Source organism: Microcaecilia unicolor, chromosome 6 (genome assembly GCF_901765095.1).
Source record: "Microcaecilia unicolor chromosome 6, aMicUni1.1, whole genome shotgun sequence".
NCBI lineage: Eukaryota > Metazoa > Chordata > Amphibia > Gymnophiona > Siphonopidae > Microcaecilia > Microcaecilia unicolor.
Window position 1 is genome coordinate 131,726,950 of NC_044036.1, and position 286,563 is coordinate 132,013,512.

A 286,563-nucleotide genomic window follows, 5' to 3' on the forward strand; every position below is an offset into this window, starting at 1 on the left:
CTAAATAGCAATAGATCATGACAGCCACAAACTCAAAGAACCATCAGCAGGTACTTCTACCTGCAGGGAGGGGGCAGCAAAGAGCAGCTGCAGTCACAGCAAAACAATAGGTCCTGACAGCTACACTAACACACAGAACCATCAGCAGTTACTTCTACCTGCAGGGAGGGGGCAGCAAAGAGCAGCTGCAGTCACAGCAAAACAAGAGTTCCTGACAGCTGCACTAACACACAGAACCATCAGCAGTTACTTCTACCTGCAGGGAGGGGGCAGCAAAGAACAACTACATAGCAATAGATCATGACAGCCACAAACTCAAAGAACCATCAGCAGTTGCTTCTACCTTCAGGGAGGGGGCAGCAAAGAGCAGCTGCAGTCACAGTAAAACAATAGGTCCTGACAGCTACACTAACACACAGAACCATCAGCAGTTACTTCTACCTGCAGGGAGGGGGCAGCAAAGAGAAACTAAATAGCAATAGATCATGACAGCCACAAACTCAAAGAACCATCAGCAGGTACTTCTACCTGCAGGGAGGGGGCAGCAAAGAGCAGCTGCAGTCACAGTATAGCAATAGATCCTGACAGCCACAAACTCAAAGAAGCATCAGCATGTACTTCTACCTGCAGGGAGGGTGTGCAATTTTCAAATAACTCTTTTACCTGGGTAAATGGCTTCAGAAATTGCCACTATTACTTGTATGTCTCTCATCCACCATCCATCTCGCCCAGCTCTCCCCCTGTTTCTCACCTAACCCACCCCACCCTCTTATTGTGAGACTGTCATTGAAATGCCTTTGTGTTTCATTTATATATACTATATATACTGATGTTTGCCAACATTTGCTTATTCCTGATCTTCTGAAGAAGGGTTACCTTCGAAAGCTAATACAAATATGTATTAAGTTAGTCCAATAACAAGGTATCATCTTATTTCTATTTATTACCTTTAAAATTGGACTAACATGGCTACCACATCACTTTACTCATCTGCATTAGAACTAGTGCTGTCTAATTCATTATTTGCGTCTTCATCTTTCTTATCATTGTCATGCTGTCCAATTACAGAGAAGGCTTTCACTAAGTTGAAATCATTGTCTGTTGTTGTTCTAACAATTTTTCATCTGATGGCAAACTCTGAATATCTTCAAGAACTGATGCAAAATGTCAAATGTCTGGAAACACTGTAGTCTTAAGGCCAGACAGGCAGATTTCCTTTAAAGACTCTATCAATCTAGTGGGCAGTCACCCTAACGTAAAATGTTCCATAGGATGACCAGCAGTCTGTTGTGGAAGAGGCATATGTCTGTTCACCTAGAATTGCTAAAGGCTTCAGCTCAGGGGCGTATCTGGACTCCGGCGGTAGGGGGGGCCAGAGCCAGAGGGAGGGGGCACATTTTAGCCCCCCCCCCCCGCCGCCGAGCCCCCACCGCTACCAATGACTCTCTCCACCCCCCTCCCGCCGCCAACCCTCCCCCGCTGCCGTTCTTACTTTTGCTGGCGGGGGACCCCAACCCCCGCCAGCCGAGGTCTGCTTCCACCTGCCGCAAAAACTTCTTCTTCAGCTGGCGGGGGACCCCAAACCCCCGCCAGCCGCCCCGCGGTGTTTAAAATTCATCTTCGGCCTCCGTGGCCGTGCTGCTGTGATAGGCGCTGTTGAAATCCACTTCGGAGTCTGACGTCGTTGTACGTTGTACGTGCTGCGACGTCAGACTCCGAAGTGGATTTCAACAGCGCCTATCACAGCAGCACGGCCACGGAGGCCGAAGATGAATTTTAAACACCGCGGGGCGGCTGGCGGGGGTTTGGGGTCCCCCGCCGGCTGAAGAAGAAGTTTTTACGGCAGCGGCAGGTGGAAGCAGACCTCGGCTGGCGGGGGTTGGGGTCCCCCGCCAGCAAAAGTAAGAACGGCAGCGGGGGAGGGTTGATGGCGGTAGGGGGGTCCAGGGCAAAATCTGCGGGGGCCCAGGCCCCTGAGGCCCCACGCAGATACGCCCCTGCTTCAGCTTCTTCTCCACTTCAAAGTGACCCAACTCATCACTGTTCTGTTTGGCTGGAGACCAGCAACCAGTTCAACAAACAGGGGCAACTCCACTGTCCCCTGAACAGCAACATTTAAGGAGATGATCCACTGTTTGTGAGACAATGTTTGCAATAGAAAAATCCTGTTCCAGGTTTTGCTGTTTCATTTGCTTTATTGAGGAATCATCATTTAGGTCTCTCTTCCACTTTTGCTTTTAAATGCAAGCATAAAAGTACTAAAAAATTGATGAAATTATAACTTTGGTAAAAGCAAAAGCAACAAATGTTTTCTGTACTTCTTTACAAGTAAAAGTAACAAAACCTTTACTTCAGTACAGTAACTAGTTAAATTTAAAACACTGTGGAATTAACACTGAAAACCAAGTTGCAGGTGAGAACTTTTATTGAGCTAAAGTTAACATACCTTTGACAAATTGTTGCGAGTTATCCTCTCTTCCTCAGGTCAGTGAAGAAACATTTTCCTTCCTTCATCTGAATACATAAAAATATGCAATATAAATTCATCAACAAATATATGCATGGCCCAAGAGCAGCAGAAAATGGCAATGCATAAATTTCCTGAGGTAATTTCCAAAATGGAGGCTCACACCTTTGATTAGAAAATTTGCTGGTACCTGCAGAGTGTGCACATAATTTGGTGCTTGCTTGCAGTGATAAAATCATCTCTGTAGTCCCTCCTTAATGTCATTTTGTTTACCATGTGCCCTCCTCTAGAACACACTGAGCCGTAATTAAAGCAAAACATATTTGTTTGCATATTTATTCACAGTTTGGAAACAGAGCATCATGATCAGGAAAAAAGAAAACTGTGCTTTCTGAAAGCTATACTGACACGAAATCTAGCAAAGTCTAGCAAAGCAATGATATAGGTAGATGAAACGTGATGCAGAAAGAGCAAACACCCAGTTGGGATCTGATTCCAGCAATCTTATGAACACGGGAAGAATGTAGGTCACAAAATGCAAAAACAGCTTTATAACAGCCAAAAAGGTCACAGCAGAGACTTTTTGGGAATCGATAAGGGACTTGAATTCAAAAAAATCTTTAAGCATAAGTAGAGCCAAAGAAAACAACTAGTTTTTATGGAAATCGGGTGAACTGTGATTACTGTGTTAGTTAAGAACATAAGAGTAGCCAAACTGGGTCAGACCAATGGTCCATCTAGCCCAGTATCCTCTTTTTCAAACAGTGGCCAAACCAGGTCACAAGTACCCGGCAGAAACCCAAATTGTGGCAACACTCCATACTACAAATCCCAGGGCAAGCAGTTGCTTCCCATGTCTGCCTCAATAGCAGACTACAGACTTTTCCTCCATGAATTTGTCCAAACCTTTTTTAAACCCAGATACGCTAACCAAGCTGCAGGTGGACTAACAAGATATATTTGACAAGCTTTTCAGGAATGTGTGCGTGTTATTCAAAGTTGTTAAATCGCGGGAGGATTGTGAAAAATTACAAGCGGACCTTACGAGACTGGGCATCTAAATGGCAGATGATGTTTAATGTGAGCAAGTGCAAAGTGATGCATGTGGGAAAGAGGAACCCGAATTATAACTATGTCATGCAAGGTTCCACGTTAGGAGTCACGGACCAAGAAAGGGATCTAGGTGTCGTCGTTGATGATACGTTGAAACCTTCTGCTCAGTGTGCTGCTGCGGCTAAGAAAGCAAATAGAATGTTAGGTATTATTAGGAAAGGAATGGAAAACAAAAATGAGGTTGTGATAATGCCTTTGTATTGCTCCATGGTGCGACCACACCTCGAATATTGTGTTAATTCTGGTTGCCACATCTCAAAAAAGATATAGTGGAATTAGAAAAGGTGCAGAGAAGGGCGACGAAAATGATAAAGGGGATGGGACGACTTCCCTATGAGGAAAGGCTAAAACGGCTAGGGCTCTTCAGCTTAGAGAAAAGGCAGCTGAGGGGAGATATGATAGAGGTCTATAAAATAATGAGTGGAGTTGAACGGGTAGATGTGAAACGTCTGTTCACGCCTTCCAAAAATACTAGGACTAGGGGGCATATGATGAAGCTACAATGTAGTAAATTTAAAACGAATCGGAGAAAATGTTTCTTCACTCAACGTGTAATTAAACTCTGGAATTCGTTGCCAGAGAATGTGGTAAAGGCGGTTAGCTTAGCGGAGTTTTAAAAAATGTTTGGACGGCTTCCTAAAGGAAAAGTCCATAGACCATTATTAAATGGGCTTGGTGGAAAATCCACTATTTCTGGAATAAGCAGTATAAAATGTTTTGTACATTTTGGGGATCTTGCCGGGTATTTGTGACCTGGATTGGCCACTGTTGGAAACAGGATGCTGGGCTCGATGGACCTTTGGTCTTTCCCAGTATGGCAATACTTATGTACTTATGTACTTAAATATGAACCCTTCCCCAATTTTACCTCCAGAAATGCCCTGCACTCAGTCCAGGTTAACGTATACAGACACTATGCAAGTCAGTTGACCCATAGTTTATACCTAAGCAGAGTCTGGGCAAAGCATGGCAGAACTGACACTTATTCACATAACATACAGTAGTTATCATTTTATGTGCTCTCTCTGGCATTTAGGCGTGTTATCTTCACTATTACACTTGTAATAAAGGAACATAAGCACCTACCAATGGGCTCCCAATTACAGAATTGCCCCTAGGTGTCTCCATTGGACAACTATGCCTCCCCTTCCCAATAACATCCACTGAACCAGGGAACAGAAGAGCGAAGCCAGGCACCTGAATAAAGAGTACACAGCACTGGTACAGAACAATCATAAGTACATAAGTATTGCCATAGTGGGACAGACCAAAGGTCCATCAAGCCCAGCATCCTGTTTCCAACAGTGGCCAATCCAGGTCACAAATACCTGGCAAGATCCCAAAAAAGTACAAAACATTTTATACTGCTTATCCCAGAAACAGTGGATTTTCCCTAAGTCCAATTTTCCTTTAGGAAGCCGTCCAAACCTTTTTAAAACTCTGCTAAGCTAATTGCCTTTAACACATTCTATGGCAATGAATTCCAGAGTTTAATTTAGTCCATCCTACCATCCAGATACAAGAACGTCAAATTATAATTAAATTATAGAGAGACAATATGTCAAGCAAAGAGGGATATATTCAAAGTGATGAAAGAAGAACTAAGCCATGGATTAAATCAATGCTGGGCTGAAGTGAGGAAACATGAAAGCAAGTGTTGAACACTGTAATATGGATTAACACTCCAAGCTGCAGAGAACAGAGAAACCCAGTGGTATGACCATCGGAGTTATTTGTTAACCTTTATTAAAATCAGTGAGAGTGACTGAATCAATCAGAGGAAGACTGCAGATCTCATTCCTGACGTACTTTCTCATGTAAGGACGGTGCCCCAGAGCCTCATTAGCAGCAGATTCTGTGCAACGCTTGTTCTGGGGAAAGGGCTTGAGCACTGGTATGACTCGGCCAGCTCAATCCTCTATGACCTTGCAGCTGCTGTGCAAGGTCATGGCACCTTTTAGTTTAGAAAATTACCACTGGGTTTAAGATAAAAAAAGCTGGCAGGTTCAGTTACAACTCAAGACTGTACAGCTCTGGGTGCAGGCTTGAAAATGATCATCTCTAGAGGTAGAACTGTTTGCCGATTAACTTTGTAATCTTTGGATGTTATCTTCTGTGGTTACATGCAGATGTTTGAAGGTTTTTTTTCACGTTCTTATAGCCTGTGGGAATGAGGTTTGTACCTTTTACTCCTCTGACATGTTCTTTTCTCTGTTTTTACTAATAGTGCAACAATAAGGGGGATGGGGGGTTCTGTCCCTGGAGAGCTCATGATTTAAAAGAAAATCAAAAATTGCTGGACTGGGATTTGACTGGGGTCCCCTGGTTCTCAGCCCACTGCTCTAACCATTTGTTGGACATCCTTACCTCAGGATGTCTTCTTCTGTGTTATATCCACTTCCAACTTACTTGCTTTGCAGAGAGCCCTCAGCCAGGGGCCAGGCACCAGGGTTTCCTAATCTGGCCATTATGATTTATGTCATTGTTGCATTATGGTTTGAACTCCAAACACTGCCTCTCCCTTATTGCCCTCGGTCTGAGTCGGCATGCTTGTTTTTTTATGCTCTTATGTACTTTCCTCTGCCCCTCACCAGCTGCAGCTTCTTCTATTAGTCATTCAGTCCTCTGCCCCCCTTTTTTCTGTCTCTGACCCCCACTCAGCCTCCCATAACCCTCTTTTACCACCTCCATAGCTCTATTTCTACCCTCTTCAGAATCCATCTCTTTCCACCGACTCTTAACCCTATGTTTGTTCCTTTTCACCACCTCCTTCCCTCCCCAGTCTTCCAGGTTCTTCACACCACCTAGAACGCTTTTCATGACAACAAAATGTCCACTAAGTGACTGATCTGGCCCTTTCTTACAGTATACCCTCCACCACCTTCAACAGCTCCTTCGCCTACTTCTGTAATCTTCAGGTATCCTACTCTACTAGTTGCCTACCTCATCGTCAGTAACTTTTTTTTACCACTTCTTCCTAAGATCTACCTGGATAGAATGTGACACACAGGTAACTACTTTGCCCCTCACTCTGGGCTGCCTCACCCCCATCTCTAAGAAGGGAGGCCAATAGACTTTCGCTTTAAAGTTGGCCTTAAAATGTTCCATTCAGACAAACATTTGAGGATGATGAGAGATTTCTGGGGCTCGAGGAGGAATGGTTCACAGATTTTTCTTTCTCCCTTTATTTTTGTAAACAGCTCTTGCTGCACTATATCAAACTGAATTTGATTCTCCAGTTATATTAAGATTCTGCAACAGATGAAGAGGCTGCACTAAAGTGATATGATTTATCCGACGATATGACCTGTGCTGTGCAGCGAGATTTTATTCTTTGCTTGGAATCCACTGAAGAAGTCAGGATGTACAAAGTAGTTCTCTGTACAAGAGTTTGCTTCTCACTGGGGCCATCTCTGAAGGCCCATTTCAAGTGTGCTAAACCTTTGACTGCAGTCCCAGTCAAGATAAATTTGGGGGTAAGAAGCATTCCAAGAGAATACCAGTTTGAAAAAGCTGTTAGCACTTCATTTGATCCAGTGTGTACAGATGGAAAGAATCCGAGGCAGACATTAAGAGACCAGGAAATATGATGAGGGGATGAATTTGCTCTTCAGCTCCTCATAAATGAAAGGATGGGGTCTCACACCATTTGTCACGAACCAATGAATCTGAATACTCTGCATTCACTCCAGACACACTCAACAGCTGAAAATAAAGCACTTGAATTTTTTTCAAGACTCCTGCAGAGAAGAGCACAGTAATGGAAAATCACAGGATGCCATTCTGTAACTTCTCTCACTATCCTGAACTAACAATTAAGGGTCTGATATTCAGCTGATGGCAGTTAGCGTTTTGCTACAATATGTTAGCATTTAACTTTCAAAAAGGATACTATGATAAAATGAGGAGAATGGTAAAAAAACAAAAACCCTTAGAGGAGCAGCTGCGAAGGTCAAAAATTTACATCAGGTGTGGATGCTATTCAAAAATACCATCCTGGAAGGAAAGGCCAGATATATTCCATGTATTAAAAAAAGGAGGAAAGAAGGCCAAACAGTTGGCATGGTTAAAAAGTGAGGTGAAGGAAGGTATTAGAGCTAAAAGAAAATCCTTCAGAAAATGGAAGGGAGGATCCAACTGAAAATAGGAAAAAGCATAAGGAATGGTGAAAGCAAAGTGCTGATAAGGAAGGCAAAGAGAGACTTTGAAAAGAAGATTGAATTGGAGGCAAAAACACATAGTAAAAATGTGGACGCCCTAGTGATGTGAAATGGTATTACAACTTTTAAGATAGACGTGTCACGGCTTTTGGGTTTCCCTTTAAGTTAACATCACATACGGAATTCACATGAAAAAGACAATAGTGAAGATGTTTGAAATATTTTTTTGCACAAAGATGTTTCAATAAATATATGTTAACTCACAGCTTTGTTATAACCAAGTGTGGAAGCTGTTGAAAGTGCGCAACCAAATACAAATTGTATTAACATAACAATTGAGGTAATATTAACTTAAATAACTTATTGTTTCAGCAATTTCAATTAATCTCCTTTGAAGTATGTACACCAGAATTAAATCCAACAAGTTCAGTGAAAACAAATGATACCCAGAACATTTATCAGATAAGTATCCTCTTCTTTAAGTTAACCCTTTAGATTTTGGTTCTTACTTTTATATTACCTAAATTTCCCTTTAAGAACTGATCCTTTGTGGTAACATTTGTTTATTAGGTTTCACCAACCAAGACAAACCAGAACTACAATTTTCTTCCTCAGGTAACTGTATGAACTCCTCCTCAGGACTAACAAAGTCCACCAAAATGGTGTTTTTGTTCTCCTCTAATGTGTGAGTGCAGTAAACACTTATCTGGAGCTCTCTCTTGACTGGGCTTTGGTCTTGCTTGCATGGGGACCCGTATTGCTCTCCAGTTGCATGCTGTTTGGTGTGTTCCTTGAAGGCCTGACACCTCTCTTTACATGGAACTCAAAAAGAGGAAAAACCTTAACTCCCTCACCTAGCAGCAGGCTTGAACTCTCTGGGTATGGTGTACTGTAGGCTACAAACTAATTAAAAGTTAAATTATTTTCCCTACTGGGCTTCCTATTCTTTACTTTGTCCCTATTCTATTGGAGCCCACCTGTTCTGGAAACTCGGCCCACACCTCCAACACAAGCGCTCACTGATTCCTTAATTCTCTCTTCAGACAAACCACGTTCCTGCACCAGTGACTTTCCTCCTAGTCTGTCACATTAGCGTGTTGCCAGTTTAAAGCAGAACCTCCAAACATCTAAAGCCAGCTAAAAGTCAGCTAACAGCTCTCTTGAAAGGAGCTGACACCAGCTTAGGCTATTCAGTCAATCACAGCCTTTCAGTACTTTACATAAACGTTTCTCACACAGCCACCCATGTCATGTTGAGCACAATCCAGTCCGTGTTTTAAAATTCAAAAACCACTTTCTGTTACCACATTACACAATTTCACCAAAAATTAACCCTAAAATCTAATCAAATTTCTTCAAACTTTTAACACGGGTTAATATTATATTTGTGAGCACTATTGTCGGATCTCAAAAATCCACAGCCCAAGCAACATTATGTGCTCTGTGCCTAATACAGCAAAAGTAACCATTTAAAATATTTTCAAAAAATTCTAACCACCTGAGCCCACCTAAAGAGGACCTCAGGACTGGGATATAAGCCTAGATATAATGTAATATTACAAAAAATGTAAAAACAATTCTAGGAAACCCAACAATAACCCACCAAAAACAACCCAAATTAAATTAAACTAATGTCAGGATACCTCTTACCTTGTTCCTCAGAGGTCTTTCAGGCTGCTCCCACTGTCAGATGACCTCCAGACAGACCCTCCACGCTACCAGTGCTCAACCATGAATACCCACGGAAGCCCGCTAGGAAACCTCAAAAATCAAGGCCCCAGCTTCACTTGAAGCCTACCTCCTAAAGCCCTCATTGTGCATGTGCTGGATCCGCTGGACCCACTGCACATGTGTGGGAGCTCTAGCAGGGTAGGCCCAAAGCCTGCCATTTTCCCGTCAACCTGCCAGTGCACCTGCTCACTCGTGGCCGCGCGCTTGGTCACATATGCCACATTTTAAAGCCCTGTAGCCCCAGAACTTGGACCAAACCTGGAACAGGTCCCAACGAGGGAGGGACCAGCCCTGCCAGACCTGAAAATGTCCCAGACCAAAGTGGAACCAGCTAGCCATCCCAAAAACTGGTACCCAACAAGAGCAGATCAAGACTGGGCCAGACCCAGAATAGCCCAAAAAAGCTTCAGACCCCACCAGGACCCACATAATGGATAACTTTTATTTTATTACCCCTTTACACAAACATTTTTAGGTATATTAGAAGCAAGAAGCTGGTAAAAGAATCAGTTGGACCACTAGATGACTGAGGGGTAAAGGGGGCACTCAAGGAAGACAAGGCCATAACAGAGAGAGTACACAAATTCTTTGCTTTGGTCTTCACAGAGGAAGATTTGGGGGCAATAACAGTGCCAGAAATACTACTCAATGCTGATGAGTCAGAGAAACTGAAACAAATCTCTGTAATGGGGCAATTTGACAAACTGAAGACTAGCAAATCAGCAGGACCGGATGGTATACATCCCGGAATGCCAATAGAATTGAAAAATGAACTTGTAGAGCTATTGTTAGTAATTTATCTTAGAAATCCAGCATGGTACCAGTGATTGGAGGGTGGCCAATGTAGTGCCAAATTTTTAAAAAGGGTTCCAGAAGTGATCCTGGAAATTATAGACCTGTGAGCCTGATGTCAGCGCCAAGCAAAATAGTAGAGACTATTATAAAAGACAAAATTACAGAGCATGTACATAAGCATGGGTTAATGAGACAAAGCCAACAAGGACTTAGTCAAGGGAAATCTTGCCTCATCAATCTACTACATTTCTTTGAAGAAGTGAATAAACATGTAGCTAGACGTGAGCCGGTCGATATTGTGTATCTGGATTTTCAAAAGGCATTTGACAACATACCTCATGAAAGACTCCTGAGGAAATCAGAAAGTCATGGAATAGGAGGTAAAGTCCTATTGTGGTTAAAAAAAAATGAAAACAGAGAGTAGGGTTAAATGGTCAGTATTCTCAATGGAGAAGGGTAGATAGTGGGGTTCCCCAGGGATCTGTGCTGGGACCACTGCTTTTTAACATATTTATAAATGATCTAGAGATGAGAATAACTAGTGAGGTAATTAAATTTGCTGATGACATGAAGTTATTCAAAGTTGTTATATCGCAAGATGATTTTGAAAAATCACAAGAGGACTTTATGAGACTGTGAGTCTGGGCATCCAAATGGCAGATGATGTTTAATCTGAGTAAATGCAAAGTGATAATGTGGGAAAGAGGAACCCAAACTATAGCTACGTGATGCAAGGTTCCACATTAGGAGTCACCACCCAGGAAAAGGATTTATGTGTCACTATTGATGAAACGTTGAAACCCTCTGCTCAGTGTGCGGCAGCGGCTATGAAAGCAAATAGAATGGTAGGAATTATTAGGAAAGGAACGGAAAGCAAAAATGAGGGGTTAAAATGCCTTTGTATCGCTCCATGATGTGACCACACCTTGAATACTGTGTGCAATTCTGGTCATCGCATCTCAAAAAGATATTGCAGAATTAAAAAGGGTAAAGAGAAGAGCAACAAAAATGATAAAAGGGATGAGACGATTTCACTATAAGGAAAGGCTAAAGCAGCTAAGGCGCTTCAATTTGGAGAAGAGACGGCTGAGGGGAGATATGATAGAGGCCTATAAAATACTGAGTGGAGTAGAACAGGTAGACACGAATCACTTGTTTAATCTTTCCTAAAATACTAGGACTAGGGGGCACACAATGAAGCTTCTAACTAGTAAATTTAAAATAAACTGGAGAAAATATTTCTTCACTCAACAAGTAATTAAACTCTGGAATTTGTTGCCAGAGAATGTGTTAAAAACAGTTAGCTTAGCAGGGTTTTAAAAAAAATGTTTGGATAATTTCTACATAGAAACGTCCATAAGCCATTATTATGATGGACTAGGGAAAACCCACTGCTTATTTCTAGGATAAGCAGCATAAAATGTATTGTACTGTTTGGGGATCTTGCCAGGTACTTGTGACCTGGATTGGCCACTGTTGGAAACAGGATGCTGGGCTTGATGGACCTTCAGTCTGTCCCAATATAGTAATGCTTATGTTCTTATGTAGGGTGAAGTGGGATAGGGGAGGGAGGCAGAGATCCCTGGTGCTCTGGGGAGCTCTCATGCCATTCTATTTTCCGCTCTCCATTCATGGGCAATGATAACAAAGCAGGACCTGTTTGGAGGATGTAGATTACGAAATTAATAAAAAGTGTGGCTCAAGATGTAACACCAGAGAATTATTGGCCTAATACCCAAAACACAATACCCAAAGATGGTTGCTGGTGCTCTGGCACTGTACCCTCCATGCAGTGATAGATGGCACTTAATATAGTGTTTGTAAAATCATAATTAAATTCCATTCCTGAAAAGGAAAACCAATGGGAGGTAACTAAATCCACTGTCTGCCTTCAGCCAAAACAAGATGTTCTGAATTATCTATTTCACCATCACATCACAATCTGCAAGAACCACTGAGTACTCATTTACTGGGCCAATAAATTCTCAGTTTTCCATACCTTTCGTTCCCCAAGCCATTCAGAAGGGTATTGGTGGAGCCATGGGCATGTGGGCACGGCATCTGGCATCCCACGGACAGAGAAATTCACCAAACAGGCTCATAACTATTATTAGAACTGCATAAATTATTATTTAAAAGAGAGCAAATGTCTAATCCTTTAGGGTTTTATAGTGATAATGATTTATGTATGTGCAGAGTCTTAATGTTCAGTTGTACACTTATACCACTCCGGTACCAGGGTACTGCTAATGCTGGTTTCTGGGAGCACACAGCTCAATCACACCCCAATTTCTTACATTTGAGGCTCCAAATGTACAGGGTAGAAAAGCCATTACAAAAGATTAGCACAGAAAGACCAGGCAGACGGGATCCTGTGTTTGATGGATGAGATTCCTTTTCTCAGAACATCTCTACTGTTGTGCAAAGGTCATAGATTAGAGCTGCCCGTTCACTCTTTGTTGATTTACAGTCACTTTGCCAGTTAGTGAATGTCTTAATCATCTTCCATCTTGACTATTGCAATTGCCTCTTTCATGGTCTCACACTTTATCAGCTACGTAGTTTTCAATTAATTCAAAATACTGCATTTAAGCTCATTCATGGGGCTGAAAAATACAACAGTGTTACCCCTCTTCTGAGGTTTGGCTCCCCATCCAACTCTGTATCATATTTTTCATTCCGCAATACCACAGTTCCTGTTCAGATCCCTATGTGCTAATTCACCCTCTCCATGCTTCTAGCCATTTTCTCGTCATTCCTTCTCATCTGCAGATTCATTCACACTGTGCCAGATCAATGTGATTTTCTGTAGTTACCCTCATCTTCATCCTGAGTTCTGTTTTATGAGTTTTAGGACAACCTTGAAAATGAAAGCTTTCAGTATTATATAATTTATATCTGAACAGTTTGCTCTGCAATCCAGTCAATGATTCTTGAGGGCCCTGATATTGTCTTTGTCAGTATGTTTGTCCATTTTCTCCCCATTCCCTTCCCTCCTCTTGTCTTAATTGGGGTTAATGATTTCCTACCTCTTGTCCCTCCCTTATAATTTTAACATTGTAACCTAGTATTCTAATGTGGTGTTCCCCTATTCTCTTTTTTAAAAATTTTGTATTTTCCACTGTAAACTATTTGGATTTTGTGACATACATATTGTATCCTATATAGTAATTCTCACCTCCAACGTTCTAATGTGCCTGGGACTGTGGCTCCCTCGGAGGTGGTCTACCAGACAGTTTAGAATGCACTGATGTCAGTGATGTCACTGACAGCTGATTCCAAGGGAAGGGGAGGAGTACTCCTCCCCCTGCCTGGGAAACAGCTGTCAGTGCCCCCCCCCTCGGCGCAACACCCGAGCCCCTGCCCTGCAAAACCACGAGCCAGGCAGGGGGAGGAGTAGGGAAACATGCAGAGCGTGTTTCCCTACTCCTGCCCCTGTCTACCAATCAGCTCTCAGTGCCCCCCCTCGGCGCAACACCCAAGACAGTCCCCCGGTACATCACCAAAGCCCCTACCCCCCCTCTCAGGCTAATCAACTCCCTCGCCACCCGCAGCCGCCATTACTAACGCTGTCTGGCCGCTGCTGCTTCTCCTGTGGAGCAGCAGCGGCCGGTACAAAAAGAAAAGCCAAAAAAAGATTTTTAACCTGAAACGCGGCTCCGTAGACAGCCATCTGGCATTAAGCTGTCGTCACTGCAGCCGCTCCTCCTCTCCCCTCCACGTCACTGCCCCTGCAGGAAGACCCCAGAGGAGCGCAGCGAAGTCAGATGGGAGAGGAGGAGCGGCTGCAGAGATGACAGCCAATGCCAGATGGCTGTCTACGGAGCTGTGTTTCAGGTTTAAAATCTTTTTTTGGCTTTTTTCTTTTTGTACCGGCCGCTGCTGCTCAACAGGAGATGCAGCAGCAGCCGGACAGCATTAGTATTGGCGGCTGCGGGTGGCGAGGGGGTTGATGTGCCCAAGGGGGGGGTAGGGGCTTGGGTGATGCGCTGGGGGGGGAGGGGTTTGGGTGATGCGCCGAGGGGGGAGGGGAGGGTCGCTGGACATGGGTGGCTGGAGGGGGACAGGGGGAGGGGAGGGTTGCTGGACATGGGTGGCTGCAGGGGGAGAGGAGGGTCGCTGGACATGGATGGCTGCAGGGGGGGGCAGGGAAGAGGGAGGTGGGGAGGGGGTCCTGAGACCAGATGGGTGGCTGCAGGGGAGGGCAGGGGAGACAGAAGGGGTAGGGGGAGAGGTGGGTCGCTGGACATGGGTGGCTACAGGGGGCAAGGGGAAAGGAGAGGAGGGTCATTGGACATGGGTGGCTGCAGGGGGCAGGGGAGAGGAGGGTCGCTGGACATGGGTAGCTGCAGGGGGAGAGGAGGGTTGCTGGACATGGGTGGCTGCAGGGGGGGCAGGGGGAGAGGAGAGTCGCTGGACATGGGTGGCTGCAGGGGGAGCAGAGGAGAGAGGAGGGCCGCTGCACATGCGTGGCTGCAGGGGCAGAGGAGGGTTGGTGGGGAGGGGGTCCTGAGACCAGATGGTGGCTGCAGGGGGGGGCAGGGGAGACAGGAAGGACGCTGCAGGGGGGATTACCTTGCTAGCGCCCGTTTCATTGCCTACCAAAACGGGCCTTTTATACTAGTATTAAATAAAGTTGCACCTTGAACATCTGGTAGGTGACATTGTCATCATGGACACTCCTTGTAACCTTGCACAAGTCACTTCACCTTCCTCTGCCTTGGGTACAATCTTAAGGTTTCATTTGTTAATGTGATTTAATACCTATTACCAAAAGCCTTGAAAACGACGTACGACCACCTAAACTTCCGGAAATCACTAAAAACCAACCTGTTTAAAAGAGGCATACCCTACTGATCCAACTTAAATGCCTAATCTCTGCAACACAACCAAACTAAAGCACCTAATGGACATAACACAACTCTTCTGTTCTCTGATTCCCTAATGTGGCTGTGCCACATGAACTTGATCTTATCACATTACCCTGTATTTGTTAACCCAGAGCCTGCAAAGGCCTCTCCGGTACTGTGTAAGCCACTTTGAGCCTACAAATAGGTGGGGAAATGTGGGATACAAATGTAACAAATAAATAAATAACATGAGTCCCGTTATTCTCAATGATGCTCAGTTACTAACTGCGGGGTAATTCTTTAAGATGTAGGTGGCACACACACACATACACATTCCAGTATTGCAGACACGTATGCACATAAGTGAACATGTTTGCACATAGATTACAATAATCTCTAAATATGGGAAAGGGAAATGGGACTTGATATACCGCCTTTATGAGGTTTTTGCAACTACATTCAAAGCGGTTTACATATATTCAGGTACTTATTTTGTACCAGGGGCAATGGAGGGTTAAGTGACTTGCCCAGAGTCACAAGGAGCTGCAATGGGAATTGAACTCAGTTCCCCAGGATCAAAGTCCACTGCACTATGATATTGTGATGTCATAAGGGAAAGGGGGAAAGGGAAATGGGACTTGATATACTGCCTTTCTGAGGTTTTCTTGCAACTACATTCAAAGCGGTTTACATATATTCAGGTACTTATTTTGTACCAGGAGCAATGGAGGGTTAGGTGACTTGTCCAGAGTCACAAGGAGCTACAGTGGGAATTGAACTCAGTTCCCCAGGATCAAAGTCCACTGCACTAACCACTAGGCTACTCCTCCACTCCAAGCTTTGCTGAGTCTGGATATTCAATGCCAGGCTATTTCCAGTGACCGGGGTTGAATATTCATTTAATTTTGGCTGGTTCAAACTCAACCGGCCTAGCCGATATTCAGCGCTGGCCGATTACATTTGAAGTGGCCAAAGATATTCCAGGTATTCATGTGGCCAAATATGGCCAGCAAACTCACGTTGAAAATCGGCAGATAGCTGTTTAAATTGGGTGATACAACCGGGTATCCACTAGCCGCTCACTGTGAATTTTCAGCAGGTCAAGGCAGGCCATGTCCTGCTGAAAATTAGCAGATAGCCAGTTATGGGGCATTTAATTGGCCAGCTACAGATCCTGGCCAGTTCAATGCTTTTGAATATTTGGGGTATGTGGGTCAATACTCAATGGTGGTGATAAGCCCAATTTTTAAAAAGCCAGTCACATCATTTAAAACGTTTCTTATATACAGCACTGATAAGGGGAGATATGATAGAGGTCTATAAGATAATGAGTGGAATGGAATGGGTCGATGTGGAGCGTCTGTTTAAGCTTTCCAAAAATACTAGGACAAGGGGACATGCGATGAAGCTGCAGTGTGGTAAATTTAAAACGAATCGGAGGAAATTTTTCTTCACTCAATGAGTAGTTAAACTCTGGAATTCCCTGCTGGAAAAGGTGGTTAAGGCGGTTAACTTAGCGGACTTCAAAAAAGGGTTGGATGGCTTCCTGGAGGAAAAAGCCATAGAATGTTATTGAATGGATGACGCAATAATACAGTATTTCTAGGATGGGCGGGACAAATTGCTTGTTCTTTTGGCCGCTGTCGGTGACAGGGTGCTCGGCTCGATGGACCCTTGGTCTGTCCCAGCATGGCAATGCTTATGTACTTATGTATCTCCACCAGGTCCCCAGAGAGGGGGCAATTCTCTACCAAGGTGCCGAGTGTGCTCGTATGAGAAGCCAGGTGCCTACCTCCCCTTATCGAATACTACAGTAACCACAGAACTGGTGGAACTGCAGGCGACTGCAGTGGAAGCTCTGCCTGTGTCCTGCCCATGTTGCACCTGTGTGTGCCCCTCAGTTACACACTACGCAAATTGAACGCACCAATACAGAATAGCGTATAGGCAGCATCATAACATTTACATCCATCAGTAAATGCTAGGCTTCTACATTTATATCCATTCATTCGCTGTTCAAGATGAAATATTTCACAAACTTTGAAATGGCCTGAACTTGAAATGTCTCTATGCTAATGGGAACAGAGATTGACTAGTGCATCATTAAGCATACATTAGTGATTTGTATTAATTAGTGACATCAGCATTCTCTGCGTAGCTTCCTGAGATACCATTGAACTCTTCAACAGAAGCTCATTTTGTCTTTTCAATGATGCTAGAAGAGCTAGGGATCTGTCTCAATCAATCTGTAGGTCCTTGTTCTCTCAGTGTGGAAGGGGAGTTTGCCAGGTCACCCTTAGAAAGCTCGTTGAAGAAAACCTGTCCCAATAGGTCAAAGTATGCCACCAGCACATGCCCCTTGGAAAATAAAAGTATTATGCTGATACCATCTCCTAGTGTTTTTTCCTGAATGAGGATGGCAGAGAAGGATCAGCTGCCTCCCCCAGTCTGCCTAGTTGAATGTGTTTTTATATGCTTATCTAGCACGTAGCAGAAACCCCCACCCCTGTTCCTACCACTGCACTCTGTATTTCTGTGAAATATATTTACCCTTTGGTTCCAGTGCTGGCCTCCAGCACTTCTAACAGGCCTTGTCTTCCTCTTTGGTGCTTACAAATGTAGCAGACCTCTTACAAGGGAGTGAGGGTTCACCCCAATGGTGGTGAATTACCTTCAGGTACAAAGAGAGAAAAAAAACAGCAAAGCGGGTAGCACTGAGGCAATTAGAGGGTCCCTGGGGAACAGGGAGCCACATAAGCTTTTAAAACAGAGAATAGTAAAGTTTCTGGAAACCAATGGATTATAGGACCCAAGGCAACATGGTTTCACTAGAGGCAGGGTCTTGTCAGACAAATCTGATTAATTTCTTTGACTGGGTGACCAGAGAGTTGGATCAAGGGAACACGCTAGATGTGGTATATTGAGATTTTAGCAAAGCCTTTGACACAGTTTTACACAGACTAATAAATAAACTGAGTGCCCTTGGTATAGGCCTTAAGTGACTGATTGGGTTAAGAACTGGTTGAGTGGAAGGCAGCAGAGGGTAGTGGTAAAAGGATGTTACCAGTGGTGTGCTGCAAGGTTCAATTCTTGGGCCAGTTGTTTTTAACATTTTTGTAAGTGACATTGCTGAAGGACTGTCTGGTAAGGTTTGCCTCTTTGCAGATGATACCAAAATCTGCAATAAGGTAGACACCCCTGATGGTGTGAATAACTTGAGGAAGGACTTAGTGAAGCTACAGGAATGGTCTGGAATTTGGCAAATTAGATTAAATCCTAAAAAATACAGGGTCATGCACTTGGGCTGCAAAACCCCAAGGGAATAGTACAGTTCAGGGAGTGAAGACCTTTTGTGCATGAAAATAGGAAAACACAATCTCACAGCACATTCACCACACACAAGAATCAGTTAAAACTAAATATATTTTGTAATCAGGCGACTGAACCAAGGAATTTAGAAAAAAAAGGTTTTTTGTAACTTAACCTTAAAAAGCTTTTTTTTTTTGTTACATTTTTGTACCCTGCGCTTTCCCACTCATGGCAGGCTCAAAGTGGCTTACATGGGGCAATGGAGGGTTAAGTGACTTGCCCAGAGTCGCAAGGAGCTGCCTGTGCCTGAAGTGGGAATTGAACTCAGTTCCTCAGGACCAAAATCCACCACCCTAACCACTAGGCCACTCCTCCACTTATGACTGCTCTTCCTGAATATCCAAGACGCACACCAAAGAACCCCACCAGCCCAGATAGAGGCCAAATGAGCCTGGGCTTGAGGCGAAAGAGTTAACAATGCTACCCGTCCCCCCCTCCTGCACCACCCCTGAAACTTGCTGTTCAAAATGTAACCCTGAGTCAATCCACACCCCAAAGTACTAAAAGGAATATAATAGTTGCACCTTTCCCTACAAAAATTGTGATACAACTCCAGGCAATGCAAATGCCCAAACAACCAACATACCTCTTGCACCCTCCCCTTAGACCCCCCCTCCCATTCTCCCCCACTCCCCAAGAGCCATATCCCCCTGAATTGCCCCTGACAAGATCAGGCTCCCCAAAGAGCCTCCAGATCCCCACAGGGTCTTACTGGGGGTCGTTCTGATGCCTAGAAGGTGCAAGAGGGGCCCCACCAGGGTTCAGAATGGCACTGCTGCCCCACTCGTATGCTTGTGATAATTTTGCTAAGGGTCATGCTGCCAAATCAGTCTTTTGCTGAGCTAAAGTGCAGTTAGTAGAGGCACAGAGCTGCTGATCTAGACAGCTGGTTCCACTCCATCGACCGCCCACTCTGTAAGCAAACAACTGCCTTCTTTGCAAAGTTTATGGTATAAGCCCTTGAGGGCAGAGTGTGCTACTTAAATACTAGAAATTAAATTTCATTCAAGAACACTTGAACATCTCGTTACTGTGCATGAATATTTAATGCATAAACACAGTAAGAGCCTCAGCCATGTAACAGGTTTTCTTTTGCATTTATATAACTCAGCTAAATTATGTTCACTGGGTTATCACATCACAATCCTTTCTTTCCAAAATAAAATTTTTGTTAAAAAGTTTGTTTGTTTTTTAATTTCTTTAAGCACTGTACAATTCTTGTCCAACTTTCATTCAGTTAGAGCTCCCCAGTCTCCTTTAATGGATTGTAACTCAGGCCATGGCACAGAAATCCTTTTTTTTTTTATTTTTTATTAAGAAGAGATGTAGATGACACAAAAGTAGGGAACTGTATCTTGCTGTTCCGGTGACTGCACTGAAACACAGCCAGGTCACCTTCAAACCGCATATGGGTAATTATTGTTATGCCAAAGATTCACATAACACTTCACTGAGGAACTTTGCAAGGTGTTATGAAGAGAAATAAATACTCTTCGTTTCACTTAAGTGATGGGTGAATTCTAATTTCAGAAAGGTTCAGAGTCAAAAAATGAAAAGGGGATTAAAAAACCCTTTCTGAAGACAACAGAACAGCAAGGGGATAGGACAGAAGTTTACAAAATCAGAAAGGGCGGAAGAGTTAAATAAGGACCAGCTGTTTAACCTTTCAAACACTAAAACAAGAGGACATTCCATGAAACTAACAACTAGAAGATGTAAAGCAAATTGTAGAAAAAGTTTTAAGCTGTTGAACCTCTTGCTGGAAAATGTGATCAAAGTGTTAACACAGTAGGATTCAAAAGAGATTTGGAGAAGTTCCTGGAGGAAAAGTCCTTCAAAAATTTATTAGCCAGGTAGATCTAGGAAAACCACCCTCTTGTTCCTTGAAGTGAGCTATGAGAAATTCAGGGGCTCATTTTTGAAACAGTAAAATGCCCAAAAAGCAGCACAAAGCGCTAGATGGCCCATTTTTCCATGCAGTTCATCTGTAGTGTGTTCAAATTACAAGGCAGCATGCTGGGAATGGGATTTGGGCGTTCCCAAAACTTGGATGTTTTTCTGCCATAAAGGAACAAAGCAAAAAACTCAAAGGCTAAAAGTTAAATGTTTTGGTCTAGATCTGTTTCAGTCATGACAAAGTCACTAAGTGACCAAATGACCACTGAAGAAATTAAGGCATGATCCAACCCCCTTTACTCTCCCAGTGGTCAATGACTCCTTCCTACCCCCCCCCCCCCCCAAAGATGTGAAATAAACAGTACAAACCAGTCTCCACATCAGCCTCAGATGTTATGGCCAGACCTATTAGAGCAGCAACCAGGTCCCTGGAGTAGCCTAGTGGTTGGTCTCGTGCACTGTAGAGAAGGGAGAGCTCAGGCCCATATCCCACTCTGTTAAACTTGTGGTGGAAAGTGTGAGCTGTCCAAAACCGACCAAAAATCTACTGTACCAACATATAGGTGACACCAGCAGGCATAAGGGCTAGTGTAGAATGTACAGTGGGGTACAATAGGTTTTTGGGGTGTTTTGGACAGTTCAGCATTCAATATAAGGGGGTAATGGTGAGAATACTGCCCCCCCCCACCCCATCCATCCCAATGGCTTGTTTTCATGTGTTTTTCCCTTGGACTTTTTTTTTTATGGTCCAAAATGTTAGATGCACAGAGCACAAAATCATCTAGCAAATGGCCATTTTCGAAACAAAGTTAGGTGGTTTTCAGATTCAAAAATCGCTATGTTTGGCACTTGATGGCTAGTGGTTGGGAGGTGGGGCTAGTGCTGGGCAGACTTCTACGGTCTATGCCCTGAAAAAGGCCAGGTATACACAAAAAGCAGCACATATTAGTTTATCTTGTTGGGCAGACTGGATGGGCCGTGCAGGTCTTTCGCTACCGTCATCTACTATGTTACCATGTTATGTATGTTACTTGATTTTTGGACATTTGAGCAGAACATCCAAAACTGGACAGACATCATATCGAAAATGCCTTTCCACATCTACTCTTTGGGATCCAATGGGTACCAGTGGCTCAGACTGGCCACTATCGGAGACATGATGCAGGGCTCAATCAAGTATGGTACGACTCAGCGAGGCTTTCTAATGTCCTCAATGCTTCTGCTGCTGTTTGCATGTTTCTCAAATCCAGCAAGTCCTAACCAGAGGGGGAAAAGCAGAAGGCTGGTAAAGGATGTAATGCTGACACCCCCCCTCCCTGGCCAACCCCTTCGTTGTTCTGCCATTGCTCCGCCACCAACATCATGACGTTTGATGCGAGGGCGGGGCCCGGAGCGATTTCCCACCCCCCCCGCCTCCCTCCCTGCCAACCCCTTCGTTGTTCTGCCATTTCTCCGCCCTCGAGGGCGGGGCCCAGAGCGATTTTGGTGGCTTCACCACCACGAACCTTCGAACCTTTTTGAAGGAAGTCAGGGCTTGGCTTCAGTGACGTCAGTGTCCTCAGAACGTTGAGGGTGAGTTTTATTATAGTAGATTTGTGTATAACCCACACCTCTTGCAAAAAACAAAAAAAAAAAAGTAAAATCGTGTCTAACCCACAGGTTATATACATGAAAATACAATAAAGCGTTTCCCTCTTCATACAGTTTGGCTTCTGTGAATCACAAGACACACACACAGCTTGACAGTCACATTGGGGGAATAATATGCTTGTGAAAGGAAACCTTCTGAGGCTGAAGGCATTTGATGGTATCTTTAGCCAAACTGTGCTTATGCTATGAACATGAGCATTAGAATATGTACCAGACAAACAAGCAGCTGTTCTAGTAAGCAGCCCAAATTTGAGTAGATTGGTGAGATGAGGACTGAGCTGTTGAGTGTTTCTGGGTAGGATGATAAATTCAGAGCCTGTATGCGTGAAGGCAGCTGTGTATTTCTTCCGCACCTCATAAATACAGCATCCCTTTGAAAAATCAGGCATTCACAATTGCAAAGCACAAGCTATTCTTAATAATTTCATGCAGATATAAAGAAAAAATATATAATGTACAAATAAAAAGAAATTCAAAAGAAGGCAATTATAATTGCAGGCTGTCATGTCAGCCTCATTGTTTCATGGTAAAGTGTATTTTTTTTTTTTAACAGTAATGTGTAGCTAAGCTTCTGTCACCAGAAGTAACTTAGCAAGTAAGAGGATATGGCAAACCTCTTCCCTTACACTTATATGCAAGTCATTCTCAAGTCCCTCCCATTCAAGGCCTGGTGGCATCTTCCGATTCAGCATCTGTCCATCCCAGCATTACTGCTAAATTCTTATTTACTTGCATCCATTTCTTTGCATGATGGCACAAAACAGACTGCTTAAAAAAAAAAATTATAGCAATGACCAGCCTGATAGCTGTCCTGTAAAAAAAGAGCTGTATTTCATTCCCAGGCAAAGCTTCTGCTTCCCAAGACTGTCAGGTTATACAGACACCATTTACAGCACTTATGAGGAAGGAAGCCGCCACTCATGCCAACACCTACAGTTTGTGACTTGTTTATTATTTATTAAAACTGGATATACCATCAAGTCTACAGGACGTCTAAGCGGTTTTCAAAGTATAACAGCAAAAAGAGAAAAGAACTTCACCTGGAAAGCAATAAAACACAATCAAATAAGATATATCCCCTCTCAATCAATCACAGGAGCCTTGAAGGCATCCCAGAATCCAAAGTCATATCACCAAAAAAAATCCTTCATTTAAAAAAAAAAAAAAATGTTTGGGGGGGGGGGGGGGGGTGGAATCAACAGAAACTTAGATTTCTCTTAGGGCCTGAATTGAGGTTGGAAGTCTATTCCACAATCCTGGAGCACTCCAAAATGCATTCATTAACCGCCTTTATAAAGACATTCACCCAAGGCAGTGTACAGCAAGGTAAAGCTGGACATAAAACCTACAATTTTGTTAACAGCATAACAGTAGTAAAATGACCAAACACAAGCATAAATGGAATCAATGAGGTAAACTTGCAGAGAGGCAAACAATCTTACAGATACGATACAGTGTCAGAAATATAAACATTTAACAGCATTATAAAACAATCATAAGAAATAGGATAAGTGCCAGCAGAATAATTAATAGGTAGCACAGAACAATATTCATATAACAGACATGACACTCAATGTCAGCACAATACCAGCACATAATACAACATTCAAATGGCAGATATGATAGGCACGAAGTCTGTACAATACAAATGGCACATCTTAATAGGTCCACATTAAAGCATTCAAATAACATAGATATGATGCAAATGCTATTCATACAATACAATGAAATATCTTTACAGGCTGCTGAGGAGCAAGCTCATTTCAGATATATAGACAGGACAAAATGGGTACAAAAACGTTATTGGGATAGTTGAGTAGCTGTCACGATTGTGGCTGTGACCTCTCCCAGATGTACCTTATTTCTGGTGGTCAGCTTCTGTGCTGTATTCTGTGTCTTCTGTCTTTCCTTTCTGAGCTAGCTCTGTCTTTCTGTGCTGGCTGCTTCCAGCAGCATGACTCTAATTGCTTCACTATACTGCACCTGTGCATGTTGCTTGAGTTAGCTCTAGCTCTGTTTCAGTATGCTGTCTGCCTGTGTCTGGTAGTGGTGACATCATCAGGCAGGGCCTTGATAAGGAAGTGGTGTTCTTCCCTTCAGGGCCTTTGCAACGTTTGCGTTTGCTATTAGGGCCAGGTCAGTGTTAGTGCAGTGTGCACTTATGACTTACGTGTTTTGCTTCCCTGCTTATCCCTTGTAGCTTCCCTGCTTTCCCTTCTGTGTTTGGTGCTATTAGGGCCAGGTCAGTGTTAGTGCAGTGTGTACTTTTGACTTATGTGTTTTGCTTCCCTGCTTATCCCTTGTAGTTTCCCTGCTTTCCCTTCTGTGTTTGGTGCTTTAGAAGCACTTCTCTGTTTGGTGCTTTGGAAGCACTTCTGGTAGTTTGGTGCTTAGAAGCACCTTGGTTAGTTTAGTGTTGTAGAGCACTGCTGTAGCTTGGTGCTTAGTAGCACCTGTGTTAGTTTATGTGTTTAGGTTCCCTGCTCTTTCCCTGTGGCTCCCCTGCTTACCCTAGTGGTGCTATTAGTAGCACTTCTGTTAGTATAGGGCTTAGGAAGTCCTTTTGTTAGTTTAGTGCTTAGGAGCACTTATGTTGGTTTACTGTTAGGAGCACTTATGTTGGTTTACTGTTACAAGCACTTCTTTTGTTGGTTTCTGTTGGGAGCACCCCTGTTAGTTCAGTATCTAGGAGCACTCCTGTTTCAGGCTTGTTCTAGTATCCTGGTGTTATCCTGTATCCAGTATGTCCTGCCGGCCACTCGAACTCAGGAGCTCAACTCCTGGGGGGGTCAGTGGCTAAGTGCAGGTGAAGCTGTGCGGACCAGTCCGGTGTACTCCAGTCCAGAGTGTTCCGTTCCTGTGTGCTCCAGTGCGGTGTGTTCCAGTCCAGTACGAACCAGTCCGGTGTGTCCAGTCCGGTGTCCTCCAGTCCAGGGGGTTCCAATCCATGTGTTCCGGCTCACTGGGCGGTGCCTGCAGTCCTTGCCTGTGCCGGTGTGCTAGCCCATTGTTGGTTGGTGGGTTTTTGCCTGCTGCTACCACTCCTTGTCAGCAGCCCAAGGGCTCATGTTTGCTCCAGAGCCCGTCCCCGCGGGCTCTGAACCTGAGAACCTGACAGTAGCTAAACTGAAGGCAAATTATATATACAGTTGAATAAGATATGAGCAGCAGGTGTGCAGCAAATTAGCCTAGATGTGGAGTGAGGAGTCTCAATTTCAATTAAAGGCTTGAGAGAAAAGCCAGTCTTTCACTTGCTCCCTGAAATCAAGGTAGCCTTGAGTTGGGCACTGCCCCTCTGGAAATGAGTTTCAGAGTGAAGAAGACGACTCACTGGTAGGTATTACATCAAACATTTTCTTTTGATGAGGGTAGAAAACAAAGTTCCTTGCAAGGACTTTAGAGAACTCAAAGCTGCACAGAGGGCTAACTTATTCTTTGGATACTGTGGTCCATTTTTGTCTGAGGACCTTGAAAATCCAAGATAAAGTTTTAAATTTGGCCCTGTAAGGTACTGGTAACCAGTGAAGATTTTCAAGGAAAGGATGTGGTCATGACATTTGCAGTCCTCTATCAGTCATGTTGCAGCATTCTGAATTAGTTGGAACTGGTGTAAACTATTTTTGGTTTGACCAATGTACAGGGCATTACAGTAGTCCAGTTGTGATGTTATCATGGCTTGAACCAATGTGGTCAGACTCATCTTTTCAAGATATAGATATAAAGGTTAATTGAATTTGCAGGATCAAAGTAAGTAATGAGTCCAGAAGTATCCCAAGATTCCTGAAGTACAGTTTTAGGGGGAGTTCATACTGCCGAAATAGTATTTTGAAGTCAGCTACTTGTCTGCTTGTATATAGGAAACCACAAAATCTGTTGGGTTCAGGCACAGTTTGTTGGTATTTTTTGCCCACTTCTGAGTTGCTGTTAGTCAATCAATTTACCCAAGGCTGCAGGTAGAACTGGTTCAATGGGTACGAGTAGCTGCAGAGCATCAGATATAGAATTTTGTGTCTATCAACCAAAACAGCTCAGCTAAAGGCTTGAGGTAGATATTAAATAAAATAGGTCACAGTATGGATCTCTGGTATCTTGCAGTTCAGTGCCAAGGTGCTGATGTGCTGTTGCTGAACAGAACTGATTGTTGTTTGTCCGATAAATAGCATTTGAACCATGTAAATACTGTGTCACCAAAACCTGTTTCTACCAACCTTGAAAAGAAGGGAAGAGGTTGAAGACACTAACCAATGTAGTTCCAGAAAGACAACCAAAGTCAAGTCCAGAAGGCCAATGCTTCCAAAAAGTTAGAACTATTCGCCAGAGTGCACAAAATGCGTGATTGAGTTGAACGCAGATTGTCTGTTATTATGACTCACTATAATGCCAAAAGCTAGCAAGCTCACTGCAAACTGGATTGCATGTAAGATATTGCATTTAAGTGGAGAAGAGAGTATCATATACATCATCTGCTGTAGTCCCTCTTCTTAAACCTAGCAGTGTCAACATGCGGGTTAAAGAAAGGTGTTATCCAATGCACAGCCTGTTACATTTCTGAATACAAATCTTCCTTCTTTAGAAGCTTAGAAAAGGTTTTAAATGTTTGCTGGAGAATGTGGAAAGAATTGAACTTAGCCAAGTTATTTTCTGCCCAAAATCCTATCAGATGTTCAGTAGTAAATTCATCATGAGCTTGCAGATTATAATCAGAAATATGCTGCAGGTATCTAGAATCCAAACTCCTCCTTTTGGCTTGTCTCCCTGCAGAACATGTTGGAAGAACAGCAACAGAGTCCTCTTTAGGCTTTCCTCATGCCACAGGGCAGATAAGAGAAGCAAGTATTAGGTTGGACAGAAACTAAACAAGGAGAAATAGCTGGACATTGTTCAATCAATAAAATGCCAGATCTGCAAGTCTTAATGACAGAGGCAGACTGAGATATTGTTGCTACCTTTAAGACATGGTTCAGTGAACCCTGTGAATAAGATACAGCCATATCAGGCTATAATTGGGGATAAAGGAAAATGGGGAGTAGCAGCTTTTTATCTTTAAAAAATATACGAAAAACTGCCAAAGTATATGGGAAAAAGAGGAGGTGCTACAGGTCTCTTGGAAAGGGGATTATGGCACATCTGTCTACTCTGAGGTGGTCCACAGACCTTGACCTCAAGTGTAAGAACTGAACAGAGGTCTGGTTTTAGACATCCAGATGGTGGAAATAAAAATCCTCCATCAACATCTCAATATGCCAGATGTGGATTGGAATATATCATCTGTGCCCGGATCAGTGGTGCCCTCTGCCATGCAGAGATTCCTGGTAATTCCTAAAGTTGACACCTGGTGGCCACATTTACAAGTCGTGTTTATAAGGTTCCAGACAGAGGCATAAATTCAAATTAAAGGCCCCCAAATGAAAAGCGAATGGGAAGACAGGGTGGACTGGCATTGAGGCTGGGGGTGGGGTTCATGCCAGGGAAGTGGAGACAGAATGTGGAAGAGGTGATGCAGCTCTCAATAAATTTAAATTTAGCATCTTTGAAAATGCCTTTTTTTCTGCTTTGTGTTTTAAATTATTTCTCAAATATGGTGATTTATATTGTGTTAGTTTGACAAATCTAAAGTACTTTGACATTTGCAGCATTTTAAAAGAGTTTGAAGTTTTATTTATTTGGACAGAATTCCCCTAGGAATAAGAAATCTATGATGTAGCACCCAACACCCACCCATTTCAAATTAACACCTGTGTTTATAAAGGCACGCTATAGGCACATTAAACACTAACACGCCTATAGAAATGTATTGGCACGTTAGCGTTCAACGCACCTTAGTAAACATACCCCTAAATCTTTTTTTGTTTGCTTTTTCTGTGACTTTGTAAGCCTGCAATGGGACCTCTGATCTTTGAGGACGGACCAGGATAAGGCTAAAGGTTACAGTACAGTCTATTATTACGACGAATGCTAATGGTGTTTGGCCACTGTATTAAGCTGCTTGCCACATAATATGACAAAGTTTCAATACCTTTTATTCTTAGAGAAGGTTAAGCTTAATCATGGTCTAAGCCCTCACCACACACCATCCAGACCCATGTCAGTGCAATGAGGCATACATTCGAGAATAAAGGCTGTGTAGTAGCTGTGGCCAATCATCAAAATACCAAGAGACTGAAGTTTAATTTAAATAAAACACACTTTATTTAACTTTCTTTTACTATAATACAGCAGTTCATCCAACATTGTCAAAGAATGTGAAGGTCATACATACAGAATATGGCAACTGTCTTGATTGGCTACCGTTTCCTGTTCAGCATAAGCTGTATAATTAGTATGTAAGAAATTAATTTTTATCCTGAATACACACAACTGTAAATATAAAGAAGCCAACTTTTCAAGCATTTCAGAAATCCCCTGCATAATTCCCAGAAGGATGCTCCAGAAATTTCCTGAGTAGACATATTGGTAACCTCTAGCCTCATCTGCATACCCAGGTACGAGTAAATTCAGACCTCCCCCCCTTTAAGAAACATTATTTGATGTACTATCATTTACAACCTCACTCATAGTCATCTTAATTTATGGTGTGGGATACTCTTTTTCTAAAAAGCAAGTACATAAAAGTCCCTTTTTAAAAATACAGACAGATGCAAGTATTATTTCATGACCAAATATCTAAGGTTTTATTTGAAGCAATGCCGTGTTAAGTCTAAATCATTTTTGAACCCAGCACTTTCCACCTGCTTCTTCGAATCTAGAGCTGCAATCTGATTGCAACCACATTTTATATCCTCTCCTAACTCATCTAGCTCAGTCATTACAGAGATTGTGCTCATCTGTGGGACAAGCACCAGAGCTGTTTGGATCTGGCCACTAGGTGTTGCTGTTGTACAGTGACTTGGGGGGGGTGGTACTGTCCTGTAGCAAGCAGTAACTGCAGCTTTTACAGTGCCCCCAGCCAGCCTGGGAATCAAACCCTGGGGTTCCGGGCAGCAGTAGACAGCACTGCTTCTAAAAATGAGTATTTTCTTGCCCAGTTTTTGCTGAGAGAAATTGCAAGGATCACGTGGTCTCCTAACACATATCAAAAGAGGTGCGGTCAGTTGAGGTTCCCACATAAACCTTTTGTATGAAATCAATTTATTAATAAAGAAAATCCCTTCTCTTTCTTTCCACAGCAATTGCTAGAGTCCCTATTTGCACCAAATACAAGCAGTCCAGCTTCTGCCACTGTGACTGAGTGTCTCTGAATACTAATATTACTCAACACCACACGTCAGGGTCTCATTCCGTGCTTAGAACAGGGCAGGCAACTTGCTATTTTTTTTATGTTTGCCCTTAGTTTTTCTTCCATCACATTGTCCTGTACCAGACCCAAGAGTGTTGGGCTTCTTCACCGTTACTGCTGGGCTGCTGCTGTTTATAAAAAAAAGAAAAAAGTGTCACTTCTGGATAACTACTACCACTGGAGGGAAAATAATTACATTTTAGAGCTACTGTTTCAAGAAATAATAAAATAAGTAACACAATACCTTTTTTTATTGGACTAACTTAATATTTTGACACCCACCAGGCAAGATCTGGATTTCCTTTCACACCATAAACCATAAAATTATACTGCAGTCACCCTCTGATGACCCATCCCTCCCTCCCACCCCACCCTTCCTCTCTATCCCTATCTTTCCCCTGAGACAGTCATTGGAATGCTTTATGTTTCACTTATATATTCTGATATTTGTCATCTTTTGCTCATTTCTGATCCAAAGTTACTGCCTTCAAAATTTAATCAAAAGTGTATTGTTAGTCCAATAAAAAAGTATCATTTTATCTTCTTTTTGTTTTATTTCTATTACAAGGAAATAAAATGAACTTGTAATTAAACTCTGGAATTCATTGCCAGAGAATGTGGTAAAAGCAGTCAGCTTAGCGGGATTTTAAAAAGGTTTGGATAATTTCCTAAAAGAAAAGTCCATAAACAGCGAATGCTACATACCTGTAGAAGGTATTCTCCGAGGACAGCAGGCTGATTGTTCTCACTGATGGGTGACGTCCACGGCAGCCCCTCCAATCGGAAACTTCACTAGCAAAGTCCTTTGCTAGCCCTCGCGCGCCCGCGCGCACCGCGCATGCGCGGCCGTCTTCCCGCCCGAAACCGGCTCGAGCCGGCCAGTCCAGTATGTAGCAAGACAATACACTTCAAGGGAAGACACAACTCCAAAGGGGAGGCGGGCGGGTTTGTGAGAACAATCAGCCTGCTGTCCTCGGAGAATACCTTCTACAGGTATGTAGCATTCGCTTTCTCCGAGGACAAGCAGGCTGCTTGTTCTCACTGATGGGGTATCCCTAGCCCCCAGGCTCACTCAAAACAACAACATTGGTCAATTGGGCCTCGCAACGGCGAGGACATAACTGAGATTGACCTAAAAAATTTACCAACTAACTGAGAGTGTAGCCTGGAACAGAACAAACAGGGCCCTCGGGGGGTGGAGTTGGATCCTAAAGCCCAAACAGGTTCTGAAGAACTGACTGCCCGAACCGACTGTCACGTCGGGTATCCTGCTGCAGGCAGTAATGAGATGTGAATGTGTGGACAGATGACCACGTCGCAGCTTTGCAAATTTCCTCCATGGTGGCTGACTTCAAGTGGGCTACCGACGCTGCCATGGCTCTAACATTATGAGCCGTGACATGACCCTCAAGAGCCAGCCCAGCCTGGGCGTAAGTGAAGGAAATGCAATCTGCTAGCCAATTGGATATGGTGCGTTTCCCTACAGCCACTCCCCTCTTGTTGGGATCAAAAGAAACAAACAATTGGGCGGACTGTCTGTGGGGCTGTGTCCGCTCCAGATAGAAGGCCAATGCTCTCTTGCAGTCCAATGTGTGCAGCTGACGTTCAGCAGGGCAGGAATGAGGACGGGGAAAGAATGTTGGCAAGACAATTGACTGGTTCAGATGGAACTCCGACACAACCTTTGGCAGAAACTTAGGGTGAGTGCGGAGGACTACTCTGTTGTGATGAAATTTGGTGTAAGGGGCCTGGGCTACCAGGGCCTGAAGCTCACTGACTCTACGAGCCGAGGTAACTGCCACCAAGAAAATGACCTTCCAGGTCAAGTACTTCGGATGGCAGGAATTCAGTGGCTCGAAAGGAGGTTTCATCAGCTGGGTGAGAACGACATTGAGATCCCATGACACTGTAGGAGGCTTGACAGGGGGCTTTGACAAAAGCAAACCTCTCATGAAGCGAACAACTAAAGGCTGTCCTGAGATCGGCTTACCTTCCACTTGGTAATGGTATGCACTGATTGCACTAAGGTGAACCCTTACGGAGTTGGTCTTCAGACCAGACTCAGACAAGTGGAGAAGGTATTCAAGCAGGGTCTGTGTAGGACAAGAGCGAGGATCTAGGGCCTTGCTGTCACACCAGACGGCAAACCTCCTCCAATGAAAGAAGTAACTTCTCTTAGTGGAGTCTTTCCTGGAAGCAAGCAAGATGCGGGAGACACCCTCTGGCAGACCCAAAGAGGCAAAGTCTACGCCCTCAACATCCAGGCCGTGAGAGCCAGGGACTGGAGGTTGGGATGCAGAAGAGCCCCTTCGTCCTGCGTGATGAGGGTCGGAAAACACTCCAATCTCCACGGTTCTTCGGAGGATAACTCCAGAAGAAGAGGGAACCAGATCTGACGCGGCCAAAAGGGAGCAATCAGAATCATGGTGCCTCGGTCTTGCTTGAGTTTCAACAAAGTCTTCCCCACCAGAGGAATGGGAGGATAAGCATACAGCAGACCTTCCCCCCAATCCAGGAGGAAGGCATCCGACGCCAGTCTGCCGTGGGCCTGAAGCCTGGAACAGAACTGAGGGACCTTGTGGTTCACTTGAGATGCGAAGAGATCCACCAGGGGGGTGCCCCACGCCTGGAAGATCTGTCGCACCACACGGGAATTGAGCGACCACTCGTGAGGTTGCATAATCCTGCTCAACCTGTCGGCCAGACTGTTGTTTACGCCTGCCAGATATGTGGCTTGGAGCACCATGCCTTGACGGCGAGCCCAGAGCCACATGCTGACGGCTTCCTGACACAGGGGGCGAGATCCGGTGCCCCCCTGCTTGTTGACATAGTACATGGCAACCTGATTGTCTGTCTGAATTTGGATAATTTGGTGGGACAGCCGATCTCTGAAAGCCTTCAGAGCGTTCCAGATCGCTCGCAACTCCAGAAGATTGATCTGTAGATCGCTTTCTTGGAGGGACCACCTTCCTTGGGTGTGAAGCCCATCGACATGAGCTCCCCATCCCAGGAGAGACGCATCCGTGGTCAGCACTTTTTGAGGCTGAGGAATTTGGAAGGGACGTCCCAGAGTCAAATTGGAGCAAATCGTCCACCAATACAGGGATTCGAGAAAACTCGTGGACAGGTGGATCACGTCCTCTAGACCCCCGGCGGCCTGATACCACTGGGAGGCTAGGGTCCATTGAGCAGATCTCATGTGAAGGCGGGCCATGGGAGTCACATGAACTGTGGAAGCCATGTGGCCCAGCAATCTCAACATCTGCCGAGCTGTGATCTGCTGGGACGCTCGCACCCGCGAGACGAGGGACAACAAGTTGTTGGCCCTCGCCTCTGGGAGATAGGCGCGAGCCGTCCGAGAATCCAGCAGGGCTCCGATGAATTCGAGTTTCTGCACTGGGAGAAGATGGGACTTTGGGTAATTTATCACAAACCCCAGTAGCTCCAGGAGGCGAATAGTCATCTGCATGGACTGCAGGGCTCCTGCCTCGGATGTGTTCTTCACCAGCCAATCGTCGAGATATGGGAACACGTGCACCCCCAGCCTGCGAAGCGCCGCTGCTACCACAGCTAGGCACTTTGTGAACACCCTGGGCGCAGAAGCGAGCCCAAAGGGTAGCACACAGTACTGGAAGTGGCGTGCGCCCAGCTGAAATCGCAGATACTGTCTGTGAGCTGGCAGTATCGGGATGTGTGTGTAGGCATCCTTCAAGTCCAGAGAGCATAGCCAATCGTTTTGCTGAATCATGGGGAGAAGGGTGCCCAGGGAAAGCATCCTGAACTTTTCTTTTACGAGATATTTGTTCAGGGCCCTTAGGTCTAGGATGGGACGCATCCCCCCTGTTTTCTTTTCCACAAGGAAGTACCTGGAATAGAACCCCAGCCCTTCTTGCCCGGATGGCACGGGCTCGACCGCATTGGCGCTGAGAAGGGCGGAGAGTTCCTCTGCAAGTACCTGCTTGTGCTGGAAGCTGTAGGACTGAGCTCCCGGTGGACAATTTGGAGGTTGAGAGGCCAAATTGAGGGTGTATCCTTGCCGGACTATTTGGAGAACCCACTGATCGGAGGTTATAAGAGGCCACCTTTGGTGAAAAGCTTTCAACCTCCCTCCGACAGGCAGGTCGCCCGGCACTGACACTTGGATGTCGGCTATGCTCTGCTGGAGCCAGTCAAAAGCTCGCCCCTTGCTTTTGCTGGGGAGCCGCGGGGCCTTGCTGATTCGCACGCTGCTGACGAGAGCGAGCGCGCTGGGGCTTAGCCTGGGCCGCAGGCTGTCGGGAAGGAGGATTGTACCTACGCTTGCCAGAAGTATAGGGAACAGTCTTCCTTCCCCCGAAAAATCGTCTACCTGTAGAGGTAGAAGCTGAAGGCTGCCGGCGGGCGAACTTGTCGAATGCGGTGTCCCGCTGGTGGAGAGACTCTACCACCTGCTCGACTTTTTCGCCAAAAATGTTATCCGCACGGCAAGGCAAGTCCGTAATCCGCTGCTGGATTCTATTCTCCAGGTCGGCGGCACGCAGCCATGAGAGCCTGCGCATCACCACACCTTGAGCAGCGGCCCTGGACGCAACATCAAAAGTGTCATAAACTCCTCTGGCCAGGAATTTTCTGCACGCCTTCAGCTGCCTGACCACCTCCTGAAAAGGCTTGGCTTGCTCAGGGGGAAGAGCATCAACCAAGCCCGCCAACTGCCGCACATTATTCCGCATGTGTATGCTCATGTAGAGCTGGTAAGACTGGATCTTGGACACGAGCATAGAGGAATGGTAGGCCTTCCTCCCAAAGGAGTCTAAGGTTCTAGCGTCCTTGCCCGGGGGCGCCGAAGCATGTTCCCTAGAACTCTTAGCCTTCTTTAGGGCCAAATCCACAACTCCAGAGTCATGAGGCAACTGAGTGCGCATCAGCTCTGGGTCCCCATGGATCCGGTACTGGGACTCGATCTTCTTGGGAATGTGGGGATTAGTTAATGGTTTGGTCCAGTTCGCAAGCAATGTCTTCTTCAGGACATGGTGCAAGGGAACAGTGGACGCTTCCTTAGGTGGAGAAGGATAGTCCAGGAGCTCAAACATTTCAGCCCTGGGCTCGTCCTCCACAACCACCGGGAAGGGGATGGCCGTAGACATCTCCCGGACAAAGGAGGCAAAAGACAGACTCTCGGGAGGAGAAAGCTGTCTCTCAGGAGAGGGAGTGGGATCAGACGGAAGACCCCCAGACTCCTCGTCAGAGAAATATCTGGGATCTTCCTCTTCCTCCCACGAGGCCTCACCCTCGGTGTCAGACACAAGTTCACGGACCTGTGTCTGCAACCTCGCCCTGCTCGACTCCGTGGAACCCCGTCCACGATGGGGGCGTCGAGAGGTAGACTCCCTCGCCCGCATCGGCGAAGCTCCCTCCGCCGACGTAGTCGGGGAGCCTTCCTGGGAGGTGGCCGCGGTCGGCACCGCACGCGGTACCGACGTCGGGGACCTCAACCTGGGCGATGGGCCAGCCGGCGCCACGCTCGACGGTACCGGTGGCGCAAGCACCGCCGGTACCGGAGGGGTAGGGCGCAACAGCTCTCCCAGAATCTCTGGGAGAACGGCCCGGAGGCTCTCGTTTAGAGCGGCTGCAGAGAAAGGCTGAGAGGTCGATGCAGGCGTCGACGTCAGTACCTGTTCCGGGCGTGGAGGCTGTTCCGGGCTGTCCAGAGCGGAGCGCATCGACACCTCCTGAACAGAGGGTGAGCGGTCCTCTCGGTGCCGATGCCTGCTGGGTGCCGAATCCCTCGGCGACCCAGAGCTCTCGGTGCCGACACGGGGAGGAGACCGGTGTCGATGCTTCTTCGATTTCTTCCGAAGCATGTCACCGGAGCTCCCCGGCACCGACGAGGAGGACGTCGAATCCACCCGTCGCTTCCTCGGGGCCGAGACTGAAGAAGGTCGATCTCGGGGGGGCTGTACCGCAGGAGCCCTCAGGGTAGGCGGAGACCCACCCGAGGGCTCACCGCCACCAGCAGGGGAATGGACAGCCCTCACCTGCACTCCACCCGATGCACCACCGTCCGACGACATCAGCAGACGAGGTCCTGGTACCACCGACGTCGATGCAGCTATCCGATGTCTCGGCGCCGATGCAGAGGCCCGATGCCTCGATGCACTCGATGCAGGGGCGGCCGAGGAAGATGGTCTGGACGCTGACGACGTCGATGCACTCGAAGATCCCGGTGCCGATGCCGACGAAGAGCCCGAGAACAACACGTTCCACTGGGCTAGTCTCGCTACCTGAGTCCGCCTTTGAAGCAGGGAACACAGACTGCAGTTCTGAGGGCGGTGCTCGGCCCCCAGACACTGAAGACACGACGAGTGTCGATCAGTGAGCGAGATAACCCGGGCGCACTGGGTGCACTTCTTGAAGCCGCTGGAAGGCTTCGATGTCATGGGCGGAAAAATCACGCCGGCGAAATCAAAAGCCGAAATGGCGAAATTTGAAGCACCAAATTTAGAGGGAGAAAAAATCTCGACCGAGGCCGAAAAGAGGCCTACCCCGACGACGAAAGAAAACTTACCGGGGCAAAAAAGCTGGAAGTACGGGGAGGATTTACACGAAACCCGGCGGGGGGTTTCCGGAGCACTTCCCGACTAGGACAAAGCTTTCCCGAAGGAAAAAAACACGTTCAAACAAATTGGACGCGCGAGGTCGACTTTCCGGGGCTCGACACGGCGAAAACACGACCGTACCGAGTGCGGACAAAAGAAGACTGGCCGGCTCGAGCCGGTTTCGGGCGGGAAGACGGCCGCGCATGCGCGGTGCGCGCGGGCGCGCGAGGGCTAGCAAAGGACTTTGCTAGTGAAGTTTCCGATTGGAGGGGCTGCCGTGGACGTCACCCATCAGTGAGAACAAGCAGCCTGCTTGTCCTCGGAGAACATTATTAACATGGACTTGGGAAAATCTTATTTCTAGGATAAGCAGCATAAAATCTGTTTTACTGGTCTGGGAACTTCCCAGGTACTTGTGACCTGGATTGGCCACTGTTAGAGACAGGATACTGGGTTTGATTGGACCTTCAGTCTGCCCAAGTGTGGCAATTCTTATGTTCTTATGCTGTTATACAGAGAAAACACGATACAGAACCTGTTCGTTCAAGACAAAGTCCATATTAACCTTTGTAAGTCTAAGTGATTTGAAAATACACCTCCTTGTGTACTAAGTTACATGGTGTATTTTATGCATACACAGTTCTTCAAACTTCAATTCCAAGTGGATGCATGCAGGAGTCCATTCTCATAGACCTCTCTGCAGTAAGCCAGTGATGTAAACTCTGGCAGGGCTGGCTTTCTCACCGATTCTGAGCATCCATTAAATATAACTACTACCACTTATCATTTCTAAAGCGCTACTGGACGTACGCAGTGCTGTACACTTGAACATGAAGAGACAGTCCCTGCTCGACAGAGCTTACAATCCAATTAGGACAGACAGACAGAACAAACAAGTGATAAGGGAATATTAAAGTGAGGATGATAAAATAAGGGTTCTGAACAAGTGAATAAGGGTTAGGAGTTAAAAGCAGCATCAAAAAGGTGGGCTTTTAGCTTAGATTTGAAGACAGCCAGAGATGGAGCTTGACGTACCGGCTCAGGAAGTCTATTCCAGGCATGTGGTGCAGCAAGATAAAAGGAACGGAGTCTGGAGTTAGCAGTGGAGGAGAAGGGTGCAGATAAGAGAGATTTACCCAGTGAATGGAGTTCCCTGGGAGGAATGTAGGGAGAGATGAGAGTGGAGAGGTACTGAGGAGCTGCAGAGTGAATGCACTTATAGGTCAATAAGAGGAGTTTGAACTATATGCGGAAACGGATAGGAAGCCAGTGAAGTGACTTGAGGAGAGGGCTAATATGAGCACAACGACACTGGCAGAATATTAGTCGTGCAGCAGAATTTTGAAAGATTGAAGAGGAGAGAGGTGGCTAAGTGGGAGACCTGTGAGAAGCAAGTTGCAATAGTCTAAGCGAGAGGTGATAAGAGCATGGATGAGGGTTCTGGTAGTGTGCTCAGAAAGGAAAGGGCGAATTTTGCTGATATTATAGAGAAAGAAACGACAGGTTTTAGCAGTCTGCTGAATATGTGCAGAGAAGGAGAGGGAGGAGTCGAAGATGACCCCAAGGTTACGAGCTGATGAGACAGGATGAGAGTGTTATCCACAGAAATAGAGAATGGGGGAAGAGGAGAGGTTAGTTTTGGGGGAAAGATGAGAAGCTCAGTCTTGGTCATGTTTAGTTTCAGATGGCGCTGAGACATCCAGGCAGCAATGTCAGACAGGCAGGCTGATACTTTGGCCTGGATTCCTGCTGAGATTTCTGGTGTGGAGAGGTAGATCTGCGAGTCATCAGTGTAAAGATGATACTGAAAACCATGGGATGAGATCAGAGTACCAAGGGAAGAAGTATAGATGCAGAAAAGAAGAGGTCCCAGGACAGATCCCTGAGGTACACCAACTGGCAGTGGGATAGAAGTAGAGGAGGATCCACTAGAGTATACGCTAAAGGTATGCTGGGAGAGATAAGAAGAAAACCAGGAAAGAACAGAGCCCTGAAATCTAAGTGAGGACAGTGTATCAAGGAGTAGGCTGTGATCAACAGTGTCAAAAGCAGCAGATAGATCGAGAAGGATGAGTGATGAGTATAGAATAGAGACCTTTGGATCTGCCCAGGAACAGATCATTGGAGACTTTAGCAAGCGCTGTTTCAGTTGTATGAAGTGGGCGAAAGCCAGATTGAAGTGGATCAAGAATAGCTTGAGATGAAAGAAAGTCAAGGCAATGGCGGTGAACAGCAAGTATCTTGGATAGGAAAGGGAGGAGGGAGATGGGGCGATAGTTGGAAGGATAGGTAGGGTCTAATGAAGGTTTTTTAAGGAGTGGTGTGACTACGGCATGTTTGAAGGCATCAGGAACAGTCGCAGTGGACAGTGAAAGATTGAGGATACGACAGATAAAAGGGATGACGTATAGAGGTATCACAGTCCACCTGAGCTTCAAGCACATAACTTGGGTGAGGGATCTCTCACATTACCTTTCTTCTGAACTCAATATGGAGCCTTTGTCTTTCCTATCAGAGATATGGTACGCATTCAAATATGTTTACACCTTCTGTCATATTATTTTATTAAATCAAAAAGAGCAGAGATGCCCTGAAGGTAGTTTTGAGCCATTTTTTGTTAAATGATATAGCTACAATTGCAATGATAATGCATTAGAATTGTAGTTCAATAAAGTATTTAACCACAAAATTGACTCATGCCAAATATAAACAGCTTTAGAGTTCATTTCACAATAGTCCTTCCAAACAGAAGAGAAACGAAGCTCCATGCTGGGACTGGAACACATTATTTAGTATTTAGCTTTAGTTCATGGTAGGTTACATTCAGGTACAGTAGGTATTTCCCTTCCCTGGAGGGCTTAAAATATAACTTTTTGTACCTGAAGCAATGGATGGTGAAATGACTTCCACAATATGAGAAGAAGCATCAGTGGGATTTTAGCCAGGCTTCCCCAGTGCTTAGCCTGCTGCTCTGTGAGGTGAGAACATAAGAACTGCCATACTGTTTCAGACCAATGGTCCATCTAGGTAGATCCTGCTTCCAACAATGGCCAATCCAGGTCCCAAGTAGCTTGCAGAAACCCAAAGAGTAGCTACTGACCCCAAGGCTTTCCCTATGTCTTTCTTAATAGCAGATTATGGACATCTACTCCAGGAACTTGTCCAATTTTTTTTAACCCAGATACACTAAGTGCTGTTACCACATCCTCTTGCAATGAGTTTGAGAGCTTAACTATTTGTAACTTTATGAGCATCTCATCTTCATACTTTGCGAGTTCTACTCCACTCTGGGATTTTGTAGACCTCTTATGAGAAAAGGCTTAAGAGAGGGGATATGATAGATGAGTTCCATCCCCTTAATACTTTTGGTTGCCCTTCTTTGATCTTTTCTTTAATTCTGCTATATCTTGGCGACCAGAATGGCACTCAATCAAGGTAAGGTTTCTAATTCTCAGCATTCTGTTTTCTTTTTTTTTTTTGGCCACCACCACCACCACCACCACACAATAAGCAGAAGATTTCAACATATTATGCAGAATGACACCTAGATCGTTGTTCTTCCCAATGTGCATCACTTTGCACTTGTCCACATTAAATTTCATCTGCCACCGTTTGGATAACCAGTCTTCCAATTTCCTAAGGTCCTCTTGCAACCTGCTACAGTCCACATGCGATTTAACAACTTTGAATAGTTTTGTATCATCTACAAATATGATCACCTCACTCATCATGCACATTTCCAGATCACTTATGTTAAAGAGCACCGGTCCCAATACAGATCCTTACAGCACTCCACTGTTCTCCTTCCTCTATTAAGAGAAATAGCCATTTAATCCTACTCTCTTTTTTGCTTTTACATTTTTTAACCAGTTCCCAATCCACAAAAGTACATTGCCTCCTATCCCATGGCTTTTTTCATTTTCTCAGGAGTCTCTCATGAGAAACATTGGCAACAGCTTTCTGAAACTCTAGATATATTACACTAACTGCTCACTTTTATCGACATCTTTACTTATGCCTTAAAAAAATGTAGCAAATTGGTGAGGCAAGACTTCCCCTTGGCTGAATCCATATTGATTCTGTCCTAAGCCTTGTTTGTCTATGCATTTGGTAATTTTATTCTTTATAATAGTTTATATCATTTCATTCAGCACTGATGTCAGACTTACTGGTTTGTAATTGATGGATCACCCCTGGAACTTCTTTTTTTTTAAACTTGGCGTTACATTAGCCACCTTGCAATATTCAAGTGGCACAGATGTATCATCACCCTTGAATATCATTTCTGACACAGGTAGATCTCTTACATCCTTCTCCAGAATTTCTTTAGTCTTTCTGCTTATGGCCTTGTTCTCCTTGAGTATCCCTTTTACTCTTTGATGATCTAATGATCCCACTGATTTTTGCAGTATGATATACCTGAAATATTACTACTAAGAGGTTTTCCCTCCACCCCAAGTTTCTTTTCAAAATCTTTTAGTGTTCTTTATCAATGCTTTGCATCTAACTTGCCAGCACTCACCCTTCTACTCCCCCAACAGAAACCCTTATGGCAGAACATCATGTCACAAATGTTATGCAATATCTACCCATCCCCTCCCCATAACTGTGATTGTTCTTTAATGATATTTCCAAAGACCGGGGTGGGGGTGGGGGGGTGAATCTGGAAAACACAATGAATGTTCAACATAAACATCCTGTTTAGTAATATTTGGTTAAAGCCACAAGGCCTTATAAAATAAAACAAAAGATGAATTTAGGGAGAGTAATAGAGGACTAAACAATAAATCTTCTAAATGTTTTTAATGGCTTTTCTTCAAACATGCAGGCACGCATAGGCATTCCAGGCCCTCTTGCTGCCAGTTAGTCACTTGAATTCCAGTACTGTCTTACATTACTGATCTCTTGGCCGCACTCACTGTAAACAGAGACAGCATTAAGTACTCATGGGGACCTAATACAGCAGACACTTCCATTCACTACTTATCAGGCTCTATTCACTGCGCCTGGACTGTGAACCTTCATACGCTTCTCTCTCTGGACCTGATCTTCACAATACTGCTAAAATGTCCCTCTAAGTTTGCCAGCTACTGCCTTCTCTATGGTGAGGACTTTTCTTTGCATTCTTTGTACCAAACATGCAGTATCTACTGTTATTTTAACCCGTTTGGCACAACTCCTAAATTCTCAGAACTTGGCTCCAGCACCAGAAATAAAGCACAGATAATTGAGATTTTTGTTGGACAATGGCTGAGTAACACCCATAAATAGGTCAGGTAAGCAGCTGACGACAGACTGGGCGATTATCACTAAGGCCATATGAGGCTCCGCTGAAAAGCTAAATTCCGTTTTACAGTGCAATGTGGATCTCCCCCTGCTTCTGCAGCATCTTCTCTATATAAAACGCACCTCCAACGTTCTAATGAAGCCTCAGAAATTTCCAACATTCTAAATTTCCAACATTCCAAATTGAAGTTGTGTAGATCACATAAGTGTCTGCCCCGCCCTCGCATCACCACGTGATGACATCGAGGGCAGGGCAATGACACTCACCCAATCGCATCGCTCACCCGCCCCGCCCTCGCGTCAATCCGTCGGGTAAACAAACAAAAAAGAGGAACTTCACTCAGCTTGAGGGAGGCGCCGCCGAGTTTTTTTTGTTTGCGAGCCGGGACATGTAGCTCCGCCCTCACGTCAACACGCGATTACATCGACGGCGGGGCAGTAAAAACAGCGTCGCACATAAACAACTTGGACGGAGATCCCCGAGCCCCCCTCGGTAAGCGATGACGGCGGGGCTGTACTTAGAGCGTCACACATACAGAACTTGCACCGAGATCCCGGAGCCACTCTCGGTAACCGACACCAACACACAAAACCTAACCTCACAGCAACAGGGTCAACTCAGGCTGGGAGAGTATGCTGGCATGGAGGAGAAGGAAATCAGGGAAGGAAGACAGAATGCTGGCATGGAGGAGGAGGACATTAGGGAAGGAAGACAGAACCACTTAACAGAGGGAAAAGCAGGTGGGAAGGGGCTCCTCCCACCAGAGAGGTGGGGGTGGGGGCCCTGCGAGAGGGGAGGGGCTCACACTCACTCACTCAGTAGAGGTGGGGAAGGGACAGAGGGGGGGACCAACAAAAGGCAAAAGTAGGATTGGGGGGGGGGGGGGGGGAACCAGACTCTCACTCTGTCAAACACACTGTAGCTCTCGGAAAACTCTCTCTCTCATTGTGTCCAACGTACGCACTCGCAAACACTCATTCTGAAACACACACACTCACTCACAGATACACAAGCACTCAAACTCTCTCTGACAATTGCACAGTCACTCTCTCTCTCTCACACACACACTCACTCTAACATACACACTACGAGGAAAACCTGGCTAGTGCCCGTTTCATTTGTTTCCGAAACGGGCATTTTTTTTACTAGTTATTTAATATTTTTCTGAGACCACTGGCAGATAAACCCACATTGAAGCATCTAAGAGTTCAGCTCTTTACTCCCTTTGGGACTGACACCAGTGGCACCATTGAAGAACATGAATTCCTGATAACGGTGGCATTGAGTTTTATTTATTTATTTTTATTTGTTGCTTTGTCATTCCATGTCAAGTGGTCTGGTGGTCCCTGCGCGAAGGCTGCAGAATGGGGTCAAACAGATTACTATATCTCAGCAAGTATTGCATTGGCGAATGTAAAACTTTACCAATGTTCAAATGTTCACAGAAAATTTCATTGAAATCCGTGATGGTTGCACAGGGACCACCAGACCACTTGACATGGAATGACCGCATTTCCCACCTTTTTGCAGGCTCAATGTGGCTTACATATTACCGTTGATGGCGTTAGCCGATTCCGGTCTGAACAAATACATGGTATGAATGACTACAAGGTGATATTGTAGTAGATAAGGTACATGTATGGTAGGTACAATTGGGGGGAACTTAGAGAGGGAGGGGAGGAGGAAGAGTCAGGTAATGTCCTTTACGTTCTTTGGTTGCATTGTGTCGCAGGTGTCCATGTATTTTTATGGTGGGTCAGTGGGGTATGCTCTTTTGAATAGGTCTGTTTTTAGTGCTTTCCGGAAATTAAGGTGGTCTGGCATAGTTTTTAATATTTTTGGCAGTGCGTTCCATAGTTGTGCGCTTAAGTAGGAAAAGCTGGATGCATAGGTGGATTTATATTTGAGTCCTTTATTGCTTGGGTAGTGGAGGTCTAGGCATGATCGTGTGGATTTTGTGGTGTTTCTGGTTGGCAGGTCAATAAGGTCTGTTCAGGTGCCTCGTCATAAATAATTTTATGAACAGTTGTGCAGATTTTGAAAGTGATATGTTCTTTGATTGGTAGCCAATGCAGTTTTTCTCAGAGGGCTTTGGCACTGTCAAAACACGTTTTTCAAAATATAAGCCTGGCTGCTGTGTTTTGGGCAGTCTGAAATTTTTTTATGATTTGATCTTTGCATCCTGCATAGATTCCATTACAGTAGTCTGTATGGCTTAGTACCACTGATTGTATCAGGTTACGAAATATTTCCCTCGGGAAGAATGGTTTCACGCGTTTGAGTTTCCACATTGAGAAAAACATTTTCTTTATGGTGGATTTCGCTTGGGTCTCTAGTGAGAGGTTACGGTCGATTGTTACTCCAAGAATTTTCAGGCTGTCTGAGATAGGGAGGGTGTATCCTGGGGTGTTAATATTTGTGGGTTTGTATGTATTGTATTGGGATGAGATGATGAGTGTGCTTTTTCTGTATTGAGTTTTAGTTGGAATGCATTAGCCCATGAGTTCATGATGTTTAAGCTGAGCTTGATTTCGTTGGTGATTTCTGCCAAATCATGTTTGTAAGGGATATATAATGTAACGTCATCAGCGTAGATAAATGGGTTAAGGTCTTGGCTAGTGGTGTCATCATGAGGTTGAAAAGGATTGGTGATAGTGTGATCCTTGCGGTACTCCGCAGTCTGGTTTCCACGGTGGTGATATATTTGATTTTCATTTCACTTGATATGTTCTTGTGGTTTGAAAGCCCTTGATCCAATTAAGAGTGCTGCCACCGATTCCGAAGTATTCTAGAAGTCTTAGCAATGAGTTGACCCTCACTGAATAATCCAAAGCTTAATCCTGATAGGACGTTACCTTTTCCATCATCTCTCAAACATTCAGTTTCTCATGAATGGTGTTTTGTTGCCGATTAAATTCAAAGTCAAGAAATGGGAGATCTTCACCCAGCCTAGTTTAGACACACACAGAAGCCCCCTTTTTTCATTACTCATTATTTCAAAAACAGAATATTTGGGAAGTGTTACAAATGAAATGTACCACAAAAAGAGAAATTGGGTAACAGAAACTAAGGAAAAGGTTTGGATACCTAGACTAGACCTCAGGGGCTGCCGAAAGAACAGTTACCCAGTTAGCAGACTGAATATTGCTGCTGAATGGGAAACTCCCAGCCCTGCCCAGACTCCACCGGTACTTCTCAGATAGTGCTGAAGCCATCTGACCTGATTTTCAGCTGCTGAAAATCCAAGTATGACCTGGTGAGCGGGATTCTCATAAGCAGAAGTCCCACTGAAGATGAGGCACTTTGTTTTTAAATTCTGTTTTTGCCTAGATCAGGTGAAACAATGACACACAGTCTATACTATTCCTAACCTGCAGGAGCTTTATGTTATTGGGAAAGGGAATTATTTTGGCTCTGACATTCATTTGGTTAAAAATGAGCTTTTAATATTTCTTGGTTTGTTAGTAGATAGAAATGTTGATAGTTTAGTAATCATGAAGACATTTTACCTTTAAATACTGGTTTTATGGCCATCCACACTCTTCAAGCCCTTGGTTCCCAGATTTTATTACAGCCTAAAGAAGGGAGAAGGGTTGGGGATTATTTTTAAATTGAAATAATGGATCACTTAAATTCAAACTGAAGGCTGAGCTGATTTCTAAATGTGCTTTGCCAGACTGTATTTCTACCATCTGATTGAATTTTTAGTGACTTATTTCTCACCTGGTTTAGAGATCAGGGATTATATGATTATCTTTCATTCCATAAATCATTATTTCTTTTCATTTATCTAATCATTAGCAGAGATTTCAATTTTCATGCTGATGTCCAGACTAGCCAAGCAGCTCAATTCAAGCAATATCTTTCCGCGGGTTGCCCCCTCTACTCATATGGGCTACACCCCTTAGCTATTGTGCAGTTCAGTGATGTTAAAACACTGAACACAATCTGTGGTTTATGAGTTCTTTATCATCATTTCATAGTTATACTGGACTCCTTGTGTGTGGTCAGAGCTACTATTGACTCAAGATGTCCAGCAGTACAATTAATGCTGAGAATTGTGATGAGGTTCTCTAACAAGTCATTTGGATGGAGGAGTGGCCTAGTGGTTAGAGCACCAGTCTTCTAATCCAGAGGTGGCCAGTTCAAATCCCACTGCTGCTCCTTGTGATCTTCGGCAAGTCACTTAACCCTCCATTGCCTCAGGTACAAACTTAGATTGTGAGCCCTCCTGGGACAGAGAAATATCCAGTGTACCTGAATGTAACTCACCTTGAGCCAGTGGTGTGCTGGAGCCGGCTCGCGCCGGCTCGCAAGAGTCGGTTGTTAAATTTTCTTCCGGCTTGCGAGCCAGTTGTTGAAAATAGCGAGCCGGCTCTGGCTCTCCTCCCTCCCTCCGGATCCGCCTCACTGCCCGCTTGTTTTTTGAATTCTTCGGGGCAGGCAGTCTTGCCTGCCCGCTTCCAGCGCTGACTGTCCTCCCTTGCCAATTCGCGCTTTAAAAATGGCCGCCGAGACTTCAGCTTGAAGCACGAATCGGCAAGGGAGAACAGTCAGCGCTGGAAGCGAGCAGGCAAGACTGCCTGCCCCGAAGAATTTAAAAAACAAGCGGGTGGTGAGGGACCAGATCGGGAGGGAGAGAGGAGAAGAATTTGCGATACAACTCGGGAAGGGGTGGCAGGGGGGAAAAGGGAGTCGCTGCTGGGCATGGGTGGAGGGGGTCACTGGGTATGGGTGCATGCAGGGCAGGGGAGAGGAGGGTACACTGCTGGACATGGGTGCATGCAGGGCAGGGGAAAGGAGGGTCACTGCTGGACATCTGGGTGCATGCAGGGCAGAGGAGGGTCGCTGGGTATGGGTGCATGCAGGGCAGGGGAAAGGAGGGTCACTGCTGGACATGGGTGCATGCAGGGGAGAGAAGGGTCACTGCTGGACATCTGGGTGCATGCAGGGCAGGGGAGAGGAGGGTACACTGCTGGACATGGGTGCATGCAGGGCAGGGGAAAGGAGGGTCACTGCTGGACATGGGTGCATGCAGGGGAGAGAAGGGTCACTGCTGGACATCTAGGTGCATGCAGGGGAGAGGAGGGTCACTGCTGGACATCTAGGTGCATGCAGGGCAGGGCAGAGGAGGGTCGTTGGGTATGGGTGCATGCAGGGCAGGGGAGAGGAGGGGAGAGAGAAGAAATGCTGGACATGGATGGAGGGAAGAGAAGAGTGAGGAAGGAGATGAGATGAGGGAAAAGGAAGAGAGAAAAACTGCACATGGAGGAAGAAAATAGGCAGAAGCTGAGGACCAGAAATGAAGAAGAAAGGAGGAAAAAAATAAATGGAAAGGAAGCCCTGGAAACGGAGTTAAGAGGACAGATAGCAGCAGAATCGGATACTGGGCCAGCATGAACAGAAAAACAGTCACCAGACAACAAAGGTAGAAAAAAAATCATTTTATTTTTCATTATAGCGTTTGGAATATGTTTACTTTGAGAATCAGGTGCTCAACATTAAAAGTTTATATTTATTTATTTACTTATTTATGTATTTACTTATTTATGGCATTTTATCCCACATTAAACATGAATTAGATTGGAACCTGGGATAATTTAATTTTTTTTTCTGGAGAGAGTAATGCATTGCCCCCCCCCCCCCCACGGCTAGCCAGCTCTGCAATTTTTTTGGGGGGGGGGCGCAGAGGTGGACGGGGGGGGGGGGGGGGGCGCCGAGGTAGACCGGAGAGAGAGCCTGTTGTTAAAAATTTACCAGCACACCACTGCCTTGAGCTACTACTGAAAAGAGGTGTGAGCAAAATCTAAAAATAAATAATAATAAATATTTATTTATTCATCCATCCAAATTTGTTAATCACTTTCCCATATCCCAAAAGGTTTTGCCCAGGGCAATACACAATTAAAATGTTTTTTAAAAACTACTACTACTAAAAACCCAGTAAAGCAGGCCTAACAGTGCACTTCTCCCACTATAAAGCATCATAATAGCAGAAATTACCAAAATATTACACTCCCTCTGGGAAAAGAAAAGTTTTTAAGATCTTTCTAGAATGTCAAATAGTTCTTTTCACAGCACAATGATAATGGCAAGCTATTGCACTCCAACTGCACCACCACTGAAAAAGTACAATTTTTACACCCTTCAGCATTCTCATTGGGGGCTCATCTAACAACACAAGCTTATGGGATTTCAATCTTTGTGGAAAACACCAATCATCATTTATGATGTTATGTAATTTTTAGGGTTAAGTCGCCTCATTTTTATTTTGTGATCCACAATGAACTATGCATTGGAATTTGCGGATAACCAGCCCTGTATAACAAACACTGGGCCCCCCCCCCCCCCCCCCCCCCATATCCCACAAAAAATAAAAGGTCACTTTGTCACCAATTTAAATACTAATCGAGTTGGTATTGACAACCAATTCAACTGAGCTCACAGAGCATCACTTCGGAACAACCCAAATTGCCCTCCAGCAGAATTTTGGCCTGTTAGAATTTGAGCTAGAGATGTTAACACATTTGCTGGCTATGATTGAAAACCCAAGTAGACTGAAAAGAATGTTTAGAAGTCTAAACACCTTTGACTAAAATCTCACGCTCAATTTAATAAAGAATATGCCACAAAATGATCAAGAAGTATTAAGGTCAAATTGAGGACAACGTTTGGTTATGGATGCAATTCATGCAGTAGAGTTTAGCATGTGACAGCTTTTATCTACAGTTAACAGTTTGCTGGGTAACAGAAGGCAAAACAGATGGAGCCAAAGAGTTGTCCTGGTTTGGCACCTTAACACCAATTCCTCTCTCAATAACATCTTTGCACTTCAAACTGACTTGGACAGCAAAAGATATTTTGATTCTTTATTTGCTAGTAACCTAAAATCCACCAGTTGTGCAACAGAAGATGTTTTCTCTGAACCTAACCAAAAGGCCAAAAGTGAGTTAGAGCTGAGAAAGATTTGATTCTTTGTTTGACCCAATCATCAGGGCACATCTTACCAATAAGGTTTTCAGGATATCTACAATGAATATGTATGAGATGAACTGTGTGTGAACTCCCTGCATTCTATGCAAATCTGATGCATATTCATTGTGGATATTTTGAAAGCCAGACTGGACTAGGTTGAGAACCCCTGTGGCTAGATCGATTAAAGAATCTTCATTCACTGTTGAATTTGTTTTGAAGATTGAAAATTCTTCCCTGGATTCCTTCTTTTCCATTCTAGCCTTTGCCACTCACTGATTTATCCTATTTTGAAAAAGGACAATTTGGAAACAATATGTTTTCTGAATTATGCACAAATTGCTAGCTTACAACATCTGACACAGCTGAAGGGGAATATGATACAGGTCTACAAAATACTGAGTGGTGTAGAACGAGTAAACGTAAATTGATTCTTTACTCTTTCAGAAAGTACAAAGTCCAGGGGACACACTCAAGGAAGTTACACTGTACTACTTTTAAAACGAACAGGAGGAAATATTTTTCACTCAATGAATAGTTAAAACTCTGGTATCAGCAGTTAGTGTATACCAATACAAAAGACCAACCATACTGGGTCAGACCAATGGTTCATCTTGCCCAGTATCCTGCTTCCAACAGTAGCCAATCCAGGTCACAAGTACCTGGCAGAAACCCAATTAGTAGCAACATTCCATGCTACCAATTTGGGAGTATGGATTGGTTTACTGCTATATCCCCACTTCTGGGTCCAATATGGTTCACAACAATGGCACAAAAATATAAGATCACAAAATTAACAAATTTCCACTAATATCTAAAATAAAAAACCTTGTTTAAAAATAATCATTATCAAATAAAAAAGTCTTAAGCTATTTAAGGAAAACAAGATAACAACTTTAATATCCAAAGGTAAAAAATTCCATTTGAAAATCACGCAGGAAGAAAAGATAGAGCCAAACATCTTTGAAAATCTCACTCCTCTAATACTGAGAGGATGAAGAACCTTCAAGGACCTTAACCTGGAAGAAGATCTAGAGAGAGGTGGACGATTAAGTTGGTCACCAGCTCTGATGTAAGGCCAGAAATAGCCAGAAAACTCATACAGACTTAAACAATATTCTCTTGCGAACTGAAAGCCAATGCAATTTAGTCATATAAGGAGAAATACGATCACTTAATCTAGCCAAGGTACTTTGAATAAGCTGTCGCTTCCTGAGACGTTTCACAGAAAGACCTGAATAGAGAACATTGCAGTAACCAAGTTGGGTCAATACTAGCACCTGAACTCGTAGGTCTAAAAACTGTTTGATCAAAAAATGGTCTTACCAATCTTAGGTGCCCTTTTACCAAGCTGCGGTAAAAAAAAGAGGCCCTACGCTAGCAGCCGTGCGTGTTTTTGCCACGCGCCAAGGCCCCTTTTACAACAGAGGGTAAAAAAAAAAAGAAATGGCCATGCGTGCTGGGAGCAGAATTACTGCCGGGCTGCTTTAACTGCAAACACCTCCCCTGACAGTATAAGCTGGTAAAAGGTTAGTCTTTCTTTTCTGCAGAAATTGGTCGTGTGGCTTAAACTGTAGAGAGGATTTGGTGGGTTTTTTTTAGTTTTTAGAATTAGGGGCTTTTGTGTTGCTAGTAATATTTTGATTTTATGAGTAGTTTTTATGTAAACCGCTCAGATCAATCATTCATTTATATTGTACAGCAGTATATAAGAATTTTAATAAACATTAAACAAGCATTTGTTCTTTCTGGTGTTGCTTTGCATTATTTTATGCTGCATTTGAGTTTGTTCTGCTCTGTTAATGCTTGTTTGTTCTCCGTTATTGCTTGGTATTATTTTATGGTTTATTTGTTTTAATGTTGCAATTCTATTTTTGTTTTTATTGTACATCATTTTAGATGGTCATGTTTGTGCAAGAAGACAGTATAAGCCTTTGAAATACATAAAAAATCTGGGATGACTGTTAAGGAGTTATATACCTTGAGTGATTTGTTAAGATTTTGATCTTAGTTTATTTTTTTCCTCTTATTTTTTCTTTAGCTTTATCCATTCCTCTCTCTTGATGTGGGCTAGACAAGATTGATTTTTCTTTATTATGTATATTGTTACTGATATTTCTTTCTTTTGTACTTTTGGGAAATGTATATTTTATAAAAGCAAATTAAAAAAAGAAATGCATAAACAAAAGATGGGTATTTTATATCTTAACTTAAAGGCAATCATGTTTCTCAGATGTAAAACCATTTCAAACAGCACAAATATATCCTGAAAACTAATATGCCAAGAACCTTCAACATATACTGAAAGAAACCTTAAGATATATTTAATACCACAAGAACCTGTCTTTGAACATAATTATTTATGTTTATGCAGTACCTTTAGGCTTATAAAGATGGCAACAGTTTATAGCAGTACTATTTCAGGAACATATTCAAAATAATCGTTAGGAGGGAAAGGGGCTATAGCTATCATTCCTGATGTCCGAGTTCTGCACCTGCCCCCATAGTACTTCACACAGTCGCAATATGGTGACAAGCTTATGGATAGGAAGGTAACCTACTGGACAGAGTTAATGGGTTCAAATCCTGCTTCTCCTGAAGACCTTGGTCAAGTCATTATCTTCCACTGCCTCAAGTTACTCAGAGCGTAAACTTCTTTGGGCAGGGACACTTTTTACCTAAATACTTAACACCACTGTACAGTGCTACATAGATCGAGCTATAAAAATGATAAGTAGTACTATTATAGCTAAACACATCTTGTTGTTATGTGAGGGAATGAATGTAGGCTCACAGAAAACATCTGCTGACTATTTCTGTTCTATGTGTCTAGTCATTCTCAAAATCAAATTCTGAAACCTTTGTACTTTTTCACTTTTTAATTAAAAGGTCTGAAAAATGGTCACAGAACATTAATTACTTTCACAAAGTAATCAAAGTGCCAGTGGCAATGGAAGATTTTTATTTCCCTTCTAAGGAATGGAATGACCCTGATATTTGTGTAACAATTCCAATTACTGCAGCAGGAACCCTTTGAAAATTAAAAGAATTATTTTCAGAATGAGAAGCATGGATTGTTTTTCTATTTACAATGCCAAAGTAAAGGGATTTGATTTTGCATTACAATTTACAGTGCAGTTCAGCTATGCTCAGGTACAGACAGATATGTGAAGATGAATGCAGGGAGAAGCTTTGCCTATGCTGATTTAATATTATGGGGGGAATTAGCCAATTTAAAACACCTCTAATATTACATATCTGATAGCACGATGGAGATCCTCAGTTCATCAGTTTCTCTTCCAATCAGTTCACAGTTTTTGTAGCACAATGGACACACTGGAAGTGATGATAAAATAAGGATTTTCATTGTATCAGACATGTAATATCGGAGGTGTTTACAATCAGCTAATCCCCTCCATAATATTAAATCAGTTATACGACTGCAACAGAAGATCATTCTTACATTTTATATTTCTTTTGGACGGCTTCCTGAAGGAAAAGGCCATAGAATGTTATTAAATGGACGTAGGGAAAAATCCACTATTCCTGGGACAAGCAGTACAAAATGCTTTGCTCCGTGGATCTTGTCAGGTGATTGTGACCTGGATGGGCCACTGTCGGAGACAGGGTGCTGGGCCAGATGGACCTTTGGTCCATCCCAGTGTGGCGATGCTTATATCTTTAATTTTATTTTTAATTGTTTTTCAAACAGATTTTGGTTAAATAATATAGGAATAATACAATTTAATTTGTGTATAGACATATTTTTTTACAACCTTTTTTTGAGGTTTGTGTTTTGGTTGTATTATTGATTTTGCATATATACACTTTTTTGCTAACATTTCTATATAGTAGCAAAGCAGGTGAAACCCACAAAAGGATCTGTGGGCACAGAGCCATTTCTAAAATAAATCAGGAATGGATGTCTAGGGACTCACTATGGGGTCCTTTTATTAAGCCACATTAGAAAGTGGCCAGCACTGCAATTAGCACGTGGATTGGCTGCGTGCTCCGGCCACTTTCTAGCATGGCTGAAAAATGGCCCTGGTTGGTGGTTTTTGGGTGGGGCTTTTGGCCATTACCTCCGGGAGTCGTTACTGCCACCTATTTAAGAGGCGCTAAGGGCTCCTGCGCTACTCCTGCGTTAATCAGGTAACACGTGGTAATGTGCCCGCACTACCCGATTAATGGATGGCACACCTACTCCCCACCCCATAATTCCTCTTTTTCTACTGTGGGGATTGACATGCACTGATCATAGAAATGCCAGAGGAAGCCTCAGAAGAGGAGAAAGAGAGAAAAAATAACCCGAACATGGTACCTGCAGAAAGTTAACATGGGACATTAACTCTGCATTAGTTGGTTAACGCACAGTAAATATAACATGTTAGCAGGCTAATAATTCCACATCCAATTAAACCATTTCCTGGGTTTTGGCATGTTTCCAATTTCTAAAGCTAGCAGAAATAGGATCTCATTTGTGAGGGAAAATGTTGCAGAAAATGGTACAAGCTTTCTTGGGTTCCTTTTCTGCGACAGCCCATAAATGTAACGATAGGTTGCTTAAGAAGAGGGAACAAGTTGTATCTGGTTGAAGAATTGTAGAGAAATACTTGGTGGGAGAGAAGGAAATTAAGCCGTTTTTCTTCCAACATTTATATATTATTTATTTCCCACTACCATTTTATGAGTTAGTTCAACCACATGTTTAGGAAGGGATGTCTGCAAAGGCAAAACCGTCCTTATATCCTAAGGATGGCAGTGACTCGACCTGGATGTCTAAAGTAGAGTGCAGGAAAGCAGTTCCTACTAAGCTTTAGAACACTAGGAATCTGACAGAATTTAATGTGTAAGATCTTTTAATTTAAGCTATCTGCAAGTTCAGCAGCAAAGGCAACTTTCGATCAGAACCTTCCGTCCTCCTCCCCCCCCCCCCCCCCACCACCACCCCAATGTAAAAGCACAGAGAAAGAAAGGATCCTTTACAACACTGGTAAAAGAAACCTTGCAATTGGCTGAGAGCTAGGTAAGAAATTACCATGAAATAGGATAACCGCAGCGAACATTAAAATCTGCTACTAGTTCGTTTCATGGCGTGCCCCTAATTCAGTTGGGCTTTTTTAAAACAACTTTATGAAAGCATTATTTTCAGTCTACACAGCTATGGAAGTTGTGGTCAGAAGTCAAGACAATTATCGGTAAGACAGGTCCACTGGGACTCAGAGGGGCAAGATGGCGGAATTGAGCGGACGTGTGAGAGTAAGCTGCTGACTCCTCGAGGTGGTGTATTGCTGGCGAGTTGAACCTTACCCCAAGATATGGGGAAAAGGAAGGGAAAACCCAGAGATCCGTCCTCCTCGGCGCCTGGAAATGTTCCCGCTCCCCGGCAATTGACCCTGGAGCAAGTCGGCGTCCTCCCACGGGTCATGCAAACACTCACTTTGAATCGACCTGCAGAGGATTCGGTGGATCACAGCGATGGAGCGGTCTCTTTGAGCCCGCTGGAAAATGCAGCCCCACAGCGACCCGGATGTAGTTCTATCGCCGAAGTAGGAACGGTTGGTTCAGTTCCTGACGAGGAGAGTAACAACTTGTTTCAAGGAGGTACTTCAGCAAATTTTACCCCGACAATGGGAACAGCTGAAAATTGGAGGGCTAGTGCCACCTCGACCCTCACGCTTTCGGGAGCTACAACCGTAGGTGAAACGGAGGTGAAAAGACCGGCTGTAGTCACTTTAGACTCCCTATGGGACGCAATTCAGGGGATGAGTTCCCTACTTACAAAGGTAACCAATTGTTTTACTAAAGAAATTACAGACTTAAAACAATCACAACAGATGTTAACGGATAAAATTCGATATCAAGAGAGTCAAGTTGGAAGTTTGAAGGTTGAACTTTCTACTTTGCAGTCGTTTGCAGGAGTTGTCTCTAAAGACAGAGATATATTGAAGAAGAAATTGGAATATTTGGACAATCAAGGGAGGAAGAATAATTTGCGTTTTATAAATTTTCCTAAAGCCCCTTTAATTACACCAATAGATATGCTTCGCAGATATTTTCAGGAAATATTGAAAATTCTACCAGATGGTCTTCCACCTATTACCAAAACTCAGTATCTAACTGGGATTAAGAAATCGACCCCCCCCCTGGATGCCCAGAACCAACCTGAATTAAACTTAACAGACTTTTTAGAGAACTCTTTGGACACTAACAGAAAGGACAACCCTCTTGGTGTCATTTGCGTTAGAGTTGGATAGAAACAATGTTTTCAAATTATACTTTAAACATTTAAATGAAAAATTTCTAGGGGAACAAGTTCGCATTTATCCTGATTTAAATAAAGATACTTAATTGCGGAGACAAGAATTTATGAGTCATAGGTCTAGAACCCTTGCTTTAGGGGGTTTATTTGTGTTAAAATTTCCATGTTGATGTATTATATCTTTAGATTCAGTTACATATATGTTTGTTGAGCCCCAAAACATGAAAGTTTTTATTAGTTCTAGAGAAAGCAGTGGAATTCAAAACCAGAAAGTTCAATAGGTTGGTAACACTGGTATTCGGCTGTGTTGTGCATGTTGCCGCTCTTAGAGTTAAAAGTTTTCTTTTTTTCTTTTTTGTATTTTATTCCTTGTTTCTTGTCCAGAATCCTGAATTTGTGGTCTAAAGGTTTTGAACTATTTCCTAATTGTTTTATGTATTTAACTGAAATTTATGTTTCCTTTTCTTGACATTTAAGTTGTTTGACTAAATGTAATATAAATGCAATAAAAATAAATAAATAAATAAAAGACAGGTCCACTAACAGTTATTAGTCAGACATAGGAAACACCAACTTTTACTTCCAGAAGCGAGCATCATTTAGACAAAATGCTAGGCTCAGTGGACCATTGGTCCGAGCCAGGAAGGCATTTATTTACTAAGAAAAACGCAGCAAGGGGGACAAGGAGGAAGCATTCCAGTTTTCCAATAGTAGAGGAGAAAAAAAAAGAGGGCAGCAGTTTTACCTCCAGCATCCTCTCTGTGACCCGCTATCCACAGTCTTGTATCAGAATCCCTCACACTTAATGTCACTGGCCAGACAGATGTGTCAGTCATCCAGTTTCATTTATAAACTAAATTGAGATTAATTTGCTTTCCTGGGAACCCATAGATAAAAATAAAGAAGAAAAATGGTGCAATTCTTTATGATCCAGGTATGAAAACACTGGGAAAAAAGGCAGGGAAGGAAAAACAAGTTGTGTGCACTTGTTTCTCAGTAGTACGAAGAAGAAACTATTTTGCTTCTATTACTTTGCAATTATGACCCTCATTTTCTTTAGTATTGTCTTTGCAATGGTTTTCATTGTTCAGCTTTCACTAGTACCCACGGCTCTAGGGCTCACAAGCGTCACACAATCATGGAATAATCAAAGCCACAATGCCAAGCCTAATAAGTATGCTGAAAGACACCGCTCTCTCTGCAGGAAAATAAAACATCTGAAAAGTAAAGTAGTATAGATTTTAGCCTGGCCTTCAAGGTTAACACACTGGCAAGTTTAAGTGGAAACTAATTTTGAGACCTGGAAGAAACTTTCCTTCATAATAACTAAGAGGATATAAAATGCAAGTGTCTAAAGGCTGCAAGATTTTGTTCTTATTATTTTCAGACTACAGACCGCCACCCACTCTGATCACATAGGCAGCTTGTTTCCTTTTTCAGAGCCTAAGTAAGTACTTCACATGCCTCCAGGACAGCTTTGATGATATTATTACAGGAGCAATTCAGCTAGTAGCCAAACTGCTTTGTGGACTTCAGTACTGCAGGATTATGTAAATGAATGCAGAGATATCATACTGATAAGCACAACTTGATACTGGACTAAGCACTTCTTATTTTTCAGACAGTGAGGAAGAAATGAATTTCTTCCCCACCCTCCCCCCACCAGCATCACAAATACTGCAACTCATCAACATAAAAATAATACACTTTGTCCTTCCCACATAATGAGGATTTTATTATTATTAATTTGGATTTTGCTCACACCTTTTTCAGTAGTAGCTCAAGGTGAGTTACACTGGAAATTTCTCTGTGGTCTACCTCAAATGACATTCTCCCATCAAAAAGATTTGAAGCAAAGCACTGTTCTGTTGCAAAGGAGGAAACAAGTTTAATCTGTACGTCAACACCCTGTTCCCTTTAACTGGCTGGAGCATGGGCAAAGGATTCTGATCATGCACTCCCCCCCACCCCCGTTGTTAAAGCAATTACACTGGTTACCAACAGAACATAGGATTACATTTAGAATCTTGACCTTAGTTCATAAGGTCTTATATACTGGTGTATTAGCATATTTATTTACACTCATTACCCCCTATTCTTCTGCACGTACTCTTCGATCTTTAAATGATAACAGACTTGCCCTCCCTCATCTTTCTAAACCACATTGGGCTTCCACTAGAAATTCAGTTTTTTACTTTCTGGCTCCTGCCCTTTGGAACTCACTCCCACGACATCTTCCATTGGAAGACTCATACTACTTCTCATGCTGCACTAAAGACACATCTGTTTGAAACAGCCTTTATGGCAGAGTGATCGTCCCTTCTGCTAAGGGATGAATAAACTGCAGTGCCCAATACTGAGATTTCAGTTTTTTGAATGAGTGTATGTTTTTGCTTTCTCTCTCAGATGACTGTTTCTTTCCTATCAGAGTTCTGCTTTCACTTTCTTTTATAAATTTTTATTGCACACCACTTTGGTTTGTTCCTCAAAAAAGGCGGTATATTAATAAACTATAAACCATTATTTAAAAGGGACTTGGGGAAAACCCACTGGTTATCCGTGGAATTAAGAAACATGGAATCTATCTACTTTTTGGGATCCTGCCAGGTAACTTGTGATCTAGATTGGCCACTATTGGAAGAGGATACTGGGTTTGATGTATGTTTGATCTGACCTAGTATGGCAATTTCTTATGTTCCTACCATTTCCAGTCCCTGGAGGTAGAGAGGGTTCCAATGTATGCACATTTCTTATGTGCATATTTATTTTGCATATCTCGACTGATTAGCAGGTCAGTAGAACAGGTTTCGGGGGTCATTAGCTTTCTGTGACAGAAAGAAACCTAAGACTAATTTAGAACCAAATGCTGAGGAACATTGTTAAATCACAAGACATCACTTGTGTCCCTGGTCTGTGCAGAGGATGGTAGATGGAAGAAAATTGCAACCCAGTTCTGTGACCACTGAAGCAGGCAGCTCTTGCCGCCGAAACACTGACCTGTGTCGGGTCTCCAGTTTTGGTGCCTAATAAAGAGGTTCAGTTTTAATTCTCCCTGCTCGATTTATTCATCAAAGAACAAAGGGACCAATTTAGTTCCTAACATGCCAAACGATTCTCTCCTTCAGTGCACAGGAGCATCTTTTGTTGGCTGCACATGAAATTCATCCTATATCAGCACACATTTGACCTCTGACACAAGTGCTGTGTGCCAAAACACGGCCCATGTCGGGTCCATAAATGAAGATTGATTTTCAAGTTTTACAATTGAAAGAAGTGTGTCCCGTTTATGAAGGCTCTTGGTGCTTCTTTTATGGCTTGATGTTGACGTGGAATGGAAGGCCTGGGTACTGGCTTAATAATAGAAGCTACAGTAAGTTAACAAGATAAGCTCTGAAACTGGCTACCAGTAGTGGTGATCAGCATTATAATGGAACTTAAACACAAATGGATAAACGTTGGGAGGAAGAAACAAGATCGCAAGGTTGGGAAGCCGAGAAACCATTCCATAACAATGTGAAGATGTATATGGCTACCTATCCAAAGCAGTATGTAACCCCTGAGAAAGACAATTGGGCAGAATAAACCAATGCACTTTCTCTCTGCCATCATCCACTGTTCTCAGGCGTTAATCCCAGTGTGAGAGTAAAATAAGACCTGCAGCAGTACTGTTTTATCTGCATTTTAGAACCGTGAGTTGGGTGACCTAGGTGCTGGTGAAGAGCATAATGCTGCACGTCCTCAAAAATATCTCTGGTGAGTCATGGTGGGAGAAAGAGGACAGACAATCATATATAAAACATACTTACTCATCTAGCGATTCTTCAGACAACTCAGCTTGTTCAAGGTCTCGCAAAATGTCTGAACTTGAACTAAAAGGGTAAAGACAATAACACTGAATGAGTAAATTACTAAAACAATACTCCTGTCACTGGTCCCTCAAATGCATAAGGGCTGGATCCTCTCAGGGTCCCATTGGAAGGATATTAACTGAAGCTAAATGACTTGTTTCCATGAAATAATTCTACTGTTATTAAGAGTTAATTAAGTACAATAGGAGCAACTTTAACCCAAGAGTGTTGTTACAGATAATGTAATTCACCTATATGTTAAACAGAGGTAATAACTTACAAAAAAAATACAATTGTTTATTGTTTACTATAACACAAACACGTACTCAAATTGGACATAACCTGCAATTCAAAAATAACAGTGTTTCATATTCATGTACCATCTGGTGTACATCATCTGGTTTTAGGAGAAACCTTTGCATCAGAGAATATGACAAAAAGAACTTCAAAGGGCTGCTGAACAGAGACGGTGTCCATCTATCAAAGAAGGGAAGAGCAGCAGACTGAAGAGGGCTTTAAACTAGAATGGTTGGGGTAGGTTGATCAAAGCGCCCAGGTAAGTACGCGTCCTCAGGTAAGTGAAGCATTAAATACCTGTACACAAATGAGTAAAAGGGGCAACATCTGGAAAGCAGTATATATTAATGCCCGAAGTATGGGAAATGAGGTTTTGGATCTTGAGACTGTGATGGAAGAGGCTGATTTGGATTTAGTGGTGATCACAGAAGACATGGTTCACAGAGAACCGTGACTGGGATATAGTTATACTGGGATATAATCTGTTCAGGAAAGACAGGGTAGGAAGACAGGGAGGAGTGACATTATACAGTAAAGATAATATTAAAGCCACACAATTGCAGGACCTACAGGGTAAGGAAGAGACACAGTGGGTTAATCTGGAAAGAGGGAATGGCAAATGCATTTACATTGGTGTGATATGCAGACCTCATTCACAGATAGAAGAAATGGACAGAGATTAGACACTTAACATATAGCTGTGAAAGGGGAACTACTACTAATAGGTGATTTTAATAAGCCAGATGTTGATTGGAGTATCCCTATTGCAGGGTCTTTCAGAAGCAGGGAGATCTTGAATTCTCTATAGGAGGAACTATTTTAGCAGTTGGTAATGGAACCCACGTGGGATGGGGCCATATTGGACTCGGTGATTACTAATGGGGAGAGTGTTTCTGATGTTATAGTAGGCAATCATCAGACATCCAGTGATTACCAGATGGTGTGGGTTAATATTAAGAAAGGTGTGGAGAAGGTTCATTCAAAAATGAAGATTGTGGACTTCAAAAATACTAACTTTATTCAGATGGGGGATTGCCTCAAGGAGCTATAGTCTGGATGGGAACATCTGGAAGAAGCTGGAATGCAGTGGGCAAAACTGAAAGGAGCTATTTTAAGGGCAATAAACCTTTTTGTAAGGAAAATAAATAAAGGAAAAGGAGGTCTCTGATTCTCAAAAGTAGCAGCTGAAAAGATAAGGAAAGAGAACTACAAGAGGTCGCAGAAAGAGCAAGACAGAAGACAATATCTGGAAAAGCTAAGAGAAGCTGGTGGAGTCATCAGAAGGCAAAGATGCAAATGGAAGAAAAAAATAGTCAATATGGTAAAATGTAGGAACACGATTTTCTTTTTTTTAGCTATGTTAGTGATAAGAGGGAGTGCAAAAGTGGCATTGTGAGACTCAAAGGAGAAGAATATGTAGAAACTGATAAAGACAAGGCAGAATTGCTTAAATATTTCTGTTCTGTTTTCACAGCTTAAGGGCCAGGAGCAGGACCGCAGACAAACACAAATGGGAATGGAAGGGTGGAGTCCCTGAACGATTTTCATAGGACTGTGTTTGTGAAGAGCTGGCTAATCTAAAGGTAGACAACGTGATGGGGCCAGATAGCATACATCCAAGGGTACTGAGGGAACTTAGGGAAGTTCTAGCAGCTCCGGTGGCTGGCCTTTTCAAAGCTTCTCTAGTCTCGGGAGTGGTCCCGGAGGACTGAAGAACTGATGTGGTCCCCCCTTCACAAAAGCAGAAGTAAAGAAGAGGTTGGGAACTACAGGAACTGGCTGAGTAAAAGATTTGACAGAGGGTAGTAGTAAATGGTGCTCATTATGAAGAAAAGGATGCTAGTAGTGGTGTGGTGCAAGGTTCGGTTCTTGGGCTGGTTCTTTAACATTTTTGAAAGCGATATTGCTGAATGGCCGTCTGGTAAGGTTTGCCTCTTTGCAGATGATACCAAAATCTACAATAATGTAGACACCCCTGATGGTGCAGATAACATGAGGAAGGACTTAGCGAAGCTAGGGTAATGGTCTGGAATTTGGCAGCTTAGATTTAATGATTAAAAAAACGTAGGGTCACGCATTTCGGCTACAAAAACATGAGGGAATGGTACAGTTTAATGGGTGAAGAACTTTTGTGCATTTCTTATTGTCCTTTCCCAACCACTGTTGTCTTTTCTAACATCGGCATTTAGATCGTCCATTAATATCAATATGTTATGTTTCAGGTCTTGGTTGACAGTGAGGCATATTTTCAAAGCACTTAGCCTTCCAAAGTTCCATAGAAACCTATGGAACTTTGGAAGGCTAAGTGCTTTGAAAATATGCCTCAGTGTCTTGTAGCTACAATACAAATACAATATTAAAATGAAATAGACCCTCCCCTCCCCCCCCCCGAAACATCCACTCCATAGGGATCACTGCACAATTATGTGACACAAGATCTTTCTAGTCAAGATGTTCATGGCTTAACTCTCTACAATGATTTAATAGGAGGCAAAGGGCATTGTTGCAGGATGCTAATAGGGCCTCCTACCCAAGTATTTAAAAATAAAGGCAGAGATGAAGATTGCCAGTACATTTTCGGCTTGTCCAATGCCAAAGCTGTAGCTCCCCATCTCCATTGGAAAAAGCCCAGCTCTTCTACATGCCACAGTTCCTGACAAATGAATTTTTCATCTTAGTATATATCTTTGTTAGCAGTATTACCTTACAAAGAGCAGGGCTATATGCAACCAACAGGATGACTCAGCTGTCATTGCACTCTACCTTCACTGAGATATAAGAGCGGCTGATATGGAGCAGTGGTTCTGTAACATGACCGAGCATTGAAATACTGTGGCTGTTCTAACTATAAACATACAAAAATGCTCCAAAAATGATCTGTTCATATAAATACTATGCAGTTTAGAAAATAAATATGAAGACTAACATTTTTATGAAGTGCCTTTCAGAATAACAGATTGTTATTCTGTGTTTACCTTGCAACAGTTAATTTAAAATGTTATTTGGCATGAGATCTGAACAAAACAGAACAAGTACCAAACTGGGTCAGACCAAGGGACCTCCTCACCCATTATAGCTCCAACAGTGGCCGGTAGCAGATTCTTTTTTTTTTTTTGGGGGGGGGGGGGGGGTGGATAATGTAGAGTTATACATCCATTGTCCTATCCAACAAATTTCCAGTCGTTTTGATTTAGGTATGAATTGAACCTGGCACTATATCTCACCTTTACATTAAATGGATAGTGGCTGTTCATTTTTCTTTAAATAACTAACCTCTTTTCAATTCAGTTCTACTATTTGCCTCCACAAAAGTTTTCAGTAATTTGCTTAAATACAGTGCTTAACACACTCTCGCTTTCTAGCAGTCCGTTGTGACTATACTGCATTACTAAGGTAAGACATCCCTCTTTCTATTTTCTAGTTGTTTAGTTCTACTTTAGACCTTTTAATGTGAATGACACAGGGGTAGCTTTAGTTATCTCGTGATCTCAACCATACACACCCTTCATATATTATACATTTTCATGTCGGCAACTTTATTGCTATAATTACAGAGATACTGTCATCTCTTTATGCCATTGCCCCTTTCTCCATTTTCTTGATCATGCCTTCTCACAAGGGCGCTTTTTAAACATGTTTTATGCTCTTTAATTTTTTGGCACCCTTACCATCAAGTTTTACTTTACACTTTTTACTGTAAGCAATTCTATATATAATTTTGCAGCAAATTTATATATAGAATTTAGGCACAAGATATCATCAAGAAAGAGGTGGGGGTCTCCGGAAGAAGCCATAGCAAAATGGGCCCCCGTTGGGTCCTCTACCTAGGAATTGACAGCATCTCAGAAAAAATTGACGAACATTTGAAGCTGTTTAAGAGCAAGACTGCTCAAGCTAAGAAAAAATTTTCTTATATACAGTTGTTGAATGAAAGTTATTGGGAATTAAAACATATACAATTTTTTTGTCTATTCAACAACAGTTAATAGTTGTTTGACCAACTACACATATAGGAAACAACAAGTTCCAAAAGTGTGGTTTAAGGTCTAAATGAGGTCTTTTCCTCCTAATTTTTAATTTTAAGCATGAAAACGTTGAGAAAAATAAGAGACTATTTCAAAAAAGTTTTTAATTTTAATTTCAATCAAGGCACCATATAGTGTTTATAGATGTTAAGTTTCTACCTCTAGAAAACGTTTCAGTTTATATGAGTTTTGAGAATTTATGTACAGTATATCAAGCACTTGTTTTATCACATTTTGATTTTTTTGTAACGAGATGCTGGCAGGTCTTCAAAATTCAGTTCTACGGCCATTACAAATAGCCCCAAAATTATGTACTGGTGGGAAAACACATATAGAGTCTGCAGCTCTACTCCTGTATGCCATGCATTAGCTACTTTAAGCATATTGGTCCTCAAAAGTCTCTTAACCACGAACTATCTGAAATGGAAGCTGCATTATTTAAGATTTATAGGCCCAGAGGAACTCTTCAATCTTCAAGTAGATGAGCATGCTGATAGTTTGGTACATCCAAAAGTAATCTGTATGAGACTCAGGAAATAAGTTTTTCCTGTAGCTGCACCCATATTCTGGAACACACTTCCACCAAGCCAACATCAAATATCTAACGTCTTAGAATTTAGGAAATGCTGGAAACACATTTATTCCAGTAATCTAATGGGAAAGTATGAAAATCTTGCTCCAAAATATTGAACAATAGTTAAACTGACTTCTCTGTATTTTATGCATATATTTCTTTTTTTTTTTTCTTATATATATATATATATATATATATATATATATATATATATATATATATATAGTTTTATGTAAATGCTACGCTTGTTTTGAGTTTTAAGTCAAGTGTATGTATTTTTCTAACAGTGATCAATGGAAACAGCAGACTTATTTCAAATTTATGGCCAGATCCCTTCCACCACCAGGATGTTATCATGAAGTCACCATCTCTAAAGAAAGAACTTAATTTTGTGGCTACAGACGATCTTGACCAAAGAAGTTTTGCCCCTTTGAAAGAAACAACAGGCTCTACGAGCTCTCACAGAAATTTATTAGTTCAGGTAATCTGTAGCTAGGATAATTATGGATCAAGAAGTCTAGGTGGGCAGGCAATACCATGAAATCACACTACCTATTCTTTGGCTTCTCCTTGCTTTTATAAGAGCAGGCTTACTCAGAATCTATTGATTGCTTTAGTAAGTGCTATGTTTCTCACAAATACATTTTCTTCTATAACAAATAATTTTAGATAAAACCGACGTATTTTGTACAATGGAAACTTGGCTGGTACCAAACCATTTCTTGTTAAAGTATCACTCGTGTCCTGGCCTGACCCTGGTTTAATTTATTTTTTGCTTTGGTATATATTATGGATGTGGCTTCACAATTACCCATTTTTCCTAAATTATTATGGGACAAACCTTCAGCTGAACAGGTGTATCTGTGGAACGGAGAACTGCTTAAAAGTAGGAGAATCAAACTTCAATCCTTCATCGCCACAAACTGGTCTCCTCTGCAAATCTGACTATCTTACTCCTTGTTCCCTTTTCTAGATTATTAATGAAGGAGGAGTAGCCTAGTGCATAGAGCAGAAGGCTGACAGTCAGGAGACCTATGGCCCTGTTTACTAAGCTGTGCTAGCATTTTTAGTGCATCCTAAATGCTAGAGACGCCCATAGGAATATATGGGTGTGTCTAGCGTTCAGCACACGATAATTTTTAGCACACGCTAAAAACGCTAGCGCACCTTAGTAAACAGGGCCCCTAGTCTTCAAATCCCATTTCTACCATTGACACACTCTGCAACCTTGGACAAGACACTCCTTCTCAATGGCTCAGGTAACCAAATAGACTTTAAGCTCATCAAGAAGAGACTTACCATATCTGAATGTTACCATCATTCAGAATCATTTTTAACACTGCTGTACAGTGCTGCACGTTTCCATTAAGTATAAAAGGTTTTATATACACACACATATTATGCACTGGTCTGGTTGACACAAATTGTTTTTTTTCTAATATTGAACTAAATCCATAGGAACATATAAAATGGCAAAATTAGATTAAAAACAATCCATAGATCAAAGTTACAAGTGAGACTGCATAAGGAACACTCATCAAGATTAATATTTTAAAAAAGAGAGCTCCAGCTGTCCTGCATTCTGTTTTAAGCTATTACCAAAGATGCAGTTTATTAACAGAACTGCAAAAAAAAAAAACAACAACAACAATTTTTCTGCTTAAAAGAGAAAACAAAAATTGATCTAGCTTTCAGATTTAATTCCCGTTTGCTGCACTAATAAGGCTCTTGAAGATCTTAGTTAAAGAATAAGTAGTAGTAGTAGTAACTTGATTGTTTAAATGATTTAGCAGAACAGGAGGTGTACAATTTACAGAGTAACCAGTCTTTCTAATTTTCCTTCCACCTAAGATGACACCCAGTCACTTTTTTGTTCTGTATTAAAGACAAACTTATCCTTAGAGTTGCATCTTGCTGCTACCCATCCAATCTTATGATCTATTGCCTGAGGGGAACAAAATATATGAGACAATATTTCACAACATAATGGCAACATATCACAGATTATGTGGACAGCATATCCACACACGCACTTTCATTTCTTGTTTTTACAAAATCAATTTATACTTTGATGGCTTTGTTTTGAAGAATAATTTAATTATGAAATGGTAATAATTGGGTATAAAAGGGAAATTTTGGAGAAAGTTTTTATTTTTAAATTGAATTAGCTATATTATAACCCCATAAAAACGTTTAATGAACAGACATATGGTCCTGCATAATTCCCTTGTTATGACAGTGATGGGACGAGCATAACAATGAGTAACCAAGCTAATGGAACTCAACTAGCAATGTCACTCCTTTACTGCACTGGGGGGTGCTTGGATTGAGACTGGTGAGAAAGTTTGGTGATAGTAGTACTGGGCTCAGTGGTGAAAAATACATGACCCTTTGCATGTACCAACCATTGCTTGCATTCCATTCTCACCTGCTTTCTCTCCACTGTCAGCTGGGAACTACAGGATCAGTCTTGCACTTGCTGATCAAATAACAGCAGCAACCCATAGCAAGTCTTTACTTTTAGTTTATTTTTAAATTTACCAGACACCTTGTAGTATCATCCATCAAGGTGGTTTACAATACATACATATATGTCACTGGTTATAAAACTTTATTTGTTTGAAAAACAAAATTTGAAATTATGTGAACAATGAGAGATGACTTGTCTATTACTCTCACTGGTCAAATAAATGCCTGCTCAAAATATCGAGTTTTTAAACCTTTTTTAAGTAGAGGAGTGTGGTAGCCGTGTTAGTCCACTCTTAAGGTTATCAATAGAAATCAAACAAAATAAAACATGGAAAAGAAAATAAGATGATACCTTTTTTATTGGACATAACTTAATACATTTCTTGAAACCTTCGAAAGCTAACCTTTTCCAATTCCACTATATCTTTCTTGAGGTGCGGCAACCAGAATTGAACACAATACTCAAGGTGCGGTCGCACCATGGAGCGATATAATGGCATTATAACATCCTCACACCTGTTTTCCATACCTTTCCTAATAATATCCAACATTCTATTCGCTTTCCGAGCCGCAGCAGCACACTGAGCAGAAGGTTTCAGTGTATTATTGATGACGACACCCAGATCCCTTTCTTGGTCCGTAACTCCTAACGTGGAACCTTGCATGACGTAGCTATAATTCGGGTTCTTTTTTCCCACATGCATCACCTTGCACTTGCTCACATTAAACGTCATCTGCCATTTAACTGCCCAGTCTCCCAGTCTCATAAGGTCCTCTTGTAATTTTTCACAATCCTGTCGCGAGTTAACGACTTTGAATAACTTTGTGTCATCAGCAAATTTAATTACCTCGCTAGTTACTCCCATCTCTAAATCATTTATAAATATATTAAAAAGCAGCGGTCCTAGAGTAGAGTAAGTAGTTCCTTGTTCCAGATAGTTTACAGGCTAAGTTGGTGCTAATCATAAGGAAAGTCATAAGGAGGATCAATGGGAGGAGGAGGATTTGAACCCTGAACTGTAGGCGATACTTTACTTTTTTTAAGTGAACTTCACCCCAGGGAAATTCAATGCAAAAAAAAATTTTTTTTTGCAGTCTTTGTTCAAATACTATAATATAAACCACTATATTTGAGTAATAATTTATAAAGCAATACAGAAAAATATTACTCAAAGATGCATAACTTTAAATATTTCTGCAGTTCTATTCCTTAATCAGCTCTGATCCCAACCCCATTTCAACTTTTATCACCCATTTCTTGAACCTCTTCCTGGGCTTGCTCTCTTCCTTTGTTTCCTCTTAGGATCAATCCCCAGCTTGCTCTCAAACTCCTGCTCTCCATAGGTAAACCCCTCCAAGTATCTCTCTCCTTCACCAACTTCCTACTCCCAACCCAACTCCCTCCAGCTCTTTTTCTCTTCTCCTTCCTAGTTCTTTATTTCTGTAACCCCCCCCCCCCCCCCCCCACCACCAAAGGCCTGGATCCCCCAGCTCTCTCTGCTCCTTCTCAGACTCTGTTTTGCTTCTTCTATCAGGTCAGTGCACTACCTCTGATGTTTGCTATTTTTTTACACATTTCTGACCAGAAAATGATAATGCCTTCAAAAGCTAGTCAAAAAAAGTATTAAAAGTTAGTCCAATAAAAAAAGGCATAATTTTATTTTGCTTGTCTTCTTTCTATTATCTTTAAAAATAGGCTAACACAGGAATACCTACCTCCATTTTATCCTATATAAAACAAGATTAAAACCGGTTAAAAGATTTCAGGTTTTCTTTAGCACATAATTTCTCTCCAATAGCATCAATTCTGATAATCCTTTGAAATTCCATACTCAAAATCTATCTTCTCTAAGATCTGGTTTTTAATACCGTGTATAAGAAGTACTGCTGCTCTTGACAGTACCATTCTGGGCCAGATCCAAATACTCTTTATTAGTTTTATTTATTGGGATTAAAAACTGCCTTTATGAAATGATTCACCCATGATGGTGTACAGCAGGTACAGCTTACCGAATCGAAAAGAGGCACTTGGTGTCTTTCAGCAACGCACAGGAAGGAACAGAACAGATACCATTATGTTCAAAGAATATTTATTAAAACGAACCCAACAGGGCCACGTTTCGTTAACAGGCTGCATCAGGGGTAAAAACTAAAACAGCTAGTCAGGGATACACTATGCTTTGCCCTGGTAGTAAAACTGAGCATCCAAGATGACATCAGCACTTCCTCAATGGCAGATAGCACAGAAGCAGCAGCCACATCGGGTTCATTTTAATAAAGATTCTTTGGACTTGATAGTGTCTGCTCTGGTTCTTCCAGCAGGTACAGCTTGACATTTACTGTTAACAAAATTGTCAGCTTTAACAAGAGTAAATTACAAAATAAGCATAAATACTTAAACTTGAAGATGGTAAACTGAATCCCAGTAGTAGGACTAACATGATTCTGTTACCAGAAATATAAACATTTACCAACAAAGTAAAATAATCATAAATCAAATATGATGTCAGCAGAATAATAATGATAGTAGAATACAAAGGCAGCATAGGAAAATATTAACAACACAGATGTGAAATGAAAATGGCAAGCACAATAAGATGAAACATCTTCATAGGCACACATTAGAACATTCAAACAACATAGATATGTTGTTAATGCAATGAAATAGGCAGATCAAGATGGGCTGTACATGTCATTGGATAGTTAAACTGAAGGCAAATTATACGTTCAATTGAATAAGCCACGACGAATGTGTGGAGTGCGTGGATAGTCAATCACTACATGTATTAATGGCTTGAGAGAAAAGCCAGACTTTTACCTGCTTCCTGATGTAGAGAAAGTCTAAGTTAGGTTTATCCACTCTGGGAATAAGGTATCGCATCCTGCAGTTTCTCTTGTTCTGGTCATGTCATTTACAGCCATCAGTTGTGCTTATTAAAACTGAGCTGGCAGTGTATCTCAATATTTGCTGTAAGATTTAAGACACTCCTCTATCACTCACTGTGTTGACTAACTGGCCTCCTAAACCTTGGTATGCTTTCCAGAATCCTTCCTATAAGTTCAAATTGGAAAGCTCTTCTGAGCTAAGACCTGTCATCTTATGTCTGTAGAGTAATCTCACATTTCAAAACTCAATACACCTTGACATCAGTTCCATGCTTTTTGCTACTTTGAGTTTCTTCTATTTCAGAAAATCTTGCTTAACATAGTAACATATGGTTGAATGGTAAATGAAGGCAGTTAAGGACCTGCATGATCTATCCAGCTTGCCCAACATGTGCTTTGCGTGTGCTATAAAACTTCTATTTTAGATTCTGTTCTGCCTTTGCCATTTTCAAGACACAAACCATAGAAGTCTGCCTGGCACTAGCCTTATTTCTCAACTAGGGAAGTTGCAACCTAGGCACTGTCAAGTTTGATTCTATTCTCTTTCCATATAGGGCTACGTGTTTATCCCATGCATGTTTTAAATTCCATACCATTTTTGTCTCCATTACTTCCCCCAGGGCGGCATTCCAGGCATCCACCACCCTTTCTGTGAAAAAGTACCTCTTGATGTTACTCCTAAGTCTACTTCCATACAACCTCAGTTTGTGTCCTCTAGTTCTATCACGTCTCCATCTCTGGAAAAGATTTGTTTGTATATGACTACATTTCAACTTTTTAAACATCTGTATCATACCTCCCCACCCCTTCTTTTCTCTAGGGTATACACATTCAACTCATCAAGTCTCTTCTCATACATCTTTTGGCGCATACCCATACCATTTTTGTCACTTTCCTCTAAAGCGCTTCTAGTTTTCATGTCCTTAGCAAGATACAGACTCCAAAACTGAGCACAGTTCTCCAACTGTGGCCTTACCAATGATTTGTACAGGGGTATTAATCTCTTTTTTTTTCTTCTGGTTATACCTCTCTCTAGGCAACCTTGCATCCTACTGACTACAGCCACATCACATCATTTATCCACTCCTACCCTAGCTGAGATAATACTTAATCACCTCTCTGACCTCATGTGCAACTTTCTTTAAACTAGTCCCCTTATATTCTAATTCCTCTTGCCTTATCTATATGTTCCCTCTTTGCTTATACCCTACGCTGTCTATTAAAATGTATTACATATTGTGTTGAAATTGCAAGTAGTATACTATGCCATATTTTGTACTGTTATTTGAATATTTTTACTTCTGTAATTGTCTATTGCTTATGTTTGTTTGATTTATTCTTTCTGTACACCGCCTTGAGTGAATTCCTTCAAAAAGGCGGTAAATAAATCCTAATAAATAAATAAATAGCTTCACCGCCTTGAGGTCCTCAAACACTATCACCCCAAGGTCTCTCTCCTGAACCATGCTTACCAGTTTTTTTTTTGTCAAATAACTCTTATTGGTATATATTGTAATATTACAAAACTAGAAATACATAAGTTTGTTGTCAAAGGCACAGTGACATATGGTATAAAAAAATGAAAATACTAACTCGTATCTCCTTTGGATTTCTACACCCCAAGTGCATCACTCTGCATTTCTTCGTATTAAATTTACCTCTCTGACTTTAGACTATTCTTCTATTTTTGTAGATCTCTTCTAATGTTTTCTACACCCTCTGGGATATCCACTCTGTCGGAAATCTTTGAGTCATCCGCAAAAAGGCAAACTTTTCCTTCTAACACTTTGGCAATGTTACTCACAAATATATTAAATAGATTCAGCTCCAACACTGACCCCTGAGGCACTGAACTACTCGACTTCCTTTCCTGAGAGAATTCCATTTACCACCACCTTCCGTTAAGTACATGAGCATCGCCATGCTGGGACAGACCAAGGGTCCATTGTGCCCAGCACCCTGTCACCAACAGCGGCCAAAAGAACAAGCAATTTGTCCCACCCCTCCTAGAAATAGTGTATTATTCCCTCATCCATTCAATAACATTCTATGGCCTTTTCCTCCAGGAAGCCGTCCAACCTTTTTTTGAAGTCTGCTAAGTTAACCGCCTTAACCACTTTTTCCGGCAGCGAATTCCAGAGTTTAACTACACGTTGAGTAAAGAAAGATTTCCTCCAGCTGTCTGTCAATCAACCATTTTCCAATCTAGTTCGCCACTTTGTGTCCTAATTTCAGCCTACTCAGCTTATTCACAAGTCTCCTGTGAGGAACCATATCAAGGGTTTTTGCTGAATTCCAAGTAAATTACATCAAGCACATGTCCTTTATCCAATTTTCTTGTCACCCAGTCAAAGAAATCAATCATATTCGTCTGGCAGGATTTTCCTTTAGTAAAACCATGTTGCCTTGCATCTTGCAACCCATTGGATTCTAGGAAGTTCACTATCCTTTCCTACAGCAGTGCCCCCATTAGTTTACAGGCTCGTAAGCCTCACTTTGGTGGTTGGAAGTTTCTCACTTCTTCACTGTTCCACTTTTGTGAAATGGGACCACATTTGCTACTCTCCATTCCTGTGGAAACACGCCTATCTCCAAGGACCTATTAAATAAAACTTTAAGAGGCTCCAACAGGATGTCTCCCAAGTTAAGAACCGGCCCCATAGGTTTGTTCACGTTCAGTTTTTCAAGTTGTTCATGACCACTTCTTCCATGAATGGTGATATATCCACTCCATTCTCATGTATACCCTTGATAGCCTACTTCAGGATTTTCCTCTGAGACACAGAAGTATTTGTTTAGTACGTCTGCTTTTTCCTCATCATGCGCCATATTTGTAGCCTTCTTCTGATATATCTGAAAAAAAAGTCTTGTCACTTCTTTTTACATCTTTAGCCATTTTTTCTTCTGCCTATGCTTTTGCTAGCTGTACTTCCCTTTGCTTGAGTTTTATCCAGTATTTTTTTTTCTATGTTCCTCTTAAGTTCCTGTGAATTTCTTGAACTCCACCTCTTTTGCCTTTATTTTTTTTTCAGCCACTTGTTTGGAGAGCCATATCGGTTTCCTTTTTCTCTTGCTTTTGTTTACTTTCCTTACACAAAGATCTGTTGCCATATTTATAGCTGCTTTTAATGTATTGTCCTTTAGCCACAAATCTATGTTTGTAAGTTGAGTGCACATGCTCCAGATGGAAGACAATTTTCAGATAAGTATAGCTTATTATCATTAAGGCACCTAGTACAATGTGACTCCCCAGGTGCAACAGCTGCTGCAGAGTTATAAGATATGAGCAACCCTGCTGTTCCGGCTCCCTCCATCCTCCATGCCTTATTTTCTGGTCACACACATTTTCTTTGCTTTCCCTGAAGCTGGGTCGCATATTCTCCTCAGTCACATTATTCTCCCATCCATCTCCCAGGTCCCCCTACCACTGTCCCCTTCCCATCAGCAATCATGTGGCGCTGTTGGTAATCAGACTATACAGTTGAAGCAGAGACAGACAAAAGAGGTAAAGAAGTAGCTAAGGGGTGGAATTGAAGGTAAAGGAGATGTAACATGGCAGGGCATGAGGAAAGAATGAAGGTGTGACTAGAAAAACGTAACAGTGACAGCTTTTAAGAGGGGGAATACAGGGATAAAATAGGTTAGGATGGTGTGATGATACGGAGTGGAGTAATAGCCTAGTGGTTAGAGCAGCAGGCTGAGAGCCAGACAGGCTATGGTCCAAGTCTCACTGCTGCTCCTTGTGACTATGGACGTCACTTAACCCTCTACTGCCTCAGGTAGAAAATTAGATTGTAAATATACAGGGAAAATACCTACTGAACCTGAATGTAACTCGCCTTGAACTACTACTGAAAAGGAATGCGCTAAAAAAAAAAAAAAATCTAAATAAATACATCTTGTCTGGTGACCAGTGGGATTTGGGGGTTTTCATTGTGTTGTATGGATTTGTTTTTTTCTTAATAAATTTAAATATAAATAAATACATACAGATCACAAGACAAGAACAAATATCCATGGGATAGTAGAAGAATAAGAAGTTAAATCCTGGAGGGGAAACAGTCCAGGAAGATAAAGATAGAGTGAGATGAAAAGAGCAAAACTGGCCACAGTGAATGGGGCAAACAGACAGTAGAAAGAAGAAGTAAAATGAAAAAAAATTAGAAATTCAACAGGTTACAAAAATAATTCACTGTAAGAGAACAATTTAAAATGGAGAAAAACTTGCCAAGGAAAGGTTTCTCATCTCTGAATGTGTTTTCATAAGTTTTTGGTCACTGTTCCAGTAAAGGCAAACTTCGCAGGAAGGCCATGGGCTACCTTTCAACTAAAATAAAAACTAGTGTTCTTCAAACTAAAGTCATCACACTGGGGAATACACTGTCTATGAGAAACATGCACACCCACACACACAAACTCTCCATCAATAAAGTTCAAGGACAGTCATGGTGGCGTGTTTTAACCTAGACTCCTTGCATTTCACATGCAAAATGCTATATAATGCACTCAAGAGTCAGACTTGCAAAAAATTTGAATGTGCTCACCCTTAACTCTAAAACAAAAAACACTGCATTTGTCAATGTTATGTACATAAATATGATTTATTTATATATACATGGATGAATAGATACAAAGCATATTTTCAATTTGACCATTTTTCCTGTATGTTAGTCGTTAGATGTTACATTTCCTGAGCAACACCTGGTAAGTCAGCTAGTGCTTATACATATATGAGATGATGGGATTTATTCCTATAGAACCCGAGGCCACCTATGCCTCCATTCTCTGCTCTTTATTAGCTGTGATTATGAACAGGCCTGTCAAAATAAACAAAGTTTGATACCGTTACTCAGTTTCAAATAATCCTTCTGGAACCACAGTTCATTTGACAGACTTCCATTATCTTGAAGCCTTAATTGCAAAAGATTTCTTCCAAATATATAGCATTATACCAATGTGACTTGATTTTTTAATCTACCCCTGAGCTATTGCAGAAGACATGCCAATGATTATCATGTATTTTCCACTGCTTGCCCTGAAATTTCCTATCCATGGCATTATTTTGAAAAATAAGTTAAAGACAGAAATACATTTCAAGAAACTTAAATCAACTCTCGATCATCAAATTGTCGCTGTAAATTCTCTACAGAGAGTTCACTTCATTAAAATCATATATTACAAAGATTTAAAAGCATCTTCTTCGTTGATCTTTTGCATTATAATACCACAAACACTCTCATAACATTGTATAATCTCATGTTGCTTAAGATGCAGATCAGATCATTAGGGCATGACAACACCCAAGAGGAAGAACAAAGCAACTGTTCAATAAAAATGAAGTCAAAAGAATAATGTGAAAATCAGCAAAATTAAAACAAAAGCAGCTTTGTATCTTCCGGCTTATCTAATGCACCCTACATCTTGCCAAGTATTCAGTGAAGGTACCTTGTGGCCTGGATGCTAATCTACTCACTGCAAATACATTCCCCATTGTTTTTTTCCTGATCCCTGGCAGTAGGGCCACATGACGAATCTGCTTCTTCACATTGCAGAAAGGCTTTGAAGAATACGTTTTATGCTAAAGTGAGGTTCACTTAATGCTACTGGGCACATTAAAAAAAAATGAAGTGCTTAGTTCCAAAACCTGTAAAGTGCAAAAGGCTGTTTTCTGGAAAAATTAACATGTTTATTTTCAAGAATTCTAGTCAACATAAGAAAAGTTTGTTTTTTTCCACTGAATATCATATACCTTACAAATAAAGGCCTTTTAGTGCCAATTTCACATATCCCATGGCTACCTATGAGGGCAGTCTGTTTCCTATATAATCATCTTTGAAAAAACAGGTTTTGGAACTAAACTCTTCAAATGTTGCCATTAACACCAACATGCTTTTAACAGAGAGAATGTCTGAAAGATATAGTTTATTGGTACCTTGATATTATATTAGTCTCAAAATGCACCTACAATTTATCAGTTCTTAATATGGGTATGAAGAAACAGTTAATTAGTTGATTTTTACTAAATAGTGATATTTTAAGCACGTACCGCATTTCCAGATCCAGGTGGTGCACACTATTTTACAACAAAATCAAAGGGAGTAGGAGTAAACCATGTCTTCACAAACCTTTTTGTTTATTGCAACCCAGCAAAGCCAGGGAAGGAGGAGGACGTTCTGACGGCAACAAACCAGTTGAAAAAAAGACACACTGACCCTTGAAGCAGGCACTCGTACCGACCCGTGTCAGGTCCTAGGGTAGGATTGCGTCCTTCTCTGGTGGATTTTACATGCCTATTGAACAGATCTTGTTTTTTGTCTCGGTGATACTCATATGGACTTTACTATCACCACTGGATTACTAATAAAGCATTGCAGTCTCTTTCTCTGGAATCTCTTTTCTCCTATGTTGGAAGCTCCCTTTGATTGTGTCGCTGCTTTTGAAGTGAGGGTATTGTTTCCTTTTTTTCTGGTTAGTTTACACTCTATTTTACAAAATGAACTGTTGGGAAATTTTGGATTTGCAAGCTTGAGCTGGAAGTGAGGTAGTAGCTAGTATTAGAGCAGCTGTGAATGAGACACAAGGTTCAAACTCCTCTGATACTCCTTGTGACCATGGGAAGTCACTTAATCCCTCCATTACCCCTAGGTGAAATACCTGCTGTACTTGAATGTAACTCACCCTTTAACTAAGACTGGAAAGGCATGAGCTCAATACTAAATAAAGTTTTTTTTTTTTAAAAAAGTGTATTCACTAATATTAGGTCATGTACTTCCACAAAACCCATCACTCCTAAAGGAAACCATTATAGAAGAGATCAGGAAGCTGTAATTCAACAGCTGACTACTTTTAGATGAAAATGTTACCAGTACATCTGTACACAAAAATTGAGCAATCTCAGAACTAAATAATGATACTGGCTCTTCAAAGTCAATCTTTTACAAATAAATACATAGACAGGGTAACCTGTCAAAACAAAAATCAATGAAAAACATTCAGAACAATTGATGTTTTTGGATTGCTTCTTCCGATGATGGGCAAATAATTTTACCCTCCACCGCCTTAGGTACAAACTTAGATTGTAAGCAATGCGGATGTGGATTTAAAGTCTACGTCATAAAGCATATGGAACAGGCTTAAAGATCTCAATATGTATACTTTGAAAAAACGTGGGAGACAGGAGATATGATAGAAACATTTAAATGTATCCTTGACATAAATGCTCAGGAGGGATGAAGGGAGGGAAGGGAAGGGAAATGGGACTTGATATACCACCTTTCTGAGGTTTTTGCAACTACATTCAAAGCGGTTTACATATATTCTGGTACTTATTTTGTACCAGGGGCAATGGAGGGTTAAGTGACTTGCCCAGAGTCGCAAGGAGCTGCAGTGGGAATTGAACTCAGTTCCCCAGGATCAAAGTCCACTGCACCAACCACTCCTCCCTAGGCTCTGAAATGAGGGGAGCATAAGATGTTTTGATCATGGCAACCTGGGTTTGATTCCCACTGCAGCTCCTTGTGACCCTGGGCAAGTCACTTGACCCTCCATTGCCCCAGGTACAAAAACTTAGATTGTGAGCCCTCTAGGGACAGAGAAAAATACTGTATATAATGTGTACAGTGCTGCGTACATCTAGTAGCACCATAGAAATGATTAGTAGTAGTATGAAGATAAAAGAGGACAGACTCAAAGTAACCCAAGAAGATACTTCTTCACAGAAATTGTGGTGGATGTGTGGAACAGCCTCCCAGTGCAAGTGGTGGTGATGAAGACTATATCTGAATTCAAGAAAGATTGGGACAAGTAAGTAGGATCTCTAAGGGAGAGGAAGGGATAGTGGATTGTATGGATGGGCAGACTTGATAGGCCACATGGTCTTTATCTGGCTCTGAAATGAGGGGAGCATAAGATGTTTTGATCATGGCAACCTGGGTTTGATTCCCACTGCAGCTCCTTGTGACCCTGGGCCAAGAGCCTAGTTATTTTCGATGGTTCTAATTACCTGATTTGCAACTCACCTTGAGCTCAAATTTGGAAAAAAAACTTACAATTCACAAGCTGATGCTAAAATGAAAAGATCCAAGATTCAATCTACCTGTGATTTACCAATAAAAGAACCAAGACACCAAATACATAAGAGACAACCATTGACCTTACAACTCAATCAAATAAAGCACTGTTATGACAATGTCAAATATATGCAAACTAGTCTATAAAATTTAAATGGAATGAATGTTAACGCTAACTGTCAAACAAAGGCAGTCTGAAAAGACATGCTTTCAAACTCTTTTGGGCTACTGCAACTAATCTTGCTCACCTAGACTATAAATGTAGATCATTCTTCTTGAGTGACCTGGTCAATTGCTCTGTAGGAAGGCATAACAAAGCCTGATCAGCAGATCGAAATTTCTATGACGAACATCTCTCTCCAAAGCTCTCTGTGAATATAGCGAAGATACTTACCTGTAGCAGGTATTCTCCGAGGACTGCAGGCTGATTGTTCTCACATGTGGGTCGACATCCACATCGGCCCAGGAATCGGTACTTTGCAACCAAAATATTTAAAAAGTTTTGCCAGAGTCTTCTGGTGCGCGTGCAGCGCTCATGTGCGGACTGATTTCCTGCCTGTCGTGTGAGCACTTCTCCTCAGTTAAATCCAAAAGCATATAGAGAAATAAATAACTCCAAAGGGGAGGTGGGTAGGTTTGCGAGAACAATCAGCCTGCTGTCCTCAGAGAATACCTGCTACAGGTAAGTATCTTCACTTTCTCCGAGGACAAGCAGGCTGCTTGTTCTCACGTGGGGTATCCCTAGCACCCAGGCTCACTCAAAACAATAAACAACATAGATTGACCTAAAACCATAAACAACTAACTGAGAGTGCAGCCTGGAATAGAACAAAAATGGGTCTAGGAGGGTGGAGTTGGATCCTAAACCCCGAACACATTTTGCAGCACCGACTGCCCAAACCAACTGTCACGTCGGGTGTCCTGCTGAAGGCAGTAGTGAGATGTGAATGTGTGGACTGATGACCGACCACGTTGCAGCCTTGCACATCTCTTCAATAGAGGCTGACTTCAAGTAAGCCACTGACGCAGCCATGGCTCTAACATTATGAGCCATGACATGGCCCTCTAGAGTCAGCCCAGCATAAGTGAAGGAAATGCAATCTGCTAGCCAATTGGAGATTGTGCGTTTTCCGATGGCGACTCCCCTCCTGTTGGGATCGAAAGAAACAAACAACTGGACGGACTGTCTAAAGGGCTTTGTCCGCTCCATGTAAAAGGCCAATGCTCTCTTGCAGTCCAAGGTATGCAAACTGCTTTCGCCAGGGCAGGTATGAAGACGGGGAAAAAATGTTGGCAAGACAATTGACTGGTTCAGAGGGAACTCTGACACCACCTTCAGCAGGAACTTAGGGTGCATGCTGAGGACTACTCTGTTATGATGAAACTTGATATAAGATGCATGCACTACCAAGGCCTGAAGCTCACTAACCCTACGAGGTAATTAAATTTGCTAACAACACAAAGTTATTCAAAGTCATTAACTCGCGACAGGATTGTGAAAAATTACAAGAGGACTTTACGAGACTGGGCGGCTAAATGGCAGATGATGTTTAATGTGAGCAAGTGCAAGGTGATGCATGTGGGAAAAAAGAGCCTGAATTATAGCTACATCAAGCAAGGTTCCACGTTAGGAGTTACGGACCAAGAAAGGGATCTGGGTGTCGTCGTCGATAATACACTGAAACCTTCTGCTCAGTGTGCTGCTACGGCTAGGAAAGCGAATAGAATGTTGGATATTATTAGGAAAGGTATAGAAAACAGGTGTGAGGATGTTATAATGCCGTTGTATCGCTCCATGATGCGACCGCACCTTGAGTATTGTGTTCAATTCTGGTCGCCGCATCTCAAGAAAAATATAGTAGAATTGGAAAAGATGCAGCGAAGGGCAACTAAAATGATAGCAGGGATGGGACGACTTCCCTATGAAGAAAGACTAAGGAGGCTAGGGCTTTTCAGCTTGGAGAAGAGACGGCTGAGGGGAGACATGATAGAGGTATATAAAATAATGAGTGGAATGGAACAGGTGGATGTGAAGCGTCTGTTCACGCTTTCCAAAAATACTAGGACTAGGGGGTATGTGATGAAACTACAGTGTAGTAAATTTAAAACAAATCGGAGAAAATATTTCTTCACCCAACGCATAATTAAACTCTGGAATTCGTTGCCTGAGAACGTGGTGAAGGCGGTTAGCTTAGCAGAGTTTAAAAAGGAGTTAGACGGTTTCCTAAAGGACAAGTCCATAAACCACTACTAAATGGACTTGGGAAAAATCCACAATTCCAGGAATAACATGTATAGAATGTTTGTACCTTTGGGAAGCTTGCCAGGTGCCCTTGGCCTGGATTGGCCGCTGTCGTGGACAGGATGCTGGGCTCGATGGACCCTTGGTCTTTTCCCAGTGTGGCATTACTTATGTACTTATGAGCTGAAGTAACAGCCACCAAGAAAACGACCTTCCAGGTCAAGTATTTCAGATGGCAGGAATACAGTGGCTCAAAAGGAGCTTTCATCAGCTGGGTGAGAACGATATTGAGATCCCATTACATTGGTGGAGGTTTGACCAGGGGCTTTGATAAAAGCAAACCTCTCATGAAGCAAACAACTAAAGGCTGTCCAGAGATAGGCTTACCTTCTACACGCCGATAAGCACTAATCGCACTAAGGTGAACTCTTAAAGAGTTGGTCTTGAGACCAGACTCTGATAAGTGTAGAAGGTATTCAAGCAGGGTCTGTGTAGGACAAGAAAGAGGATCTAGGGCCTTGCTGTCACACCAGACGGCAAACCTCCTCCATTTAAAAGAGTAAGATCTCTTCGTGGAATCTTTCCTGGAAGCAAGCAAGACTCGGGAGACATCCTCTGAAAGACCCAAGGCAGCGAATTCTAAGCTCTCAACATCCAGGCCGTGAGAGCCAGAGACTAGAGGTTGGGATGCAGAAGCGACCCCTCATTCTGGGTGATGAGGGTTGGAAAACACTCCAATCTCCATGGTTCTTCGGAGGACAACTCTAGAAGAAAAGGGAACTAAATCTGACGCGGCCAGAAGGGTGCAATCAGGATCATGGTTCCGCAGTCTTGCTTGAGTTTCAGCAAAGTCCTCCCCACCAGAGGTATGGGACGATACGCATACAGAAGGCCTGTCCCCCAATGCAGGAGAAAAGCATCTGACGCTAGTCTGTCGTGGGCCTGAAGCCTGGAACAGAACCGAGGGACCTTGTGATTGATCTGAGTGGCAAAAAGACCCACCGAGGGGGTGCCCCAGGCATCGGAAGATCTTGCGGACTATGCCCATGTTCAGTGACCACTCATGAGGTTGAATTATCCTGCTCAACCTGTCGGCCAGACTGTTGTTTACGCCTGCCAGATAAATGGCTTGGAGAAACATGCCATGACGGCGAGCCCAAAGCCACATCTGGACAGCTTCCTGACACAGAGGGCGAGATCCGGTGTCCCCCTGCTTGTTGGTGTAGTACATAGCAACCTGACTGTCTGTCTGAATCAATATAATTTGGTTGGACAGTCTATCTCTGAAAGCCTTTAGAGCGTTCCAGATCGCCCGCAATTCCAGGAGATTGATCTGAAGACCTTTTTCCCGAAAGGACCAGGCTCCTTGACTGTGAAGCCCATCTATATGAGCTCCCCACCCCAGGAGAGATGCATCTGTCGTCAGCACTTTTTGTGGATGAGGAATTTGGAATGGACGTCCCAAGGTCAAATTGGATCAAATCGTCCACCACTGAAGAGAATTGCGAAAGTCGGTGGACAGTTGGATTACATCCTCTAGACTCCCCGCAGCTTGGTACCACACGACGGGTGGGAAATCAGTCCGCGCACGCGCGCCAGAAGACTCTAGCAAAACTTTCTAAATATTTTGCTTGCAAAATGCCGATTCCTGGGCCGACGCAGACATCGACCCACATGTGAGAACAAGCAGCCTCGGAGAAAAAGGGGTTACCCTTGCCCTATGGATAAGAGAATATGGAATGAGTACAGCTGTCTTGTGAACTGTGAGGGGGTTTATTGAACACTGCCACTAATCCTTAAGGAAAGTCCTTTTCTAACCAGTCTGGGACAACTTAAGAGCACTGGTCCCGCCCCAGGAGGAAGTGTGCCAGAAGGGGTGGTGCTCATACTGGGATGTTTAAAAGACAGAGCCAGGCTGAGGCTAAGGAGACCCAGGGAGGGCAGACTTGAATCCTCACTAAGCTGCTGAAGCTCCTGTTCCATTATTGCAATTTGGCTGAGGCAAGCCATTGTTACTGTTGGAATGAATCTTGCAAGACCTGAACCTTGGAGGAAACCCGAGAACTTATAGGCTATGTTTGTGGTGTGACAACCCTGGCAGTCATAGACTGTGTTAGGCCTGCTGCTGGAGGCCTGCTTAATACCATGTTTCTTGAACTGCAGTGGTTTTCCTACCCTGTGTCTCAACCCTGTGAGGGAACAGGCCAGAGAATTCATTTGAATAAATAATTATTTTTGTGTTCATCCCTTTTGTCCGGCTGTGTTATTTCACCGGCTCACTCCTAAGACTCACTCCTGCTATTTGAAAGACAAAGATGTCTTATGTATACCTCCATACATATTACTGATTTCTCTATTGAGAGAACCTATACATTTTTATATTGCAAATGCAACCACAGCTTAATGTTACTGTTTGGATGTTTATCTTTGCCAACCTCCTCCCCCCCCCCCCCCCCCCCCATGATAAAACAGTTACTTTTCTTTAAAAAAAAAACAACAACTATGGTGTAGAATTTTCCTTAAAAAGGTAGAGGAGAAAGCTTATCTGCATAGAAAGAATATAGGGTGAAGCTAAGGGTCATGCATTTCATATATTGCATTTAGTGATACAAAATACTGGAGTCAAAGTGCAATCTTCATCTTCAGGTTGCCATTTGCTACTGGGGGCAATAATGTTATGGACAGGCATAGCAGCTTAGAATGCTTTTTAGATACTATTTCATTTTGTATTTGGCCTAAGAGAGTCTGTGCTTTTGGACCAGAACATGACAGAAACTCAAAGAGGAAGCAAAGTTAAACACACACATTAACCAGTCACCAGAGCACCAAGGCATGCTTTGAGGTAAAATGGTAAGAAAGCCCAAGAAGATTGTATTCTGAAACTACAGCACTGTCTGTTAATAGTTCCATTCACCAAACAATTTTGATGAACAACTCCTAGCATAACACAAGCATTTAAAACAGCCAAGATCACTGTATGCATTAGCAGAGTTTTTAATCATGGCACAAAGATTCCAACTCCAACTGAAATTAATGTTTTGAGAATGCTTCAATCTGTTCTTGAAGCTACTAATATACTTCCAAATTGTATCTTAAAAAATGAATTTTAAATTTTGTTAACAGTTCCCCCTCCCTGATCCCTCCACATAGATCATGTGACAAGAGGATAAAGGATGAGGACGTGACCTCTCCTGATAACATCCTATCACATATGAGCTTTTATTCGCTTCCTAAAAGAAATGTTTGCTGTAATTGAAATTGTTTTCTATAAACTGCACACATTTTATTTACTAATTAAATTGGATAAATGACGAACAGGATCAAAAACAGCTGGATGCATTAAAAATAAACTGACCATGACACTTCTTCAGTCTCAATGTTCCAAGCCAGGTGTTAAAACACATTCCATGGCACCATCTGTGCTTGGGCCTCACCCCTCCTCTTCTCCAAACCACCGCTAACTCTACAGAGCCAGATACTAGGGTTAAACAAAAACAAGATAAGGTGACACTTTACTGCTCTAATACCATGTATTTTTGTTAACCATAATTTCTGTGCATTCCAGGTAACCACACAATGCTATTCAGTTAGTTTTCAAAATAAATACTGTTCAGTTCTCTCTATATATGAGCTCTGTACTATGGGACTTCAGTCTGAAGTATTAAATACAGCCCTTCAAACTTTAGGAATGAAGGCTGCTTAACTGAAAACCTTCTGCTTAACTATTTATGAACAGCTTATGAAACTAAGAATGACCAACACACACAGATATTGGCAGACAACAACCAGCTGGTCCACCTACTCAGTCGATGGAAATCTCCAGGCCTGAAAGGGCTCAGAGGATGAGACAGTGTAAGGAAGGATTAGGAGGATGTCTTTGCCCAAAGCAGGAGAGGAGACAGAAGAGAGACAGAGACAATGTTCTTTACCTGTGGCTGGACAAGTCACTGCGTCAGTATCAGTGTTGGTGGCTGGCCAGGCCAGTACACACTAAAGGTCTAACTTAAGGAGGTAGAGGCCAGAGGAAGCCCCTCGAGTACAAAACCAGAAGAAGACATTGACAGAAGAGGACTCCAGGAAGCTAAGAATATCACACCTAAAGGAAAGGAACCTGGCCCTGGGATTTGACTTATGCAGAAGTATTTGGGATTCTTCTCATTAATAAGAGAGGAGACAGGCTTGCTGAAGTTTCTGGGACTGAGAAAAGTAGCCACCATAGCAAGAAACAGTGGAAGACTCAAGATTTCTAGGATGACTGTCCAGGACGTTGAAGAGTTATCTATGGATGCAGCTTTCATATCCCAGCTTTGGACAATTACAAGAGGTTTGACTGAGGCATTGATATTTTGAAAATGTGTAATATTTAGGTTTTTTTCTGCCTATTCTCATGGTTTTTTGCACTTTCAGTAAACTTCTTATGGTGCTAGGTTCCAGCCCTGGTTCTGATTGAGCTGGATACCTAAAAATGCAGAAAGAAACTATCAAAGAAACAAACCAAAAAAACCAAAACCTGCCTAAAAACAGAAACCAGACAGTGGTATCATAGAGTAGTGGTTTATTTTTGATCAATGAGACTCGAAGTACCCCCCCCCCCCCCCCAAATAACTAAATTCAAATAGAAAGGAAACAACAGTGCCAAGACAGACAGTATTTCAAATGGACAAAATGATTTTAGAAATGGATTCCTTCCATATAAACTCTCTTTGGGTAAGACTGAAAACTTTTCTTGTAAATAAGATGTTCCTTTGCCAAGGACTGTTTCCACAGGAAACACTCTGGGACTCTGAATAGATATTCTGATTAACAGGAGACCTTAGAATGTTAAAATAAATAGTATCTAGCAAACAACCCCCTGTCAATCTGTGGCACTGATTGAAAACGAATGCTTTTGTAGTATATAACCATTGCAGTGTGTGTCAGACTGTATAAAACTAACTAGGTAATGTCAGTGCCCTCCCAGCTGTTCCTTTCTGCCTGGGTGACTAAAAGAGAAAGCTTATGAGCATTTTATGCTCTGATTATTTACTCATCATTGTCCCTTTAGTTTGATTTTATACAGCTAACACAGCTTCAATGTATGTAATAAGGAGAGCAGAATTGAAGGCTGTACCTACAGTATTAAAATAGGAATTTATGATCCTACAAGGGTTTTTTAAAATGCACTAGTCGGTCACCAATGCGCCTTTTATTTCATCCTTGAATGGTTTTGAGTTTTAAAAAAATAACATTTTTCCCAGACTAGCAATCTACAAATGAACATAATACTACTGCACCATTCATTAACTCTGGCAACACTGTGTTCATGCACCGAGAGGAAAAAAAAATACATGAACTGCTCAAAACAAACCCGGCGGAGAAAGAGAAAAGCTAACTTCTTGCTACTGTGCTATACTTGAACCATCAAAATTAGTGGTAATGATGTCAGCAAACTGCCACCATGCATCCATGTCTATGAACAGGAAATCCAGGTCTGTACTATTCCAATCAAGATATTGCAAAAGTCCTAAAATAATTCAAACCTAGGTAGTTTTACCAATTAAATGTGTGCAAGAAAAGTTTATAAGTACATTCACAGGTTGGCAATCATTCATAACTATACCATGCTCCTCCCCCCCCCCCCCCCCCCCCCCCAAACACCCAAGATTTAAGGAAAGAACTTTCATTAAAAAAAAGCATTTAAATCTGCTAAGCCATCCTTCCACGGTACAATGTACCTCGTACCTGCCCGTTACACAGGTACATCATACCCATGCCACAAGGAGAACAATTCATGCCTCGTTAGAGAGAAAGGTGATCGCCCTATGACCCGATCCAAACAGACGGTGCACTTACTTTCAAATCAAGTTCTTTTCAATATTTATTTTTATTTATTTATTGCATTTGTATCCCACATTCTCCCACCTATTTGCAGGCTCAATGTGGCTTACATAGTTTAGTTATGACATTGTCATTCCAGGATATCAGATACAATTAGTAATTAATCGACAGGCTCCTTTGAAGGCTGTATCATTGTTCCTACGTTTCAAATAAATAAATTTCAGATATTGATAAGACATCAAAAGATTTTTTCGAAAGCTTCATATTAAATGCTATTTTTCACAATCTGATAATGATATACTGGAGCAGACATCAATTGTACGAAATCCATCCAAATAGGTTCCACCAGTTCCAGCACACCCTTTTCAAGTGTTTACACATTTGGTGGTTAAAGAAGTACATCAACAACGAACGGAGATTTCATTCTCATTAAAATTTATCAAGCAATGAATGGATTGCTTTAAGTCTTCAAAATAATGATCAACTTGTAATAAAGAGAGCAGATAAGGGTGGGGCTATTGTTTTGCAAAACAGAGAGGATTATGTATGAGAGGTTATGCAGCAACTGGACATGGAACAAGATAAGGAGTTGAGTGAGGACCCTACAAAATCGTTGCAACAACAAATTCAACAGGTCACTGAAAAAGTTTATCTGATGGACTTTTGACCATGTGAGAATTTTTATTTTTTGAATAAAAAAATATCCTTGAACACCTGTGATTTATATGCTGTTCAAAGTACATAAAACTTTAATTAATCACCCCCCCCCCCCCCCCCCCCCCGAAGACAGTTTCCATTAAAGTTCTTTACTGGAACCTCTTTCGATTTTTGCTGATCATTTTCTGCGACTGCTTGTTAAAAAATCTTTTCCATATCTGAGAGCTTCTTCTCATTTTTTGCAGTTTATTCAACAAGCATGTCCTTTTATAGACGAAGAGATCCATTTGGTAAGTTTAGATGTCACGTCCCTTTATACGGTTATACCCGAACAGGAGACTCTGGACATGTTAAGGCACTATTTGGAATAAAGATCTGAGTCAGAGAGGATGCCAACATTTTTTTCTGGTCAAACATATAGATCTTGCTATGAGCAAGAAAAAAATGTTATGTTTTATGTTTCAGCAACAGTCGGGAGTTGCAATGGGAGCTATAATGGTCCCATCTATAGCAAATTTATTTATGATCTGGACCATCAAGATTTTGTGTGCATGTCAAATTATGGGTCAGATTTACCGATGACATCTTAATGATTTGGACAAGCACAGATTTACAGCTAAAGGAATTTTTGGAATATCTTAATGGCTGTCATCATACAATTCGGTTTGTAATGAACAGCCATAATTTAGAAATATCCTTTTTGGATGCTTTTAACTCCTAACCCTTGTTCACTTGTTCAGAACCTTTATTTTATCATCCTCACTTTAATATTCCCTATCTCTTGTTTGTCCTGTTTGTCTGTCCTAATTAGATTGTAAGCTCTGTCGAGCAGAGACTGTCTCTTCATGTTCAAGTGTACAGCGCTGCGTACGTCTAGTAGCGCTATAGAAATGATAAGTAGTAGTAACAACACAAAGAGGGATTTACAACTACAGTCATCAGGAAGGCTATGGATAGAAATGCTTTTTTACATCATAGCAGTTGTCATCCTGATCCATTAAAAAATAGTCTTCCTTTATCACAGTTCCTTCGCAATAGATGTTTGTGTTCTACTGTATAAATATCGAGAAAAAGTGCTGAAACTGGCACAAAGAGGATATCCTAAGAAAAACATAAAATAGCATATTGGCGTGCATTATATAACAACCATGAGCGTCTATGTTCTACACGTGAATCAGAAGATGAAGTGATTACATGGGTGTTATAATATGGGGCAGGTAGCAAGGAGCTTGTGAGGATTTTGAGGAAACACAGGGAGATACTACAAACAATCCCAATGTTTATAGAGAAAAGGTTATGAATGGCTTATAAGTGAGGCAGGAATATAAAGGAATTTCTGTCTCTAGCATTGCTCTGATGTGAAAGACCCACAACTTTTGAGATTGTGAAAGGACACAACACTTGTAACTGCTGTTCTATTTGTTCTGTAACTCTAACAATATCAAGTTTTGTAAAATCAAGATATCTAAAACAATATGATTTGAGATGCAATACTACCTGTGACTCAGATTATGTTGTATATTGTATTCAAGGCCCATGCCCGCAGCTGTATGTAGGGAAAATAATGAGAAAGTTAAAAACAAGGATTATAGAGCATCACAGTGCTTTAAAAAGAAATGTTAGAGAAGCACCTCTTGTAGTTCACTGTATAAATTATAAACATTCTTTTATTTATTTATGGTTCATTTCTACCCCACATTTTCCCAAATGCAGGCGCAATGTGGCTTACATGAATTATAAAAAGAAGAAAAGTACAATACATGAATGCTATTGAAGAATAGGGATGTAACGCTAAACACAGTAATAATGACTAAACAGCAGAGTTACTGATGGAGTATGTTTTTTCGAATAGGAACGTTTTCAGCAACTTCTTGAAAAGATGGTGATCAGCTTGCGATTTTAAGTACAAAGGCAGAGCATTCCAAATCTTCGGGCTGGAGTAGTGGAAAGACGAGGCAAAAAGAAGCTTGTATTTGACACCCCTACTAGTTGGGTAATGTAGTTGGAGATAGGAGCGAGCTGTTTTTATGGCATTTTTTGAAGATCTACAGTGTTTTGCAATTGATCGTTCTCCTTTGAACCTCTTCTAATTCCACTATATCTTTTTTGAGATAAGGTGACCAGAATGGAATGCAATACTCAAGGTGAGATCACACCATAGAGCGATATAGAGGCATTCCAATATCCTTGGTTTATTTATCAATTCCTTTCCTAATAACTCCTAGCTCTTGTTTGTTTTTTTGGCCACTGCCATACACTGGGCAGAAGATTTCAGTGTATTGTCTACGACGACACCTAGATCTGTTTCTTGAGTGCCAACTCCTAAGTTTAACAATGTTCAGCTTATACAGCCCATGTTCAAACAAATGAATACCCTCATCTTTCTGTACTCTCTCTTTCTTCTGTCCATTCCCTCTTACTCTTAAGTCTTATCTAATGATGCCATTGTAACTTTCTTTTTGTACTTTTGTTTTCATTCTGATGTAAACCGCTCAGCGACACTGTGTGAATTTAGGCAATATATCAAATAAATAATAAATAAATAATCAAACTCATGCACTGAAGGGTTTGAAAAGACAAACAGGGCCCTCAAACAATCATCAAGCTCTCCAATGTTGTCTTTTTTTTCTCTGCTATACATCACTTTACCCCCTCAAGCAGCTACAGTAGAAACATCGCTTGATTACAAGTACTGCACTGTTCAAGATCTCAGCACATTCCATCAATTCAACCACTTGTTGAACCTCCCAAAGTGATTTTCATTGAGAACAGCAAACAAAGCCTAGGGTTGTTCTACAGCTCCTCTCAAAGATTAGAAATGTTGTTTTCGATCAAACAGACCAAAGTTTTAACTGGTGTCTGAACGTAATAAAATGAATGGGAATCACAAGTTGAAACAGATCTATTGTAAGAATAAATTGAGTGCAGGTGTCCATATTGGGTGGATTGCAGTAGTTTAGTACACTTACATTCTGCCCAATCATCAGCTCAGGGTGAATTAAAAAATACAATATTTCAAAAAATTTAAACATACAAAATTTAAAATATGTCCTAGACACTAATAATAAACCTCAACTTTCACCCTTAACAATCTCATTACATAGTCAAATACTTTGTAAAAAGCCATATTTTTAAACGATAACAAAACATCACATAATTTGTTCTCCCTCTCAAATATTCTGGAAGAGAGTTTTATAATTCAGCCCCTTTAACTCAGTAGTTCTCAGCATTCCCCTGCACCTCCACACATATTGCTGAATAGCTTCCTCTACTAAGGAAGCCATTATTAAGCATACTGATTTACTCAGTTGAGACTTTTCTGTGATTATGCTAGGAACCTTTTTACAGAAGATGTAATATTCATTCACGGCCACTTTCTGGGGACAATGTTCCTCAAATAATGGATATCAGCATAACACACCAGTACTGTTTTCATGCACAGAACGTACATACAAAGCAACATAGCAAATGAGAGCAGATAAAAGACCTGCAAAGTCTAGGTAGTCTGCCCAACAAGACGGCCAGAGCAGCATTATTACTACATCACTCCCTTAGTATAACACAGAGCTTCGGAGTCAGAACTAGTACTGCCTAATAACAAAGGCTGCGTTATAAAGAAAGGCCTAGGCGAACATCTATTAGCTTGCCAATACCTGATGAAAAAGACAATTTAAATTTTTAAATCATTTTTATGAATGCAAATCAAATTTACAATGGCAATACAGGTCAAATAAAATCCTTTACATGACTATAAAATCAAACAATGCATGATGGTGGGGTTTAGTATTAACCTCTGTACTAGAGCAAATAAGAACCTTCTGAATACAATCAAATTACTGTAGAATGTAAATTCAGTACATGTTCACCTAATGAAAAAGTCTGTAATTTGCAACTGGGTCTTCAAGGCATATGATTGACACTTAGCAAATTATAGAATGCTTCTAAGCTATATAACTGAAAGGTTCTAAATGCTAAGTTTCAATCCATTTTAGAGCAATTTCTAGAGCATGTACTACTTCAGACCAAGTTGGAACAAAACCACCAACTTCTTTAGGTAACTCTAGTGCCTCATTTTCATCTGAAACGTTGTCCACAAGATGACATGAATTTACTGACTCAATAATTTCAGCATCTATCTTGTTTTATCTGGCAATACTTTATAGAATATTCCGGTCTCATCAGCAATTTAGACCTGTCCTTCTGTGCAACTTCCAGCCTCGATAATTTCTTTCAGTTCCTGTGGGTAGGATCAAGCAGCTTGCTCATCTGAGGATCTTTTTTGGCTTACACTTGCTACTTGAGATATCCCTTGCCTTCACTGCCATCTCCTAGTCAACCATCGCTCGCTTTGAATTGAATGGATTTGCCATTCAGGTCACGGTCGAAATTCTCCGCTTGAATGCATATCATGCGCCGAGAGATTGGAATGCCTTTTTGTAGTTGCTGCACAAACCGCAAGAACAGTACAGAATCCAAACCCATATTGTGTGCTAGCTGTGCACGTTTTCATTTGAGACCGCATTCTTCGTTGATTTTGTGTAAATAATCCGTGGGCTTTGGTCAATCTTTCAACCAACCGTGCAAAGTTGATTCTGCAATATCAATGTGTCCTGAAGGTGTTTGCTTGTGTTTCACCATTATCAATGCACTGTACTGCTCTTAGTTTCTCTTTCAATGTATATGATTTTTGCTTCAATGCACCGCTTGCCATTTTCAACAGCTATGAGCTGGAACCGTATGTTATCCATGTGAGCAGGATGGGCGCAACCACCATGTGAGCTGGAACTGCATATCAGCCATGTATTTTAAACTAGGCTTACAAATTATAATATAGCAAAAGGTACAAAACTTCTGGGAGCCATATTCCCTACCGAATTCATGTTATAATGGTGCAAGTTATGACAAGGGTGTGGTGTATTGCATCAGCTTATTATAAATACATGATTACACCAATAATCCAACAACATTGCTAACTAGCAACATTTTGGGCTTCTTGTACAAACTGTGCTACCATTAGTGGTGCACTGAATGCGAAGAAGCCCAATGGGAATAGAGCTTCTTCACATTTAGCGCGCCGCTAGTCGGTAACGCACCTTTGTAAAAAGAAACCCACAATGTTGCTAGTTAGCAGCAAGCAATCCAAAAGACGCCTCAGGTCATCCTTGCTGGATGAGGCCCCCAGCACTACAAGTTGGCGTTCCTGCCGCTGCGGTGGTGAGATCTAGCAGATTCTGCTTCCAGCAGGCAGTCCAGAAGATGCTCTGGGTCACCATTGCTGGTTGAGAGGCCCCTAACATTACAAGTTGGAATTCCTGCTCCTTTGGAGCAAGTTTCCTCGCTCTTCTATGGGGAAATGAAAAAGCATCAGGAGAAAGACTTCGCAGCCTGCCACTGTTCAGGAGCAAATGGATTTCTATCTTCGGCAGGCCATGGGTTTTCAACCATTACTAACTGTGAGTACTTCCTCTTTGTCTGGCGCCTCTTTATCCCCTGGGAGCCTTTCCCTGCCCTCCCCCCAACCTGTTCTCTCTGAAAATATGGGTAGTATTTTGCATCAGCTGGGGTTTCAGCAGCTCACATCCTCTGGAACTAGCTGCCAGAGGATGTGGTGACAGCAGTCAGCGTATCTAGGTTTAAAAAAAGGTCTAGATAAGTTCCTGGAGGGAAAGTCCATAGTCTGTTACTGAGATGAACATGGGGAAAGCCACTGCTTGCCCCAGGAATGGTAGCATGGAATGTTGTTATTAACTGGGTTTTTGCCAGGTACTTCTAACCAGGAGTGTCCGCTGTTGGAAGCAGGATACTGGGCTAGATGGACCATTGCTCTGACCCAGTATGGCTATTTTTATGTTCTTATAAGACTTACACTAAAACATTCTACTACACTTTTCAGTACACTTAACACAAATTAACACTGAAGTACTCTTAATTTTCTAGTTACATACATCAGCTCAGTCTACCCACTAAAAATGATTTTCTTAATATCTTACTGAAGATTGGCTCACATTATACAGCAGGGGTACTGTTGCTCAAGTTTCACAAGCCATTTCAACCTAGTAATTAAGGCTGTGGGGAAAATATTACAGTTAGAGGATGTGACCTGGTATTCAAACAGAAGACTGTCCAGAGAGACTCTTTAAAGCTGAGCTATCACATGAACAGAAAGAAATAACTATCCTTAACAGAACTGCTACACGTATGGTCATGAACGTGTAAGGTGAATGATATTAAAATTCACTATACGTAGAAACCACTGAAGAGGAAAGGCACAGCTTGCCATGCACAAGGGTAATTATTCTGTGCAGCTGCGGTCCCACGGGGCCAGTGATCTTTCCAAAGGGTAGGGTCAAAGCAGTGTTTAGAAGATGAAATCAAACGGTTATGTGCTTCATTTTATTTATTTATTGCATTTGTATCCCACATTTTCCCACCTATTTGCAGGCTCAATGTGGCTTACAGAGTTTGTTATGACACAGTCATTCCATGATATCAGATACACTTAGTATTGTATAGAGATTAAGTAAGGGAAGAGAAAAGGAAGGTGTTAGGCAGGATAGTATGGAAGGTGGACTTTAATAATTGGAAGGATTGGTGAGGTAGTTTTGTGAGGCTATGGGTTCTCTTTGTAGGCCTTGTTGAAGAGGTGTGTCTTCAAAGATTTACGGAAGTTGGTTATTTCGTCAATAGCTTTCAGGGCTGTAGGTAATGCATTCCACAGCTGCATGCTCATGTAAGAGAAGGTGGTGGCGTGTATCAGCTTGTATTTTAGTCCTTTACAGCTGGGGAAGTGCAGATTGAGAAATTTGCAGGATGATCTTATGGCGTTCCTGGGAGGCAAGTCCACGAGTTTTAGCATGTAGATTGGGGCATCTGCGTGAATGATTTTGTGTACAATCGTGCAGATCTTGAACACAATGCATTCCTTGAGTGGGAGCCAGTGAAGTTTCTCTCTTCGGGGTTTTGCACTTTCGTATTTGGTTTTTCCAAATATGAGTCTTGCGGCGGTATTCTGGGCTGTTTGGAGTTTTTTTGATAGTCTGTTCTTTGCAGCCAGTGTAGTGAGTTGCAGTAGTCCAGGTGACTTATTACCATTGACTGTACTAGGGTACGGAATATGTATCTCGGGAAGAAAGGTTTTACTCTTTTGAGTTTCCACATGGAGTGGAATATCTTTTTCGTTGTGTTCTTCACGTGAGCATCGAGTGTGAGGTTTCCATTCTACACACACTTATGATTACCGAGATGTCCATATTTTATCTTACTTATTTAAGCAGCATGCAAAAACTACTGACTTCTACTAGGGAATGTGCAATAGTGACCCGGCTAAATCTCATACACAGACTGGACCCCATGAAGCTTTGGGAGTAGTTAGGTAGTTACACAGAAGTTATTAAAAACTTTCCATCAGATTCCATTTAATCCCATATGTAAAAAGAAAATGTTTGTTTGCTTTAATAACTGACAGAACTACTCTAAATACTACTCTAGTTGTACTCCATAACCTGTGGTAGCTGACTGCAGATTCATAAGATTAGAGAAGGAACACATTGCAAGAGCCTCTCAGTTTTTCTACATCAACTGGACCATATCTTATTCGATATAATTTTCTTTCTCGTTTGGCTTCACACTGCCCTTTCCTAATTATATGCCTATTCTGCCTTTCTTTCTCAATTTATTTTATTTAACTAGTTATTAGCTTAAAGCTTTGGGAGTATGACTGGGTTTCTAATGGCAAAAAAAAAAGCATCTTTAAAGATGGAAGTGTGAGTGTTGTGCCTGCTCAGTGCCAGTTTAACTTCCAGCTCAGATCGTCTGCTCCCTGGGCTGACTGGGGCTGTGGGCACAGCAGAGGCAGCAGAAACAGCTTCTAAGGGGAGGGACAACTCAAATGTACCACCATGACTCCTTGGCAAGGGCTGTTAATATGGCGATTGGCCTGAGTTTGGATGGGGATAGAGAGATAAAAATAGGGAGGGGGGGAACCTCAGGTAGCTATGAATAAAGTCCAAAAAGAAGAGGAGTAACCTGATAGGTGAAAAAAAAAAGATGTAACAGCTCAGTTGTAGATTTTCACACCTTCAGATCAGCCTGTAAACTCACATTTATTAACATTTCAGTAACTCCTCAGAGAAAATCCCTCTGAAGATGTTGTACAACTTACAAAGCAGTTAGAGGAATGAGCTGAGAACCAGCGTTCAGGATCCCACTAACTCCCGACGCTTCTGACGACCTTTGGAAAATTGATTTATCTCCTTTTGCCTCACCTATCAATTAAAATGTAAGCTCTTTTGGGAAGGAACTATTCACTCCTGAATTTAATTGTACCTCTAACACTATTACTCAAACTACAGTCATAACATTCTCACAGTAATTATTAAAAAAAATCATAACTGAGATCATTCTCTTCATCTTCATCCATATACAGCTCTAGCCTTATCTGGGAAAATACAGGCTTAAAATCCAAAGCTTATTATTATTGTATCAGACTAACTTGTTCAACTGAAAGAAAGCAAAAGCATATTTGAACATAATCAATAACATTTTCGGGTTCTTGGAAAAGTTATTTTCTTAAGCTCATAAAGCTTCCATTCTAAAGGCCATACAGTTTTTGACATTGAAATACAGAACTTGCTTGAGTTGCTCAGTTACCATTTGATAAAAAAATGATCTACCTAACTGCCCCCTTCCCCAAAGGGCTGGCAAAGTTGTTCACTCTACCAGAGTACTGAGAATTATGAAGTTTGAATTATAACACGGGGTCAGTTGTCGAGCTCCTGCTGACAAATTATATTCTTCTTGCAGCCTAATTTCCCTGTTGGTGTACTTGCTCAGAATGCTAAAATAAATTTCTACCACTGTGTACAGTATTTCATGAACTTTCAAAGTTGCATATTAATACTCACTCCTGCACACCATAAGACATTTTAAATTACTACTGAAAGTTTCACAGTCACGTATTAATACTCACTCCTGTACAGCACAGAATTCTTTACAATATTTACAGAAAGTTTCATAGTCACATATTAACACTTAGCTCCTGCACAGAAACTTTCAGTTTTAAATTATTTCACCTATTTCAAGCATTTCCAAAACTAAGCCTAGGAACAGTCATATTAGCTGGTGAACCATAAATAAAATTATCTACACATTGGGAGAAAATGTTTCAACAGATTTGTACATTAAGTAGTTACCTTAGCAAAAATCAGGGGTTGAGAATTACCCTATCCCTCTGAGGGTAACAGAATCCATATGTTTATGTATTGGGGGGGGGGGGGGGGGGAGAAGGAAAGGTATGGATGGAGCTGTGCATCATTCACAGTGTGGACTTTGGTGCAAAGAAGGTTCAAGTTCTGAAAGGACCAATCTAGACACACAGCAACAGATGCCCCAAATTTTCAAAGGAAACCTGTGCTGGGGGTCCATAGGCCTGCCAGCACCGTACAGTTTATAGTTTATTAGTATTAGCTATACCGCCTTATGGAAATGGGACTTGATATACCGCCTTTCTGAGGTTTTTGCAACTGCATTCAAAGTGGCTTACATATATTCAGGTACTTATTTTGTACTTATCTGATGGACAGGTCAAGGCGGTGGATTCAACAAACAAAAAAGAAGAAAGGACCTCCACATGTAAAATAGAAGATCTATTCAGAGGTTACAACCATATGGTGTTTACAAGCAATGCAAAATACTGCAGCGAAATTTGATTTATGGGAAACGTAGATCTGTTAGGATTAATGCCATTATTATGTAGGTTGCATTAGCTTCCAGTTGAGGCCCAATGTCAGTTTAAGATCTATACTTTAATTCATAGGATTCTGTATGGACAAGCACTCAAATATGCAGTAGCCCTAATTAAAATGTTTTCCTCCAAATGTTTGTTGCATTCTAGGGATAACTGTGTTCTCCAATATCCAACACTGCAGTCACAAGAAGAGGAGGTTTATGGGGTCTGGGACCCCATATACCAATGAACTCAGACCTTCCTAGCTGAGAGGAGAAGATTTTCTTGCATTCTGTACCATCTTGCATAGGCAATTTGGCTTGCTGTTAAACAAATTGCCTAGAGCTGAGGGTGAGTTTTGAAAAACACTTCTATGGTTTGGGTTATCTACAAAATCTCTTTTTGTAAGTTAGTACTGACAGGCAAGAGTCAGGATTGTATTTTCACTTGTGCTGATACGTACTGTATCGGTTTCTCTAAGGAAAAACATTTTAACTCAGGAATTATTAGTGCTTTTATCAGATCAGATCTGTTTAGTGATTTATTTGTTGCCAGAGAAGTATATTTTTGTACATTAACTTTATTTTTGTACTGATTGCTATCCTATATAATAAAACGCACCTCCAACGTTCTGAAGCTGACTGCATGGCTGAGGCATTCCTACTCTCTGTATCCATCTCCTGAATTGACATCATGTACATCCGGGTTCTTCACAAGCAGAAGTGACCAACCACACGAGGTTTCTCGGCTTCAGAATGTTGGAGGTGCATTCTATTAAATAGGATTGGTCAGTTCCTTGAAGCACAGCCAGAGCTCAGCGTCCTGCACAGTAACGCTCAGATACCAGAGAGAGAGAGGGGGGCCTGACACCAGAGTGAGGGAGGGAGGGGGGGCCTGATACCAGAGAGGGGGGGAGGCAGTCTGCTGCCCCTCACTACCTCTCTACCCTCATCTCCCCTTACGTTCCCGCCCGAAACCTCCGTTCACAGGACAAATCCCTCCTCTCATTACCCTTCTCTACCACCCCAACTCCAGGCTCCGCTCATTCTGCCTCGCCTCACCCTATGCTTGGAACAACCTTCCCGAGCCCCTACGCCAAGCCCCCTCCCTGCCCATCTTCAAGTCTTTGCTTAAAGCCCACCTCTTCAATGCTGCGTTCGGCACCTAACTCTTTCAGGAAATCCAGACTGCCCCAATTTGACCGCCCCTATCAGACTTACTGTTCACGTGTCCTTTAGATTGTAAGCTCTTTGAGCAGGGACTGTCCTTCTATGTTAAATTGTACAGCGCTGCGTAACCCTAGTAGCGCTTTAGAAATGTTAAGTAGTAGTAGTAGTAGTATCTCTGTCACACACACTCTCTCTCTCACACACTCTCTCTCTCTCTCTCACAGTCAATGTCTTTCTCTCTCTCACACACTCTATGTCTCACACTGTACCACATTCACTCTATGTGTCACACAGTCGCTCACACACTCTCTTGGTCTCATACACTCAGTCTCTCAGAGAGTCTGTGTCTCACACACACTCTCTCTCTCTCGCACACACTGTTTCTGTGTGAAACACACTCTCTCTCTCACACTGTCTCTCACATACGCACTTGCACACTCTCATTCTCACACACACACTCTCTCACACACAGACACACTCTCTCTCTCACACACAGTCACTCTCACATACACTCTCTCAAACATACACACTTCGAGGAAAACCTTGCTAGCGCCCGTTTCATTTGTGTCAGAAATGGGCCTTTTTTACTAGTCTACAATAAAACAGATTATCTGTGTCGGAGCTTACAAAGTCCAGTCATTTCATCCCAAATCCACAGGGACTAGAACAGCACACCCTAGACATTACTGTGCTCATGGCTTTTGCTGAGTAATTATTCCATTCCTTTGTGTTATCACCACAGAATTGATTCTTGAGGTATGCCACAATGAAGCAGCTGTGGATGAGATGCAATTGAACGTTCTGTTAAAAAAAAAAAACCACACACACACACAAACCAACAGCTAAACCAGATATCCTTAGACTTGAAAGCCTAGATAACAGGAGGGAATGATCTATAAGATCAAATGCAGCCAAAAGATCAAGAAAGGCTGCAAAGGCTATCTGATCACTGTCTAACTTTGAATGGCTTTCACTCAAAACTGAGGCTAAAATTATTTGCAACAAAAACCCGGCTGACAGTGATGAAGAACGAGTATCTTTTTACATGTACAGTGAGCATTGTGTATAGACCACGTTTCAGTTATCTTTGATAGAAGACAAAGATTTGACATAGATTGATAATTAGCAGGAACTGTAGGGTCCCGTGAGGGTCTTTTCAGGACTGGACAGTTGCAGATTTCCAACGGTGTGGTACAAATACAGTAGAGAGACTATGATTTATCAAGGACAATGCAATAGGAAGTAAACCATAAACAGGGAGTTTAATCCACGATGATAAAATGGGATCTAATGGGCAAGCCATAATCATCATTGAATACAGAATTCTAGAAAAGGAAGACAGAGTTTGAAACTGGAAAGAAGACCATAAGGAGACACCTGAAACAGAAACTGAATCATCAGGGATGATCTCACAAGGATCATCGGTGACACTGGGAGATGAAATATCTCCACAAATGGCTCGCCTGGAAACCATATTACAAGTCTGGTGCTGAAAAGTTCTGGAAATGAGGTTTCAGTATTTCGTGAAGGCAATGAAGACTGTAAAGAAGAGATCTTAGAGTGGAACCATCAGTAGTGGGATATCCTGTTAACGTATGAGAGATGGAGAAAAGCTCTTTCATAGGAATTTACACATTTAACAAAGAGATTGATAAAATAAGTTTTTCTTCGTTTATAGAATTTAAAAATTGCCCCATAGATGTAATCAATCTAAGATCAATGCTGTCTCAACTTACATCAACTTACAGAGTGCACAGGCCAGTCAGATCCACTGCAAGTGACGCCATTTGCAATACTTGACAATTTGGCTGCTTCAGTAGAAGTTACACAAGCTATGTCCCTGCCCATAAGTACATAAGTAATGCCACACATTGGAAAAGACCAAGGGTCCATCGAGCCCAGCATCCTGTCCACGACAGTGGCCAATCCAGACCAAGGGCACCTGGTAAGTTTCCCAAACGTACAAACATTCTATACATGTTATTCCTGGAATTGTGGATTTTTCCCAAGTCCATTTAGTAGTGATTTATGGACTTGTCCTTTAGGAAACCGTCTAACCCCTTTTTAAACTCTGCCAAGCTAACCGCCTTCACCACATTCTCCCAAGAAGATTTACAATCTCAGTTCCACCTTAGGCAACAGAGGATGAAGGGACATCCCAATGTCACATACAGTGGCAGCAGGGAAGTGCAATTTGAATCCTGACTTCCCTGGTTCTCAGCCTTCTGCTCCCAGTCAGGCTACTCAAATCAGACAAAACAATTCATCAGAGACTCCACTAGGAACAAACAGGGACATGGCATTATTAACCTGTTGGAAAAAATGAATGAAACAACTGGCATCTAGTATAGACAGCACTTCCGAGAAGACAGTGCCAGCAGCAGTTCTGGGAAAGATGCTGCAACAGGAACAAGTGTTACACAATCTCACTACCACACACACTGCCAGTCACTATTTCACCAAAAATACAAGTCTGTTAACAATAACACAAGACTATAGGGCCTGATATTCAAAACAATTTAAAGAGCCAGGCAAGGATCCTTCCTATTTAAATTGCCTGTCGGGGGCTAACCAGGCATTTTCAGCAGCACTAAGCCAAAACCGGCTATTTTGGGGCAATCTGGGGGTTAGTCGGTACGTAATTGGCTAAGATAACTGCATAAATAGGTTTGTGCAGTTCTTCATTGCCAGTTAAGTGCCAAATATCATACTTACCTGGCTATGTTTTAACTGGATCTCTATACCCAGAAGTTTAATGCTGGAGCCCAGACATGGTCAGACATTGAATTTTGGGGTTTAACACCAGCGACAGTCAGCAAAACACTGATTGGGGGCAGCTGAATATCGAGCCCACAGTCTATAATGTAGTCATATAAATCTTTTCCCAGCATCAAGTGAATAGTTTGTTCCACCATAAACTAAAGTGGTCATCACTGCACCCCTGGGGTCCTGGTTTTGTAGAATTGAAATCTCTGTTTCTTCACTGTTAACTAAGCTAACAAAATGTACTGTTGCAATTTATATGAAATAATTCACTGAATGCACAGATGTGAGGCAGTGCCATCGCCCAGACTCCTGCTGCCCACAGCAACCAATGAATAAACATTTAGAGAAAACAGACAAGCACTAGTTAAACATCTAAAACAAAACCATGGAAAAAAACGATCAAAACAAGCCCTAAAATTCCTCTCATTCTGACTCAAAGGAGCCAACCGTATTTAATGTGACACAAAGAGCACAAAATGAAGCTGATGTACCACCATTTTTTTGTTTGTTTATCTGGATTTTGGGTCATGCTTTTTTCAGTAGTAGCTCAGGGAGAATTATATTCAGCTGCTTTAGGCATTTTCCTATCCCTGGAGAGCTCACAATCTTAACCTGAGACAACAGAGGGTTAACTCTGACCAAGGTCAAATTTTGGAGAGATGTTTGTTAAAAAGAAATATATTTACATTACTGCACTGAGGGACAGATCTACCCAGGTGAGATTCCATACAATTTGAAGTGAAAATATGAGAGAACCTTGTACAACAAATTACAACAAATGCCTCCAGTCATAAAGGATCACTAGTACAGAACGGATGACGACACTTTCACAAGACGACAGTCATAGGATGGCCACTGTTTGACAGCATCAAGAGCAGGTTACTTAGGTGGTAATGCTTTATATATAAAATTCTAATTTTAGCCATTAATAAAAAGATCTCAGCTGCAAATCAAGGCAGTCGCACTCATGCAGTGCATGAAGGTCTCACATTAATGAACGTTCCTCCACCTCCAGTCTAGTGATGGGTCTGACTGCATCCATTTGTACACAGTCCAACCATCTAAGAAATGAACAGATGAGCCTTATATTGACTAGTTTAAGCTCTACGTATTTCATTCCTCACCACTAATCAACAATTCTACAAAACATATATATTTAGCTTTGCATTTGTAAATGCCAGAAGTAGAAGCAGACACTAAAGCAGAGTGGTTCTGACAGATTCCTCTCCTCCCCCCAACTCTTACCCCTCCTTTGAAAACAGAAAGGTCTGGGTGACAAATGAGGCCATCTCCCTTCTCCACGTTGGCCTAACAAAGCAGTGAAGTGCTGGAATTGTACAACGGTATTTACCTCTATCCTGCTCCCTCCTGCAAGAGAGAGAAGCAAATGCCAAATGGCTCACTGCCGCCAGAGGAGAGGAAGCCGTATAGGTTTCTATAGTTATATATCCGGCACTGCTAATCTTACTTACTGCAAGGAAAACAACAGATTTAAAGCTCTTTTCACACACTGATTCTCAGCCCTTAGCACATTAAGCCACCCCTCCCCCCCAATAGCTTCATGTGGACTCTGCACCCACAACCCCCCCCCCCCTTTGATTTGAAAATAACTAATTTTAGCCATATTTAAACATCCTTTAGCCTTACAAAAGGTGTACTCTCTACCCAAATGTGGTTTTTTTTTTCTTTTGCTTTCTTTTCTTTTTTGTTTTGTTTTTTATTTTCAATTTTGTGCTTGGAAATAGATGATTTAGGCACTTTCCACTTCAGTTCATCCGTAGCCACAAAAAAGGATCAAGTGGGTTTTTACTACTGCACTTACATTTAAATGTGGCATGGGCTAAAGAAAAGCTGAAGCAAGGAAAATGCAACCAATCACGTCATATTAACAGCATATCAAAGCTCCATTCTGCAATTAAGCAGCTGTCAGAATACTTTAGGTCCCAGTATGCTAACTTACGAAGAACCAACAGAAGAGAAATCTGTGATACTGTTCATTTATTTATTTTACTGAGCTGGAGGTCCCCTAAGTGGCAAACAACTCTCTTGTCATGCCAGGCTCTACTGCAGCAGCCAATCCTCCAGTAAAGTAAACAGTCTTCAAGATTCTCCTCCCATTCTTTGTCCCTCAATTCCAGCTCACCTCCCTCAGCAGGCCCCTTCTTTTCAGTGACCTTGGCCCTGTACATGGCACTCAATAAATGCTCCTTTCCAGCTGCATGAATCTGCAGATCTGTGTAAGGCATTTGAATTCAATTTTGCTGGAGGCTTTCTACATAGCATTAATCTCTGGCTGCAAATAGTAACATAGTAAGTGAGGGCAGATAAAAACCTGAGTGGTCCATCTAGTCTGCCCAAAAGTCATATTCATTCTCAATTCAAGATTAAATCAACAAAGAACGTGATGTTATATCATGGTATTTCTTTGTTGTTTCTAGGATATAGAGCGTAGACGTCCACCCAGCTCTGTCTTTATGTTCCAACTACTGGAGTTGCCATCAAAACCCAAATCCATCTTGTCATTTACGGGTCACAGACCATAAAGGTCTGCCTGGCACTGTCCTCACGCTCCAAATTACTGAAGTTTCCGTCAGAGCTCTCTACAGCCCATCCTAAACTGAATTGCTATATGACCGTACAAGCCAGCCCTGCACCGGCCTTAAGCAGATACAGACAAAGTTGCCATCTAAACACCACCTGACATGCAAACACATATGCAATCCTTTAAGCTTTGTTTTTTTTTTTAAACCATTCATTTTCTAATTAGATATTCTCTGTATTCATCTCACACCTTTTGTAAATCCACCAGTTTTTTTTTTCACCACCACCTCCCTCGGGAGGGCATTCCAGGCATCAACCACCCTCTCCGTGAAAAAGAATTTTCCGACATTACTCCTAAGTCCACCACCCCGCAACCTCAATTCATGTCCTCTAGTCTTACCATTTTCCCTTCTCTGGAAATTATTTGCTTCTATATTAATACCTTTCAAGTATTTAAACATGTGTATCATATCGTCCCCTGTCCCTCCTCTACTCTAGGGTATACATATTCAGATTTCCAGTCTCTTCTCATATGTCTTTTGGCGCAAGCCGCATATCATTTTTGTCGCCTTCCTCTGGTTTGCTTCAAGTCTTCTTACATCTTTAGCAAGATATAGCCTCCAAAACTGAACACAATACTCCAGGTGGGGCCTCACCAACGACTTGTACAGGGGCATCAACACCTCTTTTCTTCTGCTGGGTACACCTCTCTCTATACAGCCTAGCATTCTTCTGGCTACAGCAACCACCTTGTCACACTGTTTCGTCGCCTTCAGATCCTCAGATACTATCTCCCCAAGATCCCTCTCCCTGTCTATGCATATGTTTGTACACCTCCACCAACACATACCAAACTCTCACCGCCTAACACATACGTCTCCCTTGGATTTCTATTCCCTAAGTGCATCACTTTGCATTTCTTTGCATTGAATTTTAATTGCCAAACCTTAGACCATTCTTCTAGCTTCCTCAGATCCTTTTCCACCTTTTCCACTCCCTCCCGGGTGTCCACTCTGTTACAGATCTTAGTATCACCCGCAAAAAGGCAAACTTTACCTTCTAACCCTTCGGCAATGTTGCTCACAAATATACTGAACAGAATCTACCCCAGCACAGATCCTTGAGGCACTCCACTACTTACCTTTCCTTCCTCCGAGTGAATTCCATTAAACACCACTCTCTGGCGTCTGTCTGACAACCAATTCCTAATCCAATTCACTTCTTTGGGTCCTAACTTCAGCATGTCAAGTTTATTCAAGAGCTTCCTATAGGAACTGTGTCAAAGGCTTTGCTGAAATCTAAGTAGATTACATCTAGAATACATCCACAATCTAAGTCTCTGGTCACCCAGTCAAAGAATTCAATCAGATTCATTTGACACAATTTACCTTTGGTAAAACCATGTTGTCTCAGATCTTGTAACCTATTGGTTAATCTGACCCTGGTCAACCAACTTTCTGGATCGGGATAGTCTCTCTCTCGCTTGGCCCTTGTGGTCATGAGCATGGCCATTGATCTGGTTGACCACAGCTTCTTGACCAACCAAAGACCTATTTACTCTGACACTGACCTGTAGCTCTTCCAACCCTTAAAGCTTGCTAGAGGCCCAACACCTGCAGCAACATTTAAGCACCAAGAATGCACATAAATGAGCAGAATAGCTACATCTATGTATGTATTGTTTATTGTTTATTCATTTACTAGACCGTCACTTATTACAAAGGTAAATCAGAACGGTTTACAATATAAAATAAATTTCAATACTCCAGCCACACGGTATTTTGTACTATGGTGTCTAAATGCAATGGCACATATCCATGGATGGAGTCTGGGCACCGCACGATAGAGTGCCCAGTTACACACAACTTATGGAATGCTGTAATTTACATGTGTTGTTAGCAATTCTGTTTGAAGGATAGATGAAGATTGCTTGAACTTGCAGAAATAGCATTGTGATTGTATATTACTATGTTTTTGTACTTTTGGTCAATTTGTTTTTATGTATGTATTTTTGTACTCCGCCCTGGATAAGGGCGGGTTAGAAACAATAAATTCAAATTCAATATAAGTGTGAGCATTTATATCTGCTCTAAGGCAGGTGTATGTGCTCTTGTCTAAATTCCATACAAATATTTGCACTGCTAGGCTAGTATTCCATAAGGAATATAAGAACATAAGAATAGCCATGCTGGGTCAGAGAGTAATGGTCAATGTAGCCCAATATCCTGCTTCCAGCAATGGCCAATTCAGATCACAAGTACCTGGCAGAAATCCAAACACCAGCAACATTCCAAGAGGAATCCCAAAGAGTAGCAACATTTCATGAGGAATCCCCAAAGAGTAGCAACATTTCATGAGGAATCCCAAAGAGTAGCAACATTCTATGCGGAATCCCAAAGAGTAGCAACATTTCATGAGAAATCCCAAAGAGTAGCAAAATTCTATGTGGAATCCCAAACAGTAGCAACATTCCATGCTACCAATCCCAGGGCAAGCAGTGGCTTTCTCCATGTCTGTGTCAATAGGCGTTTCCTATCCTTTCTAAAATAAGCTCCAAATAAAGTGCCTTCATAGTGCCTAAAAACAGACCCTCCCCCCTCCCAGAATTATCCTCTAATCACTACAGTGAAGTTCAGCATGGGTTCTCCCTGCTATTATTGTATCGCCATATCATGTGTTCTCGTGGCTGTTTGTTACTACCTTATCCTTTTTTATTAATTTTAGTTCCCATCCATTCATTATTCTCAGGCTTCCTTTAACTTTTGGATTGTATTTCTCTCCTTGCTTCATCTGTATTCATTGTCTTCTTATGCCTTATATTTTGGACTTTTCTAAATCACCTTGCAGTAATACACTATCAGAATACACCAGACCACCTACTTTTCCATGTAACACACAGGTTTCCATTCAGGAGTTATGGGTTTGCCTTAATAAAGCAGATGCAAAACAGAAAACCTGATTCTTCCTGTGTGCTTACAGGCTCAAGAGTCAAGTTCCTGGAACAAGATGTGTGACATATCCTTGATGGGGAGTGTTCCCAAAGAGATGGAATATTCTGAATTACCTGAAGACCTAGGGCTGGAACTGAATGTCCAAACTGGGTAAAGTACTTGGCAAGATATGAATTTTTTTGTGCAATGTACCCCTCTTTTCTTCCCACATACTGCCATCCTGCTTACTCATACTCTCAGCCAGACTACAGTATCTCATTCACACACTTAGGTGCTGCCACATGGGAAAATTCAGTACAATAATGAAATCCACTTGGCAGACAAGTGGTTATAATTAAACAAGGATACTGATGCCAACACGGATTTTATTATTTGTACTGTTAAAATAATGCCAGAGGGAATTTGCTTTCATTACTAAGAACAAACAAGCCAACAAAATCAGAGGAAGAAAAAGGAAAAGGTCTGAAAGAATGGAAAGTGATTTTATTTACCTGTAATGTTTGTTCAATGGAGCTTCATACATGGGTCACATGACTCGTATCACATGCATCTAAACAAAGGTTTGAAAAAGAAACCTGCAGGACACTGAACTAATTACTAATAAGCCTAGATAATAAAGAAATTCTGCTGAGAGGCAGTATGAAGGTAATCAAGCTTGGTCAGCGTGTGGATAAAACTGAATGCAAACCTCTTCCAAGGAGATTAATCTTAGACTGACATTCATCAGTGTAAACAGTGCAAACATGGACACTCGCAGCCCTTAAAGGTTAATCTTCTTAAGAAATAACAACAGGAGTTGGGTGTTTGGTAAGATATTTAAGTTCAATATTGCTGAAAGTTTGTTGCAACTAACTCTATCCCTTTGTGTGGACACACACACACACACACTAGGATTAAGAATTAAAACAATATCAACAGAACAGACAAGGTGTAAAGTTGGAACCATTGCTCTCATAGACCCTGCAACAAATTTTCCCATCAACTCGCAAATGGAGGGCACACGAAACCTAAAATCAGCTGCCCGCACACATGCGACAAAAGCAACAATCATAGCAGTCAGACATGTTCAGAACAGTGGCTTGTGCTTTTGATTCCACCATCAGCTTTCAGACAAAGCAAAGAAGGCATCACATGGTGTCATACCTTCTTCAGACTGAAGACTGATATTTTGGGCCCAACAGTCTTTCCAAACATTAAATGCAATGCTGTGACAGTTATACTCCAATTTCTGGCAGGGTGCTGACTTCAGATGCATAGCCTAGTGTCATAGGAATTAACACACCTTAAATCACAGAATTTGAAGCTAGCAAAGACAATATTACATACCTCTGAGTACCTAAGTTCATTTTTACTTAAGCAGATGGCTTATATTCTGCTTCTTTATTTAAAGCAGTATTTCCATAGTTCATCCTACAATTATATGTAGAGAACCACATGGAGACTGTGCTTTAATTAGCGATTTTTGGGTGAATTCTGGTTGCACACCAACTCCTCTTGGGACCTATCAGGAAGTGACAACACAAGAACTGGGCAGGAGGCTTAAACCTGGCATGCACTAAACCTAAAATCATAAATGTACCCACTTTGGGGATGTTTTTTTCTTTTACATTTCTTTCAATATCTTACAGATCTCCAAAGCGCTCTAAGCACTACCACATTTCACCCAGTCGTCTGTGGTACTCACCTAGCGGCAGACAATGGTGATGAAAGAAGCTCAACTGTGCCCAATGCAAAAGGTTCCATCTCTTCTCTCCTACTGCAAGCAGCATCATTCTCCTTCTTGATGGACACAAGGTCTTCAACAGACATCCGGTCCTTGCACTGCCTTTTTTCTTCTCCTAAGGAAAACAACTCAGATTAGACTGTAGCAGTCCACCAAGTCTCTGCTTTTCCCTTGCTCTTATTTTCCTTGCTACTACAAGCTGCTCAAATCCTGTAACAAACACCTGTGAGCAACCTCCTTCCTTATAAAAATGTACATGTAGAAATGCTTTATCACACAGAACACACCACTAGCATCTAGGCCTCTTCACATCCTAAGCACTACGGCTTCAAACCGTTGCTTTCTCTCCTCTGTATGATGCACAAAGCATGACTGCTGTACTTAGACAAGATCCTGGAGTTTGAAAAGGAGTTTATCAAATCCCGTGCAGTTAACACCATAGAGCAGGCTGCAGGAGCATGCGACACCACAAACTAAACAATAGGGTAAAACAAAGTCAGCTGTAGCCCTCCATGCATATACAACTGGTCATGTGATTAGATTTCGGGACAGAAAGATCTTGGAGAAAGAATATCGCTGGTGGCCGAGAAGAATCAAAGAGGCGGAGAAGATAGCAAGACACCCATGTAACCTCAATGGAGGCAAAGGGTTCCACTTAGAGCACGGGAACCACTCTTCAAGGGAAGTTTAGTGCAAAAAAAGGTCCGACACCAAGGATAAACATTTCAGAATGTGACCTAAAACGAGAGAAATAGTTTTTTGGCTACTGTTAAGCACTGGCAGTACATTCCCAACTTATCTGCTTGAGTCATTGTAGGGTTTTCATTTAACTATCCCACCAGTTTCACATGCATGTTTAGGTTGCACCAAGCACAGACCCTCTGAAATTCTCTCCTCCGACAGCATCATCCTATAAGAAGTTTGGTTGGCCTTGAAATGTTCACTCAAGCCTTTGCCACTTCTCTGACAGCACAAAGTTGTCACAACACAACACAACACAGCACAAACAAGAGGTATGTTTGTAACTTTCTCCATCCTTGTTTTCCCCTCACCCCCTTGCGTGTTGCTCTATGCTCATTTCCTAGATGCCTCGTATCTACTATCCTCCTCTCGTTTTAGATGTTGTTTGCTTTCTCTTTCTTCCCACCCCCAACCCCCATCTTGTCAGATTCTGCAGTTCCCTTCTGTTTCTCCCTGTTTTACATTAACTTTTCCAAACCACCTCGATGTGTCCACCAGCAAGAGGCAGTGCAGAAATAATTGATGAACTACAAGTAGCTGAACCCAGTAAACTGGCATATGGGAAAATTAGGTTCTTACCTTGGTAATTTTCTTTCCTTTAGTCATAGCAGATGAAGCCATTACGTATGGGTTATGTCCATCAACCAGCAGGGGAGATAGAGAGCACTCAAACTTTCACAGTGCCCTCTTGGCCAGCTAGCTCCACTGCGTCTTCAGTATTTGAAGCTTCCAAAGCAGTATGGCAAACCGCAATGCGAATCACAAGAGCTTTCCTCACAGCGAACGATGGCCCATCACAAGGGCATGAACTCATAAAGGAGGAAATGCACATCCTCCTGGAGGGAATAAACTCATCCTCCTTAATGTATAAGTGGAGGGGAACACACGCGCCTCCTGGAGGGAATCACACATCCTCCCAACACACTGGAGGGAATGAACTCATCCTCCTATTTATAGAACTGGAGGGGAACACACGCGCCTCCTGGAGAGAATCAACACATCCTCCAAAATAAACATGCTGGAGGGAATGAACACATCCTCCTAAATTTAAACTGAACATGAATCCTGAAGATTGTTTTCCAACTTTCTCCCAAGGAAGGAACTTCAGGAAATTAGAACAGAACCTGAAAAACAGATTCACAGCATACAGACAATCATACAGGGAGGGCTCATGGCTTCATCTGCTATGACTAAAGGAAAGAAAATTACCAAGGTAAGAACCTAATTTTCCCTTCCTTGTCATCAAGCAGATGAAGCCATTACATATGGGATGTAACAAAGCAATCCCTAGATAGGGTGGGAACAAGCCACACCACGCGCTAGCACTTGTGCACCAAAACGCGCATCTCTCCTGGCAGCCACATCCAGCCTGTAATGTCGGGCAAAGGAGAGCTTAGAAGCCCATGTTGCTGCACTGCATATCTCTTGAAGAGAGAGTGCTCCAGTTTCAGCCCAAGAGGAAGAAATCGCTCTAGTAGAATGTGCCTTAAAGGCTACAGGCGGAACCCTGCTGGCCAGCAGATAAGCTGAAAAGATAGTTTCTTTGAGCCAGCGGGCAATAGTGGCTTTAGACGCTGAAGACCCTCTGCGAGAACCAGATAGCAAAACAAACAGATGATCAGAAGTCCTGAAAGAGTTAGTAACTCGCAGATACTGCAGCAGAGTCCTGCGCACATCCAAAAGGTGCAGCTGCCCAAAAGATTCTGGAAACTCTTCCTCTGAAAAAGAGGGCAAGAAAATAGGCTGGTTTAGGTGAAAGGCTGAAACCACCTTAGGCATAAAGGAAGGCACGGTCTGAACCGTGACTCCAGACTCTGAAAATTGCAGAAATGGGTCTCTACAGGACAGCGCCTGGAGCTCTGACACCCGTCTCGCCGAGGTAATGGCCACCAGAAAAACGGCCTTCAGTGTCAAATCTTTCTCCGATGCTCGCCGAAGCGGCTCAAAAGGAGATGCCTGCAGGGTTTTCAAAACTAGCCCCAGGTTCCAAGCTGGACAGGGTGCTCGCACTGGAGGTCGGAGCCGAAGCACCCCTCTAAGAAACCGTGCCACATCTGGGTGAGCAGCCAAAGACACGCCTTCCACCTTACCACGAAAGGAGGCCAACGCTGCCACCTGCACCCGCAGGGAATTATAGGCCAAGCCTTTTTGTACACCTTCCTGCAAAAAGTCCAGAATCGGCGAGACAGGAGCCCGCCTTGGAGCAATGGCTCTGGAAGCACACCAAGACTCAAACAGGCACCAAATCCTGGCATAAGCCACGGAAGTGGACCGCTTGCGGGCTTGCAGGAGAGTGGAAATAACTTTATTGGAATAACCTTTATCCCTCAATTGCGCCCTCTCAATAGCCATGCTGTAAGACCAAAGCGGCCGGCGTCCTCCATGGCTACCGGTCCCTGAGTCAACAGGTTCGGTACCAGAGGTAACGGCAGAGGAGCCTCCAGGAGCATCTGTCGGAGGTCTCCATACCAAGGTCTCCTTGGCCAATCCGGGGCGATGAGGACCACTTCTCCTGGGTGCAGCCGAATCCGCAAGAGCAGGCGCCCTATCAAGGGCCATGGGGGAAACACATAAAGTAGACCCGGAGGCCAGGGTTGAGCCAAGGCATCCAACCCCGCCGAGCGAGGATCTCTCCGTCTGCTGAAGAAGCACGGGACTTTGGTATTGGCACTTGTCGCCATTAGATCCATCACGGGCTTGCCCCATTTGGCACAGATCTGCAGGAATACTTCGGCTGCCAGATTCCATTCTGCTGGATCGATCTGATGCCTGCTCAGATAATCGGCCTGCACATTGCTCTGACCTGCAATATGAGCTGCCGACAGACACTGAAGATGCAGCTCGGCCCAGTGGCAAATCAGTTCGGCCTGCGCGGCTAGTGCTCTGCACCTTGTTCCGCCTTGTCGATTTATATAGGCCACAGTTGTCGTGTTGTCCGACATCACTCTGACAGCCAATCCTTCCAGGGTCACTTGAAAGGCCAGAAGCGCCTGAAACACCGCTTTCAACTCTAGGCGGTTGATGGACCACTCCGACTCCTCGGGTGTCCATAGACCCTGGGCATGCTTCCCCTTGCAGTGTGCGCCCCAGCCCTTCAGGCTGGCATCTGTTACCACTAGGCACCAAACGGGGAGCGTCAGCGGCATTCCTCGCCGCAGCATGCTGTCCGAGAGCCACCACTCCATGCTGAGACGGGCCGCAGGGAGCCAAGTAAGTCTGCATTGGTAATCCTGAGAAATAGGAGACCATCTCCGGAGTAGGGAATACTGTAGAGGTCTCAGGTGCGCTCTCGCCCAGGGTACCATTTCCATCGTGGCTGTCATCGATCCCAGCAGCTGGACAATGTCCCAAGCTCGCGGGCAGGGCATCCTCAGGAGCAGACGGACCTGATTCTGAAGCTTGCACCGCCTTAGCTCGGGTAGGAACACATAGCCCGAGACTGTGTCGAACCTGGCCCCCAAAACCTCTAGAGATTGTGAAGGGGACGGGTGACTTTTGGCCATATTGACGACCCAGCCTAGAGACTGCAGTACTGAGACCACTCTGGCTGTATCTTGTAAGCTCTTTGTTGCAGAGTCTGCTCTGATGAGCCAGTCGTCTAGGTACGGGTGAACCCTGATACCTTCTCGCCTGAGAAAAGCAGCTACTACCACCATTACCTTCGAAAAGGTTCGGGGAGCTGTGGCGAGGCCAAAAGGCAAGGCCCTGAACTGGAAATGTTTTCCCAACACCGCAAACCTCAGAAACTTCTGGTGCGGGGGCCAAATCGGTATGTGCAAGTAAGCTTCTTTCAGGTCTAGAGACGTGAGAAACTCTCCTGGCTGAACCGCCGCAATGACGGAGCGCAGGGATTCCATGTGGAAATGCCGCACTCTCAGGGACTTGTTCACTTCTTTTAAGTCCAGAATAGGGCGAAAGGACCCACCTTTTCGCGGCACCACAAAGTAGATGGAGTATCGGCCGCAGCCTTGCTCGGCGGGAGGCACCGGGGCCTTTCACAATTTTCTCCAACTCCTCACCAAATAGGAGAAGTCCTTGAAAAGGCAACTTCACCAACCTTTGCTTAGAGGCCATGTCCGCTGCCCAGTGTCGTAGCCACAGACGACGGCGAGCCGCCACTGCTACTGCCATTTGTTTAGCCGAAGCTCTGACAAGGTCATAAAGGGCATCAGCCAGAAAGGACAAGGCCACCTCCATCCACGGAGCCACATCCAAGAAGGGCTCCGCTCCATCTCCGGGCTGAGCCACTGCCTGTTGCAGCCAAGCTAGGCAGGCTCTCACAGCATAACAGCTGCATGCAGACGCCCGAACAGTGAGACCTGCAATTTCAAAGGACTGTTTCAATGCTGTTTCCAGCCTACGGTCTTGAACATCCTTCAGGGCAACACCTCCTTCAAAAGGGAGGGTAGTTCTCTTTGTCACCGCAGTGACTAAGGCATCCACTGTAGGCATTTGAAAACGAGCCGTATGTCCCTCACGCAGAGGGTATAACTGCCCCATAGCCCTGGAAACTCTCAAAGGTCCCTCGGGGTCAGCCCACTGAGCCGAAACAAGCTCTAGGATGGAGTCATGCAAAGGGAAGGCCCGAGCAGCTTTCTTGGTACTAGCCATCCTGGGATTACCCGAGGAGGCCATGCCACTGTCAGGATCTTCAATCGAGAGGGCCTGCAGGGTATCTGAAATAAGCGCTGGCAGCTCATCACGGTGGAAAATCCTCACCGCGGAGGGATCATCCAGATCCTGTGGTAAATCCGCACCTGACTCTGGTTCCTCAGACCAAGAACGTCTGTCAGAGTTCTCCGAATCCTCACACCCCGACCACGGAGGGGGGGGGGGGGGAAAGGTGCACCACAATCTGAAGGGGAATTAACCCTTCTGCGCTTATCTTTAGGCCAAGCATCCGAGAAAAAAGCCTCACTGGGCAGTCCCAGGCCAGAATCCATCAGGGGGGGGGGGCAATCAGAGGAGCCTCAGGCGACCCTTGAGGAAGGGCTCTTTTCATCATGTATGCTTTATGCAGCAAAAGCACAAAATCCGGGGAGAAAATCTCACCCTGGGCACCCAAATCCTGTCCGGTGCTAGCCACTCCTGAAATAACCTCATCTCGAGGTGCCCCACCCGGCTCAGGTCTCTCCGTGTCCACGGAGGCCGCGCCATGCGGTGTAAGCAAAATGGCGTCCGCTGCCAGCTCAGAGCGGGAAGAAACATCGCTCGCCATGCTCGGGCCGGCTCCTACGCCAGTACAGCACGATTTACAGAGCCCTGCTGCTGATTTGCGCTTGCCACAAGTGGAACAGCGCTTTACATTGTCCGCAGCCATCGCCGAAAAACGGCGGTAAAATCCAAAATGGCGGTTTCGCGCCAAAATCGCCCCGATCGCGGGCCCACCCCGGAGGAGTTGGAAAACACTCTTACCTCAAAGGATCTAGTGTACAACTACGATCCTGCTGAAAATCAGGTCAAAAACCTCTGTTCCAGCGTCTCTGCGTTTAAAAACGCGACGCGACTTTTTTTTTTTTTTTTTTTAAGCTGTGAGGAAAGCAGAGGTATTGAAGACTCCGGAGGCTCAGATGAGTGGGAAAGGCAGGGAAAGGGCGAACCTATATGCCTGCATCCACTGTTGGTGGGTAAGGACAGGGAAAGCAAGGCAATATGTCCACATCCACAGAGGTATGGGTAAGGCAGGGAAAGGGCTAACCTATGTGCCTTTAAAGTGAAGCTGCTATAGCCTCCAACACCCCCGGTTAACAACTGGCAAGCCAGGAACCACCTCCCGGCAGATTTTTCTGGAGCTCGAACAAGCTGCAGCCACCCTGCTAAGGGAGATAAAGAATACTGAAGAGGCAGTGGAGCTAGCTGGCCAAGAGGGCACTGTGAAAGTTTGAGTGCTCTCTATCTCCCTTGCTGGTTGATGGACATAACCCATACGTAATGGCTTCATCTGCTTGATGACAAGGAAGAAAGGTTAACTTTTGTGGCTTCTATTTTATGGGGGGGGGGGGGATATAACCTTCCCTCCTCAACTCAACCATTCATGGACACAATCCACCCAAACATAGGAGCCTCAGACTGAATTCAGTGTGCCCCACAGAGACACCAATAAAAATCACTCACTCCCTTTTGCTGGGTTCTTGTGGTTGTCAAACTCACAAATATGCTAAGCTTCAAATGTTTTTATTTCTGCAAGTCTAAACAAATAGACAAGTAATGCCTTTTAACCACCAGCCCCATCAATGCTCCCTTCCCTCCATTTTTCATCTCTTGACGTTCCCTTCTGTGGTCTCAAACATAGGAATATACCTGTCTGCTGTCTTACTGGAAAGTGCACAGATTTTGTTCAACAGATTTTAAAGTAGATTTACATATTCTAAGATCACAGCCATATTTTTATGACATGTACATAGAAAACACTAGTTTAGGGCTTCATTACCATCATATGATCACACCCTCCTTTCGTACACTCACCTCTTCTTCTTGTGCCATCTTCAGGGTCTATTTGTTCCTCCTCTTTCAGTTCTTGTCTTCTTTTCTGGCCAGTTTTCTTCCACTTGTTTTTCACCTGATCTACTAGAAGCTGAAATTCACTCTGATGTTTTCTTCCTGAAATACAAAAGGCAACTCCCCGTCTTAGTACATGTATCTTTAGAAAACTAAGATTCTCCTAAATGAAACTGACACAGGCACTAGTAGGGGAAGAGTAGTAAGCTTGCTTTGCTATGACCTGTGCTGTACCTGTCCTGTGTGAGACTGTCTTAGAAATGCAGAAATGATGGTGGATAAAGACCATATGGCCTATCTAGTCAGTTAACTACTAATCTCTCCCATCCTCTCCTTAGAGACTCTCTGTGCTTGTCCCATTCTTTCTTAAATTCAGGTACAATCCTTATCTCCACCTCCTCCACTGGGGGTGGAAAGTCTGCATTGCTATTACCTGTATTGTATCTGTCCTGTGTCTGCAGGGGCAAAAGTTTCATTGGCAATACCTGTCTTATGTGGGTCCATATTGGAGCCAGGAGGATAAGCTTTAAGCTACCCATCTTAAACAGCCTGAAAATTCTGGGGGTCGAGATCGACAACCACCTGCTCTTGGACAACCAAGTGAAGGTTGTAGTGAAGAGAATGTTCTTTGCAATGTGGCGGCTGAGGCATATCAGACACTGCCTACCCAGAGATCTGTTCCACACACTTGTTCACTGGCTGGTACTTTCGCACCTGGACTACTGCAGCGGGATTTATGCTGGCTGTCATGACTATTTATTACGGAAGCTCCAGACAGCCCAGAACACAGCTGCTAGATTGATACCAGGCAAGTCTTGTTTTGCACATGCACAACCATTGCGATTTGCCCTGCACTGGCTCCCAGTCAAAGACCGCATCAATTTCAAAGTCTGCTCCTTAACGCACAAGATCATATTTGGAGAAGACCCTGAATACATGCTCGACCTCGTCGATCTGCCCACAAGAAATGCCGCGCCGTCATCGCGCAACTTTCTCTGTTTACATTATCCCAGCAGTAGGAGAGTCAGATACAAGCATATGTTCGCTTCGTCCTTCCCATTCACATGTGTTAAGTTTTGGAATGTCCTGCCGAAGCAATTGAAAGGGATTTTGGACCATCAATTATTTAAGAAAGACATTCCTTTTTACAAAAGCCTACTCCTTACAGCAGCCATCCATTTGACCCACTGGTTGCGCTTAAAAATGGATCTCTACAAAATTACACTTGTTGGACAGCTTCTCCATTCAATGTCTTTTCTGTGTATTCATCCCTGCTCTGTAACCCTCTGTTTACCCATCCTCTTATTGTATATACTTTTTTGCTATACTATTGTAAGCCACATTGTGCCTGCACTTGTGGGAAAATGTGGGATATAAATGCTCTAAAATAAATAAATAAATCACTATTACCTGTACTGGGGGTTGGGGCTGCACAGCCAGGAAGTTTTAACAGGGGGTGCATCTCCTCCACCCCCCCTTAAAATCACCTCCACTCTACTCTTCACACGAGCAACAGCAGGGGCATTCACAGGCAGCCTGCACCAGGACCGGGGCGGTTCAGAAAGAGAGAGAGAGAGAGAGAGAGTGATATTAAAAGAAAAAGAGAGAGCGAGAGAAAGAAAGAAAAAGAAAGAGAGAGCGAGAGTCCCGGTGCAGGCCGCCTATAGTGTTGCTGCTGCTGCTGTCTGGGCGAAGGACTGGAACAGAGATTATTTTAAAGCATGAGCGGGGGGGGGGGGGGGGGGGGGGGTCTGGCAGGGGGGGTGTATGCAACACACGCACCTTGAATACAATGCTGGGCGCCTGTCTTGGGGTGGGAGGAGAGGAGAGTTACAAGCTTGCATTGCTTTTAAATCTGCTGTACCTTTTCTGTGCCAAGGTGGTGTATCTGAGAGAAGGACATGTGGCTTCTGTGTCACCTCATTAGAAATATAGAGCAGAAAGAGTGAGCCGAACACTGTGGCAGTGATATAATACAGTTTTACTCCTTCCTGAATGAAAGATCATACATTAATACTGCTGGGTAATTTCTGAACTGTGCACATGTAAAACGTGCATGCATAGTTCAGTCTGCATCTAAATCTACTTTGAAAATTGCTCTAGGTAACTAGGCACCTTCATTTACACCTGCTATTTGGAGTTTATGTTCTGGGCTAAATGAAGTAAGCACCAACCTCTCCCCAGTCCCAAGAATTCCTCCTCATCTTACAGGGAAAAAATACTGTAAATAAACACTATGCATATGTAAATTTCCTCAATAACAGGTAGCCAACTCTTTTTTAACAGACCACTTCTGTGTGCAAAGCACTGCTTTACCCACAGAAACACCTTTGATAATTACAGCCACAACTTTTAGCTTATTCTCCTCAGGTCTCCTGAGGTAAAACAAGGTTTCACAGAGTGGATTTGCCAAGTGCATAATAAGAGAATTTAAGAACTTTAGGAATTGTGAGATTCAAATGTTAAAAGGGAATCAATTTTACATCTAAGGATAAAGTGATTAGAATTATTAGATCTTTGGACTTGGTTTAAGGGTTATATAGCCAATAGATCCTACAGAATCAAAATGGCAGGTTTTGAGGTGAGATGTGAGGGGTTCCTCAAGGATCCTCAATATCCCCAATCTTGTTTAACATATTATGGCTTCTGTAGGATTAGAATTAGGTAGGACTGGGGTGAGGTTTATAAAGAAGGCTTTACCTTACTGTTAATATTCCACCAAAAAATACTTGGGAAAAATTAAACTAAATAACCATTCATACATATAATCATTAATATAATTATTTAAATTTTAGATTGTGCTCAGTCCATATCCATTACACCCATAGCGTTCCCAGGGAAAGCATGTAGTAGTGTTTAGATGGAACCATCATAGCACATCCTATGTTCCACCTCCTCAAAATGTATGCGCACACACCTACTGTTACTTGTATTGCAACTTGCAGTTGATGATGTTTCAAATTTTTAAGACAGATCTCATTAAATCAAATATACATTAACAGTTAATTCTTATTATACCCCACAACAAATAACTGCAGTTATAATATGAATCATAATCTTAAGTAACACTCACTTATAAATCACATACAGCTTATAGTTACCACTAAATTCTACACATACCACAAATGCATACTCAAAAAACCTGAATATGTAAAAACGAAAAACAAAAAAATAACTTCCCTGAGGAACCCAGTGTGATCGTGCAACAAGTTTGATACATTCAGCACAGAAGTCGGAGGATTACACCTTATTTTATTAAGTTACATTGGCTCTCAGCAGAGGCAGAGCTATTTTTAAAATTACATATAATGCTTTTTACTATATTACATGGTCAGGCTCCATTATATTTGTTTGATCTTGTTATTCTCTCAACTATGCATCATACTGGTTGCTTAAACAGCAAACATTTCATTTTCTGAACCAAAAAGGGTGAAATATAAGTGGGTACTGTCTCAAACTTTTGCATTTCAAGCAGCCAAAATGTGGAATATTTTGCTGGGAGAAATTAGATCTTTTAATAACTATAAGCTCTTTCAAAAATTATCAAAACCTTTATTCCAGAAACATGCACATTTTAGGTTTAAAATTTATATAAGAATTGAGAGAGGATGTAATTCCCAGGAATGTCTGGTTATTTTTATTGGGGATCCGCCCTCAGCTGTGAAAGGTACATGAGGTATATAAGAAACTTAACATAATATAATTTACGGAATCAAACAGGGTTACTAGGTGTCATGCTCATGTCACTATTGCTATGCTGGTAATAAAAATTGCAAGTTTTATGTCAAGCTGTACCTTCTTGTCCACCTTGGATGAATCTCTTCACAAAGACAAATAAATCCCAATCAATCAATGTGGCTGCGAGAAAATGAGTAGGAGCCAACATGAAATCCACACCATGTGAGGGCTGGAGTTAAATATCATTCATTCAGTTCCATGCCTGGCTAACCAACTGGCCACAGTACTAAGACCAGAGTTAAAACGTGAGAGACTTTTCTGATGTTTTTATTACACTGATTGGAATACTATTTATTTTTTTTTTATTATTATTTTCAGCACTTGATATACCCCACAAGTGATCCCCGAGGTGACTAAACGGTTTACAATTTCTATTACAGGTACTTTACACAGTCCCTAATGGACTCTCAATCTAAGTTATATATTGTACCTTGGGCAACGAAGGGCTAAGTGACTTGCCCAGGGTCATACGGAGCTGCAGAGGGAATTGAACTTGGTTCCCCAGGATCTCAACTGACTATTGACTGTCAGGCGGCAGTAGGAATTGAACCCAGTTCCTCAGGTCCACAAACCCGATGCACTAACCTTTAGGCTACTCATCCACTAAATATAGGCAAGACAATATGATCCTGTTATGCAAGACTTATGTACTGGATAATAGGCCTTGCTCATCCCAGCCTCTGCCTCAAATGCTCAGTTACCTCTCTTCTCACCCTTCTTGCTATTTCTTACAGGATAATGAATTAGAGCTCATCACTTGCAAAAAGGTGAAGATGGCTAGAAAACACTGCTCCCTTTTCTCTTATAATAAGGAATACCTCGGAATTCAGTTAACTCGGACAGCCTGCAGCAGTATACTTTAAGAATAAAGATTTACATTAAACAGATCTTCAGCAATTAAACTGCTCTTTACAGGACGCTGCTCTCCCTCTGGCAACAGCTCTTTTCATGAAGTCCAGAATCCCGTGGGCTATTTTTCTTTCCCTTTTTAGCACTTCATAAAGAGGCTGCCAAAACTTCTACCAGCAGACTCTCCCAAGAAACTGAATCAGACATCCACAAACACTACTCCAGGGAGTTAAGATTTTAGATTACTGATTGGCTGTAATCACAGGAAAGAACAAATTTTGCTTCTAACATTAAAACAGTCGTAACCATAAAAATCATGATATAGAGTTATACGCTGATGGTGCGCTGTATTCCTTTCACTATCAATGTGATGGTTGTGCGATGGATTTGTGGTTTTCTACTGTAATTTCAGAATATGGAATCAGGCTATCCTTTTATTGCTTCCGATTACGGAAGGCCACAACTGAATTCCCAAGTCCAACATCTTCTTTTAGGGATACTGTAATCATAGCCCATGGGAGCAAGAGATTTGAGTTACCCGAGTTGCCATGCTAGAGTGACACCTGCTGGTGATGTTCAGGGAGCAAACAAAACACATTCCTCATAGCCACCGTCTACGCCACAGACGCTGTGGACCCAGGCTGAGCATTGTCACTCTGATAGCTGGACTAGACAAGGGGGAAAGAGGATTAATAAGAGAGAAGAAACCCAAAGAAGCAGCAAATAAAGGCTCAGTCTATGATTTCCCTACACTGGCAGGAGCAAGTCCCCTGTGGCACACTGTTCTCTGCAGCCATGGGACTCTTTCTCTTCTTCAACAGGTGGGACTTAAGCTGCCCGTCTGCTGTACTGCATCTCTTCAGCCTTTGGGTGTCATGTCCTGGCCTCCATGGCACCCCGCTTCTGCAGAAGAGGGCTCCTGCTTGCCTCCCGATGCTCTCTCTGGACATTCAGGTTGTGTTGTGCATGTACAACCAAATCTAGGCACAAAGACTGATGGAGTGGCCCTCAACAACAGGGCAGTAGCACCTGATGTAAAACATAACTAAAAAGGGAAAGGAACTGAAAAGAAGTAAGTACCAATGAAAATCTGCAGTGCTGTTTCATTAAGTGAAAACTGGAAATTTCTTTCCAGAGCTGTAAACTCTGCTGAGGTCTGCAAATAGCATCTACTAAGGAAACAAAAGATGCAGAATATGCATGAAACCAAGTGTTATGCCCAAATCCACACTGACAGAAGAGCCCGGAGAGAGCAGTAAACTCTAAAGCAATGAAAGAAAAACACAGCTCACTGGACCTTGTACTCTCTTGGCATCTCTACAAATAGAAGAGGCCTTTTACAGAGCAGCTTAGCACTGGCTAGTCCTGCCCCGAGAGTGTGCCATTTCTGGGGGAAAAAGAAAACACTTGGAAATGGCTTGTGCGGTGGTAAACTGGCGGTAATCGGGCATCGCCACATGCTGCCCCGGTTACCACCAGGTTAGCACGAGAGCCCTTATCACCACCTCAATGGGTGGCGGTAAGGGCTCCCCGTCGCATAGCCATGCAGTAAGAGTTCTCTTACCACATGGCCATGTGTGCCTAGGGTTTTTTTTACCCAATGCGGTAAAAAGGGCCCTGGCGCATGGGAAAAACAGCCGCTAGCGCAGGGCCCTTTTTCCTGCAGCTTGGTAAAGGGACCCCAGAGTTTGCTATAATACTGATCATATAATGGAAAAAAACTAGGAGCAAAAGCTAGAATTGTTTAAAACCAGTAAATTCCTCTCATGTAAATTAGCAGCAATTTTATGATGAATTGCATAATAACCCTGCCTGTCTGTTGACACTCACACGGCTGGAAGGGGGCAACATGAATGGTGGATGGACAGGAAGAGGATGTCCACAGCTGCAACAAGTGTACTGAGGAAAAAGCAAGGCCAAGAGGTAACACAACAATGGAGTGGCTGCAACAAGCATCCCACAGCTGGAGAGAGAGAGCGCAGTATAAAGGGGATGGAGTAATAATATTGGCTTGGGGGATGTTAGACTGAGACAAAGGAGAACAAAGTATTGATGTCACATTGCACAGGTGAGGGACACATGCTCCATCGACTTTTCAGTAGGTCTACACACATACATATACACACACAAAAACAAGATTCCTTAATTGCAATGCTCTGTCACTCGTAACGTAAAGCAGGGAACTCCAAGTTACAATTTGCAACTAATAACCTCATTCATCTTTAACATGGTTTGACATCAAGATTTATGGTCTTCCACAAAACAAAAACCAGAACATTAACTCATGATTCATGCTAAAAATATTTGTGTGTTTAATATAAAGTGTCATTTGTTATACATGTTATGTACCTGCCTCAAACTTTTGGGAAAGCATTTAAATCAAAAAAATATGTAAATGCAGCAGAAACACAGACCAGGTTCATAAATATCAGAATTTGGGGCACCAGCGTCCATTGTGCAGCTACTGTGTGCCAAAGCTGAATGCTCTGGTGAAGAGGTGTGTTGGGGGTACAGAGTATTAAGATGTGCTTGCATTGTTTGCTGCTGAGCTGCTAACCTTTGATACAAGCAAAACTGAAATCTCTCTCACACCTCATCGGAGTTTCAGCACATTTTCTTACCACAAACATGGAACTGTCATTTTTCTTTAAATCAGGACTAAAACTGTCTCTAAGTGATGAAACCTTACAGTTGGCTCAGGATTTCATACACATATAATTTTATGCAGAAAGTAGAAACCTGCTACACAAACTAGTACTTATTTACAGAAATCAAGCACTCCTGCACAACTGTATACAACAGGGCGACTGAAAATGAATCTGCTACCAAAACCAACCACTATGTCCCCCTCCCTCCCTCCCTCCAAATAAGCGTGGCCTTCCTGAGCCTAACTTACAATTGCTAGTTGTCTAGTAGTGGAATTGGGGCAGGAGCGATCCCCAGTCACTCCTGCCCATGCAGGCTCTGTTGTCAAAATGGCTGCCACAAGACTGCTGCTAGAGATCCCGGCAGCCATTTTGGCATTGAAACTGACATGGGTTGGAGCGACTGGGGATCGCTCCTGCCCCAACTACACCACTAGACCACTAGCGATTGTAAGGTAGACCTAGGGAGGCCTACGGGTGAGTGGGGGATCCAGGTGGTGGGCTACTTCTGTTTGAGGGGGGAGGGATTGGGGGCTACTTCTATTTGGAGCCAAAACTGAAATACGCCCGAATATTTGATCAGCCTCTACTGTATACAGCTTCCAAAAGTTTCATGTGCAGCCAGTACAACATTGACCTTATGTTAAAAGACACAGAAGTCTAGGAACTGGCTATATATTATCTTACTTCCGGCAAGTAAATCAAGGTACAATATCCTTACTTACTATATTCACTGTGAATTTCATCTATTTCTTTCTCAGTCTGGTCCTTTGTGAAAGTCATGGCCTAAAACAACATAACCAGAACTTGAATCAAATTTCTAAAGAAAATAAAATGTATAATAAATGTAATTGTGTGGACTTGAGCCCTTCCTATTACGTATTCCCAGAGCCAGTGGAAATGTGGCAATCTTAAGCTTCTTACCTAAATTACTCTCTCCCAACTTCACCAATGAAGTGAGGAGCAGCAGGTTGAGAACCAGGGAAGGCAGGGTTCAAATCGCACCTGTAAGACACTTCACCCTCCATCACCTCAGGTACAAACTTAGACTATAAGCAGCCTGGGGACAGAGAGATACCTACTGGACCTGAACAGAACATTTCAAGTTTCTCTTTGATATATCGCCCTATAGATAAACCATCCAGGCGATTTACAACATAATAAAATTAAACACATTAAGAATCAGAATGAAATGAAATACAATTTTTCTGCATTATAGAAAAGAGAAAGGAAAGTCACCCCAAGTCTGTACTCCCCCAACCTCAGCTATCGAGAAGGAGAAGAAAAATCAGTAGTCAAATGCCTTAGAATTAGAGATTTTGAATTTCTGATGAGAGGCCTCAAGGCCTAGATCATGCGTTTGGAAACATATGTAAATAAATCTAAAATCCACAGTCCAAATTAGAGGTGTACTGAATAGCACATTTTACTATTCAGCTGAATACGAATACTGGGCATTGAGCTTTAACATAACAAAAAATAAAAGAAAAAATATTAAATCAGAGATCAAGTGTTTATTTCAGATGGATTTAGGGCGGTAGAGCCACAGATTATTTGTATTTGAATTTAAAATCATTTTCTGCCAAATACAAATAATGAATACTGGGCATTGAGCTTTAACATAACAAAAAATAAAAGAAGCAACATGAAATCTGAGATCGAGTGTTTATCTCAGTAGAGCCCCAGATTGCTCGTATTCGAATTTGAATCACTATTTGGCCAAATGTGAGTATGAATATTTGGTACAGCCCTACTCCAAATACAAAAATGAGAAGGATCAAGCAATAATCTGCTGCCCGGCACCCAGAATGTGACAACTGAAATTACCGCACAACCTGTGTTTGAGACAAGGGTAAGCATATAAAGGAAGCCGCTTGGTAAAGTTTGCTGTTTCCTTGATGATATATCAGCTTCGGCGTTTTTAATGCTTTGTGATTGTGCACCATCTTGACAATGCCAGGGAAATGATAAATACATTTTTATAAATAGAGTCCTAGGTGAAGGGACTTAACATTTGGAATTTTCAATCACCATCCTTACTCCAGGCACTTGTTTACTCAATACGCTGCTTTCATCTTTTTTCTTTTCAACTAAAAATGTTACTGGCCAGATGAGCAGATTATGTTTCACTTTTCAAGCTACTGGTTCAAAACCAAGCCAGGCACAACAGTTAACCCACCAAGCTTCTGTTGACCTGTGTACATTAAGTGTAGCAAATTAAATCATCCACCACTGAACACCACTAAAAGAACATAACAGAATGGCCAAGACACCTGCTACCCCCAACTAAAAGGCAGCTGGGACGACAATTTTCCCAGCTCTAGTTAGAGCGATGACCCATCTGTCACACTTAGAATACAATATTATCTTTGTGTTTTTAGGAATTGTTCATATGGTATGCTAATTGTTCCAAACTAGTTTAGGACAGGGCACACTGAGTGAACTTCCACAGAGCATCTTTCTGCAGCAGTATATTAGCATATAGAAGTGGTATCATCTTTCATCTTCTAACAACACACAGAAATTTGAATACGTACGTGCTGAGTGGGTTTCGACTCCAGTAAGGCACGTGTCTTCTCACTGCACTCAATCTCTTTCACAATTTGTGTAGCTATTAAAGAAAGCATCTGAGTTAGAGAAACAAGATAAACTCCAAACAGAAAACAAAACATGAAAATTGAACCTTTTTATCAGAGAAACTGTACACTCCAGTTTATAAACACAAAAGGAAACATTATCACAGCAGAAATACTTCAGATCCTTCCCATTCTGATTTTTGGCAGACATTCCCACTTTCAAACAGGCTATTAATGAAGTTTGCTCATTACTGTCACATACAATACACTCTTCGGCTCCTGATTAGAGACATATCGGCCCACTTTTCTGCATAAAATGTATGTAGCATTGCTTCAAAATGCTAAGCATGCCTGACCAAAAGCAGTCCTGGCCAGAATATAAAGAGAAGCCAGCAAACCTATTCTCTGAAACTGAAAACTAGATTATATGTGATAGCAATGTGCATTAGCATTCTGTTGAACATTTTGACACAGAGCGACTGTGCATTCTGGTATTGTATCATGCTGTTCTGGCTTCCAAATGATTCATAGTCTTATCAAAAGAGGAAAAAAAGATATTAGCTTAAGGTACAAACTCCAGGAATATTTCCACACCACAACACAAAGAAGAGCCCTGAAAAAAAAAGGAAAAAAAAACCCCACAACCTTGGAATACAAGAGAAGGAAAAATTAAAACTAAAGAAACAATACTACATCCTGCCATCAAACTATCACCTTATTAAAAGCCAGATCCGTGTCTCTCTGCTGCCCTTTGCCCTCATTTTCCTTCCTTTCTTGCCCATAACTTTTCCTACTTGTAACAAAAGATATCCTTTTGCCTCTAAATATACTTTGGCCAACTTACCTCCCCACAGAGTTGTAAAATATGAAACTGTGCTACAAAAAAGCCAGGCATCAGTGACATTATTGCACGCATACAAAGCAAGGATGTCACAATCACTGATGAGTTCGCTATTAACATAAAAAAAAAAAAAACGAGGCTCTGGTAGTCTCCAATTCCTAGTAGTCAACAGTATGGATGATCCCATTTGTGAAAAGGTACAATATCTAAGGTACACTAATTGACTCCTCTTTCCTTTCACCCCCAGATTAAAGTCCTTTTTTATGGTTTATTAGTAATCTTGATGTACCACCTTTCCTGTACTGCATAGCAAGGCGGTTTACAAAATTTAAAAACAAATCAAAAAGGAATACCATTGCATGACAGGAAAAAGAGAAGACACTGGCAGTATTTTTCAAATTATGCACGGTTCGATGGTTGCATCCATTTCTTTATATAGTTTTCGATTAGTAGTTAATTAAGCTATATAGTGTAGCTGAGTTTACCTGAATTTTCAATCAAAAATTTTACAACTTGCACAAAACACATCTGCTAAAATAATTTGAAGGTTACAACATAACGATCACATCTCACTAATGTGTTTAGAATTTTATCCATTACCATCTATTATGTAAGGTATTTAAACCATATATCGGTTATCCTCCAAAGATTAGTAATCTTATATCTAAACTTAAACCAGTTTATTCTCTGTTCATCCCAGCAAGAACAGTTTGTGAAGTGGGTAGTCACACTAGAGTGCACAGTCCAGGCACCCCAGATGTGGGATAAACTACTGAGAGTGAAAAACTTTTATTTACAAAAGTTATTATCTGCATTGTGTATTATACAATTTTTCTTTTGTGTTATGTTTATACCTGTGTGTCTTGTATTTTAACTATGTTTGTACTGGGAGTATGATGAAAGGGCTGGAGTAAATTATTATAAATGATTTCTACTCTGAGAATACAGTATTCAAGTTTTAGATCTTTTGGAGGTACACCTAGGGATCAAGCTATAATAATAATAACATTTATTTATATTCCACATTTTCTCCAAATTCTAAGCTGATAACATATCACAGACATAGCACATAAAACGAACAAAGTTAGACAAAAAAATATTACATAAAAAACATATACGCTCATATGAGAAACTAGCTAATATTAAAATATCTCCCTTGCCAGTACCAATTCAGCTGCTACACGTATACTTTGCAAACATCAAGATAAGTACTTTGAGCACAGGAACATTACAATTCTCTGATGCAAAAGAAGACAGGAGAATGTGTGTATTCATAGAAATAGACTAGAATAGCAAAGAGGCGATGAGTGTCTTGCAACAACAGAAGAGATAAACAGAAAGCAGACACAAAGTCCAAATAGCTTCTTTATTTGTACAGACCTGATGTGGCCACGTTTCTTCCTGCGAGCTCCGCTTGAGCCACCTGCAGCCTGACTTAGTCACCGAACCAGGCCAGGGTCGTCTTCTACATTGCCAGTCCCGGCTGCTGCGCGTTGACAGCTACTTCCACAGTCCATTTTAGACCCTCTTCCCTTCCTACCCTGTTCCTTTTACCCTATCTAATGTAATTGTAATTGATTCCTGTACATTGTAAGCCACTTTGAGTCTGCTTGTTGTGGAAAAAAGTGGGGTATAAATGTTCATAAATAAATAAATAATAAGGCTGCATCAGAGGTAGTGACATAAAACAGCTAACCAGGGACAAGAAAGGCTTAGCCCGGATAGCAAAACTCATCATCCAAGATGACTTCAGGAGTAGTTTTTTCATAGAAAGTGGAGCAGCAGCTTCATATCTCTGTATGCTCCACTTTCTATGGAAAAAAACTACTGCTGATGTCTAAATGGGCCTCAGGGTTCTTAGTGGCTTTCCTGTTTCTATGAAGAGATAAGCATCAATTCAAGAATTGGCTAAACACAACAAGCTTTGCCTGAACCCAAGTAAAATCGACTTTCTCTGGGTCCCTAACACGTACCTGACATCAAAATCTTTTGGGAAGTACGAACTCCCCCTCAAATCACAATACAGCTGGAATAGTTAGATTCAATACTTACTCTAATTCCCCAAATCGAAGCAAACTTCAAGAGCTGCTTCTACTATTTGCGACAACTACGCTGCCTCTCTCCTTACACTGAGAAGGCAAATCTTATCCTAGTCGTGCACGCCATGATAACATCAAGACTGGATTACTGTAATGCACTCTACAACAATCCGACTACAAAGTGTCTGCACCAGATCCAATTGATTCAGACTAATAGAAGGTTGCAAGTGATGTGACCATATTACACCAATTTTGCAAAATCTTTACTGCCTACCAATACAACACAGGGCTAAATTTAAAATTCTGTGTATGATCTACAAGGCCCTTAAAGGAAATGGCCCCAAGTACTTGAAGAACTGGATCACTCGCTACACACCTCTAAGGACACTAAGGTCCTCCCCAAGGAGTATCCCTAACCTCACCCTCTCCAAAAGACCCGCAAGCGAGCCTTCTCCGGAGTAGCCCCCACACTCTGGGATGTACTCCCTGAAAGGTTTCGCTTAACACAAGACTATCTCTACTTCAGGAAGCAGGTGAAACCTTGGCTCTTCAACCAGGCCTTTAATGGAAGAAGTAACTAACTTGTTAGTCTCACTCACACACACAAGGAATGACTCGGGCTGCACATACTGCAGCAGGACATGTTTATCCACACCTACCTTAGCTGAGATAATATTTAACCATCTCTTTGACCTCATATGCAACTTTCTTTAAATCAGTCACCTTACTTTCTAACTCTTCTTACTCTCTTACCTATCTATATGTTGCATCTTTGCTTTACCCTTCACTATCAATTATAATGTTCTACTACATATTGTGTTGACATTGTAAGTAGTATACTATACCATGCTTTTTAATGTTATTTGAATATTTTTACTGTTGTAATTGTCTATTGCTTATATTTGATTTATTCTTACTATATACCACCTTGAGTGAAATCCCTCAAAATGGTGGTAAATAAATCCTAATAAATAAATAAAGGATGGCTGATAGTTTAAAGCAGGATCTTGTATACTCATCTACCTAGCCGACTTAGATGAAGAGTGATATCCTGTAGCACTGTTTCTCAACCAGTGTGTCCCCAAGAGGTAGGAGGTGTCTCACCCAAAATTTGGCATGGATAGCAAATCTGTGCTTTCCTTAACAACCATTTGTGCCTGCAAGCTGGGGAGAGCAGAGATCCAGAAAGCCATGTATTTCTAGATTTTAAGAACATAAAAATAGCCATAGTGGGGCTTTATTCCAGTCCAAAAAGTGTTTGCTATAAATCTGTGTTTAATGGGCTCAAAGAATGAGTAATAGTAAGGTTTTTAGGAAAGCTTTGAAAACCTAACTTTTTAAACAATCATACGTTGCTTGAAGATTTGTCTCTGCTCCAATTATTTGTACATCTCTTGAAACTATCCAGTCCCTTTTGACTTTGTAAACCAGATAGAACTCTATTTGGTAATGGTGGGGTAGAAGCCTTATAGTATAGTACAGACCAATGGTCTTATCTAGCCCAGTATCCTGCATCCAACAGTGGCCAATCCAAGTAACAAGTAGCTGCCAGAATCCCAAGTAGGAGTAGGATTCAATGTAGAACCCCAAAAAGTAGCAAAATTCCATGCAGAACCCCAAAAAAGTAGCAATATTCCATGTGGAATCCCAAAGAGCAGCAACATTCCATGCGGAATCCCAAACAGCAGTAACATTCCATGCGGAATCCCAAAGAGCAGCAATATTCCATGCAGAATCCCAAAGAGCAGCAACATTCCACGCTACCAATCCCGGAGATAAGCAGCAGCTTCCTCCATTTCTATTTCAATAGCAGACTATAGACATTTCCTTGTCCAAACCTTTTTTAAACCCAGATATGCTAACCACTGTAGCCACATCCTCTGGTAAGCAGATCTTAACTACTTGCAGAGGGAAAAAATATTTCCTCCTACCCCTTTTAAAAGTATTGCCACGTAACTTCATTCAATGTCCCCTAGTCTTACTGTCGAGAGTAAGTTATGTGAATTTGCCTACCATTCATTCCCATATGGAAAAACTGAATGCAACACATTAAGTCCTGGGTTTCTCACTGATAAGTAGATGAAAACATCTGTTGAGAAAAATATTTAATTTTATTACTTTAACAGTTTATAAAACAGATAAATCCTGTTTAAAGTTTATATTTTGGAGTTGTTTCATTCAATGTGTCACAACAGAAGAAAGGATTAGCACTTGCAGTGTGGACAGAAATAACTGGCAAGACTTGATAGACCAATTGGTTTTCCTGTCATACATAGTAATATAGTAGATGACGGCAGAAAAAGACCTGTACGGTCCATCCAGTCCGCCCAACAAGACAATTCATATGTGCTACTTTTTGCGTATACCCTACTTTGATTTGTACCTGTGCTCTTCAGGGCACAGACCGTATAAGTCTGCCCAGCACTATCCCCACCTCCCAACCACCAGCCCCATCATCTGCATCACTTCATCATTAAACATATACCACAAATAAACAGCTCCTTTAATCTTCCTCTTATCAACTTCATTCTGCAATTTGTTAAAAATTTCAAAATGATCCTATTTCTCATGCAGAACAAAATGGGATTATCCCTTCTCTTCAAATCCAGGTCTCCTGCACCATCTTCCTAACACATCGGGGCTTGGAAGCTGATAAACAGCAGAATAATTTGGTTGAGTAACTCCAATACTGAACAATCACAAATGAGAACATTTCCTTCTAGAAATAAATGCTCTGCTCTGGTTTCCTTCATCCAATAACATTTCCTCATGATTGATGCATAGTAAAGGAACTGCAGAGAATTACTTTGAAAGTAGCCAGCATCCAACACTCTCTAAGTCTCACAATACAAAGCCAAGGTAGAAACATTTATAACACAGTAGCATTTCCTTATAATAAATTGAAGTCAATGATTGCAATAGAAGTCATAAAACAGAGAAACGGACTAGACCAGCAAATACTGTAAGGCCCATGAAGAAGTGTTTTCCAACGTTGCTCTCGGATCTACCCCCTCGGAGTCTAACACTACTTTATGACTCCTCTGGGAGAGACAGGTTACAGATGTTGGTTGGCACTTTTAAAACAAAATAGGAGGAAATACTTTTTTCACTCAACGAATAGCTAAGCTCTGGAACTCTTTGCTAAAGGATATAGTTAACAGCAGTTAGAGAATCTGGGTTTAAAAAAAAGATTTGGACAAGTTCCTGGAGGAAAAGTCCATAGTCTGCTATTGAGAGAAACACGGGGGAAGCCACTGCTTGCCCTGGGATTGGCAACGTGGAGTATTGCTGCTCTGAGTTTCTGCCAGGTACTTATGACCTGGATTGGCCACTGTTGGAAACAGGATGTTGGGCTAGATGGACCATTGGTCTGACCCAGTATGGCTATTCTCAACAGCTCTGGTCACCCTTTGCTAGCTTCCTGTTAAACCAGGATTTGGTTCACGATGTTCACCCTGGCCTACAAAGCTCAATATAATGTGAGCCCATAAGACGACGTTTTGAAGGCACAATTTTCTCAGGAAAGAAACTGTTTTTTCCTGTGGTAAAAAAATAAAACAAAAAAAATGAAAATCAGTTACATTGGTGGATAGAGTACTGAGTTAAATATGCCATTTCAATGCTTGTTTTCAGGAAACTTTTAAAAATATTGCCTTTTATTAACCAGTGATTTGAAGTGATAATATGTAACTGAAAACCAAATTCCACTGTCATTTTATTGTGTTATGTAGCAATCTTCGGGACACTGTGCATTTGTATTGTCATGATGTAGTTATAGTTACTATATTTAATAGCTGTTCTGATTTTTATTTGAGGGACAGATTATAAAAGTATTTAAATAAACAGAAAACTGTGACCTCTTGCTCAGGAACTTCCTTGCCATTCAATAAATGTACTTCTTGTGCATTATTTATACCTTTGAAGTATTTGAATTTTACTCTTCTCTCTCCTTGATTTTTTCTTTGCATGTTTACATATTTAGCGCCACATCTAGAAACCTCATAATGCTTCTGTGCAGACTTTGAACCAATTTCATAGGCCATCTCTGGATTATCAATACACTGTCTATATCCCTTCAGAGGATTAACTGGGAGGGAAGAGTAGCCTCATGGTTAGTACAGCAGGCTTTGGATCCTTGAAGCCTGGATTCGATTCCCATTGCAACTCCTTGCGACCTTGGGTAAGTTCACTTAACCTTCCTTTGCCGCAGGTACAAAAACTTAGATTATGAGCCCACTACAGACAGAGAAAATGTCTGCATATAATTGTAAAGTGCTGCGTACGTCTAGTAGCGCTACAAAAATGATTAGTAGTAGTAGTAGCTATGGCCTCCAGAACTGAACACAATACTACAGCCAAGGTCTCACCAGCAATCTGTAATAAGGACATATTAGCTCCCCTTTTCTACTGGATATGCCTCTCCCTATACATATCTCCTGCACCAATCTTGCAAAATAATTTTATTAGTTCCAGGTGCATCTGATGAAGATTGAGCCCTACACCCACATGGCAACATAACAGAGAATTATTTGTTTTTGGGACTCAAATATATGTCTTGTCTTGGGCCTGTAAGACATCCTAGATTGTTAAATATGCTTGATTTTAGGAGGTATTTAAAGGCATTCTGACTTCAGGATGTGTACAGAAACTCATCTCAGGATTACATGATGGATAGTTCAGATGGGGAGGATGTCTGGGACTGTCTTTCAAAAACCTTTTAAGTGTCTTTTAACCATGTTTTACGTTAATTTATTATGTATGTTTGTTACAACCCAACAGGGACTGGGATTAGCAGAAAATAAATAGTTGTAAAACAAGCAAGCGAGCAAATAAATACTTACAACCATTCAAAGACATTTTTAGGATCTGAGCCTTGCACACAGTATGACGCGTCACAAATGAGAGGAGGAGAAATCACCTATAGATTGCAGGCACAGGGAACTCCTAGATAATTTTATTAAGAGGTGTCTATGTTGTAATGGTAACATGGGAGCCCATGCGCCTTTATTAAATAGGCCACACGCCCTCTGACACAAAGCTTAGACCTGCTCCGAGGTCAGATGTGTGTCCATGTTCACTCTGCATGCCTATGTGTGCATCACGATACCATCTCTGCCTCACCCAAATATGCCCCCATGAATACCTAGCAAATTAAGTGTCATTCACCTGCCAGTTTCATCCCCATTTTCCTACACACAGTTGCCAGATAAATTTCTTATCCCGTTTGCTGGCTTACCTGACCTGGGATTTAAAGAATCACACTGTGCATTGTACATGTGTACAAATTCTTGGTGTCTTCTAATCAGCTGTTGTTTTGACCCTTGAGCAGACAATCCAAGGTCCTTCAATTTTTTCCTTAAGTCACGATCAGAAAGTAAATTGTACACAACTTTGGCTATGGGCTTCCTTTTATGCGCAGAACTGCAAAATGAAGAGCAGAGAACAATAAGCCAATACCCCTGGATCTTCCTGCATATGAAAAAGAACCAAAATGGGAAAATCAATCTTATAAAAATATTTGGTAATATTTACAGAAGAAATAATATGTCAATATGCCATAAAAACTGCATCTTAGCCCATTACTCCACCACTGTGACCCAGCTCTTAAAAAAACTTCAAAAGGACTGAGAGAAGCTACCACTCAGTACGAGGGGTGGAAAAGAGGCACTGGAAATTACTGCTCCAAGGGCAAGGTGGGGGAATTGAAGAGTTGAGAGAGGCTATCACTTAGGGTGGGAGTGGGACTTAGATTGAGAAAGGTTACTGCTCGAGATTGGGAGAAGGGGTGGAGAGATTAAGAGATTACTACTAGAAAGGGTGTGATGCCAAGGCTGCTGATGAGGTGGGTGGGTGATCGAAAGGCCTTAGGATGTGGATTTTGGAGCAGATGGGCAATGGAGAAGGGCTAAAGGTGTGACCACTGGGAGCAGGTGAATGAGTGGGCGATTGGAGAGAGGATGAAACTCAGGCTGTGGGAAGTGGGTGCACCCATCTTCACCAGCTACATTTGCAAACCTTAGCCTCTGCCAGTGCCATGTGATCCAGCAGCCACGGTCCAAAGCCTCCCTCCATCACCATACAGGCCACAGCTGCTGGGGCAGGTGATGAAAAGAGGCCGAGGCTACAGCTGCTGGAATGGGTGCTTGGCATCAAAATCCATCCCTTCCTTTCTGAAAACACTAGCAAAATTCTTATCCACTCCTTCCCTAATTATTCTCCACTGACACTGCAGCAGTCAGTTCCACATGGGTCTAAAATCCATTCAAAATGTGGATCTTAACGTCTCTCATTCATGGTGTTATGCAACCCTCAAGTTACCGCACTGGGCACCCAATCCACTTCCACAAACAACTGTAAAGTGTACAAGTGAATTCATTCTGCAACTCCTCACTGCCTCTCTTCTCACTCCCTACACCCCCTCCTCTTAAACACCTTCTCCACTATGAACACCTGGCACTACGCTTTCCACCTTGATGTGCCCCTATGCTTGGAGTAGACTTCTTAGGCTCAGCATTGAACTGCCACAGTCAGCATCATTTTAACTACCATTAAATAAATCCAGATATTCAGTCCTGCTATCAAGTTAGGGGCTGGTGCTGAACATACAGATAGAACAGCCAGAGTTGCTACTGTCCAAAAAGCAGCGTTATTCAGTTTGCTATCCAGATAGCCCTAGGGCATCTAAGGCAGTCTGTAAGGATATTTAGTAGCACAGTCCATATAATGCTGCTGAATATCTGGCTCCATGGAACAATCTGAACAAGCACTGGAGAATATTGACCCACTTGAATTTGTGCATCCCTGCTCCTTCTCTGGTCTTATTCAAATCTAGTCTAAAGCCTTGTCTTTTTGAGGAAGCTTTTACATCTTAACTCCTAATTCTCCTGACTACAGCTTTTTATTTTGTTTTTAGTTTTGATAGTTTCCTTAATGAAATTTGAAGTCTCTTTATCCCTGTATGTTTGCCTTGAGTAAATAGTCCCTTTATGTACAGTGTAAAATCTGTCTCTTGTAGTACAAGTAGCAGGCATTACATAAACAGGGGAGTTCAGAGGCTGCTGATGCTGTCTTGGGGGGGGGGGGGGGGGGCTCAGAGAGGCAGCTGACCGGGAGGGCTGAGGTGAAGATTCTGATCAAGAGTCCAAGACATCCTTGAAATATTTATTCTATTTAGTACATTTATATCCCACCTTCTATACAGTCCTCAAGACTATACACTCAAAAAGATGTAAATCAGAAGGAATATACTATAAAGCTTAACCATCTTTGAAGGCTTAAACACGCACATACTCTGGAAGAAATGAGGGAAAGCCAAGATCTATTATTATCTCATAAGTACATAAGTACATAAGTAGTGCCATACTGGGAAAGACCAAAGGTCCATCTAGCCCAGCATCCTGTCACCGACAGTGGCCAATCCAGGTCAAGGGCACCTGGCACGCTCCCCAAACGTAAAAACATTCCAGACAAGTTATACCTAAAAATGAGGAATTTTTCCAGTCCATTTAATAGCGGTCTATGGACTTGTCCTTTAGGAATCTATCTAACCCCTTTTTAAACTCCGTCAAGCTAACCGCCCGTACCACGTTCTCCGGCAATGAATTCCAGAGTCTAATTACACGTTGGGTGAAGAAAAATTTTCTCCGATTCGTTTTAAATTTACCACACTGTAGCTTCAACTCATGCCCTCTAGTCCTAGTATTTTTGGATAGCGTGAACAGTCGCTTCACATCCACCCGATCCATTCCACTCATTATTTTATACACTTCTATCATATCTCCCCTCAGCCGTCTCTTCTCCAAGCTGAAAAGCCCTAGCCTTCTCAGCCTCTCTTCATAGGAAAGTCGTCCCATCCCCACTATCATTTTCGTCGCCCTTCGCTGTACCTTTTCCAATTCTACTATATCTTTTTTGAGATACGGAGACCAGTACTGAACACAATACTCCAGGTGCGGTCGCACCATGGAGCGATACAACGGCATTATAACATCCGCACACCTGGACGTACAGGATGCAGATCTGTTTCAATGGATAGGAGGCAGGTCATGAGATGAGAGTACAACAGGGGCAGACTTGGGAGTAATCAAATTAAATTTCTCTACAGTAGGGCAAGTAAGTCCACTTATGCTAAAAAACAAATTAACTGCATGTGTGCAATCTAAGAAGTGTGTACCACCATAATGTATATTGGACTTCTGCATTGCCCCTTCAGGATCCCCAGTATTTTGGAGGCAAAAGAAAGTTCGCTGCAGAGAAACCAGGCAAAACATTTTTTTCATTTCACTACAAATCAGCCTGAATAGACTTATTCCTTCTGCCACTGCAGAGCAGTATATTTCACTTTGAGGAAGTGGTGAAGACAAGCAAAGAGATAAAATTACAGAAAGGATGGGACAAGCACAAAGAATGAGGGTGAGGAAGGGATTTGAAAGGTCGTGGCCAGAAGGATGCTAGGCTGCATAGAGAGGGGCATAACCAGCAGAAGAAAGGAGGTATTGATGCCCCTGTACAAGTCATTGGTGAGGCCCCACTTGGAGTATTGTGTTCAGTTTTGGAGGCCGTATCTTGCTAAAGATGTAAAAAGACTGGAAGCGGAGCAAAGAAACTCTACAAAGATGGTATGGGATTTGCGTTGCAAACAGTACAAGGAGAGACTTGCTGACCTGAACATGTATACCTTGGAAAAAAGGAGAAACAGGGGTGACATGATACAGACGTTCAAATATTTCAAAGGTATTAATCCGCAAATGAACCTTTTCCGGAGACAGGAAGGCGGTAGAACTAGAGGACATGAATTGAGGTTGAAGGGGGGCAGACTCAGGACTAATATCAGGAAGTATTTTTTCACGGAGAGGGTGGTGGATTTGTGGAATGCCCTCCTGCAGAAGGTGGTGGAAATGAAAACGGTAATGGAATTCAAACATGCATTGGATAAACACAAAGGAATCCTGTTTAGAAGGAATGGTTCCATGGAATCTTAGTGAAGATTGGGTGGCGACGCCGGTAATTGGGAAACAATTGGGAGCTGGGCAGACTTCTACGGTCTATGCCCTGATCGTGACTGAATAAATAGGGATGGGCTGGAGTGTAAATTTTAAGGGGCTTCGATGTTAGCTTCAGTACAAGAACAGTACTGGGCAGACTTCTACGGCCTGTGTCCTGAGAAAGGCAAGGACAAATCAAACTCAGGTATATATATATATATATATAAAGTATCACATACTATGTAAAATGAGTTTATCTTGTTGGGCAGACTGGATGGACCGTACAGCGAATGCTACATACCTGTAGAAGGTATTCTCCGAGGACAGCAGGCTGATTGTTCTCACTGATGGGTGACGTCCACGGCAGCCCCTCCAATCGGAAACTTCACTAGCAAAGTCCTTTGCTAGCCCTCGCGCGCCCGCGCGCACCGCGCATGCGCGGCCGTCTTCCCGCCCGAAACCGGCTCGAGCCGGCCAGTCCAATATGTAGCAAGACAATAGACTTCAAGGGAAGACACAACTCCAAAGGGGAGGCGGGCGGGTTGGTGAGAACAATCAGCCTGCTGTCCTCGGAGAATACCTTCTACAGGTATGTAGCATTCGCTTTCTCCGAGGACAAGCAGGCTGCTTGTTCTCACTGATGGGGTATCCCTAGCCCCCAGGCTCACTCAAAACAACAACCAAGCTCAATTGGGCCTCGCAACGGCGAGGACATAACTGAGATTGACCTAAAAAATTTACCAACTAACTGAGAGTGTAGCCCGGAACAGAACAAACAGGGCCCTCGGGGGGTGGAGTTGGATCCTAAAGCCCAAACAGGTTCTGAAGAACTGACTGCCCGAACCGACTGTCGCGTCGGGTATCCTGCTGCAGGCAGTAATGGGATGTGAATGTGTGGACAGAAGCCCACGTCGCAGCTTTGCAAATTTCTTCAATGGAGGCTGACTTCAAGTGGGCTACCGACGCAGCCATGGCTCTAACATTATGAGCCGTGACATGACCCTCAAGAGCCAGCCCCGCCTGGGCGTAAGTGAAGGAAATGCAATCTGCTAGCCAATTGGATATGGTGCGTTTCCCTACAGCCACTCCCCTCCTATTGGGGTCAAAAGAAACAAACAATTGGGCGGACTGTCTGTGGGGCTGTGTCCGCTCCAGGTAGAAGGCCAATGCTCTCTTGCAGTCCAATGTGTGCAGCTGACGTTCAGCAGGGCAGGAATGAGGACGGGGAAAGAAAGTTGGCAAGACAATCGACTGGTTCAGATGGAACTCCGACACAACCTTTGGCAGAAACTTAGGGTGAGTGCGGAGGACTACTCTGTTGTGATGAAATTTGGTGTAAGGGGCCTGGGCTACCAGGGCCTGAAGCTCACTGACTCTACGAGCCGAGGTAACTGCCACCAAGAAAATGACCTTCCAGGTCAAGTACTTCGGATGGCAGGAATTCAGTGGCTCGAAAGGAGGTTTCATCAGCTGGGTGAGAACGACATTGAGATCCCATGACACTGTAGGAGGCTTGACAGGGGGCTTTGACAAAAGCAAACCTCTCATGAAGCGAACAACTAAAGGCTGTCCTGAGATCGGCTTACCTTCCACTTGGTAATGGTATGCACTGATTGCACTAAGGTGAACCCTTACGGAGTTGGTCTTCAGACCAGACTCAGACAAGTGCAGAAGGTATTCAAGCAGGGTCTGTGTAGGACAAGAGCGAGGATCTAGGGCCTTGCTGTCACACCAGACGGCAAACCTCCTCCAATGAAAGAAGTAACTTCTCTTAGTGGAGTCTTTCCTGGAAGCAAGCAAGATGCGGGAGACACCCTCTGGCAGACCCAAAGAGGCAAAGTCTACGCCCTCAACATCCAGGCCGTGAGAGCCAGGGACTGGAGGTTGGGATGCAGAAGAGCCCCTTCGTCCTGCGTGATGAGGGTCGGAAAACACTCCAATCTCCACGGTTCTTCGGAGGATAATTCCAGAAGAAGAGGGAACCAGATCTGACGCGGCCAAAAGGGAGCAATCAGAATCATGGTGCCTCGGTCTTGCTTGAGTTTCAACAAAGTCTTCCCCACCAGAGGTATGGGAGGATAAGCATACAGCAGACCTTCCCCCCAATCCAGGAGGAAGGCATCCGACGCCAGTCTGCCGTGGGCCTGAAGCCTGGAACAGAACTGAGGGATCTTGTGGTTCACTTGAGATGCGAAGAGATCCACCAGGGGGGGGCCCCACGCCTGGAAGATCTGTCGCACCACACGGGAATTGAGCGACCACTCGTGAGGTTGCATAATCCTGCTCAACCTGTCGGCCAGACTGTTGTTTACGCCTGCCAGATATGTGGCTTGGAGCACCATGCCTTGACGGCGAGCCCAGAGCCACATGCTGACGGCTTCCTGACACAGGGGGCGAGATCCGGTGCCCCCCTGCTTGTTGACATAGTACATGGCAACCTGATTGTCTGTCTGAATTTGTATAATTTGGTGGGACAGCCGATCTCTGAAAGCCTTCAGAGCGTTCCAGATCGCTCGCAACTCCAGAAGATTGATCTGTAGATCGCTTTCTTGGAGGGACCACCTTCCTTGGGTGTGAAGCCCATCGACATGAGCTCCCCATCCCAGGAGAGACGCATCCGTGGTCAGCACTTTTTGTGGCTGAGGAATTTGGAAGGGGCGTCCCAGAGTCAAATTGGAGCAAATCGTCCACCAATACAGGGATTCGAGAAAACTCGTGGACAGGTGGATCACGTCCTCTAGACCCCCAGCGGCCTGATACCACTGGGAGGCTAGGGTCCATTGAGCAGATCTCATGTGAAGGCGGGTCATGGGAGTCACATGAACTGTGGAGGCCATGTGGCCCAACAATCTCAACATCTGCCGAGCTGTGATCTGCTGGGACGCTCGCACCCGCGAGACGAGGGACAACAAGTTGTTGGCTCTCGCCTCTGGGAGATAGGCGCGAGCCGTCCGAGAATCCAGCAGGGCTCCGATGAATTCGAGTTTCTGCACTGGGAGAAGATGGGACTTTGGGTAATTTATCACAAACCCCAGTAGCTCCAGGAGGCGAATAGTCATCTGCATGGACAGCAGGGCTCCTGCCTCGGATGTGTTCTTCACCAGCCAATCGTCGAGATATGGGAACACGTGCACCCCCAGCCTGCGAAGCGCCGCTGCTACCACAGCTAGGCACTTTGTGAACACCCTGGGCGCAGAGGCGAGCCCAAAGGGTAGCACACAGTACTGGAAGTGGCGTGTGCCCAGCTGAAATCGCAGATACTGTCTGTGAGCTGGCAGTATCGGGATGTGTGTGTAGGCATCCTTCAAGTCCAGAGAGCATAGCCAATCGTTTTGCTGAATCATGGGGAGAAGGGTGCCCAGGGAAAGCATCCTGAACTTTTCTTTGACCAGATATTTGTTCAGGGCCCTTAGGTCTAGGATGGGACGCATCCCCCCTGTTTTCTTTTCCACAAGGAAGTACCTGGAATAGAATCCCAGCCCTTCTTGCCCGGATGGCACGGGCTCGACCGCATTGGCGCTGAGAAGGGCGGAGAGTTCCTCTGCAAGTACCTTCTTGTGCTGGAAGCTGTAAGACTGAGCTCCCGGTGGACAATTTGGAGGTTTTGAGGCCAAATTGAGGGTGTATCCCTGCCGGACTATTTGCAGAACCCACTGATCGGAGGTTATGAGAGGCCACCTTTGGTGAAAAGCTTTCAACCTCCCCCCGACTGGCAGGTCGCCCGGCACGGACACTTGGATGTCGGCTATGCTCTGCTGGAGCCAGTCAAAAGCTCGCCCCTTGCTTTTGCTGGGGAGCCGCGGGGCCTTGCTGAGGCGCACGCTGCTGACGAGAGCGAGCGCGCTGGGGCTTAGCCTGGGCCACAGGCTGTCGGGAAGGAGGATTGTACCTACGCTTGCCAGAAGTATAGGGAACAGTCTTCCTTCCCCCGAAAAATCGTCTACCTGTAGAGGTAGAAGCTGAAGGCTGCCGGCGGGCGAACTTGTCGAATGCGGTGTCCCGCTAGTGGAGAGACTCTACCACCTGTTCGACTTTTTCGCCAAAAATATTGTCCGCACGGCAAGGCGAGTCCGCAATCCGCTGCTGGAGTCTATTCTCCATGTCGGCGGCACGCAGCCATGAGAGCCTGCGCATCACCACACCTTGAGCAGCGGCCCTGGACGCAACATCAAAAGTGTCATAAACTCCTCTGGCCAGGAATTTTCTGCACGCCTTCAGCTGCCTGACCACCTCCTGAAAAGGCTTGGCTTGCTCGGGGGGAAGAGCATCAACCAGGCCCGCCAACTGCCGCACATTGTTCCGCATGTGGATGCTCGTGTAGAGCTGGTAAGACTGGATCTTGGACACGAGCATAGAGGAATGGTAGGCCTTCCTCCCAAAGGAGTCTAAGGTTCTAGCGTCTTTGCCCGGGGGCGCCGAAGCATGTTCCCTAGAACTCTTAGCCTTCTTTAGGGCCAGATCCACAACTCCAGAATCATGAGGCAACTGCGTGCGCATCAGCTCTGGGTCCCCATGGATCCGGTACTGGGACTCGATCTTCTTGGGGATGTGGGGATTACTTAATGGCTTGGTCCAGTTCGCAAGCAATGTCTTTTTCAGGACATGGTGCAAGGGAACAGTGGACGCTTCCTTAGGTGGAGAAGGATAGTCCAGGAGCTCAAACATCTCAGCCCTGGGCTCGTCCTCCACAACCACCGGGAAGGGGATGGCCGTAGACATCTCCCGGACAAAGGAGGCAAAAGACAGACTCTCGGGAGGAGAAAGCTGTCTCTCAGGAGAGGGAGTGGGATCAGACGGAAGACCCTCAGACTCCTCGTCAGAGAAATATCTGGGATCTTCCTCTTCCTCCCACGAGGCCTCACCCTCGGTGTCAGACACAAGTTCACGGACCTGTGTCTGCAACCTCGCCCTGCTCGACTCTGTGGAGCCACGTCCACGATGGGGGCGTCGAGAGGTAGACTCCCTGGCCCGCATCGGCGAAGCTCCCTCCGCCGACGTAGTCGGGGAGCCTTCCTGGGAGGTGGCCGCGGTCGGCACCGCACGCGGTACCGACGTCGGGGACCTCAACCTGGGCGATGGGCCAGCCGGCGCCATGCTCGACGGTACCGGAGGCGCAAGCACCGCCGGTACCGGAGGGGTAGGGCGCAACAGCTCTCCCAGAATCTCTGGGAGAACGGCCCGGAGGCTCTCGTTTAGAGTGGCTGCGGAGAAAGGCTGAGAGGTCGATGCAGGCGTCGACGTCAGAACCTGTTCCGGGCGTGGAGGCTGTTCCGGGCTGTCCAGAGCGGAGCGCATCGACACCTCCTGAACAGAGGGTGAGCGGTCCTCTCGGTGCCGATGCCTGCTGGGTGCCGAATCCCTCGGCGACCCAGAGCTCTCGGTACCGACACGGGGAGGAGACCGGTGTCGATGCTTCTTCGATTTCTTCCGAAGCATGTCACCGGAGCTCCCCGGCACCGACGAGGAGGACGTCGAATCCAGCCGTCGCTTCCTCGGGGCCGAGACTGAAGAAGGTCGATCTCGGGGGGGCTGTACCGCAGGAGCCCTCAGGGTAGGAGGAGACCCACCCGAGGGCTCACCGCCACCAGCAGGGGAATGGACAGCCCTCACCTGCACTCCACCCGATGCACCACCGTCCGACGACATCAGCAGACGAGGTCCTGGTACCACCGACGTCGATGCAGCTATCCGATGTCTCGGCGCCGATGCAGAGGCCCGATGCCTCGATGCACTCGATGCAGGGGCGGCCGAGGAAGATGGTCTGGACGCTGACGACGTCGATGCACTCGAAGATCCCGGTGCCGATGCCGACGAAGAGCCCGAGAACAACACGTTCCACTGGGCTAGTCTCGCTACCTGAGTCCGCCTTTGAAGCAGGGAACACAGACTACAGTTCTGAGGGCGGTGCTCGGCCCCCAGACACTGAAGACACGACGAGTGTCGATCAGTGAGCGAGATAACCCGGGCGCACTGGGTGCACTTCTTGAAGCCGCTGGAAGGCTTCGATGTCATGGGCGGAAAAATCACGCCGGCGAAATCAAAAGCCGAAATGGCGAAATTTGGAGCACCAAAATTTAGAGGGAGAAAAAATCTCGACCGAGGCCGAAAAGAGGCCTACCCCGACGACGAAAGAAAACTTACCGGGGCGAAAAAGCTAGAAGTACGGGGAGGATTTACACGAAACCCGGCGAGGGGTTTCCGGAGCACTTCCCGACTAGGACAAAGCTTTCCCGAAGGAAAAAAACACGTTCAAAACAAATTGGACGCGCGAGGTCGACTTTCCGGGGCTCGACACGGCGAAAACACGACCGTACCGAGTGCGGACAAAAGAAGACTGGCCGGCTCGAGCCGGTTTCGGGCGGGAAGACGGCCGCGCATGCGCGGTGCGCGCGGGCGCGCGAGGGCTAGCAAAGGACTTTGCTAGTGAAGTTTCCGATTGGAGGGGCTGCCGTGGACGTCACCCATCAGTGAGAACAAGCAGCCTGCTTGTCCTCGGAGAAAGGTCTTTATCTGCCGTCATTTACTATGTTACTATGAAAGATGAGCAAAAGGTGTGGGAGGGCAGACTGGATGGGTCATATGTTCTGTATCTACTGCAGAGGTTTGGTGGACAGCGATGGAGCGGCTTTGGGGACACAGTGAAAATGTGTTTATGTGGTTCAAATGTCAATTTGTGTTTAAATATTATATTAGTGAATATCACAAAAATGAAAATGTGCAGCCACAACTGAGAGAAAGAACGGAACAAAAATAACTGAGACCAATGAATTTCTGTGTCGTTCCATTGGAAACAATCTGTGTCAGAAAGCATTGGGAAGTAGAAAGGAAATGCAAACAACAAAAGTCATGGCAGAAGTTACCCCTTCAACTAACCAGGGTCAAACAGCAAAAGAAAGGGAATTCAAAGAAACTTGGCTTAAATTTAATCAGAGGAAAGGTATAGCTAGTTGTGAGATTTGTGTTTTCTTTCTATATCAGAATTCTAACGTAGGAAAAGGCTTTGCAGGCCCCATTCAAACTGGAGACATTTAAAAAACATAAGAAATCAATTCAGCATCAGAAATACGTAACAACTAAGAATGCACTACTGGCTCCAAAAGATACGCCCTTGGCTGTATGCAGGGGAAAAAAACGGCTCAAAAATGTTTAATCATATGAAAGCACTTTTCAAGTTTGATTACTACATTGGAAAGAACAAGCCATTTTCTGACTTTGAAAAGTTGTTGGAACTGACCGGTAAGGGCTGTAAGAGTTGAGTATAAAAATGACAAAGTGCCAGAAGACGCTTCACATATTGCATAAGGCATAAGAAAAGAACCGATTTGCAAGCTGCTGGATTCAAAGTACATGACTTTAAATACTAGATGGATGTACTGACAAAGCAGGTGTTTGCAGAACTGATTTTATCTGTAAGGTACATAAAGAACAGAGGAGTGAAAAAGTATTGATAATCAGTCATATCTGTTGACAACCGCAGATGGATATTTGAAAGCCATTCGGCAAGAACTGCATAAGCACAGACTCTCGGACTGGCTATCTTCCAGTCAACTGATTGGTATCAGTACTGATAGTGCAGCCAGCATGATTGCAACAGAAAATGAATACCAAAAATTCATCAGAATCTGAGCCATGTACTATACATAGATTCAATCCAAGTGTATTACAGGCAGTGAAAATTGCAAAATACAGTGAAATATTCTTACCCGTTGAGTCCTGCTAGACCAGGGCCAGACTAGTGGGTTGTGTCCCCCTACTAGACGTTGATGGAGGCAGAGAATTTGAATATTCCAATGACAATCACTGTCATAAGGAGTGATACAGACTGTAACAACTTAATATGTCAATGCAAAAGTCAAAGCCAAAGCTATTTAGATAGACCATAAGCAAGAAACCAAGGACTCAAAAGAGAACTCTCTGCAAGATATTTAACTCTTACACGTAACAATACATACACAGCTAGAATATGCTCAGACAGAATCCTGGGGCCACTGGACTGTTCTAGCAAGACTCAAGGAAAGGAAATTAACAGATAAGAATAATTCCCCCTTCTTTACCACCTTGCAAGACCAGTCCAGACTAGTGGGATGTGCTTAACCCTCAGGATGGGTGAAAGATATGACCTCCTCTAGAACTGCCCAGCAGATTTGTTCCAGAGATACCACTCTGGACTCTGCCCAGAAAGCCGCCTATGATCTAGTCAAATGTACCCACAGCGCTTCCAGAGCCTCCCTGTCACTGAGAATATACATCGACTCAATTGCTGGTTTAATACATTGAGCAATGGTTGACTTGGATACCACTTGCCCTTTGCGCTGAAACTATAGGAGACTTTCAGGCAGGACAGGCTTAAGGTATAAGCCAGGAGAAGCACTGGCTCAGGGTGCCAAAGCTCTGGCAAACAAATCGGAGAAAATTTTTCTTCACTCAACATATAACTAAACTCTGGAATTCGTTGTCAGAGAATGTAGTAAAAGCAGTTAGCTTAGCACGGTTTTAAAAAAAAGGTTTGGATAACTTCCTAAAAGAAAAGTCCATAAGCCATTATTAAGATGGACTTGGGGAAAATCCACTGCTTATTTCTATTTTACTGTATTGGGATCTTGCCAGGTACTTGTAACCTGGATTGGCCACTATTGGAAACAGGATACTGGGCTTGATAGACCTTCGGTCTGTTCCACTATGGCAACACTTATATTCTTATGTTCTCACTGGCTCACTCTTCACAGCCATGAGAGATTGGCTCCTTTGCTTTTGCAAAAGTTGGCTCAGGGTGTCACAACCTTGAGCTGGATGGATATGAAAGGTGGTATATCAAATTTTCTTAAAATCTTAAATGTAGTAAATATAAGATATTTCAGAATTTTATAATATGGTTGAGGAAAACCGCACATTGTGATCCGGGAGAGAGCAGAAGCACCAGGAACCCAAGTTCCAAACACAACACATTTATTTATTTTCCACATTTATAACCCACTTTGAACTAGGTAGTGGGTGCAAATGTGGTGGCATTTTAGAAGGGGAGTACAAATCAGAATTGAGATGCCCAAGCCGGGACGTGTCAAGCTCTACTAGTATTTAAAACCGGATCTGCTGACAGCGCCTGTTCTAAAATACACAGCACAACAGAAATTTATATGCAGGTTATATGTGGGAGAAGCATCCATTATCCTATATAATAAAAAGCACCTCCAACGTTCTGAAGCTGACTGCGTGGCACTAACCTTGAGGCATTCATGCTATCCATCCCATGGACTGACGTCAGTAATTCCTGGTACATGACAAGCAGCTGTGACCAACCAGAACAAAGCAGCACGATACACAGCAACGGAATCGAAGAATGTAGAGTTGCCATTTGCCAGCCTCCGCACCTCCCTCCCTCTCAGAAAGAAAGGAATGGCAGAAACCGCTCCAGCGGCAACAGCATCAGCCGCTGCACCAACAGCGGCTACAAGCACGGCCAAGAAAAAGGTGAAGAAGCCGGCTGGAGCAGAGAAAGCGTGAAGGCCGTTTCAGCTTCAAAGGAGCGCAGCGGCATGTCCCTGGCTGACCTGAAGGCTCTGGCGGCGGCGGGCAACGACGTGGAGAAACACAATACTTGCTTGAAGCAGGCCGTCAAGAGCCCGGGAGTAAGGGCGCCCTCCTGCAGACCAAGAGCAGCAGAGCTTCAGCCTCCTTCAAGAAGCAGCCGGAGAGCAAGAAGAATAGCGCTCCAAAAAAAAAGAAACCGGCCGTGAAGAAGCAGAAAAAGGAGGCATCGGCAGGAGTGAAAGAAAGTCCGAAGAGACCCAAGAAACCGTCAGCAGCAGCCACCAAAAAACTTGCCAAGCGCCCCAAAAAAACGAAAGCAGAAAAACACAAGAAAATAGCTAACAGCCAGGCTAAAGCAGTAAAACCAAAGGTGAAGAAAAGCCCAGCAAAGGCTCCCAAAACCCAAAGCCAAAAAGGCCGCAAAGGGGGCGCCTAAGAAAAAGTGAAGCTGTGAGTCTTGCTTTATTTTCAGAGCCAACGCCACACAGATCAAAGAAACAGTAAGATGAGTTTGGTTCTTATTAAATGACTTGAAAAGCATGCTTCTGCATGGGGGGGGGGGGGGGGGGGGGTTGGGGGTCCAGAGACCAGAAGGGGGGGGTCCTGAGACCAGGGGGGGAGGGAGAGGGGGTCCTGACACCAGAGAGGGAGGGGGCAGGGGGGCCTGAGACCAGAGAGAGAGAGGGGGGAGGGGGGCCTGAAAGCAGAGAGGGGGGAGGTATCTCTGACTGTGTGAGACAGAGTGTGTGTGTGACAGTGTCTTTCTCTCACTCACACACACTGTCTCTCACACTGTATCACATTCACTCTCTGTATCACACAGACACTCACACACACACTCTCTCGGTCTCACAGAGAGTCTGCGTATCGCACACATACTCTCTCACACACACTGTATCTGTGTGAAGCACAATCTGTCTCACACTCACTGTGTCTCACATACGCACTTGCACACACTCTCATTCTCACGCACACACTCTATCACAGACACACTCACACCCAGACTCACTCACTCTCTGTCACACACACACACTCGCACATTCACTCACTCTCTCACATAGTCACTCTCACACACACTCTCTCAAACATGCACATTCAAGGGAAAACCTTGCTAGCGCCCGTTTCATTTGTGTCAAAAACGGGCCTTTTTTCTAGTAGATTAATAAATGTCTAATATATCAACAGGGACAACATGACAACATGAAAGTGTATTTGCTGCTACTTCAGAATGTTATATGTAGCCATTTTAGAAAAATGAATATGTATTTTTCCAAAGCTGTCAAAGAGCCCAACATCCCCTGCCAGTATCACTTTCACACCATAGATGTCTGCCAGGCACTGTCCTTGTTCTAAATTTCTGAAGTTGTCGAAGCCCCTGAAAAGCTACACTGCAGCCCATCCAAATCTATTCAGTCAAGATCAGGGCACAGACCGCAGAAGTCTTGCCCAGCACTGGCATTGTTTCCCAATTAGCAGTGTTGCTACCTAATCTCCACTAAGCTTCCTTGGATTCATTCCTTTGTGTTTATCCCACGTATTTTTGAATTCCATTACCATTTGCATCTCTACCACCTCCTGCGGAAGGGCATTCCAGGTACCTACCACCCTCTTCTCAGTGAAAAAATACCTCCTGGCATTATTCTGAGTTGGCCCCCTTTCAACCTCAATTCATGCCCTCTAGTTCTACCACCTTCCCATCCCTAGAAAATGTTTGTCTGTGGATTTATACCTTTCAAATATTTGAACATCAGTATCATATCACCACGGTTTCTCCTTTCCTCCAGGGTATACATGTTCAAGTCAGCAAGTCTCTCCTTATACGTCTTGCTATGCAAACCCCATACTATTTTTTCTCTTTTCTCTGAACCACTTCAAGTCTTTTTACGTCCTTAGCAAGATAAGACCTCCAAAACTGAACACGGTAAGCAAAGTGGGGCCTAACTAATGACTTGTACAGGGGCACCAACACCTCCTTTCTTCTGTTGGTTATACCCCTCTCTGTGCAGCCTTGTGTCCTTCTGGCTGTTGCCACCGCTTTGTCACATTGTTTTGTCACCTTGAGATCCTCAGACACCATCACCCCAAGGTCCCACTCCTAACAATCTCGCCCCTCCTATGTGGTACATCCTTTTGGATCTCTGCATCCCAAGTGCATCACTCTGCACTTCTTCACATTAAATTTTAACTGCCAGACCCTTGACCATTCTTCCAACGTTTGGAGATCCCTTCTCATGGTTTCCACTCACACTAGGGCATGAACTCTATTGGCTATCTTCATGTCATCCACAAAAAGGCAAACTTTTCCTTCTATCCATCAGCAAAGTCTCAGAAATATATTAAACAGAATCGGCCCCAGCACCAACCCCTGAGGAACTCCACTGCTCACCTTCCTTCCTCTAAGCAAATTGCATTTACCACTTTTTTTGTGCATCCCAACATTCCCAGCCGGCGAACATAAACATGCATCTCTCTTCTGAAGTAGGAAATGCCCTACCCCTAGTCCCACGCAAAACACCTCCAGATCACAAGTCCTCAGCATAGGTCTGTTTTTGAGTTTTACATATGTATATCCTACTACTACTACTTATTTCTGTAGCGCTACTGGACGTACACAGCGCTGTACACTGAACATGTAAGAGGCAGTCCCTGCTCAACAGAGCTTACAATCTAATCAAGGGATAAGGGAATTACTTAAGGTGGGAATTATAAAACAGACACGGGTACTGAAGACGTCAATAGGAATTAGGAGTTAAAAGCAGCCTTTCTAAATGCCAGTTTATGGACATCAAAGGTGACTATTGCATCTAAAATAACCGTCATAGTGGGGAGAGGGGGGGTGGAATTGAGATGATTATATTTTAGAAATTTAAGTGCATTTCCTAACGTATCTTATTCATATAGTAAAATAATAAATGACAGCAACTAGGGGTTCTTTTTAGAGAAAGACAGCATATAAATGAACGGTGGAATGGAAGCCTCAGTTTCCTTTAATAACAAACAACACTAATGGCGAGATAAATATTTAAGTAATATTCTACACAAAATAGCAAAATATTTGCCAAACATCAAACAGGCTAAAAAGAGAAGGAGAAAAGACCTCATAAATTTCAGGCTCAATACCGTTCTCTGGTGTATCAGCCACAACTTATAATCATCGCGCTAAAAAACTGGTCTCAACATCTGTGGGGAAAAAAATAAAAAAAAGATTCAAAATAATCTATATATATATATATATATATATATGGGTTAAAATAGGTTACTTTGAATCTTTTTTCTTGGATGCAGAGAGCAGTTTTTCACATCGATGATCATAGCTTATGACTCTGTATTATACCAGCTAAAGGGCAGTACTGAGCCATGAAATTTATGAGGTCTTTTGTCCTCTCATTTTAGCCTATTTGACAACTGCCAAATCTTTTTGCTACTTCTCTTCCAAAAGTAATCAGACACAGCACATTCGGCCACACACTAAGATGTCATAAACAGAGTCCTCTTCTGAGGCAGCAGCTGCAATAAACATTAGCAGGACACCAAAACTAGATTCAGGACCCAGCAAAAGGTGATTGGAGCAGCTCTCCTCCAGGAATGAGCCACAATGTCCCCGACTCCTCAACGTATGCCAGCGTCAGCGACACTGAGCTTTTTAGTTAAATAACTTCCACTCAATGTGGAAACTCAAACGCGTGAAACCATTCTTCCCGAGGGCAACATTCCACAACCTGATACAATCAATGGTACTAAGCCATGCAGACTATTGCAATGGAAGTTATGCGGGATGCAAAGAGCAACTCATAAAGAAACTACAGACCACTACAGACCGCTCAAAATACAGCAGCCGGGCTTATATTTGGAAAATTGCAATTCGACAGCGCCAAACCTTTGAGAAAAACTGCATTGGCTCCCAATCAAAGAACGTATTGCTTTCAAAATCTGCACCCTGGTCCACAAAATTATCTATGGCGAAGCCCTGGGATATATGACTCACCTCACAGACCTGCCAACCAGAAACAGAATCGGATCATCACGAACATACTTAAATCTTCACTACCCTAGCTGCAAAGGTCTCAAGTACAAATCAGTTTATGCAACCAGCTTCTCCTATATAAGCACGCAACTGTGGAATGCACTACCAAAAGCCATGAAAACAGCGTACCACCTTCTTAACTTCCGGAAATCACTAAAGACCAACCTGTTCAAAAAGGCATACCCTACTGACCCAACTTAAGTGCATGAACCCTGCAACACAACGAAACCAAAGCACGTAATGAACAAATAACTCTTTTTCCCTGCGACTCTCTAATGTGTCTGTAACACATGAATCTCCTTCGACCATAACATCACTTTGCATTTGTTTCATCACTGGAGGTGGCTAACGCCTCACGGTACTATGTAAGCCACATTGAGCCTGCAAAAAGGTGGGGAAATGTGGGGTACAAATGTAACAAATAAATAAATAAATAAATAAATAAACACCGATAGCCTCAAGTTGAAAAGCTAATGAAACATTTTTTTTTTGTAACTAAAAAAATAGGTTTAATGGCATTTAAAAATACGAGTTAACATTACTTTGTACAGGAGGCACTTTTATTACATTTTATTTCAAATAAAAGCTTAATTGAGGAGGCATTTTAGCTTTTTATTTCCCAATTCAAAAAGGTCAGCCAGATTGCAATACTCTCCAGCATCTACAGTTCTATAAATAGTCTACAGAGCAAACAGCATGTACATTACAAGTTTCTGTCTCCAGTTTCTGTTCAGACCAAAAACCAAGAGTGTCGCTCTCAGTCTCTTTTTGGCTGGGATACAAGGACGATCCCTTCCCTCTCTTTCGGCTGTGAAAATATGTACAATATGGGGGGAGGCAGGGTCACCCAGAAACACAATGACATGACTACTGCCAAGAGAAGAGGATTAAACATCCGGGAAGAAGAGCGAAAAGGTTCCTTTCGGTGCTGTCCCAAGGTTTGCTTCTGGGTGTCTTGTATTCAGATGCAGAGCCACTGGGTGTACACAGTTCCAGGACACAAAGCACAAGGAAACAATACTTTTTTTTTCTTTTTTTAAATTGGCTTTTAAAATTGAATCCTTTTGGACTCCTGCAGAGTAAACCTGTCCACTAACCTTTCTGTGGCTAACTTTTTTATGATCCCCTGGGGTGCATGTGATTGTGCTTTCCTATCACAAATGACACCTTTTTCAGTTTTCTATTTATTGTTGTTAGTCTGTTCACTACCTTGACCTGTTAATCAGAATGGGCAGTATAGTACATACACAAACATTCCTACAGAAAAATAGTAATACATGTGGAACTTTCTTTAAATTAGTCACCTTATTTTCTAACTCCTCATACTCTCTTACCTATTTGTTCTATCTTTGCTTATACCCTACTGTCAATTAAAATGTTCTATCATGTATTGTGTTGACATTGTAAATAGTATACCATGCCATACTTTGTATTGTTATTTGAATACTTTTACTGCTGTAATTGTCTATTGCTCATGTTTGATTTATTCTTACTGTACACAGACTTGAGTGAATTCCTTCAAAAAAGGCGGTAAATAAATCCTAATAATAATTAACTTTCTAAATTTAGCAATTTCTTAATGTAAAAGCCTGTTATATGCCCACCCATCTTACATTCCACGTGGCTCAGAAGTACGTAGGAGATAGCAAAACCCAAAATCTAATATCTGAACATTACACAGTCGAAGTATTTCAGCTTCTTGAGCACCGTCAAAACTGGGTAACTTTCATTTAACTGGACTTTGTACAAAGAATGCACCTGTGAATCAAATAGTGTTCAACTGCCAAGGGTCCCTACAACTTACCTTCAAAGAAATAGCAAGAGCTCTGTTAATGGGTATATTATTTTAACGTACTTGCTAAGAAAAAGTCAGGAATGAGTACCCACAGCAAAAAAAAAACTATACTATTCGATACTTTAACCTAAAGCTGATAAGTCTGTAAACTAAATAAACTATTATGCATATTTCTGACAAATGTATGGTCACAATGAAGGCTAACGCACTGATTATGGTACTACTGGGTACAGGTTTCATACTAGTGCTGATTCAACCTTTTTTGTGTGTTAAAAACTAACAGACCAGACTCACTTAAATCCTAACTTGATTTTTTTTTTAAACAGCCTTCTTAACTTTGCACTTTAAAATGACATAGAATCTCTTCAGACATCCTGAAATTAAGATGGAATACTACGAACCACATCGCGAATGCACGATGAAGCTTACACATAAAAGGTGACACACACAGTAGCCTGGCCCCACCTCAGAAGAGCAGAGGAGAGAAAGGCACTGCCACAGCTCACTCTACTGCCTGCAAAGCTGGGACAGAACGCACCTTATTGAACGATAACAGGTTCAAACACTAGACATCTGCACACAGGAAAAGAAGTCACATTTACACACACAGTCAGGTCAAGGGACTCTCTCTCTGCACTTTGACGGCTATTAAGTTGCAAGAATTCAGGACATCTATTTATCACTAAGTCTTTTCAAGTTGGAGTCATGAGGTAACAAGAAACTGCTCTATACCCTCTCGATACTGATGCAAAGTCAGTCTAACACAAGAAAGCAGTACTCCACTAGTACAGCTTAAAATCAGCTTTACTTACAGACTGAAGTCTCGCAACATCCGCAGGCAGAATTTTTCATTAACATGCTCCTGTACCCAGCAACTGACTCATTTCCCCCACTCCCAACCAGCCAGGAACACGGTCACACAACTGATCAGTCGTTCCAGTCCTAACACTAGCTCAACAAAAATAAGAGGACAATTTCGTATTGTGCTCACAATCTGTGCAAAGAAAAGGTTCTAAAGCTGCATTCAAACTATTCCAGTCCATTTCACACCCGTTTTCAATAATGTGAGAAATGCACATGGCATTTTGAATTTCAGCATTAATTCAAGACATCGTACAGAAATAGAACAGACTACCGGCATCACTGAGATGCAGATTTGAAGAACATACAGAACTGAAACACAATTCAAGCAGCCGAAGTAAGGCAGGGCCCAGTGCAGCTCAGGTACACATAGGAGGTCCAATTTGTAGTACACCTCAGGAAGCCAATCCCACTCAGCAAGCTACAGTCATTCCTAGGCTACTTACTGGCAGTGTAAGTAATACTGCATACAATTTCGTAATCACTTCTATGATTATCCACAGTTATGCCTGCAGCAAATGTCTCTAATCTGAAGGAAATGACTTAAAAAAAAAAACAGGGCGTGAGTTTATTTGGATTTATTTACCTCCTATTTTAAGAAATTCACCCAAGGCAGTGTACAGCAAGAATAATCTGGATACCTAAAATCCTCAGCACTCTCTAAAAGTGCAGACAATGAGGGTCAATGAATAGAAGGTTTGAGGGGATGGAAGAGATCTAGGCAAGGAGGGAGATTGTGGATATAAATGTTAGGTACAGGAAAGAGCACAAAGTGAAACAATATTCCGGCAGTCTTATTAACCGGCTGTGTTTCATGGAAAAACCCACTTCAGCTAATAAAACCTGCGTCCACGGGAAACCCAAACTTCTTACCTTCGAAGACTCTCCTTCTTCTCCTCCCTGTTTAAACAATTATCCAGATGCTTGTTGATAAACTGCTCAGAAATACTAACTCCGCAAACTGGGCAGTCCACTGCAAGGAAAGAAAAATGACAGCATTTGCTACCATCTTCACCACAGCAGACCAAACTCATCACTAAAAAGGAAAAACAGTTGAATATTAAGGCAACACATGGACATAAAATGATACAAAATATGAGATTCTCAGCGTGTGACTTCTATCCTGGGATGGTACCTATCAGGCTCAGCATCATTCACATATCCTCTCTCAGATGACTTATCTGAAAACGCTGTATGCACTTTGTAAATTTTAAAATTTACGACGTGCATACAGCGTTTTCAGATAAGTTATTTGAAATAGACTTGAAAGGATAATTTATTTATTTGTTGCATTTGTATCCTACATTTTCCCACCTTTTTGCAGGCTCAATATGGCTTACCGTAAACGGCGTTAGCCAATTCCAGTTTGAACAAATACAGGTATGAACAATACAAGGTGAAATTGTGGTAGAATGAGTTACATGTATGATAAATACAATTGGAGGAACTTAGAGAGGGAGGGGAAGAGTTAGGATATGTCCATTACGGTCTTAGATTACGTTGTGTCGCAGATATCCAGGTTTTTATGTTGGGTCGGTGGGGTATGCTTTTCTGAACAGGTCTGTCTTTACTACTTTCCAGAAATTTGTGTGGTCGAGCATAGTTTTTACTACTTTTGGTAGTGCTTTCCATAGTTGTGCGCTTAGGTAGGAAAAGCTAGATGCATAAGTGGATTTGTATTTGAGTCCTTTGATGCTTGATGAACCTACAGCAAAAGCATTTTTAATGAACGGTAGAAAAATATAAAAATTAAAAAATACAAGGAATGGGGAGGTTTTCTAATAATGAATAAAACAGGAACTATATAAACTGAGTAGCAGTGTTATACTGAAGTCTTTCCTACACTCAATATTATTAATGTATTATTAGACAATAAATTTTGGGTTGTATAGATTGTATCTGTCTACTTGCCAATTAGAATTGAGTTTAATCACAGAATATAAAGGACACCATAAAAGGCAAGATGGAAGAACATTCATATTACATAGATATGATAGAACCATTTTGGAGGTAATGCCGGCAAGGCAAGAGCAAATGTGGATCGCTCCTGCCCGAAGACCCTGGACCACTGGGAATACGTATGGTAGGTCTTTCAGGATGGTGGGAGGTCCTTGCTCAGGAGGATGGAGGACAACATTAGCCCTTCAATCTTTCCCCCCTCCCCCTCCCAGGAGCACAGGGCCACAACTCTGAGGCCTAATGTACCTGACACAGTAAATAACCTCAGCTTTTGGCTGGGGTTATTTTACCATCATTTTAAGCCCTGAATGTGAATTGCAGTATAACCAACCCCCAGTGCACACTTAGGTCATGTTCTGATTTTCACATTGTAATGAGCTGCTTTACATGTATTTCCACATTTCATTACCATGTAACCCATGGCGACCTAAATATCACTATGTTTGGGCAAGACAAACTGCGTTAGTCTTTTAAGACATGTTAAGGAGCAAATAATGCAGTTTGATAACTTCCTACCTTCCACAGGTAAGAATGGCTCCTTCCCAGATAAATCCTGTTCTATCTGAGCAGTGCCAGCATGGCCCAGGTGGAGGTCTGGAAGGAGCCAGGAGCCATCCAGTTAATCACAATATTCAGTCTGCTGAGTAAGGGACAAACTAACTCTATCCAGTCAGTTATACCTGGTACCAGTCTAAATAGCACCGATACCTTGATAATCAGTGCTGGTATCCAGATACGTCCCAGCCAGTGTTTAAAAAAGTGCCAAATACTGGGGACTAAATATTAACCTGTGAACTACTTTGGGTAAAACAGAATGCAGTTGGGATGATGAATGTGATCTTGTGGTTAGGACAGAGATGCATATTTTAGGGATTCTTTTGGACTCTCAGCTTTAATTCAAATCTCACCTTAGTGAGGAATTTAAAGAGCAGAAATGGATTTTTATGCTCAAAACAGTTCAACCCTATGGGTTGAATCTTGAATTGGATTGGGTAGCTCTAATGTGAAACTGTTGTTCTGATTGGTTCACTTGTATCATGTGATTCATATGAAATTTATATTGGACGGCATTTGCTGCCTTGCTTTTTAGGCAGTATTGAAGGCAGACGCATTGTTGTTAAGAGGTGAGTTTTGCCACATTAGAATTTTTGTGAGATATTTTTATTGAAGAGAATTTGACTGTGTTTTTATTGTAGGACCTCATGCTGATGAAGCCATTAGCAAAACATGGTCCATGTTGGCAGCAGGTCATTACATTCTAAGGAGTGTGATAAGTAATTCTACCACAACATTACTGTATTTGTTCATATCGGAATTGGCGAATGCCTTTACGGTACTATGTAAGCCACATTAAGCCTGCAAATAGGTGGGGAAATGTGGGATACAAATGTAACAAATAAATTAAATAAATAAATAATTGACATTAATGTTGTCATTTTGAAAAGTTAAGGCTTTAATGTTAGATAAATGATTAAAAATTGGAAAGCTGGAATTGATAGTTTGATATAGTTTGATAATGGCTGATGAGAAGGCAGGAAAGCCAGGGGCCTGTGTGTTCCTGTGAAATAAGTCACCGCTGAGGCCGAGAGTATATTGTGGCAAAAAGAGTTTGTATAAATGTTGGGCTGTAATAGGTGTTTAGTGATTGATGCCCCCACTTTTTCCAATTTAATTCTGACCACTATAAATTGGATTTATTGAGTGCTGTGGGTCAGTGCATGATGGCAGCGAATGAACGTAATGAATATAATTCACCAGATCAGGAGGCGCTATTATACAATGCTCCTAATCATGGGAAATAATATTGGTGCAACAGCAAATCTGTCATGTTCAGAACTAGAGAATTTACATAAATGCCTGGTTAAAGCAGAGTTGCATGGTGATACACTGGTACAGAATATCAAAGAATAAATGATCCCTCAGGGTTTACAACTGCATAAACCACCAAAGTTATTTACTTATGATCCACAGTTCTTGAATAGATGGAATGCTATTCTTAACAAATGCAGCAAAGATTTAATGTTGCTAATACTTGAAACCACCACGAAGATTGAGAGATTGAATTAAAGACCTCAACTGAGGAAATGGATGGGAGTTTAAAGCAGAACACCACGACTGATGAGTATAATACACATCATGATGAATTACTTCAAAATACATAATCATTTAAAGACACCTTGCGGAAGATTAAAATTACAATGTATAAGAGGAATGACCACGATTATTAAATGAACAATGTGTATGCTTGGATGAGCAAGGATAAATTTCCTGTTACAACACGTCAAACTGTGTTTGACTGCTCTTCTGGGGATTCAGCTTCTGGAGGTGAAGACTGTGATATGAAAGAGAGACCTCAACATAGACAGGAGTGTTCTTTTCAACCAAGTTATTGACCATGAGGCTGGGAAAGAGCCAACAAACAGATGGAATATTAAGCCCCCCAGGGCAATCAGAGTCCGCGAATTCAAACATACACTCAACAAGACCAACAGTGGTAATCAGAAGGCTTTGGCATTTAATTTCTCAGTCAGTTTTGCAGTTAATATTTGGTCAGTTGGTCCAAAACCCATCTGTAGTCCTAGATGTCTTTCCAATTTTGACAGATTTGCATTGTATATTTAGTTCAGTCTATTTTATAACCTGCTTGGCAAAGCTGCTAGTTATATATGAAATTAGGAGAACTTTACAAGCTAATGGAACAAATTAGTTATGAGTGTCTGCTGTGCAGTCAGTACAGCTGGTATCAACACATAAATCTACATTCTCAGTGGCCAGACCCTCTATGAAATGCTCTCCCTTCCACACTTAGATTAGAAACAAACATGCTGCAGTTTAGGAAATACTTGAAAACATTTTGTTTGAGCAGGTGTATGTATACTGGGTCAGACCATCTAACCAAGTATCCTGTTTCCAACAGTGACCAATTCAGGTCACAAGTACCTGGCAGAATCCCAAATTGTAGCAGCATTCTATGTTACCAACCCCAGGGCAAGCAGTGGCTTCCCTATGTCTGCCTCAATAGCACACTATGGACTTCTCCAAACCTTGTTTAAACCCAGATATGCTAACCATCTCCAGCAAAGAGTTCCAGAGCTTAACTATTCGTTGAGTGAAAAAATATTTCCTCCTATTTGTTTTAAAAGTATTTCCATGCAATTTCAATGAGTGTCCTCTAGTCTTTGTACTTTTTGAAAGAGTAAAAAAAAAAAAAGAGAGATTCGCTTTTACTCATTCTACACCACTCAGGATTTTGTAGACCTCAATCATATCACCCCCTCAACCATCTCTTTTCCAAGCTGAAGAGCCCTAACTGGGTTATTACCCTCTCAACCATCTCTTTTTCAAGCTGAAGAGTTAATTCTATTTTTCTAATTTATGTTTTGATATTTTAGGATTGGCCTACGCCTTTATGTTTAACATTGTTTTACTATGTTATGATCCACTGAGATTGACAAATTAAGCAGAATATAAACTGTCTTGCATAAATGTATTTATTTATTTGGATTTTGCTCACACCTTTTTCGGTAGTAGCTCAAGATGAGTTCCATTCGGGTACATTGGCTATTAATAACACATACATCCTATATAATAATTTGCACCATGAACGTTCCATGAAGCTGCCTGGGCCCGTGCCTCCATTCTGATTGGCTGTGCCTGGGACTGAAGCCTCAGAATAATAATTTGCACCATGAACGCTCCATGAAGCTGCCTGGGCCCGTGCCTCCATTCTGATTGACTGTGCCTGGGGCTGAAGCCTTGGATGACATCATCCGGAGAGCCCAAGCAACTGCAGTGTGGGCCCAGGCAGCTTCATCGAACATTCATGGAAAATAAAAGCTAAGAAAAAGGACAAAAACCAACCCCCCCAGAAAAGCAGATTAAAAGAGCTCTTTGCTTGCTTGACCTACCGCCGGCCACCTGAACAGCAGCGCTGCCTCAAAACCCTCACGAGCACATGCACAATAAGCAGGTTCCAGCGCGCAGAGCTCACCGGGCTGCTGCAGGATGCCGGTGGTGCAGCAAACACTGAGCAGGAGGGAGCAGAGGAAGACTCCCTGGCTCACGAGCCGCTTTCTCCTGTGCCGCCTCGAGCCCTTCATGCGCCATTGGCCATCGCCGCTGCTACTGCCCCGCGCTTCCATATCACAGGGTGCAGCCCAGGGTCCCCAGCTCAGCACCCACACATCTCCCTCTAGGATGGAGGAAACCCTGAAACTCGTAGGGGGGGAGAGCGACCCTGAAACTCGAAGAGAGGGGGGGGAGACCCTGAAACTCGGACGGAGGAGACCCTGAAAGTCAGAGGGAGGGAGGGGATGACCATGGCACTCAAACAGAGGGGGGGGGACGACCCTGGAACTGGGAGGGGGACCCTGGAACTAGGAGGGAGGGGGGAACATGACCCTGGAACTGGGAGGGGGGTCCCTGGAACTGGGAAGGAGGGAGAGGGGGGAGGCCCTGGGACACACTCTCATTCTCACACACACACACTCTCTCTCACACACACACTCGCACATTCACTCTCCCTCACATAGTGATTATCACACACACTCTCTCCCTCACACAGTGACTATCACACACACTCTCTCAAACAAACACACTCCGAGGAAAATGCTAGCGCCCATTTCATTTGTGTCTGAAACGGGCCTTTTTTACTAGTAAACAATATCAAAGAACGCGAGCTTAAAGTTGGCCCTAGAGTGGAAAAAGTCCTTGGACACAGGTGCACAGGAGGCAAGTGTCTTTCAACTGAAAGGAAGCTCTGGAATCAGGGGACATAGGATGAAGGTGAAAGGGGATAACTCAGGAGTAACCTGAAGAAATACTTGTTTATGGAAAGGGAGGGGAGGTGTATGCCTGAAAAGGCCTCCCAGTAGAGGTGATGAAGACAAAGACTGTATCTGAATCGAAGAAAGCATGGGACAAGCCCATAAGATCTGTAAGAGAGAGGATGGGATAGTAGGTTATATGTATGGACAGACTGGATAGGCTACATGGCCTTTACCTTCCATTATTTTCTATGTTTCTATGAGTTTAGCACTTTGAAGTTGTTATTTATTTTATTTATTTGTTACATTTGTATCCCACATTTTCCCACCTATTTGCAGGCTCAATGTGGCTTACATGGTACCGTAATGGATTTTGCCAGTTCCGGTATGAACAAATACAAGGTGTTATTGTGGTAGAATAAGGTTCATGTATGGCTGATGTATATGGGAACTTAGGGAGGAAGAGGGAGGTTGGGGGTGTGTCCATTACGATCTTTGGTTCTGTTGTGTTGCAGGTACTCTGACTTTTATGTTGGATCGGTGGGATATGCCTTCTTGAACAGGTTTGTTTTTAGTTCTTTCCGGAAGTTTAGAAGTCGTATGTTGTTTTTACTATTTTTGGCAGGGCGTTCCATAGTTGTGCGCTTAAATAGGAAAAGCTGGATGCATAAGTTGATTTGTATTTGAGTCCTTTGCTGCTTGGGTAATGAAGATTTAGGTATGTTCGTGCTGATTTTTGTTGTGTTTCTGGTTGGCAGGTCTATGAGGTTATTCATGTAACCTGGGGCTTTGCCGTAGATAATGTTATGAACCAGAGTGCAGATTTTGAAGGCAATACATTCGGTGATTGGGAGCCAATACAGTTTTTCTCGGAGGGGTTTGATGCTTTCAAAACGTGTTTTTCCAAATATAAGCCTGGCTGCGGTGTTTTGAACGGTTTGAAGTTTCTTTATTATTTGTTCTTTGCAACCCCGCATAGATTCCATTGCAGTAGTCTGCATGGCTTATTAACATTGATTGTATCAAGTTTCGGAATATTTCCCTTGGGAAGAATAGTTTTACACGTTTAAGTTTCCACATTGAGTGAAACATTTTCTTTATGGTAGATTTCACTTGGGTCTCTAGTGAGAGGTTCCGGTCGATTGTTACGCCGAGAATTTTCAGGTTGTCTGCAATAGGAAGGGTGTAGCCTGGGGTGTTTATGTTTGTGGGTTTATATGTGTTGTATTAGGATGAGAGGATGAGACAATGTGTTTTTTCTGTGTTGGGTTTTAATTGGAATGCGTTTGCTCATGAGTTCATAATGTTCAGACTGAGCTTGATTTCCTTGGTGATTTCTGCCAGATCATGTTTGTAAGGGATATATATTGTGACATCATCAGCATATATGAATGGGTTAAGGCCTTGCATGGATAAGGACTTGGCTAGTGAGGTCATCATAAGGTTGAAAAGAATTGGTGAGAGTGGTGATCCTTGCGGCACACCGCAGTCTGGTTTCCAAGGTGATGATATATTTTTGCTAGCTTTCACTTGGTATGTTCTTGTTGTTAGGAAACCCTTGATCCAATTGAGTTTCTGCTGATTCCGAAGTAATCTAGGAGTCTTAGTAATATAATATGATTGACCATATCGAATGCACTGGACATGTCAAATTGTAGGAAAAGTATACTTTTACCTAATGCTATTTCCTGCTTGAATTTTGTACATTTAAGTCTATGTTTATTATCATTTGATATATTAACTTGTTTCTAATTAACTGGCTAACTTGTTTCCACACTGCACATGGATAATTGTTTCTTGATCTGGCATCACTAGAAACAGACTATCCTATTGCCAGATAATGTGAGCTCTTGAAAATGCCACCTGAATTTCAGAGCAGTAATTTCCTTATCATTAACTATGAACTCAAAGCAGCCTAACCTTTTCTGACATCTTTCATGGTAGACGTGGAGGGTTTATCTGGGCTTGAAGCTGGCCCAGTTGCCATCCGGTCACACATGGCACCACATGCTTCTGCAGAATAGCTGTAGTCCTCCATCTTGTCCTCTTCCTCTTTTGTTTCCTTATTGGTAATTTCCAGCAGGCTTTTGGGTGTTAGGGTGCTTGTTTTTACCAAGAAACTGTCCATAAATTTCTTCTCATGTTTCAGCCCAAGGTAAGCCATTGATTTAGCAGCGTGCATTCTGACAGGTGAATGAGTGCTGTTTGGCGTCCAAGGAGACATTGGAGGAGAATCCAGGATAAACTGGAACAGATGCTGCCTAAGAAAACATAGAGAAGGGAAAATTAGGTTCTTACCTTGGTAATTTTCTTTCCTTTAGTCACACAGATGAATCCATTACGAATGGGTTGTGTCCACCTACCAGCAGGGGGAGATAGAGAACACTGAAAACCATAGTGCCTCTAGGACAGCTAGCTCCAACTGCCTCTCAGTATTTTGAAGCTTCCAAAGCAGTGTTAAACTGCAAAGTAGCATAACATGAACTTTCCTCACAGCGAACGAACGCCCCAGAACAGGAGCAATAACACAAAGGAGGGACAAACTGAACCTCCTGTAGTAGAACAGAAATCCTGAAGACTGTTTCCAACTTCTCCCGATGAGGGAACATGTCTGCAGGAAAAACTGAACACAAAACAGAGTCAATCAGGGAGGGATCATGGATTCATCTGCTGTGACTAAAGGAAAGAAAATTACCAAGGTAAGAACCTAATTTTCCCTTCCTTGTCATCAGCAGCAGATGAATCCATTATGAATGGGATGTATCAAAGCAATCCCTAGATAGGGCGAGAACAAGCCACACCACGCACAAGCACTTGTGCTCCAAAAAGCACGTCCCTCCTGGCAGCCACATCCAGCCTGTAATGATGGGCAAAAGAGAGCTTAGAAGCCCAAGTAGCTGCACTACATATCTCTTGAAGAGAGAGTGCTCCCGTCTCACCCCAAGAGGAAGAAATCGCTCTTGTGGAAAGTGCCTTAAAGGCGTCAGGCGAAGGCCGGCCAGATAGCAGATATGCAGAAAAAATGGCTTCCTTAAGCCAACTGGCTATAGTGGCTTTAGACGCTGGAGACCCTCTGCAAGGACCTGACAACAATACAAAAAGGTGATCAGAGGTCCTGAAAGCATTTGACATCTGCAGATACTGCCAACAGAGCCCTGCGCACATCCAGAAGGTGCAACTGCCCAAAAGGTTCCGGAAACTCCTCCCTAGAAAAGGAGGGCAGATAAATAGGCTGGTTTAGGTGAAACGCTGAAACCACCTTAGGCAGGCAGGAAGGCACTGTACGTACCGTAACTCCAGACGCTGAGGATTGCAGAAATGGGTCTCGAAAGGACGGTGCCTGGAGCTCAGACACCCGTCTCACCGATGTAATGGCCACCAAAAAGACTGTAAGGAAAGTTGGAGGCAAACAGCTACAGAGGCACTCCGGAGACAGAAGAGGGTGGGAAAGGCAGGGAAAGGGCAAACCTATATGCCTGAATCCACACAGGTGGGGTGGGAAAGGGCGAACCTATATGCCTGCATCCACCCGGGGGGGAGGGTAAGGCAGGGAAAGGGCGAACCTATGTGCCTTTAAAGTGGGCTCCACTTAGCCACAACACCCCTGCTACAACTGGCAAAAGCACAGGAGCCACCCCAGGCAGAAACTTGAAGGAGCTGAACAAGCTGTGTACAACCCTGCTGGGAGATAGAGAAATACTGAGAGGCAGATGGAGCTAGCCATCCTAGAGGCACTATGGTTTTCAATGTTCTCTATCTCCCCCTGCTGGTAGGTGGACACAACCCATTCATAATGGATTCATCTGCTGCTGATGACAAGGAAATGTATGATACATTAAGCTGAATTTATCAGTTTACTTCACTCTTGAGAAGCTCAAGATCCAATTGCTATTCACACTATTCTCACAATAAGCAAAAAGACCCACAACATTCAGCCACCACACCTCACTTCTGCTGAGTAGCTTAAGTGCACAGGCCCTACAGTCCTATCCTACAGCACTACCTGCCAAAACCTACACAAACAGCTCTACCAATGCACCTCACTCATGTCCTGCAGCACCACCTACTACTGCAATGCTAAAACCAGCAGGTGCACCTCACTGCTACACTGTTCCTCATCTAGAGTAGTTTGATAATTAAGTGGACTATAAATTTAGCATGCAAAATAAACAGTCCTAGACTCCACATACCCATTTAAGGTTTCATATCACTAGATGAGTTCTGGTACACACATATACATTTTTTTTGTGTGATCAGAAGATGTGAATTAGATAAACCAGAAAAGCTAAGAAAATACAGTCATTCGCTTTCTCCGTCAACAATGGCTGTTCCTCCCTTGTCCAGAAGGCATGAGCTATATACTGACATCACAATTCTGGATTACATTAAGAGTTTCTGTTTCACTGTTGTTGCTCCAACCCTCTGGAATGATGATCTGCTATCTAGTAGATCTGAACCTTCCTTTTAGAGGTTCACAAATTCTCTTCAAGCCTCTCGTTTTATTCAGGATTTCCCTCTCATTTGATTTGGGTCCTCTCAATAAACCTGAGCCCATTTTTTTGTCAGCAGTGTGATCCTTCATCGGTTTTTTTTTCCCCTGTTCTCCCCTTGATGTACTACTGAACTGTTACCATCCCTTGCCTTTATTAAGCTCTTTTTGTCTGTCCTAGTTCGCACCCTCCTCTGTTTTGCATACTACTGTAAACTAGAGGGAGCTACACAGGAATGGGGATTGTGGGAATCCTGCAGGTTCCGCAGGATGGAAGAAGTTGCTGTGGGATACCCACGGGTTGTAGTCAAAATCTCTGGTGGCACCAGAATGAGGCTTATAATGTACGCACAGAGGCAGGTGGAATGCCAGAATGAGGCTTGGAATGCCCAGACAGGCAGCTGGAACCATGTATTGGTTGAATAATGAATGCCATCTAAAAAAAACCACGGGATGCCGTTGGGCTTGGGAGAAAACAGAGGGCTGCAAGCAAGTAAATAATATGGTTTTCAAGGCTAATGATGCAGAGGAACTAAAAGAAATCTTGGTAAACCTAGAAAATGTACTGAGCCAAATTGACAAATTAAAGAGTAGTAATTCACCTGGACCTTAAGGCATACATCCAAGGGTACTCAAAGAACTCAAGCATGAAATTGCTGAACTGCCGTTAGTAATATGTAACCTGTCAATTAAATCGTCCGTAGTACCTGAAGACTGGAGGGTGGCCAATGTGATGCCAATTTCTTTTAAAAGGGTTCCAGGGGTGATCCGGGAAATTACAGACCGGTAAGCCTGACTTCAGTGCCGGGCAAAATAGTGGAAACTATTATAAAGAATACAATTACGGAGGAGTGGCCTAGTGGTTAGGGTGGTGGACTTTGGTCCTGGGGAACTGAGTTCAATTCCCACTTCAGGCACAGGCAGCTCCTTGTGACTCTGGGCAAGTCACTTAACCCTCCATTGCCCCAGGTACAAATAAGTACCTGTATATAATATGTAAGCCACATTGAGCCTAAGCGCGGGGTACAAATGTAACAACAATAAAAAAACATTAAAAAAAATAGACAAACGTGGTTTAATGGGACAGAGTCAGCATGGATTTAGCCATGGGAAGTCTTGTTTCACCATTTTGCTTCTTTTCTTTGAAGGCGTGAATAAATGTGGATAAAGGCGAGCCAGTTGATGTAGTGTATCTAGATTTTCAGAAAGCTTTTGACAAAATTCCTCATGAGAGACTCCTGAGAAAATCAGAGAGTCATGGGATAGGAGGAAATGTTCTGTTGTAGATTAAGAATTGGTTATTGCACAGAACACAGAGGGTAGGGTTAAATGGCTATTTCTCTCAATGGAGGAGGGTGAACAGTGGAATGCCGCAGGGATCAGTACTGGGACTGATGCTATTTAAAATATTTAAAAATGACATGGAAATCGGAACGACAAGTGAGGTGATTAAATTTGCAGATGACACAAAACTATTCAAGACTGTTAAAACACATGCGGACTGTAAAATATTGCAGGAAGACCTTAGGAAATTGGAAGACTGGGCATCCAAATGGCAGATGAAATTTAATGTGGACAAAGGCAAGGTGATACACATTGGAAAGAATATTTCGAATCACAGTTACCTCTAGGGTCCTCTTTGGGGGTCAGCACTCAAGAAAAAGATCTAGGTGTCGTTGTAGATAATATGCTGAAATCTGCTCAGTGTGCGGTGGCAGACAAAAAAAGCAAACAGGATGCTAGGAATTATTAGGAAAGGGATGGTGAATAAGACCGAAAATACTTTAATGCCTCTGTATCTCTCCGTGGTGCGACCGCACCTTGAGTATTTGTTCAGTTCTGGTCGCCGTATCTCAAAAAAGATATAGCGGCATTAGAAAAGGCTCAAAGAAGAGCAACCAAAATGATAAAGGGGATGGAACTCCTCTCGTATGAGGAAAGGCTAAAAAGGTTAGGGGCTCTTCAGCTTGGAAAAGAGATGGATGAGGGGAGATGTGATTGAGGTCTACAAAATCCTAAGTGGTATAGAACAAGTAGAAGTAAATTGATTTTTTACTTATTCCAAAAGTACAAAGAATAGGGGACACTCAAGGAATACATTTAAAACAAATAGGAGGAAATATTTTTTCACTCAACAAATAGTTAAGCTCTGGAACTCCGTGCCAGAAGATGTGGTAATGGCAGTTAGCATATCTGGGTTTAAATAAAGATTTGGACAAGTTCCTTAAGGAAAAGAACATAGTCTGCTATTGAGACCGACATGCGGAAGCAACTGCTTGCCCTGGGATTTGTAGCATGGAATGTTGCCATGATTTGGGTTTCTGCCAGGTACTTGTGACCTGGCTTGGCCACTGTTGGAAACAGGATACTGGGCTAGATGGACCATTGGTCTGACCCAGTATGGCTACTCTTATGTTCATATGACTACTACAGGTACAGGTGGGGATGCAAATTAATTGTGGGGATGGAACAGATCTTAGCAGGTATGAGCTAGATTCTATTGGGGATGGGTGACATTTCTATCCACGTGCAACTCTTTACTGTAAACTGCTTAGGCATATTTTACTGATTTGCCGTGCTATTTAACAAATGAACATGATCATCACCCTAGCAGCCGCAGATTCCCTTCAATGAATTATCCAAGAACTCAACCATTGCAATATAGCAATAGTGGGAGCAATCCATAAAAACCCAAAGAATTTTAAGGGGCTTCTATTCAAGCCAAGTGCAATCTAGTTACATAGTAAGGTATAAATAAGACATCAGTCCATCAATTTCAAACGGCTTCAGATTACCCATATTTTGCTAGCCACATTTTATGATGATCCACAAGGTCTAAAAAAAAAACAAAAAAAAAAAAACAGAAACAACTGAGGTCAATTAGTTTCCAGCCTCCTGGCTCCACAAAAGCAGAACAAATGTCTTACTCAGCATTTGCAAGAATATGGCAATGAGAAGCAGTGGAATCATTATGACATTAAATACATAGGTGAAGGAGCGACAGGTAATTTAAAAAAAGTAATGGGAAATGCCAAAAGAGAAGTTTTATTTGAAGAGATTATATTCAAACCATCAGAAACTAATGTCCTTTCCCTTGTTTGAGACATCAGATAAAGCGAATGCTACATACCTGTAGAAGGTATTCTCCGAGGACAGCAGGCTGATTGTTCTCACTGATGGGTGACGTCCACGGCAGCCCCTCCAATCGGAAACTTCACTAGCAAAGTCCTTTGCTAGCCCTCGCGCGCCCGCGCGCACCGCGCATGCGCGGCCGTCTTCCCGCCCGAAACCGGCTCGAGCCGGCCAGTCCAGTATGTAGCAAGACAATACACTTCAAGGGAAGAAACAACTCCAAAGGGGAGGCGGGCGGGTTGGTGAGAACAATCAGCCTGCTGTCCTCGGAGAATACCTTCTACAGGTATGTAGCATTCGCTTTCTCCGAGGACAAGCAGGCTGCTTGTTCTCACTGATGGGGTATCCCTAGCCCCCAGGCTCACTCAAAACAACAACCATGGTCAATTGGGCCTCGCAACGGCGAGGACATAACAGAGATTGACCTAAAAAATTTACCAACTAACTGGGAGTGTAGCCTGGAACAGAACAAACAGGGCCCTCGGGGGGTGGAGTTGGATCCTAAAGCCCAAACAGGTTCTGAAGAACTGACTGCCCGAACCGACTGTCGCGTCGGGTATCCTGCTGCAGGCAGTAATGGGATGTGAATGTGTGGACAGAAGCCCACGTCGCAGCTTTGCAAATTTCTTCAATGGAGGCTGACTTCAAGTGGGCTACCGACGCAGCCATGGCTCTAACATTATGAGCCGTGACATGACCCTCAAGAGCCAGCCCCGCCTGGGCGTAAGTGAAGGAAATGCAATCTGCTAGCCAATTGGATATGGTGCGTTTCCCTACAGCCACTCCCCTCCTATTGGGATCAAAAGAAACAAACAATTGGGCGGACTGTCTGTGGGGCTGTGTCCGCTCCAGGTAGAAGGCCAATGCTCTCTTGCAGTCCAATGTGTGCAGCTGACGTTCAGCAGGGCAGGAATGAGGACGGGGAAAGAATGTTGGCAAGACAATTGACTGGTTCAGATGGAACTCCGACACGACCTTTGGCAGGAACTTAGGGTGAGTGCGGAGGACTACTCTGTTGTGATGAAATTTAGTGTAAGGGGCCTGGGCTACCAGGGCCTGAAGCTCACTGACTCTACGAGCCGAAGTAACTGCCACCAAGAAAATGACCTTCCAGGTCAAGTACTTCGGATGGCATGAATCCAGTGGCTCAAAAGGAGGTTTCATCAGCTGGGTGAGAACGACATTGAGATCCCATGACACTGTAGGAGGCTTGACAGGGGGCTTTGACAAAAGCAAACCTCTCATAAAGCGAACAACTAAAGGCTGTCCTGAGATCGGCTTACCTTCCACTTGGTAATGGTATGCACTGATTGCACTAAGGTGAACTCTTACGGAGTTGGTCTTCAGACCAGACTCAGACAAGTGCAGAAGGTATTCAAGCAGGGTCTGTGTAGGACAAGAGCGAGGATCTAGGGCCTTGCTGTCACACCAGACGGCAAACCTCCTCCAATGAAAGAAGTAACTTCTCTTGGTGGAGTCTTTCCTGGAAGCAAGCAAGATGCGGGAGACACCCTCTGGCAGACCCAAAGAGGCAAAGTCTACGCCCTCAACATCCAGGCCGTGAGAGCCAGGGACTGGAGGTTGGGATGCAGAAGAGCCCCTTCGTCCTGCGGGATGAGGGTCGGAAAACACTCCAATCTCCACGGTTCTTCGGAGGATAACTCCAGAAGAAGGGGGAACCAGATCTGACGCGGCCAAAAAGGAGCAATCAGAATCATGGTGCCTCGGTCTTGCTTGAGTTTCAACAAAGTCTTCCCCACCAGAGGGATGGGAGGATAAGCATACAGGAGGCCCTCCCCCCAATCCAGGAGGAAGGCATCCGACGCCAGTCTGCCGTGGGCCTGAAGCCTGGAACAGAACTGAGGGACCTTGTGGTTCACTTGAGATGCGAAGAGATCCACCAGGGGGGTGCCCCACGCCTGGAAGATCTGTCGCACTACACGGGAATTGAGCGACCACTCGTGAGGTTGCATAATCCTGCTCAACCTGTCGGCCAGACTGTTGTTTACGCCTGCCAGATATGTGGCTTGGAGCACCATGCCTTGACGGCGAGCCCAGAGCCACATGCTGACGGCTTCCTGACACAGGGGGCGAGATCCGGTGCCCCCCTGCTTGTTGACATAGTACATGGCAACCTGGTTGTCTGTCTGAATTTGGATAATTTGGTGGGACAGCCGATCTCTGAAAGCCTTCAGAGCGTTCCAGATCGCTCGCAACTCCAGAAGATTGATCTGTAGATCGCTTTCTTGGAGGGACCACCTTCCTTGGGTGTGGAGCCCATCGACATGAGCTCCCCATCCCAGGAGAGACGCATCCGTGGTCAGCACTTTTTGTGGCTGAGGAATTTGGAAGGGACGTCCCAGAGTCAAATTGGAGCAAATCGTCCACCAATACAGGGATTCGAGAAAACTCGTGGACAGGTGGATCACGTCCTCTAGACCCCCAGCGGCCTGATACCACTGGGAGGCTAGGGTCCATTGAGCAGATCTCATGTGAAGGCGGGCCATGGGAGTCACATGAACTGTGGAGGCCATGTGGCCCAGCAATCTCAACATCTGCCGAGCTGTGATCTGCTGGGACGCTCGCACCCGCGAGACGAGGGACAACAAGTTGTTGGCTCTCGCCTCTGGGAGATAGGCGCGAGCCGTCCGAGAATCCAGCAGGGCTCCGATGAATTCGAGTTTCTGCACTGGGAGAAGATGGGACTTTGGGTAATTTATCACAAACCCCAGTAGCTCCAGGAGGCGAATAGTCATCTGCATGGACTGCAGGGCTCCTGCCTCGGATGTGTTCTTCACCAGCCAATCGTCGAGATATGGGAACACGTGCACCCCCAGCCTGCGAAGCGCCGCTGCTACCACAGCTAGGCACTTTGTGAACACCCTGGGCGCAGAGGCGAGCCCAAAGGGTAGCACACAGTACTGGAAGTGGCGTGTGCCCAGCTGAAATCGCAGATACTGTCTGTGAGCTGGCAGTATCGGGATGTGTGTGTAGGCATCCTTCAAGTCCAGAGAGCATAGCCAATCGTTTTGCTGAATCATGGGGAGAAGGGTGCCCAGGGAAAGCATCCTGAACTTTTCTTTTACGAGATATTTGTTCAGGGCCCTTAGGTCTAGGATGGGACGCATCCCCCCTGTTTTCTTTTCCACAAGGAAGTACCTGGAATAGAATCCCAGCCCTTCTTGCCCGGATGGCACGGGCTCGACCGCATTGGCGCTGAGAAGGGCGGAGAGTTCCTCTGCAAGTACCTTCTTGTGCTGGAAGCTGTAAGACTGAGCTCCCGGTGGACAATTTGGAGGTTTTAAGGCCAAATTGAGGGTGTATCCCTGCCGGACTATTTGCAGAACCCACTGGTCGGAGGTTATGAGAGGCCACCTTTGGTGAAAAGCTTTCAACCTCCCCCCGACTGGCAGGTCGCCCGGCACGGACACTTGGATGTCGGCTATGCTCTGCTGGAGCCAGTCAAAAGCTCGTCCCTTGCTTTTGCTGGGGAGCCGCGGGGCCTTGCTGAGGCGCACGCTGCTGACGAGAGCGAGCGCGCTGGGGCTTAGCCTGGGCCACAGGCTGTCGGGAAGGAGGATTGTACCTACGCTTGCCAGAAGTATAGGGAACAGTCTTCCTTCCCCCGAAAAATCGTCTACCTGTAGAGGTAGAAGCTGAAGGCTGCCGGCGGGCGAACTTGTCGAATGCGGTGTCCCGCTGGTGGAGAGACTCTACCACCTGTTCGACTTTTTCGCCAAAAATGTTGTCCGCACGGCAAGGCGAGTCCGCAATCCGCTGCTGGAGTCTATTCTCCATGTCGGCGGCACGCAGCCATGAGAGTCTGCGCATCACCACACCTTGAGCAGCGGCCCTGGACGCAACATCAAAAGTGTCATAAACTCCTCTGGCCAGGAATTTTCTGCACGCCTTCAGCTGCCTGACCACCTCCTGAAAAGGTTTGGCTTGCTCGGGGGGAAGAGCATCAACCAAGCCCGCCAACTGCCGCACATTGTTCCGCATGTGGATGCTCGTGTAGAGCTGGTAAGACTGGATCTTGGACACGAGCATAGAGGAATGGTAGGCCTTCCTCCCAAAGGAGTCTAAGGTTCTAGCGTCTTTGCCCGGGGGCGCCGAAGCATGTTCCCTAGAACTCTTAGCCTTCTTTAGGGCCAGATCCACAACTCCAGAATCATGAGGCAACTGCGTGCGCATCAGCTCTGGGTCCCCATGGATCCGGTACTGGGACTCGATCTTCTTGGGGATGTGGGGATTACTTAATGGCTTGGTCCAGTTCGCAAGCAATGTCTTTTTCAGGACATGGTGCAAGGGAACAGTGGACGCTTCCTTAGGTGGAGAAGGATAGTCCAGGAGCTCAAACATTTCAGCCCTGGGCTCGTCCTCCACAACCACCGGGAAGGGGATGGCCGTAGACATCTCCCGGACAAAGGAGGCAAAAGACAGACTCTCGGGAGGAGAAAGCTGTCTCTCAGGAGAGGGAGTGGGATCAGACGGAAGACCCTCAGACTCCTCGTCAGAGAAATATCTGGGATCTTCCTCTTCCTCCCACGAGGCCTCACCCTCGGTGTCAGACACAAGTTCACGGACCTGTGTCTGCAACCTCGCCCTGCTCGACTCTGTGGAGCCACGTCCACGATGGGGGCGTCGAGAGGTAGACTCCCTGGCCCGCATCGGCGAAGCTCCCTCCGCCGACGTAGTCGGGGAGCCTTCCTGGGAGGTGGCCGCGGTCGGCACCGCACGCGGTACCGACGTCGGGGACCTCAACCTGGGCGATGGGCCAGCCGGCGCCACGCTCGACGGTACCGGAGGCGCAAGCACCGCCGGTACCGGAGGGGTAGGGCGCAACAGCTCTCCCAGAATCTCTGGGAGAACGGCCCGGAGGCTCTCGTTTAGAGTGGCTGCGGAGAAAGGCTGAGAGGTCGATGCAGGCGTCGACGTCAGAACCTGTTCCGGGCGTGGAGGCTGTTCCGGGCTGTCCAGAGCGGAGCGCATCGACACCTCCTGAACAGAGGGTGAGCGGTCCTCTCGGTGCCGATGCCTGCTGGGTGCCGAATCCCTCGGCGACCCAGAGCTCTCGGTGCCGACACGGGGAGGAGACCGGTGTCGATGCTTCTTCGATTTCTTCCGAAGCATGTCACCGGAGCTCCCCGGCACCGACGAGGAGGACGTCGAATCCATCCGTCGCTTCCTCGGGGCCGAGACTGAAGAAGGTCGATCTCGGGGGGGCTGTACCGCAGGAGCCCTCAGGGTAGGAGGAGACCCACCCGAGGGCTCACCGCCACCAGCAGGGGAATGGACAGCCCTCACCTGCACTCCACCCGATGCACCACCGTCCGACGACATCAGCAGACGAGGTCCTGGTACCACCGACGTCGATGCAGCTATCCGATGTCTCGGAGCCGATGCAGAGGCCCGATGCCTCGATGCACTCGATGCAGGGGCGGCCGAGGAAGATGGTCTGGACGCTGACGACGTCGATGCACTCGAAGATCCCGGTGCCGACGAAGAGCCCGAGAACAACACGTTCCACTGGGCTAGTCTCGCTACCTGAGTCCGCCTTTGAAGCAGGGAACACAGACTACAGTTCTGAGGGCGGTGCTCGGCCCCCAGACACTGAAGACACGACGAGTGTCGATCAGTGAGCGAGATAACCCGGGCGCACTGGGTGCACTTCTTGAAGCCGCTGGAAGGCTTCGATGTCATGGGCGGAAAAATCACGCCGGCGAAATCAAAAGCCGAAATGGCGAAATTTGGAGCACCAAAATTTAGAGGGAGAAAAAAATCTCGACCGAGGCCGAAAAGAGGCCTACCCCGACGACGAAAGAAAACTTACCGGGGCAAAAAAGCTAGAAGTACGGGGAGGATTTACACGAAACCCGGCGAGGGGTTTCCGGAGCACTTCCCGACTAGGACAAAGCTTTCCCGAAGGAAAAAAACACGTTCCAACAAATTGGACGCGCGAGGTCGACTTTCCGGGGCTCGACACGGCGAAAACACGACCGTACCGAGTGCGGACAAAAGAAGACTGGCCGGCTCGAGCCGGTTTCGGGCGGGAAGACGGCCGCGCATGCGCGGTGCGCGCGGGCGCGCGAGGGCTAGCAAAGGACTTTGCTAGTGAAGTTTCCGATTGGAGGGGCTGCCGTGGACGTCACCCATCAGTGAGAACAAGCAGCCTGCTTGTCCTCGGAGAAAGTGTTCTAGGAATTACAAAGCCTGCTGCTCCCACTTCAATTAAAAAAAAATTTCAAAATGTTATAGGGGTTCAAGAGACCTATCCTGCCTCTCATCACCCACTGCTTCCTATACATCTGATGTGTTCTTAGTGATTTTAATTATAATAGACATAAGTGACAATACAAGAGGAAAATAGAATTGTCTTGTAATATGTTCAGCCTACAGATCAAAAAAAATTAACATAATTTAGCAGTTAAGGACATTTGAGAATGGGACAGTGCAGCTACGACCTCCTTCCATTCTCTACCCAGCCATGATAGGATGACTCTCCTTCACCTCTCAACCCCCCCCCCCCCCCCCCCCCCCAATGCACCCTCCATGAATGTCACACATCACCATCACGATGAGAATTAATGGCTCATTTTCAGCACCATGGGCTCCACTTTCTTCCCAGGTCAGCATCAGTTAACACTGACAAAATGGATTAAGCTGAGATTTCATTTCATTTGCACTGTGCATCTCATTTAAAGCTTCATTTTAGCACAGCCAACCAAACAATCAGTAACGACTGACATATATGGGTACAGATCTACAGCCTAATATATTACCGCACCTGCCTCTTTTTAGGTTTCACTACTGTGCATTTTGCAAATCTGTTTACTGTTTGGAGTACACTAGGAATAATTTCTCTAACCCTATGTGGAACCTGATCAAGGCATCTGAATTTCCTTTCTTCCTGATGGCTGACTGCAAGGAATCCCCCCAAAATCTCAAAGATAATATTGATCTACATTTTCCTTCAAAAGGGTCCACAGGGTTATACAGCAGGACTGTATATCTACGTCAGGTGTGTCAAACATGCGTTATAGTATCTAATGCACATACAACCCATTAATCTACGTTGACGATGTATCCATATACATCCCATTTAGTGAAGACACGTCAAAACCAAACACGTTAATAACTCAAGGACTAAATATCTTGGAATCCTTGACCACAGCATTCAAACTCAAACTCAACACTCAGTTCTTAGTGCTCACATCCAGTTGCTGGAGAAGGCCTCCTTGCAGTATTACCCTTGATGGGACCACTTACCCAGTAGCAGACAATCTGAACACCCTAGGAATCACACTAGACTGAAACAAAGAATACCGCAACCAAAACATTCCATACACTGTGGAAACTGAGGCGCAACAGAAGCTACTTTCCGAGAGAAGTCTTCCAGATGCTTGTACAAATCTTAACACTTGCACACATTGACTACTGTAACAGCATCTATGCTGGCTGTAAAGATTCAATTATAAAAAAAACTTCAAATGACATAAAACACCGCCGCCCGACTGATCTTTGGAAAATCGTGCTTTGAAAGCAACAGCCCGCTACTGCAAGCCCTGCACTGGCTCCCTGTGCAGGCAAGGATAATTTTCAAGCTCTGGACACTAACATACAGAATCGCCTTCGGTCTGGCTCCGGAATACATGTTGAACCAATAACCCTGCCGCTATATAACATATATACAGAAGCACAAAGCTATCACACACTCCACTTCCCCAATTGCCAGGGTGTACGATACAAGACAGTTTATTCATCAGGCTTCACCTACCTATGCACTAAGAGCTGGAATGCACACCCTAAAGCACTGAGGAGTCTAGATACTTACCTGATCTTCTGTAAATGACTCAAGGCCCACTTCTTCAAAAAATCCTTCCACAAAGCTTCACTGTGAATCAGCTATGAATAATCACTCTTACTCAGCAACGTCCCCTACGTCCCTAGCCTGGTCACGACCCCACATTAGCTTCCGCTGATACATCCACCTCCCTACCCTGTCGCCCTTCCACCTGTCCTTCATATTTCTTCCTGCCTCACTTCTCCCCCTCTCTTCAAGCCAATTCGGTGAAATTCACATCCCCTATTTTATTGTATTTCTTAGTTCCACGTAAGCCACATTGAAACAACGCTAGTTGGAAAATGTGAGATAGAAATGCTGTAAATAAATAAAAATAATTATCATATGGTCAATTTATATAATGTAAGCTTAGCTCCTAAGTAATTGTAATGGGGAGAAATAGGGACTAATATTTTAGTGCGGTCCATTGATGAATGCATGCCTGCCGAAGTGACCCATCATTAGTCATGATTTTCAATCAAGAGTTACAACCTCTCGCTTGGATTATTGCAATTTACTTCTTACTGGTCTTCCGCTCAGTCATCTCTCTCCTCTCCAATCTGTCCAAAATTCTGCACCACGGCTTATTTTCCGCCAAAATTGTTATACCCACACTAGCCCACTCCTCAAGTCGCTTCACTGGCTCCCTGTCCGCTTCCGTATACAGTTCAAACTTCTCTTACTGACCTTTAAATGATTCCATTCTGCAGCCCCCCACTACCTCTCCACTCTCATCTCTCCCTACATTCCTCCCCGTGATCTCCGCTCACTGGACAAGTCTCTCTTGTCGTCCCCCTTCTCCTCCACTGCTAACTCCAGGCTTCGTTCCTTTTCTCTCACGGCACCTTATGCCTGGAATAAACTTCCTTAGCCTGTACGTCTTGCTCCACCTCTACTTATTTTCAAATCTATGCTGAAAACCCACCTTTTCACTACTGCTTTTGGCTCCCAGCCACTACTCATTTGCCTCTCCTTGTTCCTTCTCATCCAGTACTTGCCCTTATTGTCTTGTCTGTCTGTATTACTTTAGATTGTAAGCTCTATTGAGCAGGGACTGTCTCTCTGTGTCAGGTGTTCAGCGCTGCGTGCATCTGGTAGCGCTATACAAATGCTAATAATAATAATAATAAGAGTCAGAATGGCTTACAAGCATCATGAAATTTCAGACATCTGGTTAAGACCTTCATCTTCTTGAGTTTGTACAATAACCTAGAGCCTGACATTGCAAGCTTTGTAAAGACAAATGGCAGCTATATAGAATTAATTAACATGTATAGAGGAGACTAATCAGTTAATGGAAAATGAATATTAACCCACCAGCTCCTCAGCAATGCACAAGCACAAAAACAAGAAGGGGCTGTTTGACATTTGCTCTTAAATTGTATCAGTTCTCGAGCTAGATGAGCCTGGGCTATAAACAGATTAGGTCCTTCAGCAAACACAACAAGTTATTAATTCACACCATTTTTCATCTAAGGACAAGTAGGGAGAAACAAAAGATGATCAGAGCATACACCTCCTCTAAATTCTGCCTAGGTTCCTCAAACACCAATCTCCATTCTAGAAATGATCTCTCACTCCCAGTTTTACTTAACATCTCTTGCATGTTTTTTGGAGTGTCGCGGTAATTTCCGCTGCTCCTGGCTAGGGTTCTAGTGCACTGGCCGTCATGTACAACTAACTAGGCATTATTCGAAGGGAAAGGGACATGTCCAGAGCTCCTTCTGGAACCCACAATCATATACTCCAAAGACAGCCACACTGGAGTTACCATTCCAGGACTTTAACCCCTTTCCCCTTCTCCGTTCTCTCAAAGGAGATACAGGCATGGTATCTACAGCCAACCTGGAGAACAAAAGGTCCAAAGTGGAATGAAACCCACGTTCCTCTGTACAAACCACTACCACCGATTCAGTCCATATGTTGCACTTCTTTAAAAAAGGCATCAAATTATTTCCAATATATAACTTATCATTCTTCCTTCAGTTGCTTCAACATAGGTATTCATGGGTTTCTTTTTAATTGAGAATATAAGCACTGTCATACTGGTCAGATCAAAGGTCCAACAAGTTCAGAACCCTGTTTCCAACAGTGGCCATTTCTGCTCACAAGTATCTAGTAGAATCTAGATTTTCAGAAGGCATTTGACAAAGTGCCTCATGAAAGACTCCAAAGGAGAGTCATGGGATCGGAGGCAGTGTATTATTATGGATTAAAAGCTGGTTAAAAGATAGGAAGCAGAGAGTAGGGTTGAATGGTCATTATTCTCAATGGAGACGGGTAGTTAGTGGGGTCCCTCGGGGGTCTGTGCTGGGACCGCTGCTTTTTAATATATTTATAAATGACCTTGAGATGGGAGTAACTAGTGAGGTAATTAAATTCGCAGATGACACAAAGTTATCCAGGGTCGTCTCGTCGCAGGAGGACTGTGAAAGATTGCAAGAAGACCTCATGAGACTGGGGGATTGGGCGTCCAAATGGCACATGAAGTTCAACATTGACAAGTGCAAAGTGATGCATGTGGGAAGGAGGAACCCGAATTACAGCTATGTCATGCAAGGTTCCGCTTTAGGAGTTACGGACCAAGAAAGGGATCTGCGAGTCATCGTGGATAGGATGTTGAAATCTTCAGCTCAATGTGCTGCTGCGGCGGCTAAGAAGGCGAACAGAATGTTGAGTATTATTAGAAAAGGGATGGAAAACAAGCATGAGGATGTTATAATGCCGTTATATCGCTCCATGGTGCAACTGCACCTGGAGTATTGTGTTCAGTTCTGGTCGATCTCAAAAAAGATATAAAGGAATTGGAGAAGGTGCAGAGAAGGGCGACGAAAATGATAAAAGGGATGGGACGACTACCTTATGAGGCGAGATTAAGAAGGCTAGGACTCTTTAGCCTGAAGAAAAGGCGGCTGAGGGGTGATATGACAGAGGTCTACAAAATAATGAGTGGGGTAGAGTGGACAGATGTGAAGCGTTTGTTTACGCTTTCTAACAATAATAGAACCAGGGGACACAAGATGAAATTAGAATGTGGTAGGTTTAAAACAAATCGGAGAAAGTTTTTCTTTACTCAGCGCATGGTTAGATTCTGGAACTCATTGCCGGAGAAGGTAGTGACGGCAGCTGGCATTGCTGAGTTCAAAGGGGGTCTGGACAGATTCCTGAAGGAAAAGTCCATTCATCGTTATTAAATTTTGGGGTTTTGCCAGGTTCTTGGGGCCTGGATTGGCCGCTGTCAGAGACAGAGTGCTGGGCTTGATGGACCCTTGGTCTTTTCCCAGCGTGGCAGTGCTTATGTACTTATATAGAATCCAAAAAAGTAGCTACATTTCATGCTTCTACCTCCAGGGATAAGCAGCGGCTTTGCCCAGGTCTACCTGGTTTATGTATCTTTCCTTTAGGAACGTGACCAAATCTTTTTTAAATCTAAGTTGGTACCAGAGGCAGTGAAAGGTGAAGTTGTCCAAGGTCATTAAGAACATCAGAGAGAGGAGGGTTTGATTTTGAGGGGACTGGTCTTTGGAACTCACTGCCTAGCACGTGAAGTTCAAATCTGACTTGTTCAGTTTCCCCCAAAAATAAAAGGCTTTTATCTCAGCCAAGGAATTTATGTGAAGGTTTGTTCTTGCTATTCTGTTATCTAACCTAAATTCACATCTGTAACCCGCTTCATCCCTATATAGGTTCAAAGCGGCTAACGATGCATATCAATACAGATACAAATCAAACATGTATGGAGTATTGTTTTTGTTATATAATTTGTCTTGTGTTTACTGTTTTTAACGTATGTTTCTATGGCATCCACTAAGAACTACTGGAGATCAGTGGATAATAATTGTCTTCAAATAAATCAATAAATAACCCTGGCTTGCCTGGTGCTCGTCCTACTGCTTTACTCTAAGCCCTAAAGCACTTCTTAAGCAGGATAGTCCTCCTGTCAGTACTAACCTCTAAGATAATCTGTACTATCTGTCACCTGCCAAATCTTCCCCACAGAAACAACCTGATGAGGGCTCAGAAAAAGCTCTGTCTCATTATATATATGAATGAATTCACCACTCAAACACACTATACTGTTTTGGCAAAATGTGATAAATAAAGAGAGACCAAAACAAAAATGATGTGAAACTTCAGCACTGGACCATGAAAGATGTTCTCCACCCTCATCCTTGAGGCTGGAGCTCCCTCGCCCACAAAGGCGGAATATACCTGGCAGACTGAAAGTTTTTGACAAGCTCATCTAATATTCGGTTATTCCTCAGGTCAGGTTCCACTACAGCCTATAAAAATAAGAGACAGAGAGAGTAAAGACAATTTCAGCTGCACATTTCAATAAACATAAGATCCACATTTCATGACCGACCGTCTGAACAAGCATTAGCTCATCACACCAGTAACAGCTTGTTCCTATGCAATGAGATGAGACACTCCCATGATCCCTGAATTTCCTAGGGCAGTGGTTCCCAAACCTGGGCCTACAGGCACGCCAGCTAGTCAGGATTTTCAGGATATCCACAATGAAAATTCACGACAGAGATTTGCATGCACTGCTTCTACTACATATACACAAGCCTGGTCATTTCACAGCCTCAGAACTCAGATTCTTTCCAACTAACTTCAGCCCATCATCTGTTAAAATGTTTTTCTAGTCTGATGAATAGTAGTAAATGACAACACATGAAGACCTGTACGGTCCATCCAGTCTGCCAAACAAGATAAACTCATTTACATGGTATGTGATACTTTATACCTGAGTTTGATTTGTCCTTGCCTTTCTCAGGGCACAGACCATAGAAGTCTGCCCAGCACTGTTCTTGTACTAAGTTCTGAAGCTAACATCGAAGCCCCTTAAAGTTTACACTCCAGCCCATCCATATCTATTGAGCCACGATCAGGGCGCAGACCGTGGAAGTCTGCCCAGCACTGTTCTTGTACTAAAAGTTCCGAAGATTCTGGAATCCTAAAGAGTTCCGAAGATTCTGGAATCCCAATTAGTAGCAACATTCCATGTAGAACCCCAAAGAGTAACATAGTAAATGACGGCAGATAAAGACCTGAATGATCCATCCGGTCTGCCCAATAAGATAAACTCATTTTACATGGTATGCGATACCCGACTTTTCTTCCCCCTTTCCCTCTCTAAGTTCCCCCCAACTGTTTCCTACCATACATATACCTCATTATACCACAATAATATGTATTCATTCATACTATGTATTTGTTCAAACCGTAATCGGCTAACACCGTTAACGGTTAAATGTAAGCCACATTGAGCCTGAAAAAGGTGGGAAAATGTGGGATACAAATGTAATAATAATATGTACACCCGAGTTTGATTTGTCCTTGCCATTCTCAGGGCAAAGACCGTAGAAGTCTGTCCAGCACTGTTCTTGTACTAAGTTCTGAAACTAACGTCGAAGCCCCTTAAAATTTACATGTTCAGGTCAGCGAGTCTCTCCTTGTACGGTTTGCAACGCAAATCCCATACCATTTTTGGAGCTTTTCTCTGCACCGCTTCCAGTCTTTTTACATCTTTAGCAAGATACGGCCTCCAAAACTGAACACAATACTCCAAGTGGGGCCTCACCAACGACTTGTAGAGGGGTTGGGAAGATGATCACTCAGAGAGAAAACCTTAGTGACTGGGAGTTGGGTCTCTTTATTTTACTATATTAACTTTCAATCTGATTTCCTGTTTTCTACGGTAAAGATTGTTACAATACATGAAAGATCACAAACAATGAAACTGCAACTATGTAACAATATACTGCAGTAACAATTCTAAGATAAGCTTCCATTTTAAGGTTGAATATCTAGTGCCCGCCCCACAGACCAGCTTTGGGTGCTGACAGGGATTTTTCTCCTTTCTTCATCAAAACTATGCCAGTTAAGCAATTTCAGATACACTCTTTAATGTTTCCACTGCATAAAAACCTACTTACTAAACTTTCTTGATGGTGACCAGGCTAATAAAGGACAAAGACCCACAGGACAATGCACCCGCCACCCCCACCCCCAAAACGGCCTTCCTGTTATGGTGGCTGGTCAGATTTCTCATTTCTAAGTCAAACTTAAGTGGGGAAGCTGATGTAAAGGGGCTCCACACCCGGAAACTATATATTTCTTAATCTAAGGCTAATTTAACTGGCCAATAAACTGTCCTAATTCTAACAGGTAGAGCTACGTTTTATGTGAACAAGCAGAGAGAACTGCCCGTCTCCTATCAGATCAGATTCAGAATTTATGTTAAGACTCAGCCAAGTATTTCTCACCATAGTAATCCCTCAGTCATGGCCATAAACCCTCTCGTCGTCATATCAGTACTGGAAAATCTTCTTGTTACACTAAAACTAGATTGGAAATAGCAAATCATTCCACTTCTAATATTCCTGTCCCCAATTTTTAGAACTCTACAATTAAGAGACTCCCAGTGGTCAGTGTTTCTTTAAATGCTAGCTAAATACACCCAATATTCAGTGCCATTACCTATCCTGGAAGAGCCATGAATAGGCACATTCTTAACAGCCTGCAGGGAGTTACCCAGATCCTCTGATTGGTCGAGGTACCCGTTAGCCCTATGGGGGGTTTTTACACTGGTGATAGCAAAAATTATATCATCCTGTATTGCCCTACTCTACATCAGTGTTCTATATCAAGATCAAGTATACTTTTGTAGTATCACATCATACCTTATACTACGAGTTTATCTTGTTGGGCAGACTGGATGGACGGTACAGGTCTTTATCTGCCCTCATCTACTATGTTCCTGTATCTCCTTTTTAACACCCCCGCCTTCCTTTTTTATTTAATCAAAGAATGCATGTATTTTAAACTGCTTAGATATGACAAATAATCAGTATATCAGATCATTAAACGTAATATTCACACATGAGGGCTCATAGCAGCAAAAGCCCAGATCCCATATAGACAGAGAAGAGGGACTTACCACACAACAAGTCGGGCACTGTGTTTTGTAGGATAAAAATTTGCGTATGCAAAGAGAACAGTCTGAAAATTAACAGAGAAAAACAAGCAACGTCAGTGAACCTGACACATGAATTTCATTTACAAGAGCACAGAGCCTAGGTGAAGTCATTTCTCCCTTTCAAGTCAAAGTCTCCAGCTGTGCCATGTAGCAGTTATCAGGCTCATAAATACACTTACCCCAGCCTCGTAATTACTCCTGCCTTGAAACTTTCACTGGTTTCTTAAAGAGAACATCAAAGCTCACAACTCAAATTTGCATACTGCCCTGTTAAATAAAAGGCAGGTCACCTCCACAGTTGATCATAAGTTTCATATCTGGATTGTCAGGTCTCTCTCTCATTCGGGGCCAGCAACAGGACAGCTAGTGATGTCAGAAAGTGGCCAATTCCTACCAGGCAGAGGACCTCTCTCATTTTTGTTCTTGCCACTAGCACACAATGAATGCTGCCAATATTGGAGAGCCTTCTCCTGATCATCCTTCCCACATTCCACAGGAATCTAAGACTTATCACCTGCCCATGAGTTACTGAACCTGGATAAAAAGTCACCTTGAATTTAGAGCATGGAATTCTCATTTAAAAAAACATAGGAACAGAAAAATAGCCATACTGGGCTAGATCAATGGTCCATCTAGGCCGGTATCCTGCTTCCAGCAGTGGCCAATCCAGGTCACAAGTATCTGTCAGAAACCCAATTAGTAGCACAACTCCATGCTACCAATCCCAGGGCAAGAAGTGGCTTCCCCCATGTCCATCTCAATAACAGACTATAGACTTTTCCTGGGAATCATGTTATCTATACAGATGAGGAGCAAACAAAACAGCAAGGTAATGAACTACACTTGAAGAACCAAGGAAACTTCATTTCAACCAGCGTCTGTGGCACATACAAGGAGACCCAACACAGCTGTGTTTCGGCATACAATGCTTGTGTCAGGGGTCATATACACATCTAAAAAGTGTGTGACTAGTACAAGCAGGTAGGAAACATCAATCGTGAACCCTGGTAAGCTGGCACAGGGCAAGTCAACAGTTGTGCATGAACCTGGCTTCAAATCCAAAAACTCACTTACCTTGAGTTTTCAGTTCTCTATCTCCACCTGCTGATTAATGGAATAGTGGGAAACTATGTAATGGAAATTTCAACAAATTTATTGATCAACAATAACAAAGACCTGATGTGGCCACGTTTTGCCTAGGTAGGCAACATTAGAGGTTATAAAACATCTATATATAAATTTGTTAAAATTTAAATCCTATTTTCCTGCTCTGCTCCATTTCTGTTGCTCACCGCTATGGATCATCACCTCTGCTTTTCTGTGTCATATCGGAAAGCTAACATAACAGCACCTCAGTCAACCATGACCAACTAAGCAAACACAGGCCCCTCATCAAAAACCACATAAGGGAGGGCTTATGAGTATTAAGACCAGCCAATTATATGCTTTCCCCAGACATTCATTCAAGGTACCAACCACTTCTTTCTGACCTCTGGATACATGAACCAAGAGCAATATATTATCAGCTTACATATAGCTTTCCACATTAAAACCATCACATAAGAAAAGCCAGTGGTGCCATAAATACATTAAACAAAACTGGTGACAAAGATACTGAGGGACCCCTGCTTCACATATTGGAACTCAAAGGCTACATTCCAAATAAATGTCTGGACTCACAAGAAAATAAGAGGGAAAGCACCCCAGAACTGACTGCATCCTGACATCCCAGCTCTTGCATCCAAGTGAAGCAATCGATTCTGAGGGACAGTATCAAAGGCTGTGGAAAGATTTGCACTTTCTAATGTATCTATCCCTGCTCTCCCTTACTTTCTGAGACACATCAGGTCTCTTTATTAATGTCATTATACCTGGTGAGATTATGTATGTTTTTTTAGAACCTGTTGACAACTGAAAAGATTAATGGGATACAACTCATTTTAAATAAATAAACCAAGAGCGCTTTCTGATTTTTATTTCATAATAAAATACAAGTAACTTTGAGGTTTATGAAACAAATTAAGCTTAGGCACAGCCATTATTATAAATATAAGCAAACTAGGCTGCTGCCGAATCAAACGTACTACAGTAACAGAAACAGTAAAACAGAGACCAACAAGCCCAGTCTACCCAGTTACCCCTGTCCACACTGCTAAAGAAACATCCCAGCTGCCAGCCGCATACCAAGACCACCTGCAAGATTCTTCCCTATCCAGTATGGTCTTTGTAGTCCACCATCTTGCCTAGAAGAGAATACAGGATCCCCACTTAGTTCTCACAGCTAATCGGCTCCTCTGTGACAGTCTCAATAGCTGGAAATCCTAAATGTGGCCTCTCATGAAAAGTACAAATACACCCGGAAGACAAGGTCTTTGAAAATACGGGTTTCACAATAAAATCTGTACCCTCTATATGTTAAGCACATATAAGAACTATCGGGTAATTTTTATGTTTCAACATTTTTATTGAAGACACAAACATGAACATTCTTACAAACATTGATAGCACATCAACCGAACAAAAACTATACAACAACAATACGTAGGTACCAACAACTATGGAGGGAGGGGTAGGACTGGGGAGATGGGGTGGGAGGGGAGGCAACAGGATTAGAGGGAGGGGCATAAGAAAAACTCTTGGAGACTATCGGGTAATTTTATGAAGCAACATTTGTGTGAAAAACATGTTTTACAAACAGAAAATGGCTTTTAAAAAAACTGCAGGAGTGAATACAAACAAATAATTCCACAATGCTGACTTGCACTCAGTTGTATGCAGACCCTGTCCAGACATTTCAAGGGCATGGCTTGGATGAAGTTGTGATGTACACGCATACTTAATAAAATCTACACATTGCACTTGCATTGGAGCATTTGCACACTCCTAGTGATAACCGCTGAAGCCTATTTTACATAAGCACCTAAGCTGCCTCTCTCCAACAAGCAATTTTTATTGCTGCCGTTATAAAACATTACCACATCTTCAGAAGTAATAAGAAAGGAAATCTCACGCCAAAAGAATGAAAAGACCAAGATTCAGGCAAGCTTGTATGCCGAGAGATGCAGAGCGGCCTCCTCTCTCTCATTTCCATCACGATTCATATTCAGTGCCTGTGATTTGGAATCCTCAGCACTTGCTTGCTCTGCCGCTCAGTGTAGCGCATTTTGCCAGGTGTCTGCCAGCTCTAAAATGAGCTGAATATTTATCTGGCCTAGAAAGAACTTGGCATGATTGCAATATGATCTAAACCAGCATTGAGGAAAGGCTAAAGCGCCTAGGGCTCTTCAGCTTGGAGAAAAGGTGGGTGAGGGGAGATATGATAGAGGTCTATAAAATAATGAGTAGAGTTGAACGGGTAGATGTGAAGCGTCTGTTTACGCTTTCCAAAAATACTAGGACTAGGGGGCATACGATGAAGCTACAAAGTAGTAAATTTAAAACGAATCTGAGTGTAATTAAACTCTGGAATTCGTTGACAGAAAATGTGGTAAAGGTGGTTAGCTTAGCAGAGTTTACAAAAAGATTTGGATGGCTTCCTAAAGAAAAAGTCCATAGACCATTATTAAATGGACTTGGGGAAAATCCACTATTTCTGGGATAAGAAGTATAAAATGTTTAGTACTTTCTTGGGATCTTGCCAGGTATTTGTGACCTGGATTGGCCACTGTTGGAAACAGGATGCTGGGCTTGATGGACTTTTTGGTCTATCCCAGTATGGAAATACTTATGTACTTATGAAAATGCAAACTTTACTCCATTACACAGATCCAGGGTCCTGTGGACAGAGCTTAAGGAACTGCCATTGTCATAGACATAAAGGGCCCCGTTTACAAAGCCACGCTACAGGCGCTAACTGTGTAGGCACCCACAATATTCCTAATTTTGTGCACGTGCTAAAAACGCTAGTGTACCTTAGTAAACAGGGCCAAAAAGGAGTCAAATTAGCATTCGTTTAAAACTTGCGCACTACACACCTTCCTTTGCCTTGCAATATGAACAGAAGTGTGTTCCTGAGTGTAATGCTATGGATTTACAGCCTGTTTCACTAACACAGACTGCCCAATAATTACTGTGGATTCTTTTGGATTCGTAATGAGTAAATGAAACCTTTATTAGAGGAGCTAAATTCTACAATGATTAAGATATATACATATATACACATAATGGTTAGCACATATACCATGATTAACTCTATACACAATCATTACATAAGTAATGCCACATTGGTCTCTACATCTAAGCAATGCAAAGAGTTCTTTAGACCAGGAAAGGAAGCAACAATATACATGCATACAATCATCACTGGTCTTCATCATCCAGGCTCTTATCATCAGCTGGGGGGGCCCAGTTCACACAGCGAGAGCTAGGAGCTTTGGACCAGGAACAAGCCTTCTGCGCAGTCCGTACGTTACTCACAGATGAACTCCAACCCCACTGTGACAAGCCCTCCCTTTTTATTAGGTTGAGCTCATGTTCAGAGCTAAGGAAAATTACAGACAGCTTCTATGGAAAATTACAGAATGCTTCTATGCTTATGTCTGTGGGAACGTGATCACATGCTCTCCCAAGTCCAGGTGGCCAAGTTGGGCTTGGGAAAATAAGTGCCATCCTCCCCTTTGCATACCAAATTAGTTAGAGCTGTGTCTTATCTTCTGCATACAAGAAAAGTTACTTTCAGTCAGAGACAAGATTTCAGAGTGTATTATCAGACAAAAGCAGGGCTGAAAAGCAATCTTTTAAGGTAACACTTAAACAATCATTTTTAAACAGAATTACTTCTAATCAACAATACAGACCCCGAGTGCACTGGTCGTTCAAGAAAGGGTTGAAAAACAATCTTTAAAATTCACTTCCATTACAATGTGTTAACAAAATATTAATTTATTTTAAAAATTGTTGCCTCCTATACAATGAGTTAAACATGTAATATGAAAATGGATATAAAGCAAACACACTGCTTCAGTTTACAGTATTAAAATTAGCAATTTATCTACTCCAAACCCTTGCTGTTATCTCCAAAAAATAAAAAAAAACTTCAGTTGTGCTGGTAAATCTTATGTTTATATTTATATTTGAGATCTTCTATACCACCTTTTTAAATAAAACAGGTGGCATAAATCTATGAGCCAGATTTCTAAAGGCGTCTACTCTGGACCATCAATACACACTAGAAATCATCACAAAATGAATCAAGTTCACCTGAATCTACAACTACCTCTGCTTCAATAATGACATATCTACAAATCATGGGCTCTGCTATGATAACCAGATTTGCACCACAATATGCCCACTTTTCATGGCAGAACTGTTTTTTTTAATACATATCAGATTAAACCTCTTAAATATTGTCAGTCTATTTATAGCAGGATACTACAATGTGCCTTGCTGTGCAGTGACAGGAGCAGCGTTCTGGGTCCCCACCCCAGAGTACCTCCAATCAAAAACAATGAAGGGGTAGTCTATTCTGGGAAATAACCCAATGACATTACAGTCTTAGTTTTTGGAGGAAAGTATAAAACCCAGAGAACAGGGCAGAGATTGACTCTTCTCGAGTATATAAGTGTTTGCCATACTGGGACAGACTGAAGGTCCATCGAGCTGAGCAGCATCCTGTTTCCAACAGTGGCAAATCCCTGGCAAGATCCCAAAACAGTACATTTTATGCTGCTTATCCTAGAAATAAGCAGTGGATTTTCCCCAAGCCCATCTTAATAATGGCATATGGACGTTTCTTTCAGGAAGCTATCCAAACCTTTTTTTAAACCCCACTAAGCTAACTGATTTTACCACATTCTCTGGTAACGAACTCCAGAGTTTAATTACACGTTGAGTGAAGAAATATTTTCTCCGATTTGTTTTAAATGTACTACTTTGTAGCTTCATCGCGTGCCCCCTAGTCCTAGTATTTTTGGAAAGAGTAAACAAACGATTCACATCTACCCATTCCACTCCACTCATTATTTTATAGACCTCTATCATATCTCCCCTCGGCCGTCTTTTCTCCAAGCTGAAGAGCCCTAGCCCCTTCAGCCTTTCCTCATTGGGAAGTGGTCCCATCCCCTGTATCATTTTCGTTGGCCTTCTCTGTACCTTTTCTAATTCCACTATATCTTTCTTGAGATGTGGTGACCAGAATTGCACACCGAGGTGCAAATCTGTTTTTGGATAGCATTTCTAGATCGAATGGATTTTAGTATACTGACCCCTGATGCAGATGCATATGCCAAAACATGGCCCATGTCAGGTCTTACAAAGAAGTTCTGCTGTCCTTAACCTGAAGGCCATTGGTGCTTTTTTGCACTTTGAACTCCTCCTCTCTTAACCAATGCAGAAAATGTGAAGAAGAGTTGCTGTGTTGGAGAGACAGGCCAGAAGCAAAAGATAAGAACTCACCGAGGCACTATATCATACACCACAAAAAAAAAAAAAAACAATGTGCCATCTCAGGGCCAGAGTACTGCATCAATGACTTGATGGTCAAAATAGTAAGAAATGTTAGACAAAGAGCTTGTCGACCATCAACTGTTCAAGAAGTCCTTAAAAACATTCTTATTCGACAAGGCTTATTCCACTGGCTAATTCAATGTTTAACCTGTGCCATCACATGTTTCTTCCCCTCCTGTCACACTCCGAATCTGTGCCTTCTCTGATTGTATTGTATCCTCTTGAATTTGTGTAAGCCACATTGTGCTGGCTTATATGGGAAAATGTGGGGTAAAAATGCGCCAAAAATAAATAAATAAATAAATAAGTCAGACACAACAAGAATGGGCTTAATGATCTAGTTTCCTCGCATATTATAAAACCATAAAATTCAAACAATAGAATTACATCGATTAAACATTAATGCCCTCTTAGATTACACTAAGGAAAAACTGGACTCTTGGAGGGGTTTACCACTGTCCTTGATGGGTAGGATTCACTTGATACAGATGGTGATTTTTCCGCGCTGGCTATATGCCTTACAAACCTTGCCCATACGCCTAACGAAGACAGATCTGAAATGTGTAAATCGTTTGTGCAGTCAGTTCTGTTGGGCCGGCAAAAAAGCAAAGCTACAGCAGGGCTTGCTGGTGGGGGGATGGAAACAAGGGGGTATAGGGTTTCCAGACCTGTTTCTATATAACCAAGCCTGCCTGTTACGACACGTGAGAGATTGGCTTGACTTAACACAATACTATACGCCTACACACTTCGAACAAGCTTGCCTGGCACCACATGACATGATTGCACTATTCCACTTACCCCGTACTGAAATACCCCCACATTTGAGGAAAAGTGTATTGCTTCATCCTCTCCGCTTAACATGGCAGTGGTGGGCTGGACAATTAGGGGGACATCCAAATATTTCAGATCAAATCCCGATTGTGGGGAATGCAGCATTTGAAGCGGGGATAGACAACCCAATATTTAAAAGCTGGGGGCAGCGAGGTATTAAAAATCTGGAACATCTACTATTGGAGAGGGGGGATTTATTGCCATTTGCTGTCTTAAAAGAGAAGATAGGGTCTGATTGGGGAAATCATTTTGCTTATTTACAAATTCAGCACTATGTGCAGGCAATGCCTCAGGAAGCTTTGAGAGGTCGCTTAGGAGACAAGATACAGGAGTTCTTTAGGGAACTAGCGACGGAAAGACATGCGATATCTGATTTATATGGGGCCCTGACCCTTAAGAGGCCGATGCAACAGTATGAGAAAATTAAAATCAAATGGGAACAGACCTTGAGACTTCATTGGCATCTTGGGATATAGTGGCCTCATTGAAAGGGATTAGACAATTAGTTACGGACGAAAGATTGAGAGAATGTGGGTATAGAGTTATATTACGGGGATACATGACCAAAGTACAGCTGGCCCACATGCAGAGGTCAGAGAGTGATATCTGTTCTAAATGCGCTGAGGGACCAGGCACGTTTTACCATGCCCTTTGGAAATGTCCTAAGATACGGACATTCTGGCAACGTGTCCGGGGTTTTTTGATACGATTAGGTGTTAAAGTCCAGGGTACTGAGAGGCAATTTTTGATAGACCAGCCCAGGGCTTTTGCCCCCAATAGAGCGCCGGCGATTCTTCTAGGTAGGAAGCTGTGTTTGGTGGCTCGTAAATGCATTATGCATTATTGGACTTCCCCGGAGGCACCCGCCTATTGGCACTGGAGGAACCAGGTCCACCTCCTGGCCTCTTGGGAAGCTCGAGAGTCCAAAACCTCAGTTAAACGTAGACAGCGCTTCCTTCAAATTTGGTCTCCTTACTTACAGATGTTAAGCCCACGTGGGAGAAGTCTGCTCGTTAACTCCAGCTAGCTACCACAGGATCTGTTGGAGTCTATTGCGGTTACTCCCGTTACAGATGAGCCTACCTGGGAATGGGTGGTGAGGGTGGGGGGTGGGGGGGGAGGGAGGGGAGAATTGGGGTACATTAAGTTCAAAGTATATAAACCTAGGAATGCAGTTCCAAGGCCCAGGTTGGGGGATAGACAATGTTCCCTCTGCTCTGGAAAGCGATGTAAACTAGATCTGATCGAAATCTCAGCATTATAGTCCGATGTACCAAGGTTGCTAACAGGCACCTACTTTTATATGACAGCTTTCTTATGCATTGCATCAAGCTATTACATCGGTCGCTTGAGCGCAGCAGTAAAGATCAGCAGCAGGAAATGCTCATTTAGTGGGCCTTCCTAGATGCCGGAGGTATAGGAATGGGGCCATCAGAGAGAGGGCCCTTTGCCTTTGCACTGTATTGTTTTGCTTTGCATTGAAGAGTTTGCTGCAGATTTTTATGTACTGCAAAATGTTTTCTTCCATGTTTACTTTGTAAATTAATAAACAGATTTAAATATAAAACCATAAAATTATACTGATTTGTCACCTTCTGATCACCCATATACCTCACCCTGTTTCTTACCCTCCTCCCTCCCCCCAAACCTTTCTCCTTGAGACTGTCACTGGAATGATTTTGTGTGTCATTTTTTGCTCATACTATCCTGGCCTGAGGAAGGTAGTTCTGACCTTTGAAACCTAACCAAAAAATATATCAAGTTAGTCCAATCATACAATCATAAGATAAAAATACAGCACATCATCCAACCTGTGGCTCGTTGGTCTAGGGGCATTATTCTCGCTTTAAGCCACATTGAGCCTGCAAAAAGGTGGGAAAATGTGGGGTACAAATACAATAAATAAATAAATAAACCACGTTGCCTGTTAAAAAGATAATACATCTTAAAACCTGATATTTCCAAACCCTTAAAGCAGACATTAAGAGATCACTGGCAAACATTGGTCTTTTTAAGTTAAGTTCAGGTTCCTAGTATCATACCTACTTAGGCAGTTCAAATAACACCAGCTATTCTAGCTGAACGGCCATTCATTTTATTATGTATGCAATCTGTAGCCTTCCTAGACAAGAAATCTTTTAAAATAAAGAAACCAATTACAAATCCAGGAGACAGAGATAGAATGGGCAATGGGAGGTGGGAGCGTCAGGGGATGTGTCTCGCAACTCTATGCAGCACTATTGACACTTAAAACCCCAAAACTGAAGTTCATACAGAAATGGGAGAAAGATATAGGGGTGAAACATGACATGCAGAAATGGAAGCGAGCGATAGGCGCCTTATTAAGGGTCTCGGTAAGTACTGCCAGGATAGAAAGTGGATACAAGATTCTGTATCGCTGGTATTATACTCCAAACCGTATAGCTAAAATGTTTGTAAGGGCCTCAAATCAATGTTGGAGAGGCTGTTCGATGGTGGGAGATATGCAGCATATTTGGTGGTCTTGTCCAAATATAAAAACGTTCTGGGAAGAACTGCTTACAATACTTGAGCAAATATTAGGGAGAACATATCCGAGGACAATTGACCACTGCCTGTTACATTTTCAACCGCAAGGAATGTCATCAACAATGCACCGACTAACATCCACTTTTCTGGTGGCGAGCAAAATAACATTGGCATCAGCATGGAAAACACAATTTGCTCCCCCAGTGATGAAGGTGACACACAAAATGGATTATTTCTATCAGATGTCAAAACGGACTGTGATTAAACATGGACAAATAACGCACTTTTTTCAAATATGAGACAAATATAAAGAGTGGAGGGGACAGAAGGGGGTGGAGCTTGATGCCCCCCAGCTGGTGCTACCATCAATATGAATAAGGACACTAAAAAACCTTTTCTGTCTTTGTTTTCACATGATAGGTGAAGAGCTATAGTCGGGATAACCATACCATACAACAGAGGGGAGGGATGGATGGGCGGGGGAAAGGGGGAGGGGGAAGAGGCGGAGAGGAAGCAATTGTTATGGGGAATACGGCGAACTATGTTATAGGTAAAGATAACAAAAAAAGGTTGAAATTAAGGTTTTCTAGGTGTCTCACCTTGTAATTCTAAGATTACACAACCGGAATCCTTTCTAATAAATCAACAGGGAACCTCAAACCTCCTAATAGGGAACAAACTGCAAAAAATTGCATCGTCCACTATTTTATCAAGGAGTAGGCTACTATCACTGGTTCCAGTGAGGAGAAAAAAGAGAAAAAAACCAAACGCAAAAACTCATGAATACATGAGAAAAACTCAGTTAGTTAGGTAAATCCAGGCTGATAGTAGTATAGTTGGGGAAATCGCCACACTGTTTAGTCTGAAACGTTGACACCATCTATTATCTCCCTTCAACAAGTGCGCCTTTTTTCGCCGATATCCAAGCTGCTTCAGGAAGGGCACTCGAATGGATCCTTACACGGACCTCTCAAAATCACCAAACAGTCCACGAATCATTAATGCGCCATTTTGTAAGTGCATGCATTAATGATTTGTGGACTGTGTGGTGATTTCCCCAACTGTACTACTATCAGCCTGGATTTACCTAACTAACTGAGCCTGGAGTTACATACAAGAAGATAAGTTATGTTGATTTTTGAAAGATATCGACTGGATTTTTTCACCTTGAAATACTGGGCGGGTAGTTTTGTTAGTTTTTAACCTTATGGGGATAGGCTGTTAGTTGAAGTGTGTGTTTGGGGTTATGTTAGATATACCGGGTTTATTTCCGTTTTTTGTGGTTTTGAGGGGAGGTGTTTCACCTTGTTTATTTCTATAATTAGTGAGGAGAAGGAGAGTTTTTATACCATCCGTTTTTCTCATGTATTCATGAGTTTTTGCGTTTGGTTTTTTTTTCTCTTTTTTCTCCTCACTGGAACCAGTGATAGTAGCCTACTCCTTGATAAAATAGTGGACGATGCAATTTTTTGCAGTTTGTTCCCTATTAGGAGGTTTGAGGTTCCCTGTTGATTTATTAGAAAGGATTCCGGTTGTGTAATTTTAGAATTACAAAGTGAGACGCCTACAAAACCTTAATTTCAACCTGTTTTTTGGTATGTAGAATTTGAGTTAAGACGGTTTGAAATTCCCAGTTTCAGATTTAGAGTGTTTTCTAATAGGTAAAGATAAAAAATAATGCAAAAATGTTCACTGTTGATATGTATCTCAGAATTTATAAATAAAAATTTGAAAAAATAAAATAAAATAAAGAAACCATCAACCAACCACATTCTAATTTAGCCGAGCTACTCTGATCAGGGGAATCACCAGTGCTCTTCCCCCTGCGTGTACAGTGCTAAAGGTAGGTGGGGGAGGGGGGAGGAGACATTTGTGTTGGACAGGTGCAATTAAATACTTGTCCACCGTTGCCATTAACAGTCCCAAGATTAAGAGGGTGAGGCTCTCGCCATTTTCTGGGTTCTGTTACACTAGTAATTGGACACAGATGTTATGCATTTGTCGTACGTGCTGCTGCGGTGCAGCGCTCCGTTTTCAGACAGTCCACCACTTCTACTTGCCCAAAGTCCAATCACATTCCAAGCTGCTATTCACACACAGATGAATTCTTGCCCAGGTTTCTGACTGCTCCCAGTCAATGTACACATTTTACCTGTTAGCAGTAAATCAATTGAACAAAACTACCTTAAATCAAGTTTATCTCATCCTCCCATTTCAAAACCCATCCAGCTCTCAGATCAAAGCTCAACTTCAATGTTTCCAAAGTAACCTGTTCCAAAAAGCGGCAGTGCCCTGAGATACCAATCCCTGCTGAGTGGAGAGCGGAAACAGAAATCACTTAATCTGATTCATAATCAAGCAAATGAAGTGTTCTTTATTGCCATTCTCTCAACCATCAAGCACTTTCTCCAAAGGAAGGTGACAGATTTAGTACTGCAGGCATTACTCATGCCTGGAACGCTGCCAGTGGTGAAACACACACCATCAAGGTGCACAGACCATGCCTGAACTGAAGAACATCTACCCTGACTTCAAAGGCACACTGCACTGCCACCTGCAGAACTAACATGGGTACATAAAACTTTCTTCTTCCAAACCTACTGAATGCAGTCTCTCTGCAGAACACGATTGTAGTAGGAAACAAGGAAGCAAATGATCTTTTTCAATTTTTCAAAACAAAGTTATTTACTGTAATCAATACCTACTATACCTGAATGCAAGTTGCCTTCAACTGCTACTGGAAAGGGATGTGCTAAATACTAAGTGACCCTTTTACCAAGCTGCAGAACTGCCCATTTACCCACCAGGTAATCCCTCGGTGGTAAAAAAAATATACATATTTTTTTCCGGTCGTGCAGGGAAAGGCGTGTGCTGGGGGTAGCACTACAGCCAGCTCCTGCAGTGAGCCAGAGGTAGCACTGGATTGGCGAACGACAATGCGGTGATAGCTCTACCATCACTTTGTTAAAGGGATCCAAAATAAATAAATTATATTTAAATCATTTTTATTAAATTTTACAACCAGATGTCACATATACAATACATCCCCTCAAGATCAACATAAGATCCATAACTATTGGCATCTATGATTCACCCCCTTTCCTCCCTCATTTCCAACCCTCCCATCCCTTCCCCTCCTCCTTCCCCCCCCCCCTTTTCCAAACCTTCTATCATAACCAAAATAAACAAATTATAAAAAATGTCAAAACTGAGCTTTGTGAATAAGAGAATTCCCTGGGACCATTTACCTAGCTGCCTCCATGGGCAGCCAGTGATGTTGGAAAGTACATACTCAACTCCTTTCTAAAGCCATGCAAGTCTCTAATGGAGCTGAAGGGCAAAGATCAATGACAGAGATTCTTAGTATGTTCTATTGATTTTTGCTAATGAAATTGCACAGTGAGATATATGTGCATTATACCAGACACACGGTAACGTGTACAAAAGGGGACGAATCAGCAAACATTTGACACTTGTGAGCAGTTAACACCAATTCAAGGCTTCAACTCCGACTACTTTCCATTCACAAATCAATCATCTTGGCTTAAATCCCGAACCCTTGCTGACTTCATTCATTTTAAATTCATGCTTAACTCCTTCCAGTCTGCCCTTTCACTTGCCAAACAGGATTACTTCACACAATTGACAAATTCCCTTGGCTCCAACCCTTGACTCCTCTTCGCCACACTGAACTCTCTTCTCAAGGTACCTCCGCCCCCAATTCCCTCATCTCTTTCTCCTCAGACCCTAGCTGAGCACTTCCACGATAAAATCAGTAAGATTAACCTTGAATTTTCATCCAAACCCTCCCCACCTCTCTCTCCCTTAGTCCTCACCCCCTACTCTCCTTCCTCTCCTTCTTTTTCCTCCTCCTCTGAAGTGTCTATTGAGGAAACTACCCTTCTTCTTTCCTCCTCTAAATGTACTACCTGTTCCTCTGATCCAATCTCTAATTATCTACTTAACACTATCTCTCCTACTATCATCCCAGTCATCTGTCACATCCTTAATCTTTCACTCTCCACTGCAACTGTTCCTACGGCCTTCAAACATGCTGTGGTCACTCCACTCCTTAAAAAACCCTCACATGACCCTACCTGTCCCTCCAACTATCGCCCCATCTCCCTTCTCCCTTTCCTCTCCAAATTACTGGAACGTGTCGTTCACCACCGTTGTCTTGACTTTCTTTCTTCGCAACCTATTCTTGACCCACTCCAATCTGGTTTTCGCCCTCTTCACTCTACTGAAACTGCACTTACCAAAGTCTCTAATGACCTACTACTGGCTAAATCCAGAGGTCTCTATTCTATCCTTATCCTTCTTGACCTATCTGCTGCCTTCAACACTGTTGACCACACTATACTTCTGGATACGCTGTCCTCGCTTGGATTCCAGGGCCCTGTTCTTTCCTGGTTCTCCTCTTACCTCTCGCTTCGTTCTTTCAGTGTTCACTCTGGTGGATCCTCTTCAACTTCCATCCTGCTTTCTGTTGGTGTGCCTCAGGGTTCTGCCCTTGGACCCCTCCTCTTCTCCATCTATACCTCTTCCCTTGGTACCCTGATTTCATCCCATGGCTTCCAGTACCATCTTTACGCTGATGACTCTCAGATCTACATCTCCACCCCTGAAATCTCAACCTCGATCCAGGACAAAATCTCAGCCTGCTTGTCTGACATTGCTGCTTGGATGTCTCAACGCCATCTAAATCTCAACATGACCAAAACAGAACTTCTCATTTTTCCCCCTAAACCCACCTCCCCTCTTCCCCCTTTCTCTATCTCTGTTAATGGCTCTCACATCCTCCCTGTCTCCTTGGCTCGTAACCTTAGAGTCATCTTTGATTCCTCTCTCTCCTTCTCTGCCCATATTCAACGGATCGCCAAAACCTGTTGCTTCTTTATCTACAATATTAGCAAAATTTGCCCCTTCCTTTCTGAATACGCTGCCAGAACCCTTATCCACACCCTCGTCGCCTCTCGCTTGGACTATTGCAATTTACTTCTCACTGGTCTTCCGCTCAGCCATCTCTCTCCTCTCCAATCTGTCCAAATTTCTGCGGCACGACTTGTTTTCCGCCAGAATCGTTATACCCACACTAGCCCGCTCCTCACTTCACTGGCTCCCTGTCCGCTTCCGCATTCAGTTTAAACTTCTCGTACATCCACTCTGCAGCCCCGCATTACCTCTCCACTTTCATCTCTCCCTACATTCCTCCCCGTGAACTCCGCTCACTGGACAAGTCTCTCTTGTCGTCCTCCTTCTCCTCCACTGCTAACTCCAGGCTTCGCTCCTTTTCTCTCGCGGCACCTTATGCCTGGAATAGACTTCCTGGACCTATACGTCTAGCTCCATCTCTACCTGTTTTCAAATCTATGCTGAAAACCCACCTTTTCACTGCTGCTTTTAGCTCCTAGCCACAATTGCCCTCCCCTTGTCCCTTCCTCCCTTCTCACCCATTACTTCCCTCACCCATAACTGTCTTGTCTGTCTACTCTGTATTATTTAGATTGTAAGCTGTTTTGAGCAGAGACTGTCTCCTTGTATCAGGTGTTCAGCGCTGCGTGCGTCTGGTAGCGCTATACAAATGCTAATAATAATCTTTTTAAAAAATGGCTACGAGGTAAATAAATGTGAGATAAACTCCACATTTTATAAAAGGAGTGAAAGAGTAGCCTAACGATTAAGGCATCAGACTGAGAACTAAGGAATCCTGTTCAAATCCCACTGCGGCTCCTTGTGACCTACAAATCATTTAACCTTGCATTGCCCTGGGAACAAACTTAGAGCCTCGTTTACCAAACCACACTAGTGATTCCTATGCGGCAATGCCGACGAAACCCATTCAAAATGCTTTGTCAACATTGATGCATCGAGAATCGCAAGCACAGTTTGGTAAACGAGGCCCTTAAATTGTAAACCTTCCAGGGTCAGGGAAATACTTACTGTATCTGAATGTTACTTTCCCTGAGCTACAACTGAAAAAGGCATGAACTAAGAATATATATGAAAGGTGTATAAACAGTAAACAGGGCTGAAGCCTTGACATTTGTTATTACTGCTCACAAGTAAGAAATGTTTGCTAAAATCAACCCCTTTTTCATATAGGTAATGAGATTCAAAGAGAGAAATAAACAAAACATAGCTTAATTATTTTTTAATCTAGATTTTTTTGCTGCTAGAAGAGAGTGTTCCAGCAGACTGCTCCTGTTGGAGACTGCAGGAAATCTCCGCGGCAATGTCTCCAGATGGGTTAGTGTCATGCATACCATGATAATAATGAACCTCACTCCTAAGCCAGGGTACCTGGAGTACGATCTCAGGCTCTCAAATTTCTCCTAACGCTCACTGAAGTGCTTGTACTGTGCTAGAGAGAGCTTCCTTCATGTTTGTGCTCACAGAATGCATACGCAACTTGTCAAGATACGCTTACAATTTGTTTCTATTGAGGCTGTGGCCATCTTGCATGATAGGAAATTTCTCGTGGTTTTCTCCTTTACTACTCTGCTGGGTTTCTTGCATTGAGCTCTTTAATCATTTCAATAGGAATGTCAAAGGTGAACGTAACTCTTCATATAATCCCCTCGGACATTCCTATTGATCAAAGCCCAGGTAAGTACAAGACCTCAGGTAAGTGAAGAATTAAATACCTCTACACAAATGAAGGAAAAGGGGCAACATCTGAAAAGCAGTATATAATAATGGCCGAAGTATGGGAAATAAGATTTTAGATCTTAAGGCTGTGATGGAAGAGGCTGATTTGGATTTAGTGATGATCACAGACATGGTCCACAGAAAACCATGACTGGGATACAATTTCTTCAGGAAAGACAGGAGAGGAAGAAAGGGAGGGGGAGTGGCATTATATGTTAAATATAATATTAAAGCCACACAATTGCAGGACCTAAAGGGTAAAGAAGAGGCACAGTGGATCAATCTGGAAAGAGGGAATTGCAAATTATTGTTTATTTTAAAAAAAGTCATATTCCGTTCTCAAAAAGTCTACAGAATACATAATTTAAAAAACTAACAAAAACATATCACAATCTGACATCAATAATCAAATAAAACATCAAATACAAAACAACATATAAAACAACATATAAAATATATAAACTAAACATTACAACCTACAACCAAAGGTTCCATAGCTGAGGACAGGTAATAAACACCCCTAAGTAATCTCAAACGTTATCAGTATTAAAAGATGTGGGAAAATCTGTAACAGAATAACCAGATAACAACTTTGCCATATTCAACTTTAGTTTATTTGCTCTCATCCATTGATTGACAGTACTTAAGATCAGACTGAGAAAATTCAAGGTTTCAAAGAGTAAGTCTTTAGTTTTAAAAAAGAATTCAATATCATCAATATATAAGATTCAATATTCAAAATAAGAACATAAGAATAGCCATACTGGGTCAGACCATTGGTCCATCTAACCCAGTATCCTGTTTCCAACAGTGGCCAATCCAGACCACAATTATCTGGCAGAAACCTAAACAGCAGCAACATTAAGCCCTCTTAATGGAGCACAAAGAGTTTGAAGAAAATTGTTAAATAAAGTAGCAGACAAAGTGGACCCCTGTGGCACTTCACAAGCCATATATAGAAAGGAAGAACAATCATGAGCACTTGAAACACAGAATACCATTTCTGGCCACTGGTACCTCTTCCTGGATGAAAACTGAAGCAAAGAATTCAATTAATCTCTCCGCTATGGCTTTGTCTTCCCTGAGTGCCCCTTTATTCCCTTGGTCAGCAGGACAAGTCTTTTACCAGCTTCTTGCTTCTAATATACTTATATTTTGTGTTTTTGCCTCCAACGCAATCTTCTTTTCAAAGTCTCTCTTTGCCTTCCTTATCAATGTTTTGCATGGGACTTGCCATTCCTTATGCTGTTTCCTATTATTTTCAGTCGAATCCTTTTTTCATTTTCTGAAAGATTTTCTTTTAGCTCCAATAGCTTCCTTCACCACACTTTTTAACCATGCTGGCTATTTGTCCTTCCTTCCTCCTTTTTTAATAGATGGAATATATGTGGTCTGGGCTTCCAGGATGGTATTTTTAAATAGCATCCACCCCTGATGTAAATTTTTGACCTTTGCAGCTGCTCAACTGTTTTTTTAACTAGTCTCCTCATTTTATCGTAGTTTCCTTTTTGAAAGTTAAATACTAAAATATTGGATTTCCTGTGTGTACTTACTCCAGAGCATGCTGTAGTCACACCACTCCTCAAAAAAAAACCATCACTAGACCCTACCTGCCCTTCCAACTACCGTCCATCTCCCTCCTAACCTTCCTCTCCAAGATACTTGAACGCGCCGTTCACAGCCGCTGCCTTGATTTTCTCTCCTCTCATGCCATCCTCGATCCACTTCAATCCGGTTTTCGCCCTCTACACTCGACAGAAACGGCACTCACTAAAGTCTGTAATGACCTGTTCCTTGCCAAATCCAAAGGTCACTACCCCATCCTCATCCTCCTCGACCTATCTGCCGCTTTTGACACTGTCAATCATAATTTACTTCTTGCTACACTATCCTCATTTGGGTTCCAGGGCTCTGTCCTCTCCTGGTTCTACTCTTATCTCTCCCACCGTACCTTCAGAGTACATTCTCATGGATCTTCCTCCACCCCCACCCCGCTCTCTGTTGGAGTTCCTCAGGGATCTGTCCTTGGACCCCTTCTTTTTTCAATCTACACCTCTTCCCTGGGCTCGTTGATCTCATCTCATGGTTTCCAATATCATCTTTATGCTGACGACACCCAGCTTTATCTCTCCACACCAGATATCACTGCAGAAACCCAGGCCAAAGTATCGGCCTGCTTATCTGACATTGCTGCCTGGATGTCCAACCGCCACCTGAAACTGAACATGGCCAAGACCGAGCTCATTGTCTTTCCACCCAAACCCACTTCTCCTCTCCCTCCACTCTCTATTTCAGTCGATAACTCTCATCCTCCCCGTCTCATCTGCCTGCAACCTCGGAGTCATCTTCGACTCCACCCTCTCCTTCTCTGCCCATATCCAGCAGATAGCCAAGACCTGTCGCTTCTTTCTCTATAACATCAGCAAATTTGCCCTTTCCTCTCTGAGCACACCACCCGAACTCTCATCCACTCTCTCATTACCTCTCGCCTTGACTACTGCAACCTACTCCTCACTGGCCTCCCACTTAACCATCTATCCCCCCTTCAATCCGTTCAGAACTCTGCTGCGCGTCTTATGTTCCACCTAGACCGATATGCTCATATCACCCCTCTCCTCAAGTCACTTCATTAGCTTCCGATCAGGTACAGCATACAGTTCAAGCTTCTCCTACTAACCTACAAATGCACTCAATCTGCAGCCCCTCACTACCTCTCTACCCTCACCTCCCCTTATGCTCCTACCCATAACCTCCACTCACAAGACAAATCCCTCCTCTCAGTACCCTTCTCCACCACCGCCAACTCCAGACTCCGCCCTTTCTGCCTCGCCTCACCCTATGCTTGGAATAAACTCCCTGAGCCCATACGCCAAGCCCCCTCCCTACCCATCTTCAAATCCTTGCTCAAAGCCCATCTCTTCAATGTTGCTTTCAGCACCTAACCATTGTACCTCTATCCAGGAAATCTAGACTGCATCAATCTTGATTGACTGCACTTTTTGTCCTTTAGATTGTAAGCTCCTATGAGCAGGGACTGTCCTTCTTTGTTAATTGTACAGCGCTGCGCAACCCTGGTAGCGCTTTAGAAATGTTAAATAGTAGTAGTAGTAGTAATATCAAATCTGATCATGTTAGGATCAGTTATCAAGTGGCCCCAGCACCGTTACTTCCTGCACCAGATCATGCACTCCACTAAAGACTAGATCTAGAATTTTTCCCCCTCTTGTTGGTTTCCTGAACCAGCTCCTCCACAAAGCAGTCCTTGATTTCATGAGCAACTTTTTCAATTGCCTTCCCTACAAATGGCTAGGAAGAAATCAGTCTGTAATTTGATACAACTGTGGAATCAAAAGTATTCTTTGGAAGATGTCTATCTACTGCTTTCTTCAATGACATGGGCATCAAACCCTCTTGTAATGATTTAGGCCAAGATGCACTAAAGTCGTCGTTAGAGCCTTTCCCTACCGAATTCCATAGCGAATCGGTAGGGAACGGCCATGCACTCAATCTGCAGCCCCTCATTACCTCTCTACCCTCATCTCCCCTTACGCTCCTACCTGTAACCTCCGCTCACAAGACAAATACCTTCTCTCAGTACCCTTCTCCACCAACGCCTACTCCAGGCTCCGCCCTTTCTGCCTCGCCTCACCCTATGCTTGGAATAAACTCCCTGAGCCCATACGCCAAGCCCCCTCCCTGCCCATCTTCAAATTCTTGCTCAAAGCCCACCTCTTCAATGTTGCTTTCGGCACCTAACCATTATTCATCTATTCAGGAAATCTAGACTGCCCCAATTTGATTGACTGCACTTTTCTGTCCTTTAGATTGTAAGCTCCTTCAAGCAGGGACTGTCCTCTGTGTTAAATTGTACAGCGCTGTGTAACCCTGGTAGCGCTTTATAAATGTTAGGTAGTAGTAGTAGTAGTAGTAGTAAGGAAAGGGAATGCAAATGAGCTGCTCGTTGCAGCTCACTTGCATTCTCTAATCCCTCATAAAACTGTCGGATAATCGGCCGGTAGAGCATGCGCAGAGCAGCAAAGCGTTATGCCTGCTGCTCTGTGCATGCCAAGGACGTCAAAAAAAAAAAACACGTCCTTTATGGACGGCCTTGCCCCCCCCCCCCCCCCCCCCGCCCGAGGTCGCCTCTGCTGCTCCCCCCTGCATTGAAATCAGAACTATACGCAGCCCCGGCCCCCCTCCCTTCCTTCCTTGAAATGACAGCTTCACTGCCATCCTCCCCCCTGGCCCCGCCCCACCACCCCCCCTGAGGTGAGAGGTGCTGTGAGGGCCCGGTGGCAGACGGAGGGGGGCGGGGGGAGGGGGGAGCGGAGGCGATGACCTCAGGGGGGGCGGCAGCGGCGGGGCCACAGGGGGGCTGTGGAAAGCTCTGATTTCAATGCAGGGGGAGGAGGGAACGGCATACCATGGTAGGTGCAGCGGATGCCTGCAGCATCGGAGCCTGTGATTTTTTTTTATAATACACTACAGTGAAGAACGTCCATAAAGGGCGCTCCTGACGAGCACTTGGTCGTTTTTGCCCCCTCCTGATTTTTTTTTTTTTTACATTTTATAAGTTTTCCAAGCCCGTGCAGCCCCAACGAGAGGTACAGACCTCTCGTTAGATTTCCCAGCGTTTTCCAGTGTTAGGGCAAGCGGAAAAGCTTAGTGCATCTCATTTCAATAGGGTTTCTACACAATTTGCTCATCTGCATTCCGTTTGCGTTAGCTGCTACCGTCATCGGAAAAAAGTATTTAGTGCATGCCAGGGTTTACTACTTGCTCGTTAATGGCTCGTAAAGTTTAGTGCATCTGGCCCTTATTCACTAAACACTGAATAGCTTTTAGGGGCTACAGATTTCGTTGCTTTAATAAGAGTAGAACGACGGCCATTTAAACAACAAAAAGAGCTTTATATCCTAGTAAAGGTAGTTTTAACTTGTTCAGTACTAATCTCAACAAATGAAGACCAACCTTCGCCCTGCTCTAATAGACATTCAAATTTGGAAGGTAATTGAAGTATTAGATTTTGTTCAATCATCGATGCAAATTTGCTAAGAAACCCATCCACAAATTTCTGACATGAAATCTCTCCCTCGGGGATTGTTTGACAAATGAAATAACCTCGGGCAAATTCATCCCAGCAGAATCCAATTAAGTCAATCTCCTAACTGTTGCGAATAATGCTTTTGATTGTGAGGGAGAATCTTCAATTATTTTATTTTAAAAAAACTCTTTTTTTAGTCCCATCACAAGTGTCTTATATTGTTGCATTCTTAAATTATAATTTTCGAGATTAGGTTTTGTTGGATACTTTCTCCATTCTCTCTCACTCACTTGCAATAAATATTTGTATTCCTTAACTTCATAAAACCATGGTGCCATATGGGCTTGCTTAAGGGACACCTCTTGCTTTGGGGCAAGTTCATCTAAAACATTCTGTATAGACTCATCCCATATTTCAATTTCATCACATGCAATCAAAAATTCAGTCCTATTATAAGCTTAATTCCCAGTCTGGATTCGACATCAAACAGTTCAAAAGGTCTCCTATTCATTTTTCTAGGGCAATTGTCCTTAAATTCTGACATCAACCTTCAAACTAAATTTAATTAAAAAATGGTCAGGCCAAGGAACTGCTGAATACTCTGCAAATTAAATACAGAATAAGCTAACTTATTATTAATAAAAACAAATCTAAAATATGTCCCTCAGAATGGATTGCCTGATCAACCATTTGTTGCCAGCCTAAAGAATACACAACACACAAAAAAATCTGCAACATGACTATTAACAGATACCTCGCCAATATGTAAATTAAAATCTCCTAATAAAACCGCTCTCATTGGGTCCAATCTTAAATCTAAAAGTACATCTGTAATAGGTGAAAAATCTCTTAATACCCCAGGAAGCCAATAAAACAAATGACTATTCAATTTTGGTGAAGATAAAATCAAAGCATCAAGCTCAGATACGAACATCATATCTAGTTTTTTAAACAACCATGATGACTTAAAAATAATTAGCACTCACCCCCCCCCCCCCAACCTCCTCTTTTTTGGTGAAATTGTGATATGGCAGTGTATTCTGGAGGACATAGATTATTCATAATCGTATTATCTTCTATTAAAAGCCAAGATTTGGTTATACAGACATTATCAAAATCTCCATCTCTTTTAAAATCGAAAATAATTGATATTTTGTTCCTTACTGATCTTCCATTTTAAACAGCAAACTGGGGATTGTCTGCACATGTCGAGTAACAAAAAAAGAATTTAAACAAACCTCTTAACACGCTCACCCTTCTACCCACTGGATGAGGTGGGAGCAACTCTCCACACCTCCCAGAACCTATCCAAACAGGAACAAAGAAAGCTGCCATAATAAATCAAATAAGTACTAAACCAAAAAGACACCAAACTCCTTTCACAATTTAATCAAATACCTCATATCATCTCATCAGGTCCTCCAAAGTCTTCATGAAGTTTGCACAAACAAGTGCTCCCTTGTTGGCGCAATGAGAAGGCAATTGTCTCTCTGGCACGAGACACCTCTGGTGCTGGTCCTGGCAAAACACGCCTCTGGCATCACCAGTGACATCACTAGGTGGGCGGAGCAAGTACTAGTCTGTGTTGAGTTCAGCCGTGCTGATAGTAAGTAATTAGAGGAAGGCAGCCACAGTCCTTCACACAGGTAGATACAAGGCACGGATGGAACAGGCAGGAAACTTCAAGTCCTTGCAGCAGAATTCCTCTGGCACTGGTCCCAGCAAAATGTGACATCGCTGGATAGGCAGAGCAAGTACTGGTCCATGTTGGGTTAAGCCGTGCTGATGGTAGTGCAATTAGAGGAAGGACTACTACTACTAGGTGATTTTAACATACCAGATGTTGATTATGTTCGTGAAGAGCTGGCTAAACTGAAGGTGGACAAACTGATTGAGCCAGATGGTATGTATCCGAGGGTGCTGAAGGAACTTATGGAAGTTCTAGCAGCTCCACTGACTGACCTTTTCAGTGTTTCTCTAGAGTCAGGAATGTCTCAGAGGACTGGACAAGGGCAAGAAGGCTGGGATGAGCGAAGCAGCACAATTCAAGGAAGGTCTGAAATCCCCTGAAGCAGCAGTTGGGCACTGCAAAATGGTGGTCAATGTTGGGGAGACCTTACGCATTTTTTAAGCTAACTAGTAATATTATATGTTTTTGGAAAATAGCGATAAGAGATTTGCACAATCTAATTTATTAAATTATGGAAGGTTTTTTAGCCAATGATTGTTGAAAACAGAATATACAGCTATAAATTTTTAAAACCTAACTATAGAGTTTTTTGCCTATTTCAAATACTGAAAGAGAAAAACCACAAAAGTGGAGAAACTGGATACACTACGAAAGGAAAAGTAGAGCACAAAAAGTAGCTTGATCAACACGACACTTCCAAAACACCAGGGAGACGGATGATAAATAATGGTTCTTTATTAATGGATGAGACTCAACACGGCAACATGTTTCAGCGAACAACGTCTGCCTCAGCACTCTGTATGTTGTAAAACAATGAGTGGATCTGCATAGGCAGAGGCACCGAATCAAGTCCTTAAGAAGACTGGTAAGTGTGACAAGCACTAAGCTGAAATAACCAATAAAGCTTAATGAAATATAAAGCACACTGTTTGCCGAGCAGAAAAACGCTATGTCAGCAATCATTTTTTACAACAAACAGACTCTTGAGGCAGGCTTTGTTTGTCGAAACATGGTGCTGTGTCGAGTCTCATCCATTAATAAAGAACCATTATTTACCACCCGCTTGGAAGTGTCATGTTGATCAAGCTACTTTTTGTGTTCTATTTGAAATACTGAACAAAGGGTTTAAGTGAAGTGTGATTTGTAGATATGAGTTTATATGTGACATGTGAGCTGCTCCCTGTGCCCAAGAACTCTGTCCAGACGGATCTGCTTTACTTTAGAGAAATTATACAATCTCCTTTTGGTATAAGTAATTACAGATACACCAAGAAGCTCAGATCAGTTGATCAGTGGCCTAGCCAATACCTAGATGAGATACAGGGTGCACACATCCCATTTTGTAAACCCCCTACCACAGGCTCTTGCTCTAACTGCCGAGTTGTAGATAAAGAAAGAGACTTGAGAAAAACCCAGGGTATGTGTAAATGAAAAGATCACAGCACCGCTCAAGCAAATTACAACAGAGCTGCATTTCAAGAGGAGGTGGAAGCAGCCAGGCCATTAAAAAGATAAAATACTTGTCATGCATTTACTGATCTGTGTCAGAAATGTTTTATTATGTCTAAACAGATCAACACTGTTATTAGTGTACCCTATAAATCGGCCTTGCAACCTAAATTTGAACAGCAGTGTAAAAGTTTCTCAAGGTCACAGAGCGAGTAGTAAAAAGAAAAACTAGAAGTTTTACTGTCTGTACGCTACAGGCATAGCTACACAGCCAGCGCCACTTGTCACCTCTAAGCATCCAGCTACCTGTCAATATCTCCTCTATCTAACTGAAAACGTTATTGAGTCGTTTTTTCCTCTGATGCTTTACTTCAAGCTATCAAAAGGTTTATCCACACACACAGTTTACCATAAATTATATAAACCTAGCACGATCTAATCAAATAAAGCTAGTCTTTTGAGAACCTTAATAACATTTTAAGTCTTCAAATCCAATTTTAAAGTTCTCCCATGGAGCAGCAGTAAATCTTGCTATGAAAGCTATTCAAGACACCAAATGATTTATCCCGAGACATTGATGCTGCTTTGTCTGTAAATCATGCCCTTGATGTTAGACATACAGACACAGGGCAGACTAGATGAGCCCTGTGGGCCTTATCTGCTATCGGATCCTATAATGCTACAAATATAGTTATACCAGTCTATAACCTATTCAGGAAGGATGAAGTAAAATCAAAGGAAAGATGAGTGCTGCTATATATTTAATAATAAAAAAAAGACAACACTGTTGAAGCAACTGAGATGCAGGGCGTTCAAGGTAAGTAGGCAGCAGGGCAAGTTAAACTGGAAAGAGGGAATGGGATGAAATAGAGATTTAATTGAAGATGTTCAGAAAGTTGCTATGAAAGGAGCTGTGCTTTTCCTAGGCGATTTCAACTTGCCAGAAGCAGACTGGGATGTCCTTGCTGTGGTGTCATCTAGAAGCAGGAAGATTGTGCAGAGGTTCTGGTAACAGGACCCTCATGGAACAAAAATAAATACAGTAAAACTGGAGCAGTAGACTTAACCTGTGCTAGTGACAGCAACAGGAAGATGTAGACATGTGGTATTGTGAGACTCAAGGGTGAAGGGGAGGAATACAAAGCTGATAAGGGTAAAGCAGAATTGCCTAATAAATGTTCTGTGTTCACAGATGACGGGCCGGGAGCTGGACAGCAGAAAACAAACAGGAATGGAAGCGAGATAGACTTTGAACTTCCAGAAGTCCTGGCAGCAGTTTTCAGGACTGGAAATCGGTAGATGTGAATTCTCTTCACTAACGTAGAAGATGGAGGCTGAGAATTACAGGGTGATTAGTCTGACCCCAGCGTTAAGTAAATTAATAGAATTACTGCTAAAACAGAATGATGCTGCATTTCTGGAATCCAATGCCACATGTTTTCTGAGGGTTGGTTTGTTTGTTGTTTTTACCAGAGGTGGGTCTTCTCAGACAAATCTAACCAATTACTTGGACTAAGGGGTAGATGCATCAAGCAAACGTAAAAAAATCAGAAACGTAAAAACCTTTACCGAATCTCAAATAACGAAGCATGCTCCAAAAACACAGCCCCAAAAAGTTTGGTGCGGTATTGGAAAGAACGATGCACTAATCCCCGTCGGTAATCGGCTCGTAAAGCATGCGCAAAGCAGCCAAGCGTTATGCTGGCTGCTCTGCGCATGCCAGAAACGTAAGAAAAAAAAGAAAACACAAACACGTGGCTCCCCACTTTCCCCTGCATGTCTCCACAAACATTAAAGGATCGGGAGGGGGCAAAGGTGCTCATCAGCAGCGTCCTGTATGGACGGCCTTGCCTTGCCCCCCCCCCCCCCCCCGAGGTCCCCGCTGCTCCGTTTGTGAAATAAAAGCTTTTAAAAATGAAACCTTTGCAGTTGCTGGGCTCCCCCTCCCTTCCTGTGTCTCTCTTCTTTAGTCGGCAATGCTCCGCCTCCTGCACTCCTCCACCTCCGTGCCCCGCCCCCGATTTCGTCCCCGCCGCTCCCCCCGCCCACCGGACCCCCCCTCCACCATAATGGCCGGTGCAGCGCCTCTCACCTATGTTTGAAGGCGCTGCACAGGATGGATCAGCTATTCTTTAGCTCTTCTGTCTCCTCCGATGTCTCCTTTTTCTTCCTGTGTCCGCCCTCCTCTGACGTCAGCTATCTACTTCGGGGGGGGGGGGGGGGGGCAAGCAAGGCAAGGCCAGGCCGTCCATACAGGACGCTGCTGATGAGCGCCTTTGCCCCCTCCCGATCCTTTTTTAATTTAGTTTCCTTTTTTATTTTAGGCACAGGGAAGCAGGGAGCCACTTTTCTTTTAAAACATGCCAGCAATTTGGTTTTTCATCGTGCAGGGGGCAGTGGGGAGATGACAGCTCAGGCTTTAACGACAGGTCTGAGCTGACGTTAAATTTCTGGTGGTAAGTGAATCGTTGCTATTGTCGGTATGGTTAGTGCATTCCGAATTGTCTACATTTCAATGGTAGTTTCTCATTTGCATTCCAGTTTCGTTAGCTGCTACTGCCGTCGAAAAATAGGCTTTAGTGCATGGAAAGGATAGGAAATTCTTCCTTAAGGGCTCATTTAACGATGAAAAACGTTTAGTGCATCTGGGCCTAAGTGACCAGACAGTTGGATTAGGGAGAGCAGTAGACATAATACACTTGGATTTCAGCAAGGCCTTTGATATGCAACAAGGACTAAGAGACAGCCACAAACCAGCAACCATTTCCCGGCTTGTACTTCTTTGAAGCCATCTCTCTTATGTCAGTCAGCCTCGCCTGCTGCAGTTTTGAACCACATGGAAAACCTTAGAGATGCACATTCAAAACAGCAGACGGGCCCAGACAGAAAAGATAAGGACACAGCCCTACTTGTTGTCACTGCTCTTCTCACTCCTATGGTCAGATCAGGAAGAAGAAAGAACAAACAATGTAGCTCCTGTCAACAACAAAGGCCTACAAAACCCTGGGCCTGGATTGATGACATTGGTATGGACAGCCTCAAGACAGCATTAAAATTTTCTAGTGTCAAAAATAGGCCAGATGAAAGGGTCTGCTGGACCACAGTTTGCCACTTACGGTTTATTCTGATTCACAAAGCCACAGTCCCCTCAGTGTGCTCAACAGAGTCTATCCAGTTAGTCCAGGTGATAATAGAGAGTGGAGGTCACATAGATGCTGATAATAGTCCCAGGGAAAACATCATGACAACTATGGGGCAACAGTTATTGGTAACTAAGACACTGGGAAGAGTAATCAGAAACAAATGTCAACACCTTCTGTAACCTCTCAACCACTCATTGCCCAAGGGATGGAAAACAAACACAAGGATGTTATAATGCCATTGTATCGCTCCATGGTGCAACCGCACCTCAAATATTGTGTCCAATTCTGGTCGCCGCATCGCAAAAAAGATATAAAGGAATTAGAGAAGGTGCAGAGAAGGGCGACGAAAATGATAAAGGGAATGGAACGACTTCCCTATGAGGAAAGGCTGAGACGGTTAGGGCTCTTCAGCTTGGAGAAAAGGCGGCTGAGGGGTGATATGACAGAAGTCTACAAGATAATGAGTGGAATAGAGCGGACAGATGTGAAGCGTTTATTTACACTTTCAAACAACAATAAAACCAGGGGACACAAGATGAAGCTAGAATATGGTAGATTTAAAACAAACAGGAGAAAGTTTTTCTTTACTCAGCGTGTAGTTGGACTCTGGAACTCATTGTCAGAAAATGTAATGACAGCAGCTGGCCTTACGGAGTTTAAAGGGGGTTTGGACAAATTCCTGAGGGAAAAGTCCATTGAACATTATTAAAAATTAATTTTTTTTTTTGGGGGGGGGGGGGGTGGGATTTTGCCAGGTTCTTGAAGCCTGGATTGGCCGCTGTTGGAGACAGGATGCTGGGCTTGATGGACCATTGGTCTTTTCCCAGTATGGTGGTGCTTATGTTCTTAAGACAATCAAAATAAATGTTGGCTAAGTTAAAATAAATTGTGTAGATTTTTGCTCCTGCTTCACACCACACAATGCAAGTCTGGACTTGTGTCATCAAAAAAGGAAGTGACCAGGGTTGATCTACTTCTCCCACTGAAGAGATGGCACAGATGTTCCCTTCACCTTAAACATTATCTCAGCATCGACAGGGATGAGCTGTTCTGCTAACCCTGCAGAATAAATGTATAAATGGCCATTATGAGTCACCAAGCTGATGAGCACCATACTCAGGTCTCAAGTGCAAAATTATTAAATGGCTTCTGACTAGCCTGGATAGATTTTAATCAGAAAAAAAAGCTACTTATCCTTATGAACACTGCCAAAATACAGCAACAACCCAACTGCCCTCTGATAGGCACTATGTGTAATATGCTGATACTGCAGCATTCCCATCAGCATGAGGGCTTGCTGGCAAAGCTGCTGAGCTATCCAGAAGGAACTAACAAACTACTTCATGTCAACTTTCTCTACAGGAAGCCTGGAAATGCTGCCTCTATACTGCTGGACACTCAGTAGAAGCCCATCACATTGCAAACATAAGAAAACAGCATTTACTTTTAAACTGGAACTGTTAAAACACTGGGGACGAACATCCTTCCTTATGTTTTCTATTTTTGGGCTGATGTCTTAGAGATGATTAGTTTTACAGCTGCATCACATCGTATAGATTGGCCTAAATCAGCTTACAGTCAGGAAGGGGTCTCTACAGAGTCATAGTGTACTTATTTACAACATTTATAAACTGCCTATCCAGTGCAATGCACATACCTAGGCAGTAGAAAACACACACATAATAGATTGAAAATGCTTTCACTCAAGATAGTTCTGAAATAAGAGAGCCATACCACTGACTAAGACCACAGCCTCTGTTATTAAAAACAGATAAACATGGGATAAACACAAAGGAATCCTGTTTAGAAGGAATGGTTCCGCCGAGATTGGGTGGCGATGCTGGTAACTGGGAAACAAAATGGGTGCTGGGCAGACTTCTACGGTCTATGCCCTGATTGTGACTGAATAGATAGGGATGGGCTGGAGTGTAAATTTTAAGGGGCTTCAACATTAGCTTCAGAACTTAGTACAAAGACAGTGCTGGGCAGACTTCTACGGTCTGTGCCCTGAGAATGGCAAGGACAAATCAAACTCGGGTATAAAGTATCACATACCATGTAAAATGAGTTTATCTTGTTGGGCAGACTGGATGGACCGTTCAGGTCTTTATCTGTCGTCATTTACTGTTACTCTTTGGGGTTCTACATGGAATTTTGCTACTAATTGGGATTCCGGAATCTTGTAACACTTTAGGATTACATCATCTTCAGAACTTTTAGTACAAGAACAGTGCTGGGCAGACTTCTATGGTCTGTGCCCTAATCGTAACTGGATAAGGAAGGGCTGGAGTGTAAATTTAAGGGGCTTCGACGTTAGCTTCAGAACTTAGTACAAGAACAGTGCTGGGCAGACTTCTACGGTCTGTGTCCTGAGAATGGCAAGGACAAATCAAAATCGGGTATAAAGTATCACATACCATGTAAAATGAGTTTATCTTGTTGGGCAGACTGGATGGACCGTACAGGTCTTTATCTGCCGTCATTTACCATGTTATTATGTAAAAACGTATTCCTCAACTCTCCTCTTCAGTGATCTATGCTACACCAAAGGAGGTAACACAGTAACGTAGTAGATGACGGCAGAAAAGGACCTGCACGGTCCATCCAGTCTGCCCAACAAGATAAACTCATATGTGCTACTTTCTGTGTATACCTTACCTTGATTTGTATCTGTCTTTTTCAGGGCACAGACCGTAGAAGTCTGTCCAGCACTAGCCCCGCCTTCCAAACCACCGGCTCTGCCACCCAATCTCGGCTAAACTCATAAATTCATTAAGCATTTCAAGCGTGTAAAGTATGTTTTACATGTAAAGAATTGGCTTCTCATAAAATTATGGGCTTCAACATGTGGAAGCAAACAAACATAGCAATAAGAACAAGGATATTTTCACGCAATCTGAGCACAAGGGCTGCTGGAGGCGATGTTCGGACAAAGTCGGGAGATACCCGCATAATTTATAAAGGGCCCTGTTTACTAAACCACGTTATAGGCGCGTTAGCGTCTAACGTGCATCGTGCCTACAATATCCCTATCAAACATATAAACGGCGAGTGACCGTACTCACTCGCAAATGCGCAGTAGAGACTTCCCTCTCTGCCCCGCCCCCGCTTCAATACGGGGGCGGGTCGCGGAACAGAGAGGGAAGTCTCTACTGGCATGCTGCAGATGTCGGAACCGCTCCCCCTCCCCCTGGCCCGAGCAGCACTGTAAACTTACATCAGCACGCAGCAGCAGGCACATCAGCTAAGCTGCCGTCGGGCTTCTTTCTCTGCCTTTGTCCCGCCCTCACCGACGTTACATCACACGAGGGTGGGACACAGGCAAAGAAGGAAGCCCGCCCCGACGGCAGCTTTGCTGATGTGCCTGCTGCTGCGTGCTGATGTAAGTTTACAGTGCTGCTCGGGCCGGGTGGAGGGGCGGCAACGACTCCGGGGGGGGGGGGGGGGCTCCTACCCAATCATATCCTGCTGACTGGGTGATCCTCAGATTTTATAGAAAAAGACCATATAGCCTTTCCAATCCTCCCATCTACATCACTATCTCTTCCTCAGAGATCCTATGTGTTTTTCCCATGCTTTGGCGTCACTATCCGGTAAAGGTCAGGGTGGACTGAGGAATGGAGTAAGGACACTTATCCAGACACTGACAACACCCAGCAGCGGCACTAGAATAACTATGCCGTTAACTAAGGAAACAAAAGGACTGTCTTAAGTTAACTGGGTAACTATTCAGGTATTGACACTGAGTATCAGCAGTACACCGGTAACTCCCAGCAGGCCACCGACTGTCCAGATAGGTGCCAGCACTGAAAATTCAGGCACAATTCAGCTGACAGCATTAAAAAAAACACTGACTGTGGCCAAAAGAATATTACCTCCATGGAATTTATGCATTCAACTTTTTAGGAGGGGTTTCCAAAAAATATGACCAACTAATCTTAAACAAAGGCCAAAGAGAAGTTACCATGCAAGTTATACCCAGTCTGTGGCAATTCAAAGACACACTTTCTTTTACATCTTTGCTTTTTTTGTGGATCAAGACATGGAAGATATAGAAATGAAGAACTGAGACATGTGCCCAAGAAAAAGGAACAGATTTCCCAGAAGCAGCTCAAGTTTTGTTGCAAAACAAATCTTACAACAATACTCACAGTTATGTGAACACTGAGGTATGATCATTGCAATATTGAAGTAATCAAAGCAAATTCCACATCGCAGCAGATCATCCACCACCTGCAATGCAGAGACAGAAATCATCCAAAGAACAATTCAGAGGTCTTTAAAGAGGTAAACAGCGAACAAAACAGCAAACACAACAGTTCTGAAAACAAAAGACTGGAAGTACAATATTCTAGCTCCAGGACGCAGTGTAATAAAAGTTACTTAATAACATTATCTGTCACACAAGTATGGCTAGCTCTAGTACTCAAGATGTTCATGACAGCAACAACCAAAATGTTGTTAAAAAAAGAAAAAAAAACATAAGGGGTAAAGGGATTCGATTTACTGCCTTACAAACAAAGAGGTTTATATATATTATATGCAGGTACTTCCTCTGTCCCTAGTGGGTTCACAATCTACATTTTTGCACCTGAGGCAATGAACGATTAAGCGACTTGCCCTGAGTCACAAGGAGCTGAACTACATAGTCTGCAATAAGTATGAACTGTAAGGAGATTTCTCAGGCTTGTAAGAACAGAGTGGGATTTTGGGTAACACAAAGCTCAAACTCACCAAGCGTTACATGGTACAGAAGTTAAACAGTTTTATGAAAGTATGCCAGCAGCAAATCTGAGGAAAAGTGTGGAGAGGGGCATCAAGTGACCTCCAGTTGCCCCTTGGCCTTGCAATGAAGAAAACTGTTCTAGGGCTAAAGGAGTAGTAATAGTCTTTGGGATTCCGGAATCTTGCTACTATCTGGAATTACTACTACTTAACATTTCTAGAGCGCTACTAGGGTTACGCAGTTCTGCACAGAATCTTGCTACTCTTTGGGATTCTGCACGGAATCTTGCTACTCTTTGGGATTCCGGAATCTTGTTACTATCTGGGATTCTGCACAGAATCTTGCTACTCTTTGGGATTCTGCACGGAATCTTGCTACTCTTTGGGATTCCGGAATCTTGTTACTATCTGGGATTCTGCACAGAATCTTGCTACTCTTTGGGATTCCGGAATCTTGCTACTATCTGGGATTCTGCACAGAATCTTGCTACTCTTTGGGATTCTGCACAGAGTCTTGCTACTCTTTATCCTTATCCCTTATTTGTCCTGCTTGTCTGTCCAGATTAGATTGTAAACTCTGTCGAGCAGGGACTGTCTCTTCATGTTCAGGTGTATAGCGCTGCGTACGTCTAGTAGCGCTATAGAAATGATGAGTAGTAGTAGTAAAGGAAGCTCTGGTTCTTAAGTGGAAGGAGCTTGGGATCCAGAGAAAGAAACCCCATGTGGCCTCCAGAACCTGCAGTTTGAATTTCTGCACCTGACCTCACACAGGCACTACTGTACTCTGATGGGAAAGGGGCCAAAACATTTGAACCCAAAGCAGCCAGGGCAGTGCCCTTAGCAGGAAGCCCTTCAGCCTGAGAATCCCCGCATTCACCTTCAGTTGCGGCAGACCCTTGGGCCACTCGACCTCGGCACAAGCCATGTCCTGGTCCCGGCAGCAGAGTGACAGAAAGCGCGGGAACTGCCGTGGGCGCAGCGTCCGAATTACCCGCGCGACGCCAGGAAAAAAGACGTCACAACCCTCGCGGCACCGGAAAATGACGTCACAATCCGCAAGCGCGAAAGGAGCTCCTGCATTTCTCTCTACGCACAGGCTGGGAAATGGAGTTCTGGTATGGGGACTGCTACAGGGGATAACCCCCCGCGCCCCGCCCCCCCCCAACAACAACTGGGGGGTACAATTTGTGCTGTAAAATAAGACTTTGCAGAGCTCCCAAGTTACCTGGTTCCAGGAGGGAGATTTTTGGCCAGTCCTGGATTGTGACCTGCAGCACTTGCAATGGATAGAATCGGGGACTACAAATCCCACAACACTTTGGGGTATAAAACCTGAACTGGTCAAAAAGTCTCGCTCCTAGAAATGGGTAACTTTACTTGGCAGCTTTGATTTTGTTTACCAAAAGACTTGCTGTTCCACATTTAGGGGCCCTTTTCTTACAGGGTTGTTATAAAGCAGCAGGTGTGCTGCTCGCCATTCCGGAACTACCACCAGTATATCACAGGAGCCTGGTCATAGTTCCCACCCCCCAAAAAGTTTCTATTTTTGTAGTGTCATTGCTTGCCCAGAGCTGCCTGGTTACGACCGGGTTAGCGCAGGAGCCCTTAATCGGTGGCGGTAAATACTCCCCCCCCCCCCAAATAAAAATGGCTGCACAGCAAGTGGTTCACGACACGTGCTGATGCTAGCGCAAGCCCCCTTTTACTGTAGCTTAGTAAAAGGACCCCTAAGGTCTTATTGCTGTCGATAGGTTACCCCTTTTCAGTGCTTTTTTTCCAGCAAAAAAGGTGCCGATACCCAAATGCCAGGGCGCCCTTCAGGGGTAGGGTGATCACTAAGGGGCCCACCCCACAATAGCCAGGCTCTCTGCAACCAGTCCCAGAATCTATGACAATGCACAGTTTGTGTGTAGAGCCTAAGCTCTTTCATTAAAACTTGGGGACCATGGGTCAATTTTAGCAGACAGTGGAAAAGGTGCCGGCATAGGCGCCAACTCCGTGGGTGCTGTGGGTGCTCGAGCACCCCCAATATTTTCACCCGCCCAGGCAGGGGCGGGGGGCGCCGACCTCTGAAGGGCACCGCCGCCGCTTACCCCTCCGACGTCACAGCAGGCAGCAGCTGCGCAGTGTCAGTGAAAGCGCTGCCCACTAGCCTTCCCTTCGCTTCACTCGTTCGTTCCCTCTCAGTGTCCCGCCCTCGCGGAAATGATGTCAGAAGAAGGCGGGGCACTGAGAGGGAACGACGAGCGAAGGGAAGGCTAGTGGGCAGCGCTTTCACTGATGCTGCGCAACTGCTGCGACAACAGAGGTAAATTTAAATAGAAGATTTAGAGAAGAGGGCGAGCAGGTGGACATGGGAGCGGGAGGGCAGGGAAGAGAGAAGCATTGATCGATGGATGGGAGGGCAGGGCCCAGGGAGAGAGGAGAAATTGCTGGACATGGAGGGGAGGAGAGGGAGGAGAATTGCATGGATGGATGGATGGAGGTGGGCAGGGGAGAGAGGAGCATCAATGGACATGGATGGGAGGGCAGGGCCCAGGGAGAGTGGAGAAATTGCTGGATATGGAGAGGAGGGCAGGGGAGAGAGGAGAATTGCTGGATATGGATGGAGGGAGGCAGGGGAGAGAGGAGCATCGATGGACATGGATAGACATGGATGGGAGGGCAGGGCCCAGGGAGAGAGGAGAAATTGCTGGACATGGAGGGGAGGGGAGGAAGGAGAATTGCTTGATATGGATGGATAGAGGTGGGCAGGGGAGAGAGGAGCATCGATGGACATGGATGGGAGGGCAGGGCCCAGGGAGAGAGGAGAAATTGCTGGACATGGAGGGGAGGGCAGGGGAAAGAGGAGAATTGCTGGATATGGATGGATGAAGGGGGCAGCAGGGGAGAGAGGAGAATTACTGGATATGGATGGATGGATAGATGGATGGAGGGCAGGGGAGTTGCTGGACATGGGTGGATGGAGGGCAGGGGTGAGGAGAGTTGCTGGACATAGATGGATGGAGGGAAGCAGAGAGTTGCTGGACATGGATGGAGGGGAGGGCAGTGGAGAGAGGAGGGTTGCTGATCATGGGCGGATGGAAGGGAGGGCAGTGAGAATTGTTGGACATGGATGGAGGGAAGGGAAGAGAAGACAGGAAGGAGATGCACATGGATAGAGGGGAGAGAGAAGAAATGCTGGACATGGATGGAGGGGAGGGAAGAGAGAGGAAGGAGATGAGATGAGGGAAAGGGAAGAGAGGAGAAAAACTGCGCATGGATGGAGAAAATAGGCAGAAGCTGGATCCACTGGACAGTCAAGTCTGCGAGGACCCAGCTTTTACTTATGGATATAGAGCAAGAAATGAAGAAGAAAGGAGGAAAGGAAAGAAATAAATGGAAAGGAAGCCCTGGAAACGGAGTTAAGAGAACAGATAGCAGCAGAATCAGATACTGGGCCAGCATGATCAGAAAAACAAACTCACCAGACAACAAAGGTAGAAAAAAATCATTTTATTTTCATTTTAGTGTTTGGAATATGTCCACTTTGAGAATTTACATCTGATACATCTGTTGTCTAATTTTGCAATGTATAGCAATGTGTTTCTTTCTGTTTGTCTGGTGTTGTGCTGCATGCAGGGTCTAACTTCTTAGGATTTCAGGTTAATTTTTGAAGAATTTGAAGAGGGGCTATCTCTGTTCTGCATGTGTGACTGCAAGGCCAAGTGTCTGAATAGGGATCTGTTTGTTAGATTCTGAGATTTTGCTAACACATTGTTTTTCAGAGTTGGCAAGACTGTCTGTTCTTATAATTCATGGTCTGTATGCTAATTTGGTTTGTGTCATTTAGAGTATAATGGAGCTGTAACAGCTTACAGAAATTATTTATAATGAAAACAAAAAAAACACGTTATTTTTCTTCTATACTGGTGTAATATTTTCAATGATGCCATGGCTGGTAAAAGGGGTGTGACTACTGTAGGGGTGGAGCCATAGTGATCCCACCCCTGGAGGGGTAGGGGCGCTGACTAATAGGCTGCAGGAGGGTGCCAGAAACCCTAGGACCGGCTCTGCACCCGCTGGAAGTTGGAACCCTTCCCAGCCAGCCCACCTGCCCGGTATCCGCCCTCTTCTCCCTCGGTTCTCCGCCGGTCCGTCCTCGCCTTCCTGTGTGCTGCCCAGAATTTTAAAACTCATCTTACCTTGGGGTCCCGGCGGCAGCAGTGAAAGGCGAGCAGGCTCGGCGCGTCAGCCTTCCCTTCTCTCTCAGCTCTGGTCCCGCTCTCATTTTCTGTTTCCGCAAGGGCGTGACCAGAGCTGAGAGAGAAGGGAAGGCTGAAGCACCTAGCCTGCTTGCCTTTCACTGCTGCTGCAGGGACCCCAAGGTAAGATGAGTTTTAAAATTCTGGGTGGTAGGCAGGAAGGCGAGGACGGACCGACGGAGGACTGTTGTGGGAGAAGAGGTCAGCCTGGGGTTGAGACTAGCACTCGGAGGAGAGGGGGGCCTGGAACTCGGAGGAGGGGGGCCTGGAACTTGGAGGAGAGGGAGGGGGAGGGAGGGAGAGAGGGGGGGGGGACAGGGAGGGGGCGGGGGGAATGCACCACCTGTTTAAAAAAAATTCAGCACCCCCAATCATTTTGAAAAGTTGGCTCCTAAGGGTGCCGGTACTCAGTACCCCCAAGTACCCCCTCAAAAAAAGCCCTGCCCCTTTTAAAACATGACGTCAGACACTCTCCTGGGCATCAACCATTCAAAATACAGAAGAGTTTAAAAAAAAAAGAAAGAAAAAATCAGAAAAGAAATCAAAAGAAATGGCACCACTCAATTCGTGAATTAAGTCCACAAGTTCAAAACAATTCAAAATAAAAATCTACTTTTGTTCTCCCTGGAGCAGCATCTTTCATCTGTCTCCTCCTCTGTTTAACGGAGCAATCCATTGCAAATGAGCAGTACCCTACAGAGAATTGTTGATTGTTCCTTTTGTTCATAGTATTCAACTGCAGGTTGTTCGTGTGCGGATTTTTTCCATTGTTGGACCTCAATTGTCGAATGCATTGCCTCTTTCTGTACAGCAATTGACTTCTTTGGCAGTATTCAAGAAACAATTAAAGGCTTTTCTGTTTCAGTGAGCTTTCTCTGAAGCATTGTTGGTGAGGGGTTTGCGCTCCAGGTTCTGTTTATGTTTATTGAGTGTATTGATGGTGATTTATGTGATCTGACTATGTTTGTTTTATTGTGCTCCACCCAGATTTTTGGATGGACGGTTTATAAATGTTTGTAAATAAATAATTTTAAAACCTAGCGACTAGGATACACTTGAAGAAGCTATGGAAACCCCCTTATCCTCCAAAAAGAACAGTAATTTGGCAAGTTGATGGAAAATATATCTTTTCCCTTCGTTGGTAACAAAACATATACAAGGAAACCTCAACTGAAAAACTGCCCCTAATGAAACAGTATCTTGACTATATGATAGAAATTGCTTTCTCCTAAGTTGCATCCATCTTGAGACATCTGGAAAAACTAATACTTTATCTCCTAAAAAGGTGACATTTTTAAGCCTAAAATAGAAGCGTAACACCATCTCCTTATCCTGAAGAAAATCAAAGGAAACAAGCAAAGTAGCTCGTCCAGATACTTCTATTTACGATGATTCTAACAACTCAGATGGATTCAAATCCTTCCCATCACTTTTTGTTTCAGATTTAGTACATAATAAATAAATAATGTTCTGGATAGGAGGAATGCTACTGGCTGGTATCTTCAAAATTGTTAGCAGGAAATTTTAAAAGAGTTCCTGGGGACCCAACAATCTGGAAACTGGAAAATTACAAAACTTTAAATTCACTCTTATTTTGGTTCTCCAAGTTCTCAATCTTTCTCAAGAACAGAGTTTTACCAGCAGCCTGGCCATCATATTCTTAATATCCAAAGAAGATTTCTCCAACTGATCCAACCTGGAAGAGTGCTGTTGAACCATTGTCTCAAGGACTTGCAGTTTAGTTGTTGAATTTAAAGAAACAGTCGCAAAATTTGCACATACCGAGTAAAGGTTCTCCATAGCCGACCACAGTGCATCCATAGTAACTGTTGTCACTTTTTCTAGTGGCTTCAGGGGGATTCCTATGGCCAGATTTCTAGAGGCTACAGAGTAGAATCTGCTTGGCTTTCTTATCGCGCCACTCCCTCACCACCGCAAGCTACCAACTCCATCTCACCCCCGGGCTTACCACGCATCTCCCAACACTGGCGTTGACATCACCAATACTTCCGGGTCTAGTTGCGAGGCTGAGTGTGACTCACTGGAAACACTTCTAGGACCCTCCATTTCATGCTTCAAAAGCACCAATAGCGAACCTGGACAAGGGGAGGGCGAGGTCCTCCAGGGCTCAGCGAAACATCGCCGTTCAAGCCAGGTTCTTCCTCCAGCCCGGAAGCATATACACCCAAAACGTGCAGGGACAGTAAACAATGTCATTACCATCTGACGAGTAGCTGAAGTCACAGAAACGGCTGGAGGGAAAACCTTCTGCTTTCCTCTTCTTTTTTGCATAGAAAATCAAATACAAATAGGTAAGTAACCAAGGGGAAAAAACACCAAGCAAGCAGGAGCCATCAGCTAGACATCCTGCTCAAACGCCATCTTGGTTCCCCCTATTCTGAATTTCATACACCTTTATCATATCTCCTGGGGATGGGCAGCCCAAAAGTTTCCCATTCCTCTCATTTTCTGTGTCATTTGCAGCATTGTTTGTTTTGTTTTGATTAATCTTCATTTTCAGTTCAGGAGCAATGTGGTTTTTGCAAATACAGTGAAACTCATTCAACCCAACCCATTCAAACATGAAAGAGCACCTTATACAACAATCCTAAGCACTACCCTCCTTCTTCCCTTCCCTTCCTTGATCGCTACACATTACTAAATATATCTGATATCCTGCTATGACAATGTTAACAAATCTATGTAAGCCACATTGAGCCTGCAAATAGGTGGGGGAATGTGGGATACAAATGCAATAAATAAATAAAATAAATTAATTAATTAAGTGCAAGGGTCTGGGACCAAAGAAATGCATGCAGTTAACCGGAGTGTGCACTTAACCATTGTGACCCAAAGAAGCTTGACATCTGATAAACATATGTACAATACTGTTTATTATTATACATACAGTATACAGTCTCCATTAACTGACGTTAGGTGTACTTGAAGTAATCAGTCATAGTCCTCTGTACACTATTGGGTCTGTGAGTTCCGTAGACTATGTCTGCCAGACGGTAAAAACTGTCATAGCACTGACATCCAGTGGCCTCCAGATAGGCCTGCACGGTGTTGAGACTCTCCAGCGCTCGTGCAAAAGTGACAGGAGGTTATTGAATTTCGTCAGCATGTGCCTCGCTCCTCATTTCATCATCTGTTTCATCATCAGCCATTGCCTGCGTGTAGGCGCATATCTCGACATCAGTGCTGTCGTCAGCTGTTTGTAGATCGTAATCAACAGCTAGTGATGGAACTCCTCTTCAGTAACACCGGCTGGGATGTCAATAGCCTGTTCATCTGACGCATTTGCAACAGCTGCATCTGTTTCGTCCCTCTCCACATCCTTAACAAAGCTTTCCCGCTTGTAGCAGTTCACAATGGTCGCCTGTGTAACATGATTCCGGACTTCTTTCTGCATATGTAGGGAATCCAACAGTGATAGATTACGAGCCAGTTCAACAGCGCATTTATCCTTGCCAGTCTAGTAATCCATAACACTCATCAGACGATGTAGCACAAAAGCCCGATAATGTTGTTTGAAATTGGCTATTATGCTCTGATCCATAGGTTGGATCAGAGAGGTAGTGTTTGGTGGCAGGAAGACCACCTTGACATTAGACAGCCTGACATCATTACTGTGTGCAGCACAATTATCACAAAGCAACAAAATCTGACGCTTTTGTGCCTGCATTCTAGTGTTTAACTTCTTTAGCCACTGCTTCCAAATTTCCCCAGTCATCCGTGAATTTGCGTTAGCCTCGTATGACACAGGAAGTCACTTAACATTCTTGAACCAACGGGGCTGTTTGCTCTTTCCAATGATGAGTGGTTCCAACTTCTCACTCCCATCCATATTGCAGCAAAGGAGGATCGTCAGTCGGTCCTTCGACGTTTTACTTCCTGTAGTTTCGGCTTGTTTGAATGCAAGTGTTCCATCAGGAATCGCTCTCCAATAGAGACCATTTTCGTCAGCATTGAAAATGTCACAAGGTGCAAATTCCTTCAAGATGGTAGGAAGAACTGAAACAACCCAATTTTCAGCACCAAAGTCATCAGCGTCTTGTTTTTCACCATGCTATTTCTTGAATTTTATGTTGTTCCCCTCCTTCCATCTTTCCAACCATCCAACAGTGGCTTTGAATTCAGTTAGTCCAAGACTTTCAGCTAGCTGGTTAGCTTACTCCATAAGCAGTGGACCACTGACAGGAAACTGTCTGCTCCTGACTTGAGAAAACCACTGAAGAAGAGCATCTTCTACCTCCTCAGCTTTTCCCGCCCGTTTTCGTTTCCTGTGTGGATTTGTATTGTTTTGCCAGTTTTCCAGAAGCTGATCTTTCTGCTTCAAGATACGTGAAATTTGGCTGGGATTGACACCATATTCTTTAGCAATAGGTGCTTGACTTTGTTTGTTTTCTAAATTTTTAAGAACTTCTATTCGTTCAGCCAGTGTTAAAGTCTTACAGTTGCGCGATGACGACGACGACTCCGGTGTACACTCTAACAACATTCTTTCGCTTATTGTGCCTGTGGCAGTTAACCAATGAGATTTCAAATTTAACGCCCTTTTGTCACGTGCCAATCTTCTTCCATATTCCGTGCGTGCGCTTATGCAGAGTCTTTCCTGCAGAGGAGTGGTCTTAAACCATGCATATAAGCGAATCTTGCACTTATCAGTGGTACGCTAAACCGAAGTTTGTCCCCGTAGAAATATATGGCGCCAAAAACGGGACCGAAGTATTTTCATGCAGTTAAACAGAGCATTCGCTTATCCGACATGCCGTTAAATGGAGTGCACTGTACTTTGTTTCAGTTCCTCTTAATCACCTTTAAATACCATTTCTGGCACATATGACTCCCTTACATCTACCTCTGTAAAGGAGTTTCTCCACTATGGCCTTGTCCTCCCTGAGTGCTCCTTTTACTCCTTAATGATCTAACAGTCCAACTGACTTACTCACATACTTTCTGCTTCTAATGTACCTGAAAAAGTTTTTGCCTCTACAACAAGCTTCTTTTCAAATTCTCTTTCAGCCTTTGCTTTGCATATAACTTTCCAGTGCCTTTGCAGTTTCCTGTTTTCTTCATTCAGATCCTTTTTCTGTTTTTTTTTAAAGACGTTCTTATGGCTCTAATAGACTCTTTCACGTCACCTTTCAACCATGTCGGCTGTCTTTTGGCCATCCTTCCACCATTTTTAATTTAATAATTGGTATACATATGTATGATCCTTACTGATTGTTCTTATTCCACCGCATCTGTGTTGTTTTAGATATGTATGTTATATTGTAACCTGCCTTGGATAAAGGCAGGCTATAAATTAATAAAACATAAAACATAGACATCTGGTCTGGGCTTCTAAGATGGTATTTTTAAACAGCATCTACACCTGATTTACACTCTTACCCAGCGGCGTACCGAGGGCGGGGCAGTGGGGACAGTCCACCTCGGGTGCACACTGAATGGGGGGGGGGGCAGGGAGCAGCCGCATGGCTGTCGACTCTGCTGGTTCTCTGCCCCTCTGATGTTACTTCCTGTTCCAGGGCAGAGAAAGCAGGGAACCAGCAGCAGCCATGCAGGTGCTCCCAGCACCCCAGGAGGTAAGAGCAATGCAAGGGTGGGTTGGAGGTGATGCGCCTGGGGGGTGCACAGTGGCAATCTGCCGCAGGTGACAGCTGACCAAGGAACACCACTGTTCTTACCATCTCAGTCTGTATCCCTGCATCTAAGGTTAGGCACCAAGCACACGGCTGTTACAGTATAGTACCTCTTTTGTGCATCAGTCACAAAAGTGCGAGGCGCTGTTCTAAACGTATGCGCCAAAGTGGCTTAGCTTATAATTGTGAAGGGGTGGACACATGGGTGTGTCTCAAAGCAGTGTGCATAGCTTATAGAATATTATCAGTGGCACATGTTACATGGTGCATTTAAATGTGGGCTTAGCGCACAGGAAAGTCCAGTATTTTAATGTGTTTTAGTAAAAGAGACCTAATTCCATCCTCTGGGAACCATCACCTACTGATTCGCGCTTTATTCCTTTGCGTTAGAATCTCATCATCTTGACATTCCTGGATTAGCACACCTGGCTTGGCAAGTTTATAGACAGCTCTCTTCAAAAGAACAAGATCTTTTTGCATTAAACAACATAACTGCTCTGCAGTTTGCACACTGCGTCAAACATATCCCATTCCCTCGTTTATCCCTCCAGTACTGGTATGTCTGCGGCTTATTTATCAGCTCGGCCCTCTGATGTGAGACATAGCTCAGCAGTTCGGTGAATGGAACCAGATGCCTGTCTGCACACTGTTAGATATATGTCATGTCACTCTTCTTTGTTGAGCGATCTATGAAACAATTACTGATAAAATCTTAACTGCACTACAATATTAACAACAACCAGTCGGATACTCACTTCTGAGTTTTTGGACAATGTTCACATGAAAATCAAACCAATTTTATTAGAATTTAAATTAAAGTAGAAAGACCAGATCATGTCTAGACATTTAAGAGCTGTAAAATTCACTTTCTTCTGATCTTGTTAATCACAGCAAAAAAAAGCAAAAAAAAAAAAAAAAGAAAACTAAACCATGAAGAAGAGCAATGTCTTGGGCTTCTGGGCACCGACCGTGTTTTCTAAGTAGAACTTACAAAAGAACATACCCTTGTCATTAGCCCATTGCAGCCAGTGCTAAGGCTTCAATGAAGAGGACTGAAAATATTATTTTACAGTTAATTAGTGGTCCTTTTACTAAAGGACATTATGCCCTTAACATGGGGTTAGTGCACAGGAACAGGCTACAGCAAAACACGTTAAAGCGTATCACAGTATTTTGCTTGTTAGTGCACAGTAAGTTATGCATTATTTATTTTTTAAAACTTATTTTGTAGCGGGTGTGTCAAGGGCGGAGAGCGGGTGTCCCTGCATTATCCAACTAGAGTGTTAGGATTAGCACATGCTAACTGGATAACAACCTACTTACTGCTTTCTAAATAGGAGAAGTAAGAGCTCCTGCATTCATTGTTTGCAGCTCTTGCACGCTAATGGGAAAATTAGCGCACAGCCTGCAAATATTTTTTTTAAACTCCCAAGTGCTGCATTAAAGCTGGGCTTAGCACATGGGAGAGTCCTGCTTTAAAATGCGTTAAGGCCAGATTTCAGCGCACTTTAATTGGAAGAACAAACAAACGCTGGGGTTGACTAAGCCATTAGTGCAACTGACTGTGTGCTAGTGCTGACACAGCCCGTTCACTTTAAATGGGCTGTGTCTGCAATGCTGCATGAAAGCCGCTCAGCAGGGCTTAGTAAACAGGACCCCATAATGTTTAAAGTCTCCTTTTCCTACGTTTTTTTTTTTTTTTGTTATATTTGTACCCCGTGCTTTCCCACTCATGGCAGGCTCAATGTGGCTTAAGTGACTTGCCCAGAGTCACAAGGAGCTGCCTGTGCCTGAAGTGGGAATTGAACTCAGTTCCTCAGTTCCCCAGGACCAAAGTCCACCACCCTAACCACTAGGCCACTCCTTCACTCCCCAAGGCTAGAGACAGTTTTAACTGCTTGAAAGCTTTTCTTTCTTCGCTACTTCCACTTTCTCGGTCTACATAAATTGGGCTAAACTGCCCTATAGCCAAGAGTCCGGCTGGAGGAAGGAATGTAGCTTCCTTTGCCTTCGTAGATCCTTCTGCTCTTTCTTCTCATATTTACCTGCATCTGGAACCTCTTGCTTTTCTCTGATTAAATCTATCTTTTACCATTTCTACACTCATATCTCTGCCTTTGTCCCAATTTCCTCCTTGTGAATCCCTCTGATATTATCAGCAGTAGCGTAGCTAGGGGGTGGGGGGCGCCAGGGGAGCGACCGCTCCCCCAAACGGAGTTCTGCCAGTGCCTATTTTTTCTCAATGTGTTGCATTGAAAATGTGCACTGGTGCGCCGCTTTCACTCTCCCCTGCGACGTCAACCTGGCTCTGCTTCTGATTATCAGGATCTCTCCCTTACCATCCCCCCTTATGAATCCATCTGATATTATCTCATAGGGTCTCTTCCTTTATCATCTCTCCCCTGGTGACTCCCTCTGATATTATTTCAAAGGGTCTCTTCCTTTACCTTACCCACATTGTGAATTCCTTTGCTGTTTACCTCTTCCTTACCATCTCACCTTTCAACCCATCTCTCATCAGCTCCTCGGGTTCCCCCCAGCTCTTTCAGCACTTGTAAAACAAACAAATAAAACCTGGTTTCTTGATTATTAAATTCAGAAGCAATTTGCTTTTTCTGTTTCCCACATGTGCATCTGATTTTGGGGCTGAGCTCCTGTACATGACAGCTGTTGCTACAGGCAGTGACAGGAACCGGAGGGAGCAAAGAATGCAAACCGGGCCGGATCTCATTTTCCTCTAGGGAAGAAAATGCTGTCATGCCAGACTAGGCCAGGCAAGTTGTACAACCGCCTCAGATGCCGCTAAGTGAAAGAAAGTGAAATTAATGGCTCTCTTTATACATTTAGAATCTAATTCAGAGCAAACGAGCATTTCACTTCTGTCAGCTTTTCATCATTTGTAGCTGAAAATAAAACATTGCCAGTACAGAATGTGCCATTACTATCCATCCTGCCTGTGGAGACTTATCTGCCCATCATCTTTCATGCTCACTCTCTCTTTTCTCTCTCTAGCTACGTTATAGAATATATTGGGTCCATTTATCATGGACTACAGTGTGCTGGAGGAAGGTATTATGCCCCCTAGCTGAACTTTCAGCCTTGCACCCTTCTCAATGAACTTTCAGCCCCTCCCCCAAGATTCTGATAAACTCAACAATGATGAGCACCCCAACACCACCTGTTCCAGAGCAATACTGTAAAAATTCATAACTGGGTTTTATGACGGACACCATGGATGCTGAGGATCAAGCTAAGAACCCTGGTGTTTCTAGATAGATAGACAGACAGATAGTTAGATCTAATATATGTTGAGATATAAACATATATATATATAACACTAGTAAAAAAGCCCCGTTTCTGATGCAAATGAAACAGGGGCTAGCAAGGTTTTCTTCAGAGTGTGCATGTGGAAGTGTGTGTCCCTGCCCTCTGCCCTCTCTCCCTCCCCCTCCCCCCTTGGAGTCCAGTCCTTCAGTGTTAAGTTTCCTGCTGTTCTGTGTTTGTGTTACAGAGAGAGTGAGGGCTTCTCTCTCCCCTTCCCCCTCTGAGTCCTTCACTGTTACAGAGAGAGGGATTTCGTGCTGTGCTGTTTTCCTTCACTCATGGGGAAACCGGATATCTCTGGCGCTTCACACTTCCGGCTGGAGGCTTCATAGAACGTTGGTCTTGCCTTATATATATATAGATGGTCTTGCCTTTTATATATATAGATTGGCATTATCATTGACAGATGGCATCCTTATGGTCTTAACAAATCCTCAAATCACTGTACCTCAAATGTTGGCGGCATTCAAAGCTTTTGAGGCTGTATTAGTCTTAAAAGTTAAAGCTGAAGGCCCCCCCCCTCCTTTATTGAGGGATTGAGAGACAACTCAGTGGCATCCTTTCCACTTTCATGGGTGAACAATTATATTAAATATTTAAGTCTTTGAATCCTTGTTGATTTAAAAACTTTGCACCTGCTGAATATAGACTCTTTGAAGAGAAATACTTAAGACAAGTTAATCACTTGGTGTTCGCTTCCAATCTCCCTAATGGGTTGGATTCTGGTGTCACAATGGTTATGTAGTGCTGCAGATGCTCCCACTTGTTCTTTCTCTTTGGGAGAAAAGGGTGCTGCCCATTTATCAATGTAGATACCAATGACATGGTGTCACAATAAACTGAGGATGTGATGCGCAAAGTGAAGATAAGAAATAATATTATTTTATTATGCACAGACAGTATAAATCACACTGCACTATACAGATGAATCGGCACATTTTTCTGAAATTTAATCTGAGGGGGAGTGGAAGCATTAGCCAACTAACACTATAATTAGCATGTGCTAATTGGCTAACTCAGAGTTAACATGGGAGCAGTTAACACCTCCAAAATAGGAGGCAGTGATTCCATGTTAATGTCCTGCATGCTAATGATTACATTAACACACAACCTGTAATAAAAAAATAGAGGGAAGGCCCCCAAAAGAAGCCCCATTAAATCTGGGCTTAGTGCATGGTAAACTCCTGCATTACTATCAGGCTTATTTTCGAAAGAGAAGGACGCCCATCTTTCGACACAAATGGGAAGATGAGCGACCTTCTTACAGGGGGCTAGATGCACTAAACCTTAATGACCCTCTAACAACCCTTTAACGAACGAAATTCCCAACCGTTGCATGCATTAAAGGCCTTTTTCCAACGAAGCAAGCAGCTAACGAAAACGGAGTAACTACCATTGTAATGTGGGCGATTCGGGATGCACTAACAATACCGACGATTACACCGAATCATTTTCCGCAACATATTTAACGTGTGTTCAGAGCAGTCATAAAGGCCTGAGCTGTCATCTCCCCGCTGCCCCCTGTACCAGAAAAATCAAAGCTGGCATGTTTAAACATGAAAAGTGAGAGAAAAAAATAAAAACACCACAAACACTGGCTCCCCGCTTTCCCCTGCATTACTAAAAAAATAAACATACCTTAAAAAAGGATCGGGAGGGGGCAAAGGCGCTCGTCAGAAGCGTCCTGTATGGACGGCCTTGCCCCCCCCCCCCCCCAGATCGCCGCTGTTCCACGCTTCCGCCCTTCACTAAATTAAAAACTGAAAATAAAAAGTTAAACTTTAGCAGCGCCTGGCCCCCCTCCCTTCCTGTGTTGATCTTCTTCTTTTCCCAACACTGCTCCACCTCCCGCCATCCTCCGCCCCTTGCTCCACCCCCCCGAGTTCGTCGCCGCCGTTCCCCCCCTCCAAAGGACACCCCCTCCGCCTTACCGGCCATGCAGCGCCTCTCACCTTTGTGTGAAGGCGCTGCACGAGATGAAACAACGGATCGTCACTCCCTTCTGCCTCCACCGACGTCTCTCTCCTTCTTCCTCATGTGCACGCCCTCATCTGACATAAGTTTCCTACGAACAGAATTACGAATCATTGATACATTGTACTTTTTAAATCCGCACCGAACTTGTGCAACTTGTTTTTTTTGAGCATTGTTCGTTTTTTTAAATTCGGTTCGGACTTTAACGTTTGTAATTTTTTTACGTATGGTTGATGCATCTGGGCCAGGGTCGCCCAAATCGGCATAATCGAAAGTCGATTTTGGGTGTCCCCAACTGCTTTCCGTCGCAGGGATGACCAAAGTTCCTGGGGGCGTGTCGGAGGCATAGCAAAAGCTGGACTTGGGCGTGCCTAACACATGGGCATCCTCAACCCATAATCGAAAACTAAGGGCGTCTCTGACGAGCACCTAGGCGACTTTACTTGGACCTTTTTTTGTTACGACCAATCCACGAAAAGGTGCCCGAACTGACCAGATGACCACTGGAGGGAATCGGGGATGACCTCCTCTTACTCCCCCAGTGGTCACTAACCCCCTCCCACCCTCAAAAAAATAGTTTAAAAATCTTTTGTGCCAGCCTCTATGCCAACCTCAAATGTCATACTCAGGTCCATCGCAGCAGTATTCAGGTCCCTGGAGCAGTTTTAGTGGGTGCAGTGCACTTCAGGCAGGGGACCCAGGCCCATCCCCCCACCTGTTACACTTGTGGTGGTAAATATGAGCCCTCCAAAACCCACCACAAGCCTGTAAGGGCTATAGTAGTGGTGTACAGCTGTGGATAGTGGGTTTTGGGGGGCTCAGCACACAAGGTAAGGGAGCTATATACCAGGGAGCTTTTTCTGAAGTCCACTGCAGTGCCCCCTAGGGTGCCTGGTTGGTGTCCTGGCATGTCAGGGGGAGCAGTGCACTATGAATGCTAGCTCCTCCCATGACCAAAGGGCTTGCATTTGGTCGTTTCTGAGATGGGTGTCTTTAGTTTCCATTATCGCCAAAAATCAGAAACAACCAAGTCTAAGGACGACCATCTCTAGGGATGACCTAAATGTCAAGATTTGGCCCAAATCATTTGGGCGTCCTCAACCGTATTATCAAAACAAAAGATGGACGCCAAGACGTCCTGCAAAGATGTCCTCAGGAGAACTTGGGTGCCCCTTTCGATTATGCCCCTCAATGCGTTAAAACCACACACTTTAGTAAGATTAATGCAGGAAAATTAGAAGTAAACTACTGGGCTGATAGGTGACAGAACTTCTCGTGTGGAAAGATGCTTGGTAAATAGGGCTTGAGTATCATCCAGCTCTCCAGGCCAAGTTGGGGGTAAAGGGAGACGCCATAGAGAAGAAGCCACCAACGTGCCAGTGTCAATTTTACATTTTAAACACAAGTTTGAGTAAAAACATTGCAGCTTACGCATCTTGGCTCAGTCCAGATATGATCTGTGCATCAATCTAAATTGAGTTTCTGTGGCGTAGGAGTCAGAGGGGACGTGTATCTCCTGCAGATAATTCCATTTGCATGTCTGAGGACCAGGCTTGAACTATGCTGTCAAGATGATGTGTTTTTGCATTATACTACCAAGAGACGTTTTGGCATCGACTAAGATTATTAAAGAGAAACTGGTCTAAAATTTCCATTAACATTTTGGTCTGCAGTTCAACCTTTGGAGATGAGATCTGATGACTAATTGAAAGCTGTTAAATAACTGACTATTGGAATTTGCATTAGTTTTGCAGTTCTGGAAAAAAGTCAACAAACACCCGAAACATTGGGGATATGACTATGTTCAGATATGGCATTTACCAGTGTGTTTCATTCCCAACCTCGGTTCTGGGGCAGAAATTCAGATTTCCCTCCAATTGAGGAATATAAAAACATAAGAATAGCTACACTGGGTCAGACCAATGGTCCATTGAGCCCAGTATCCCACTTCCAGCAGTAGCCAATCCAGGTCAGAAGTACCTGGCAGAATCCCCAAGAGTAGCAACATTCCACGCAGAATCCCCAAGAGTAGCAACATTCCATGCTACCAATTTTTTTTGTTTGTTTGTTTTATTAAGTTTAATCATTTATACAGGTTGACAAACAAATCATACATGTTGAAACACAGAAAGAAATTAACATAAAGCATTCTTGAACCTAATTCGGCTCCAAAGGTAACAATATTACACTTCCTTAGACCACAATATATGTAGAAAGAAGGGGGGAGTGTTTAGATATAATAAAACAAAAGGAAAATCCTCAAAGAGAGGACAGAAATATCCATTATAGTGGCTTAACGTCTGTTATTACCTTGTTATATCTTTATAGCATTATTCCTTATTTAAGCTTTTCCTATCTACAAAAATCTGCAATTGATTAGAATCATAGAAAATATACTTATTTCCCAAATATTTTACCACACATTTACAAGGATAGGCTAACAAAAATGTTGCACCCATCTCTCTCACTTTGTCCCGCAATAACAAAAACTGCCTTCTCCTCTCCTGTGTAGCTCTAGTAACATCAGGGTAAATCCATATCTTTTTACCATAAAATGGTTTCATTGAGTTCTTAAAATAAAGTCTCATCAAGGAACTGAGATCTTGGTCAAATATTAAGGAAACAATTAATGTTCCGCGTGTCTCCACCTCAGTAATCGATTCTTCTAGAATTGCTGTTAAATTTTGAAGATCTATTTCATTTCCCACTCGTCCAGGAAGCTCTTTTTTTTTAGGTAACGGCAAGTAATAAACTTTATTGCAAGGAGGAATAGCTTGTGGAGATATACCTAGATTCTCCATTAGGTATTTTTTAAATAAATCTATTGCTATTATTCCTGGAACTATTGGGAAATTCAGTAACCTCAAAGTGAGTCTTCTATTGTAATTTTCTAAGTTTTCTATTTTTTTATGAATCAGAAGTTTATCTTTTACCAAAGAGTCTGTTGCATTTTTTACCGATTTAATCTGCTCCTGATTCAATGAAATTTTTTCCAAAGTCTCAGAGCGTACCTTTTCCAAGGAATCCGTTAATGAAGTCATCTGGTTAACTATTGAAGTGGTCTCTTGTGCAGATTTATCGACAGTACTTTTTAAATCTTGAAGGACCTTCCATATCGAAACCAAAGTTATTTCCCTAGGCGAAGCTTCTTCCACGTTTTTCTCCTTACCAAAATCAAGGGATGCACTGCCAGGCTGAGGGTTTCCGTTGGCGCCTTCCGTCTCATCTAACCCTCCTTGCTCTCCCCTTGATTTGGCAGGACATGGAGGTGGAATAATACCCGGGGGCGACAGCGTGGTATCTAGGCCCTGAATCGCCAATACTTCCGTGTCGGCGTCCAATGCGGGTCCCGCTCCTCTGGTCGCACAAGGCTGAGTCACCACGTAGCGCTCTAACGTTTGCTGCACTGGAGAGGAGGTTCTGGCTGCCGGCAGATAGCCTTTCGTTACCCCCTTTCTTTTCGTGTGTGGCATCTCAGGAAACAATGATTTCAGCAAACAAGCATCCAAAAGCAGCACGAGCGTTAGCGTGTGTGTTAGATCGCCATCTTGTCACGCCCCCCCATGCTACCAATTCTAGGGCAAGCCGTGGCTCTCCCATGTCTATCTGAATAGCAGACTATGGACTTTTCCTCCAGGAACTTCTCCAAACTAGATATACTAAATGCTGTTACCACATCTTCCAGCAATGAGTTCCAGAGTATAACAATTTGAGTGATAAAATATTTCCTCCTATTTGTTTTAAAAGTATTTCCATGTAACTTCATGGCATTCCCCCTAGTCTTTGTATGTTTTGAAAGATCTAGCTCAAAATTGAAAAAGAGAATCGTCAACCTTTGCATCCAACATTTTCTCAACTTCCCTCACATAAGTGAAATTCCTCCTTATATATTAGTTAATTAAATTGGAGTTAATGTATAATGAGGCCATGAGCGTACCCGAATCTATGTCACTTTAGTTCTGGACTGGGACTGTGTTTCTGGGGCAGAACCTACTGTAAAAGGGAATTCAGCCCAAGCAGGGACCATGAAAAATATTAAAATTAGAGTTCCCTAAGAGTGAGGAGGTGGGAGAAGGGGCCCCCTCCCGTGGACCACTGAATCTCCAATGCCAGAGGGGGGGAAACTACAGGATTATACAAAACCCATCATCACCACCAGCACCAAAGGATGGTCCTGCACAGGGGTGGTGGTAGGAACTGACGTAAACCAACTTATAGCATAATTTACAACCATAATTTTTTTAATTGCTCTGCAAATCTTTTGTCACATTTTCATTTAGCTGTCTTCAGTTTTCTGCAAAGTGGTTTTTAGACTGAAGATGATCCTTGTTGACTGACAGCTCCCAGCATGCCAAGGCCTGGAGCTTTTCTGGGGTGATTTAGTGCCATTGAATACACAGGAAACAACAGAGCCATAAGACAAAAAGATGAAAGAATCTGCCATTTAGCAAAGACAAAGGCTGTGCAAATCCTCTTGCTGACAGCCTGTTAAACACACTGTCAGGCCTAGTATTGTTAACTGTCTGCAGATTGAAATATGCTGCAGCCTGAAAAGTGTTATAGCATAGCATTCACATGTGGCCTGTCATGTTCAGTCAGATGAGATCACGTGACTCTACAGCAAGATCCCGCCCATCCCACAGACATTCAGATAGCTGGTCTAGTAGCTGGCCTCTGGAACATGGGATCCGAGTTTCAATTGTCCACCTGTTTGCCATGGAGGGATACACTGAGGCTTAGGAAGAAAAGGAAGACAGCACTGAGGACGTACCCCAGAGACGGGTCAATTTAGCAAATAAGTATGGCACCTCTGGAGAGGAGGATTGCCAGATGGCTCCAGCCCTGGTTTTACCCCATTGCTTACAGTGGCTTTGTATATTCTGATTTTCCTTGGGCAAGGAAGCAACATGCAGAGCTTCCAAGTTACCCAATTCCAGGAGGGAGATTTTACGCCAGTCCTCGATTTCTGTTGACCTCTCATCCCGATGCATTATGGGACCTGCAGCTCTGATTTAAATATGTGGAATCAGGGACTAAAAATCCCGCACTGCTTTAGATCTAAGTTCAAAGCCAGCGCTGCGTAACCCTAGTAGCGCTCTAGAAATGTTAAGTAGTAGTAGTAGGACTGGCCAAAAAGTCTCCCTCCTGGAACTGGGTAACTTGGCAACTCTGAACATGTCCACCTGACTGTAACTGACCTGGAGCTCAGATTTGGAAAAAGTCAAACAATTAAATCTACAATGCAAATCCAGGTGCTAAGAAAAACAAAGATTCCAAGCTCATGGAATAAAACCAGGACTGCATCAGCTTGTCCTAAAAATCTGGAAACAGCAACCCCAGGAAACTAGTCAAAACCAGTAAGGAGAGAAAAGTGGAAGAAGCTGCCCATCACTAGTCCCTGAAGGGAAACAAATGTCCAGACCTGCCTTTTTCATATCCTCTCTCGATACTTTTTAAAAATATTTTGCAGATGTTAATACATTGTTACAAAGAAAACAATCTTTGCATGGAAGTGACCTTTCCCAATTTAACGTGGAGGGGTATTTTCAAAGCACTTAGACAAAGTTTACTGTGGAACTTTGTAAGTCTAAGTGCTTTGAAAATGAGCCCCCCCCATGGGAGGCATATTTTCAAAGCACTTAGCCTTCCAAAGTTCCATAGAAACCTATGGAACTTTGGAAGGCTAAATGCTTTGAAAATATTCATATCCCAAGGAATGAAATATTAAAATGCCCTTATTACAAATCAGTCTAAGGTGATTAGTCCAGGGCCTTTCCTCTGCCGCGTCCCACCCAGAGAAAGGAGCCAGAAAGCAGCAGGGCCAGGGCTAATAAGAAAAGGGCATGTGACAGGAGACTGAGGCAGACGAGGGTAGGTCTCTCCCTAAGAGGAGCAAAGAGGTCACATGTAAAGGAGTGAATGATCAATAAAACTCAGAGCTGTAACTAGCAGGAAGAAAAGCAATTAATAGTTAAGGAGACAAACTGGACTGCGAATACGAAACAATATAATACACACACCACTGTGGGTGCAGAACAGATAGAAATGTTTAAATACCTCCAAGGCAGGGTCGCCAAGAGACTGGGCCAGGCCCGGGACAAGGCCGCCCCCGGGACCCCCCTCCACCCGCCCCTCTCTCCACCCCCAGGCCCTCTGCACTGACCTTAAGCGCCTCACCTTCGAAAGCGCAGCAAGCAGCGGCAGACCACTCCTTCTTTCCATGCCCCGCCCTCGCGGAAGTTACGTCAGGCGAGGGCGGGACACGGAAGGAAGGAGTAGTCTGCCGCTGCTTGCTGCGCTTTCGAAGGTGAGGCACTTAAGTTCAATGCCAGGGAACGATGGAGGGCGGTGCCGGGCCCCCCTGCTCCAAGGTATAAATTCAAAGGAGGAGGAAAGGAAGCTCTGGAACAAGGGGCAGATTCTGGAGTAATCTAAGAAAATATTTCTTTACAGAAAGGGTGGTGATGCTGGAACAGCTTCCCAGTGGAGTTGGTGGAGACAGTAGCTAAATTCAGAAAAGCATGGGACAAGCACAGAGGATTGCTGAGGGAGAAAAAGGGATTGTAGAGGCAGGGCAGACTGGATAGGGTTATAGGACATTTTTCTGCCATCAGATGCTCTGTTATAAGTAGGGCTTCTATTCTTAGATGCTTATAAATCAATATTGAGCCAGCATCAGTCAGTGTTTTTTGAAAGCACTCAGCATCTTGGGCTGAATTAGCTTCTGATATTTAGTGCCATCAAGGTACTGCACTGAATATTCAGAACTTTCGTGGCTGCCGGGCAGTTTTCCGGGTCCGGCCGATATTCAGTAAAGTGCCTGGATTACTATCCAGTCAAGCTAGGATGCTGTTTCTGCAGTCCTACTTGCGGGCAGTAGCACTGAATACCAAAGGTGACCGGATAAGATCTGCATCTGCCCCCGACTGTCAAGAAGATATAGGATTAAAATTAGAGACAAACTTTCAGATAGTTAGAGATGAAGATGTGGGTCCCTTATTGAGGTGTATTTTCAAAGCTCTTAGCTTTACATAGTTACATGAAGGGGCATTTTTCAATAGAACTTTGGACATTTTGCACTAAACATACCAAATCCGAATAAGAAAAAATACACCCATTTTTGAAAAAAAAAAATCTTTTTTTTTAAATACTGTTTTGAACAAGGTTTTGTACTTTATGCGGTTTTTTAAAATGTTTTTAGGCCATTTTCGGAAAAATAATGCACAACTTAAAAACACCCAAAATCATGCCATTGGGATGTAGGAGGGGTCAGCATTTTTATTAGACTGGTTCCCCAGACATCCCAGGGGGCACTGCTGTGGACTTCGTATAAATGCTCCCAGGAACACATCTCACTGTTGCTCACTTATCTTGTCTGGAGCCTTTCAAAACCCACTACCCCCAACTCTACACCACTACAATAGCCCTTATGGGTGAAGGGGGCACGTATATGTGGGTACAGTGGGTTTCTGGTTTGGAGGACTTTCAGTTTCCACCACAAGTGTAACAGGTAGGAGGAGATATGAGCCTGGGTCCACCTGTCTACTCCAAGAACCTGCATCTGCTCTAATGGACCTGGGTGGCTGTCATAGAGGCTGCTGAGTACTATTTTTATTCACATTTTTTGAGGGTGGGAGGTTAGGGCACCTTTTTGTGTATTATTTGTTATAAAATTAAAAAAACGCACTGGGGTAAACCTGTCGTTCTGGTTTCAATGAATGTGTCACCAAATATACACAAGAAACCGTTATTTACTAGTATGTACTGTTTTCTTTTTCTAAATTTTCAATTTGCAGTGATTCATATATTCATGAATAACAAATACAAATGTAGTGAGAGCATATAGCTAATATTTGTAAAGAGTACTCAGTGATACATGCTGCTACGGCTGGGCTCCTCAAAAGCAGACATAAATAAACCATACATCATTGCACTCATGCCCTACCATATAATCTCTCTAATGATTGATATTAGCCGTATAAATGTCACTTATCTTATTGCAGAAAGGTGAAACATATGCAAATAATCTCAGCAGAGTCCCAGCCGTCACAGATGTATTAGGTGCTCGTGAAGTATTAAGTGAAAGTAAAAATATTGTTCATCAACAAAGCAATTCTTTATTTGTTATAAAACCAGGTTTAGACCAAACTTTGTCAAAAACATTTTGGTTTTGTTCCATTATGGCTGTAAAATGTCCAAGTGTTAGGCACGCCCTAATCCTTCCTTCAAAACACTCCTGACACGCCCCCCCCCCTTATGATTTGGACGCAGTGCAGCAGCAGCGTACCAAGGGCGGGGCGGTGTGGGCGGTCCGCCCCGGGTGCATGCCGCTGGGGGGGTGTCGGCTCTGCTGGTTCCCTGCTCCCTCTGCCCTGGAACAGGTTACTTGCTGTTCCGGGGCAGAGGGAGCAGGGAGCCAGAGGAGCCGAGAGCCACGTGGCTGCTCCCAGCAGCTAAAAATGCGCCGGAGGGGGGTGCACATTGGCGATCCGCCCTGGGTGGCAGCCAATCTGGGATTGTCACTGCACTGCAGACAAAATGTATAGAGAGACATCTGCAAAACAGGTTTCAAAAATACCGATTTGGACATTTTGAGAAGAAATTCACTCAAATGGTGCTTTATGACACTTTTTGGACGTTTTTGTGTTTTGAAAATTAGCCCTATTGTAACCTATGGAACTTTGTAAGTCTAAGTGCTTTGAAAATGAGCCCCAGTTACTACTATGCTTTTTCAGTTCTCTGGGTATCTTATCAAAATCACTGGATCAAACATAGATGATGTACAAATTGTGTTTCCCGTAGTATCCACCATTAATGAGATATTTACCTTTATGAAAGTTTGTTTTGATCATATTTCAACCTGGATGAGAGATAATTTTCTTAGTTCAGAAAAGACAGAGTTGTTATGGGTAGATGGGAGGCTGTATTCTTCTCCCTCTGATTGTGGAAAGTCAAAAAAATGTCTTTGCATATTTCCATCCATTGTTTAGAAGTCTAGCTAAATTCCACCCTAGATGGACAGGCTTCTTCTATTAACCTTTGGTGTTGAATGTTTTTGTACATTTACATTTTCTTCATCAAATTCAAGTTTATTTTTCCAGGAAGATTCACAAAAGATTGCTCATGCAAGTATGGTCCTCTTTTACCAAACCTCACGAGTGATTCCTGGTGCAGCAATGCCGACAAAGCCCATTCACTTGAAATTGCTGCGCGGGAATCACTCGCATGGTTTGGTAAAAGAGGCCCTATTTTTTAATGATTAGATTACTGCAATTCATTATTTTTAGGAATTTCTAAACTTCACTATCTAAGATTGCAGCTATCACAGAATACCACTTCCAGAATTATTCTCTCGAAATCAACATTTAAACGTTCTATTCTACTACCAAAAGTTTAGTATTGGTTGTCTATAGCTGACTGAATAGAATTTTCTTTATTTTTGTCATAAAAATATTGTTTGGAAACTGTCCAGGCTATTTGGCTTTCTTAACCAAACCTAGAACTAGTATTTATAATCTACATATAAATAAGCTTGAAATTCCATCTGCCTTTTTCACTCAGTTAAAATCTTCTCATAAATCCTTGTTTGAGTCTGCTGCTCCAAGTTTATGGAATACACTATCAAAAGAAATGTGTGTGGAACAAAATTTCTTGTTTCATAAATTACTAAAAACATGGCTGTTTAATATGTTTTTACCTTGACTCTGAAGTTTTTATGTTTTTTTAAATTCTGAAATTGAAATTTGTTGCTGGGATTTTTCTCGGGACAATCCAGATGGTGATGTATGAACCATTCTGAGGTAATGGTTCTGGATGGTATATAAAAGTAATGTATTATTATATACAACAACAGGGGTCCTTTGTGTGATCCTCTTGTGATGCATGATCTGCTTCTGTATTACTATTTTATTCAGCATCACTCTTCAGTTAAGTGCTGTTCAATCTGCTCCCAAATCCCACAGCTCCAGGTTAAATAGCGATGAATATCAGCTCCTATAAATTAAGGTGTTTCTATTCCAGGTGTTCCTTGAGGGTACCAGAAATCCCTGCTTATCCATGTTTTCATTACACAAGTGCTATTGCTGGGTATCTTTTCTGGTAGAAACAAATATTGCACATTAATTTCACCAAGGAGTCATTTGTGCAAAGAAGATACAAAAACTGAGTTGGAAGATGTAAGATAAATCCTGCAGAGGGGAAAGAGAGTCCCAGGGGAAGTGGTTTATCTCCAGAGTTTACCCAGAAAACAGCTATTTTATTTTGCTTTTGGAAGTTTTATTAGTATTTACTGGTTAAAACCTTAAATCAGAGAAATGATGGGCTTGCTTGATAGTCATGTGTTCATTGCTCTTTGAGGAGATTTTCTTTGGATCTCAATATATCCAGTGTGTTTTTGTTTGTTTTATCCATTTTGTTTGATGTATTGTCATTATTCTTAATTGCTTTATCAAAATTCAATAAAGACATTTGGAACTCACAAAACCTAAAATCAGAAGCCCTAGTTGTAAGTCTTTAGGACAGAGCAGTAAACTGGCTTCCTAAAAAGTGGACAGTTTTTTTTTAATCCTATAACCCTATCAGTCAGCATGTCCTGACAACACAGTGACCATCTAACCACAATCTAAGGTCACAAGTCCCTTTGGCTCACGAGATTAACTTGATCTCAGTGTAGGACTGAATGTTCGCTGGAAAGGCACTGCGCCTATGGAATGCTCTCCCTTAAGAATTAAAATTTGAGATGGGTGGGATAGTCTTCCATAAGATAAAAATGACTTTTCAAACAGATTAGGGCAGAGTAAACAGAGTAATATTAGGAAATATGGAAATTAGAATTGGATCGTGAAGACATTTGACTCATAAAAGGAATAAGAGAGAGGTGTTAATGGATGGAAGTTGATGTACATCTGTTAAAAAGCTATTTATTATGTCTCAGCTATGTTTTTGAGATGGATGGAATGGGTTACTTCCATATCATCAAGCTGATCAATCCATAGACTGGTGGGTTGTGTCCATCTACCAGCAGGTGGAGATAGAGAGCAAACTTTTGCCTCCCTATATGTGGTCATGTGCTGCCGGAAACTCCTCAGTATGTTCTCTATCTCAGCAGGTGGTGGTCACACACAGCAGCAGCTCTGGCTAGGCCTCCAAGCCTAATCCTTAGGTTTTGTTGAGGCCTGGGGTTGAGGGCTCTTTTGAGCAAGTGCAAACCTGGTGGTGCCAGGTCCCTCCTTTTCTCCCCCCTCCCGCTGGCTCCGTTTAAAAAAAAAAAAAAAAAAAAATTTTAAACGTCTTTAAAGGCGTTTAATTCGACGTTTCTTTAAACGTTCATTGCAGCTACTCACTGGGACACCAGTTCGTTACAGCTCGGAGCGGCAAGCAGGTAATTTTACCTTTTTATAGCGGGCAGGGGGTTCCCCGATTCTTCTCCTCGTGGCATATGGCGTCGGAGGGCGAGGGCGCAAAGGGTCGCTTCCCGGATCGCTGGAGCGCTTCTAGAGGGGATGCGGGGGTTTTACAACCTGATTCGCCCTTGATGGGTGACAGTTTAGTGACCGATGAATGTCCCGGTCGTTCCTCCGGCGTGGCGGTTTTTTCCCGCCATAAACGCCCATCCCCCGCTCCTCGCCTCCGCCATCTTGGCCGGCCACGCGGCTCGGACGGCTTCTTCGTGGGCCGCCCTTGAGGTTGGAGACATTAATGCCATGAACGCCCTTAATTTGGGCGACGGCACAAGCGGCTAAAGTTAAGCGCCATTCTTCCCGCGCGGCTCCTTCGCGGAGTTTTGCGCCGGACGCCATTTTGGATGCGCAGCATGTCTCTCCCCCGCTATTGCGAGCGCCGGTTGAGAGTGCGTCTAGGGCTGTTGCCCAGGCTGCGGAAGTGCACAGTCTGGGGGGTTTCTCCCCCGAGTTTGTTTTGCTGCTGCATCAGGCTTTCCTCATGCAAAACGCTGCCCCTGCTCCCTCTTCTGATAAAGAGGTTGAGGTTCCCAGAGGTAAACGCCCTCGGGTTGATTTCCAGGCCTTGGAGGACTTTGTCTCCTCCGAGGTAGATGAGGGCAGCGTGTCTGAGGTCTCCCAACGGTCCTTTGCGGATTCCTTGGAGGAGATAGATCCCCGCTCGGATGGAGCGGATGACCCCTCTGCAGCGCGGTTTTTTAGCCCAGAGGATTTGCCCAACCTGTTTTTACAGGCCATGGACACTTTGAAGATTTCCTCTCCGGAGGACGTCTCTCCCTCAGCCCCTGTTGGCTCTGCCATTATGCTGGGGACGAAGCGCCCGCCTAGATCCTTCCACGTGCATGATGCCATGCACACCTTAATTGCGGCTCAATGGGATGTCCCGGAAACGAGCCTTAAAGTGGCTAGGGCTATGTCCCGCCTCTATCCTTTGGCTGTGAGTGAACGTGAGGCCTATCTGTGGCCTACCGTGGATTCTTTAATCACTGCGGTGACTAAGAAAACGGCGTTGCCGGTGGAAGGTGGCACGGCCCTAAAGGACGCCCAAGACAGAAGATTGGAGGCGGCCTTAAGGTCGTCCTTTGAGGCAGCTGCTTTAAGTTTGCAGGCCTCAGTTTGCGGCTCCTATGTGGCCAGGGCGTGCCTGACTATGGTGCAGCGGGCTTCCCCCTCGGATCTTTCCTTGAGGGCTGATTGGCCGGCCCTGGAATCGGGCTTAGCCTATTTGGCAGACTTGCTGTATGAGGTCTTGAGAGCCTCAGCTAAAGGCATGGCTCAGACAGTCTCTGCGCGGCGGTGGCTTTGGCTGAAACATTGGTCTGCTGACCACGCCTCTAAATCCCGCCTGGCTAGATTGCCTTTTAAAGGCAAGCTGCTCTTTGGGGTCGAGCTGGACAAAATCGTGACCGATCTCGGCACGTCTAAGGGCAAGAAATTACCAGAGGTCAGGGCTCGGGCTAGTACTCGTCCCGGTACCTCCAGAGGACGGTTGCTGGAAGCCCGTCGGTACCGCCCGGGCAAGTCGGGTTCCCCTGCCCCCTCTTCCTTCAAGAGGAATTTCTCCCCCAAGCAGCATTCCTTTCGCAGAGACCGCCGTCCCGGAGGTGCTCCCTCCGGTCCTCCCCCAGGGTCTCGTACCCAATGACGGGGCCTTGGTCCACGCCCCAGTGCAGATTGGAGGACGGCTGTCCTCGTTTCTGGGCGAGTGGACCACTATAGCTTCAGACGCGTGGGTGCTGGAAGTCATCAGAGACGGCTACAAGCTAGAGTTCTGCCAACCCTTAAGAGACGGGTTTGTACTCTCTCCCTGCAAGTCTCCGGTCAAGCTGTGGCAGTGCAGCAGACCTTGGACAACCTGATCCGCCTGGGTGCGGTCGTTCCGGTGCCAAAAAATCAGATTGGCAAGGGACGTTACTCCATTTACTTTGTGGTTCCAAAGAAAGGAGGTTCTGTCCGGCCTATCCTCGACCTCAAAGGGGTCAATCGGGCCTGGAAAGTGAGGCACTTTCGCATGGAGACTCTCCGCTCTGTTATAGCGGCAGTGAAGGCAGGAGAGTTCTTGGCTTCCTTGGACATCAAGGAAGCGTACCTGCATATTCCCATCTGGCCTCCTCTCCAACGCTTTCTGCGTTTTACAGTCCTGAGACGACACTTCCAGTTCAGAGCCCTCCCTTTCGGGTTGGCTACTGCTCCGCGGACCTTTTCCAAAGTAATGGGGGTCATAGCGGCCTTCCTGCTAAAGGAAGGAGTATAAGTCCATCCTTATCTGGACGACTGGTTGATCCGAGCCCCCTCTTATGCAGAGTGCGGCAAAGCTATGGACCGGGTAGTTGCTCTTGTGAGCTCCCTGGGATGGATCATCAACTGGAAGAAGAGCCAGCTGCGCCCGACTCAGTCCCTGGAGTATCTGGGAGTTCGATTCGACACCCAAGTGGGCAGAGTGTTCCTGCCAGACAATCGGATTGTCAAGCTTCAGGCTCAGGTGGACTAGTTCCTAGTAGCCTCTCCTATTCGGGCTTGGGACTACGTGCAGCTGTTGGGCTCTATGACGGCCACGATGGAAGTAGTGCCCTAGGCCAGGGCTCATATGAGACCACTACAGCTATCTCTGCTGCTTCGCTGGACTCCGATGTCGGAGGATTATGCTGTGCGCCTTCCCGTGGACCCAGCAGTGCGCAAGGCGCTGAGCTGGTGGACGCAGACAGACAAGTTGTCTGCAGGATTGCCTCTGGTGACCCCGGAGTGGATTGTCGTCACGACAGACGCCTCTTTGATGGGCTGGGGAGCCCTCTGCTTGGGAAGGACAGCGCAGGGGCTCTAGTCTCCTGCAGAGGCAAGTGGTCTATCAACCTCCTGGAACTCAGAGCCATTCGGTTGGTGTTATTGGAGTTCATCCCGGTACTGGTGTTGTAGCCTGTACGGGTCCTGTCGGACAATGCCACGGCTGTGGCCTATATCAACCGCCAGGGAGGTACCAAGAGCGCCCCTCTAGCCAAGGAGGCTATGAGTCTTTGCCAGTGGGCGGAAGCGAACCTGGAGCAGCTTTCAGCGGCCCACATTGCCGGAGTCATGAATGTCAAGGCGGACTTTCTCAGTCGCCATACCTTGGAGCCCGGAGAGTGGCAACTATCTGCTCAGGCGTTCTTGGACATCACGAAGCGCTGGGGCCAGCCGAGCCTAGATCTGATGGCGTCATCGGCCAATTGCCAAGTGCCGCGCTTTTTCAGCAGAGGACGGGACCCTCGATCCCTGGGAGTAGATGCTCTTCTCCAACAGTGGCCGACACAAGAGCTCCTCTATGTGTTCCCGCCCTGGCCCATGTTGGGCAGGGTGCTAGACCGGGTGGCAAAGCATCCCGGCAGGGTAATCCTGGTGGGTCCGGATTGGCCCAGACGTCCCTGGTATGCGGACTTGATCAGGCTCTCAGTCGACGATCCTCTGCGGCTGTCAGTGGAGCAGGGCCGGTTACATCAGGGTCCCGTGGTGATGGAGGATCCCTCTCCCTTTGGTCTTACGGCCTGGCTATTGAGCGGCAGCGTCTGAGGAAGAAGGGCTTCTCAGACAAGGTCATCGCCACTATGCTGAGAGCGAGGAAACGCTCTACTTCTACTGCTTACGCCAGGGTTTGGCGTATCTTTGCAGCATGGTGTGAAGCAGGCTCTCTTTCTCCCTTCACTGCTCCAATTTCTTCAGTGTTGGCGTTCCTGCAAGAAGGTCTGGAGAAAGGCCTGTCGCTCAGTTCCCTTAAAGTCCAGGTAGCGGCTCTGGCTTGCTTCAGGGGCCGCCTGAAGGGTTCTTCCTGGCTTCGCAGCCAGATGTGGTGCGCTTTCTCAAGGGAGTTAATCACCTGCGCCCTCCTCTGCACTCAGTGGTGCCTGCGTGGAATCTCAACCTGGTGCTATGAGCATTGCAGAAGCCGCCTTTGGAACCCTTGTCGAGGACATCTCTGAAAGACCTGACGTTGAAAGCAGTCTTTTTGGTGGCTATCACTTCAGCCAGAAGAGTTTCCGAGCTCCAGGCGCTCTCATGTCGAGAGCCTTTTCTGCAGTTCACTGAGGCAGGAGTGACTATTCGCACAGTGCCTTCCTTCCTGCCCAAGATTGTTTCTCGCTTCCATGTGAATCAGCAGCTCTGTCTCCCTTCCTTTCGTAGGGAGGACTACCCAGAGGAGTACTCTGCTCTTAAATATATGGATGTGAGACGAGTCATCTTCAGATACTTGGAAGTGACCAATGATTTCCGGAAATCGGATCATCTGTTTGTCCTGTTTGCAGGTCCTCGTAAGGGTCTGCAGGCTGCTAAGCCTACAGTGGCAAGATGGGTCAAGGAAGCCATTGCAGTGGCTTATGTGGCCGCGGGGAAGGTGCCGCCTATCCAGCTGAAGGCTCACTCCACGAGAGCTCAGGCGGCCTCGATGGCAGAGGCCGGATCCGTCTCCTTGGAAGAGATATGCAAGGCGGCAACTTGGGCTTCGGCTCATACATTCTCCAAGCATTACCGTTTGACTGTGGCTGCACGGGCGGAGGCCCGGTTTGGAGCTTCAGTGTTGAGGTCAGGGATTTCAATGTCCCGCCCTGGGTGAGTACTGCTTCGGTACATCCCACCAGTCTATGGATTGATCAGCTTGATGATATGGAAGGTAAAATTATGTATAATCATACCTGATAATTTTCTTTCCATTAATCATAGCTGATCAATCCATAGCCCCTCCCAGATATCTGTTCTGTTTTTATTCTGGTTGCATTTCAGGTTCAAGTTTAGTCTTCAGTTATTTCAGAAAGACTTCGTGTTCAAGTTCTTTCACTTGGATTCTTCAAGAGTTGAGACGAGTTTGTGTTACAGTGAGCTGCTGCATTCCTCTCCCCTCCGTTTTACGGGGCTGGATTGAGACATAAATTCTGCCGGCACTCCCTCCCGCTTCGTGCGGCTGTAGGGCAGCTTTGTACCCCTCCCGCTTCGGCGGTGTTAGGGTCAGTCAGCTCCTCCCGCGGTTGCGGTTGCAGGATAAGCCAGATCCCCCCACATCGGCGGGTGTGGTGTCCCTCCCCCGCTCCGCGGGGATGAGCTGGACGGATTCCCCTCCCCCACTTGTGTGGGGATGAGCTGGGTTAATTCCCCTCCCCCGTTTCGGCGGTGGTGAGCTGGGCAGAGTGTCCCTTCGTGGGTGTAATTCTCTAAGTGCTGAGTCCTGCGGATGGAGCTTTGATATCGACATACTGAGGAGTTTCCGGCAGCACATGACCACATATAGGGAGGCAAAAGTTTGCTCTCTATCTCCACCTGCTGGTAGATGGACACAACCCACCAGTCTATGGATTGATCAGCTATGATTAATGGAAAGAAAATTATCAGGTATGATTATACATAATTTTACCTTTTGTATGGTTAATGATGGTTTTATGTTGATTTATGTATGGAATTATTACACTAAGGGCTACATCCCTGCCTATATAACTATAATACAGAGCTTGTTAACAGCCTCCTGCACTCCATGCTACAGATGTGCCTGGATAATGCTTCAATGCTGTATTAACTTTTGTCTCAGTATCTGCCGAGGCCTGAACTTCACCAGGGAGGTGTCTGTGACCCACTTTGGCTGATGGAAGAGGTGGGCAATCCTTGCAAAACGAACCTCTTGTTCAAAGTCAAGAACTTCTGGTCAAGTCACCCCCAGCCGCCTTGGAGTCTGGGTTCTGGGGAAATTCCCCACAGATAATGTCACAAGACTGTTCGAATCCCTGAGTTCCAAGAACTGCATCTTTAATAACATCAAAAGACATTCTTGTGGTTCTCCAAACCAAAACATCCAGATAAGAACCAATCATTTATCTTATCTTCAGAGAGAGTGCCTTTTTCAGAATAATATAAAAAGGCACCTCCAGAGGTCAAGAGTTATCTGATGCTACATCAGATCCCAGGCTGACTTCACCTCATGGTCTCATCAGCTCGTGAACTCCACTGAACTCCTTTACTCATCTCTGCATCATTGAAATACTTCAGAGCGACCCTGTCCGTTGTGAAATCTCTATTCCAAGAGTGCAGACGCTTGCTTCACTATCAGGCTGCATAAACAAGCTCTGTCCAGCTAGTGGGTTATAAGCAGGCGATTTAATTTATGGGCCTAGGTTGTGTGTTTACTGTGAAACATTTCTGAAAAGTGTTCATACAACAACTTTTAAAGAACATTAGCCTACAACTTCTTTCTAAGCTATCTAGCATTTGTACATACTTCTTACATTCTAATTATGTCCATTTTCAATTGTGGTTTATATTACTTGCTTGTAAATAAATTGGCTTCTATTTTTATTATTTGGGAATAGTGACAGTTGTTTATCAGTGTATCCAGGAGCTAAGGACTCGGATTTGCCCAGTCAGGGGGACGTGACACTGAAATCTCAACTTTCCAGAGTGCCACCATAATATAGTTTGCACATCCCTACCTACACTGACAAGTAGGAGGCAGTGTCTTGGTGATTTGTTCATAAATAATGTCTGTTTATCTTTGTTGTTGTTGTTTTATGCTGCTACTCACCTTGCGGAATGCAAACGTGAAACAAAATTAAGGAAATTATGTTCCAGCATTCTCCAAAGAAAGGCAGGTAATGATAGGTTTGGTTCACTGACCTTCTCCTTGGCTCCAGCATAGAGTGAGCCACTCCTGCTTTTACCCTAGTGTTTGCAGTGGGGGGTTAATCCCCAGCTGACCCAGCCTGTCCCTGATGGACCTGGAACCATGTGATAAGCCTCTTCTCCTTCAAATGGTGTCAGTGCTGCCAAGGTCATGGCAAGATGTACCATGAGTCAACAGTCTGATATGATTCTTGATGAACTGTGTTGAAGTTTCTAATGACAGTATGTAAGAAATGCATCTATATTTTACACTTAATTTTAACTGCATGTTTTTATTTTTATTTATGTAATTATCATGTTTAATATATCTGAAATGGTTGTGACCTGCTTTCTGCATAAACAGTTTGAGAAGACAGAATATCAGTGAATAAATATTCAACACAGCTGTTTGGGGAAAAGTCACTTAGATTTAGCAGATGCTTCTGTTTGAGTCTGATTGTTTTATGTTAATTTGTTTATTTATTTTGTCTAATGCATCACAATTTGAAATTTTATATAAGTGTTGTAGTATGGGTAAAGAGTGGATGCTAAATGATTGACTGGGATTTAGTTTCTAAAGGTTATTACAGTTGGTGTGTGGAGAATGCTGTTGGCTTTCTCCTTGGGGCCAGGGAAGGAGTGTAGAACACAAAGAAAAGTTGTGTCATCTGGAAATAATGTTATTAAAAAGAAGCACTTTGAACTGTCTCCATGAAACCTGCTTATTTCTGTAGCTCTGCCTTGGCAGGTCCTGATTCTTGGGGGTGATTTACAAATCCTTAAAGGAATAGAAGTGCCATGGGTGGAAGTGTACGCAGTGAGCGGGGACACAATGTACACCGCTAGTACGTGCCTCAGTGTTCCATGTCATTACAAAGGCACCCAGTGAACACAGGCACACACTACATACCAACCAGAACATGCTTCAGTTTTTCATGTCATTACAAAGGCACACAGGCACGCACTACATACCAACCAGTACATGCCTCAGTTTTCCATGTCATTACAAAGGCACACAGTGAACACAGACACACACAACATGCCACCAGAACATGCTTCAGTGTTCCATGTCATTAGAAAGGCACACAGTGGGTAGAGACACACACTACATGCCACCAGAACATGCTTCAGTGTTCTTTTTCTTTAGAATTACATATGGCAAGTCAAGACACACACTACATGCCACCAGAACATGCTTCAGTGTTCCTTTTCTTTAGAATTACATATGGCAAGTCAAGACAAACACTACTTGCCACCAGAACATGCTTCAGTGTTCCTTTTCTTTAGAATTACATATGGCAAGTCAAGACACAAACTACATGCCACCAGAACCTGCTTTAGTGTTCCTTTTCTTTAGAATTACATATGGCAAGTCAAGAAACACACTACATGCCACCAGAACATGCTTCAGTGTTCCATGTTTTTAGAGAGGCACACAGTGAGTAGAGACACACACAACATGCCACCAGAACATGCTTCAGTGTTCCATGTCATTAGAAAGGCACACAGTGGGTAGAGACACACACTACATGCCACCAGAACATGCTTTAGTGTTCCTTTTCTTTAGAATTACATATGGCAAGTCAAGAAACACACTACATGCCACCAGAACATGCTTCAGTGTTCCATGTTTTTAGAGAGGCATACAGTGAGTAGAGACACACACAACATGCCACCAGAACATGCTTCAGTGTTCCATGTCATTAGAAAGGCACACAGTGGGTAGAGACACACACTACATGCCACCAGAACATGCTTCAGTGTTCTTTTTCTTTAGAATTACATATGGCAAGTCAAGACACACACTACATGCCACCAGAACATGCTTCAGTGTTCCTTTTCTTTAGAATTACATATGGCAAGTCAAGAAACACACTACATGCCACCAGAACATGCTTCAGTGTTCCATGTTTTTAGAGAGGCACACAGTGAGTAGAGACACACACAACATGCCACCAGAACATGCTTCAGTGTTCCATGTCATTAGAAAGGCACACAGTGGGTAGAGACACACACTACATGCCACCAGAACATGCTTTAGTGTTCCTTTTCTTTAGAATTACATATGGCAAGTCAAGAAACACACTACATGCCACCAGAACATGCTTCAGTGTTCCATGTCATTAGAAAGGCACACAGTGGGTAGAGACACACACTACATGCCACCAGAACATGCTTCAGTGTTCCTTTTCTTTAGAATTACATATGGCAAGTCAAGACACACACTACATGCCACCAGAACATGCTTCAGTGTTCCTTTTCTTTAGAATTACATATGGCAAGTCAAGACACACACTACATGCCACCAGAACATGCTTCAGTGTTCCTTTTCTTTAGAATTAAATATGGCAAGTCAAGACACACACTACATGCCACCAGAACATGCTTTAGTGTTCCTTTTCTTTAGAATTACATATGGCAAGTCAAGACACACAATACATGCCAACCAGAACATGCTTCAGTGTTTCATGTCATTACAAAGGCACACAGGCACGCACTACATACCAACCAGTACATGCCTCAGTTTTCCATGTCATTACAAAGGCACACAGTGAACACAGGCACACACTACATACCAACCAGAACATGCTTCAGTGTTCCATGTTTTTAGAGAGGCACACAGTGAGTAGAGACACACACAACATGCCACCAGAACATGCTTCAGTGTTCCATGTCATTAGAAAGGCACACAGTGGGTAGAGACACACACTACATGCCACCAGAACATGCTTCAGTGTTCTTTTTCTTTAGAATTACATATGGCAAGTCAAGACACACACTACATGCCACCAGAACATGCTTCAGTGTTCCTTTTCTTTAGAATTACATATGGCAAGTCAAGACACACACTACTTGCCACCAGAACATGCTTCAGTGTTCCTTTTCTTTAGAATTACATATGGCAAGTCAAGAAACACACTACATGTCACCAGAACATGCTTCAGTGTTCCATGTTTTTAGAGAGGCATACAGTGAGTAGAGACACACACAACATGCCACCAGAACATGCTTCAGTGTTCCATGTCATTAGAAAGGCACACAGTGGGTAGAGACACACACTACATGCCACCAGAACATGCTTCAGTGTTCCATGTTTTTAGAGAGGCATACAGTGAGTAGAGACACACACAACATGCCACCAGAACATGCTTCAGTGTTCCATGTCATTAGAAAGGCACACAGTGGGTAGAGACACACACTACATGCCACCAGAACATGCTTCAGTGTTCTTTTTCTTTAGAATTACATATGGCAAGTCAAGACACACACTACATGCCACCAGAACATGCTTCAGTGTTCCATGTTTTTAGAGAGGCACACAGTGAGTAGAGACACACACAACATGCCACCAGGAACATGCTTCAGTGTTCCATGTTTTTAGAAGTGCATATGGGAAGCAGAGATGTGTGCTCTACTTAATTATTTATGCAATTTCTTGTACATCACCTGCAAGCTATTGACACGGTGTATGGTCAGGTCCATGTTTCAGTGTTATACATCCCCCTCCGCCTCTGGTAGGAGAGTCCTGTTTGATCGCATGGTTACAACAAGCCATAACCGGGCTTCAGTTAACCAGATTTGATTTAAATTTTTTGAAACCAAAAGAATGTACAAATATGAAAAGAAGATAATAGGCTCACAGGAACATAAGGTCTTAATTAAGAAAGCAGACCAATAAATTCCATGCTTCAACGCCATTATGCTCACATTCATTGAGTTCAGAACAGGACTCAAAAATAGCAGGCTGGGGCTTGACAATAAACTTTATTCTCCTTCCAAAAAATGTGATTCTTTTTATTATTCTGACTTCACATAAAACTAGAATAATTCCAAATTTGGGCAAATGGAGTGAGCCCCTGTCAGTGGCAAAACTCAAGGACAACTTTTCCCTCCAATAAACTTTTCCTCCTTAAAAGCCACAGTGAATTCCTGCTCTGAACTGTTAAGTGTTGTGTATCAGCTGCATATTGCAAAGGTTAGTGCCTGGCTACAGGTACAAGGTTTGCATTCCTGGGCTGGGGCCAGTGACCCTTCACCCTAATACAGAGGTAAAGGAATTCCCATGAGACGCATCAAATAAATGTAAATCGCTTTGGTTATATCTCAGAAAGGTGGTATATAAAATCCATGTCCCGTTACCTCTGTGTAAGAAGTTCCAGCAGATTCCAAGGCCGAGCGAGCCCTGGAGTGACAGAAGGCCCTGGGACTCCTGAGTTAGCCTAGGGGAGCTGGGTTCAACTCCTGCATTAGATTTTGTCCTCCCCAGGTCAGCTGTGGATGCTGCAGAGGGAATATTCCCAGCCCCAGTGCGGGATGGACTCTCAATCAAGGTACAATGGTGACTCCTGATGCCTGGGTCTAGGGCCCTTGATTGAAGGGTTCTAGAAAAACTCTTCTGAGTTGCTCATGGCCAATTGTTGAGTGATTCTCAAGCTGTTACTAGAGCACTTCCAGGATTTCCACAATGAATGGGCATAAGATGCATTTGGGTGCCCAAAGTATGCCAGCGCTATGCCTGGTGTAACTGCAGGTACCTTAATGTTAGGCACACCTATACCGGGTTATGCAGTACTCTATAAAGGAACCTGGGTACCAAAATAGAGGCATCAGGTTAGAAAGTTTCCCCTTTTCACTGCACATAAGCTCTGGACCCAAAATTAACTCCCTCTCGATCCCAGTGGCTACTGAGGGTGTATTCCCGAGTTGGAGATAATTTTTAGGGAATATACATAAGTAATGCCACACTGGGAAAAGACCAAGGGTCCATCGAGCCCAGCATCCTGTCCATGACAGCGGCCAATCCAGGCCAAGGGCACCTGGCGAGCTTCCCAAACGTACAATCATTCTATACATGTTATTCCTGGAATTGTGGATTTTTCCCAAGTCTATTTAGTAGTGGTTTATGGACTTGTCCTTTAGGAAACCGTCTAACCGCTTTTTAAACTCTGCCAAGATAATCGCCTTCACCACGTTCTCCGGCAACGAATTCCAGAGTTTAATTATGCGTTGGGTGAAGAAACATTTTCTCAGATTTGTTTTAAATTTACTACACTGTAGCTTCATCGCATGCCCCCTAGTCCTAGTATTTTTGGAAAGCGTGAACAGACGCTTCACATCCACCTGTTCCACTCCACTCATTATTTTATATACCTGTATCATGTCTCCCCTCAGCCGTCTCTTCTCCAAGCTGAAAAGCCCTAGCCTCCTTAGTCTTTCTTCATAGGGAAGTCGTCCCATTCCCGCTATCATTTTAGTCGCCCTTCGCTGCACCTTTTCAAATTCTACTATCCTGCTTATAATTGAAAGAGAAAAATGCCTATATTGCGACCCAAATCGGGAGATGGGCGTCTTTCTCCTGTGGGCGCCCAAATCGGTATAATCGAAAGCCGATTTTGGGCGTTTCCAACTGCAATCCGTCGCAGAAACGGGTAAAGTTGACGGGGGCGTGTCAGAGGCGTAGTGTAGGCAGAACTGGGGCGTGGTTATCGGCCGAGAAGAGATGGGCGTCTTTAGCTGATAATAAAAAAAAAAAGGCGTTTTTACCGCGATTTTGGGTCACTTTTTTTGGACCCTTTTTTTTCACAAACAAGTCCCAAAAAAGTGCCCCAACTGACCAATTGACCACTGGAGGGAATCAGGGATGATCTACCCGGACTCCCTCAGTGGTCACTAACCCCCTCCCACCAAAAAAAAAAACCACTTTAAAAACTTTTTTCCAGCCTCTATGCCAGCCTCAAATGCCGTACCCACCTCCATGACAGCAGAATGTGTTCTATCCTCTGACAGCCTTTCCGTGGTTCTGATGTGGCTCTCGGGTGAGTGTGTCACCTTTTCTGTTAAGGGCACTGCAGATTCACATCAACAATGCATTGTGGTGGGTGTAGGGTATTGGGCTCCGTGATTGTCACGTTCACTAAACAGGAACTGGGTTTGTGAGCCCTTGGGCCACTGCTGAGGAGCAGCAGTGGCAGGCAAAACCACCCCACACCAGAAGCAAGGCAGAACAGACGTACCGGCAAATCCAGGCTAGGTCTCTGGCGGTCAGCCAGCAAGCAGAAGACAGGTCCAGGCCAAGGTTCACAAGGCAGGCGGCAAGCAAAACAAAGTCCAGGTCCAGGCAAAGGTTCAAAAGGCAGGCTGCAAGCAAAAACAAAGTCCAGGACCAGGCAAAGGTTCAAAAGGCAGGCTGCAAGCAAAAACAAAGTCCAGGTCCAGGCAAAGGTTCAAAAGGCAGGCGGCAAGCAAAGCAAAGTCCAGGATCAGGCAAGGTTCAAAAGGCAGGGAACCAGCAAACACAGAAACAGGTCCAGACAAAGTCTCTCAGGCAGAAGTGCACAAGCACCCATGACCAGGGCCTAAGACGCAATGCAAAGGCCAAGCCAGAGAGTTTCAAAATGGCTAATAAGCCCAGACAGGGAAGACTCAGCTGCAGCAATCACCAGGAAGCTATGGTGGCTGTGCAGGCTCAATCCAAGCAAGCAAACCTGGCAGCCTGGAAGATCTGGACCGGACTCAGCTAAAATCTGGAATGGGTGATGGTCCATAGCAGCCACCTGTTCTGGCCACCAGAGGGCGAAGAAAGCACAGACGTAACAGTGATTCCACTAGCTTGTGCCACATGTTCACGATGTTGGTAGTTGGTAGGCTCTACTCCCATGGTGCTTTTCCCTCTGCTGGGTCAGAGTGTGCCCTCTTTTGTTTCCGGTAGTCCATGAGGTAGTGGCCATTTTTGTAAGCCAGTGTGAGATCCTTTTCACGTGTTAGCCACGTTAGAGAACTTAGTTCTTACCTTGAATGTGGCTGAAAGAGGGCATTGTACAGCATTCTGCCAGCTCTGATCTACTGCTAATCTCAGTACCAGGGAGACTCGTTGCCAGTGGGGCACAACCTCTGATCTGCAGTTAACTGTGAGTAAGCGTGCTTATTCCAATAAAGGACGTTTTCGGAGAGATTAGTCTTCAGGTGTCAACTGGTGTGCCAATGTTATATAGCAGCAACAAGTTCTAGAGGCCTGCATGTATGCAGGTCCCTGGAGCACTTTTAGTGGGTACCACAATGCACTTCAGCCAGGTGGACCCAGGCCCATCCCCCCTACCTGTAACACTTGTGCTGGTAAATGGGAGGCCTCCAAAACCCACTGTACCCACATGTAGGTGCCCCCTTCACCCCTAAGAGCTATGGTAGTGTTGTACATTTGTGGGTAGTGGGTTTTGGGGGAGGGGGGTTGGGTGCTCAGCACCCATGGTAAGGAAGCTATGCATGTGGGAGCGTTGTCTGAAGTCCACCGCACTGACCTCTAGGGTGCCCAGTTGGTGTCATGGCATGTCAGGGGGGTGAGTGTACTACGAATCGTGGCCCCTCCCACGACCAAATGGCTCGGATTAGGACGTTTTTGAGCTGAGCGTTTTTAGTTTCCATTATCGCTAAAAAAACAAACGCCCAGCTGAAAAACATCCATTTTTTCGAAAATACGGTCTGTCCTGCCTCTTCACGTACCCGTTGTCGGACATAGACGCCCATGGAGATAAGTGTTCGCGTTCGATTATGCCCCTCCACATCTTTCTTGAGATGCGGACCAGAATTGAACACAATACTCAAGGTGCGGTCGCACCATGGAGCGATACAAACGGCATTATAACATCCTCACACCTGTTTTCCATACCTTTCCTAATAATACCCAACATTCTATTCACTTTCCTAGCCACAGCAGCGCACTGAGCAGAAGGTTTCAGTGTATTATCGACGATGACACCCAGATCCCTTTCTTGGTCCGTAACTCCTAACGTGGAACCTTGCATGACGTAGCTATAATTCGTGTTCTTTTTTCCCACTTGCATCACCTTGCACTTGCTCACATTAAACGTCATCTGCCATTTAGCCGCCCAGTCTCCCAGTCTCGTAAGGTCCTTCTGTAATTTTTCACAATCCTGTCGCAAGTTAACGACTTTGAATAACTTTATTACTTCGCTAGTTACTCCCATCTCTAAATCATTTATAAATATATTAAAAAGCAGTGGTCCTAGCACAGACCCCTGAGGAACCCCACTAACTACCCTTCTCCATTGTGAATACTGCCCATTTAACCCCACTCTCTGTTTCCTATCCTTCAACCAGTTTTTAATCCACGATAGGACATTTCCTCCTATCCCATGACCCTCCAATTTCCTCTGTAGCCTTTCATGAGGAACCTTTTCAAACGCCTTCTGTTCTCCTCACAAGATTCAGGCTTAAAACAACCATTACAGAGTCAATGTTCCCTCTTCAGCAAAAAGAGTCAAAACCCTACTTCTACTGTGAGGTAGGTGTGTAACCAGATGTGAAACTTTGGGAGGGGCCCGCTGCCAATGGTTGTCATGGGTGAGCACTAGACATCCCATCTCCTCTGCTTCCTCTTGCTTTCCCTTTCCTCCTCCTTCCCTGCCCAACCTCTCTCCACCTCCTCCAAAATTAAAATGTATAGCTGGCAGGTACCCCAAACCCCACCAGCGGAAGAAATCTGCAGCCTGCCCTGATATGATGCTTGATGAACTGTGTTGCATCAATCAATCGTAGCACATAAGCATGTTCAGTTCTCAGGGGCCACGAAAACTAAGCATACTTGCAGTGTTGACGTCAGTTGCTCAAAGTGCAGCCATTGAGCTGCTGCACTTTAGCTGACTCAGAATAGACGTCATATTTCTTCAGCTGATGGGGGTTTGAGGATACCTGCCAGCTACATGAACAGTGTGCCTTAAGCAAAAGTGGACGGGGCCTAGGTTAATTCAGACCCACCTATGGCTGTGCCCCTGCTGTGAGGTGAGAGATGCCCCTGGTTTGTTGGTCCTTTCCAGGCAATATCGTGTACTCAAACATGGTCAGCCAGAATTCACCTGGGAGACAGGTTCCTCTTACCCTTTAATATTCTTCTATCCTTTCTCCAGCAGGAGGACCAGTAGCTACCTTCTCCCTGGCTCCTCTGCTTCTGGGCTTCTTCTCTTTCCCACAGACGCCCCTTGTCTGTGCTCTCCTTGTTATCTTAGAAACTCCTTATTCCTCCCATCCCCCTCCACACTCCAATTTTGGGCTCAGTCAGTCTCTCCTTCTACCCTGGAACTCCTGTGAAGGAAGAACCTGGACACTGGCATATCAGACCTTTAATAGTTCCCTCCAAATGTGCAAGGAGTCTCTGTCCTATGACTGGCAGGGAGCCCCTCTGGCATTACATCTTACTGTCCAGAACTCTACATAGCAGCAAGGATTCCAGAACATCCTCTAGGGAGGAGATTTCTGAGGCCTCTGCTAAACCAACATAAAATCCAGTGAATACTTTGTAAGAGGCTTGCTGCCCTGGGGCTAGACCACACTGTCAGCACTTTCACTCAGTGTATAGCAAAGAAGGAAGAGATTGACTACTATTTTTCTTTATTCACTACTTAATTTCTAACAGAGAACTGGCGAGAATACAAATGGCATGTCAAATTAAGATGGCCTGTTCTGTTTTAATTATCTGACTGTGGAATACTTTATTGCTTACTGGTGGTAAGGGTTGGTCTGAAAGAAGCAAAACTGAAAGTGGACAAAGCTGTAGAGAAGGCAGAATACATCACAAGATACTGAGAAAATTCAGGCTTCAGAACACCATCAGGCTCTAGTATCCCAGAATGCAGAGGGCCCAAGGCGGGATCTTTGGAAACTGGAGTGGTCCTGCAGGACTGGAGAAGGGTGGATTTTGTCACTTTCCATGACACAGCTAACAAAGAAGAAGACCTTGGTGGTGAGAAAATTAATGGGATATTTCTGAAGGTAAGGACAATGAAAAATCTGGATTCAGAGAGACTGCAGGATCCGGCACACCAGGTTCAGGGTAATAACCTTTTCAGTTATATCGAGGGAATCAGTGGAACGACTGGATCATCAAGGAGTAAAAGGAGCATTCAGGGAGGACAAGGCTATAGCAAACAGAATGATATTAATTCTTTGTGTCAGTATTTACTGAAGAAGATGTAAGAGATCTACCAGTACCAGAAATGGTTTTCAAGGGTGAAGATGCAGAGGAACTGAAAGATATCTCTGTGAACCTAGAAGATGTACTGAGCCAAATCGGCAAATTAAAGCGTAGTAAATCACCTGGACCTGATAGTATACACACACCCTAGGGAACTGAAAGAAGCATGACATTGCTGATCTGCTGTTAGTGATCTATAACCTGTCATTAAAATCGTCCAAAGTACCTGAAGATTGGAAAGTGGCCAAAAATGGGTTTCAGGGAAGATACGGGAAATTACGGACTGGGAAGCCTGATTTCAGTGCAGGGCAAAATAGTAGAAACTATTATGAAGAATAAAATTACTGAACACGTAGACAAACATATTTTAATAGGATAGAGTCAGTACGGGTTCAGCCAAGAGAAGTCATCAATTTGCTTCTTTTCTTTGAAGGCATGAATAAACATGGATATAGGTGAGTCGGTTGACAAAGCTTTTGACAAAGTCCCTCATGAGAAAATAAAAAGTTATGAGATAGGAGGCAAAGTTCTGTTGTGGATTAGGAGCTGGTTAATGGATAGAAAACAGAGTTAAATGGATTAAATGGCCATTTTTCTCAATGGAGGAAGGTGAATAGTCGAGTGCCCCAGGAATTTGTACTGGGACAGATGTGATTCAACATATTTATAAATGATCTAGAAATGGGAGCAATGAGAGGCCCTTTTACCAGGCTGAGATAGGGCTATTGCGGGCTTGGCATGTGGCGATTCAGCCCTATCGCTGGGATACCACGAGAGTCCGACGTTAGTGCTGACTCACCCCGCATGCCATTTCTGGGTTCAAAACCTTATTTTGAACTTCTTTGTGCCAGGTTAGCATGGGAGGCCTTATCATCTCCTAAATAGGAGGAGGTTAGGTCTCCCCCATGAAATTGGCACTCAGCATGTGTTACACTTACCACACCACCATCTCTATGTTAAAAAAAGTCCTTTTAGCAGTGGTGGTAAAAGGAGGCCTCGGCAAATGGCAAACCCGTGCACCAACGCCACTGCAGGGGTCTTTTGTTTTTTTTTATAAATCTTGTTTATTGATATGCTTTTTTTTTTAAGCCTTACATCTTGTATTTAGAAACACAGAGTTAAGAAATCTTTTAAACAAAGAATTACCAAAATTGTTAACATAAACATTATTATTCTCTTCCTTAGACCTCAAAAGTGGGGGTCGTTTCTTATAGATAAGGAGATCATTTAAGAAATTATGTTAGGAAAATTAGGCCTGACTCAATTTCACTAACTTAATACGTTAATCAGCTGTTACATTGTTCGCTGGGGTTACACTGGAGAGCCTTTTTTGATCCAAGAAACTTTTAAGCTGGTCAGGCTCAAAGAAAACATATTTCACATTTAAATACTTCACAATACATTTGCAGGGATATAACAAAAAAGAAGCTCCAATTGCCCTGGTTTCCTCTCTAAGCACAGTTTATTGATATGCATAACAGGATACAAAGGAAAGGACTTCACAACATCAGTCAGAAAAAAAAAACTGTATCCATATAGACATAATAAACTGCTAATATAGACGTTCATTTTTATCCCAAGAATATTTCTGCCCCTCCCCCACCCCCCATTCTCCCTCCCCTACTAATTCCTTTTTGTTTTTTCTTGTCAAGAATTCAAAATCTTACTATGTGCAGTTGGAGTGAGTGAGTCCCAAAAAGGAGACCAAGTTTTACAGAATAGATCTCCTTTTTTTGAAGCTGATTTAGCTCTAGGGAGCAGAGATGGATCATAGAAGAACGCCACTGAGGTATTGTGGGGCCACCATGATCCAACCACAGTTGAACAATTACTTTTTTTGCCGTTAGCATAGATCTTTTTAGGAAAGCCTTCGAGCCTTGAGGTGCAGGACCTGAAATGTGGAAAATGTCAAATAGTTGGCTGGGTTTTGGATGCCATTTGATGTTCCAGAGCTTCGATACGTGATTAGATAGGTCTTTCCAAAAAGTCATTGTCGGAGAGCAAGAACAGAACATATGTCCCAGATGAGCTTCTCCATCCGCCACCGGAACACCTGGGGCATGAGTTATTGTCTCTTAATGTGGCTCGAAAGGCTCTACGAGGCGATAGATGCAGTCGTAGCACAAATTTGTAATGTAGCTCCCACCAGTTAGCATTTTTTGTCAAATGATAAACTGATTCTATTTGCTCTGGTTGGGGCTTCCAACCCAGTTCTGAGTTCCATTGCTGAGTTACTTTGGAGAAGTCATATTTTGTAGTCGAATCTCTTAAATAAGAGCACCGCAGGGGTCTTTTAACTGCCTCTTGGTTAAAGGACCCCTAAGTGAGGTGAATAAATTTGCAGATGACATAACACTATTCAAAGTTGTCAAAACACATGCAGATTGTGAAAAATTGCAGGAAGGTCTTAGGAAACTGGAAGACTGGGAGATGAAATTTAATATGGACAAATGCAAAGTGATGCACATTAAGAAGAATAATCCAAATCATAGTTACCTGATGCTGGGGTCCACATTAGGAGTCAGCACTCGAGAAAAAGGTCTAGGTGTCATTGTAGACAATATGCTGAAATCTTCTGCCCAGTGTGTGGCGGTGGCCAAAAAAAGCAAACAAGATGCTAGGAATTATTAGGGAAGGGATGCAAAATAAGACTAAGAATATTATAATGCCTCTGTATGACTCCTTGAATATTGTGTTCAATTGTGGTCACTGTATCTCAAAAAATATATAGCAGAATTAGAAAAGGTTCAAAAAAGAGTGACCAAAATGATCAAGGAGATGGAACTCCTCTTATATGAGGAAAGGCTAAAGAGATTAGGGCTCTTCAGCTTGGAAAAGAGATAGCTGAGGGGGGATATGATTGAGGTCTATAACATTCTGAAAGTTGTAGAACAGGTAGAAGTGAATCGATTTTTACAAACACTAGGGGACACTCAATGAAATTACATGGAAATACTTTTAAAATAAATAGAAGGAAATATTTTTCACTCTTTATGGAATGGGCTTCCTCAATATATTAGAGCAGAGGAGAATTTTAAGAAATGTAAGATTCTTTTAAAAACGTGTTACTTCCAGCTAACTTTTGGTATTCTAATGATAAAGTGTACTAGATGGCCTGAGAAATGTGAATTATCACAGCTTTTTCTCTGGTTTTATGTGATATGTAGAGTTAGAACAGTTTTATGATTGTTCTTGTATGAATGATTTAGGTCTGTCCTATCATTTCTGCAGTTCTTTTATTTCATTAGTTGCTGTATTTTTATGTATTCGTAAACTGCTTAGATCCTGATATTGGCTTGGCAGTATATAACATATTAATAAACATGAACATAAACATAGTTCAGCTCTGGAACTCATTACTACAGGATGTGTTGACAGCAGTTAGTGTATCTGAGTTTAAAAAAGGTTTGGACTCAAATGTTTACTGATTCTTCTGTATATTCGTGAAGTTTTGTAGCCATTTGGATTTTGTACTGACTTTGTATAAAATTAATAAAAACATTTAAAGTAAAAAAGGTTTGGACAAGTTCCTGGAGGAAAAGTCCATAGTCTAGAATAGAGACCTGCATGAATGTAGAAAGTCTTCCATTAACCTTCTCTGCTCCCGGGCTGATGCACAGGCCACAGTTCTGACATAGGCATGAGCATCGGAGGCAGTGGTGTGCTGGAGCAGGCTCTCACAGGCTCGCAAGAGCCGGTTGTTAAGTTTTTAAGAATTTTGGGAGCCGGTTGTTAAAGTAGGGCCCTCCATGGCTACTTTAACAACTGGCTCCCAAAATGTGGGCTTGGGCCCCCTGCTGAATTCTCTTTTACTTTGCTGGTGGGGATGCTGAGCCCTGCCAGCCAAGGAAATAGACTACTGCTGCTCCCTACTCCTTGTTTCCAGCTCTGGGCAGCAGGCTGGGACTTCTCAAGCATATGAGAAAAGTTCCAGCATGCTGCTCAGAGCAAGACGTTGGGAGTGGTGGCAGTCCATTTATTGGCTGCCAGCAAAGGTATGCCTAGCATGCCCGCACGAAGGGAGGGAGGAGAGAGAGGCAAGTATTGCTCCCCAACTCCCACCCCCCCCCCCCACCCCGGCCACCCCAGGCCCTTCTAACTGCAGAGCTGGCTACGTCCGGAGAAAGAGCCTGTTGTTAAAAATTTACCAGCACACCCCTGATTGGAGGTCACCTGACTTATTGATGCATGCATGTGGTGCATTATTGATAATATTATCCCAAATTGGAAAAAAAAAAATTAAACCCAAATAAAGCAAAAATAAATCTCATAAATGTTACATCAAACAAAACAAAATGAAAATTCTTGGCCTATTCACCCCTACTAGGTGGGCGGCGAGCCCTAATTTTCAATACTCATTCCCTAAAACCTTGTGGGTCAATATTCAGCCCACAGTGCCCAGTTTTTGTAAATATCAGTCGCTGTGGGCTTTTTCTCCAGAAGCAATATTCAGCTCAGAAGCGGGATAACTACTTTGGTAAAGTTATGACACCTTTGTGCTCTTCTAACTTTTTCGGGATAGTTAGTGAACTGAAATTTTTCATTAACCAGGTAATTTTTTTGGTTCTGCTTAATCTGTCTCTCTGGACCACCCTGGTACTGTCTGAATAGCAGCAAAGAGGTCCGGCTGGAATTTCAGTGGCATTATCTAGGTAAACACCACTGAAAATCGGACATGACCTGATAAATGGGACTTATCCAGGTAAATCTCACTGAATGTCGAGCCCAGAGAGCTTGTAGTTAGTTATCTCAGGAATCAAGGTCTGTCCATCTAATAAGCAGGAAGTAGAGACATGGGAAAAGCGTTGTTTTGTGGTATTTCAAACAGATTTTGCCATCCAAGTCTTTTTAAGAAATGTTACTAATGTGTAGTAATGGTATATTTTTGAAAATTATTATATAATTTGGTTTAACAATATTGTAATTCCTGTTGTTTGTTCAGCTTTTGTCTGTTGTTACCTGCAATGAACTTTTGCAGGTTATAAAACGGTAATAATAATAATAATAAGTGAGAACCTGGCAGTTCAGCTGGTTGTGTTGAACCAAAGTCACAGACACAACACGTCCAGTTTGTTTATCTAATTGATTTCAGCTCATTTACTCTTCGTCTTCATGTTAGTCCTTTGTCACATCTATCAGGATTTGTTTTTAATGAGGTTTCCTATTGGGATTCTTGTTTCTGTTTCTCGAGATCTTAGCAGGAATATAAATCACTTCTGGATCCATTACTGAAGGTTGCTAAGTGTTATTATTGCTTTTCTCCTGCCTGTTCTTCATTAAGGTTTAATTTTGGTTTATTTAATTGTCATTCCGTTGACTGTTGTATGGGTTTATAGTCTTTTAGCTATTATAATTATTGTAGAAAGGATTGGTATTTTTTGGTTCCAAATCTGTTTTATTCAGTTTTTAACAGGTACAATTCTGCGAGGCAAGAACATTAAATGTCATTAACAGTAAATAGAACAGAAATTGAGACAATATCTAAAGGAAAGAAGGCATAAGTCAAATCCAAAGCAAGAGATACATACTTGTTATCTCCCCGTTTCTCACCTAACCCACCCCTACCCTCTTCCATGTGAGATTGTCATTGGATTGCTTTTGTGTTTCACTTATATATTCTGATATTTGTCAACTTTTGCGTATTTCCGATCTGAAGAAGGGCTAGCTTCGAAAGCTAATCAAAAATGTATTGTTAGTCCACTAAAAAAGGTATCATCTTATTTTTTTCTCTGTTTTGATTTATTTCTATTTATTATCTCTTCAACAAAGCCTACAAAAGACATCCTTAATAAATCATTCCTCAAAACTACTCAGGTGCATCAAAAAACACCTCTCACAATACCTTACCTAGCACCTTGCATCTAAATCACCTACCTTCAGCCTATTATCGACTGTATTTAAGATCATGTAATGACTACATCATAACAACACTTTGTAAGCCACATTGAGCCTGCAAAAAGATGGGATAATGTGGGGTACAAATGCAATAAATAAATAAATAAAATAAATAAATTATATTTGTTATCCAAAGTAGAAAAGAATTCCAGCCCTTGTGACATTTTTCCTTATAATTTTTCAGTTCAGATGTTAATTTTTCTATCTTGTAAATCATCCAAACCTTGTCAACCATTCTACGATAGATAGTGGGGAAGAATGTCTCCATACAATGGCTATGTTTATTAAAAACTTGATAAAACTGCCTTTTTCACAAATGCAAACACCCATTTATCATATGTGTACATATTGGGTTTTATTTATTTAATGAAATACAAATAAATACAAAAGGTCATGTCACAAAGGTGACCTTTTAAAAAGTTGAACTAACTAGCAATTAGCATGCGCTAAATGACAAGATGCCTACAGGAATAATGGGCATCATTTAGCATATGCTAATCATTACACACCTTAGCAAAAAGACCCCAAAGACTCAACAAATGTAGCATAAATAAAAAAGAGTATTCATGATGGGAAAGTACTGTAAGAAATGTTTTTGTTCTGTGTCAAATTGTAAACAGGAAATGGTGGGAGTTTTTCTTGACATATTCTGCAACCAGTGAGCATCTTGTCTTATTAAGAATGAAATATGATGTTCAAAGTTCAGTCCTCCATCTTTTGTGATGCTTTTTTCCGTCTTTTGAGTACAATCGGAGGAGACTTGTTACTCTACAAGAATTTAGAGCATTTCCATTTTATTATTTGGGGGGCTTTTTAGCGCAGCTGTGAAATGGCTGCAATTAATTTTTTTTCCATTAATGGCCGCACACTAATTTCTCAACCAGGGTGTGGCCCTTACTATCACCTATTTTATAGATGGTAAAGGTGCATGAGCTAACCCTGAGCTATTTGGCAATTTGCCTGCACTAACTAAGAGGAGGACACGCCTATTCTCCTCCCCACAAAATATTTTACCACAGGACTGGTGCGCGCCAATCCCAGAACTACCGTGGAATGCCTGAGCAAGTCCCACAGTGGTGCCTTTTAGCATGCGGTAAGCATGTGTTAAGTGCGTACTACCGCTTAGTAAAAGGGCCCCGTGTTCAAGGGTGCAGAAGCGTTGGCAACATACTAAGAGTGCAGTTGATTTTTGGTGTGATCATCATCTTCATAGTGTCCAGTCTACCCCACCAAGAGGTCTTTTTACTAAGGTGCACTGAAAAATGCCCTGTGCTGTTGTAGGCATGTGTATTGGACACGTGCAGGTCCATTTTTCAGCACGCCTGCAAAAGAGGCCATTTTGTTTTGGCTGAAAATGGACGTGCAGCAAAATAAAAATTGGTGAGCATCCATTTTGGGCCTGAGACCTTACCGCCACCCACTGACTTAGTGGTAAGGTCTCACACGTTAACCGGGTGGTAATCATCAGCACGTACACTGCTGATTGCCACCCAATTAGCGCCACTCGGTAGAAAATAAAAAATATTTTCGTACGCGCGTAAAAAATGGAATTACCACCTGGGGCTCATGGTAGTTCCAAATTGATGCACGTTGGATGCGTGTAGGCGCCTACGCGTCTTAGTAAAAGGGCCCCCAAGTCAAGCGCAGAGGGGACCATCTCCCTGTTGGATCTTGAATGGATTTTATTAACCATGTTGAGTTGTATTCAACAATATCCTCTATGGTGGGGCTGAAGAATAGTTCCAAGAATTTGAGTTTGTTGGAAGACCATTGAAAGTGATATTCTACGAGCTCAGATTTTAAAACAAAATGCTTGAGTGGCATTAGTTCTGTTATAGATGAATTTAATTTATAGCCAGAGACTGAAGAGTATTCTTGAATAGTGTTCAGAGTGTGAGGTCTTGAGTTTGGAGTTGCAGTATAATAGTATGTCATCCGCGTAAGCAGAGATTTTTGCTTCAGCAGATCCACACGTGACTCCACAGGCGTTGGGATTCTTCCTTATGGCTATCAAATGTGGTTCCACTGCAATGTTCAATAGTAGTGGGGACAGGAGGCCTCCCTGTCCGGTTCCTCTTGATGGATGAAATGGCTTTGAGAGGGAGCCATTAATTCTGATTCTGGTCGTAGGTATTGTATACAGTATTTTAGCCAAATTAATAAAGACCTCATTGAAGCCAAACCATTTCACACTTAGGGTGGTGGACTTTGGTCCTGGGGAACTGAGGAACTGAGTTCGATTCCCGGCACAGGCAGCTCCTTGTGACTCTGGGCAAGTCACTTAACCCTCCATTGCCCCATGTAAGCCGCATTGAGCCTGCCATGAGTGGGAAAGCGCAAGGTACAAATGTAACAAAATAAATAAATATAAAAGGCCAATCAACACGGTCAAATGCCTTTTCGGCATCTAAGGCAAGGGCAACAAATGGCTGAGATGGATGACTAGCTAGTTGTATAACATTAGTAAACAGCCTCATCTTGCCACTGGATAGTCGACTAAAGATAAGTCCATTTTGATCCTGGTCAATAATTTTAGATAGTACTGCTTGTAGTATAAATGCAAGTATTTTTGCATAGATCTTTGCATCTATATTTATCAACGAGAGAAGATCATTTTGAGCTATTTCTGCGGGATAAGCACTTGTCCCGGGATTCTATATCTCGCGCCAAAGCTAATTAGTTAACAACCAATTATCAGCACTAATTGGCATTAACTAGAATTTATCCTAGGCATATTGTGTAACGTGGTGCACGTAAATTCTAACTCGCATAGTTGAAAAGGGGGCGTCTCTGCGTTGTGCTAACTACACAGCAGCTTTTTCCCCAACAGGAGCGCCCTGAGCAGATACCCAGAGGTTTTGCATGTAACATACCTTAATTTCGACTATTAACACATGTTAGGTGCAAAACCTTAGCACAGTTTGGTAACTAGGCCCCTAAGAAGATAGGATCCAGCCCTGTGAGTGCTTGAGCATGAGCGATATTAAGCAAACTCCTTTACAGTGTCCAGGGAGGGATCATTTCCACTGTGTTTCGCACCCTAATCATTTTGAAAAGTTCATTGCTATGCCTAAGAGTGAAGTTGCTATTTTCAAACTTGCTTAGCATGTCTAATGGTGGCTATTACATCGTCTGGCGCCAGCTTCCTAAGCGTTTCCAAGCATTTGTAAATGAGGCAGAACTGTGACTGAAAAGGGGGCACTGCTGCTTCATCACGGCCCCTGTCCTTGTCATTCCCCAGATCCAGATGTTGTGTCTATGATGCATATTGTAATGAGGCATTTGCATAAAATCTTCTCTCATCAGATTATTCACTGCTCTTCCGGCTCCCTCAGGGTGGTGTCTAAGATATTTAGCTGATCTTCCCAAATTGACATTTCTTATGACCCTTTTTTTTCTGACTTCTAAATATGTAAACTGAGCCCCCACACGTTTCATTATTTTGCTTGGAAATTACTTTTCTGAATGCATGTTCTACTAATTAAGAAGTCATTTCCATGTTTTTCATTCACCACGGTTTAAAAACTTACGATTCTCTCCCTACTTAGAAGTCTGCACTGCCCTTCAGTGGTAAGAAGGGGAAAACTTGTGAGTTCAGTTTTAAAATCCTCTCTCTTCCCTTTATTTCTGGTCCCTTCTAGGGTCAGATTTGCAAGTTTAAAAGATATGCAAAGTGTGCTTTGGTGAGATCACGGTTTAATATGTTTTTATCTCTCTTAACGACCTAAAACTTTACGAGGGCAACTCTATGACAAGGTGCCCTGATGCTGCACAGGAAGCGTCTTTTCCAGTGGTCTTCATTCATTTGTAAGCTGCGGCTACTTTGGATGCCAATCAGCTGAAGGAGGGCTACAGTGCTGCTGACCAGTGTTGGGGGGGTATCCTGAAGGCTGCGAGCATTTCTCTTTTATCTGTTGAGAAACACCTTGTCTTTTCAGCATGCGGCTCTTCCCTCCCATCCACTTTCCCCTTTCTGTCCTGAGCCTCGGTATAGAAGACAATGGGGGCCACTCCAGAGGTCTCTAGGGGCTGCCATTGGCCCCCAGGCCTTGCACTGAAGAGCAATGGCCTGTTCTATTAAGGCACTTGGGCACCCTGATTTCATTATAGAATTCTAACAGCAACCCGCATTGGCACGATCACTCATGCCAGGTCTATGTCTGGTATAAATGGGTGGCCTAACAGCACCACATGTAACGTATAGTGTTCTATAAGTTGTGTGCATAAGTTGGAGACATGCCCTTGCTCCGCCCACACATATGGCTCCTTTGCAGCTATGCGCTAAACCACTTTTGTGCTATCTTATCAGTAGCTTACCCAGCAACTTTTTACAGGAGGTGCATCACCCCCCACCCCTCCTGTGCCAACCCCACACCGCCACTGTGCCCCATCTCCCCCTCTCGGCTTTAATTTTCACCCAGCAGCGGCACTCATAGGCTGCCTGCGACCTGCTCCAGGACTTCCTCCCTGAACCATCTCACCCTTCACAAAACAGGAAGTTGCATCAGAAGGGGTGGGATGATTCAGGGAGGAAGTTCCAGTGCAGGCCAAAGCAGCCTCAGAGTGTTAGTGCCTCTGTCTGGGTGAAGACTAAAGCTGGGAGGATTTTAAGGGAGGCCAGGTCTGATGGGGGTGTGTACGTCACTGACATACCTAGTTTAAATAAGCCACTGTATCTTATAGAACAGTGCATAGTGCACTTTCACGGGTAACTGCTGTTTTTCTGTGCATATATGTGCACATGCCATGCTTAACTGCACACATCCAGTTTTTGAAATGCTTTTCACCTGCTCCCCAGCTCAGTCAGATACCTGGAATTTTATGATTCCTGTGGTTCACTCCCTTTTGTCTTTGCCATCAGAGGGGTGGGATCTCATCCTTCTGTTAAGCAAGCTGAGCTGCATCCAAAAGGGGCAGAGAAATTTAGAGGATCTTATCATCTTAAATGGAAAAGTTCCTGCTCATGGGCATTTTCCCATGGACACAGAGCAGAGAAAATCTTTAGTACATCTGGTCCCATAACGATAAGAGGGAAAACTCGCCAAGAATTCAAAATGAACCCAGCTTCTTTCAGGATATGTCGAAAATGTCATTTATATAATTACATTTCAAAGGGCGTTTAAGGCTCAGCTATATGTAATGTGACTGAAAATCTCTTTTCCTTTCTGCAATTAGGGACTGAAAGTCTGGGAACACTTCTAATCTGCCAAAGTGAAAACCAAAGAAGCATGTTAACAAACATTTTAAGTGGATTCCTAATAATGTGAATACAGAGCCATAATCAGTAAAAAAAAAAAATCTGCAAATAAAATACGCTTTTCAAATTGCGTCACTTCTCTTCCACCGACTGCTATTTTTCTCTGTTTACTTGCTAAAGAGATAACCATGTCTTATGCCTCAAAGCAAACTACAGATTTTCAGGGGTTGGCAAGGACCGCTGCTTCGGGGCTCATATGTCACTGGGAAAACCAACCTTTCTCCAAACAAGTAAAAAGCTAATCCCAGAAAATGAAATAGAATCACTTTGCTTTATCTAAGCAGGCTACTGTTGTTTATTTTGGATTTTCCAATGGCTGTTAGTGATCTCTTAGGCAGTCGTGTTCATACGGCTGCATAGCTACAAAGCCCAAATGAACTTTAATGTGGGCAATTCACAGACCCCTGTCCCCTCCACAAAATACACAATACAATAAATATTTTGGAACAATAAGGGCCGCAGCTTTATTAATAATTGTATAACATTCAAAACACAACCAATCCCCACCTGTCCAGACACTTTTTTATATAATTGTCAATTCTTCCTCCACATGACTATACGGTAATGTCCTAGTTCAAATAGTTCAAAGACAATGGCCGACCAAGACCCCTACAGTGTCACCAAGGGCCTTATCCTGACCGAATGCCTTCATAAATTATTCATAATCAAGCAATGCTGGAATTTACCAGGTTATGCCAATTTGCCCCACCTAGATGCGACAAACCAAACTATCCCAACCCAAAACATAAATATAACCCAAAAAGAGCATGGAAGGGAGGGAAAAAAAAACACACTTCCCATTGTGGTGACGCAAACATAATGCTGCTGAAAAATTCCTTGTGCTGCACCACAGACTATCAGCCAATCGGGAGCCACCAACCTCACATCCCAACAGCCAAGTAATTAAGATAAGAAGGAGGAGGAGGGGGTGGTTCATGCCCACATTATTTTGCCCCAGCTAAGTCTGGGGCTTTATGCTTATCCAAAAACTTTGCCACAGTTTTCAAAAAGAAGGCGCGTGGACCATTTCCCTTTCAAAATTGCTAAAGTAAAAGGTATCCACAGAGATTTCTCCGCCCAAAACAGCACACATACTTTTGCAAATGCAAGAGTACATGTGTTGTTTCAATCTTCACCCTAACATTATCCTTGGAAACACCCCCACAGAACAGAGGGTGGAGTGGAGGAGTGGCCTAGTGGCTAGGGTGGTGGACTTTGGTCCTGAGGAACTGAGCTCAATTCCCACTTCAGGCACAGGCAGCTCCTTGTGACTCTGGGCAAGTCACTTAACCCTCCATTGCCCCATGTAAGCTACATTGAGCCTGCCATGAGTGGGAAAGCACAGGGTACAAATGTAACAAAAAAAAAAAACCACACATACTTTTACCCATTCATAGGGTGAGCAATTTTCAGACAGTCCATACCCAAAGGAATGGCTTTGGAAATTACCATCTGAGTGTCCACAATTTTCCAACAATAAATTATGATTTAGTTCAGATTGATATCTTTTAATAAAGTTTGGATAGCTCAATTGAGCCAGAAAGTAGTCTAAGTGAGCCAAATACTTGCACTGTCCTCTCTTTGCTGAGATTAAAACTACAGTGAAGAAATTTTGGAGAAAGGTCCAAAGGGCCAGAACACAATGCTGTCACACAGGGAATCTGGCTTTGGAGCTGCAGGTCAAATTCAGTTGTCTACACCAAAGGAAGGGGGGGGGGGGTGGGTGAAGGGTAGATGGTTGTTGGTACTGCAGCAACCCCTGCTGGAAGTGGAGATGAGATACACCTGAGATGCCCAGGCATTCCATGAAGGGAGGGAGAGCAGCAGAGACCAGTGAAGGAGAAAACAGTACAATTCTGAAATATTGTAAACAAAACCTGCAGATCCTGGTCTTATCCCCCCCCCCCCCCCCCCCCCCCCAAATTCCTGGCTAATTTAGAAGAGTTGTTTAGAATTTTTATATAAAATTAAACACATGTGATTCTACTCTTTGAAGTCTAGATACTTTTAAGGACTGTGAGAAATTGTTTTACATATTTCAGGGTAGACATATTTTTAGAACACCTCATTCTTTTGTTTAAAGTGAACCTATCAGAGGTTGTTTTCATTTTTTACTGGTCAGACAGATGAGTCAATTGCCTTTGATATCTATCCTCCTGGTTGGTTTCCATATAGGAAGAATCTGTGTCTGGCAGGCACAGCCTGTTGCAAGAGCTTTGCGGTGGGTGATCACATTGCAGCCTGCTTTCCAAGCTCCAGAGACTCCTTGCTCTCATGGGTTGCCTCTCTTTATCAGCAAATCTATATTATCCCTTTTGTGACTGCTCTAAGTAAAGTTCTGAACCAGATGGGGCATCTGAGCTCCTCTTCAGTGCTCCAGTTCTTAGCTGTGCAAATGTCTGATTTTATGACACTCACTCCTCATCAGAACTCCATTATTTTATGCTATTTCCCTGCAGAGACAGAATGAATTTGGATGAAGTGAGTCCCATGTAAGCCTCCCGGAGATGGACTGCGTGTATATTTTAGCATTATTCTGTCTGTGGTATAAATTCTGTGGAATTAGGATTTTAGACAGAACTATATGGCTGAGAGGAAAGGTAGAGTACAGCTCTTGCCCTGGAGTTATAAATCCGCCACATCAGATCCTGCAGCATTTCCCATAGCTGTCAGCCCTTGATTTGAATGGACCTTTGGAGCTGCGTAGGAGATTTATCTCCTTTAAGGTCTGTAACCAGGCTAAAGTCATCTTGTAAGTCAAATCTAAAATTTTAGGCCAGACCTCAATGGAAAATACATAACTGTTATAATTATCTGTTCATCAGCATCACACAAAAAAAGATTTTTGGCCATAAAGTGTCAGCATCCATTGTCTCTAATAATATATCCAGCAACGCATGGTACAGTATTATAAATCAGAACCAATCCAACCCGGTACACGTGGGAGCCCTTGCTGTCATCGCAGCAGACTCTACAGCAGTGTTTCCTAAGTTCAGTCCTGGAGTACCCCTTGCCATGTTTTCAGGATATCCACAATGAATATGCATGAAGTTGATTTGCATACGCTGCCTGCATTATATGCAAATCTCTTTCATGCATATTCAGGGCAGACTGACAGTGACTTGAGCCCCTGGGCAGTAAAGGTCATTGCCCCCCCCCCAACTGCTGCCTACTGCCCCCCCCCACTGCCGTGCTGCCACCCCCTCCCATACACTACAGCTCCCCCTACCGCTGCCTCAGTGAGCCCTTCCCGGTTCTACCTCGAAGGGCCCTGGTGGTAAAGCGGCTTCTTTGGGGGTAGGAAAGAACCCCATTCTTTCATGCCCACTACCGCTATTCTGCCTGGTGCCACCATGTTTTCAGAGTGGGTGCTGAGACTTCCCCAGGTAGTCTCTCAGGTCTTGACAGTCTCACGAGACTGCCGCAGGGAGTATTGGCAGCCATTTTTAAAACATGGCGGCACTGGGCAGAATAGTGACAGCGGGCAGGAAAGAGTGTTGTTCTTTCCTGCCCCCATAGAGGCCACTACACCACCAGGGTCCTTCAAGGTGGGACTGGGGAGGCCCCATTGAGGCTTGGGGGGATATAGTGTGCGGCAGTGGTGGTAGCGGAGGGGGGGAGAGCCTCTGGGCCCTCGGGCACTGCCCAGTTGCCCAAATGGTCAGTCTGCCGCTGTGCATATTCATTGTGGATATCCTGAAAATTTGATTGGCCAGGACCAGACTTGGGAAACGCTGGTCTAGAGAGATGTGAGATGATGGTGTTGCCTCTCTAAGACTAAGGAACACAGCAGTTCCCTTCTTGTTGCCTAAATTTAACATTGGCTGAGGTTCACCAGTTCTGAGTCAGCGATGCCTTGAAGTCTGAGCACCAGTTTCCCATCACACAACTCAGATAAGCTGCTGACATTAAACAGATTTTGTATTTAAGCAGATTATTATAGTGACTTATAAAGTTTATAAAATACATGAACGTAATCAAAAAAGTTGGACTGTGTAACTTTGAGTTGCTGGTTCCCCTGCTCTCCTCACTAGTAAAGGTTCCACAGCCTTTGGTGCTCATTTTCAAAGCACATAGACTTTCAACGTTAAGAATAACCTATGTGCTTTGAAAATGAGCCTATGTGTCTAACTTAATTTGCATATCTCTTGTACAGTATTAGCAACACAGTTAATGTTAAAGAAATTAGATAAGAGGGAGTACTAACAAGTTATTGAATGCGCTCACATAGGTGTTACATCCTGTGGCAGGAGGATGGGATATTTTTACCTCTCCAGCTGTGGAAAGGTTTCATTCACACATACGTGTTTATTACTATTATTTGTTTTTTAAGATCTAAAGTGCACTTGATGGCTATTATTAAAAGCAAAACTAAATTAAGTCTGTTGGCTGTGTACCTTAAAAGACTGTATGAAGTAAATACAGCCCTGGGGTCCGGGTTGGTAATTGGGGTCTGTCTGAGCAGAGGCCAATCCCAAATCTCTCTTTTGCAGAAGCTAAACAGGTCAAACTAGCGAAGGTTCGACTTTCCAAAACTGAGAGCCTCAACTTTTCAGCAGTTTACCAAGAAACTGTAGTGTAGAAAGATCAGATAGAAGAAAAAATTAACAATGTTTCCTTTGTTAGAGAAACAAGGCAAGTTTTTGTTTGTTTGTATAAACCAGCCAGCAAAAAAGCAATTAAATAAGCAATGAATGCCAGAGAGCAGAAACAGGTAAGCAGTGCAAGACTGAGAAAGAAGCAAGAAAGCTGGGTGGCTTTCCTGTCGCTTTTATGCGCTCTGGGGGCCTTTTACTAAAGCTTAGCTCCAGTTATCTGCAGCAGGGCCCAAAGGAATAAGCTTTAGTAAAAGATCCCACTGTGAAATACGTTTTTGCTGGGTTTTTCCAAATGCACATTTGAGAGCATGTTTTTCCCGTGATTTGCAGGGCAGATTGTCACAGTGCGTTAATAAATGAGCTCTTAGGATCCCTCTTACTAAGCCTCGTAAGTGTCTCTGCGTACCCAACGTGCGCCAAAATGGAGCTACCACCCAGCTACCGTGTGGCTCTTGCGATAATTTCATTTTTGGCGTGCATCCGATACGCGCGTCTGAAAAATCATTTTTATTTTCAGACACACCTATCGGATGCGCGCCAAGTGGCATTTGACGCGTGTAGGTAATTACCGCTTGGTTACCGCATGAGACTTTACCACTAGGTCAATGGCTGGCAGTAATATCTCAGACCCAAAAAGAATGCGCGGCAATTTTCATTTTGCCACATGTCCATTTTCAGCAAAAATTTTAAAAAGGCATTTTTTGTAGTTGCGCTGAAAAATAATCCTGCGTGTGCCCAAAACACGCGTCTACACTACCGCAGGCCATTTTTCAGCTCATCTTAGTAAAAGGACCCCTTAGCCCCCCTCCCCCCCCCCCCCCCGACCTGTGTCACTACTGAGAGCTAGAACAGCCCCGACCAGTTCCTGCAAACAACTAACTTTCAGCTGCAGACAGTCACATGTGTCTTTTAAATCATTATACTGAAGACAGATCAAACTCTCTGGAATTTAGTAGGAATTCAGACATGTGCAAAGCATCGGGATTTAGCGTGAGAAGGATGGGACTGTGACTTCCTGGAGCTTATCTCTTCCTTACTGTTTGTGCCCACTGAAGATCACGATTTATGATCCCATTGGCTGCACCACAGCACAGTTTTGAGTCAGATTCATTCATTGTGCTTCAGATCAGAAATAGACCTAACGTAGAATAATGAAGTCCCCCTCTGCATCTCTGAATTTCCTTTTCCATCCGTTTCAGATGTCAGTGTCACCTGTTTGTTGGTCAGGAGATGGATTGTGGAGAGGAGGCAGCCAGTCAGAATTACAGTGGAAGCAGTCGCTATAACTCCAGGCTCTATATGTGGCCCAGCGTCACAGTGGAAAATGCAGATTCCAGTGGCAACACGTTTAAAAAATGTATGCATGCTCTGAACTTTCTGAAGGCTAATAAAGAACATAGCTGTACACTGGAAGCCTTAAAACATTCATTGCAGACCTTAGAACAAGGAACCCCTCCCAGGCAGAATATTAAGATCAAGAGCAGGTGGCATAGTGATTCCAGTGGCGTAGCTGCAGGTGGGCCTGGGTGGCCCACCCAGTTTGTACTAAGGCCCATCCAAAATTGTAACATAGTAACATAGTAGATGACGGCAGAAAAAGACCTGCACGGTCCATCCAGTCTGCCCAACAAGATAACTCATATTTGCTGCTTTTTGTGTATACCCTACTTTGATTTGTACCTGTGCTCTTCAGGGCACAGATCGTATAAGTCTGCCCAGCACTATCCCCGCCTCCCAACCACCAGCCCCGCCTCCCACCACCGGCTCTGGCACAGACCGTATAAGTCTGCCCAGCACTATCCTCACCTCCCAACAACCAGCCCTGCCTCCCAACCACCGGCTCTGGCACAAACCATACAAGTCTGTCCAGCACTATCCCCGCCTCCCAACCACCAGCCCCTCCACCCAACCACCGGCTCTGGCACAGACCGTATAAGTCTGCCCAGCACTATCCTCACCTCCCAACCACCAGCCCTGCCTCCCAACCACCGGCTCTGGTTCAAACCATACAAGTCTGTCCAGCACTATCCCCGCCTCCCAACCACCAGTCCCACTTCCCACCAGCGGCTCTGGCACAGACCATATAAGTCTGCCCAGCACTAGCCCCGCCTCCCAACCACCAGCCCCGCCTCCCGATCTTGACTAAGCTCCTGAGGATCCATTCCTTCGGCACAGGATTTCTTTATGCTTATCCCACGCATGTTTGAATTCCGTTACCGTTTTCATTTCCACCACCTCCCGCGGGAGGGCATTCCAAGCATCCACTACTCTCTCCGTGAAAAAATACTTCCTGACATTTTTCTTGAGTCTGCCCCCCCTCAATCTCATTTCATGTCCTCTCGTTCTACCATCTTCCCATCTCCGGAAAAGGTTCATTTGCGGATTAATACCTTTCAAATATTTGAACGTCTGTATCATATCACCCCTGTTTCGCCTTTCCTCCAGAGTATACATGTTTAGTTCAGCAAGTCTCTCCTCATACGTCTTGTAACACAAATCCCATACCATTCTCGTAGCTTTTCTTTGCACCGCTTCAATTCTTTTTACATCCTTAACAAGATACGGCCTCCAAAACTGAACACAATACTCCAGGTGGGGCCTCACCAACGACTTATACAGGGGCATCAACACCCCCTTTCTTCTGCTGGTCACACCTCTCTCTATACAGCCTAACAACCTTCTAGCTACGGCCACCGCCTTGTCACACTGTTTCATCACCTTCAAATCCTCAGATACTATCACCCCAAGATCCCTCTCTCTGCCCGTACCTATCAGACTCTCCCCGCCTAACACATAAGTCTCCCGTGGATTTCTATTCCCTAAGTGTCTCTCTTGCTGTGGCTGGTGGGAATCCTCAAACCCCACCATCTAAAGATTTCCTCCTCGTCAGGCAGCCAGTGCTTTTCCAAACGGTAGCTGGCACCACACACCGGCCCCTCTGCACATTCTGAGCTTTCACCAGGCGGAAGCACTGAGCATGTACGCACTACTGGCAGCGGTGTCAGCTCAAGTCAAGTGCTGCCAACTGCTGTTTGGAAGAGCACTGGCTGCCCAAGGAGGAGGAAATCTTCAGCTGGTGCAGTTTAGGGATCCCCACCAGCGGGACTGTCTTTCTTCTATGTTTGTGCAGCGCTGCGTATGCCTTGTAGCGCTATAGAAATGCTAAATAGTAGTAGTAGTAGGTATTTAATATTTTGTGTTTGGGGGTAGGGGGAGAGCAGAGCGGGGGGAGGGGACTAGGAAGGGCTGAATTCCATGCCCATCCATGTTGGGCTCATGCCCACCCAAAATTGGCTGTCTGGCTACGTCCCTGATGTGATTCTACATGGTCCATCCAGTCTGCCCAATACCCATACTCCATCCTGATCTATCTCTGAGACACAGAACTTGCTGTCCAAGCATCGCTCCTGTTGCCTTCTAAGTATTGTGTTGTCATTAGAGGTCCCTTCTAGCTAGTACAGTGGTACCTGAGAAAATCTTTGGATAATTCATCTGTGGATCCAGTAAAAGTTATCTTAACCTGCATAATTGTTATTTAGTTCTACTCTTTGCAGAGAAAGCTCCAGTTAACCTGATAAGATGGGTGGAAGGCCTTACGATTCCAACTGCACAAATCAGACTGAATGGGTGAATTTGGTCTTCATTTACTGTCATTTGCTCCGCTAATGTTTATGTCACTATGGCTGGCCGGCTGGGTCTTGGAGAAAATACAGTGGGGAACATCTGTGGTTAGATCTTTGGATCATTCCCCAACGCTACAGGCTTGTGCAAGTGCAACCACTCCAGTATTTGAGGCATTATAAATTCCAGATGTCTCCTTGGTGATGTCCATCTGCTTCAGTGCAACAAGTTTTGGTGTCCACCAATGTCCTGAAAGCCTGGATGTTTTCCATCTGCCTCCCAGAAGTGCCTGGGATCTATGACAAGAACATCTAAATTATATTCATTTCCAACATGCTGAGTACCTCTTATTGCATAAGACTGTTATTTGGGGCACAGTGAAAAAAGCATTGTAAAAATAAGGAAATGTTGTTCCCCTATGCCAAATATGTGTCAGCAATAATCTTACACAAGAACTGTCCTGCTCACAAATATTTCATAATTACTGAAGATTTTTTAAGTTTATTGTAGGAAAATGCCCCTCCTCCCCACACCCCTGCACAGTGTGGGCTACTGTTAAACTGTGTTATTTTACCACAAATCAGATTATTGTAGCACAGGGCCTCATTGAATAAAACAAGACCTGTTCTAAAATAACCTGACAGGAGCCCATGTTGATAACTTGCACAATCCAAGGCTCAGAAAACTGTTTAGTATGGGAGGCAGTCAGCACTTACAAGGACATGCTGCCCTTTTCCTGCAAACTTTACATGAAAAGGAAGACAATGAACATGAGGAAAAGGGCAGCCGAGATGTTAGATTAGTCACTTCGAAAATGACAAGGCGTAGCCGGACATTGAGTAGTGAATGTGCTAATTTCAGAGCCCTTGCTTGATACCTTGAAATTTTCAGCTTGGTGCACGGTAGCTGCTAAAAAGCAAATATAATGTTAAGATTTATTTAAAAAGGGAAGGAGAACAAAACAGCCATTTTTAAGATGGACTTGGGAAAATCGACTGCTTATTTCTAGGATAAGCAGCATAAAATCTGTTTTACTGTTCTGGGATCTTGCCAGAATACTTCTGACCTGGATTGGACACTGTTAGAAACAGGATACTGGGCTTAATGGACCTTTGGTCTGTCCCAGTATGGTGACACTTACATTTTTATGTTTTGGGTTGGGTCCAGAGACACAAACATCATTTGATAACAGTGCTAAAAAATATTGTAACCTCACAGAGATAAAAATGAGGAGGTAGATTTCCAAAGGTATTTAAGCAGGAGAGGTTCCTTGATCAGCAGACTGTCTCCTGATATTGAATGGCTCTTAACCAGCCAATGCCACTGTTTACCCCCCTCTGACCTACGGTGGCACTGTGGACAGAGTCAGGGAGGAACCAGACACCACTTTATCATGGAGTTATGAGGTTTGAGCTTTGGTCACACACACCTGGGGGATGGTTCCCTTATTTATGCCCAAGGTCATTACGGCAAGTGTCCTGAGCCAAGACTCCTTCTGTGGCCTAAATCCAGTCTCTAGGTGTCACTGTTGCGTATTCTAAGGGAAAGGGAACTTGATATATCACCTTTCTGAGGTTTTGCAACTACATTCAAAGCGGTTTACATATATTCAGGTACTTATTTTGTACCAGGAGCAATGGAGGGTTAAGTGACTTGCCCAGAGTCACAAGGAGCTGCACGGTTCCCCAGGATCAAAAGCCACTGCACTAACCACTAGGCTACTCCTCCACTAATCTAATCTAATACAGACATTTCTAGTCTGCTTTACCCAGGAAGGGCTCAAAGCATATTACAAAGAAATAAAATGGAACAAAATACCACTGAATTACAAAAAAATCAAATAAATAACCAAAATTACAAAAGCAGAGAAAAATCAAATTAAATTACAAAATATCAAATAAATAGCCAAGATTACAAAAGCAAAGAAAATCAAATTAAAAAGTAACAAAGTTCTTCACAGTAATAAATCATTCAAATATAAAGAAAACAGATAAGTCTTAAGAGCCTTTCTAAAGATTAAATAAGAAGGAATACTCTTGATTTCTTTGGGTAAACTGTTTCATAATTCTGGACCCTTGCTGCTTATGGTTCTATTCCTAGTTAGCGTCTTACGACAAATTGATGAAGAAAACACTTTTAATCTTATCTCTTGAGCAGATCGTAAGAATCTGGGGGCAGAATAGAGCCACAGCTCTTGAGAGAGACAGTCTGGCACTAAACCGTACAAATTTTAAAAAGAAATAGAAGTAGCTAAAAATGTATCCTCACACGGACCGGCAACCAATGCAGGGCAATCAGAAGCGGTGTTAAAATGGCAGATACAAATCAAGGTAAGGTATACACAAAAAGTAGCACATATGAGTTTATCTTGTTGGGCAAACTAGATGGACCGTGCAGGTCTTTTTCTGCCGTCATCTACTATGTATGTTATATGATTGGACAATCTACTCCCAACATCAACTTAGCTGCTGCATTTTGTACATGCTGTAAATGGTGAACTGCCAAATTAGGTAAACCCAGCAAGATAATATTGCAATAATCTATTTGACCAGTAGCTTGTATAATTGTTCTTAAGTGCAAAGGCTCTAAGAAAGGATCTTAAGCTTATACAAAGATTTCCGAATAATATCATTTATATGTGATTCCAAGAGTCCATTATTCCTCCCAAGATTTTAATGCTGGTTTGCAGCAAAATCTCAGCATCTTGCAATTTTACAGGCACATTTGGCATAACTCTATCCCTACCTCCCACCCACAAGATATTCGTTTCGCTAGGATTGATCTTTAAATCATTCAATTGCATCCGATGGGAGATTTTATCAAACAGAGCAAACATCTACAGGTTTCTTGAAAATTATGTGTCACTGGAAAAACCAAAGTTATATCATCAGCATAAGAATAGTACGCTATTTTCAGAGAATTTAATAGCTGATAAAACTCAACCACATAGATGTTAAATAGAATTGGGGACAACGGAGAACCCTGAGGGACCCCCTGGTCCATTCTCCAAGAACTCAAGAGAGATCCATTCCATGTTAATGTTTTCTGACACCTCCTTTTGGAATCTGGATTGGTCTCCTATTCCTCTTACTTTTATTTATTTTCCAGTATAAAAATTGGCTGCCCTTATCACTGCACCTTTTAATTCAGCCCACTGTTCTACTACACAAAGATTTTTGCAACCTGCCAGTCCGTCCAAATGGTACGCAGCCATTTTAACAAGATCTGTGTTCTTGAAATCCAGGACCCCGACCTGTGTGTAACCCCTCTCTGCCCCTGCTGTTACATTAAACCACACTGGGACTCAGGTGGCCACATAGTCAAGATTATATAAAATATAAAAATTATAATAAATAAATAAATTGCTGAACATTTTACGCACTTTCCCCATTTGTAGGGACTCTTTCCCTGGAGAGTACTGCTGCTGCTGCTATTTGCCATGAGAAAACTCAGATCTTTACTTACATAAGTGCATAGGTATTGCCATCCTGGGACAGACCGACGGTCCATCAAGCCCAGCATCCTGTTTCCAACAGTGGCCAATCCAGGTCACAAGTACCTGGCAAGGGCCCATAAAAATACAATACATTTTATGCTGCTTATCCTAGAAATAAGCACTGGATTTTCCCAAGTCCATTTTAATAATGGTTTATGGACCTTTCCTTTAGGAAGACATCCAAACCTTTTTTAAAACCCTGCTAAACTAACCGCCTTTACCACATTCTCTGGCAATGAATTCCAGAGTTTAATTACATGTTGAGTGAAGAAAAAGTTTCTCCGATTAGTTTTAAATGTACTACTTTGTAGCTTCATTGCATGCTCCCTAGTCCTAGTATTTTTGGAAAGAGTAAACAAGCGATTTACATCTACCCATTCCACGCCACTCATTATTTTTTAGACCTGTATCATATCTCCCCTCAGCCGTCTTTTCTCCAAGTTGAAGAGCCCTAGCCACTTCAGCCTTTCCTCATAGGGAAGTTGTCCCATCCCCTTTATCATTTTCGTCGCCCTTCTCTGTACCTTTCCGAATTCCACTATATCTTTTTTGAGATGCGCCGACCAGAATTGAACACAATATTTGAGGTGCGGTCGCACCATGGACCGATACAAAGGCATTATAACGTCTTCATTTTTGTTTTCCCTTCTGATGCTGTGCTCCATTCCTCATGCAGCAGATTAAAATCTTCCATAAGTATCACCATCCCTCTCATTGCAGGCCAATATTGTCACTGATTAACTCTCAGCAGACTTGTTAAATCAAGGTCTTAGGACTGGTGTTGGCCAGGCTGCAGCAAGAGGGGTTTGAGATTCTGTGAAACTGAAGGTACAGAGATCCTGGGCCAGAGATCCTGGTCCATGTCCTTTTAAAACTGAGCACAAGCTGGTGCAAATGTCCTTCCCATGGTGGGAAAACAACTTAGAAAGGCAAATGAACTAATCACACTAAAAAGAAACGTTAAAGCAGGAAAACTTCCCAGAATCTCATTGATCTCATCACCCGACCTTTAAAAATGAAATGCTAATATGATTCATTTAACTCTGGCCATAGAGTGTTCAATGACACAGTCTTTAATAATTAAATGGGAGTCAGCAGTGAGTCACATTCATCTGGGGCCTGAGCATCCACCTCCCCTGGCTACAGATGCTGCTGTGGGAGCCACAGGGATTCAGTCGTTGTTTTACCAAACACCTGCTTTCAGAAAGCCAGCATTTAATAGTACAAGCAGTGGTCACTGGGTCAGATATGACCAACCTCTGCTCCCAAATCTGCAGGAAATAGGCTCAATCTCTTTTTTGATTTGTGCTGTTGTGAGATGAGAATGTGTGTTTCTGAGTCTCTCTCTGCTAGATTAGACGACTGGAAGGCTATTGGGGTTCTCGTATAAGAAATGGCATTTCAAGGGTAATTTTCAAAGGTGCTTTACGTACAGAAATAAGTACATCCAAAACTGTGATGTAGGCAGCCTGTGACAGTGCAGAGGTATTCCTGGGACATGCCTTTTTTGTTTTTTCAAAATTCGGTCATATTCACATAACTGAACCTGAAAATTTGAGCATGTGAAACAGCAGGAACAGTTGTAAGTGCATAAGGTCCCTAGGGTAATTTTCAAAGCAAAATGCGCACACATGCTTTCTTTTTCAACATTTGTCAAAGCATATAGAGACTTTAAATGAATGCACTTGGCTCTAACATTACGTCCTTGATATTCAGATTCAGAAAGAAAATGTAAGTGTCCCTCTCAACACACATCCATCCTGGAAAATGCTCAGTAACAGATAAAACCTGAGAGCTCATGTCTCTTTCCTCTTTTTTTGTCGCTTTCTGCTTGCTGTGGTCCTGATGGAGTGGTTTCACATTCTTAACTAATCATCTGCTGTTCCGCAGCCACTTATCAACATGTTCCCTGAAAGAAGGATAAGGTGAGATGTGGAGAGTGGGAAGCAATATCTCAGTTGAGTGAAGTAGAAACAGAGAAGCAAAATGGCCCATCCAGTCTGCTCAACCTCAGTAACCACTAACTCCTCCTTTCCCTATGAGATCCCACGTACCTGTCCCACGCTTTCTTAAATTCTGACACAGTCCTTGTCTCCACAACCTCCACCGGCAGGCTATTCCATTCATCCAACACCCTACTTTCTTAGATTCCTCCTAAGCCTATTTCCTCTTAACTTCATCCTATGCCCTCTCATTCCAGAATTTTCTTTCATTTGAAAAAGACTCTCCTCCAGTACGTTAACGCCACTGAGGTATTTAAACGTCTCTATCATATCCCTTCTCTTCCGCCTCTCTTACAGCGTTTACACATTGAGGTTCATAAGCTTGTCCCCATACGTTGACCAGTTTTGTAGCCGCCCTCTTGACTGACTCCATCCTGTTTATATCTTTTTGTAAGTGTGGTCTCCAGAATTGCACACAGTACTCTAAATGGGGCACTATCACCTCTTTTTTCCTACTGGTCATCCCTCTCCCTATGCACCTGAGCATAATGATTAGTGCAGTGGACTGAAAACTGGAAGAACTGGGTTTTGTTGCCACTGCAACTCCTTGTGATTCCTGGGCATGTCATTCTAACCCTCTGTTGCCCCAGATACAAAACCCTAGAATGTAACCCCACTAGAGACAGAAAATACCTACAGAACCTATATGTAAGCCAGAAAGCTGCACAGGAGTGAGGATTGTGGGAATCCTGCAGTTCTGGAAGAAGTTGCAATGGGATTCCCACTAGGGTTGTCAACTAGATCCAGATTTACCGGACAGGGTTCATCCATTCCTGGGATTACCCCCGATGCATGCATGGACTTGCAGCCTTGCTTTTCTTAGGGAATCCAATTGGGAAATCAGAATCACAAGCCCCTGCATACAATGGGGTAAACCTAGGACTGGATTCATCCTATCAGGTGAATCTGGATCTAGTCGGCAACCCTAATTCCCACAGGGATGGAAGAAGTTGCCATGGGATTCCCATAGGAGTGTAGTCAAAATCTCTGCGGACACCAGATGGAGGCTTGGAATGTATGGAGAGAGGCAGCTGGAATGCCAGAATGAGGCTTGGAACACTCATTGGCTGAATAGCAGCAAATCCCATCCAAAAAAATACGGAAGGCTATTGGGGTTGGGAGAAAACAGAGGGCTACGAGCAAGTAAATGGAGTGGAGGAGTACCCTAGTGGTTAGTGCAGTGGACTTTGATCCTGGGGAACTGAGTTCGATTCCCACTGCAGCTCCTTGTGACTCTGGGCAAGTCACTTAACCCTCCATTGCCCCTGGTATAAAATAAGTACCTGAATGTGTGTAAACCGCTTTGAATGTAGTTGCAAAAACCTCAGAAAGGCAGTATATCAAGTCCCAGTTCCCTTCCCCCTTTCCCTTATGACATCACAACATCAGAAGTGAGCCAAGTATCGGGCAATCAAGCCATTGTGACGATGAAGTTGGTTCTTATTGGTGGAATGAGTGGAGGAGTAGCCTAGTGGTTAGTGCAGTGGACTTTGATCCTGGGGAACTGGGCTCAATTCCCACTGTAGCTCCTTGTGACTCTGGGCAAGTCACTTAACCCTCCATTGCCCCTGGTACAAAATATGTACCTGAATGTGTGTAAACCGCTTTGAATGTAGTTGCAAAAACCTCAGAAAGGCTGTATATCAAGTCCCAGTTCCCTTCCCCCTTTCCCTTATGACATCACAACATCAGAAGTGAGCCAAGTATCGGGCAATCAAGCCATTGTGACGATGAAGTTGGTTCTTATTGGTGGAATGAGTGGAGGAGTAGCCTAGTGGTTAGTGAAGTGGACTTTGATCCTGGGGAACTGGGCTCAATTCCCACTGTAGCTCCTTGTGACTCTGGGCAAGTCACTTAACCCTCCATTGCCCCTGGTACAAAATATGTACCTGAATGTGTGTAAACCGCTTTGAATGTAGTTGCAAAAACCTCAGAAAGGCAGTATATCAAGTCCCAGTTCCCTTTCCCTAAATAATAGCATCAACTCCTGCAGGTACTGGTAGGGATGGATGGGGATGAAATGGATCTTAGTAGGTATGGGTTAGATTCCATTGGGAATGGGTGAAATTTCTGTCCCTGCACAACTCTCTAATGTAAACTGCTTTGGTTGTAGTATATCAAGAATCAAACATTACAAAAGCACAGTTCTGTTTTCCAATTACTTCCCATTAATTATGGTTTGTTGCCATCTGCTGGCAAAGACTGATGCAGCAATTTTGGTGCCAGAAGAAACAGCTGAATCAGTCTCACGGCTCATGCGTGCGTTATTATACTGTAAGTCAGAAGTGTGCACAGAGCTGGACATGATACCACAGGACATGTACAGAAAGAGCCCAAGTATGGCCATCATGAATGATTTCTAACCATAAAAGTAAAGTGCAGAGGAGGCTGGAGCCAACACCACACAAACTTTTCTGATTGTAAATGACACTTCTGTTTTTCTTTTTTATCAAGATTGAACTTTCAGCTTCCTCCGTGAGGTTACTGCATCATGTATGTGCTCCAAGAAACAAGAAATGGTAGCTCTGGGCACAGAAAGATGTGCACACACACACATACACACAAAGAAAGTCTGAGACACAGTGCATGCAGAAGACACACATCACACATACACCAATCCCCACACCACCTACACACACATTCTCTCTCTCTCTCCAGAACAGGTATGGGCCCTCTCTCACAAACACATGTACAATGAACCCAAAACTATAGAGCATAGGACAGGAGCCCAACAGAACCAAATCTTGTACCTCCAGCTCTGTAGAAATGCCTCTAGAAATGGGTACAGAGCAGATCAGGGCACTTCTAGATATTACTCATCATACAAAAAAGAAAATTCTGATTGCATCTCAGACCTCTTCCCACTATTTGCTGTTCATTATATATCAATTTGCTAGCAAATTTCAGTGTGTTGCAGGGAGGGAGTGCTGTACAGAGGGACTACATAAGAGTAGCCATACTGGGTCAGACCAATGGTCCATCTGGCCCAGTATCCTGTTTCTAACAGTGGCCAAGCCAGGTCACAAGTACCCGGCAGAAACCCAATTAGGAGCACCATTTCATGCTACCAGTCCCAGGGCAAGCAGTGGCTTCTCCATGTCCATCTTAATAACAGACTATGGATGTTTCCTCCAAGAACTTGTCCAAACTTCTTATAAACCCATATACGCTAACCACTGTTATCACATCCTCGGCAAAGAGTTCCAGAGCTTAACTATTCATTGAGTGAAAAAATATTTCCTCCTATTTGTTTTAAACGTATTTCCATATAACTTCATTGAGTGTCCGCTGGTCTTTGTACTTTTTCAAAGAGTGAAAAATTGATTCACTTCTACCCATTCTACAACACTCAGGATTTTATAAACTCAATTATATCCCCCCTCAGCCATCTCTTTTTCAAGCTGAAGAACCCAACCTCTTTAGCCTTTCCTCATATGGGAGGAGTTCCATCCCCTTTATCATTTTGGTCGCTTTTCTTTGAACTTTTTCTAATTCTGCTATATCCTTTTTGAGATATGGTGACCAGAAATGATCACAATATTCAAGATGAGGTCACATCATGGAGCAATACAGAGGCATTATAGTATTCCTGGTCTTATTTTCCATCCCTTTCCTAATAATTCCTAGCATCCTGTTTGCTTTTTTTTTTTTGGTCATTGCCGCACACTGGGCAGAAGATTTCAGCATGTTGTCTACAATGACACCTAGACCTTTTTCTCGAGTGCTGACTCCTAATGTGGACCCCAGCATCAGGTAACTGATTTGGATTATTCCTCCCAATGTGCATCACTTTGCATTTGTCCTCATTCCATTAAATTTCATCTGCCATTTGAATTCCCACTTCCAGTTTCCTGAGGTCTCCCTGTAATTTTTCACAATCCACATGTGATTTGACAAGACTGGAAGAAGTGCACAGAAAAGCTACACAAATGGTATGGGATTTGCATTGCAAACCGTATGAGAGACTTGCTGACCTGAACATGTATACCTTGGAGGAAGGGAGAAACTGGGGTGATATGATACAGATGTTCAAATATTTGAAAGGTATTAATCCGCAAACCTTTTCCGGAGACTGGAAGGTGGTAGAACTAGAGGACATGAATTGAGGATGAAGGGAGGCAGACTCAGGACTAATGTCAGGAAGTATTTTTTCACGGAGAGGGTGGTGGATATGTGGAATGCCCTCCTGCGGGAGGTGGTGGAGATGAAAACGGTAATGGAATTCAAACATGTGTGGGATAAACGCAAAGGAATCCTGTTTAGAAGGAATGGTTCCATGGAATCTTAGCAGAGATTGGGTGGTGATGCCAGTAATTGGAAACAAAACGGGAGCTGGGCAGACTCCTACGGTCTACACCCTGATCGCGACTGAATAGGGGCTTCGATGTTAGCTTCAGAACGTAGTACAAGAACAGTGCTGGGTAGACTTCTACGGTCTGTGCTCTGAGAAAGGCAAGGACAAATCAAACTCGGGTATACATATAAAGTATCTTGTTGGGCAGACTGGATGGCCCATACAGGTCTTTATCTGCCGTCATTTACTATGTTACTATGTTATGTTTTTGTGTCATCTGCAAATTTAATCACCTCACTTGTCGTTCCCTTTTCCATTTCATTTTTAATATGTTAAATAGCACAGGTCCCAGCACTCCACTATTCACAATCTCCACTGAGAAAATGGCCATTTAACCCTACCCTGTTTTCTGTCCAATTACCAATTCCTAATCCACAACAGAACATCACCTCCTATCCCATGACTCTCTAATTTTTTTTCATGAGGAACATTTTCAATAGCTTTCTGAAACTCTAGATACACAACATCAACCGACTCACCTTTATCCACATGTTTATTTTTGCCTTCAAATAAATGAAGCAAATGGATGAGGCAAGACTTCCCTTGGCTAAATCCATGCTGACTCTATCCCATTAAACCATGTTTGTCTAATGATAAGTAGTAGTAGTATATGTTCCATACTTTTATTCATAATAACATAGTAAATGATGGCAGATAAAGACCTGTACGGTCCATCCAGTCTGTCCAACAAGATAAACTCATTTTACATGGTATGTGATACTTTATACCTGAGTTTGATTTGTCCTTGCCTTTCTCAGGGCACAGACCGTAGAAGTCCACCCAGCACTGTTCCTGTACTAAAAGTTCTGAAGCTAACGGTTGAAGCCCCTTAAAATTTACACTCAAGCCCATCCGTATCTATTCAGTCACAATCAGGGCATAGACCATAAAAGTCTGCCCAGCATCAGTTTTGCTTCCCAATTACCGGTGTTGCCACCCAATCTCTGCTAAGATTCCGTTATAATTAATTAATTAATTCAATTATAATTAATTATAATATTCTTTATAATAGTTTCCACTATTTTGCCCGGCACTGAAGTCAGGCTTAGCGGTCTGTAGTTTCCCAAATCACCCTTAGATCCCTTTTTAAAAATCGGCATTACATTGGCCACCCTTCAATCTTCAGGCACTACAGATGATTTTAATGA

General features: G+C 43.4%; 1 protein-coding gene across 5 annotated transcripts; it reads right to left on the reverse strand.

Annotated features, from left to right (window-relative positions):
* Nucleotides 1–28,218: 28,218 nt before the first annotated feature.
* RAD18 (RAD18 E3 ubiquitin protein ligase) lies at nucleotides 28,219–213,950 on the reverse strand. Of its 5 annotated transcripts, none has more exons than XM_030207273.1 (13): nucleotides 213,823–213,950; nucleotides 212,372–212,453; nucleotides 180,419–180,480; nucleotides 177,682–177,752; nucleotides 159,926–160,266; nucleotides 152,154–152,253; nucleotides 131,325–131,509; nucleotides 123,170–123,243; nucleotides 121,358–121,418; nucleotides 113,368–113,502; nucleotides 106,123–106,276; nucleotides 58,210–58,272; nucleotides 28,219–29,435 (listed from the first exon to the last, which is right to left on the reverse strand). In XM_030207273.1, the coding sequence occupies exons 1-13, from the start codon at nucleotides 213,868–213,870 to the stop codon at nucleotides 29,315–29,317; spliced, it is 1,497 nt and encodes a 498-aa protein (XP_030063133.1). In that variant the 5' UTR covers nucleotides 213,871–213,950; the 3' UTR covers nucleotides 28,219–29,314. The 5 variants fall into 5 exon arrangements, with proteins under 5 accessions (XP_030063133.1, XP_030063134.1, XP_030063135.1 ...); XM_030207275.1 differs by lacking the exon at nucleotides 28,219–29,435 and adding an exon at nucleotides 82,169–82,291 and having other exon boundaries at nucleotides 58,209–58,272; XM_030207276.1 differs by lacking the exons at nucleotides 28,219–29,435; nucleotides 58,210–58,272 and adding exons at nucleotides 73,144–73,319; nucleotides 82,169–82,291.
* Between the last annotated feature and the right edge of the window lie 72,613 nt (nucleotides 213,951–286,563).

Bases quoted from the DNA above. Each gene is read 5' to 3' on its own strand.
- RAD18 (XM_030207273.1), bottom strand. From the start codon at position 213,870: ATGGCTTGTGCCGAGGTCGAGTGGCCCAAGGGTCTGCCGCAACTGAAG. The intron at 131,510-152,153 runs GTAAGAAGTTTG...TTCATTTTGCAG, and splicing joins AAGAAGGAGAGTCTTCGAAG to TTCTGCGCATAAAAGGAAGC. The intron at 106,277-113,367 runs GTGAGTGTACGA...TGTTTTCCTTAG, and splicing joins AGATGGCACAAGAAGAAGAG to GAGAAGAAAAAAGGCAGTGC.